This window comes from Drosophila innubila, assembly GCF_004354385.1.
Source record: "Drosophila innubila isolate TH190305 chromosome 2L unlocalized genomic scaffold, UK_Dinn_1.0 4_B_2L, whole genome shotgun sequence".
Taxonomy (NCBI): Eukaryota; Metazoa; Arthropoda; class Insecta; order Diptera; family Drosophilidae; genus Drosophila; species Drosophila innubila.
Window position 1 is genome coordinate 28,091,978 of NW_022995372.1, and position 256,827 is coordinate 28,348,804.

General features: G+C 34.1%; 19 protein-coding genes and 1 long non-coding RNA gene across 26 annotated transcripts; 8 read left to right on the forward strand and 12 right to left on the reverse strand.

Moving 5' to 3' along the window:
- Positions 1–327: 327 nt before the first annotated feature.
- Positions 328–1,108, forward strand: LOC117780864 (transcription initiation factor TFIID subunit 11). Its single transcript, XM_034617540.1, has 3 exons — positions 328–584; positions 644–828; positions 892–1,108. The coding sequence occupies exons 1-3, from the start codon at positions 328–330 to the stop codon at positions 1,026–1,028; spliced, it is 579 nt and encodes a 192-aa protein (XP_034473431.1). The 3' UTR covers positions 1,029–1,108.
- Positions 1,091–4,103, reverse strand: LOC117780863 (gastrula zinc finger protein xFG20-1). Its single transcript, XM_034617538.1, has 5 exons — positions 3,965–4,103; positions 3,403–3,767; positions 3,157–3,343; positions 1,658–3,099; positions 1,091–1,583 (listed from the first exon to the last, which is right to left on the reverse strand). Exons 1-5 carry the CDS (start codon positions 3,966–3,968, stop codon positions 1,149–1,151), a joined length of 2,433 nt encoding a protein of 810 aa, XP_034473429.1. The 5' UTR covers positions 3,969–4,103; the 3' UTR covers positions 1,091–1,148.
- A 3,825-nt stretch (positions 4,104–7,928) lies between these two features.
- On the reverse strand, positions 7,929–14,998 carry LOC117781523 (lipase 3). Of its 2 annotated transcripts, none has more exons than XM_034618293.1 (5): positions 14,872–14,998; positions 12,955–13,236; positions 12,483–12,838; positions 8,644–9,372; positions 7,929–8,579 (listed from the first exon to the last, which is right to left on the reverse strand). In XM_034618293.1, exons 3-5 carry the CDS (start codon positions 12,627–12,629, stop codon positions 8,175–8,177), a joined length of 1,281 nt encoding a protein of 426 aa, XP_034474184.1. In that variant the 5' UTR covers positions 12,630–12,838; positions 12,955–13,236; positions 14,872–14,998; the 3' UTR covers positions 7,929–8,174. The 2 variants fall into 2 exon arrangements, with proteins under 2 accessions (XP_034474184.1, XP_034474182.1); XM_034618291.1 differs by having other exon boundaries at positions 12,955–13,408.
- Positions 14,999–46,527: 31,529 nt separating this feature from the next.
- Positions 46,528–93,463, forward strand: LOC117782309 (sodium/potassium/calcium exchanger Nckx30C). The gene is made up of 8 exons (XM_034619401.1): positions 46,528–46,617; positions 49,465–51,419; positions 65,734–66,350; positions 76,753–76,975; positions 80,943–81,124; positions 88,206–88,460; positions 91,880–92,016; positions 92,104–93,463. The coding sequence occupies exons 2-8, from the start codon at positions 50,417–50,419 to the stop codon at positions 92,342–92,344; spliced, it is 2,658 nt and encodes an 885-aa protein (XP_034475292.1). The 5' UTR covers positions 46,528–46,617; positions 49,465–50,416; the 3' UTR covers positions 92,345–93,463.
- LOC117782311 lies at positions 61,056–61,698 on the reverse strand. The gene has a single exon (XM_034619403.1). It carries the CDS (start codon positions 61,658–61,660, stop codon positions 61,274–61,276), a length of 387 nt encoding a protein of 128 aa, XP_034475294.1. The 5' UTR covers positions 61,661–61,698; the 3' UTR covers positions 61,056–61,273.
- On the reverse strand, positions 73,103–73,952 carry LOC117782310. The gene has a single exon (XM_034619402.1). It carries the CDS (start codon positions 73,839–73,841, stop codon positions 73,167–73,169), a length of 675 nt encoding a protein of 224 aa, XP_034475293.1. The 5' UTR covers positions 73,842–73,952; the 3' UTR covers positions 73,103–73,166.
- Positions 93,464–100,891: 7,428 nt separating the features above from the next.
- LOC117780065 (pescadillo homolog) lies at positions 100,892–103,462 on the forward strand. The gene is made up of 5 exons (XM_034616448.1): positions 100,892–101,059; positions 101,193–101,426; positions 101,604–102,702; positions 102,763–103,013; positions 103,071–103,462. Exons 1-5 carry the CDS (start codon positions 101,042–101,044, stop codon positions 103,365–103,367), a joined length of 1,899 nt encoding a protein of 632 aa, XP_034472339.1. The 5' UTR covers positions 100,892–101,041; the 3' UTR covers positions 103,368–103,462.
- A 777-nt stretch (positions 103,463–104,239) lies between these two features.
- Positions 104,240–116,906, reverse strand: LOC117781294 (protein pelota). Its single transcript, XM_034618045.1, has 4 exons — positions 116,573–116,906; positions 116,168–116,505; positions 106,863–106,973; positions 104,240–105,039 (listed from the first exon to the last, which is right to left on the reverse strand). The coding sequence occupies exons 1-4, from the start codon at positions 116,611–116,613 to the stop codon at positions 104,918–104,920; spliced, it is 612 nt and encodes a 203-aa protein (XP_034473936.1). The 5' UTR covers positions 116,614–116,906; the 3' UTR covers positions 104,240–104,917.
- Positions 111,296–115,342, forward strand: LOC117780063. 2 transcript variants are annotated; one of them, XM_034616444.1, is made up of 3 exons: positions 111,296–111,479; positions 114,489–114,894; positions 115,011–115,342. In XM_034616444.1, the coding sequence occupies exons 2-3, from the start codon at positions 114,518–114,520 to the stop codon at positions 115,129–115,131; spliced, it is 498 nt and encodes a 165-aa protein (XP_034472335.1). In that variant the 5' UTR covers positions 111,296–111,479; positions 114,489–114,517; the 3' UTR covers positions 115,132–115,342. The 2 variants fall into 2 exon arrangements, with proteins under 2 accessions (XP_034472335.1, XP_034472336.1); XM_034616445.1 differs by having other exon boundaries at positions 115,014–115,342.
- Positions 116,907–117,000: 94 nt separating the features above from the next.
- Positions 117,001–117,696, reverse strand: LOC117780064 (NHP2-like protein 1 homolog). The gene is made up of 2 exons (XM_034616447.1): positions 117,552–117,696; positions 117,001–117,470 (listed from the first exon to the last, which is right to left on the reverse strand). The coding sequence occupies exons 1-2, from the start codon at positions 117,552–117,554 to the stop codon at positions 117,090–117,092; spliced, it is 384 nt and encodes a 127-aa protein (XP_034472338.1). The 5' UTR covers positions 117,555–117,696; the 3' UTR covers positions 117,001–117,089.
- Positions 117,697–121,255: 3,559 nt separating this feature from the next.
- On the reverse strand, positions 121,256–121,983 carry LOC117780785 (40S ribosomal protein S21). The gene is made up of 4 exons (XM_034617440.1): positions 121,881–121,983; positions 121,754–121,807; positions 121,451–121,642; positions 121,256–121,384 (listed from the first exon to the last, which is right to left on the reverse strand). Exons 2-4 carry the CDS (start codon positions 121,801–121,803, stop codon positions 121,375–121,377), a joined length of 252 nt encoding a protein of 83 aa, XP_034473331.1. The 5' UTR covers positions 121,804–121,807; positions 121,881–121,983; the 3' UTR covers positions 121,256–121,374.
- Positions 121,984–123,942: 1,959 nt separating this feature from the next.
- LOC117781763 (ankyrin repeat domain-containing protein 29) lies at positions 123,943–136,877 on the forward strand. Of its 2 annotated transcripts, none has more exons than XM_034618585.1 (5): positions 123,943–124,154; positions 126,691–127,098; positions 133,521–133,631; positions 135,939–136,235; positions 136,297–136,877. In XM_034618585.1, the coding sequence occupies exons 2-5, from the start codon at positions 126,961–126,963 to the stop codon at positions 136,819–136,821; spliced, it is 1,071 nt and encodes a 356-aa protein (XP_034474476.1). In that variant the 5' UTR covers positions 123,943–124,154; positions 126,691–126,960; the 3' UTR covers positions 136,822–136,877. The 2 variants fall into 2 exon arrangements, with proteins under 2 accessions (XP_034474476.1, XP_034474477.1); XM_034618586.1 differs by lacking the exon at positions 123,943–124,154 and adding an exon at positions 124,934–125,071.
- A 4,282-nt stretch (positions 136,878–141,159) lies between these two features.
- On the forward strand, positions 141,160–234,333 carry LOC117782077. Of its 3 annotated transcripts, XM_034619018.1 has the most exons (6): positions 141,160–141,725; positions 165,408–165,504; positions 212,082–212,556; positions 215,841–216,196; positions 216,266–216,665; positions 230,336–234,333. In XM_034619018.1, exons 3-6 carry the CDS (start codon positions 212,334–212,336, stop codon positions 232,690–232,692), a joined length of 3,336 nt encoding a protein of 1,111 aa, XP_034474909.1. In that variant the 5' UTR covers positions 141,160–141,725; positions 165,408–165,504; positions 212,082–212,333; the 3' UTR covers positions 232,693–234,333. The 3 variants fall into 3 exon arrangements, with proteins under 3 accessions (XP_034474909.1, XP_034474910.1, XP_034474911.1); XM_034619019.1 differs by lacking the exons at positions 141,160–141,725; positions 165,408–165,504 and adding an exon at positions 211,743–211,764; XM_034619020.1 differs by lacking the exons at positions 141,160–141,725; positions 165,408–165,504 and adding an exon at positions 211,954–211,969.
- LOC117782079 lies at positions 149,064–150,062 on the reverse strand. The gene has a single exon (XM_034619023.1). It carries the CDS (start codon positions 150,045–150,047, stop codon positions 149,121–149,123), a length of 927 nt encoding a protein of 308 aa, XP_034474914.1. The 5' UTR covers positions 150,048–150,062; the 3' UTR covers positions 149,064–149,120.
- Positions 149,932–151,082, forward strand: LOC117782081. 2 transcript variants are annotated; one of them, XM_034619026.1, is made up of 2 exons: positions 149,932–150,541; positions 150,711–150,802. In XM_034619026.1, the coding sequence occupies exons 1-2, from the start codon at positions 150,196–150,198 to the stop codon at positions 150,752–150,754; spliced, it is 390 nt and encodes a 129-aa protein (XP_034474917.1). In that variant the 5' UTR covers positions 149,932–150,195; the 3' UTR covers positions 150,755–150,802. The 2 variants fall into 2 exon arrangements, with proteins under 2 accessions (XP_034474917.1, XP_034474916.1); XM_034619025.1 differs by having other exon boundaries at positions 150,080–150,541; positions 150,707–151,082.
- LOC117782080 lies at positions 151,042–152,897 on the reverse strand. Its single transcript, XM_034619024.1, has 2 exons — positions 152,415–152,897; positions 151,042–151,618 (listed from the first exon to the last, which is right to left on the reverse strand). Exons 1-2 carry the CDS (start codon positions 152,743–152,745, stop codon positions 151,110–151,112), a joined length of 840 nt encoding a protein of 279 aa, XP_034474915.1. The 5' UTR covers positions 152,746–152,897; the 3' UTR covers positions 151,042–151,109.
- On the forward strand, positions 162,923–163,398 carry LOC117782082. Its single transcript, XM_034619027.1, has one exon. The coding sequence runs from the start codon at positions 162,995–162,997 to the stop codon at positions 163,280–163,282; it is 288 nt and encodes a 95-aa protein (XP_034474918.1). The 5' UTR covers positions 162,923–162,994; the 3' UTR covers positions 163,283–163,398.
- On the reverse strand, positions 166,614–167,432 carry LOC117781295. Its single transcript, XM_034618046.1, has 3 exons — positions 167,412–167,432; positions 166,893–167,213; positions 166,614–166,833 (listed from the first exon to the last, which is right to left on the reverse strand). The coding sequence occupies exons 1-3, from the start codon at positions 167,430–167,432 to the stop codon at positions 166,681–166,683; spliced, it is 495 nt and encodes a 164-aa protein (XP_034473937.1). The 3' UTR covers positions 166,614–166,680.
- Positions 167,517–176,325, reverse strand: LOC117781297. The gene is made up of 4 exons (XM_034618047.1): positions 175,930–176,325; positions 175,704–175,855; positions 168,867–168,933; positions 167,517–167,652 (listed from the first exon to the last, which is right to left on the reverse strand). The coding sequence occupies exons 1-4, from the start codon at positions 176,323–176,325 to the stop codon at positions 167,554–167,556; spliced, it is 714 nt and encodes a 237-aa protein (XP_034473938.1). The 3' UTR covers positions 167,517–167,553.
- LOC117782083 lies at positions 209,798–210,302 on the reverse strand. Its single transcript, XR_004617226.1, has 3 exons — positions 210,123–210,302; positions 209,975–210,044; positions 209,798–209,896 (listed from the first exon to the last, which is right to left on the reverse strand). It is a non-coding gene; the product is annotated as an uncharacterized LOC117782083 (long non-coding RNA).
- Positions 234,334–256,827: the final 22,494 nt, after the last annotated feature.

Consider the following 256,827-nt stretch of genomic DNA (forward strand, 5'->3'; position numbering starts at 1 on the left):
AGAAATTTTTTATATGCATGTGTTAAGAAAAATTCCGTTTTGCAAATAATTAGGTTGTTTTATAAGAATTGGGTAGTTTTCATGAAATTGGTTTTTTTTTAGTGAAATTTGCTCTTATTAAACATTTTTTTGGCGCTTTTCAATTTTATTAAGTGGCAGCCGTGTATGGACATGAAAAAAAGAACCGTCCTTTTTCAAAGCATAAATGAACAAACATAATGGAACATGTTCATTCGCTCATTTCAAAGAGCAACTGTTTTTTGTTCACTCATGAGCAACCCTAGTTATCGGACTTCATATCAATTGAGCTGTTTACTTTTATACAAAATGGATGAAATTTTGTTTCCAACACAAAATTCATTGAGCGACAATGATGATGTGGATCTGAAGTTCTTTAACACAGCCTCCGAGACCCACAAAGACAGTGAAACCTCAGACACAGGCGAGGGCAATGGAAATGATGGAGACACCGATGGCAAGGATAGCAAACATGACGCCGATGTGGACGGTGACTCCGGCGAGCCGTCGCAGAAGAAGCTAAAGACTAAAAAGGAGCTCGAGGAGGAGGAACGCGAGCGGATGCAGTAAGTTCGGCATTGTATATTGTTGGTTTAGTGATAAGTAATCTAACTCACATTTACAGAGTGCTGGTGTCCAATTTTACAGAGGAGCAACTGGATCGGTATGAGATGTATCGTCGATCCGCGTTCCCAAAAGCAGCTGTTAAGCGACTGATGCAAACTATAACTGGCTGCTCGGTGTCACAAAATGTGGTTATTGCCATGTCCGGCATTGCCAAAGTGTTTGTCGGCGAGGTAGTGGAGGAGGGTAAGCTAAAGGGTTTCTTCATCCGGGATTGTAAATGTAAATACCAATTTTGTTAACTTATAGCACTTGATGTAATGGAGGCACAGGGCGAATCGGGTGCACTGCAACCAAAGTTTATACGAGAGGCTGTGCGACGGCTGCGCAGCAAAGGACGCATGCCCATCGGACGCTTTCAGCAGCCTTACTTTAGATTAAACTAAACCCTGTATGAGTACGGTAGATTAACGTTAGCTTGTAAGTTCGAGTTAAGTAAAATGGTTAATAAATATACAAAAGCGTCTTTATTGTTTAAGTGGACTACAAGCTAATGGGAACCTTAACTAATCCTGGTGTCGTGCCTCTGCCTGCATGGTCTGCAGCACAATGTGCGGCACCAGATGCGACGAGTCATAGTTGAGGGGCACCGTGGCCAGTGGTGCGATACCATCGGATGGAAAGTTGAGCTCCTGTGCCATCGGCATATCCCGATCAATGACATCCTGAGCAATCAGCGTTTTCGTCTCCTCGTATTCCATGCCCGCCTCGGGCTTGGCGCCCATCAGCAGTTTACCCCGTTGCACGCCCATGTACTGCGTGGCCTTGGCATTCAGTGGCAACTGGCCACAAGTATCTGCGTGCACCTTACGATGCGCCTGCAAGTTCGAGATGCAAGTGAAGCGTTTGCCGCAGTTGTTGCAGAGGAAACGCTTGATGCCCGTGTGTACAGTCATGTGGGTCAACAGACTCTCACGATACGGATACTCCTTGGGACAGAGCTAGCAAGATAGAACATAAGACATATGGGTTAGAGCCAAGAGTACAATAATTATAAGGATCAATCAGTACTCACATGGCACTTGTAGGGCTTATAGTCGGTGTGTCGTGTCTTTAGATGCGACTTGTACTGTGCCTTCACCTTGAACGTCTTGCCGCACTTGTCGCACTGATAGGGCGTCTCCGACTGATGCAGCAGCATGTGTGTCTTCAAAATACCCGCCGTGGACAGCCGCTTGCGACAGACGGTGCATTCATAGAGCGGCATCCGTCCGCATTCGGAGCGCACGTGATCCGAGAGAGAAGTGCGACCGCTGAACTTCTTGCCACACTTATCGCAGATCAGATTGCGTGTCAAATTGCGAGGCTCCTTCTTGGCATGATGGTTCTTTTCGTGATTCTTGAGGCTGTCGTGGCCAGTCATATACTTGTCGCACTTTTCACAGTACAGCAGTTCCTTGTGCTGTTGATGGGCATGTTGGGTAGCCAGTTCTTTGCTGGCAAAGAACAGATTGCAATGGCAAGGACACTTGAATATTAAGCTGCCATCCTTGCCGTGCACTTTCATGTGCGTTTCCAGTCGCTTTTCAACTAAATAGATTTTGCTGCAAATTTTACACTTGAAGACTTCTTCGTCCAACTTTGCATGCCCATCTACATCCTTGAAAAGTTCACTAATCTCTTGCACGTTGAGCTTGTGATCGTCACGCAAATGTTTCTCATATGGTTTGCGTATGTGATAGATTTTCACGCAGTGCGGACACTTCCAGGACTTTTCCATTTTATTCAGCATTTTCAGACGCTCCTTTAGCTCCTTCTTGGATATCTTAGACACCCGTTGCGGTGCCGACGCCGGCGGAGGCGAAGCAGATGCTCTGCGTTTTTGATATTTGCGCTTGACATTGGATTTTGTGCGTGATTTACGAGAATCGATGTCATCATCGTCGTCACTGTCTGGTTCCGTTTCCCTTAGTGCCAGCACATCCTCCTCCATTTGTTCGGCTCCACTCGGCTTGATCATCGGCACCGCAGCAATCTCATCCAGTATGCCCGTTCCATGTTCCACCTTAAGGTTCTCAAATGGCTTCACCCTCTCGTCCGTGCTGAGCAGCACATCCAAGAGCTTGTCCTTTTCATTGCTGTAGATGTCGATGCCAGTTCCCTCCTCCTTGACATACAGACTGGCATCCTGATACTCAAAGTCCGGGTCTATGGCCTCCACTTTGACCATGGCCGGCGTGGGTAGCTTGAATTGCATGGCATCTTCCTCGTCACTGTTGTTAGGCTCAAAGTCAGGATACTCCTCGGCCGAGTCGCTTAGTTCCTGGCTGCTGATGACCTCCTGTTTCATCGGCGGAGCAGCTGGCACTTTTATTCTGCTTGCCAATGGCATATCATCCTCGCTATCCTCCGAAGAAGCAGCCACGGGTTTGCTGCATTTCCTTGGCCTGCCTCGCTTTTTCTTGACGGTCTTCTCCGCAGCCGGACCTGCAACTGAGGGCTGCTCCTGAGCAGTCGCTGTAAGAGATACTTGTTAGGCATGGCAATTGTGGATACATAGGTTTAAACACTTACTGCGTTTGCGATTTGAGCGTTGTTCCGACATGCCGCAAGTGTCCGGACGCTTGCGCTGATGCTTGGTCAAACTGGAGTGACAGGTGAAGCGCATGGCACAGCATTTACACTCCACGGGCAGCGCACTCAGGTGCTCGGAATGATGTGTCAAGCAACTCTCACGATCTGCAAAGTCCTTGCCGCAGATCTTAAAGACACAAGAAGATTTCAGACAAGAGAACACTCAGCGTATAACCAAAAATCTACCTCACACTTGAAGGGCTTCTCACTGATGTTCAAATTGACATTGAACTTGCGATCCTGATGCGCCTCCTCGACGTGTGCGTCGTATTCCGCCTTGCTTTGAAATACAACTTCATCTCCCTCGCACAGGCGGCAGGTGAGTGCACCGTGTTTAGTTTGCACATGTTGTTTCAGTTCCTCCTCATGGCAGAAGTGGGCATCGCAATGGCGACACTGGAAGCCGCCCGGCGGATCATGTTTTTTCACATGCTTAACATATCCGGCCAGGGAGATGAGCGCCTTGTTGCAAACGGGACAGTGGAGCTTGGGCACGCCATCCGTAGTTATTTCTACTAGCATTTTCTGACCACTGTTCGTGGATTGTAAAGCTGCAAGTATTGGAAAAATGCATAAACGTCCGTCGAAGTTCAAAATAATATTTTAATTTTGTTTGGTTTTCTGCAGCCCTAGCTATACATAGTGCTGTAGCCCTGGTTCTGTTGATTGCCATTGCAAAGGGGGTGAGAGGGTATAGCACAGTACTGCGGCTTAGACATAAATATAAAATTTTTTCCCATTAACCTACCCATTTCAAACTTAATTTCGTATTTTCCTGCTACATAGGAACAAATCACTTGATTATTTAGCAAATATGCAATTAATATGCGCTAGTTTTTAGGGATTTTACGGACACCGAATTTGTTGTTGTGTAGCAGCACTGTGAAAAAAATTAACTACTTGTCTTATACACTCAGAGAATACACATTAGAGATGAGTGATATTTGAGTACCTGTTACTTGTCACAAATACGTTGACGATGGTAACAATAACCAAATTTAAATTCAATTTAATTAATTAAAAGTATTCTAGTAAACAATAGTAATAATATGGTAATTTAATATGTAATGGCAAAATTGAATTGACTTTGCGATTAGTTCTGTTAACTAATGTAAGTTGTCACCACTGTTGCCAACTTAGCTATCTTATAGCTAGCTCTGGCTTTTTTTCATAGGTCGTTTGCCAAAAAAATTTAAAAATTTCTATTAACTTTTGTTTTTATTCGATTACTTTTGCATATCTGCAAGTTTCTGCTTTTTATTTGAAAGACACAAAATTCGAAGGAACAAAATATAAACTAACTACTGAAGTAGCACACTCCTTAAAAGATTGCACTAATGGATATTTAATTTATAACAATCAGAGTAAATTAAATGTAAGCAGAAAAAAGCGGCTGTCTTTTTTTTACCACTGTTGCCACCTTAGCTATTTTATGCCCAAATGTTGCCACCCAGCCCAAGCGATGCCACCATGTTAAATTTTCCAAACTGGCAATGTGTACGATTTTGGGTCAAATGTCAAAATTGGTAACTCTAAAATTGTCCCTCTATTTTGACAATTTCTTAGTTTTGGAGATAGAATTTTTTAAATTTTTGCAGATTTTTTTTTGGAATTTTCGGCATTTTTAAATTATTTTTTCAGAATTTACTTGTAATGCTTTAAATGTTTTTTTAGTTTTATCTATTATCGAATTTTTAATTTTCATTAAACTATTAACTTATTGCAAAGTTATTGCACTTTGAAATTCACATATATATCATTGATTTAGTATTTTTAATAAGAAAATGTTCTGGTACATTTTCGGTATAAAATTAAAGCACGGTACTCCTCATTAGCAATTTGCTCCTCACTTTACATATCTGCAAACGCGAGCAGTTGACATTGTTTTTAGTTTTTGGTTGGCTATTAATTTTGCTATTTTTCATCGCAATTCCAGCTATTATTCGGATGCTTTCCAGCCAAAAGCTTTTTATTCCTTTAAAAAGTTGTCAACAGCGTTTGTCATTTTAACCCGAATATTCCCAGCGTTACCAAATGTCAGGGGCGCAGCTAGCCATTTCGGGGCCCTGGTCAAAATAAATATTGGGGGCCCTTTTTTCAATCTCTTAAACTACTTGCAATATCTTCAAATAATGTACTTCTGAATTCTATAAAGATCTTCTCGTAGCTAATTGTGCTGGTTTTCTCGTGCTCTATGAAGATGATTATTAAATGATGTAGCCTCTCTTCGCTCATCGTATTTCTTAATTTATTTTTTATTTAAGCTAATTTGCTAAACGCCCTTTCTCCAGAAGCCACAGATGGAGGCAGAACGAGCTAAAGTCTTAAGGAGAAATAATTTATTAGAAGGGAATGGCCCAAACCTTGAGCAAAATTATGAAAAAAAAATATATTTTTAAGTGATTTTTTCAAGTTTTCTTATTTTTTCCAAGTTCTAAGAATTATAATTATAATAAAAATTATAATAATAATAAGAATTCATTACGCTCAAGGACTTAACGCCCAAATAACGTTTTTGGCGGTTTTTTTTTTTCGAATATAACGCTCAAATTAAGATTTTGGTCCGAAATGAAAATGTATGACTAAAGTTTTGGGCCTTATAATAATCGGGGCCCCGCTAAATAATATTTGTAGGCATGGGGTCCAACTCTAATTCAATCGAAATTCAATATTAGAATTTGATCGAATTATTATCTAGTTATTTTTAAGTTAAAGAAAATAAAAAACATACAAAAACATTTTATCTCTACTTTTCATTATAAGAAAGTCCATCGGAGGTCCTCGAACGTGGGGCCCGTCAACCCCGGGGCCCGGGGCAAATTGCCCCTTTTGCCCCTCCCTAGCTGCGCGCCTGCCATATGGCAAGAAGCAATAGGCATTTACTAAAACTTCATTTTTAGGCAACATATTAACATTAGATTAACTTTAAAGGCCTTTGTACACTACAGAGTTTTTTCAGTAGAGAGTAGAGCTAGGTTTAACACTGTAGTCAAGGCCAATGTGCAAATTTACCAAAAGTGTAGTTATTATTAATTTAACATTAAATAGAAAAACTATTGGAAATTTTGCACATTGGCCATGGCTATACTGTCACACCTATAAGTAGCACACACCTATAGTGTACAAGGGCCTTAATATGATATTCTAAGAGTAACTTGTTGTCTCTAACCGATAAAAAGTTGATTGAAACAATCGTTTGAAGTTTGCTGATCGAAAAATGCGCTTTAAGTTGCTCGCTATATTCTGAAAAAACGGCATTAGGCAATTCGTTGCACACATAATTTAAAAGGTAAAAGAGTGCTCTTTTTAATTATAAAAAAATTCGGGAAAAAAACTTTTGTTCGGTAAATTTACGCTTTTTATTTTCGTATTAGTATATGGTACCGCTGGGAAGTACAGGGTATAGGTTTTTTCTATACATTTTAATAGCGTTTCGGTACTGTTTTGTTCATAAAATATGATTGTTCTTATGGCAGCCAAGAGCGAAGGCAGCTTTGAGCGAAGGGGGGGCCAAAAAAATTTCTTGGTTGTCAAATCGATCGAGATATAAAAACTTAAAACTTACTTAACTGGCAATATTTAAATTTGTTTTCCAAGTGAAGCCATGTTTTTAAATCAATTAAAATAAAATTCACAAAACATCACTCAAACTGCAGTAGTATTATTATGGCTTATAGCAAGATGCATTTTTCCGTCCTAAAAATATTTTTGAATTTTAAATGAAGCCTTAGTATAATAATTCCAAACAAACCCCTCAATTCACGTTGGGCAGGTTTGCCAATATGCCCAGCCTATTCTCCACTATAGATTTTAATGTCTAATATCTTATCGGAAGCTTAATTAATCAAATTATGTAAACACAGGAAGGAGAAAAAACATTGTTCATTTTCTTATTTTAAAAATTGATATAAGTTTGTTAAAGTATAATGCTCTTTAAGATCGGCTGAGTGATTTTTAAGTAATGTTAAACAAAGCATTGGAGAGCAGGATGTATAAAACCAACTTTGATGCATATTCTGTGAGTTTGGTCGAGATATCTTAGAAAACAAAAAATTTTTCCATTCTAAAGTTGAATTTAACCTGTCATGTTATAGTGCACCGATTTTAATTAAATTTGGTCATTCAAGGAGAAGCCCCACTTTTGGATAAAGCCATGTTCGTTTGACTTTTTGGCAAATATTCGTAATTTGTGGTATTAAAAAAACCTGTACCTTGTTATTACCAGCGTTACCATATGTTAACAGCAGAAAAAATGGTCCGGTCGATTATCCTGACAAGGACTAACAAAAAGAATGTCTTCTTCGGATTCTGAGACCTAAAATGTATTAGTCCTGAAAGTTTTAAGAAAAACTCGAAACAAAGTTGATCAGGACGATTCGGGTTAAAGTGTATTCTGTTATCTTGAGGCACTGTTAACAGCAAACTCTAAAATTTTGTCTGTAGTATCTGTTAATAACCAACATAATATCACTAACATAAAAGAACCGTCCTTTTTTTAAGGTTCATACTAAATTTCACCCGTGGACGCAATGTCTGTGGACACTTTTATTGTATGAAATGAAAACTCTGCTTAGTGGTAATAATGTAATGTAAAGCGCAGTTAAGATAAACAGTTTGATGTTATCTGAGATAGTATCGGTTTGAGTTATCGATACTTATTGCTTGCCCTTTGGCGGTTATTCAAGAAGTGTGTTAAAAAAAAACGAAATATATATGTTTATTTTACAGAGTATATAAAGCTATTTTTGTTTTAAACAAGCATTTCACAAACCTTTAGCAGCTTAAAAGCTAATTATTAACAAATATATCACGCACACGCTCATGGCTAACTATATTATTATATACACTTATTTACATTAAGACTTTTACACTTCTTTGATTTCTTAAAGATTTATTGTTTTAATTAATTAATTTGATTTATTTATGTTGGATTTGTCAGTGCTACTTAAGACTTCTATTTAGAAACTCATTCCCGTTGCGTGTTCTATATCATAACTGAGCATTTTATCTATTATTCTATTATTTATCACTTCTTTGACATTGACAGACCACAAAAAGTCATAATGGTTCCAGTCCGTATACGGTATGCGATATAGCTCTGCACAGGGCAATAACGTTGCCAGATACTCAACATCTTCCACTGCCGACATATAATCATTGTCACTATAATACATATTAACACAACTATTAATGTTCTTGACATTATAGGAGGGCGGCGTCGACTGCTGATAGATGATCTGATTCTGCTCCTTCCCATGATCGTACTGTCGGAATTCTCCCGAGGTGTATATTTGCAAATAGTGAATGATTTGAGTTGTGGAAGCGCCCGCAGGATGTGTCTCACAGACGTCAGTAAGCAGAGTCTTAAGCGATTATAGTTTAAGATTTTATACAATTCCAGAAACTCTTATAAATATGTTAACTTACATGATTGAGATGTTTGGTACCCCAACCTCCAATGAAATCCAGCAGTCCGGAGCACAGGAATTTCAGTATTGAGCCCTCGGAACAAATATGCTCACAAAACAGCTTCTGTATGCTGGTAATGGGCAACAGCTCCATGTTACCCAATACCCAGCTGATGAACGAGGGTGATCCCAGAAAAATGCCACCCAGTTTGGATAGAATGAATGAATGTTTTCTCATATAAGCAATCGGCGCTAGCAGATGCACCGATCGCACCTTCTCATTATACCAAGGCAGCGAGGACATCAGCACAAAGTATGTTGTTGTGCCCTGGGAATGTGCTACAAAATGCAGGGAACTGGAGTTGCTAACGTTCAGCGCGTAGTCCAACATGGCAGCCAGATCATAGACCCCAATCTCATGCCAGCTGAACTTCCAGAAATCCGTTGTGTCCGGATGTATGTGCTTGTGTTGGCGGGAGTACGTATTACCCCGGGCATTACCCAGCCAAACATCGTATCCCGCATCGGCGAACATATATGCCAGCGATGTCTCCGGACCATTGATGATCCAATCATCCGATGCACAAAGTATGCCATGCTGCAGGAATACAACAGGCTTTTGAATGGTATCGTTATGTTTCAGAAGTTTCGGAGAGGTGGGTATACGATATATGGTGAGTATATAATGATCCGGTGTGTGTACAGTGTGCTCCTCCACTGGGTAGTTGTGATTCGTGATGAGGCTGGCCTGTAAGTGAAATTGAATGTTTTCATGAGTAACCATGTAACATTTCCAAATTATGAACACTTGTTTCCCAATAATATCTAAGATAAATCACAATTAATAACAATCTGACTCTGGAAAGTTCTTTCAACTATTGACTCCCCAAAATCTTTAAAATTCCCATCGTCAAACGTATAATTTTAAAAATTAAAAGGTACTCTTCATGCAGATAATAAAAAGCTTTTCGTAGAACTCTTATTAAAAGTAATAACAAGCTTTTTTGTTAATTATTCTACCTGATTTGCGTGCCGATACTCATAAAATAATAAAAGCCAAAGTCCAAGTGGCTTATAGATTCTATAAAAAGATACTTGTATTTTCAGTTGCACATTGCGATTAGAAGGCTTTAAGCCGTTTTCGCCAAAAACTATATATGTATGTACAAATACATAAATAATCTCAAGAATGAAAGATAATATGCGGCACGCCGAAGATTTGATACTCTTGCAGAGCCGTGTTGATTTTAAAAATAGTTTAATGTTTTAATAGTTTAATGTTGCTTTTTATAAAAAATTTAAACAATAAAAAATACAAATTTCTAGACTTAAGGCTTTTTGCAAGTAGGCCGAAACGCGAAACAAAATGTTTCTCTAAAGTCTAAGCATTCGAACAGAAATCAAAAAGTTGAATTTAGATAAAAAAATTCCTAAGAGCTATTTGATATACTAGTCCAACAAAATCAATTTTTCCGAGTTAAACAACAAAAAAAGTAGAATTTGTTCTAATTGGCTTAGAAACAAACGGACAGACGAATCAAAGGACGCTCTAAAGTGGATGATCGAATTTATTGTATCATGCTATAGCGTCTATCTTGTCTTCATCATCAACAATATATATACTTGGGATCTGCAACTTAACGCATAAGTGGATGTCAAATTTTTTCAACAAATTATAATACCGTCTGCAAGGGTAACAAGAATTGCTGATTGCGCACGGGCTCTTTCTGTCCCTGTCACCCCTATTTGCTCCAAGACTTAGCGATGAAACTAAACGAAGAAATCCGAACGCCTCACCCACTCGCTGCGATAACAACAACGACAACGGCAACAACAACGACATCGGTGATGGCAAAGTCCAAGCACACACAACGCGTCATCGGTTAAACTTTGAAATCAGCCCACGACGTGTGTCAATGCGTGTTAGGGGCGTGGCAAGCAAAGCTTTCGCTCAGTTGACAATTTAATATCAGCGGGGGTTATGCTCGTACTTGTAGTTATTGTGATAAGGGTTATTTCATACTCTAACTTCTTATCAGTCAATACTACGAGTATTTGGCACGACCAGCTGTAGTTCATTTTGTTGTTGCTGTCGCCTGCTGATCGGGTGATCGGGTGATCGGGCAGCTGTTTTATACACATACGTGGGCCCCACAAGAACTATATTATTACAAGCATACATACATATGTGTGTGCCATATATATTTATTTATGTTTCTCTTTCGGCACTTTTATTATGCTATTTCAGTAAATGTGTCGATTTTATAATCATGTTCCGTTCATATTTTTGCTAGCCAGGCGTGACTACGGAAGCATTTTATAATGGAGCATAGTTCTTTTTCTACTAAATGGTGTATTATCTTTTTTATCATTATGTTTGTTATTGTTTTTATATCGCGAACGCGTGTTTTTTGATCTTTCACCATTTAAAATTTGCACAGCCTTCAAGCATTATCAGCAATACATAAGCTCCAAGGGGTATACTTGATATTGGAATCATAAATTATGATAGTTGATTGCCCATGACTTCTAAGTATATTACTTAATTAATTTTGTTATTATAGTAATAAAAGAGATTGACTTCAAAGGAAATCTGAGTACAGAACTTGCAACTTTAATGCGGGTTTTCAAAATCCTATAGGGATGTATTTTGTTCGAAAGTTTTGAAACTGATATTTATATTTTTATTTATTTTCTGCTTTAGGGTGGAAATTTTCAATAGCTTATTTTCCACATGGGGGTGTATTTTGTACGAGATCTGTAAACATGAAACAACTCAAAAAATTGTGTGTTTTATTTTATATTTTACCCATTTTTTGCTGTTAGAGATTTAGTTTTTGGGCCCACGGACCAATGTGAATTCCAACAGTGAACTCACTCTTAAAGTCGGGATTACTCAGATTTCGGTATAGGGCATTTCTCAGTCGAGTAGAATGGTTAAATAATAATGCTTTACTGTTATTAAATGATGAGCTTAACTACTTATCTTCCTCTGATTGCATGCACATTTATTTTAGGTCTATGATTAATATTAATAGATTAGAATCTTTAGTCTCAATCAGTCCATTCAATGCAATTCCTTTATTATCTTTAGTAGAGTGTATTTGCTGCTGCTTTGTTTTAATCTTTACATTGAGCTCTTTCTTTGTTTTAATAAGTGCATCTAGAAAAAAAAAGTTAAATACTTTATGATTGCCATTAAGTTGTTAAATCGAATCGAAAGTTTTGGTCATAGGGTACTTTCATGTTTTATTTGTTCACCCACTTATGCCAAAGTCCACAATTATAATGAGTAAGTCAACGATATCTTATCGGAAAAAGTACACTTTATTGCTTCCAGACCTTCTGACACATAGATAATGATTAGATCATTTGCCGAATCGGATATTAGTGAACACACCTGGCTACATTGTTGATCATGAGATTCAATTTTATTTTGCGAAATTTATTAACATTTTTAACCATTTACAGGGTATGGAAGGAAGTAGAACTCTGAGAAATATTAAATATCATTAGTTCCGATTGATTTATTTTGTATTACTATTCCTTAAACTTCGGACTGATAAAAGTAGCAGTTGAGAAGATCTAAATGCATAATACTTTTTTTTACCTACTATATGTCATGTTTAAAAATATCTGGCAATCATCATAAAATCAAAAGATTTCACTTAAAACTCGCAGCTGTAAGTCTGAAACTTTTCACAAATACTTCATTTACAACTTTAAAAATTAATTTTAAAATCAATCTCTAAGTAGTCCTTGAATTTCATTTAGTCTAAACAGTTACAGCGGGAATTACCCAATAGGCCGTCTATTAAATTGGCAATATTGGTCTCTTGGAGTTGGCCAACAACTTACCGTCACTTTGTGGCCATCCACCAGTTCGATTTGACCATTCAACAGCGACAACAGCGACAACAGCAACAGCAGCAACATGTTGTTGCTGCCGCTGACTGTGCTGCCGGTTCGTGTTGTTGACCGTTGCATTAACAATATTGTGCACATATTTTGTAATCGTAACTTTTGATATTTCGCATGCAGCGTATTGTGGCTGCTGCTGGTGGTGTTGGTGGTGGTGTTGGTGGTGGTGCGGTGGTGAGGCAGTAATCCAAAGACTGTCTTACTTTGAACGGCTTGCGGAATGTTGTAAATGTTGTAAGCTCGGTAGCAAGTGGCACGCGGCCTGCTCCGTTAGTTTTTGTTACTAAAATCAACTGAAAAAAAAACAGACAAAAAATATATAAAATTCGTTTTGATAATAAAAACTGTAGCTCATTTTTATGTAGTTTTTTAAAATTATTTTTTGTATGATTGCTACGATTTCACTTACGTTTTTTACAACTGCTTAAATGTTGCGCACGCTGATAACTTTTCCTTTTTTTTTCGACTTATTACAATTGTTATATATTTTGTTTATACTCGTATGTGGAACTTAATCAGCGCTTGCGTTGTACTGCGCTTCCAAAGATCTGTATTATACACGTATGCATCTATTTATATATATGCAGTTACTTTGATTTGCTTGTCATTGTTGTGGTTTCATATAAATTATGCGTAATAAGTTGTGTACAGATTCCTTGACTTGGATTAATTTTTTAGTGACTTCATATGGCTATAAAAATTATTCAATTTCTAATTATTTAATATCTTATGGGCACTTGCTCAGCGTGTTTATATCGTCGTGTCGGCGACTAACTTAAGGAAATTTTCACTCGTACGACAATTATAAGTTTCCCAAAACTGATAAAACTGTAGTGGCGTCTATTTTAGATTTTTTTAAATTGCTGCAAAACAAATAAGGGGTAAAAAGAGTGTATGCACTTATTAATAAAATGTTTACCAATTATTTTTGTAAGTAGTATTTAATATTTATTTATATTAACTCCAGTCTAAATACATTTAAAATGTAAATATTAATTTATTATATTAGATCTTTTTTTATCTTCGTTGCAGAGTATCGAGTTTTTTATATAAGAATACTTTGTATTAGAATTGTTGTTTTATCCTGAATCTAGTTTTAAGAAAAATAAGTATCGTGATTAGAAATAAGAGGAATTCATGTATATCTCAATTGAAAAGAGATAAAAATGTAACTAACACTAAAAACCTTAGTAAACTTTTAAAATCATTACACAAATGGTAGTAAAAATTTTGTTACATGATAAATCATTTACATATGCTAGTTGTCATTTCTCTTTTGCGATTATGAAAGGGGTATTCAAATGACAGAAGCTAATACAATTTGAACCCTTGTTATTTGTGTATTGATTGTGGGTGCTACTTATAATTAGGGATTACAGCAATCGTTAATGAGTTGGTCAATCAAAACAATCCAAGTATAATATTAAATGCTTATCAATTGAAATTTATTCTTAATATTTGCTGTGTTGCTGAACTTGAAATTTCACGGAAAATAATAATTTCTATAAGAAGATGACAGATCTCATAAGGTAGCACAACGAAGGTTTATTGATCTCAGTAAAATAGTTATATAAGTATACGACATTTTACCTTTAAACTTGTCTATAAAATATAAATTACTATACTATAAAAATATTGAAAAAGTTCTAGTAGTTTTCAGACTAACATTTATTACTGAGACTTGTAGTTTTCGAAACAATGTAGTAAACATTTTGTCAATGTATTTTAAAAGCATTAATAAAAATTAAAAAAATAAAACAAGTTTCTTTAAATGCAAGTTCAAATTTTCCGGGTTTTCCGGGCAACAAATCTTTAGTTTATATTAAATTGAATGAGACACTTTTACGGACATTATCTAATTGATACAAAAGCATTTCGCATAAAACATAACTCAATTAACTGTGCGAAAATTTCACTTTGCGGCGATCGTGATGAAGTAATTTAAACTTGAACTGCCGCTTATGGAAAGTTTGAATACACAAAAAGAGCGGTAAATTTGTTTGTTGAGTGAGGTTGAACTTTGAATAACTATTACATTGAAGATAATCAATTTTTAAATTAGCACTTGATGATCTGACTTGGATCTTTCCCACGATTTTCGAAGATGCTCGCATGTCATAGGGCTCATAAAGAAAATGCGGTAAGCTTTGGTCAATGGATCAACCAATCGATTGATTGGCAAATTGTTGTACAAGTTATACTGGTTCGTCAGCAAACATATGCATATGTATAATGAATAGCATATGGTATATTTCAATTTCCATTAGTGACGTTTGCCTTATACGAAAAGTTGAATGAAATATTCAATTGTTGTTGTTACACTCACTAGAAAACTAGATATCAAAACGAATGCTCAATTGTTACGCCGACAGTTGATTTAATACGAGTATATTTACGTATATATTTATGGAGCTAAGCGATCCGCGCGATGTCGGCGCGTTAATTTCCAAACTAAAACTAGCTTAGACCCGAGGCACTTGGTCTGTGGTCTGCCAACATAGCGAAAGCTTTCCCGTTCGCCCGGAAAGCTCTTCGCCGGCGATCGTGTGCAAAAGCTTTATCGTATGACGGAAGCAGCAGCTGTTGTTGTTATTGTTATTATTCTTTCACTGTTGCTGAATCTGATTCTGCCTCTTCTTCTTTTTTGGTATTCTAGAATATTGTTTGTAAACAATTACTTAATGCCGCATTATTGCACGCGACAACGAACCAACGACAGAGAGAGAGAGAGAGAGGGAAATCAGTACCCAAAAGGGGGGCAACGCTAACGGGTCAAGTTCAATCGAACCGGTTTCCTGACATAGACTTACAAACACTCTCTCTGTTTCTCTGTCTCTCTATCTATTTATGTGTATATCTTTCTCTTTACCTATACATGTTTTGTTTTCGACAAACTTTAACTTTAAGTTTTTGCAATATTGGCGCATTTCAAGGTCATTTGCGTAATTGCCTCAAATGTCGTTAAAATAATAAGCTGCAAGTGTTGCTATTTAAATGTGAACATTATTGTAAGGTTATGAGCGAAGTTTCGAGACTCCTTTGGTTTGTACTGTGACACTTTTTCAGGGACCATATTTATTATGCGATTTAAAATACTATTTACAATGTTGTAAATATATTTTCAAATTTAATAATATTGCAAAAAAAAACTAAGCTTTAATATATATATTTTTAAGATCAAATATAAAATGATAACAATTTTGAAATAAAAACAAATAAATTAAAATGAAAAATGATTTATATTATACCATATAGAGTTCAAAAGCCTTTATTCTTGATACTCCATAAATTATGAATAGTAAAAATGGGTATGGGCAATTCTCTAATGTCGAATGCGACATTTGTACGCTTTCTAAGTGAATACCACATATGTTAAATCATTTTTGAATGTTGACAAAAGGCGAAACATACATATATTGATTATAATCAAGTAATATTTAACATCAACTAGTTAAAGTTGATTTTGGTCAATGGTTCGTTTTTAAGAAAATAAAAAAAAAACAAAGGCATTCGCATGCGAAGTCGTTCTCGCGGCGCACAGTTCAAACACTGATTTCAACGAAACCTGAAGGAATATTTTTATACGACTTGTTTTAAAATGTTGTGCATTGATGCATCTTAATATTGTCTTTTATTTGATTCAAAAATATTGAGTGGTTTATTTTATTTATTAAAATAAAATAGTTTTTTATACTAAAGGTTGCTTATCGACCGTTCGTATCGATCGTACCTATGGTAGCTATATGATGTAGTGGTCCGATTTGTACCAAATTTGGTTAGGATGTAATTAGCAATTAAAGATACCCAATATATGCGTTTGATTGAGATATCTCCAAAAACAAAAAAGTTTTTCATGCTAAAACTTGATTTCCTACCGATCGGCCCTATGTCAGCTATATGATATATGTTAGTAGACCAATTTGAACCAACTTCGGTAAGAATGCATAAGTCCAACTTATATGCATGTTCTATCACTTTAGTCCAACTTATATGCATGTTCTATCACTTTAGTTAAGACCACAAAAAACCTCTACACGAGGTAAAAGTCTAGTGACGAAAGCAATTTTAGTCCCAAAATTTCTGATATCCAATTTTGTGACGAACAAAATTCAGTTTAATCTAAAAATTTTATATAAAAATATAAATTAATAAAAAAAAAGTGAAAATTGGCATTCTGCACTGTAAGTAAAAAGGGTGAGCTTCTTTGTACATAAAAATTACTTTTTGCGCAGTGCCGAATTAATTTAATAGAAATCGTTAGAGCCGTTTTGTCAAAAATCGATAAAATGTAAGCTAAAAAGCTTTATTTCACCTGTAATATGTAACCTGAGTACTTTAGAAAAAAGTTTACACCTAAAAGCCCTCAAACACACCTTTCCATAGATATATAGATTTAGCGTTTTCCCGCTAAACAAGCGGTTTTTTCAAAAAGTCGTAGAACAAAATTTCTAGATTTTCGAAAAGGAATAAATCCCCATCATTACATTTAAGCTTCTTTAGCGCTTTGAAACAAACCGACAAACAGACAAACAAAGAAACTGACTTTTCATTTCATTTTGAGAAGTCCACTAAAATTTTCAAAGTTATTTATCTTTTGATCCAGTTATCGGATTTGGGTGATTGAGGTATCAATATCGCGTATTTTTAAGTAGAATTTTTCAAAAATAAAAAAATAAAAAGGTCCCAACAGCCCCTCCCACTTACACCCCCGTATCTCATGACCCAGGTTGGTTAGAAAAAGTTTTAGTATGCCATTTTGTAAGTTAGACCAAACCTTTCGATCGGTATATAACTCGATCTGATCGGTCAGTCGTAGCAAATTTTCCAACTTAGCTGTATATTTTTTTAGGCGCCTTTCGCACCCTTCGTGATGCTTTCGTCACTATCACTACTACAACTATTAATATGCGATCTTCATTGCCCATACTTGAACCAACTAGTCCTCAAATTAAGTCTTCTTCTCGCCGAGTTTTGCTCCAAGATTCAAGGAGTTATCATAAATTCGGTATTGTGGAAAGATACAAAGTGCGGTAGGCTGGCATCTATATATGTTCGGATAGCACCACTCCTCTGAGCGAATCCCAATGAGGAAAGAGCTAAAGCAATGCATTATGGTAAGATGCAAAAGCTTTATATAGAAATCAGTTGCCTCCAAATAAATGAGGAATACAATAATCACATTGGAAAGAGTCCCTTTGATGGACGGCCTTATGGGCAGTTACAATCCAAGAACGAAGAGCAGAAACATTAAGAAAGCTATTCTACTATATGATGAGTGACTTTTTTTTAATTTCGTGACATCAGATAAAGATATGCTAATGCAAATCATTTTCCAATTTGGTTGGATAAAAAGGAAAAAAGCATATAGTATTTTGGTAGAAATAAATGCTCAATTTATACAAATCAGTCTCTGCAAATTTTTTTTGGGAGTACCATTACAAAAATAAATAAGACACATATTACATAGTAACGGTCAAAAGCAATTGTTAATTTAAAATTGTAACTTAAACTTAAGTAAATTGCATATTATTATAGTTTTATAAATGATTACCAACTCAAAAAAACTTAAGAAGCAAAAAGTAGCAAAAGTTATCGCCAAAAGTTTCGTGAGACATTCCCTTGTGATGCAAGTGAACGGCCATATTTTTTCCGCTCAAACCGACAAGACCGTCTACAGATCATTTTTACGTTTTTGGCTGCGGCTGACATCTGGAGAATTGCCCATATATAATTATTAAATTTTTTGAAATATAAATATAATATAGTTAACTATTAATTGATAGTACAAAATCTTAGCTTTTCTTGATTTTATATTTATAATTGGTCAAGCAGTTACCCTACCTCATTAAAATATATATTTATTTGTATTCGCTCCAAATCACTTAAATTAGTTCTGCTGGGGAACCCTTTAGACATGCTCTTTTGCCCAACAAATCCAATCTACTCATAACCCCATGCACTCCCAAATCGCTTTTCTGTATTCTGCCGTATAATTTAAGTAAACAACAATAATAATATCAACAACAAGTGAGAAGGCTATGAAGAAGCAAATGCTCGACTGTAGAATACCCTGTCGGTAGTTAAAGATGCGATAGTAAATATATTTTATTTTTAAAAGATTGTGTTACTTGGTTTGGATTTTATAATAAATTTACAAAATATATCAAAAATACCTAACTTATTCTGAATAAAAATTTATATTAATTTAGCGAATAAAGACCTTCATAAATAAATTACTTTTTCATAAATAAATTACTTTTTTTACAAATAAAAGTGAGTACCCATTAACGGTACTTGTAAGTGTACATCAAAAAAGTTGTACCAATATTTAGTTGTACAACTTTTGGTGAGAATGAGTACACATCTACTAGAAACGTTACAAATACAATATTCACACACATTCATAAAAAATGAATATAGAAAAATATGTACAGCATTTTAGAGTGATTTTCTTATATGTCGTTTTAAATGTATATATGCAGGCCTTTATTAGCGAGTTTATTAAGTGGTCTTCACTAGGTAAATATACCAGCTCTGGTTGCATTTACAGGGTATTTAAAATTGAGCCTGCTATGCGCAGCACTTTGTGTTAGTCACGCAAAAATTTGTTGCTGTGGCGCGTTGCACTTTATTGTGTTTATTTATTATGCAAATTTGCATTAATTTTAGTTGCAACACGTGGAACAATAATGGCAACAACAACAGCAGCAACTATAATGATGGTAGCACAACTCGAGGCAGCAACAGTTGCTGCATTTGGGTCCTTAAATTGGATTCATGAAAATTACATGTGGCACAGGGAATGTTGAAAATTGTGATCCTGCGGCAGTTGAGCTTAGTACAAGGACATTTCTACAGCTTTTGTGCTTAAAATAGACGCGTTGATAGACAATTAAAAAAATGTTGCTTACAAAGCTATCAATAGTTTGGCTCGGGGGCCATAGCAACTGCTCGTATTCGGACCATACGAATAATATAAAATTGCTAGAAAAACAAATCGTCTTAAAAGTATTCCCCTGATTCTTCAGCCCGCAACTCATAACCCTTAAAGCTTCCTGCTGCCTAAGTCCAAGTCTGAGCACTTTGTGTAAATTGTCAACGTTGTGCGTCCTTCTACTACAAAGCAATAACAACAGCCACAACATCAGCAGCAGCAGCAACAACCTCGGCAGCAACAATGTAGCAACAAAGGCTTCAGGTTATTGCATGCATTTTAATTAGTAGACAAGCCAAGTGGGTTGCCACAGTGGCATATACACATGCATGCAACTCATCTAAGAAACAAGACAAAAGCCAGCTGCATGGGTGGTTCCAAAAGTTGTCCAAGCATACAAAACTAAGAGTTATTGCGATTGATGATAATATAGCAAAATTAGCAATAAAGTAAGTAAATTTTTTTTTTTAATCTAAAAGTTAAAGTTTAAAAATTATAATACATAATTGTGTGTAAACATTTTCATATAAGTCAGTTACAAGTCTACACAAAACACTTGAGGTTTGCCAACATTCAGGATTAATTTTTCATTTTGCTCAGTGTACAAATATTTATGTGTTAACTCAGCAATTATTTATTATTCCAGATGTAGATTTTGCTGCAGAAATCACTGGCAGAATTTTATTGCCCCTGATATAAATAAATCATACTAATTATCATAAGCAATATTAATATTTTATAATGAAAACTAATGTGTTTATTTATATATTTAATTACATTGGTAGTTTAGTCTTTTTTTTCTAAAAAATAAGGTGACTTTGCTGGCGGTATTTCTTGATTTCCGAATTTTTTTTTTCAATTTTGAGAAAGTGTTGTAGTGAAAAAGGATGTATGAGATTTAGAAATATTTACCCACGCATTACAAAAAATATGTTGATATTCAAAATTATGAATCGAATTCCCTGTTACAAAAAAAATGATGATATATTTCAGAAAAGATTTCGACAATGTCTGTTGAGTTCATCAATAAAAGTAATAGTAAAAGTAATATAGAACTAATATATACATCCAACTATTTGGTAGTTTGAGCTCGCCTGTCACTTAACAACTATTGAAAAGGTAAAATAAAAAAATAAAAAACGCTTGAGTGAAGAATAGCTGGAAAAACGCAAATCATTAGTAAGATGAAAAACGATCCAATGGAAAGCAGACAATGACATATGAACCGATGAGACCCGACAACGTGTCCAATTTCTCATAGCAAACAAACAAAACTGTCAAAAAAGTATTCATATACTAAGAAGTGGTAAGAGTGAAAGAGAGATATAAGAGAAAGAGATGGAGTGCAGAATAGTCGTCATATTAGAGTTTCTCTCGAGTCCTTTTCAATCTATCATTCTGCCCTCGAGGTTAGCACCGACCTCCTCTTCTTGTCCCCTCATGGTCGACCGCCATGTTACGCGCTAGTTTCTTGTATTTATTTTTAAATTGTTTCGCACATACATAAACATGCAAACACACATACATACACTGACACGCACACACAATTACAGCAGCTAACATCCTCCATACATAGACGGACAACGCGGCGTATGCGCCATCTGACTTAAACTCATGTATGTGTACATGCGTGTGTAAGTGTGAGTGTGTATGTTTGTACTGTATGTATGTGCATTCGTATTGGTGTGGTATACAAAAAATCTGTGTAACGCGCATCTGTCAAGAAACCAAACGCCCCACGCATGTGTCCCTGCGTCTCTCTATTTATGCGTTTGTGTGTGTGGCTGTGTGTGTGTGTTTGTTTGTATGTAAATGTCCTTGAGTGCTTGACGGATGACATTCATAAACGTCACTTCAATTACCTCCACGCGCCAACGCCGCCGTCGACATCTCCGCAAAAAATTCTGAAATTTTTCTACATCTTAATTTTACTTTTTATATTTCTCTCTTTTGTTTTAAATTATTTAGGAGCGCAAATTATTGCAACATTTTGACAAATTATGAAATCTATAGATAACGCCAAGCTAAATGAAGCGCTTTGAAATCGGATGGATAATGAGAGATCAGACTATACAGGAGTGGTCAAAAGAATTAACACAAAACTAATGTTAAAAAAAAGTTAAAGTTAAAAAAACTAGGAAAAAAATCATAAAAGTAGATTCTTACATAAATTCAAAATTTTCAATGGATACTTAATGGGTTAAGGAAAGTTTTGTATCATTTAAACGGCATTTTAAAGAGCTTTCCGTTTATGCCAAAATGTAAATGAAGTAACTTTAAACAGCGAGTAGATTTAACTTTAGTTTTGTGTAAATACTTTTGACCACCCCTGTACATGCTACAAATTTTTACTCGCTTTATCATTAATTTCTCATAAAGCATTCTTTTTGGCGAAGTAAAATCGGATGTGCTTCAGAAATCTGTAGAAGTATAGATGACAAAGCTTTTTGATAAAGAAGAAATATTGGTGTTATGTTCCATGTTTCATTTTCGGACATATTTTTGGAATCGCATAAATGGCTACCACATTTTTCTTTCAACTTTCATTTAACACAATTAAAAAACATTATTTAAATTCAATACAATAAATTTTAAATTTTATCAATCTTCTTTAAAACTATTTTGAAATATGAATGCGTTGGTTGTTTGCTTTCAGGAATTTTTAAAATAGCTTTTACTTTTCTCTTGAGTTGTGTGAGATTTTTGAAACATGCCGTTATTTATCAGTGAGGTGCATTGACTGTTTCCATTGTTAAAGATTTTTTGCCTTTGAGCGAATAAAGAATTTAATTCAATTACTGTATTCAACTTTTTATTATTCAAATTTATTCAAAATTTTAATTCGAAATCGACCTTATTGTTAATATTAAGCAACGGACTGCAATAAATGTAAGCAAACCCAATAAAAAGTGCTTAATTTCAAATTGCTCTATTGGTAGTAACATTTTAGCTGCAACAAAAAATGAGTTTGAAAAAAAGGGGTTTAATTCACTTTAGATAGATTTCAAAATGTTGGGAAATATATTTCATTGAATACAAAAGAAACTGAAAACTTTGTTTGAGCACTTGACATTAATGAAAATGGGGAATGAAACGAAAACAGAAATACCGTAGTAAATCTATAGAAGCAACAAAATATAATGAATGTAAACAATCGATCTACTTACAGGATACTTTATAAGTCGATCATGCTTGATTATATAAATTTACAAGAAAGTCTTAAAAGTAATAAAAGTAAAACGGAAATTTATATGCTGAACATTCGTAACGCATTTAAATTAAATTTTCTTGCATAGTTTTCACGACATTTTTTTTTGTTTTCCTTTTATTTTCCACAAATTAAGCGCATTGATTTTCACTCGACATTATCAAAAAGGCAGCAGTTCTGTGAACATTTTTATCCACACACACACAAATAGTACATTAATACATGTATGTGTGCGTCTGTGTGTTTCACGGGCGGATAGAGGGGAGAAGAGGAAAGGAGGTGATGCTTCCTTCACTTACACTTGTCCTTACAAATTTGTCCTTTTTCTCAAATGTGAAAAGACGCATAATGTCCTTATACTTGTTTTTTTTTTCTTCTATATTTTTTCTTGTCTGCTTCTTCTCTATATTCTTGCTTTCCTTTTATTTTTGTTTTTCTTTTATTTTCGTTGTTGACGACATTTCGCCTCGACGACTGTCGCTGCTGCTGCTGTCACGTTACACGCCCACCGCCCACATTTGCTACTTGTAAATTATTTGCATTAGTAGCCACTTGTGCCCTCTGTGTACTTGTATGTGGTGTGTGTGTGTGTGTGTGTGCGTTTAGTTGCGCTTGGTCTGCCCGCAAGCAAACTGGCAAAACCTGCCAAGTTTTAGTCTTTAACCAGAGTCCCCTCCATCCCCTTATATCACCAACCCTTCTTCGCCTCTGTTTGGCAGCCCATAGATTTCACTAGCCCTGCTGCGTGTTTGTTTATATACACATACAAATACATACACGCAATGAAATTTCCATTTTTTGCTCGTGGCTGCTCCTGCTACTCTTTGTTTACCAAATAGGGTAGCTCAAACTATATTATCTTAAACATTTATTGGTTTCTGATACAAAAGCTGTTGGCATCAAAATAAATTAAAATTTACTACATAAATTAAATGGAGACCACAAAAATAATTATATTTGGATAAGTTGATATATTACTTAACTTATGCTTAGTTATGTGACGTAGAAACTTTTCTCCAATACGTAGAAAAAATTTCGGCTTAAAAATATGCGAGTCTGGCTGTTTTTAAGATTCCTGAACACTATTGAACTTTAATCTTTTATCACAAGCCTTGAATTACGTATACGTATTAAAATCAAAGTTCTTATATATAATTATCTTAAATATTTAATAGTTTGTAGAATGTAAAAAATCTTCCATATTTTTTATGTACAACTTCCTTTAAAACACTTCACTTTGGAAAAATTGAAAAATTTTAAACAATTCTTAAATTAAGTAAAGAAAAAGTTTTTATGATTGACGGCATGTAAAGCTTTTATGTTATTCCTTCATGTTTGTTTTCCTAAAAATTCATAGATCTCGCAGTAATATCATATATTTATTGGGTTTAGGGCTAATCGTGTAATTAATTGTTATTTATATTCACTTTTGCAATATTTTTAATACTCTGAATACAGCATTAAAGTTTGGAAAACATTTGAGTTTTATTAAAGCTTTCTCTTTATATATTTTTTTTGTTTACAGGGTATAAGTCCAAACGTATATTATTGTTGTTTTTGTTGCTGCTGACTACTCGCTGTTTGGGCTTGCACTTAAATTAACTGATTGCAACATTTTATACAGCTTTTTATGCCCCGTTGTGTTTTTGTGTTTGTGTTTTTATCCTTTTCCTCGGGTATTTCGTCTACGAGTGTGAGTTCGGTATATCTCAAGGGAGTTGTGCTTTAAGTGGCTAGTAAACGCGGTTGCTGCTCTATATATTTTATTAACCTCTCTCCCTCTACCTATCTCACTTTCTCGGTCTTCCTCTGTCTGTCTTTCTATAGGACAAGTTTTGGCTTCTTATGCAGGCGCTCATTGCGTGTGCACTACATGGCGCAATATATTCAACGAAAATGCAGTAAACTTGCCCAGACAGCGACTAATTGTTAGAGTGGTGGAGATGGAAGAAAGCGCTCTAAACGTTGATTGTGCATAATTTTCTGGAATTGTTTGCTTAAAGGCAAGGACTTAAGTATGTATGTTAGAGTGGGTCAATTTGTATGGAGTAAAAAAAAGGCGCAAAGCGTTTATGAAATTCGTAATCTGCGATGAATTCTAATTGCCCAAGAAACCATGGGTCTAAAATCAATATCGAGCTTCCACTTTTTACAGAGAAGTTTTAACTATTTCATATATTGGTCATTGTCTGTTAGGTGTAACTTACCTCTAAATTTAAAATTTTAAAATTAATAAAAAATTTACTTTTTTATAAAAACTTGACAAAAGTGCTTAGGCTTAAAATTCAATTTAAAAAAAAAAAACAAGTTAAGACCGTCAACTAGTTCAAATCTTTAAATTCATTAGTATTCAGCCTCTATCTGTGCTTTTTTTTTAGACCCCGTACTTAAAAAAAGTACAGGGGTCTATTGGGTTTGTTTTAATGAATATGTGCGTAACAGGCAGAAGGAGGCGTGGCAGACCTTATAAAGTATATATATTCTTGATCAGCATAAACAGCCGAGTCGATATAGCAATGTCCGTCTGTATGAGCGCCTAGATCTCAGAGACTATAAGAGATAGAGACACCAAACTTGGTATGTAGGTTCCTCTATATTGCAAGCAGACCAAGTTTGTTTCAAATTTCGGCCACGCCCCCTTTATCGCCCACAAATTGAAAAATAAAATTTCATATCCAAATTTTAAGCACAGTTTAAAAGCTAGTGACACCAATTTTGGTAAGTAGATTCCTCTATCTTGCAGGCAGGTCAAGTTTGTTTCTTTTTTAAATCGGATAGAATATGCATTTAAGTTAGTCTTATACATCCCTACCGAAGTTGGTTCAAATCGGTCCACTATATCATATAGCTGTCATAGGACCGATCGGGTAAAAGTTAAGTCTTAGTATGAAAAACTTTTTATCGTAACCAAACTGATAGAATATAAAAAAAACTTGGCTTTATATATCGTGACCAAAGTTGGTTCAAATCGGAGCACTATATCATATTGCTGTCATAGGACCGATCGGGCGAAATCCAAGTCTTAGTATGAACAACTTTTTTTTCATATTAAGATCGAGGTCTCCGACAGGCTGTAGCAACTCGAGCAGGGTGGAGGTGGAGCCCCCTAGTTTTTCTTTATAATTAAAGAAAAAAAAATTTTTCAAATATGAAATACGTTCAACAACTAAATTTATATATTTTCCTATTTGCCTGCAATAATGATAAAGTTACAATGTCAAAAGCAAAAGCGATTGCAAAAATTTCTGATATCCCACAAAAAAAACCTCTACACGACGTAAAAGTCTAGTGACAAAGGCAATTTCTAGCCCCAAAATTTTCAATTTTGTGACGAACAAAATTCAGTTTAATCTAAAAATTTTAAATAAAAATATAAATTAATAAAAACAAGGGGGCTCCGTCCCCTGCTCGCTTCGCTCGCCTACCCCCGGCTCGCTTCGCTCGCGGTGAGGTGCGGCTACAGTCGAGCACACTCGACAGTAGGATACCCTGAGCCCACGTACTCTTTTATAAAAGTTGATTGTTGCCCATTTTCAACTTTCGGTTTTCTTAAATCACTGTGTTTATCACTGCAGACTACGTTGTTAACGCCTCACTGAACTAATACATCACTTGGTACTATATTAAACTTATTTAAAATTAATTAGAAATTGATAAATTGGTAAATCGCAAGTCGTAATCGTAATCGCTTGCAATCGATGTAGCTTTGTCAAGAGTAGCCACAAACTACAACTTTGCTCAGCCTGCAATCTGGCAGCACCCATTTTCCTCTCTCACTCTCTCCCTCTTACGCAACAAATTCGAACCTGCCAAAGGCTGCTGCGGTGCGCGCGAAATTTGAAATAAATGTCTAATTTTATGAGATTGCTAAAGCGGAAAATGCTAAGTTTTTTTTTACAACGATAATAAGCAGATACTTATTATATATATGTGTAAGGAATCGAAAATATTAATTATTTAAATTATTATTTTGCAGCTTTCAGTGCTCGGCAAAGATGCAAGAGTAGTGCTGCAAAATGATCGCTATTTCTCTCATGCAATTTCATACATAGCTATCAGCTTCTGCTGATTTTTGCCATGCAAAAATACATAATTATATATAAACACAATTATATTTTTATCAAATTGTATATTTGTATATACATAAATTATACATTAAAATTTTCATTACATGATATCGATAATATTTTTGCTTATCGCTTGATTCTTATTTGGTACCCAAAAAAAATGGGTACTAACTCGTTCTGTCTTTGTGCGCGCCTTGCATACAAACGGATACAGCTGTCTCGCTCGCACGTTTGATTTGCCATGCAAATGTAATTATTGAATTAAATGTAAATTCCGAAATAACTTCTCTATTTATGGGTCAATCGCTTTGAAATTTTTAGTGTCGTTTAATACGCATACTTCTCAACTGATTGTTCAGTTAGGGAGTGCTATGTCAAAAATTGCGCCTGTAAATCGTTTTGTGCAATTTGTGGGCGAAGGGGGCGTGGCATCAAAAATTGGAAACAAACTTGACCTGCGTATGGTATTCACAAACCTGCATTCCAAATTTGAAGTCTCTCGCACTTATAGTATCTGAGATCGACGCATTCAAACAGACGGACAGACAGACGGACGGCTAGATAGACTCGGCTGTTGATCCTGATCAAGAATATATATACTTTATGGGGTCTGCCACCCCTCCTTCTGCCTGTTACATACATTCTGCCAAAAACATTATACCCTTTTGTTGCCCATTTTCAATGGGCTCAGGGTATAAAAAGGCGAAAATTGGCATTCGGCACTGCGCAAAAAGTTATTTTAATTTATAAAAAAGCTCATCCTTTTTGCTCACAGTGCACAATGCCAATTTTCGCTTTTTTTTATTAACTTATATTTTTATTTAAAATTTTTAGATTAAACTGAATTTTGTTCGTCACAAAATTGGATATCAAAAATTTTGGGGCTAGAATGTATAATTGTGTGAGGGAAGTGTGTGTGTATTTGTTTAGGGCCATGTTAGAAAGTTGATAAGACAACGCTGCGGTTAACTCTGCCGATAAACTGTTCTTTGGCATTGAATTGTTTACAAGCGAAAAAGATATGCAAATTGAACGGAAAGGACGACGTTTAATTTATCTCAAGGAGTAAATCGAAACCACAATTACAATAAGAATAAGCATGGATACTATAATGCCCATTCTAGGTCATTAGAGTGGTGTCTAATGATAGCCCCGTTTTAAATTTAAATATGCACGTACATAGAGCATGTTTCCAATTCAAATGCGTTTCGTCCAATTTCAATAAATTTCTAAATGTATATACATATTCAACAAAAACTAGTCGGCCGGTGCTACAGTCGAGCATACTCGACTGTCGGAGACCCCGTACTTACTATGGCAAAAACTAATAATGGAAAAAATTATAAAATATTTAGTTAACTTTAATGCATATTCTATCATATTAGTAACAATGTCTCATAAAACATAAAAGATTTTTATACTAAGACTTGATTTTCGCCCGATGGGTCCTATGACAGCTATATGATATAGTGGTCCGATTTGAACCAACTTTGGACAGGATACATAAAACCAATTGTTAAATATTTAATCAGTTTGGTTACGATATCTCATTAAACAAAAAAGTTTTTCATACTAAGACTTGATTTTCACTCGATCGGTCCTATGACAGCTATATGATATAGTGGTCCGATTTGGACCAACTTTGGACAGGATATATAAAACCAAGTCGCCTATTGTAACAGTTTGCTTTAGATAAAACAAAAAAAGTTGTTCATACTAAAACTTGATTTTTGACCGATTGTTCCTATGGGCGCTATATGATATGATGAAATGATTAAACATGTATTCAATATTTAATGTCAATATAACATTCATAAATAATAATTTCAATAAATTGTAAAAATTCAAAAAATAGCTTAATATCAGCTAAAAAAAAAAGTTGTTCCCGCCGGGAATCGAACCCGCAACAAAGTTGCAAAGAATTTTAACTGACAGAGGCTAAACGTGTTGAGCCACCCTCGCACTGCGTTCAACCTCCCAAATGGCCATATTGCTTGTTTTAGTGCTCAATTACAAAGTAAAAGGAATAAATTATATTTTAACATTTAATGTAAATATTACATTATAAATAAGCACTGAGTTTGTTTTAATATAAAATGAAATTGAATACGAACATAAATAAATTAAAAATCTTTCGCCCACTGCAGGACTCCAACCCACGAGCACCGTCCGACTCCGCGACTCAGAACACTGCGCCACGTAAGCTCACGACCGATTGGACGCCAATTTGTGATATAATATTTTAATACAATTTTTTATTTTATCAAGTTATTTACTTAAGTTTTAATTACTGCCAACGCGCCATCAACGAATTAAACATCAAAATTTATTATTTGAATATCTTCGCTATTTACTGTGCGATCGGAATAAAATTTTCAGCAAAAATCTAGGACAATTATATCTTAGTCTGTGCAAAATCGGAAATTTCTGGCTTTCAAATTGCACTTATAATTTCGATATGAAATTTTCTATGTCGATTTGCGGCGGTTAAGGGGGCGTGGCCAAATTTTGAAATACACTTGATCTGCTTGCAATATAGAGGAACCCAGATACCAAGTTTGGGGTCTCTAGCTCTTATAGTCTCCGAGATCTAGGTGTTCACACAGACAGACAGACAGACATTGCTATATCGACTCGGCTATTGATGCTGATCAAGAATATATATACTTTATGGGGTCTGCCACGCCTTTTTCTGCCTGTTACACACATATTCGGTAAAACAAACCCAATAGACCCCTGTACTTTTTTTTAAGTACGGGGTCTAAAAACATCTACACGAGGTAAAAGTCTAGTGACTAAAGGATTTTCTAGACCCAACATTTTCAATTTTGTGACGAACAAAATTCAGTTTAATATGAAAATTTTAAACAAAAATATAAATAAATATAAAAAAAAACATAAATGTACATTGTGCACCATGCGCAAAAAGGGTGAGCTTCTTTGTACATAAAAATTACTTTTTGCGCAGTGCCGAATGCCAATTTTTGCTTTTTTTTATTATTTTATATTCTTAGATTAAACTGAATATTGTTCGTCAAAAAATTGGACATCAGAAATTTTTGCAATTGCTTTTGCTTTTGACATTGTAACTTTATCATTAATGCAGGCAGATAGTAAAATATATAAATTTAGTTGTTAAATTTCTTTTATATTGCTCACGTTGCTACAGTCGAGCATACTCTACTGTCGAAGACCCCAATATATTATACCAATTTGGTTAAAATATTTTATTAAACAAAAAAGTTTTTCATACTATAACCTAATTTTGACCTGATCGGTCCTATGACAGCTATATGATTTAGTAATCCGATTTGAACCAACTTTGGTTAGGATATATAAAACTAACTTAAATACATATTTTATCAATTTGGTTAAAATATTTCATTAAACAAAAAAGTTTTTCATACTAAAACCTAATTTTGACCCGATCGGTCATATGACAGCTATATGATTTAGTGGTCCGATTTGAACCAACTTTGGTCAGGATATATGAAACCAAAGTCAATGCATATTGTATCAGTTTGGTTGAGATATCTTATAAAACCAAAAAGTTTTTCGTACGAAAACGTGATTTTCGACCGATAGAAAAATGTATATATTCAGTTAACAGGTAATATTTTCCAAACCCCTCAGCCAAAGATTATGTTTCATATACTAAAAAACGCAAAATTGTACGCATTACAACATACTAAAATTTAATACAATCGTTAGAGCCGTTTTATTATAAATCGCCAAAATGTAAGCTTAACAACTTTATTTCACCTGCAAATGCTAGCTGAGTACTTTAAAAAAAAAATTTAATGATATATAGAACATATCTGTAGCTTCTATGGTTTGGAAACTGTTGCGGTTTCAATTTTAGCGGGATTTAGCGTTTTCCCGTTAAACTAGCGGTTTTTTCAAAAAGTCGTAGAACAAACATATCTAGATTTTCGGAATGGAATAAATCCGCATCATTACATCTAAGCTTTTTTAGCGCTTTGATACAAACAGACAAACAAACTGACTTTTCACTTCATTTTGAGATGACCACTAAAAATTTAAAATTTAGTTATCTTTTGAACCAGTTATCGGATTCAGGTGATCGAGGTATTAATAGACTCTTTTCTTTAATTAGAATTTTTAAAAAATAAAAAATTTAACCAAAAGGTTCCAACAGCCCCATTAGCTGCAATCATTGAAATTTTTCCCCTCCCACTTACACCCCCTTATCTCATGAACCAGGTGAGTTAGAAAAAGTTTTAGTATGCCATTTTGTAAGTAAGGACTAAACCTTTCGATCGGTATATAACTTGATCTGATCGGACAATTAAATTTTCCAAACTAGCTGTATATATTGCTAGTTCGCAACCTTCGTCCTGCTTTCGTCACAAGCGTGAGCTGCCGTCCGCAGTGATACGTCTAAAGGCCTTTGTACGCTATAGAATTTTTTCGGTAGAGTGTAGAGCTAGGTAAAGCTAAGTAGAGCTAGGTAGAGAAGTGTAAACACCCTGTAAAGATCTCTACTACATTTGTATGTGGCAATATGAAAATAAGATAAAAAAAAAACAAATATGAATAAGAAACTCTATGGATAAATGCAGCCACAACGGAAAGACAAACTTATGATTTTAGTGATTTTTTTTCTCTAATAAACTTTTTAACATTAAAAAAAAAACTGAAATAGCAACACTTCTGTTGTAATTGGTCAATTCAAATACTTCTTTTAATCGATAGTAATCTACTATAGTCAGCACTACTGCATGACAACTTTGAAGGAATGCATTTTTGACAAATCCATTGATTTCTAAATTAATTGGTCAAGAAGAAATTATAAGAGTCATTTACATCAGAAAATGGCATCGTCAGCAAAAAAAAAAAGCGGGGCAAGTCCAACGAAAGTCTTTGGACACGGGAAAAACAATTCAGCTGATTGAGTTACTCGAATCTTGAAAAGATTTGTGGAATGTGTCTTATAAGCTTTATAGATGGAGTACCAGGGTGCGTGCTAAGCTACTGTGCTGAAGGTCTGTTGAAACCCTTGTATAACATATTTAAGCTTTCCGTGGAGTTGGGTTCTTTTTCAAATATTTAAAATATTTGATTAATAATTTATTATTCCTCTCATTAAAAAAGAAAACAGGTCTGAAATACTAACTTAAAATTTTATCATTTTTGTTTTTTTGTCATTTTCATATATATTTGAATACCTGATCTTTGTTTGGTCCTTTTCTTTATCTTTATGACTATCTCTGTCTTTCTGCTGTATGATTGTCTGTTTAACTGTAAGTCTCTGCACCGTGTTGTCTCTTCTTTTCCACCTATGTCCAAATGTCTGTCACCGTCTGTCCTTGTCTTTGTCTGTATTTGTCTGTCTGTCCTGTATGCTCGCCGTGTCTGTCATGGTTTGTCCTTGTCTTTGTGCCATCTGGTTTTTTGTCTATCTCTGTCTATATATTCAAGTGGTGTCCAAGCTCATACATTCAAACATTGCGCTAGTATGCGAAACAGAGAAACACAAAGGCAACGGGACGAATCGCGGACGATTTGATTGCTCAGTTCGAACGATCCGCTCCGATAGCTCAACCAAAGTAAAAAAATCACAACGAGTACGAGTCAGCGTTCGAGCCTGATCGAACATCTCTTACCCGTTGCAGTTCTCTGCTGCATACCCATACCCATACTTACCAGAGAGCTGCAATGGGTATGTTCGAGTATGATCGGTCATGTGTGCAAAAAGTTCAACCAAATCAACTCAGCGGCTCGGGCGCAACGTGTTCGATCGGGTTCCGCGCCTCTCTGTTTACGATCGAGTATCGAGCGTGATTGTTTTCTTACGAGCTACTCAACACGATTGAGGTTCGTTTATGACGATACCCAAAGCCACGTTTTGGTTTGGGTATACTTCGAACTTGGGTATGCATGGGTATGGGTATGCGAACGGGTGTCGGCTTTTGGGTATGCAATCAGGTATGGGAATGGGTATGAGTAGGGTATCGGTTTTGGGTATCTGAATGGGTATGGGTATGAGCTTGAGCGTCTGTGATTAACAAGTGTGCGACAGAGCGCGCAACACACTAAAATATGTATATAAAAGAAATAGCATGTATGGTACAGGTGTAAGAAAATATAAAATTTTATTTTTTGCTTGAATAAGTATAACTTTTAAATAAATAAAATTTACAACTATAGTTTCGTCAATAATTTTAAATATACCTTAAAATTAACTTCTAGAAATAAGTTAATAATAATTTGTTTCATTCGTTTAATTTACTTAAAAATGCAGTCAGTAAAATGTTTAAAGCATAAGGCTGATGTCAGAGTGCGCGCGAGAAGCGATGCGATGCGAGAAGCGATAATATTGCGTGCGATGAGCAAAGCGATTAGATGTCAGAGTGAAAGCTTTGCATGAAGCGAGTTGCATTGCTCTATTTTAGTTATTAATGTGGGCTTGATGGATTCTGACGAGGAATTTTTCTGTTCGAGCGCAACTCTTAATTTTGTGCTAAACAAAAGAGAAGTGTCCACCACTCAACAGCAATAGAAATGAAAAGAGAGTTTTGTAATTTATACAATGATTTACGAAAGCATCCAGAAAAGTTTTTTAACTATACGCGAATGTCAATTTCAACTTTTGACTATATATTAAATAAAATTGGCAGTAGACTGGAGAAGCGTTGGTCAAATTTTGTAAAACATCCGATACTCCTTGCCAGAAATTAATGATAACCTTGAGGTAAGATTTTTAACAGTTAATAATATTTTTATTTATTTATATTTATATTAATACATATTGAAATAAAAGAATATTTATATTGAAAATGAAATAAAGTGTTGTTTATAATGTGAAGTATACTTAAATAATAGCATTAATTGTCGAATAATTAAATACAATTTTTGAATTCCATTCTACATAACAATTTTTTTTGCATCCATTTGCGAACATGTGGTAATAAACTAAAAAAAAAAGCTTCGTCTTCATCTCTATCGTTTTGGTTATTAATTTTTTCTTGCATTAAGCTTAATTTCTTTTGCTCAATAGCCAACAACTCTTTAGCCAGGTTGAACTTTGTCTGTTTTTTTTTGGCTGATAATTAATTTCTTCTTCGGAAAGAAGCTCACTTATTTCCTCAGATATAATTATATCTTCTTCACCTTCATTCATCGAGGACTCTGAAGGAAATCCTGAGCATGAAACCTCAATGATAGTTCCTTTAAATTTCCGACTGACTTCGTGGCTTCATTTGGTACTTTAGAAATATCAATGAATTAAAGTGTGGCCAAGTTGTATATTTGGAATACTGCTCCTCTGAAATTCCACAGTCTCCAGATTTTGCAACTGGAATTGAATCAGAATGCAAGAAAAGAGACTAGCAGTCTGAGCGAGACCAAGCGATAAAGCAGGTTATAAACTGCTTTCTCGCCTCGCTCTTGATTTGTCGCTCACTCGCTCACTCTGACACCTTTTAAGCGATTGCATTCAAAAAAGCTTGCAGAGCTTTATCGCGCGATGTCGCCCAATATTATCGCATCGCTTCTCGCGCGCACTCTGACATCAGCCTAAGTTCATTTTTAAAACGCAAAAATAATATTTATTATTATTAACACGTTTTTTTTTTTTTTAAATATTTTCAAAGTAAAATAATTCAAATATTTTAAATTATTATTTCTTTGTCATGAAATTTATTTTGCCATTCAATAATAATTTTAATACAAACTAACTAACAAGAGTACAAAAAAAACATAGGCGTATGTATACGCTTGTGAGCCTGCATAACCAAACGCTGGCAACCATACTTATACCCATACCCATTTAGATACCCAAAACCGATACCCATGCTCATACACATACCCATACCTGATTGCATACCTAAAATCCGACACTCGTTCGCATACCCATACCCATACCCGTTCGAATACCCAAAACAGGCTCGAGCCTCGTGTTCCATTACCGATCTGATCGTTTGAACAAAATGAGTAAGCATCAAATCAAGTCAGCCTGCCGGTTCGATCAATACTCGTGATTGAACAAAAACAAACGAACACAAACGGGCAATGTGTCCGAATTGAGCGTTCGAGCCGAGCGAAGCATACTCAAACCAAAACGAGCCTTTCGGTATCGTCATAAACGAGCCTCAATCGAGTTGAGTAGTTCGTAAACAAACAATCACCCTCGATACTCGATCGTTAACAGAGAGGCTCGAAACCCGATCGAACACGTTGCGCTCGAGTCGCTGAGTTGATTTGATTGCATTTTTCGCACACATTATCGATCATACTCGAGCATACCCATTGCAGCTCTCTGCCGAGCACTCGCATCTTAAGAAAACAAGCTGCCGAGCATGATATTTATAGAATACATATGTATATTCCCTCTCTCTATACGTGCGTCGGCTATGACGATGGCATAATTTGGCCTTGCAAATACGTTTCTTTGCCTTTACAAATTTTGGACACCACTGATCTATTCTATACGCTTGATTGTCTATTTTGTCAGTCTGTGGTTTTGTCTGTCACTGTTTATCCATATCTGCATGTCTGTGCCTGTTTGTGCTAAGTTTTGAATGTTTCGCTTATACTTAATATTAATGTTCGGTGCTGAAGCTGATGCAAGCGTCGGAAACTAAATTTCGCTCATTTTGTACCCTTTATTTGTACCCTCGGCATTTATCGCTTCCTGTTGCACCCATTCTTATAAAGTCCACTCAATTTGCACTCATGCTACTTTTCTGCTTCTCTTTTGCTGTTTAATTTTGTACTTCACTTGATTTAATTAACGGCGTGCAACTGCAGCTTCGCGAAACATTGAATTGTTAAAGTAATTAAAACACACGGGCACGTCATTTTGAACATTAATGTACTTTTCTGCGCTATTGATTTGCTGTTTAAATAAATAAAACATATTTGAAGTCGACGATGTTTTTTATTTCGCATTAAAAACGAAAGCGTGGAAAGTTGCCGAAAAAGCTCCCAACAATTAATCTGCCCCGAAAATCGCTTGCTTAGTATCGCTGGGCCACTTGAATGTACTGTTCGTGTAGTACACCAACGTCCAAATTTAAAACGAAGAGACTCTCCTTCAATACGTACAACGTGAACTAACATAGCCAACGAAGTCGCTTTGTATTCATTCGATTGACTATGTCAACATCGTCGTACAACTCGTCGTTCCAACTGAAGCGAGCCTTTTATTTAAAAAAGTGGTCCGCTACAGGTTCGGGATCGCGGCGTAGATAATATCAAAGGTTCGGTTCAAGATCCAGTATGGGTTACTTAAAAGCCCGAACCCAACTGGTTCAGCGAGGTTCGGCTTGGAGCCGGCTTGAAGCCTTGGTTAAATTTATATTCAAAATTGCAACCGTACACTGGTTAAAAAAATGTTCTAAAATCGAGATTTTGGTCTCAAAACTAAGAATTATGGTCTAAAAAATGCGTCGAGAGCATAAAATTCTTAAATTTAGAAAACACATCTTCGTTTTAAGAACTTTTAAAATAAGAAAAAGTTCTTATGTTAAGAATAAATGTTCTTGAAATTAAAATTCAAAAATATAAAAATTAAAAATAATTTTGTATTTCTTATAATTTTAATTTTAATAGAGATGTTATTCTGTCTTGGTAATTTTATAAATGTTATTTTAATTTGTTAAGAATGGGATTCAAACCGGCGCCAACTTCTTCACTACTGAAGCGGTTTCTCTAACCAGAGCGCCACGGGGCCTCATTTTATTTCATATGAAATAGTACATAATTATACTTTCCAAAAATTTTCAGATTTTTATTCTTGTATTAAGAACTTTGATTTTTTAGATTAATATTCTTAAAATTAGTAATATGGTCTTAAAAAGTTCTTATTTTAAGAACAAAATAAGTTGGTATTTTTTTGCAGTGTAACTTCTGTAGCATTATAATTTAAAAGTGCAACTTGTAGTGCTATTTACTGTAAATCTATAAATATTAAGCTGTATGAATGACTGATAGATGACTGACTGACTGATATTCGTGGAACGCAAACGGAAGGCCGACGAGGATGAAATTTGGGCACAACATAGCTGAGAAAATCGTATCGTGCAATAAGACGGCTTTTTGAGAAATTCGCACTTAAAGGGGGTCAAATTTGTGGTTAAATTTCACATACACACAGACACAAGCATACTTACACATACATACGTACACTCATAAACACATACACACACATTCACACATAAAAAAAATCTTTACCTGCGGACGGTTCCCAAGAACGTACATAACAAGTTTGAAGTCTCTAGCTATCATAGTCTCTAAGATCGAAGCCTTCATGCAGACGGACAGACAGACGGACACATTTGCACACTCACCCACACAACCACGCACAAACAAATACAGGGGTAACTTGTTCGCAGTGAGGATCGGCTACAGTCGATCACGGTGTATTAGGTATTTTAAAGAAAAAGTTGAGTTTCGACTGATTGTTCCCATGGGACCTATAGTACCGATTTGAACTAATTGTGAACTGGAGATATTAGAACAACCATAAAATACATAAAAAAATAGAAAAAAAATATTGCATACAAAAACTTGAATTATGAGCGATTGGTACTATGTCAACTAATGATAAAAAATCTTGATCTGCTTACGGTATCCAGGAAAGTACAAGTACCAAGAAAAAAAACGAAAAATTATAAATTGCGTGTCAAAGCAGAGAACGAGCATGGGGAGCACAGCGAACCAGGCGAACGAAGTGAACCGGGGGTTGGCGAGCGAAGCGAGCAGGGGACGGAGCCTAGTGGGATTTTACATTTAACGTAGTCATGATCATTGCGATCGAAATTCTTCAAAATATTAATTGTTTCATTGCGGTATGTCAATAAATGCTACTTTTATCAATTATATTGCATATATAGTACATAGCTAATTTTGCGCTTTTGTTATTGCTCCGTGCTGATTCGAATCAACTGAGAGCAGAGCATGAAAGATACATATTGATGTTGTGCTTAATGAACAGTAGCGTTTCCTCTCTTCAATGATTCAATATTTATAATACTGATTGCACTATACAACAAAATTTATTGGTTTTTGTATATAAATATTAAAAAAGCTATGTACTTGTATGTTTACAAATTAGAGTGGGCAATTTGTATGGAGTAAAAATAATGCACAAAGCGTACGTAATCTGCGATGAATTCTAAGAAGAATTGCCCAAGAAACCATGGGTCTAAAATCAATATCGAGCTTCCACTTTTTACGGAGAAGTTATACATATTTCATATGTTGGTAAATATCTGTTAGGTGGAACTTACCTCTAAAACAAAAAAAAAAAAGTAAAAAGCCCAAAAAGAGATCAATTTATGATGAATTTAAATTTAATTTTAGAATTAATGCAAAATGAACTTATTTATTGAAACTTGACAAAAGTGCAAAGGTCTAAAATTCAGTTAAAAAAAAAGTAAGACCGCCAACTAATTCTTATCTCTAAATTCATTGTAATTTGGATTTCTATCTGTGGTTTCTTTTGATTTTTTTTTTTGAGGTAAGTTTTACCTAATAGACAGTTTCGCAATACAAAACACATAAAAACCTTCCTTGAAAAAATTAGACATTAGGTTTCCTGGGCAATTCTTCTTAGAATTCATCGCAGATTACGAATTTCAAAACCGCTTTGTCGCGAATAAAAATTGACCCACTATAATACATATATTGGGGGCATCAGGCGACTAAAAGTCAATATACAAACTTATCTATGTCGAAATTTTTTTTTTTTTGTAGTTCGAAAAATCTGAAAGTTATTTTAAGTATTTTTTAGTGATCTGCTGTTACTTTTAAAACATTATTTAAGTTAAATGCCACCGAATTTGAAAATCTTCACTTCACGAGACTTATTTTCTTAATAATTCAAAAAATCTGGAAGATATTTTAAGTATTTCTTGGAGATGCGATTTTATTTTTGATTATTATTTGATAACATCTCTACCTAATCTAAAAAGCTTAGCGGCTCTTGTAAACTAATAAGAAATTTTGATCAGTTATACCACTTAAAAATTAAACCGACGCCTTATATTTTCTAAAATAATGAATACACATTTAATTCATGCATACAGAGTTTAATATTTAATTCGATATTTTAAAAGATTTCAATTTTTTAAATAAGAAAATTAAAACTTGTAATTTTACGATTTTTTGACTTTTACATTCTGGACCTAATATTCAGGAGTTATGATGGAAAAAAAAACAAATTTAAAAAAAATGTTTATAAAATGTTACACAGTAGAACAATATTTAAAGTTTTTGGGTGTAGAGGTTTTTAAAATTTAAAACACACTCAATCTCAGTGGAGCATATAGAATTCTGTGTGCAAAATTTCCAGCTCGTAGTCTCTAAAATCTAGGCGCTCACACGGACGGACAGACAGACTTGGCGAAAACGACACGGATGTTGGTGCTGATCAAGAATTTATATTCTTTATAGGGTCGGAGATGCCTCGTTTTGCCTGTTACATATTTTCAATAAACACAATCAGGAATGGGGTGCCACAGAAATCGAAACCAACAGAAAATCTCCCAAAACTCGATACATTTATGAGAGATTTTGAGTTAGTTTCAATTTCTGTGGCACCCCTGAATATACCATTTTATTTTTTTATGTAACGGGTATAGAAAGTGGATATGGTTCATGTTACAAGAAAAGAAGTAAATTTTTTGTTGTTTAGTGTTATTTGTAGCTTCGAATTTATCAGAAATTATAGTATGTCTGTTAACATGTAAATTTTTTCTGTTACCTAGTGTAAATGCATACTATGATAGTTTGGTGCTGTAATGACAAGAGGGAAAATTCGCTTACGCTCTCGGAAAGTGAGAAAACTATCGCTTGCATTCATCTATAATCTCTTTCACACTCGCACTCGCAGCTTTTCGCTCAGTTAAATAAGTGTTATCTGGAATCATTGGAGTACTTTTGCCAAGTTGACTTTTTTATTAGAAATGTTCGTTCAATTTGCTTTGATCAGTGGAAATAAACATTTGCAACTATTGCGATATTTATAGTAAGTACTTGAAATAAACTGTTAACTAGGATTAATAAAGTGATATTGTGTTTTTAAAGGTAATATTTTGGCTGAGTAGGGAGTGTTAAAAGTGAGTTATTAAACTAAAATTTTAAGGCAACAGAGCGATTGTTTCTTGGATTAATCGATCGGCAAAGATCGAAAGACCTAAGTGAACAATTTTTCAGTGCGTTTTATAACAAAAAATCATTTAACGAATCTCGCTTTTTGAATCCGTTCATCTGATTCCATATACAACTGTCATATGCCCTATACAAGTCTTAATACGAGCACAATGAAAAGATAATAACTATAAGCACTTAAATGTCAAACAGTTGCGACTTTGTTAAAATCAGGTTTAGCGGCCGTTTAAGCTAAGTATCAAACGCGATCGTTCTCTCTAAATTAAATTTAATTAATTCCGATATATACATAAACTAAAATTTGTGTTTTCCCTACAAAATTGAATAAATCAATTATACGATAATCAGCAGAAGCGATCTCCCGTTTAAATTGTTTTAGTATACATATGTATACTAAGTTAGTATTACTTACAGCAAAACAATGGGGGCGTTCAGCTGGTCATTTTTTTTCGCAAATCGTGTCACTTAATTACTACCTAATTTTTTAATTCAGAAATTTGTAACAAACAAATTGTCTTTTTACGAGAAAGCAAATATTAATAATTTCGGTTTATATTTAGACCTTAAACATTTACGATTTTAAACATTTCCCGAAATAACTGATAAATATTGGCATTGCTTACAATTAGTTGTAGGGAATGTGAAGACAAGTAACCTTTTTTTCCAATATAAGTGTCCTGACTGGTAGTAGTTTTATTTCGCATAAAGTTGTCCACGCCCTTGCGGATAATCCATTTAATCTTTCCATGTTGTCGGAGTGCTCTATAGAAAATGTGCTGTATACACTAGTAAAAAAAATTCGTTATATTCTATTTAAACGCTTATGTCAATTGGTAAAGTTATGAAAGATATAAGTATTAGATTATAAGCAATTCTTCTTAGATATATAATTATGCTGTAAAGTTACAGGGTAATATGAAGTGGAAAAGTCCTGAATATAAAATTAATGCCTACCAGAGAGCTCCTTTTAGGTTGCAATTAAGATATGTATATTGAGATTGATTAAATCGATTTCGGTTACAAATTATAGATTTATATCTAAAAATAATAGAGGCATGCCTAGGTAAATTAGTGAAATATAATAAGAATTTTGCATAATCACGGCACAAATTGTGGCTGAAACGGAATCCGAGTCTATGCCAAAGTCAAGTTACAATCGTTGATCTAAAAATAAAATTTAGCATTTCTATTAGACGGGGGATTGAAGGATTGTTTGTTGTTGGTTAAACCAAAATAGGAAGTTCAACCAACCATGTTGAGCTCTCTGTGTGTGTATAAAAGTGGTCCTCGTATCCGTCACAGGCTTTGTGTGTATGTGTATGTGTATATGTGGCCCGCATCTAAAGCGATTTATCAAAGTTCATTGAAATTGTGCGCCACCCGCCAGCTCGAACGTTGGAACAGTTTGCGACCTTGGGAAGGGGTTTGGGTTTCGGTGGCTCAGTGGTTGAGAAGGCAGAAGGCGAATGTCCTTGACGATGACGACGTCATTCATTAAAAAATATTCTCAGCTAGTTTGTTGCCCAACGCTATTAAACAGCATTGAGCTGTCAAGCGTATTACAATCCAAACAAAGTGCCATAAAAGACAATCACACTCACAACCCCAACCCCAATTACAGTAACATTCACAGATTCAGTCTCAGTCACAGTCAGAGTGCAAAATTGTCTTTTTGTTCCCGAAAATCTGATTTATGATTTTACTAGCAATCTCCATAACCAAACTGCGACCTCCAACAGATGAAAAGTCAATACGCCACATTTGATTAATAATCATATTATATGCTTTATTAAGCATCGAGACAAAACAGAAACCCGCATATTCTATACAGTTCTACATCTCTTCACCTTGACAAGGGAGAGGGAGAGTCAAGGGGAGCAGTTTGTATACCCTCTACGAATGATTGCAGAGCTCTGATCGCATGTGCTAAATTAATATAGATTAATTTGTTTGTAATGATGGATATTTATATATATCGTTCGAGTCAAGTTATCTTTCACGGTAATGTATTAATCAGCTCAATTGTTCATCAATTAATCTATTTCAGTGTAATTTCTTAACATGCTTTAAAAAATTCAGGATTCTTAAGAATATTGTTTTTTATACTCTAAGCCCATTAAAAATGGGCAAAAAAGGTTATAATGTGTTTGGCAAAATATATATATTCTTGATCAACAGCCGAGTCGATTGAGCCATGTCCATCTGTCCGTCCGTCCGTCTGTTTGAAAGCATCGATCTCAGAAACCATCATATAGCTGCCATAGAAACGATGCATCGAAAATGAAGTTTTAGCATGAAAAAGTTTTTGTTGGGATATCTTAACCAAACTGAAATCTTATCCCGAATATTCCCAGTGTTACCATATGGTAACAAGCAATAGGCATTTACTTAAACTTAATTTTTAGAAAACATATGAACATTAGACTAACTTTAATATAATATTCTAGAAGTAAATTGATGTCTCTAACTGATAAAAAGTTGTTTAAAACAATCTCTCGAAGTTGGCTGATCGAAAAATTCGCATTAGGTTGCTCACTATATTCTGCAGTGCAAAAAAACCGCATTTGGCAATTCGTCGCAAGTAAATTTAAATCGTTTATCTAATTTTAGTACTGAACTATAGGCAATGCACACATCATTAGGAAGGTAAACGATTGCTCTTTATAATTATAATGGAGCAAAAAAAAACACTATTTTTTGGTAAATTTACGCTTTTTATTTTCGTGTTACCATATGGTAACGCTGGGAAGTACAAGGTACAGGTTTTCCCATACATTTTAATCGCGTTTCGGTATTGTTTTGTTCATAAAATATGATTGTTCCTATGGCAGCTATATGATATAGTAAGCCGATTTGAACCAAATTTGGTCAGGATGTATAAAACCAGCTTAAATGTTTATTCTGTGAGTTTGATTAAGATATCTCAAAAAAAAGTTTTCGATACTAGAGGTGAATTTGACCCCGATTGTTCCTATGATTAAAGCTGTCATAGTGCATGTATTGCACGGATTTGAAACAAATTTGGTCATATATATCAAGGAGGGGCCCCCATTTTTGGATATAGCTGTGTTTATTAGACTTTTTGCAAATATTCGTATTTTGTAGTATTCAAAAACATTCAAAAAACAGTTATTCCCAGCGTTACCATATGGTAGCAGCCGAAAAAATGGTCCTGTCGATTATCCTGACAAGGACGAACAGAATAAGTTCCATTTTCGGATTCAGCGACCTCAAATTTATCAGTCCTAAAATTTTCATGAAGAAACTCGAAAAACAGTTGCTCAGGACGATTCGGGTTAATAAAGCATTTTAATTACATATCAGCAACTATTTAACATTTATTCTGAAAATATCCTTACTATTAATGATGTAAATTCAAACTGTGCATTTTCGAATTTTCGGGAAATATTACCGATTCTTCGATTTTTCCCAACAAATTGTTAAAAGGAAAAATAAAAAATATGTATGTTACCATAGTCCGATTAGATCGAGTTATATGCCGAACTTAAGGTATGACTTTAACTAATAATGAAAAAAAAACCTCGATAAAGCGACAACTCGATTTTCGCGGATGACAATATCGGATAATTCAACTCGATCATTTTTTTTTTACTATATGTTGAATTGATTAAATTGATTTCCATGACAAATCGACAATTCACTGGCATGAATCAGGCATTAAAACGATACAAAAAAAAAAAGATTTTTAATAATAGTAAGAGTGTATTTTGTAATTACAATTGCGTTTTCATATGAAATAATTTTTTCTGAGAAAGCTCGATATTTGCAACTCGATCTATAAGTTATCGATACTTTAGAGCTCGATCCAACGATTGGATTTAGATTTAGACGGTTGAACTGAACCGGTTCTGACTTTGGTTCGGATTTTACAGGCTCCCGAACCAAATCATAAATTGGATCTTTTAAATTATTTACTCTGCGAGACCGAATCCAAGCAGAACCATCTTTTAAACATTTTAAGTTGGGTTCGAAAAGAAAATTTTGAATTTTTGGTATGAAACAAAAAATTAATTAATATTAACAAAAAGGAAAGTCGAACACCCGTTACATCTTTAACTAGCGATTATTGCCGTTCTACTTATCCGATCTTGCTGCGATTAAGTGGGATAATAGATAATAATAATCTATAACGATAGGTAATACAAAAACGTATTTTCTTTAAAACTGTGCCAAATTTGGTTGCTCTATCTCTTACAGTATCTGAGATCGTTTTGTTCATACGGACGGACGGACAGACACACTATCGACTCGGCTGTTGATGCTGATCAAGAATATACATATATACTTTATAGGGTTACATTACATTTGCGTGTTACATACATTTCAACGAACACAATATACCCAAAGACTTAAGGTTTATCATTTACATTTATCATACAAATTTAAGAACTATATTTACTTTATTTACAAAATATGAATTTTGTTCTTCAATCATGTTCCACAAATCTTTAGAGATTTTAAAGAGAATTGATTTTTAAAGCAGTCGTAGAAAATGTTGGGGTTCTTTAAATTTTATTAATTAATTTATTTGAAATTTCAACGTAATTAATTTTAAGTATGTTTTTTAAAAATAATACGTTCGTTAGAAATTAGTTTTTAATTTTTATTCATTTTAAAAAATAATTTAATTTAATGATTATTACATTTTCACAAATCAATGTGCTGTTAGAGATCTGTAGATCATACCAAAACAGTTCTGCAGTATAAAAGCTTTAATTTTTATTAAATCAAGTTTTAGATCCTTGTATAATATAAATGCTTTATTAAACCTACATAGGTAAATTAAACACTCGTATATTGATCTTATTATATATATTTATTTATAATGGTATACTCTATGAAATTGACTTCATGTGTCTAAAGTGCAGAGATTGAGCTCTTAAATTAACTATATTACATCCCAAGGTTTAAGTTGCTTATTAAAAAGAATAGCTGAAACAATTAACTTTTGTGCGCCACTTTTAGGTTAAAAACACAACCTCGTGCTGCAGGGCATCTCGTAGTAAAGCAGACTTATCCCATAGTTTAGTTATTACGTCTTATGTCTATGTCCAGCTATTGTTATATAACTCTTTTGTTTCGATGCAGTTGACTTGTGCCATTTGTTAAGCTGGTCGGGGCTTTTATCTTAATATATGTATATGTAATATATCTTTATCATTTAGTTTTTCCCCTGACAAGTTGTTCCTTTTCCGTTTCCACCTGCCCTTTGAGCTCTATCTTTAGCTTAATCTCTGTTACCAACTTCCAATTTCTTTTGACCTGCCCACAAATTATAATTACAAATGATATATTTTGGCGTTTTTATTTTGAGACTGTGCATAAAATATATGATCTAAACGCCTATTAGAGTGCACTTCTACGACAAACGTGCAAAACTTTGCCCCGCTTTTCTGCTCTTTCATTTTTTCATTCTTCGGCTTTACTCTACAAAAAAATGTATAAATTGTGACTTTACGTGCAACTTGATACTTGTATGTTATTCATCAGAATACGGGGGAAAATATTAATAGTAGAATCTATTTCATAACGTTAAGTTCCAGAATCAGGTTGAATTTTCATTTCAAAGTATTCATTTAATTTCATTGTGCGAATCCTTATCATTAGTAAAGTTCATAATATTTGGTTTTCTAAATTAAAATAGAATTTTACTTAACTTTGTATTTACAAGTTTTCTAGTTTTGTGTTCCTAATTCTTCTTGATTTTTCTTATTATTTGTTGAAATTATTTTAGGGAAACTGTAAATTAGACACGGATGGAATAATATATACAGAGATTAAATCAAAGTGCATATATTTAGAGACAATGCGTACCCTACTAAAATTACAAGAAAAAATTGCTTAGCGAAAAGTGGACCCAAAACTTTCCTATGGAAAGGTTTGGGCAATACCTAGGTGTGTGAACGGCAGTGTACAGGCAATTCGTGTATTATTCGATTTCTTTCTTAATTCCATAAATATTTGATATGGCGAACTGGGGCTGTCAATGGGGCTGCTGGGATCGGGAATGGGTAGGGGGAGCAGGAGCAGGAGAGAGTGGGTGGATTGGGTACGGGCCCAGGACGTCGCATTGTTGTGCGTAGAAATACCTAAGCTATGCGGCGTACCGAACCGGGCATAATCAAAATACAATTGTGCGAGGATGTGCCTGTGTATTGGTGTAAGTGTGTGTGTGTGACTGTTTATAAGTGTTGTAACGCGTGCACGTTTATTTGTTCTCTTTATTTTATTTTTTATACTTTAGCCTGCCATTTGTTTGGCAGCAAACTTTACCTGTGCCATGCTGACGCTTTCTGCGCTCTGCGCTCTCAGCTCTCAGTTGCGCTGCGAATGTTTGCCATAAACTGGAAAGTGCGAGAGCGTTTACAAGAGAGTAGTATAAGAGAATGTTTTGGAGTAGCTTCTATTTCGATAGAGGAAAATAATAAAGCCTGCATAATGAAAGAATAATAAATTAAATAAATATAAATTAAAACAACATGGCGCAACGAAACAGTGCAAGAGTGAGTGCGTTGAAATAACTCAGCTCTTCTGCGAGAGCAAAGACTGGAAAGAGTCGCTTGCTGTTCGTGTGCTCGTCGGTCTATTCGGTTTCCATTGGCTTCGTGGCTGTGGCCCCAGACTCGGGACTGGTCGCTGGCACAGGACCCAAAACGTTTTCGTGCGCTGCGCTGACAACATCCTCGCAGGACCAAAAAGCGGACGGTGCGTTGTCTTAATCTATATGTTTGAGCATGTGTGTGTGTGTGTGTGTGCAGAAACTTTTAATCGTGGGCTTGTCTGTGACTGTGTGAGGTGTTGAAAATTGATTGCACTTTAAAAAGCCACAGGATATAGAACAAATCGCGAAAGAAATGATAAAACCAAAATTAGAAATCAAAGCGCTAAGCACAAATTGCAAAATCAAATTGAAAAGTGTTCTAGAAAATTTAATACAACCCAAATTTTTATATAATCAAGCAATAAAAATGGCAGAACGCTGTGTGTGTGTGTGTGTGTGTGTGTGTGTGTTGTGTGTTGTGTGCGAGTGTGTAAGTGTGAGTGCAGAAATGTTAATGCTATTGTATCAAATATGTACGAATGTGTGACCTGTGTGAGAGTGTGTGTGCACGTGTGTGTTATGTGAGGTGCGTGCATTCTCGTGCCTTCAGGCCTTTATAAAGAGGTCAAAACGTTGTTTCGTTTTTTTTTACGTTCTGCAGTGTGCAAGTTGTTCGTTGTTGGTGTTGATTGGCCAAGACAGAAAATTTAATAGGGCACAAAAGTAGTCATTTTTTTTGGCACCGCCCCTTTAAAGTCAGTCCTATGTGTAGCGGGTTAATGATATAATTATTCGAAAAGTTAAGGTACTATTTCTAAATGGGTATTAAATCAATTGCATTTATTGTAGTATACTTTTAGGTTAGGTTAATGTTAATCAAAAATAAAGTGTTAATAAAGGGGTATCTTAAAATCCAAGCGCTTAAAGCCAGTACACAAAATGTTATTAAAAGTCTTAAATAAATAAAGATAAATATAGATTTGAAAAATGAACAAAAAACTTTAAAATCACTGCTATATTTGGCAATTTTATTTGTTTATTTATTTTCTACAAATATGTTTTATTTGGTTTAATAACACAAAAAAATCAAGTTTACTTTAAGCTAGTCAGCTTTATTATCTAGAGGATATTTTTATATGGTCTTAATTGACATTAAGAATATTAATCAATTTAATGTGTAATTATGTAAATGCTCTTAGAGAAGAGTCCCAAAATGTTACGCATTCACAAGAGAATTTCATGCAGCTCAGGACAATCAAATACCATAATTAATAATAATGCCCAACGAGTCCAAATTTTGGCTAAAGTTTAGCCTATGTCTAAAAATACTAGCAAAAAAGGTAGCAGAAAAAAGTGCGAGTATCATACGCACACACAAACAAAACACACGAACGCATACGGTGTTTAATACAACCCACAATTTTGCACACAGCAAAAAAATTGAAAAGTGAGGTGGGGAGGTGTGTGGAGGTGTGTTGTGTAGCGGCAGCTAATGTATTGTATCAAATATGTACGTGAATGTGTGACTCTGTGTGAGCTAGTGTGTGTACGTGTGTGTGTGTTTATGTGAGTGTGCGTGCATTCTCGTGCCTTCAGGCCTTTTATAAAGAGGTCAAAACGTTGCTTTCGTTTTTTTACGTTCTGCAGTGTGCAAAGTTGTTCGTTGTTGGTGTTGGCTGGCCAAGACAGAAAATTTAATAGGCAGCCAAAAATTCGTAGTCATTTTTTTTTGGCACCGCCCCTTTTAAAGTCAGTCCTATGTGTAGCGGGTTAATGATATAATTATTCGAAAAGTTAAGGTACTATTTCTAAATGGGTATTAAATCAATTGCATTTATTGTAGTATACTTTTAGGTGCTAGGGTTAATGTTAATCAAAAATAAAGTGTTAATAAAGGGGTATCTTAAAATCCAAGCGCTTAAAGCCAGTACACAAATGTTATTAAAAGTCTTAAATAAATAAAGATAAATATAGATTTGAAAAATGAACAAAAAAACTTTTAAAATCACTGCTATATTTGGCAATTTTATTTGTTTATTTATTTTCTACAAATATGTTTTATTTGGTTTAATAACACAAAAAAAATCAAGTTTACTTTAAGCTAGTCAGCTTTAGCTTATCTAGAGGATATTTTTATATGGTCTTAATTGACATTAAGAATATTAATCAATTTAATGTGTAATTATGTAAATGCTCTTAGAGAAGAGTCCCAAAAATGTTACGCAATTCACAAGAGAATTTCATGCAGCTCAGGACAATCAAATACCATAATTAATAATAATGCCCAACGAGTCCAAATTCTTGGCTAAAGCTTAGCCTATGTCTAAAAATACTAGCAAAAAAGGTAGCAGAAAAAAGTGCGAGTATCATACGCACACACAAACAAACACACGCATACGAACGAGCGAACGCACACACACACACACCAGTAAATTGAAAAGTGGGTGGGGATAGGACATTAGCGGCAGCTACTCAAAGCATAACAATGAACGTAACCGCACATAGAGCCCAGAGACAGCAATATACGTGTATAGCCACAAGCAGCTACATAAAAAATGAGGAGTGAGGAGAGTGAGTGAGAGCGGGAAGGAAAGAAAGAGCACGAACAAATGGGGAGTGGGTGTGGAGGAATGACTGTTACCTACTAAACTAAATGAAAGTAAAAATTGTAAGCGTAAGCTGAAACAACAAACACAACAGAAGCAGCAGCAGCAGCAGCAGAAAACGAAAGCAATAACAGAAAACGTGAGCAGCGATAAGAACGCTAAGATAAGCAGCAGAGCGTAAGCATGGAAATAATAAAGCGAAGCAAAGGGAGAGTACGAGAGCGTAAGCGAGCGAGAGAGAGAGAGAGAGAGAGCCTGTTAAAATTAGATGTAGTGCGTGAATGCTTCAAGAGAGTAAAAAGTGATCTATTAGATAAATTTTACTACTCTTTTTACGTCTCTGTCTAATGTTTGACCAAATCTAATTGTTTACTTTGTTGTTTTTTTCTATATTTCTCTTCACAGATTTAACAGCTCGTGCAAGTAATATTCCAAATACGAAAATGTAAACAAATGTAGCGCACGCGCAGCAGCAGCTACTACTAAAACAATAATAACAATAACACCAATAGTAACTACTTAATAATAAAAAAAGAGTATTCTCTCTGCCATAAACTGGATGTGACTGCCTTCCAGCTGGGGACCGACCACAAAGCTGCTCGTCGTGTTCCTTCCCTTCCAGTGGGCCTGCAGCACTCGGCAGTCACAAGTCACAGGAGTGACAACGTCAGCAGTTGTGTCCTGCTAGTCGTGCTGTCCAGGCGCTGCTGCTGGTCCTTGTACTCTCTTCGCTCTACACTGGCAAACCTCAGGGAAATTTTCCAAAACACACACACACACACACTCGCACACACACGCGCGCGCACAAATACATACGCACACAGAATCACATACGAAACGCGTTGCGTTGCCAAAAAAAATAGTCAAAAGTATATACCTTCAAATGGCCTGGCCAGGAGCCGTTACCAATTTCGAGCACAACGTGTACGAAGTGGAAATGCTGCGACAAGCGTCAACGTCAACGTTAGCGTCAACGTCAGCAGCAGCAGAAGCAGCAACGGCAACAACAGCAACAACACAACGTTGCTTTTTTAGTGTGGTGTTGTGTTAATTGTTATTTATGTATAGTAGTATATATAAATTAAGTGTGATATTGCAACAACAATGAGCAAAAGTTGTGCAAATGCAGAAGCTTAGCAGCAAAAAATAATAAGAGAGAAAGGGAGAGGAAGAGAAAGAGAGAACGAGAGCGAGCGTGTGGAGTAAGAGAACTTTAAACGGCGCAACGGAGTCAAAACACAAACAACGACAACAAACGGTTTAGCAACAACAGCAGTTGCAACAACAACAACAACAACAACAGCAAACAGCGACTGTGACAACAAAAATATAACAACAACCACATTTAACGGGTCCAATGTTGCAGCAAACAACATGCAGCAAACAACAATGGCGGCAACAACAACAACAACTAGAGCAAGAACAGCAGCAACTGCAACAGCAGCAACAACAACAACAACAGCAAGAGCTACAACAAACAGCTAAAGCTCATAGCTACAGCTATAGCAATATTAGTAATAGCAACAACAGCAGCAGCAGCATAAGCGTTAGCAACATTCGCTTTAGCAACATGTTGGCAGCCGGACATGCAGTCAGTAACAATACAACAACAACGATAGATTTCAATAGTCGCAGGAGACGCGGACGTCTACGAAGCGCCCTCAAATGTTGCCACTTAGTGCCAGCAGCAGATACAAATGTTGCTTATACACCACAACAAAAACAACAACAACAACAACAACAACAACTAAATCTACAACTACAACAACAACAAGAAACCAAACACCATGCAAAGCTTTTGTTATCAATAATGTGCGCGTACATTGTCGATTGTGTAAATATTTTAAAACGCTTAGTATTATTAACAATAAATGGTTCACCAACAACAACAACATCTACCAGAAAAAACCAAAACGACTGCAGCAAACAGCAAATAAAAAGCAACAAAGCCCACAAAATAATAAGTGGGCGTGGCCAGGCATTTAATTGCATACTAATGTTGCTGCTGCTCTGCCTGCTCCCTTTGCTGGGTAGTGTCCAGGGCCATAAGCCCAAAACTGCCCAACAGCACAAACAACAACAACAACATCAGCCGGCGCAAAATAACGATGTGACAGTTAATAACATGGGAGGCGTGGCCGATGTGCCGCCAACTTATCAAGTAAAATCATCGCAAACATCGAACGAGGACGAAGCCGAACTTCTGTATCCCTACCAATCCGGGGAGCAAATGTTTGGCCAGGAGGAGGAAGAGGGAGGCCAACTAAATACGATGCATGGCGCCGGTGAAAGCGGATGGGGAAGCGGAGCCGGCGTGCCCAATGATGGGGATAATGTGGCCAATCAACATCGTACCAATGGTAAGTGCATATTTTTATCAGCTTTACTTTTTGAGTTGATTGTGACGCACACCAACACCAACACACACACACACGCACACACATGCAGGCAGAACACACTGTGCGTATGCGTGATCTCGTCCTTTGCCTGAGCTATGACTAATTTGTATTTAAATGAGGCAGTAAAGTAAGTAAGGATAAGGGACACGGGGTAAAGGATAAAGGAGTGAGTTGGTGTTGTAGACAAGTGATTTGTTTGACAGTCAATGTACAATTGAAGTGCAGATGAGAAAGATGACATTAAACTCTCTTGCCCAGCATTCTCAGATTCAATTTGAATTGAAGAGCGTCGCGTAGTTGGCAAGAAAATTCGATACAATGTTTTATAATTTAAATTATTCCATCAAGTTGCAAAAACGAGGTTCAAACTCTCATTATTTTACTTATTTCAACTGTTCTACAATTAATTAAGTTTATAAAAGAAATAAAAAGGTCAGAGATTTAAGAAATTTCAGGCATAATTGCGGAGACATCAAATTAATTTAAAATGTATTTTATAGCATTTTTGTAAATTTAACTATACATATAATAAAATTAGAAAGCAAAAGTATTGGGTTATGGAACTTTGAAATTAACTTTTCTGTGCATTTGGGTTGCTAGAGATGTGTGTAGGACAAAAAGTAAAAATTGCTTTTGAACTGATTCAATTAGATTCTGGTTTATTTAATACTGCGGGCACCAAATGCATGAACGGTATTCCAGCATGGGATGAGCTAAAGGGACGTAAGAATCATTAAATTCTTTCGACCAACGCGTTTCCTTTCAGAGCGAATTGTGTTTGTTTGGTTGACACAGTAAAAAAGTGTCAATATAAAAAATGTTAGAAGACATATTTAGCATTTGTGTTTAGTTGTGCAATTCTGCAATGTGTTGCTCGCGTGTATTTTTAGCTTAAAGGCCTGACTCCAGCAGGCTCGGAAATAAAAATTCCAGCAGTTTATTTTTATGACGTTTGACAGGAATTTCCAGGCCTGCTGGAGACAGGCCTTAATACTAACAAATTTGTTCAAGTTCTTTGGGTTGTTACTTTCGCATAGTGAAAGTTATAGATATAGTTTAGTTGAAAGGTGATTAACCAAACCGTCTAAAGTCAGATGTAATTTAAGATGTTTGTCCGTTTTTGCCCCTTTTCTTAACAAATGAAATTTTAAGTGTTTAGTTTTATATTTAGAGTTAATAAAAAAGATGAAGATAAGATCAAAATAAAAAACAAAAAAAATCTTAATATCCACTTTAGTCTAACTAATTTTCATGCTAAATTTCAAGCCTGTAGCTTTATATTTAAATTTTTTGTAATTAAAAAAAGGGAGCGCCATGAAGGCGTGGTCCAATTTAAAAAAATACATATTGAAATTCTACATTAGTCTAACTAAGCTCCATGCCAAATTTCAAGTCTCTAGATTTACATTTACAAAATATCGGACTTTTTCCCATAGTTCAACGTTTAATGAAACCAAGTACTCCCTTGGCGTCATTAACTATAGTGGAGATGCGCAAATTAAAGCATAATTTGCAATCAAATAAAACTCCAAGATCCTTTACAGGTATTAAACGTTACAAAGGGGTATTGTCAATCGTATAAGAATACAGGGCAAAGATTTTGTTATCCGCATATTGTCTGAATTTAACAATAACATCCTGAATACATACTTTAAAAATACATGCTAAAATTAAGAGCTTTAAACTTTAATTTAACAATGGTTTGTTATTTCTAAAATTGTAAAATTGTAAAATTCATTTAAGTTCCTCCAAATTGAGGTATTAATTGTTAACTTTTATGAAAGAAAAATCATAAATTGACTTGACCAATTGATCATCATAAGTGGTTCAAATTAATTTGAAGTTTGCTAAATAAACGGTGTGCTAATGCTGATGTGACAAGAATCGTTAAAAAATCGATGTCATTGTATGCTTTTCAAGTTCACTGTCCAATTTGGATTTAGTGTTTAAGCCTTTTTATTAATTCGAATCCTCAGAAACAATAAAAAGTGCCTCAAATCTCAATTTTAGTTGCAAAATAATGGGGTCGATTGATTCTAAAAAAAATTCGAAATGTAGCAGTTTCCGGTATGTTTTTGCTATCATCTGCAGCCACGTATTAAAATTGTTTTCGCAATTTTCGTTGTGTGATTAATTTAATTTCAGGCTCAACCCCTCAATTTTTTTCCAAGTTCAAACTCTTTTTGAAATATTTCAAAATTTTATATTTTCGGCGCCCCTAATATGTTAGCGCCCGGGGCGAAATTCCCTCCATTTAACAATAAAAGAATTGGTAAATCATAGGGTATTAACATAAAATATATTACTTAATTGAACAAAAGAGTATATTCCAAAATAATATTCATTAAATAAGTTCATTTAAAATTATTTTTAGCTTACCAGATATTCAATTATTTGCAAAAATAGATCAAAAGACAACTTCAAAAGTTGTCAGAGTACACGGTATTTTATGTAATTTTGCCAAAAATTTCCCTGGAATAAACAGTCACCTTTAATCAGAACTCATTTGAACAGGGTGTACACGTGATGCCATAAATATGCTTATAAATAACGTACACGTATTAATTGCAAGCACAATTATTTGATGACAATAAAAAAACTGCCAACATTCACATATGTTGATATATAATCGAAAACAAGTATGTATGTTTATCAACTGCATTTGTGCATTTTCATATTACAGTAAAGTCAAGTTGGAAAACCTTTTTTCACCTTTGGGCTCATTGTATGTTATGTAGGTGCCACAAGCACACACATATTTTGGCCAACAACAATTAAACCTCAAACGTAGCATTGTGTTTGCCTAGGCGTGCGGACCCTGGAGCCATTCCTCATTTTAATGACTCAACTGAGCTGTCTCCCTGGCATGTCGCCGTTCCTTCCTCTACCCTTTCTCGTCACACACTCCCACTACTACTGTCTGTCCCCTCTTTCTATCTGTCTGATGCACACACACGCGCCAAAGTGGCTGAAAAAAAAAATGGGAAAACAGGCAGCAGTTAAATAGAATGGCTGAGTGTTTACTCGACTTTTTAATCACCCTGTAGTTATTAATTAGACACATGAGAAATGTAGCAAGGCTTTAAAAAGAAGAAGGTGCTATTTAATAGTTCGACCTATAGAATAAGATTTGGATTCGGTTCATTATTTGGTTTTATTCAGAATTATTATTTTTTTAAGTTTTGATTCCATTTTTTCTGATTTTATTAAGTGTATGTGTAAAATGTAACATACTGAAAATTCGACAAATAGTAAAAGTATGTGGATTTTATTAAGTTTTAAGCTCTTTTTAAATCGATTCATGTATGTCACTTTCATAAGATTTCCTATTAATAGTCAGCTTTGAGCGCGTTCCGAATTTATTGTCCAAGTATTATTGCTATTAAAAAATGTATGTGGATATTTTGTGCATATATTCTCATACTCTTTTAATTGCGATTCTATAATAATTTTTTTTTGTCACATTTTGATTCAAAATATTTTAATTCCAAGTTTTTTCGAGCTCTAAACTAATAAGTAATTTACAAGTCAAGCCTAAAGTCCATCTTCATCAGTCCTATTGATTTAACTGGAGCTTTACTATTGAATAAAATCTATACGTAAATAAATATATTGTTGCTCCTGTTGAGTAATTCCAATTGGTTCTCGCTTTTATTGAATCATGTTCCCAATGAAATCCCTACAAATTTTGTGTTAAATTAAATTTAACTAAAAAAGATGTTGTTATAATTTCCATACTTATCATAGCATAATTGCATATTCATACTTTAATTAAACTATAAAGTAAAATGAATGTCATGCAAATGTTTGTCAGCCCTGCCTTGCTGACCAAGTAAATATGCCCAAAGTCACTCCATTCTGACCTCATGCAGGGACAGGGTGCAGAAAAAACAATAATAACAACAACTACAACAACAGCTACAACAACAACAACGAAGGCAACAACAAGGGCAGTAGTTAAAAAGAAAAATTCTGTTGTGTGCTTTAGGGCGCAAATTGCAGTTGAGCTGCAACCGCAAAGCAACAACAACAGCAATGACTAGTTGTAGTCTGTAAATCAAGCTTTAAAATTAACGCAGATTGCCGGAACAAGCGACGCTATGAGCAATTAACATGAAACCAGAGCAGAACCTGAACCAGTACCAGAACAACTGCAGCGGCAGCGACGGCGACGGCGACTGAGACAGCGAATGAGACAGCGGCAGCAGAAATGTTCAAAAAGGACTAACAAAACGTGAACATAACTCAAATTACACCGAGAAGAAGAGAACGAGGGGTAGACAGAGGGAGAGCTCATATAGGTGCATATGTACATAAGTATGTATGTGTGTGTGTGTGGATATATATAGAAATAAATGTGCATTGCACACTGGTCCCGATGAATATGTATTATTAGTGGATTTTTTTTATTTGAAGGGAGAAACCAAATTTGATTTTTACATTGATCGTGTATATTATTATGTTATTTTATTCATGACTGTTCTCCTTTAGATTGATAGGGTGAAAATCAAACCTAGTTTTTAGACCCGTTACTTCAAAAATAGGTAAAAGGGTATATTGTGTTCGTTGGAGTGTGTATAACAGGGAGAAGAAGGCATTTTTGGTAATTAACGTTGTTATCCTACTTATTCGCATTAAGATCGGCTAAAAACTAAGTCGTATAATAGCTATAATTAAAAAAAGAAAAATACAAGTTCCTAAAAGTATGTAAGGGGTATTCCTACTTGTTCGAACTGATACAGTTCTATTTGTGGCAAGCCGGCGTCTCTAGCCATAGAGCAATCAAAAACCGTCAGTTTACATATGAATACAAAAATTAATAAAATAAATAATACTTTTTTTCTGATTAAAAAATAAAAATAATCACAGCCGAAACTGCACAAATTTAAACAGGTGCATGTAAAATGGTTAGGGTATTTATTGTCAGGAAAAAATCATTTTCTTCATGATGTACCCAAAAAATTAAATTGAATTTCTGCCAAAAGAATTAGGATTTGGGACCAGTGTGCATTGGTCTGTTCGTAACGACCTTTGTTGCAAATGTGGCTTGTCTCACTATCCATTTGGGTGTGTGTGTGTCTGTATGCTTTTGCCTTGCTTTTGGCTTTTCTATTTTGCCATCGACCCAAATTGCGCTCGAGCTACTATAAAAACAACAACACACACTGAAATGTTTTTATAGTATAGCAAGCATGCTTATGTGCGTACGTTCGTGTGTATGCATGTGTGTGTGTGTGTGTGTGTGTGTGTGTGTGTGGAAGGCGTACGCTAACGTGACTGTTAACGACGCTTGTCGTGGGTGGCGAAAAACGAAGAAGAAGCAGGGGCGTAGCCCAAACCCAAAAGACCTCGACCCAAACGACAGGCGGTCAAAAACAAAAAAAAATTCAACAAAAACAACTAAGTACAAGTATTTAAAAGGCGTGTAAAAAGAAGCAGAAGATGAGGGTAAAAAGGAAAGAAAAAAACACATAAAAAATAATAATGATTGAGCTGCTAATGTGGAAAAGCGAGAGGAAAAGCCAACAGTCGGAGCACAAAATTTAAATCGATAAATCAAAATGCCAACAACAATGGCAAAAGGCTCGCAAGGACGTGTGACTTGCATGCTAAAAGCCACGCCACGGCACCGTAATACAACTGTGTGTGTGTGTGTATGGCTTTCTATGTTTGTTAATGTGTCTGTGTGTGTATTGGTGTGTGTGCTTTTGGCATCAACTTTTGTGGGTGGCAGGAAGTCGCTCTGCGGCTCGGAGGACAAATGACAACATTTGGCCGACTTTTAATTATTGACATTCCCCAGTTTTGTGTTTGGTTGGGCCACTAATTGCCAGTGTGACCGTGCTGTATTAGTTGACCCAGTGTTAAATATTATGGGAATACGTGCTTTAATTTGCTATTAACTGAAATTCTGTTAATAAATTAAACTTGTGATTTGAGTTAATGGGTTATTCCAAATCTTAAAGAGAATTGTGAATTATTTTAGTCAATGCTTAAGCCATACAAATGCTGATTCATAATTTTTTTCTTCCTTCTATCTCTTGATGGGGTTCATCGCACCTGTGATTCATTCTAAAACTGGTTAACGTATCTGTTTTCAATTACGTGTATCAGAAACGTAATGCAAATAATTAATTTTGTGCAATAAATAATAGCTACTATTTAATCATAAAATCAAGTTGACAGCTTAATTTGTTGAGCAAATTGAATTTATTTTAGTAAACTTAATTTCATGCATTAATAATGAATTGCATACCTGAGTTACAACTGGATCAATTTGTTTGCCATGCATTTAAAATAAATTATTTGCCCTTTGGTAGATAAATTGGGTTAAATCTGAATTAAAGTGTGCAATGTAAATTCTACGAATTACGAACACACATCAAATGGAATGAAAAATTAAAATATTTACTAGACTGCGACAAAATCAAAGTAAAAGACTTTTTGCAGCTACATAAAATAATATTGCAATTTAATCACTGATACATTTAACTCAAAATTTTAATTTTGTAATTAATCAATTTAAATTTAAACACTTATAAAAAAGGAATATTTAAATATTTACTGCATTTTTTAACTATTAATATTTAATGTAATGCTACTGGAATTTCTACTTGAGCATTTCTGTTTTTTTTTTGTTTTTGAAAATGTGCTTAAAATGTTCTTATTAGAGAAACTTGGAAAATGAATTGTATGCTCCATATCTAAAACTATTTCGAAAACTTTAACAGCTAACAAGGTTTTGGGGGTATGCTTTACGAAACCCTACTTAAGGTAGTAGTAAAGTTAAATATGACTGCCCAAAATAATTTGTTAAACTTTAGAGCGTCTTGGCAATTCCATCAGCAAAGTACGAGTACCATAACATTTTTGGGAGCAAAGTACTTACAATTTATGGTCGGATGGTTACAATAAGCTTCCCAGAGGAGTATTCCTTGAGGTTGATTAGCTACAATATGTGTAAATGTGTGTGTGTGAGTATTAAAACTTTGACAATAAGTTTAGGGTTTTGTTGAAATGAACCTACATCAAGCCCATAGCATCGACAGCTGGTCGTAACTGAAGCCCGTAAACTTTATGTGGCAATCTTTAAGTGGTTTGCTCACACACAGTGACACAGTTGATTCACATTTTGCTGCATTGATTCAACAGCCACTTGACAACCCTAGCGGGCCAGGGACGATGCCGTTATCCAATTCCCACTCCCCTTGGCCCACCAAGCTGTCAATTTGCATGTGCATTGCACGTTTCGTACAATTCGTTCATGCTATCGTTTCTCATTCCAATTCGTTTCATTTCGTTCATCGTTCCCATTCCACATCGTACTCGTTCTGAATTCAACTTTTGGTGGCCGCTAATCGATTCGCGAACTACCTTGAAACTTGTGCCGTGCCAAAGCGCGCTGTCTCTCTGATAAATTAGCAGCTGCTTCAAAGCGTGAAACCATGCGACCACTATCGACACACACACACACATTGAGAGCACCTTTCAAAAAAAAAACACACACACTTACCCTCATACTCATACTTAGAGCTCGCTTAGCTTCCGCTTTGTAGGGCGAGGTAGACCCCATAATGAACTTCCGGCCATGGCGAACGACGTGCTCGGTCCGTGTAATTTTGTGCGTTTGTTCAGCCGTGATTTATGCACATTGATGACGTCGCACAGAAAGCGAATGAGCAAACAAGCAAAAAGGGCGAGATAACAGATTTTTCTTTAATTTTTCGCTTACTTTTGATATTCTTATCGAGCTGCGTTTAATTACGCAAAATCTTAGCCCATTGTGCTCCCCTTACTGTCGAACTTTCGAATACGAATAAGAAAAGAAAGTAACAAAATCAAATTTTCCGTAGTACACCATACACCTCGCATCTCTACAGACTTTTGGAGTTCTTTAAATGTAACATTTTACAATTTCAAATTTTAAAAAATTTTATTAATTCAAAATATTTTTTTTTTTTTTTCTTTTAAAAGATTTGGTTCCAGAAACACCATGTTTTGGGTAGCTCTTAGAGATGCAAAGAACATTTTTAATTGTTCATATTAACAATATAACCTCGTAGTCTTCGGGTCTTTTTCGCAAACTTATGAAAATTCTGAATTTATGGGAGACTATCCTTTGCGCGCACTCAACATAATCTTTAAGACATAGTCTTTAAAACAAATTAATTATACAGGCAGGTTTTACAAATTTTTACAACTCAAATTCAATTTATTTTTATATTGAATTAAAAGGGAATTCTTAAATTGATTTTTTTAGTACCAAATATATCAATACCTAACTGTATTGTAAATAAATAATTAAAACGAATTTATGACTTCCGACTTTTTGTATCTGAAATATCAATAACGAAAAACGAAAGTTCTAACATTTCTGTATGTTTTATATTCTTTCACGAACAGTCCCATAGCTGGAATTTATACTCAATACCTTTCCCCTGACCTAAATTGGTATCCCTATATAATATATCTGCCATAGAAACGGTTTTAGTACGAACTAGTCGGAAAAGCTATAGTCGAGATCCCGACTATAGGATACCCGTTACCTATTTCAATATAAACATATATAGTACTTTTATGAAATTACTTGTATTAATTTCAAATTATTAAATCGCCATAACTGCCGTTCTAATTGTCCGATTTTGATGCGATTCAGTGAGATAATAGATAAAAATTATAGGTAACTTTAATTACCATAAAAAACGTATTATTTTAAAAACTGTGAGTGTGGTGGTCTTTCGCGATTTGCGGAATCGGAGGGGGACATGGCTTAAGTTTGAATCAAACTTGATCTGCATTGGATATATCAATATATCTGTGTGTCAAATTTGCGATTTGCGGAGGCGGAAGGGGGCGTGACCAAAATTTAAAACAAACTTGACCTGCTCCAACGCCATTGGGATCTGCGTGTGAAAGTTTGGTAACTTTCTATTTGATAGTCTCTCAGATTTAGGCGCTCAATCGGACGGACGGACGGACAGACGGACAGATACACATGGCTATATCGACTCAGCTGTTAATGCTGATCAATAATATATGCACTTTATCGGGTCGGAGATGCCTCCTTCTCCCTGTTAAATACATTCCAACGAACACAATATACCCTTTTACTTATTTTTTAAGTAACGGGTATAAAAACTTTGTTGTTTTTGAGAAATCTCAACTTATCAGACAGAATATGCCGTATCATATAGACGCCATAGGAAGGATTAGAGAGTTAAGAATTAATATGACAATTGTTGTGTTTCTGGAGATATCTTAATCAAACTCGCAGGTTATGAATTTTCTTTTGTCTTATAAATCCTGACCAAATTTGGCTCAAATCGGTTTCCCATATCATATAGCTGCCGTTAGAACAATCGGTCAAACATCTATTTTAAGTACAGGGTAAAATAGATGTCGAGAGTGCCTGTAGAGTAACTGTAGCCGCATCTCAAAGCGAGCGAACGAGCAGGGTCGGCTCCCCTTGTTTTATCTCAAAATTGTCGAGGAAGATATGTTGATAGTCTTCCAGTTTATTGTATGGAAATTACTTGAAATATAGTAAAGATAGACTGAAATTATGAAACTTAAATAAATAAACAAAAAACTTTTAGATATATTTACCAATTATAATTTTATTTTGTATTTATTACTATTGTATTTAAGTTAACTATAATTACAAAATAGAAATTTGCTGACACTTGCAAGTCAATAAACAAATTGGTTGGCCCATAATGGGTTTGTTTTTAGGGTATTTGCGAATGAACATGTGTACATATTTATATAAGGGGTATATGTATATGGTATGCATTAGTTCCGCAGCCATTTTCATCTCACTTTGTCACGCGATTCCAGGCGCTGGAAAAACGCTCCGCCTCAAAGAAATTGCCGAGCGTTTGAGGCAGATTCTTTCGTTTTGCCTCATCGCCTTTAATGCGTGGGGGCGTGTAAATGGGCGTAGCTCCTGTAGCTTTTGCTGTTGTCGATGCGGTTGTTGGTGCTGTTGTTGTTGTGCTACTATTTTGCTTAATGCATTCGATGGCCGTTTCCTTTAACTCCTTGCGATCGGCTTGCAGATCGGCCTGTGGCATTGTGGTGACTTGTGTGCGCCATTCGTAGACGCGCGGAGGTGCCACCGTTTGCGGCAGCCTCAACTGTATGGTGGCCCGACTGATGTACAGCTCCGGGCTGCGATTACTTGCGACTGTTGCCGCTGCCATCTGAACGAATCGAGTTTCAATTTGCAACTGATTGCGAATGCGAACGCGACTCTTTTGCGGTTTTGTTCTCCTCACTGTGACTTGAGAATGACGCATATCACGTCGCAGATTGTCAGTTTATGGGTAGAGTGTGTAGGTGTGCCTTTTGAGCATGTGTGTGTGTGCTTACTCTAGAAGCTTTCTGAGCTGATGCTCTGCTCGAAGTGCATGTGTAGCTAGTCAAATTGTTGCGGCATTTGGCACTTGGCAATTGAAACTGGTTTCATTCGTTAAGTCTTGACTACCTCAGCCAGACAGACGACACGACACGCGCCCACATCTGGGCCTGCCACAAAATGTTACCAAAATAAACAGAAGAAATAAACAATAATAGCAATAAAGAATAACTTGTCTTTGCTCTCCACTATCCTCAATAAGCTATATAACATTTCTAGTTTATCTTGTCACATTCCGAATATTCCCCTTGGCATCCATGTATAAGTTTATCCATACAATTGCTATATTTATAATTCTTGTTATCTCAATAAATGTTAAGTAAATACGTCTCATTATTCACTATCTATTTTCAAATCACACACAAAGTCAACAACACTTTTTTAACATTTATACAAATTTCTGGTTTTTTATTATTACGTGACTCGTCAGTGCAGTATCTGAAATGTCTCAGATTCTCCAAGTTACAATCAAGCTTAAAAGTAAACAAATGCAAATGTCACTCTTGAAACAACAGAAGATTTGTAGCTCAAAAATACATTTACTTTAAGTAGCTTATAGAGATTTAAAAGAGTTCTGATTATTCCTATTTTTAAAAATATAGAATATAAAAATCATTTTTTTGTAATTATATACATTTTATAGGATATACATTTTTTTTAAAAACCTTAAAGTTATAATTTTTCTATTATTGTATTTTCATTAACAAATTTTCTCTTTCCACATATGTTAATAGGCAGAATTTGCATACTTAATATGTTGTTAGATTTAAAGTTCCTTTATCTGCCGATTACTTCCCTATTGAGTGTTAAGTCTTCCGTCAGTTTCACTAGCTATGTAGTTAGTCATAAATTTATTCATATTTCTAATGATTGCAATTTCTCGATGATCTGGTTTGATATTCAAAGCGTTGCCTCCAATCTAACTGTAGCTTATTCAATAAACGCCCACATGTAAACAAAACAGAATACAAATTATCTTACCTCTGAATAAATTAACTAGTCGGAAAGGCTATAGTCGAGATTCCGACCATAGGATACCCGTTACTTACTTCATTATACGTAAAAGTACTTTAAAGAAAATACTTGCTTTGCTCTGATAACTTTAATTTGCCATAACTGCCGTTCTACTTGTCCGATCTTGATGCGATTCAGTGGGATAATAGAAAATACTTATAGATAATGTTAATTACCACAAAATACCATATATCGGTAAGTGATGGAAAGTTTTTTTAAAAAAATCATTATTTAGACAAAAAAGTTTTTAATCATTCTTTATATTAATGCTAATAGATAATAATTTTGACAATAGAAAAGAATACTATTAAATAAATATATTATTTATTTCTGCATTATAATGTATACTGCTACTGCTAGAGTAATTACTGATGGAAAGGGTATCAGCAACATGTTTCTTGTCATACAGGTTTTAATACTCCACAGTACTTTCAACTTAAAGCTTATCATTATAATATACATATATAATAAAAAGTGTGACTTACGTATTCAAATATATATTTCAGGGTATTAGCAGCATGTGCTGGCATAGCCATATGATAAAGGGTGTTTCCAAAAGCTTATATTAATAAAAATCTATTGACCATGACGCATCTCATTTGCATTTGATATTTAAATTATTAAATGCTTAACTATTACAGGGTATCAACAGCTTGTGCAGCAATCGTCATTCAATAAGCATTTGGCAAGTGATTCATTTGTAACATTGATTTATAGCTCACGTTCCCGTGCTGAGTTTATAAAACCCTTGTTTTGTTTTTGGTTTTTTTTTTATTTGTGGAGGTATGCGGTAAGCAAGCCAATGGGGAGGGGGGAAGGCGAGGGCGGAGGTGGGGGTGCAGCTTGTGAAAGGTGGGTTAAACAGTTGTGTGGGTGTGGGTCGCCTGTTAACTGCATGCAAATTGAGCGAATGAGACGCTCGTTTCGCCCCGTTTCTCTTTTTGTAGCTCAAAACCGGTTCTCAAATAGTCGAGAGTAATGTTCTGGGTTGACCGATACCCAACCATAAAATGTGAGTCAACAGCTACAAACGAATCCACTTAATTATAGACTAAGTACAAAAGTATAATTACGCACAAATGATGCCGCAACATAATCGCCTTTGTGATAAGAATTTCTTAAGCAAACAATAAAGAGTTATAAAAATAAAAAATAAAAACAACAACAAAAACATTTGCATTGTTTAATGACAAATCAAACACAATACGAATAACTACAACTTAGACAGAATAATGACATGAATCAGTCAAGAGAATCAAGTGGAGAGTCAGTTGTTTGTGCCGCTGGCGATTAAAAGCGCGTCAATTATTTACTTGGCACACGCGCCAAAATGATTGCTCATACAACAACAAAATAAACACATTGAAAAATGAATGTTAAACATTTACATTTGCCAATTGGAGTTGCAGTTGCAGTTGCAATCTGTTAATTGTTGCAAAATGTGCTGCATAATTTAAGGTTAATTGCCATGTGGAAATCGCTCAAAAGGTGCCGCCTGCCAGGCGTTTTTCCAGCGATTTGCGCGCGTTTTTACCCTCTGTATCATCAACCAGCAAAAGGTCGAGCTATTTAATTGAGGATGTGTAATTGGGGAGTTGATATCGAGTATGAGTGTAAGTGTGAGTATTAGTATGAATGTTTAACATTAACTACAGTACTTATGCCACTCAAAAGAGCCGCTTGTAAGTGTCTTGGGAGCGTTTATCCAACTAAAGGTCAGGCTTCCTCATTTAATACTATCTATTTGACTCGTGTTGGCATCGAGTGTTTATCTAGCATTTATTCAGAATCATAAAATCTTCTGAATACATAATATATTTATTTTTCTATATATGTTTTCTAAAAGGAACTGTTAAAAATAATAAATAAGCCAGTACTTATATAGAGTATTTTTGATTTCCCAAGCTGACTAAACCAACGAAGAATAGAATAAGCTATAAGAGTTAAGCTATATTTTATATAGCTTATGATCTAGCAGAATGTCTCCAAAGTAGACATTAATAGAGAAACGAATCAGATATTAATAAAACGAATAAAAAACGAACCTGTTCAAGTCCGAAAAGTATTTTAATCTAAATATAATCATTATTTAATGTTAAAATAAAGTCATCGACCACAATTAGACTAAGTTTTCAGTCGATTCTGAGTATAGTGAATTCATTTGAGCAAATCATTTTCACTTTATCAAGGTTGCTGACTATATTAAAGTTGACATTCAGAGGTGTTCCTGAAAATGTCTTAAGAAATTCTTGAGAGATTTGACAATATTAAATATTTATTAAATTAAAATAACACATCTTTAAATAGAATTAAAATGCAAAAAAAAAAAAATATAAAATATTAAATCTCTAACATTTTAGGAAACATTACTTTCAAATGTCTTAAAAAATTCTTGAGAGATTTGACAAAATTAAATATTTATTAAATTGAATTAAAATAATAAATAATAAATAATAAATTAAATAAAAATCCAAAAAAATATATTTTCGAAAATATTAAATCTTTAACATTTCGAACGGTTATTTTCAAAAACATTTCTCTTTAAAATCTCTAGAGATTTCTTGAACACAAAAATGTTTTTGAAACCTGAAGTAAGAGGCAGACGATTTTTTGGACTTCGAAAATATGTTCAAAAGAATTAAGTCTCTGACATCGAGTTATTCACTCTATCCCTACTCGACTCAAGTTGTGAATTAAGTTCAAATGATACATGCCAATTAAATTGCTCTTTAAAAAACCATATTCAAAGGTTACTAATAAATAAAATTTAATTTAGTTATTTGATTATACCTTTATCAAAACTATTAAATAATTAATATTTTTGATGTTCTTTTCTCATTCCAGTAACGACAACCGGCAATTCAAACACCACGAAAACGCCATTATTTCCAAAAGATCTATTCACGAAAGAACAGCTTGAGAACGGCGCTGTCGTCCTGCACATCATCGGTGTTATATATATGTTTGTGGCGCTGGCAATTGTCTGCGATGAATTCTTCGTGCCTTCCCTTGACGTAATCATTGAAAAGCTCGGCATCACTGACGATGTTGCCGGCGCTACTTTTATGGCTGCAGGAGGCAGTGCCCCGGAGCTCTTCACGAGTGTCATTGGCGTTTTCGTGTCGTTCGATGATGTTGGTATTGGTACGATTGTCGGATCGGCTGTGTTTAACATACTCTTCGTGATTGGGATGTGTGCACTATTCTCAAGAACTGTATTATCGTTGACATGGTGGCCACTATTCCGCGATTGCTCATTCTATAGCATCAGTTTGCTGGTGTTGATCTTCTTTTTTCGCGACAATCTCATATACTGGTGGGAGGCTCTCATCCTGTTTACCATCTATATTGCCTATGTGACCTTCATGAAGTGGAACGTACAGGTGGAGCATTGCGTCAAGAAGATGATTACCAAAAACAAGGTGACTCGCGTCAGAAGTACAGATCAACTTATGCCAGCAGTAAGTAGTTGGGAAGTTTTTTTGCAAACAAAATCCAATTCTTTCAAAAAGTATAATTAAAAACATTAATTAAAAGAAAACAAATGTCGTTTAAGAGAAAACAAAATTGCGAATTGTCTGCAAAAAAAAGAATTACAAAGAAAATAGAAACGATAATTCAAATCCTTTGCCAGGATATCATTTCGTTTGATTCTCAATTTAATTTACGTATGCTTCGTCTTACTTTGGCCTAATAAAACTTTTCAATGCATTTTAAAACCTGACACTAACCAGTTAACAGCTCCGCTAGTTACTATGACTAAGGGCCGCACGTGCTATTGTTGTTGTTGTCACTGTATTGCAATCGGACATGAAACTTGCATGACTAACACGAAATGCGTCTTTGGCATTGAATATAAACTGATGATGATGATGATGTTGAAGATGATGATGTTGATGAGATGACAATAATTGTCAGTCTTGAATTTCACCTGACTTTGAGTTTAACTCAATTTTTTCTTCTTCTTAAAACCAGTCCAGAGTGATTTTACATTCAAATATTTCCGAATTCCCTCAAGGTTAACCTGAGAATTACAGGTGAAATATTGAGGGAGATAATTTAATAGTTGACATCGTCGTATTATAAGAAATTTAGTTAGATCATGCTCTACTTATGAATGACTCATCGATCGATGTAATGGAGTTTGGGATTTCCAATGATCTAAAACGTTTCCGTCCCAACTGTCAACATTTAACTGTGCACTGTCAACTGGTTAGTTGTTCCATCTATCTATTGTTTTCGACTAATTCTTAACTTTATTATTTGCATTTTAAGAACTTGTCCTTATAAACTTACCTCATGTGCTAAACAATCTTAACTCTAGCTAAACATTCAGTTCTTAGTGCTCTTTCTCATTTGTTATGCGTTTACCGACTTGTTTAACCATATACTACATATGTACAAATTCAAATACATACCCAAAAAACACACCCACACACAAACACACATACAAGGAAGCCAAGACAATACAATACAACTTTGCATGCAACCAATCAAAACATTGCACACAGTTTAAACTTGAATTTGATCTAAACTTGATTATGAATCGCAGATTTTCTCTCTCACTCACGCTCACGCATGTGTCGTAGTGCTTCGAGTATTGAATAAATGTATAACTGCACAATTCTACATTGCTTATAAAATAAAATATTTAACTTACCATTTAAGTACAGTTCACACCACAAACTAAACAAAATGGCGGCAGATCGATGATATCGCATCGCGGCGAGAAATTTCAGTTGCTAATACTGATGTCATTCGAATTATTATAGAAAAAGATTATATTACGTATTGTATACTTCAGATTATTCCTTATATGTTATTTGTTCACGCTGCGATGGACATTGTGTGACTTGGTGAATAAGAAATGCAAAATTGTTTTAAATCTAAATTTTTGACCTAATTGCAAAAGGTCTCAATTGAGAAACAAATATTTAGAATAACCATTTATTAATTTTTTATTTTAAATATCAACGGTATATTCAAGAGTGTTCTTTAAATCTCTAGATATTCTGATGGTAATCGCTCCTGAAGCAAACAGAAATTTCTTTTCTTGAATATATGTAAGAAATTACATAAATCGGCGGCATTAAATGTATTGCGAATTTTAACAATTTAAAAAAACTAATTTAATTAGAATGCAGTTTTGTTTTTTTATTCAATTTAAAAATTTATTTAATAAAACGCAATAAATTTTAAATGTTATAAAATCTCTCAGTTAATATTGTGACAAAAAATTTACTTGGTATTTGAGAAACTCGAAAAACTGTTGTTATATTTCATTTGGAGTGTTAAAAGTTATGGAACATCTCGGATTATAAATATTGATTAAGAGTTGAACAGATAGTTTGAAGAATTTCGAATTTAAGCCAATAATATAATACTTAAATGGACAAATCTCATATTCTGATTATTCGGTTGGACATTCATATATATCCGCCTCAGAATCCACCTTTATGGTTGGTGGCTGTGGTGCACTTTTATTGTATGGAATAGTGGCATACACTGTGCTAATCGGTGGTCCATCCACATCTTCATCTAGTTCTAGTTCCATATTGGCCTGTTGTGCTCGAAAAAGTCGAGGGGATCGGGGTAGCCGTGGTGAATTTGGTGCACCCTTTTTCAATTCACGAGTGTTAAAGTGTAGGGTAGCCGGTGGTCCATCCACATAATCCAGAGACTCGAAATAAGATTTTGTTTCCTCTAGCTCAAACTTTAGCTTGGCTTCGGCTTCCGGCAATTTGTACCATAGTTGTAAATCGAATTTTTTTAGTCTTATGAATATGTATAAGAATATGCGATAGGTAACCAAATAACCCAAGATTACATAGACCGCATACTCTGAGTTAGCGAAGAAAAAATCAAATGGTTTTGTTTTTAATTCCTCATCCTTCATGTAAGTTAAGTAAAGTGTAGGAACTAAAAGCACCCAATAAGCGGCTATCGTACACACTTCAAGAATTTGTTTCCCAAACATATTTATTGGGATAGAAAATCACACGAAGGGCTTGACAGCAAGCAATCAACTGACTTAATAAAACAGGAAATTGCTTATATATTCCATGCATATAGTTATATGTTGCGGTTTTCTGATTATTGACTAACCGAATATATATTCTGAATATTACTCACTACCTTGCTTTTATTTATAATAAAAATTTATAATATTTATAGTAATAATAATTAAGGCTGTGATATTATATAGTAATATCGAAAGCCTACAAAGTTTTTGTTTCATAATTTATGCCATTGGACAAGATTAAAGTTCAGTTTGCAAACTATTTTCAAGCACTCCAAGGATCTGGTTCAACTTAAACCAAAAAACTATTTACTTTTCTCAATTTTTCTATTTCCATGCATTGTAAGCCTATTAAATGTATTGATGAAAGTTAGTAATATTAAAATCATAATTAAATTACTTAATTATGATGGATTATTTGTATTATTCTTTAATCGATGTCTCAAATAATGTTGCTATACATAAAAAGTCAGGCTTAAGGGGTCCATTATTTTAATGTTATGCTCATGATCCGGTTTGGATAATCAATAATTTTAAAACGAACCGTGCCAGCGAAGTTGTACAATTCTATGATTACTAAAACAAAAAAATATATATGTTAATTTATTTATTGCCAAGTACGAAATAAGTCAACTTTTAAGTATAATTAATAACAATTCTTTAAATGATTTAATACTCTTTTTTTTTGGGTTATCGCAGTCTAATTCTCTGGTTCTTCGTATGGTGGTGGCGGTGGAACGCGTCGATGACTCTGTTTCATTTGCTTTCGGTTTTTACCATGAACTGCCTCAATTGGTCTCCTATAATAATGAGGTGGAATATTTGGGGTACGTTGCATTGTTCGATGACCATCAATTTCATCACCTTCAATGTTAAGTATGTCTGACTGGGACTCTTCTTGTGTGCAATAGAACGCCCTTTCCCTTTTTATCATTTCCATATTTATATCATGATTGATCCACCTTTTCGCTATCATGTTTTGTATATATAGATACACTAGCACAGTAAGCAGATAGACCACCACGTAGCCAGCCGCCAGACAGAGTGTCAATACGCAAAAGCCTTTGACAGATTTCACAACTTCGTTTCGATCCCATTTGATCCATTCCTGGGTCACACAATAAACTATAATCGATGGTGATAATATAATCCAGTAAAATATTAATGTAAATGTCTCAACAATAGTTTTTTGTATCATTTTTTTTCCACTTCATCCGTTTGCGTGAGTTTCCTTGGCACTCACAAATTCAACTAAATGCTTCTTTTAGTCGAATCCACAATATGCGGAAGTTCTCTTTCAATTAAAAGTTAGTCACGTATGTAGCTATACAAAAACCACAATTTTTATAATTAAACGAAACAAATCATGGAAATACATACTATAAATAATGGTATATGGTAATTATTAAGATAGGAGTAATATTTCTTAAAAATTATAACTAAGAGACTTTAATAAAAGAAATTTTATAATTAGGACTCTATATATGTATTTGCTATTTTAGATATAAAGAAGATTGGACTCTAGATTTTTTATAAGTAAATATGTGAAAAGTTATTATTTACACACAAATTTAACTAGTGTTAGAAATTTGTGCCTTGGGATACGACTATTTAAAAAACGCAAAATTGTTGAAACTGGATTTAATTTTAAATTCATTTTCAGATTTAAAGAATTTGTATTTATATCGATTCATGAATATTAACTTATATACTTACTTATATTAACTGCAAATAGTAAAACGTTCGTTTTCGTTTTGTTTTTGCTTTTTGAAAACGTTCGGAATTCGGAACAGGCATGATTATTTAGGATTGAAATAATCAAAGCTTTAGCAATAATGTGAATTGCCTATATATAAATAAAATATTTATCAAATAGCGTTAAGTGAGCTTTTAATATAAGCTTTTACCATAAGAGTATTACGAGTATACTTTATTTCAGTTTGTAGTATTTCCTCAGTTACAAAACAAGTATCGTCTGACTTTTTTTCAAGATGTTTGAGAAGAAATTCTTGGAATTATTAGTTGTAATACTATATTGGCTTATAATTACACCTTATGTCTATAAGGAGTTTACAAAAAGGAAATGGCTGGATTTGGATTTTGGTGCTTTGAGAGACACAATCTGGGCAGTACTTATATTCATACTTGTAGATATAATGGTGTTTGTAACATTCTATCGAATTGTCATGTACATGTACAAGAAATTAAAAAAATATGATAAGAATGCAGTACGTAAAGTTCAAAAGGAATTTAAAGATAAAGTAGCGAAGAAAGATTTGGAGGCACGGTCTATAAGTATGCAATACTTGGATGTTCCGGATAGACCAATGAAGCGAAAAATGATTTCTAAAATCCGATCACGTTTCTAAGAAAATTATAAAAATTTTATAAAAAACTTTATGATATTCCAAAAGCATCATATTTAATTATTCCTCCAATAAATAATCCGTTATAAATAAATGTATTTTAACAAATGATTTTTTTTTTTATTTAATATAAAATGTAAAGATTAATACGCTTTTTTATAAAATAGTTGCAATATGACTAAGTTTCGTATGACCGCACCTGATTAAAACAAAGTATGGTGAAACGGAGCTTTAAAATAAATATGTAATTGCTTGCATTCAAGTGTAGAACGCCTACTAATTTAAATTAATAAAAATTAAAAACTTTAATTTAAGCAATTTTATTGGTTTAACAAATCTAGAAATTAAACTTAGATTTCGATTCGTGAGCTAAATGTAAATGTATTTTTGTAGACGCACTAAAATGATTACAATGTAGATAAGTTTTCCGTTATTGAGCAGAGTTGCTAATTCTCTTGCTTGCGAACCGAACCTAAGTCTTGCTCTATGGCTCAAACCATCGAACCGAACCCTTACCAAATTTTTGGTGGTTTGCAGCCTTGATTTTAACGAAGTATGCTTGAGTAACATTCATTAAATTTATTGACGAATGTTTATTCATTTCTTTTAATTTATTTATTTAATTATACACGACTTAATGCAGTCGGCAAAAACTAAATTAAGACCTTAATAAATTTAATTTAAGTTATAGAAAAAATTAAATAAATAATTTACAGATTAATTGATATTAAATAAAAATTAAAAAAAACTGCAAAAAAAAAACTTTAAGTCTGGAATAAAAATTTTATATTGACCTAACATTTTTTGCAAAAATTAGGCCCCGATTGTAGGAGTTCCCGTAACATACTTTTAGGAGATGTTATTTCTTAAAACATTAAAACATCTATAATGGCCGTTTTGCTTAGCCGATCTTGATGCAATTAAGTAGAACGATACATAATAATAATAGTTAACGGGAATTAACAAAATATGGTGTTATATTCTAAAACTGGTGCGTGTACTGAATTTTCGAGATTTGCGGAGGCGGAAGGGGGCAAAAATTTAAAACAAACTTTACCTAACTCAAACGCCATTAGAGTCTGTGTGCCTCTTTCTTCCTGTTACAAATATTTCAAAAAACTCAATATACCCCTTAACTTATTTTTTAAGTAACGGGTATAAATTTAAAGTAAAAAAAAATTTTTTTTGTTCGTTATCTATAATTACAATAATAGCATTATTTAAAATTTATAGGTGAAGTTAATTTAGGCCCTACAAATAAATAATCCGGTTGTTTTTGAAGCAATCATATGCCAAAGCAGATCTTTTAATCCAGTAAATTAAAATAAAACTATATGACCAACTCTTTAAAATATAATGAGTTTAACTCTTGCGATTGATAGTTATATCTAAGCGAGTGCGAAATCATAAAAAAGATTAACACATATATCATTCTCCAATTACTAAGACTGGTTTTTACTTTGAGAATAATATTTTATTATATATTTATATAAGAAAATAATACATGTTTAATATAATAGATAAACAGATAACAAAATCTGACCTACAAATTAATAATAAATATGCAACTAATTAAATATACTCGTAAGTAATTACTAATTAAATACTTTACTAAATTGTTTCTTCCTGTTACAAGAAGAAACATTTGTAACTTTCGATATATTAAAAAACACTTAAAAACGTTCGAAATATTCGAAACATTTGTTACTTTCGAAATATATATGAAACAATTGAAACTTTCGAAATATTCGAAACATTTAAAATATTCAATTGATGTGAAAATCGAAAAACATAACAATTTGTCTAAAACTTGTGGAATGTTTGGTTCTTTGGTGTGCAGCTAATGCTAATACTTGGAAGCTGATTCATTTTGATCGCTTTGTCCATTCGGTTCACGTCTTAAACGCTGACCCTGTCTGTGAGTGGTGCGCGATGTTGTGATGTGTGCCCATTAAGACGTCTGGAGACATGATGACACCATGGCTAAGCTTGCGGGCCAGGCCCGGAGTGCGAGGAGGCGTTGCGGGCACGGGCGGAGCGGAGCGTAGACTGGGCGTTGGACTAGAGATTTGATTTTTGCCAAAATGTTGTTGTTGCTCCCGCGGCAATGTCGCACTGCGCAATGGACGCGTCTCATGCTTAATGTGGATGCGGGCCAGATCGCTTTCGACCAACAGCGGATGGCTAATGGTGCGTATCACTTTTGGCGTCATCTTGTCAGTTGTGGTTCCATCGACAGTATCCAAGTTTTCTGTAGATACGGCTTGATAGTGTGATTTGTCATTCAACTGCGATTCGGGATCCTCCTGTGTCTTCTTCAGTTGATGCCACATTTTCACATCGCAAACTTTCAGCTTCATGTAGATGAAGATGACAATGCGATAAAAGGTCACATAGCCAGCGAGCAGGCAGAGGGCGAATGTAGCATGATCCGAAAATGATTGGAATGGTATATTCAGATCCCATCGTATCCAATTTTGTGTTTTACAATATTGATAGATCGCTGGCGTTATGACCATCCAATAAAATAACAATGTAAACAGTTCAATAATCCTTTTCTGAAACATTTCTGTTGTTGGTTGTTGTATTTGATTGGTTGATTCAAACGACGCGTGCGCGCGCGATTATTCGTTGTGTTTGGGTTCAAGATTCGTTACTAAATGATGTGCACAGAGCGCATAACCCCGCTATATAATAAAAGCACAGCACAGCCATCGTCAAAATTAACGATCAATGCAGCCAGCTCACACGACAGCTCAAAGCACAGCTGAGGCTCAAGCAGATATAGAGACAGAGGCAGAGAGACAGCGACAGAGACAGAGTGAGAGAGAGACAGAGACAGAGACAGAGAGAATGACTGAGTCAAATCGACTTCGAGCTTTCTGTCCATTTGTCTATCAGGGCAGCTCGACATTATCAGTATCAGTTTTGAAAATAGTTATATCGTGTATATGTTTTAAACGTAAACAAAATCGACGTCAATTGAAATCCCTGGAATATCTGCATTAATTCTTGGAACTGGTTTGGGGTCTACCCCTTTGCTTGAGACACAGGTGACGCCGATTGCATTCATTGACCAAACAGGTTGAGTGACAAATTGAGTCGTGTTTTGAGTTACAATAATACAATATCGAACTGTCGAGACTATAGAGTCGTCACCCAGTCACTCAGGTTTAATCTAGCTATGTGAATACAAATGTTTGTGTATTTTGCAATTTACATTTCTTAGATCATTTGGTCAAGTGTTTTTTATATTTTCACCTTTGTCTTCACCTTCACCTTCGATTTCGAATTCGAATTCAACGTTGTCTTCGAGTATGAGTTCGGCTTATTTTGTTTGCCTGGGCGAAATTTTCGAACTTGAGTTGAGTTTTTGAAATTGTGCAAAAATGATTCATGCGTGTTTAAATAATTTATTATGTGATTAAGGCAGCTGAAGTAACTGGCGTTTATTATAAAATGCTTTTAGCATGATTTCACAGCTGTTTGGACAAAAAAAATACACATAAAAAGAGAAACAAGCAAAGAAAAAGAAAGATTCATGCAGATAGTTTTCAATCAATTTGAGTGATTCTATTAATGCAGCTACATTTCACTCTCTCTTTCTCTCTCTCTTTATTTCTCTTTAACTCATTCCCTGTTTGCCTCAACTATTTTAGTACCCCTATTTCATAGATCCTCTAGGCTTTTACGTCATTTGTTGAGCTATTGAGTTATATCGAAACGTGAATGAGTGTGGCCCATCAAACTGGCAAAACAACATGACTTGCCAATTAATTAGCATTATAATAAGCCATGAGGTAGTTCACCTGGGCACGAGCCACACGCTAATTGGCCTCAGGTTAGTTATTTGTTAGTTAGTTTCTAGCTTCATTCTTGAATGATCTTGAAATGCCCTACACCTGCCCCAGTTACAATTCCAGTTTCACATATTTATGAATGGGATCTGGATATACGAGTTCTGTAATTGTATGCTTACTATCTACGAGAATATTTATCACATTACACATTCGCATATCACATATGGTAAATGTAACGTAACAATCTTTCAATTATATATTGCAGTATGTTCTCTTAACTGTAGACATAACCGTATTTGTACTTGACATGCATCTACTATATCTTAACTAATTATCACTTAGTCATTGTCATATATCATCACATTTCGTATTATCGTAATTAGATGGTTTGATTTTTCATTTCTTTTCGCACTTCTAGAGCTTTCCTTTTGGCCAGTCATAAGTCTTAGCTTTAAGTTTATTACAATTGTTTTAATTCCAGTAAAAATGTATGCTCTCCATACGTATAAGTATATTTTTCAAACATATCTTTTTATGTTTTAAGTGTTTACATTTTACATTTTTGATTATAGTGAAGGCAAATTGAAATACAACAAAACTTCCCACTGCGCTTTGACAAATACAAAAAAAAAGTATATATATGTATATTTTTTTCTTTAATAAACCAAAAGTCATTGAAAAACTAAAGCCTGTATGTATACTTAACAAAAAACAGTTGCAAACCAAAAAAAAAATGTAAATCTACAAAAAAAAAAAAAGAAAATTGTTTCAAAAAGCTTAAAGTTTATTGTACTATATCTTATTTGTTGGTATAAGTTAACGTCTTACTTACTTTATGAATTCGTTTTGCTTTACGTTTACACAAAACCACAAACAAAACCCAAAGAAAAACCTGAGTTTCTCAGAATTAAATTGAATGTATGCATTTCCAGAGCGAAGCCACACAATCAAATGTGGTCTACACCTGCTCTATACACCCGATGAATCAAATTGTGTGCACCAATCCCAGCTGTATATATGTATAAGAGTCTCACTGTTCAAATGTCGTTTGATTTGTTGCACTTTATATCGAGAAAAATACTTCAGTATAAAACAATATCTCTTCACTTGGTCATAGTATTATTTTCAAGACATACGATCTTTTTAAATCTCGAGAGTTCTCTTGGCCAAGTTAATAGATCAACAGTCCTGCAAGTTATGTGGTCCGTTTAGTATATGTATTATATATTGTGGTAAACTTTAAGTTAAACAAACTTTATTTAAATCATTTTCATTTGAGTTTATTTGTTTTTTTTGAAATATTGGCTATCAATTAAATGCACTTTATAATTCGATTAGACTTTAAGCGATACAACAGCTGAAACAACAACAACAACTACTACTAAAACAATACATACAACATTACAACAAGAACAACAAGAACAACGCTCAACACTCAACTGTAAATTTATACAAATTGCAATAATAAACTTTTCTTCTTCTTCTTTTCACCTTTTTCTCAACAAAATGCTTACCATCAAAACAAATAAAAATCAAATAAAAAAAAAACAAAAAAAATTCAATGAATAACTGAACAATTCGAAAACATAAACCTCTTTACTCTTCACATAACCGTTAACGTAAACGTAACCGTTACCGTAACCGTACCACCCGTCCATCCCTTCTTCCTTCACTTCAGGGTAACGCTGCCAATTCTTCGGAAACATCAATGGCCACCCAGCCTGGCGGCTCGGTAACATCACGAGCGGCCAGCGAGACCCGTTCGGGTCCGGCCGGTACAAGCAATGCGGGCGCTACAGGTAATAGCAGTGGTGGGACCGCTGGTAGTACTCAAACCGGTGCAAAATTCCGTCATGGCCTATTACAGCTAATGATACATACGATAGATCCACTACACGATGGTAAGTTCGTTGAGTTTGTCACAGTGTGTTTTGCACAAGTCAAGTCAAGTCAAGTCCAAAAAATAAATGGACAATTAAAAAAGATCCCGAAACCCAAACCCAATCCCGCCACACTCCAAATCCTTAAACAATAACTACAGAATCCAATACCAATTCCCAACGCTTACATCCGAAAACTAAAGCAATAAACATACTTACTATACTCTATACCTCTAAACTCTAAAAGAAAGAGAAAAAAAAAGAAATATAAAATATGTTAATAATTTGTGTTCAGTTTTTAAAAGTCTGTTCTGTGTATATTCTGTGTTTCTTCCTGATTGGATGTTTGACTTGCTATTATATAGTAAGAAGTTACTTACTCTTACCCTTAACTCTACTCTTTATGGTATATTTTCATCCGTTGGTTGCTTTCTTTCATTTCATTTTTTTTTGTGTTGGTTTATTTACTTGTCCCGTTTTTAATGGCCTGACCTTGAGGCCACTTATCTAATTACCACGACCATCACAAGCAAACCAACTAGACTGAGCGTCGTCTATGTCTAGCGTTTTCTGCCAGTTAACAGCTAACAGTTAACATTTCACATTTGCCGGTTCCATTTGTAGTCCTTGCACCCTAAAGTATCCACTGACATTTCGGGGCACGTATACTCGTTCGCCGGCCCGGTTGGTTCGACTTTCTATTAGAGCACCGGACGTGCTCGCATTGATTTATTATGTATTAGGCACAACGCTTGCTGACTGGGTATGATTAGGTATGGATATGGCTAGGGGTATGGGTTGGGGTATGGCTCGTAAATATGTATGGGGCTGACAAGTTGCGTTGCCACGGCAATGGCCCACAGACCAAGACAAACTGAAACTGTAACAAAAACTAAAGTCAAACCAAATGAATCTAGCCAGGGCCAAGTCGACATTGGGGCGTTTACCAAGGTTTTTGAGTGCAAAGTGTTAGAATTCTTTTAATTTCTTTTACAAAGTGCAGTGCATAAAACTAGACAGACAATTCCAACGAAGCTAATACATTCGTTCAATATGAATTGACTTAAAAACTTTGGCTTTAGTTCAAGTTATTTATAAAATAGATGTATATTAAAAGTAGTAGGAATAGATTATGCATGGTTACTTCAGGTTTTTCTTTCAACGCATTTATTAAGTGCATCTCCTTAACAAAAACATATTTGAGAATATGTGCACTATTTTTATTGTTTTCTTTAGAAAACATTTAATAATGGCCTAGATTACAAAGAAGACAGTAATATTAGGTCACGTTAAGTAAGCTCGCACTGAAGAGTATTATGTTGGGTAAGATTTAAAAAAGATTGAACTAGAAAGTTCCTTGTATATAAATCGATTTATCTTTCTAGTCGTCTACATAACACGGTTCTAAATATGGTGCATAGAATCCTTAAGCGAAAGCTCTTCTGCTAAGATATACTATATTTATCTCTCAATGTCTTTAGTAAACTTCATTTAAATATCGTTTTTCTTTTATCTCCTTATCTATTTTTCTTTTTAACTTTTGAGCTTTATTGTCAAATTATTTTAGCTATGCTGATACTGCTGCCTCATTAAAAAACAATTGAATTTTCAATATATTTTGTTTGGCTTTGTCATTTTGTATTTTCATTTTGCGTTAAACAAAAAAAATATACAAAGAAAACAAATAAATTGCAAAACAAAGTAACGAAAATATTTTATGTTGTTCAATGTCAGTTTGGAGTTACATTTATATACAATATACATATGCGTTATATATCAATAATACAAAATAAATATATAGTTATCTCTTATTCCAAAAACATTCCTAGAATGTTGTGCGCGGCTTAGTGGCATTAATGAATATGAATTAATAAATACGCTCGCTTAGTTGTGAGTGAATATACTTAAATACTTATATAATTACTACATATGTATATGTATCTGTATCTTTAAGATTGTTTTCGTTGCTATCATTCCATTTGCTTCGTTCGAAGAGTTTATGTGTGTTTTTTGTTACGGCGTCATCTTTGACGCGTGACAATAACAAAATAATTTATATTGTACATATATTAAATACATGTATATACATATTTTTAATGTTGTATGTGTTAATTGTAATTACTTAGCAACTAGTACAATTGGCTTTAAAAAATGCTGTTCGAAATTGGCTTGGGCCTCGTAGAGCAGTACCAGATACTGAGATACTCAGATACCCAGATACCCAGATACTCAATTGTACTTAATAGCTACAAGTTATTAGCGAGGTGCCTGCATGTATCAAGTTAACGTTGACTAGTCGAGCGGGTTGTTTTTATTTATTTTTTCTTTTTTTTTTTTTTTGAATAGGTCTAAACGTTTATAAATACTTGTACTTTTACATATCATTGGAATGTTCATTGTACTTACGACGTTTACATATATTTTTAAAATTTGATTTACTATATTTACACTATGAATATATATCTATTCCAATAAAATATGCATTGAAACATTGAAATTCTACTGAGTAATTTATACCTGTAAGTGTCTCTAATTAATATTTAAAAATTGTACTGTGAAATTCTCCCAGCTTAAATTTAAATATTGAATTAATTGGATTAAACCGAATATGGTCTCCAGAATAAAGACTGATAAAATACTTAAATTTTAGTGTTTCAACAATGCATAATTTAACATGCTTTGTGCTTAGTTCGTCCAAAGAGCATGACTTTAAAAAGTTCGTTTGACCAAATGGACTTAAAATGATCATGCTAACTACTATATTGTATCTAAACTATGACTTACTATAAGATAGACTTAGAATTAAGTCCCTTTATATACAATTTCAATATAAACACATATGTATATGTATATACAAAATGTTAGTGCCATATTTGGGGTCAAAAAATAGCAGTCAGTTAAGACCCAAGAACGTATCACTTCATGCCACATTGTTAACAACAACCACTAAATACAACAAACAATTATATAAACAACCTGTCCGTTTCCCCCCAAAAAAATTGAAAAAAAAACTTGCATTCGCATTAAAAAAAAATTGAAATTCATTAATTCGATTGAAATCAGCTCCCAGTTCCCAGCTAGTGCAAAACACAAGACTGCTGTCACACTCAAAAAAGAAAAGAAAAAAAAGATATTAAAACAAGTTAGACCAGTTAACCATGAGACTCTTGACACGGTAAATATTAGTAGTATATTAGACTAGTTATTATATTAGCATATATAATCCTAGCTGTAGTATAGTAAAGTTCCCCCTCTGCCGCCCATCCAATACCAATACCCCCGTTAACAATCATGTGCGCCCCCAACTATGCTTCAGTTTTTGTCTGTGCCGTAATCTGTCTATTCGAACTACTCATTGCTCTCCGCTCTAGTCTATGCCTCAACTTTAGTTTAGTTTCTAACCTTCTAGCTATTACTATTACAACTACAAACTATTACCTCCAAATCTCCAAAATGCTATTTCGCAACTGACATCAACATTTTGTATAAAATATTTTCAATATACTCGTCTAACTAACCCAAACGGCACTTAGGTGCAATAATTTGCTTGTAAAAAACTAAAATAAAATTAATTAATTATCAAAAAAAAAAAAAAAAATTTAATCAAACAAAATATATATTTAACTGGGTTAATTCTTCTTCTTCTTATTTTTAATCGATGCAATTTTATTCTTTCTTTCTTCTTCTTTTTTTCAATTTATTTATTTGAAAAATAAAATAATAAACACTTGGATTTTGCGTTGAAAACTCAATTCGTTGTGTGCAAACAATCAAAATATATTAAAAACAACAACAACAACTACAATACTACACCGCCTACTACTCTACTACTACTACTCTCACACACCTCTGAAAACACCACACTTATGTACAAACACGATTACCCGAACACACTGTGTGTGTGTGTATGAAATGAAAACACTGCATTTTTATCGAACACCTCCCTCAAAAACCACACACAATTACAATGACAAAGATGATGTTCCAGGCAAAGTGGACGAGAAGGCAACACAACTGCATGCCATTGCCTCACTTAAGGTGCTGCTGGATGCGACAAAGCCGCAACGGGGTGGCGCCACCACCTCAGCGGCCAATCACGTTAAGATTAATCTCAAGGAAACAACGTTGGCCGATCGTCCCAATGGCAACATAGATACAACCCTCGATTCGGTAAGTTATGGCCTTGTTCCGATTTATACCTTAAAATAACTACAATCTACTTGAAATATGCTAATAATATAATGCTCATGATTTTTTAAGGCATGATTTATCTAATTTTTCATTTCATTAAATGGATTCCTTATTGTATTTTTTTATTTCTTTTATACCAATAATTGAAATAAACTACGTCACACACAATGCGCTGCATTCTTCATACAATAAATCGCAGATGAATATTGTATTATCGAATATCGAAATATTGAATATCGTATTTTCGGATATCGTCATGTTCTAAAAATGTTTCTCTGCATGCCAGTTGAAAACATTTGACACTTGAAACCAAATAACATAATACGATAATGTCGTTTTTCGAATAAAAATAAAGCTTGAAATGTTCAAAATTATAACAATTACCGTATTGGAATTTTCATTTGGTCCTCTCTTTATCAATTTCACTTCAATTATATTGTGTAGGTCAAAGTTTAGAAAACAAGGTTCAAGCGCGTTCAACAAAATTTTTAGATTATTTTGAAATTGGCATTAGCTGTTGGCATGTTTCCTTTACATTGCTAATAGATTGATGGATTGATAAACTGATTAATGCGTTTGGACTAGATCTAGACAACTCGTACAAATCGTATTTTAATCGTATGTTTTTTGTGTAACCCCAAAAATTACTGTGTGTTAATTTTATGTGTATTTTCCCCCATCATTTTATTGGCGGTTTTGAAATCCAACTTTACGTACTTATGTAGACAGTTGTAAAAAACAAAAAAATCAAAATTAACAATCAATAAATGCGGTCCGTGTATTTGTGCAACGTTTATGTGTGACTTTTATAAAATTCTTGTGTTTACTTTCAACAATTTTTGAAAAAAAAAACTTTCCACAAAACTTTCCACCCCATAAACACGTGCAACACTCACCCTTCAACTTTTCACGATCCTTTGTTGTGTGTGTTTATTTATGTTAGAACCTTTACTATAATTCTCTCTATTCACTAACCATGCCCACCATCTATTCATCTCTCTATCTATCTCTCAATGTGTTTCCCCCTTTCTCTCTATCTCTATCTCTCTATGTGTGTGTGAGTGTGTGTTACAATGTCATGTCCGACTCCCCCTGAAAATTCTTAAAAAGAGCTAATTCGGAACTGTCGAAATTTTACGATTATCGTTTTGAAAAAAAAAAAATAACATTTGGAAGAAATCATTTGCTTTGTATCTTGTGCTTTAACTCGTACCTCGTATTAAAGGAACGATGAATACACGCCTTTAATATTAAAAATACTAGATAATTATCACAATTTGTTTCAATATTTTGTTAAATCGAACAACATTTGTTTTGATTTTCTTATTAAAAATTCATTTATATTTGCGCTGCAGCTCGATGAAGTCATTCAGTTATTCACATATTCAAAGGCACTCATGGAAAATGTAACTGCCACGCGACAAGCCACATACTTAATACGCTGTGCCATCGCCAAACACACCCATTACACCTAATGCAAATGTATCTTTTTGTGTGTGTCGTTTCAGACATCATGTTGAAACTTGCTATTGTTGACGTTTTTGCTTAAAGATACATTTTTTTATGCATAGATGCAAGCACTGGGCAAGCAGCTGCCTTGTTTTGTTATTTAGTTTCTCATACCCTTGCAGAGGTCATTATAATCTGGTTCCATATGTTATTAAAGTATGCCTTACCTATCCAATAAATGTTATTGATTATGTGGTTACAAATGTCCGATTCCATTGACACATTGAATCAAAATTTTAAATCTTTCTGTATTTTAAATGAAAACGCGGTCTGTGTTTTTATAATAGGTGTTGTTTAAAAGTCTCAAAAATATTATGTATCACATATTCTGAAAAATTTTATTAATAACGGCAGAAATTATGAAATTAATATTAAAAAAGTCAGGTAAACCAAACAGCTTTCTCAAATAAATGGTTTGGCTCGAAAAAAAAAAATTTCATAAATTTTTTGGTTTTCTAATATTACGCAATTATTTGAGACTTATAAGTCATATTTAAATGTTCAAATAAATTTAAATAATCATCAAAATTTGATTTTTTTTTTTTTTTTATTTAATTAGTTCAAAATGTAGAGAAAAATGTATATACAAATATTTTATATTATGAAATTGAACCAAACCATTGGAGGTTTGCAGCCTTGATTTGAACATATTGCAAGGGTATTACAACTTCGACCACCGAAGATTTCTGTTTTATTTTGTTTGTTTTATAATTTTCATTTAATTCGATTTGTGCAGATAGATGACAAAGCAAACAAACAAAATTCAAAGACTGTTCAATGGCTATTCAACATTTGATATAAATTCGGCTCACAACTGACACTGAACGGAGCGCGTTTCCGAGTTTGGCCTGAGTCATACAAATATTCCAAAACACAATAAAAATAAATAAAAAATAAATCATCATCTCTATCTCTCTCTCTCTCTCTCTCGATTGTCCTTTCACTAAAAATTGTAATTGTGTTTGATTCCCGTTCTATGTGTTTGTTATGTAATAACCCGAATAAAAAACTCCCCACACAATTTCTACACATCACAAAAGCTCTCTATATCCCAGCTCTATCTTTCTATCTCTCTTTCTCCAACTCTCTGTTACTATGTCTAAAAGTTTAATTTATTAATGAACTTTTATTTCAATATCAGAAGATAATGACTTAATTAAAAGGCAAAAAATACAACAAATATTTAAATATGTTACAAAATAAAATCTTAACTTAAATTCAATTCTATATCAAAAGCCATCGTTAAGTGGTCGACGTCCTAGCTGGATTGAGCAGAGGGTCAAAATTCAGACACGCAAATTTAGCATCAAAGTTAGTTTCATAAACAATTTTATTGATCTCTCTCTCTCTCTCTGTCTCTCTGTCTCTTACTCTCTCTTCTATTTAAAATGCATACCAATTTTTTTATTATAATTTTAATTCAAAATATCGTTAAAAAAAATATATATATATATTGTATATCTTTGCTATGTGTAAAGACGCTCCTGTGCAGTGGAATGCAAGGCTGACAATGGGAATGGCATAGGTTCTGGCATGCAAAACGACTGATGGATGAGGCAATCGACATTATAAATTTGCATAAAAATCATTTGAATTTTTTAATTATTTATATCCGTGACTATAATTTGTTGGGTAGGCAAAGCGACATGTTTAAAAATCGTAAAATGTGCATATTGATTAAGCATACCTAAGCTAAATTGGACATTATCAGTAATATATTTACTATACATTTTTTAACTGCTAAATAAAAGTACCCCAAACATTAAATAACTACGCAGTAACTTTGGTACACATCTTTGGAATATCGTAAAATGGTAATGGTTACAATCAGGGAATCAAACCGAAACAAATATCGGTTCCGGTTTCGGTTTCGGTACGTCCCCTGCGGTGCTACAGTCGAGCATACTCGACTGTCGGAGACCCCATACTTACTATCAAAAGCAAACATTTCTATAAATGAACTAATATTTATATAAATGCCAAAATAAAATAATTGAAATTAAATGATTAAAAAAATATCATAATATGTTTTCAATATAATATCTCAATATAACATTAATAAATAATAATTTTAAAAAATTTTAAAATTTAAAAAAAGTAGCTACAATTTAGCTAAAAATAAGTTGTCACAACCGGGAATCGAACCCGCAACAAAGTTCTAAAAAATTTTAGATAACAGAGGCTCCACATGTTGAGCCCCTTATCCGTATGGTCTCTCAAAATGCCATATTGCTTGTTTTAGTACTCAATTACAACATTTAAAAAATTTTATTTTAACATTTAATGTTAGATTTATAAAAAAAACATTGAATTTTAATATAAAATGAAAATGAATTAGAAACTTTAATAAATTAAAAGTCTTTCGCCCCGGCATCACTTGAGCCTTCGAACATTGTCTGACGCCATATTGTTATATAATATGTTAACACAATTTTTATGTTATCAAGTTATTCAAGTTTTAACTACTGCGAGCACTCCCTCGTCGAATCAAGCAGTAAAATTTATTATTCGATAATCTTGGCTATTTACTGTCCGATCGGAACGAAATTTTCGGGAAAAATCTAGGACACTTTTCTGTTCTATGCAAGATCTTTAACCTCTAGCTTTTAAATTGTTCTTATAATTTGGATATGAAATTTGTAAGTAATTTTTTAATCGTTTCAAGGGACGTGGCCAAGTTCTTTATCAGCTTGCAATATAGAGGAACCTACATACCAAGCTTGGTGTCTCTAGCTTTTAAATTGCTTCTTTAATATGGATATGAAATTTCAAAGCCGATTTTTGGAAGGTAAAGGGGGCGTGGCCAGAGTCTGAAACTATCTTGATCTGCTTGCAAAATAGAGGAACCTAAATACCAAGTTTGGTGTCTCTAGAACTTATAGTTTGTGAGATCTAGGTGATCATACAGACGTCAGGACAGACGGACATTGCCATATCGACTCGGCTATCGATGCTGATCAAGAATATATTTACTTTATAGGGTCTGCCACGCCTCCTTCTGCCTGTTAAGCACATATTCTTTAAAACAAACTTAATAGACCCCTGATTAAAAAAATATTCTAAAATAAAGATTTTTGTCTCAGAACCACGGTTGCCACACTTGGCGTTTTTGCGCCAAAACTGGCTTTTTTTCCCAGTTGACGCAATGTCACTTTTTTATTGAAATTGGCTCTTTTTTGGTTTATTAAATCAAGAGATTCTTGAAAACTAATAAGACTGTAATTTAGATCTATATTTTTTCGCTCCCAACAATATAAATGTATTGTACCATTGTACTAAAATTCTCAATGTTAATGTTAATTAATTAAATATAAATCTATTGTACCATTGTACTGAAATTCTCAATGTTAATGTTAATTTAAAAAAAATATGCTTTTTGATATTAGTTTCATTTGAAGATTTTATTTGTTAAAGAAATTTTTTATATACATGTGTTAAAAAAATTCCGTTTTGCAATTAGGTTGTTGTTAGGTTGTTTTATAAGAATTGGGCAGTTTTCATGAAATTGGATCTTTTTAAAAATTTTTTTGGCGCTTTAATATTTTATTAAGTGGCAACCGTGCTCAGAACTAAGATTTTTAATCTAAAATATGCGTCGTGAACATAAAATTCTTAAATTAAGAGAACACATCTTGATTTTAAGAACATTTTAAATTAGACCAAGTTCTTATTTTAAGAAGAAATGTTCTTAAAATTAAAATCAAAAAATAAATAAAAATTATTATTTATATATAGTATTTTTTTTTATTTTTAAATTTTTATTATTTTACATTTTATTTTGTTTTAATTTTAATAATTTTATAAATGTTATTTTAATTTGTTACGAGTGTGTACCGCCGCCTACTGCTTCACAAACGAAGCGTCCTTTTTAACCAGAGCTCCACGGTGCCACCATTTGTTTGATACGAAATACTACCTATTTATGCTTTTCTAACAATTAAAGATTTTTTAGAATAATTATCTTAGTTTTAGTAATTTGGTCTTAAAATAATCTTATTTTAAGAACAAAATATTTAAGATGAATGTTCTTGATTTTAAAAGTTGATCTTTTTTCAGTGTATACTTTTTTTAAGTATGGAGTCTAAAAAAGAACACATTATACACTTTTTTGCTCATTTTTAATGAGCACAGGGTATACAAATTGTCTACAGATACATAATAACACACCCAAAATTGCAGTCGTAATGCTGCGCCTAGTCATAGAACAGACCATGATTTACCCTAGTTCCACAAGTATGACTCAATGGGTAATCTGAAAAATACGTAATTTAATATTCGATAACATTCGATTGACGTCACGCGTAAGCTGAATCCAAGCGTGTCATCAACCAGCTGCTGCACAGGAGCGTTTAATAATACCGCAGACGCCACAGGCAAAGAACATTAGCAATATATAGAATAATAAATAATTTAGAATTTAGAATATTAAATCATTTTGAATGCTTATTGCAAATTGTAAGAGTACACTTACTCACATTGCTTTTATGCCTCTTATAAGAAATGTAGAATAACACTCTAGTGATATATTTATTATTAGTTTTTAATCATCTAAGCATCCAAATATAACTATTTTAATAATTTTTTGTACTTTCTATATTCGTAACACTTAGTGATCGACTTTAATTCGGGCTGTGCTCAGACGCATTCACTGTGTATGTGTGTGTGTGTTTGTGTTTTTGTGTTTTTTTTTTTTTTTTTTTTTTAATTCATTTTTTTACATATGTGTTTGTGTGTGTGTGTGTGTGTGTGTGTGTGTGTGTGTGTGTGTGTGTGTGTGTGTGTGTGTGTATAGCCGTGTCTGTGTGCACATGCACATTCAAAAATATTGATATTACTTAAAACTAGTGAGCATGCCAAAAACTAAGATGCTGAAATCTGATATCAAAAATCTGTCTGCACGTTAGCACCCTCAGTATTTGTTCTATTAACTAGAAAGTAAGTGCATATCAGTATGTTTCCATGTTTTGTACAACACTGCTATTAACTATATTCGTACAGCACTCATTAACTTTACTCTGGCCACATTTAACTTCTCGCATCATCTACTTGAACTTAGCTATGCTTAAAGGCGTACTTACATCCATAACTAGAGTCAAAATGGCTGCTAAACAAACCTCTAAACGCCTGTCTGTGAGTGCGTCTCTATCTCTCTCTGTCTGTCTCTCTCTCTCTATCGCTCTTCCTTTCTGTCTTCCAGTTTCTTTCTGTCAGTCTATAATTGGAAATTTATTTCGAAGTCAAGCAAAACTCTTGATGTGATTTGATATTGTATCTTTAGATCGATAAACTCATTGATCACATGTATACATAGCCTATAGACATATCATACAACATTTATACCATTCATTCATATCACATACTTGAATATATAAATATATATTTTCTATATACATATGTTACCTAACAAGACGATATACTCTTAACATAAGTCAACATTTATTGTATAAACAATTAAACGATGCAATTAAATCACTGCACAATTTTTGCCAATAACATTATATAACATTTATATTCGTATCTATATATACTATGCTCAATCACAAAATGTAAGGCGCCTGAAATCGAGGACGAACCGGAGCCTCTCAGCATGGCCTGGCCGGATACGGCCCGAAAACGACTCACCTACATCCTGGTCGCACCGCTTCTGGTCCCGATGTGGCTAACATTGCCCGATACGCGAACACCGCGTGGCAAACGCTTCTTTGCGGTCACCTTTATAGGATCCATTGCCTGGATAGCTGCCTTCTCCTATCTGATGGTCTGGTGGGCCAATGTCGCTGGTGATACAGCCCGTATACCACCCGAGGTAAGTCGATAAATTCATATTATTCCATGGTGAAGTTAAAAGTTAGTCTCTACCACATTTAAGCTTAAAATAAAATGAATAAGTATTCACTTCTGAAGTGTTCAGTTCTTAAATAATTTCAGTTTGATATGTTTCTCGTTGAAAGTGCAAGTCTCAACTAAACTCTCTGACGATCTGTGTTTGGGTCATAGAGCTTGAATGTACGCCGCTATATATGAATTTATGTACTATAAATGAATTATTCGGTTCGCTGGTTCTATATTTATTACAAGGGGGCTCTGCACTCTGCTCGCTTCGCTCGTATTTATTCCTAATTTTAAAGTGTATATACGAATTTCATCTACCTTATTTTCACATTAATTAAATGTCTTTTATCATATTTTTGTTTTCTTTGTTCAAAATTAAAATACTAACTTACTCATGATTTATAGATATTTGAACTAAGAAAAAATTAAGATAATAAATACCAAATGCCAAATAATGATGCCGACTGCCAACCATTTTTTTTTTTTTTTATTCATGTACTGAATTTAATATCGTTCGTCACAAAATTGGATATGAGAAATTTTGGGGCATGGAAAGACTTTCGTCACTAGACTTTTTCCTGGCTAAGAACTTTATTTTAAGACAATAAATAAATACAGACATTCTGTTGATTATAAAAATTGTTCTCCGTATACAAAACGAAACAACTATTTCGCTAAAAGGTTCTATTTCGGTGTTTTCCTTTTGGTTTTGGTATCAGTACCAGTACGTACCGGTACAACAATTAAATTAAAATAAGTGGGAAAGGCTATAGTCGAGATCCCGACCATAGGATACCCGTTACTTATTTCAATATATGTAAAAGTACTTTAAAGAAACTACTGCCTAATACAAACTAATGCATACTTTTAGGTGATTGTATTGATGTCCGATCTTGCTGCGGTTAAGTGAGATTATATATAATATTTATAGATAGCGCCGCACAGTGGGGCAGATCCTCATTTTGCGTTGCAAAAATCATATCTTTTGAGCCAGTGAAGAAATTTTCAAAATTTAAAAAGCATTTGATAGAAAACTTCATAAGCTGAGTGTTTTTACTGCGTAATAGACCTACTGGTTGATTCAGGGCTTTCGGTCAAAGTTGAAAAATATTTTCAGTGCATATTTTACATGTAAAATTTAAAAAAAAATTATTTATTTTTTGTTCGAAATATAAATTTCAATCTTTTTTATTCTTTAAAAAGCATTGTTTAATATATAAAAAAGTTTTATTACGCTTATTTAAAAAAAAAAATTTTTTGTTTTTTTGATAAATCTTGTATGATGCCTGGCATAGCGAAAACGTATGAAATTGCACTGCGCTCTTCCTCTTCTATCACCATTTTTTTGCGAGGTTGCATCAGTTTTTGTCCTATAACTTCCCCAGACGCAGCTGGACGCATGAAAGACCGGGGCTATTTCGTTAGAGAATTGATTAACAAAGACTCCTGTGGTAGTAAGATCGAGTCCAAATGAGTCCAATTTTTGTTCTATTCCATCAAAGTCAAAAAATAGCCTAATTTTAGTGCTTTTTATAAACATCGCTGGGATAAAAGGTCAACAAGTGAAGAAACAAAATTCTACGGCATTTAATTAAAAATGAATGTACATAAAGATCGGTCATATAACTTGTCATCAAATCAGTTTTAAAGCTTGCATTTTTTATAAAATTTTCACATTTTTGCGCGCACTGGAAAATGGGTCAACTTTGAGAGGCTGTCACGCCCACAATTTTTACCTGATTTAAAAAATCTTTTGGATTCGTAATCTTTCAAGTTTTCTCTATCGAATGATTTTATTACTTTTTACGAACGCTTTCGTCAAAAAAATTATTTTTGCCACGCTTTTCGGCCGCCTGCCCCAGTATGCGCCGTTTCGAAGGGAGGCAAGGGGGGCAACCGCCCCGGGCGCTAAGATATTAGGGGCTGCGATATTTCAAAAAGAGTTTGAACATAGAACAAATTTGACGGGTTGATCCTGAAACTAAATAAATCAGACAACGAAAAGTGCGAAAACAATATTAATATGTGGCTGCAGAGGATAGCAAAAACATACCAGAAACTGCTACATTTCGAATTCCATTTTTAGAATCAATCGACCCCATTATTTAGCAGCTAAAATTGCGATTTGAGGCACTTTTTATTGATTCTGATGATTTGAATTAATAAACAAGACTTTAACACTAAATCCAAATTGAACAGTGAACTTGAAAAGCATACAATGAATTTGACAACGATTTTTTAACGATTTACATCATATCCTTCACATCACATCAGTATTAGCACATCGTTTATTTAGCAAACTTCAAATAAATTTGAACCACTTACGATCATCAATTGGACAAGATAACTTAGCAGTCTCCGTTTGTTATCAATCGAATATCTCCAAATATGGGTAAAGTAATCTATGACTTTGCTTTCATAAAAGCTAACAATTAATACCTCAATTCGGGGGACCTTAAATCAATTTTACAATTTTAGAAATAACAAACCATTATAAAATTAAAGTTTAAAATTCTTAATTTTATCATGTATTTTTAAAAGAAGTATTCAGGATGTTATTGTTAAATTCAGACAATATGCGGATAAAATGGCAACGACTCAACGTTTTAAAAGTCAAAGAAGTCTAAAATATTTGATTTAGCTAAAAAAAAACATGGGTTCCGATAGGTCAACTTCCTAAGAGTATTGTCACCCAATCTGGTTCCTTTAGCTCGAATAGTCTCGGAGATAAAAGTGTTCAAGCTGGTATACCATAATCTGTCACGAATCTAATAGAACACATTTTTATGTAACGAGCTAATTATCATGTAATAAGTTTTTATTGTAGTAACATTTAAATAATTATAGTAAACATTTATGACGCTATAGTTGTGAATTTAATATGTTTTTAAAGAATTTTGTTTATTATTGTTTATTGTTATTTGTTTAAAAACTGTGGGTGTGGTGGTTTTTCGCGATTTTTGGGGGCGGAAAGGGGCGTGGCTTAAATTTAAAACAAACTTGATCTGCGTGGGGTCTATAGAAATCTGTGTGCCAAATTTGGTTGCTCTATCTCTTATGGTCTCTGAGATCTAGGCGCTCACACAGACGGACAGTCGGACAGACACACAGAAAAATGATACAGAAAACAACAAATAATTAATCAAATATTTTCGGTTCTTAAAAATCTATTTATTTCGGTTACGGTTCCGGTTCCGATACTCAAAATTAAGCCGTTTATTTTGGTTAACGGTTCCTGAACTGGTTCTGGTATTATTCCCTAATTTCATCTACAATTTATTTTTGAGCTTTTAGCTAAGACATTTAAGACATTCTGACGTATTTTTTAAGTGACATTTGTATTGGTATTTTGTTAAGCCCATCTAAATCATAACCATTCGATTGTTTTCTCAGGTAATGGGTCTAACCTTCCTGGCGGCAGGCACATCCATTCCGGACTTGATAACCTCGGTCATTGTGGCACGCAAGGGATTCGGCGACATGGCTGTATCTAGTTCGGTGGGCAGCAACATATTCGATGTGACTGTGGGGTGAGTTGAGATTCGAGAACTTGGATCTAATATTAGATGAATGATAAACAGATACTTTAAGACTAACTGTTGTGTTTGATAATGCAGTTTGCCGATACCCTGGCTGCTATTTGGGATTATCTACGATGTGCCCGTTCAAGTGAACTCGGTGGGCATGGTCTGTTCCATTACCATATTGTTTATGATGCTCGTTTTTGTGGTGCTGTCAATTGCCTGCTTCCGTTGGCGCATGAACAAGGGTCTGGGCTTTACCATGTTTCTGTTGTACTTTGTCTTTGTTGCTGTATCGCTGATGTTCGAATATGATTTCCTCGAATGCCCTTTTTAAGCGTACAGCATAAAGACAAAGATCATATACACATATTGCCGAGGGAACCGCGCAATAACCAATTAGCTAAATTTATATACAATACAATTCAATGAATTAATTACAAATACAAATGAATTAAGAAATGGCCTAAGCTAACTAATCGAATTGTTAAACAAAATGCATATTTCACAATATAACACAAACACTAAACGAAAACAAAACCAAAACAAAACCAAGCAAAAAGTTAATAACAACCAACAAAAAAAGTTAGTTAGTGCTTTACATGCAGCGATTTTTCCTTTTTCAAAAAATTACACAAAAAAGACATTTACTTTAAATGTTAAGCCGCAGCTTTTCAAGCAAAACAAAATTAAAATACAAATACAAACAAACACAAGCTCTATATCTCTCTCTTTGAACTATGAACCTTATTATCTTATACATTGATTACTTACTTACTTATTAAAAAAAACAAAGCAAATGAAATGGAAAAGTGGAAAAACTTAAAATGGCTTCCCAATCAATTACTTTACTTAAACGTTTGGGTTTCGTTTTTAAAATTACGATTACTTAAATAAAAATAAGTCTATCATTGCACAAGCACCCTATAAACGTTACGAATCGAGTTAAAAAAAAAGCCAAGAAATTACGTTGTGCATATTTAAGCAGTGCAAGTGTTAGATGGCTTTTCTGAATTTTCCAAAAATCTTAATCGATACTTAAATATTTCATGTTTGCCCCCCGCCCCCCTTAATCCGATTAATAGATTTCTTAGCCACTCATCTGAATCAGTGTTTGAAAAATTATTTAATTATTTGTTATTATCAAATATAACCATTTTTTTAAGATATTGAAAGCCTTTTAGCCTAAATCTAGCACTTGTCGCTCCGCAACTTTTTTGATTTAACCCGCTCTACTAAATTGTTATAGCGAAACTCCCAGAAAGCTTTACGTCAGAGTCTAAATCAGTCTAGTTTTACTGAAAAGAAACCTATACTATATATACTTATATACCACACGCACACTTACATGGCATATATATATACTTACTTATATTGACCTATATTGATTAAGTAATAATTTGCGTACTTATAAAACGACAAAACTTTCAAATATGCAAAAACTATACTCAAAATGTAAAAAATAAACAAAAAACCAAAATTAAAACCAAAAAATTAAAAGAATTAATAAATAAAAAACTAAAAATATTTTAAAATTTTGCTAAGCATTTGCCATAAATAATTTTAAACATGATGCTCGATCAAACCTTTACAACTTACTTATTATTATGATTAATATTATTATTACTTATGATTCTTGTTGGCGTGTAAAAGGTGCAGAGATTATTAAAATAAACTTTAAATTTTAACAATATTTATGATAGATTTCATAGGTATTTGAACACGAAAACCAAATATAAATAATTTCATATACTTTTTGCTTAATGAAATCCCCATATATACTCATATAAAATTATTTAAATGAGCATATAAACATATTTATATATATACGACATATAAAGAAAAAAAAAACGAAACCATATTTAAACAAGAACAAAAAAAACTTGCTCTCTTATTTAGAAGTACGTAACATTTTTCTAATCTAAACTAAACTAAACTAAACCTTTAACAGTAAATCGAATATCGTAAATCGACAACTCGTAAAATGGCCGCAAGCAAAGAACAAAATTTAACATTAAACGCATTACATATATGCATACTTATATACAATACATATAAACATATATTATATTTTATATATAAACAAAAGCATAATAATGAAAACATAAAAATATATATATAAAAGTATATGTATGCAACTATATCTTAAGTAGGCAATATATTTAAAGATAACCAAAAACCGTTTGCAAATGGCTCGCAAATTGAAGTAAAGGAAACAACTAACAGATATACATATATAGTTATACTCTATACAAAAACACACAGAACAGAAAGCAATAATTTTTACAGCATGTCGAGGGCGATAAAACATAAATGAAAACTATTGGCAGTGACATAACCTTATACATATATACAACATAATTATATACATATATCTACATATACATATATATAAACATTTATATATGTATATAGCGAAATTGAAAACTGTATATTAAAGAACGGCCAAAAAACAAAAAGAATGAAAATAAGGAAACGTTGCAAAAGTCGACAAGAAGAAGAGAGAGTTATCCCCCAGCAGTGTTGTATAGCCTATAGTCGAAGCCATCAGTTATATATATGTATATATATATATATATATATACATACTTTCATATGCAAAGAGAATGGTAATTAAGTGTCTGCTCTTACACCCCATGGGTGGTGCAGTGCATATTGTTGCACAAATTAATTATAATCATATGGTCGAGCATACGAGTGTTTAACAAATACAATGCAGAAATTAACAGAGAACACCAAAAACTAAAAAATAAAACAAAAGAAAGAAATAAGAACATTGTATAATAATACCACAAGGCATACATAAAGTACGTCACGCTAACTACCGTGCTTATCAAATGCTCTATAAAATCAACATTATGACTCCAAACCACACTCTGTATTTCAATATATATATAGCCAAAATTAGAACAAGTCCCATACTGAAAAGGGACACACTGAGAGCGAAGTTTCACTGAGTTTCAAACCTAATCATCAAAAAATTAGTCCATTTCACAGTTCTACAAAAAATATTTCTTAATTCTCTACAATATATTTCTGGTTTCAAGTTTAATTCAAATGAGCTTCAACTTGGATTCTTCCTGTTCTCTTCTGTCCCCCTATAAATAGTACTTGATGATTTTCTTTACAACTTGTTCTGTATTATCCCAACTTTATACTATACTATATACTATCTTATACCTTGTTTTTGATCGTTCTCTTAAACTACTCGTAAGTGCTCTATATACCCGAGTCTTTCAGCTCTCTTGTGTAGTTACTCACTATCTACAACTAACTGATCTATATGGTTTGGAATACAAAATTACAGCAGGCGACATTGGATTGCATGTTAGTTCGACTTGAAGAGAGATAACTTCCAGTACTAACAAAGTAAATACAAACTGTATATGGTTAAAACTAAACAATATTCTTCCAAATTAACGAGTACATACTCATAAATATATATATATATATATATTCTTACAGACATATATACATTAAATTATACGTACATACTAAACTTAAACCCATACGCATTTAGTAAATGACACCAAACACATATTCATACAAACACTAACACTTTCAGACACTCACTTTTCTATGAATGAATAACAATACCTAATGTAGAACTACCAGTATATTCCAGAAGAATAGGGATAAACGATATCAACTATGAGATATGTTAATAGATGTTCGTTTCGAGGCACTTCTCTCTATATACGAAAGCCCAATCCATAGAGCGCAGTACAAAGCAAATGTAAGCGTTTGTTAACATTTAACATTTAAAGTACTACTTAACTAAAGACAACAACAAATCAAAAGAATATACTAACATACTAACTCGGACATAGCAAAAAATAAGCAGCAATCAATTCAGAGTAGTTAACATCGCTCGATCTATCATCTTACATCTAATTCCCAGATCCTAACTCAAAAAGTAAAACGCACATTCACACACACACACACACCCGTCAAGTGGTCGTAGAAGTCTCGCTTTAAAGCAAATTATATAAGGTTATATAAATATATACAAGAAAATAATATATATATTTATATATAAATACATATATACATATATATGTAAATATATATAGAGAAATTGTTATGGTTATAGATTTTTAACAAGTTGAATAATTGCGTAAATAACAAAAAATATATCAAATGGAAATAAAAAAAAAAATTGTTGAAAAATTAGTAAAAATGTTCATAACAAACGAAGGAAAAGTGAAAATTAAGCGTAACAAAGCAAGAATTAAAAATAAAAGTAACAATAAAATTAATAAATACAGTATATACATTATGAAATATATAACTAAAAAAATAAAAATCATTGTTTGAAATTAAAGAAAACTGAAAAACAAACAACAACAAAAACAACAACACGCGTACAATTCTTGTGTCTGCTAATTTTATTCTAGACCAAAATTTTTGAGTTACAGCCAAAAGAGCCGTAAGTATGAACCAAATAAATTATTATTATTATAATTAAATTAGGTAAAAATATTGGCAATAACTACTGACTTCTAGAAGTGATATAATATGAAATTAGCAAACACGTACATAACAAATTCAAGCACCTATTCAAATATGTATATCTACCCCTAGTAGACAGATGAGTAAGGGTATCGATACCAATTGTCTGTATCACACTAACACACATAATCATTAATTTCAGCTTTAAATTAACTATAATTATCATAAATTCACTATATACGAAATATATAATAAATACCAAAAAAAATATATTGATTTTTATATAAATGAATATATACTTATATATTATGTATATAACCACAGATATTGCCTATAGTTGTATTGAAAATTTCCTAATTATTTTTTTTATAATTTAATTTTTTTTAATATTTATGACCCAGTATATCACATAATAAGTACATCATAAGTACATAATAAAAAATGTTTCAAGTTGCGTCCGTTGTACAATTAATAAATAAAAACAAAAAAAATTTAAAAAAAAAAAAAACGAAACAATTAAAACGCAGCAAAACTAAAGATTGCAAGTTATATAACTGTCAGCTTTCGTCTGCAGACGATCGCAAAGCTGTCAGTTTCCATCTGCATTCACTCTGTAATTTGAGTTATTTTTGTATGCAGCAAACAACGTAGCGGTAGCGATAAACGAAACGATTAATTCAAAGAGCATCCAGTAAAACAAAGTAATAGTTAACATATTGGTAGACTAATTTAAAGTTTTTTATAGAGTTTTCAAATTTGTAAGTATATAACAACAGCAAGAACAATGCGTTTATTATTTTTAATAGGCAGGAAAAACCAATTTGGTACCGTTAACAAATAACAAGAGGCAAAATGGAAAAGTAAACCAAACCAAAATAATTAAACATAGCCGTCGTGTGTAAAACAACAATTCCTTACCCACCAGTGATTTTGTGTTGTTGAGTTTAATTGTTGTGCAAGTTTTACTTTACATTTACATTTACATGTACACATAAACAAACATACGAGTATATACACACACATATATGTATGTATACTATATGTATGGTTATTTTTAAATGAGAAAACGTTAAGCATGTAATTAGTACATGCATAATTACAATAGTGAACAAGAGAGTATTATAATAAAAGAATTAATTTTAATAACTGATACGCTTTTAGAACATAAGATTGTACAAATCATTTATATAAATAATATGAAGAAAAGAGTTAAGTTTCTGTAAATGAATCATAGAGACGCATTTGACGAAAGAAATATGACAGATAATAATAGTTTATGGTTTTCAATAGATTTTTTTGTTCGTTTAATTTCGTATGTTTGTACCCAGCGCCGTGTCTACAAAATTTTTACATAAAGCCAATTTATTTTGAGTTTAAATATAAGTTCAGATGTTGCGTAATTTTAAAAACCCATTTGTTTTAAAATGCACATTGAAATTTTACAATCAAACAAACATTAGTTTGCTTGAAAACAATTCAGGCAACAAAATACATCGAAGAATTTCAATAGCAACACATCAAATTCTAATCGAAAATTTAACGAAGCAGAATCGTTAGTGAGATTTGTAACTCTTGTTTAAAAATATCTGTTAGTTCTTTTAATGCCTTTATTCATCAAATCAATCTATAAAAATTGTTTAAGGATTTCCAAATTTTCGTTACCTCCGTATTTTTTTCCATTGTAAACGTTAATGAACAGGACCAATGACGACCCTGTAAGCCAGTCAAACTAAGGGATGCATTGATGGATTAATAAATCGCGAGTCCCCGAACTTGCTGAATAATGATTTCGGGTTTACTTTAGAACAATTCCATATGAGTCTAATACAGCAACGCTATAATAAAGAGAGAGAGAATGTTATTTACTTTATAGAAGTATATATTATATGTAATGGAAACATTTAGATTTTATACAAAATACACCACGCTCACTTTAATCCTCTTAACCCGAACCCCATCCCGCTCATTCACCACCATCACATGAATTCAGAGATAGCCACATGGACTAAAAGCAAATCAAATAAATAGTCAATTTCAATTTTAGTACATTGGTATGTTTGAGTATTACAGACATATGTACATATGTATGTACGACTGTCACACAATATACGAATATACGAGTAAAAAGACAAATATACGCATTTTGCAGAGAGGGGCGCAAACGGAACGACACTTATGTAAATCAAAACGAAGCATAACATAGATAAAATGTTAACTAGTTATTTAGGTGAAATATACAAAATAATAATCACACTCAGATGCATTCAAATCGTAACCATTTATAACAATTACAATAACAATATCAATTAACAAACAAACACACAAACAAAAACTCTTTCACTCACATGATGAACGCGTCAAATAACGAGCAAAATGAAAACCGTTACAAAGGCGAGTTTTAGAAGAGCCACAGCAAACGAATAATGAACGAATAAATTGACAGTTTAATAAAACTTTTGTTATAACTCAACAACAAAAAATTGTAAAACAAATTGCAGTCAGCATATTGCAACCAAAAAAAAAAATATAATGTTAATGTTCAAACTAAATAATATATAACGAATATTATATAACACAACAAACTTAGACTGTATGTTATTTTCTCAATACAATACCTACCTATGAAAAAAACCAATAAAACAGATTCAATAAAATGAGTTATCCAATGGCACAAAGCAATGTTTGAATTACCAAACGCGCCAAAATCATGCAGTCTTGCCAACCTTTAAGAGGAAAAATAGCTTAAATTGCGATGCAAAATAGTCTTAAAAAATAGCCAACTTCTGAACATCAATTTTTTTTTTTCATTTATATATAAAAAGGACAACTATTTTTATTATATTCCACAAAATTCTCATCTACCTCAATTTTGCGTTACGGAAAAAAATTACTACTTGGCGTTACGTTACATATACTGCGTGTGCCAGACCTAGGAAACGTATCTAGATCTATCCAGTTCTATTTGAAAAGTTTCTTTAAATTTTTAGCTTAGAATTTTTAAAATTAGTGGAGAATCTTTTTTAGAAAATGTTTCTTCGTCATTGAGGGGTGACGAGCTTCCAACCTTATTTAAATCGCGCGCCATTTCGATCCCGAGCCATGCACAACAGTGGTGGCACCACTTGTTGTCAGTGCTACCCATTTGTTGTACAGTGAATGGTAGCCTATCGAACTTTTGCAAGCGATAACACTAGTGGTATTCCTGAAACAGATTCGGATTTGGTTTCGATTAGGTTTAAGCAAATCTGAATCAGTTTCAGGAACGACCCTTTTGCACACTGATTTGATTTTGATTTCGAGAATTTAAATAATGGCGGGAAAACACATATTGACAAATGAAAGTGTTAAAACTGGTTTTCTTAGACTATTTATTAATAGATTGGCTGCAGTGTAGATATTGAATTATCCGTTCTTTAAACTTTAAAAATTCTCCCAATTAAAATCACCACAAAATGAAAACAAATTCCAGGTGTGGCCAAATAATGTTATCGAAATGAACGGTCTTACATATTATCGAAATTAAATTAAAACGAAATCAGCCTCAAAGCTGATTTCGTGATATCTCTTAGGGCTACCACTCTTTCCGTGTATTTTTTTTATTTTGACTGGCAGCCCTACACATATTTGTATGGAGCAGATGTGAACAGCTGATCGGCGAAATCAAATCTGTAACGAAACCAAATCCGAATCTTTTTCAGGAATTCCACTACTGTCTCTCTACAAGCACTGTTGCCGAATTAACTGTTTTATAGCTAGTTCTGGTTATTTTCAAAATTCGATTCTAGAAGAAATGGAAAATTGCTATTAGCCAGAAATATTTAATTTAAGTATACTTGCAGCTATGTTATGCCATAAATATTGTTACTAAAATAAGTGCAAGAAAAACAAATTTAGATGCCTTAATGTTAAATGTTAAGTAACATTTTGCTATTCTCGGCTGCAATGACGAGATATTAATTTTAATTTTTTAGCAATAACTTGACAAAAACAAATCAATTTAATGACAAATTTTAATTCGAAATGAAATAAGATAAAGGCGAACTTTTTATCAATGATGGGAGTTCGTTGTACCTCAGAGGGAGAATGTATGTAACAAAGTTTAATTTTGTTTAACCCAAAAACTTTACCAAATTCTTACAAAGTTTATGCGAAAACTTCTAAATTTATATATATAAAAATTATAGAAGTTTTTGGGAAATTGATCACAATATCAAAATGTGAATAAATTCGTGCACCAAGCCTGCCAGCCCGTGTTCTGTTGCGACATGACTATTAAAACAAGTTGGCAGCACTGCTACTACATTTGTTGGCTAGTTTTTTTAAAGCTATTTTGCATCGCACTTTCAGCTATATTTCGGACAATTTCTAGCCAGAAACAGCTATTTATTCCTCCAAAAGATTGGCGCAGTGTTCGCTTTAAGGTTTGGTCACACTAATCCCTTCCCACGCGACCAACAACACGAAAACGTGTGTTTTGGGTACGGCGCGTGTTTTTATATAAAATAACACAACTTGCAATAATTGCAGCCGTCAAAAGCAATTGTTTTAGTCGAATTAATAACAACAGTTCCCTACAGACAAGATGAGACGTCCCAAGAAGGTAAGAAAGTCAAAATTCGCAACACGCACTTCCCACAGACTGTGAGGTTATTTTCACGCTTCTCAAGGAAAAGTCTATTGACTTTACTTCCAAATTTGCACATATTAAATTACATCTGTCCGATTCATTGCAGTACGAGTCTGGCGAGGCCGTACAATATATCAGTCGGCGTGCAGCGCTGCGAAAACTGCAGCTTTCCCTGAATGACTTTCGCCGCCTTTGCATCCTGAAGGGGGTTTACCCCCGCGAGCCTAAACACAGACGCCGCGCGCAGAAGGGCTCATCGGATATTAAGATACTGTACCATGCCAAGGACATACGCTTCCTTCTGCACGAGTCTATCGTGTGGACGCTGCGTGACTACAAGGTAAATACAAATAAACAGTCTCTTAAGTAATTGTTTTGACATATATTATGATTTGTAAAACAAGACAAAACTATTTATCAATGACATCGAATGGGTTGTTGTCAAAGCAATTACTTGACTAACTGTTTAATATCCTTAATGAGGATTATTCATAAGATTTAATCGTTTCCTTTGTAGATTTTTGCCAAGAAAACTGGCCGTGATCGTGCTATCAAGGATTTCCGCAACCTGAAACGTCGCCTGGCCATGTTCCCGGAGATCAAGCTTGATCACATTGTCAAGGAACGCTATCCGACTTTTATTGATGCTCTCAAGGATCTGGACGATTGTCTGACTCTGCTGTTCCTATTCAGCACATTTCCCTCACTTCATTTGATACCACGCGAGCAATCGAATCTGTGCCGACGTCTGACCATCGAGTTTCTGCACTATATCATCGCATCGAAGTCGCTGCGCAAGGTGTTCATATCAATTAAGGGCTACTATTTTCAAGCAGAGATCAAGGGGCAGAAGGTCACCTGGATAGTGCCACACTACTATCCATTCAAGCCACAGTCTCGTCAGGAGGTTGACTTTAAAGTCATGTCCATATTTGTGGAATTCTATACCATCATGATGGGCTTCACCAACTTCCGATTGTTTCATGGCCTCAACCTGGCCTATCCACCACAATTCCCCAGCAGTGTACTCCAGGACACCGAGGAGACATTGAAGGATGAATCCAGCTTTGTTTCCGATCGCATTGCTGCACTAAACTTCGAGTTGCTACGCACAGACAAAGTGCAGGAGGATGAGGAGGAGCCAGATATTGATATGGAGCTGTTAGAGCAGGATGGCGATTCCAAGCGCATCATCAAAATGAAACAGGATGCACAGGAAGTTTCTCGCCTGCGCACACTTTTCAAAGGTTTGAAATTCTTCATAAATCGCGAAGTGCCACGAGAGCCGCTAGTTATCATCATACGCTCCTTTGGCGGCAAAGTATCCTGGGATTCATCCGTCTTTTCGGGCGCCACTTACGACGAAAGCGATGAGACGATCACGCATCAGATTGTGGACAGACCCAGCCTGAGCACACAGTACATCTCCAGGGATTACATTCAGCCTCAGTGGCTCTTCGATTGCGTCAATCAGAGACAGCTGCTGCCCACCAACAAGTACTTCCTGGGAGAAAAATTGCCGCCACATTTGTCGCCATTTGTCGACTCAAAACGCGAATCCTATATACCACCAGAGGAGAAGGCGTTGCTTGATCCTTCCCTGATCGAAACGCATGGTAAGTTAACATCAGGTAATCCTCCTTAGTCATCACACTAATCTTGAAAAAATCCCTTAGCTCAAAGCGATGATGAATCTGAGGACGATGCTGCCGAGCCAGAAGAGGATGCTGTTGAGCAGGAGCTGCTAGATGCGCAGCTGCAGCGCGCCTATCAACAGGAGACAGCCGAATACAAGAAGTACGGCGGACCTGACGGCGTTAATGAAGATGAAGAAGATGAGCTTACGGACGACGAGGAGTTTGATCAGGAAAGCGAGGATGAGGAGGAAGAGGAGCTTGATGAAAAGACTCGACTACTAATGCAAGAGGTATGTCATATGAAACCAAATTTAAATACCCCTTATTTAATCATTGTTCCCTTGTAGAAAGAGAAAATGTCCGTACAGTCAGGTAAAGTGCACAAGGTCAACAAACGGCAAGTGCACAAGGCCGAAGTGGACGAGCACCGTCTGCAGGCGCGCATGGTTAAGCCACGTCATCGCAATCTATTTCGCAAACTAATACGCGATAAGCAGACCAAGGAGAAGGAGGAATGGCTGCTGCGTAAAAAGCGTCGCAATATTGATGCCAACGATAAGGAGGCCAAGAAGACGGCCAAACGGGAGGCTCGCAAAGCGGCTGCAACTGCTGCTGCAGCTGCGTCCAAACTGGGCGGCAAGTAAACGGTTCTACCTCACGGTATTCCATAAACTGTGTCTTGATCCTTAGGCTTAGATTGTACCTAAAACCAATAAAAACTAAAAATGTAAACAAAAAATACATGTAATTTCGTTACGTTATCTGGAAATTGTTAAATACGAAGCGGAAGCCTTTTAAAATTCATTCATTTTAATTGAATCGTTTTATGTGAAAAAAGGTATTGAAGTGTGTTGGCTCCGTATATACGATTTAACAACACAAGCTATTACTTAACATATTATGTACTATTGAACATAAAAAAAATTCGAAATTTCCAAAAAAAAAACTAGTCGAAAAGGCTTTTGTCGAGACTCGTCACATACTTCGGAGCTTGTATTTCTTTATGATTTAAATTTAACTATTGCTGCCGTTCTATTTAACCGATCTTTTTGCGAATAAGTGGGTCGATAGATAATAATAATAATTTACGTTAGTCAATTAAAAATAGCGATTTGTGGATCGATAGGAGGCATTTGTGCCAAACTTAGTTAATCTATCTTTCGGTCTCTGAGATCAAGGCACTGACACAGACAGACAGAGCGAAATGGCTATATCGACTCGGCTGCTGATGCGAATCAAGAATATATAATTTATAGGGTCGGAAATGCCTCCATCGCCCTGTAACATACATTCCAACGAACACAATGTACAATTTTATTACTTATTTTTTAATTAACGGACATAAAAAACAGGATTATGTCAAGGATAGTTATCAAACTTAATAATTGTCATTTCAACTAGGGCACCGCATTTAGCAGGCATTTGAGTAATATTTTTTGTATTAATATATTTCCATTCACCCTTCGCTCTGGTCAATTTGTACCTCAGCCCCAGTAATACCCTTTTCAAAAACTCGTTGCACAGTTATTTCCGTTTATTTGTGAAGCTTATAATCAAATTTCGAACAATTAAAATTTCGTATTAATAAAGTTGAGTTTTAGTTTGTGAATGAACACATGAAATTTATAAAAGAAAAAGCAAAATATTTTAAGTATTAACAACAAAAAGAGTACAGTTAAAAAGTAACAATTGATATACACATTTGGTAAAAAAAAATGACAATAATATCAAAAGAGTTTTAGGTAAATAGCAAGCACTGAACACTGACTGTTCTTATAATAGATTTGTTTTAGTTTTTTTTTAAAGAAGAGTTAACTGTTTTTTAGCTAAAAAATAGATTTGTTTATACACTTGAATTAACGACCTAGTTGATTTCTATTTCATTTCGTTTTGTTTTTTTTTTTCATAATTTTAACTAACTCATGTCGCCTTTCGTGAATCATTGAATAAACCTAGATATTGTATAAAGTAGTCATATATTGTATATGCCCTGATACAGTCCAAGTCTGTCATAGTACCTATTATTCTATGTATATATATATTTATATAGGTTTGTATGATTTTATGTATATATATTGTGTATTATTATGTTTTAAACTAAGTCTCCAGTTCGACGCTTTTGTTCTTAATTCAAATAAGTAGTTTTGTTTTCAAAATGCTAAGGGGTTCTTTAGGGTTGCTTCGGATTGGATTCTTAATCGCTATCGCTGTTGTCGCCGCCCGCCGCTCCATCCTCATCATCATCATCGTCGCTATCCTCGAGTTCGGGCATCGGAAAACGCAGAAGAGCCGCAATGCCGGTCAGTTGAGCGAGTTCTGTTTAATGAGATAAAAAAGGAACAGTGTGTTAAAAAGGCATTAAAGGAAATCATCATTTAATCTATTGTTCTTATGCAGTGCAAAATCTCTTCTGTTCCATAAAGTATCAGAAGGCGCTTCTAAAAAAGTTTAAAATGCATGCCTTATTTTTTGTACTTTGTAGATATAGTATTCTTCTCTACTTCTCATTGGCACATACAGTCCTTAAACAAATGTTACTTTGCATCACTTTTTTTCAATACTTGGGCATATCTGGATGCAGATTTAAGTGCTGAATTTATTTATTTTAGGACTGTAAGCTTCTTAGATGTAAAACTTGACTCTAGGAACTAGTTTCGCATAGTCATTAAACTCTTAATAAACTTGCTGGGAACTAAACTAACTTTGACTAGTTCAATGTAACCCAATTAATTGGACAATTTAAACATCCGGTCAATTAGAATAAAGTTGCTTAAGAAGTCGACTTAAGAGTGGTATTCCCACAGTAACTAACAAAGCTAAAATGCAGTACAAAAGAACCAGTTTTAGTTTTCTTTTTTGCACTAGACGTAGGAGTTATAACTGAGAAATTCAAGGCTCACCGGTTTTACATTAACATACTGAGTCAGTTTTGAACTTAACATTAAACTTGGGGGTACAAAATGCTTGCATTTCAATATGCTAATGCTACAAGCAATTATAACTATGTAGAACTCAATAATTTATTTCAAATATACAGCAACAAGTAACATGCATTCTGTGTGAACTTTGAGAATTACTCAATGTGCTTAAGTTTAGTATAGGTTGTCTTATTTTCATGTAGAAGTTGTTCTGTTTACTCATTGAAATTGTCCAGCTATCTGCACACAATTTAAATCAAGTGCTCGTTATATTCTTTTTTTTTTCGTTTTGTTTACTCTTGTTCTACAATGTTTATATAAGTAATTTAGAGCTGATTATAGCGTGGAAAATAAAAAAAAAGTACTTGAGAAGGAAGCGATAAGGCGTAAAATGATATAGAAATGTTCAAGTGGTGTTAAAAGACAACCAAGATATGCAAAATTTATTATATCCAGTAAAGTCATTAATAAATGTGAATGTGCTCGACTAATAGATACTCTGTACACAATTGTGAGACGCAACTACATTAGCTATTACTATTAGCTGATCACAAATATACATACATACATTTATTTTTGTAATTTTTACTTTATACTCTTCTAATTGCAGTTGCTCAACATGTAATCACAAAGTATTAAGTTCTATTCTTATACCACAGCGACCCATTTACGTGTAAAAATTGGCAAAAAGCGTTGCCAAGTCGCAGACAATTGATAAGAACAAAATAAAACCAAATAATTTGCGACACGTGAGTCATTTGCCAAGCAGCCGCGAAAGAAGCGCATTTGGTATATATTTAACGCGAACTGAAACAAATATCTGCGCCAAAAATATATTTACAAAAAAAACATGTAAAATCCAATTTTAATTAACGTCAAGTGAAATTAATTTTAAAAATTGAAAGTGGTCCCAGCACACGATTTGCAATGGGCCAACTACAATTTGTTCACATGTATCTCATATAAAATGCACTGCGGGAGATTCCTTCGAGAAATGCAAGTGTGTATGGTATGTGTGAGCACATATGCAATGCGAGCCATTTAAAAATAGAATTCTTAACGAGGTCATTAGACAGGGGAGGTCTACGCACACACAATATCAGCAATAAGCATAGAAAATTACATATATTCTTAATGGAACTATTGAGGTTTTTTTTACAGACATTCCATTCTTTTTAAGCCCTTGTCTCTTTGGTGTAAGCTGTAGTATATAGTACTCACGTTCTCCCGATATATGCATGCTGGAGAATATTTTAACCTCACCGCCAGCATCGCGAACCGATTCAACCAAGTTAACATATTCTTTCCTGAGATTTACGTCTTGGCATCTAGAAAAAAGGAACAATTGGGATGTAAAATAAGTCAATGTTTAAAAATATAAGAGTTAACTTTAGAACGGTTCAAAAATTATAATATAATTTGATATGGCGCGGAAGAAAGCAAAATATTTTTGGAAAAAAAAAAATATAATGAAAAAATAATTAAGATTCCTTCGGAAAGTTTTAGAAAACAATCTCTTGAGATATTCAGAATACATCATTAGATATTTACAGGAGTTAGAACTACTATACAGAATTTATGCATTACGCATTCGAAATGTCGGTTTCTTATGATAATTTGTTTTTTAGTTAAGCATCAACAACCAAATCCATCTGGTTTGTCTGTTTATCCAGCTGTACGATCGCATTGATCTTAACGACTTAAACAGTTAAAGACAAAAAAGTTTACTTTTAAGACCTCCCAGTAAAAAAAAAAATGCATTTTATGAACTTGACCCTTTTTTGATAAGCTCTTATATATCAGAGAGTTTAGCATTTGACCTGAATATTTTATTTCAATCGAATAATATATACTGCGGATTTTATATAAAATATTTACACTAGTGGGCATAAGTATTTAACAAAAGTATGAGGAAAATTTACTCAAAATTTAAACTTACTTCATGTAAATTTTGGCATAAATGGAAAGGTCATTTAAATTCCGTTTAAATAATACTTTAATTTCCTTAGCCCATTAAAAATTTTAAATTTATTTATAGATCTACTTTTTTGATTTTATTCCAAGGGCTTAAACAAAAAATGTTTGCAAAAAGTGTCTTCAAACAATTCTATAAGTGACTGCAAAATTTATTATTCAAAAATATCTTTGCTTATATTTTTATGATTTTTTGTATGGGATGATCTTAGAAAAATGTTGTGTGAAAAGGGAAAAAAGTGCAAAAAAGCAAGTTTCAAAAAAAAAAAAATATATAAGCAAGGAGAAAACATTTTTTGCAGTCACTATTAGAATTGTTTGGAGAAACTTTTTGCAACAGAACAATTTTAGTTTAAGCCCAAGAAAAAAGTCAAAAAAGTAGATTTTTACATAAATTCTAAAATTTTAAAGGGTACTTCATGTGTTTTGTATTATTCAAACGGAATTCAAATGACCTTTCCATTAATGCCAAAATGAACATGAAGTAAGTTCAAATTATGAGTAAATTTTCCTCATACTTTTCTCAAAATTCTTATGCCCACCAGTGTATATGCACAATGACTTAATGAATGAAAGCGTTGCACCGAGGCAATAATTTAACCAAATACTTTGGCAACTGAAAGTATAGGAAACTTGGTCAGTTTCAGGCAATAAAAGTTTCGACTGCTTGGTAATCCCTATTAAATGTTAAGATCAGCTTAAAGTATTTTTACCTTCACAGGTATTCAATGAAAAACTTGCAGCAATAGCAACTGTTCAGTATGAAACCCTGAAAGCGTATTATGCATATACTATGTACAAATAAATTAATATCTATTACGATTCAAAGTACGTGATATTGCACATCTAAAACGTTACTTGATACTAGATGTTCAATACTCGATAGAAATACCAAAGTGCTTAATCATGGCACGTGATGAGTGAACCTATATGTACTTACATATCTATAAGTGAGGTGTCAGGCTTAGCGGGAATTTATGGGAACAGAAAACGCGACAAAGGTTACGTTTAATAGTCTATAGAGTCTATATAGTCTATATAGTCTAAGGTAATTGCGATGAAAATGCAAGTATGAAGCCCTCAGAAAGTACGAGTACATTTCGCCACAAGTAACTAAAAAATTATAGCCGTCGGAAGGTTTAATTACAGGTTCAAAAACCTTAAAATGTTAATGCATCAAAGATAAAACTTGCAAAAAAAACTAGTCGGCCGGTGCTGCAGTCGAACTCGACTGTCGAGACCAATAACACTATCCAAAATCAGTCACTTCTAAAAACTAAACAAACCCAATAGCCCTGCTTTTTTAAGTCGGGTCTAATAATATTAAGATTACCATAAACTCTTATATATTAAATTTGTCGCCGCTCGATTTGCTTCCGATATAATTAAAATTCTAGTCACACTAATTATCTTAAAATGGAACACTTGGTAGCACAACAAAATCAAATTTCAAAATCACTTGTACACAGCGCGCACAAAAGTTGAAAAAGAGTCAGTTTAAAGTCAAATAGACATACATGCATTAATCATTAGGAAGAGCAGGACATCCATATGTGCAATTCAAAGATCTGTGTGCACACATACATACATATGTTGGCACGCCAAAACAAAGTTTCTAGCTAAGCATTCATATATATAACATGCGTTTATGCATATTTGGCTATGTTAAGCATAAGTGAAACCTAACAGAGAATAAATTAAAACTGCATATTAAACATGCTAAATGTTAAATCAAATAGTAAAATAATTGAAAACCAAAAAAAGACAATTTACTAAAACATAAATTTACACAGTAAATTTATAATAAACATGAAATTAACATAGAATTTTAACTTAACGTTTATATAAATACCAATGTAAAATTATTTAAATGAATTAAACATGTATTCAATATTAAATGTCATATAACATTCATAAATAACAATTTCAATAAATTGTAAAAAATTAAAAAAAGCTTAAATTCAGCTGGAAAAAGTTGTTCCCGCCGGAATCAGACCCGCGACAAAATTGCAAAATTTTCAAAGACAAAGGCTCAAAGTGTTGAGCCACTCTCAATATGTCTTTATCCTCAAATGGCCATATTGCTTGTTTTAGTGCTCAATTAAAAGTAAAAGAAATAATTTATATTTAACATTTAATGTTAATATTACATTTTAAATAAGCACTGAGTTTGTTTTAATATAAAATGAAATTGAATTCGAACATAAATAAATTAAAATCTTTCCCCACGGCAGAACTCGAACCGAGCACTGTCCGACTCCGCGACTCAGTACACTGCGCCACCGAAGCTCGTCTGAATGGACGCCAATTTTATATAATATGTTAATATAATTTTTGTTTATCAAGATATTCAAGTTTTAATTACTGCCAACGCGCATCAACGAATTTAACAGCAAAATTTATTATTTGAATATCTTCGCTATTTACTGTGCGATCAGAATGAAATTTTCAGCAAAAAATTAGGACAATTATATCTTCATCTGTGCAAAATCTGGAATTTCTGGCTTTCAAAATGCTCTTATAATTTGGATATGAAATTTTCAATGTCGATTTGCAGGCGGTTAAGGGGCGTGGCTGATTTTGAAACAAACTTGATCTGCCTGCAGTATAGAGGAACCTACATACCAAGTTTGGTGTCTCTAGCTCTTATAGTCTCGAGATCTAGGTGTTCATACAGACAGACAGACAGACAGACAGACAGACAGACAGACAGACGGACATTGCTATATCGACTCGACTATTGATGCTGATCAAGAATATATTTACTTTATGGGTCTGCCACGCCTCTTCACCTGTTACGCACATATTCGTAAAACAAACCCAATAGACCCTGTACTTTTAAGTAGGGGTCTAAAACTCAAAAAGAAAATGTATGCAAACAAAATTTACAAAAAGCCGCTAAAAACAAGCGCAGGTAAAATTAAATGATCATTTTTATTGACGGCACAAAGCAGACTAAGTGCCTCTCTTCCTCTCTCTCTCTCTCTCTCTCTCTCTTATGTCGCTCTCTCAACGCATAAGAGAGCTAAATATCACAATGTGAACAGTTTAGCTGTAGATCGCTTTATCAATTCGTACACCATGTGGATCCCATTCGTAAGAGTACACGTCAATGCGTCCCACAGCACGTGCAGTAGCTACAACCGCAGAAGACAAATAATAAACATGAAGTATGCGGACGAAAGACTATTGTATACCCTGTGCTTAGTTACTATAAAATAGCAATGATTAGAATTTCAAATAGACCCGCAATTAAACCAGGTGTGGTAAAAAGAAGACTTTGCTATATTTAATGATTGATAGCTAACAATGGCTCTCTCAATCAGTGGTTCACCGAGATGTATGTCGACTTCTTCGTCGTCGATGCGCCGTAAAAGAGCTAACGATCGAGAGAGAACAGATATCGTTGTAAAAAAATTATATTAATTATAATTAAAGAAATCAATTAAAATCGCAAATCAAGTTTCAATATTAAAAACTTTGAAATGTTATGCAAGTCAACTTAATGAAATATTTTAATTAGAACAATTTAACAGTAACATAACTAATCAAAATATAATACGGTCCAAAATCACTTCTACAACCACAGTAACCTCACTGAACAGCAGCCTACAGGGTATTTAAAGAGAGCGTGCGAGAGCAGCAGATTCCGCTGCACAGTCTATACATGTAGAATTAGTTGCAAAGCGGCTTTCTTGCGGCGCGGAACACATCGGAACCGAGCGTAGAGCGTAGAATACGTTAAGAAACGAAGCGTAGACATTGTGCCGATTGCCACGCCAAAGAAATTGGTGCTAAGAAACCCAAAGCCCCCTTTTAAGACCTCCCCGAAAAATAAGTGCACAAAAATAAAGAAATCAAAAGGTGCGTGCAAACAAAAAATACGAGTGAAAGTTGTTGTTCATGTCAAGTGCAAATAGGGGGAAAACATAAGAAAAGAAATCAAGTTTTGGAACCGCCGCAACAGCATTAATAGCGAATGCCGTTGACGTCTTTGGAATTTTGTGGCTTTGAGTCAGCGCTGGGCAATGCAACAGGCAACATTTAAAATCAGCAATTGTATCTGTATCTGTGAGATACCTGTGTATCTTTGTACTCATCCGTTAGCCGCAAAAGTTGTCATGAATTGAATCCATTGTTGTTACTGTTGTTGCATGACAATGATTGCACAATGAAATCAATTGTTATAATGGAATTAACGGAACGTAGGTGAAAGAGCCGTGACCAGCGGGTGTCACATCGAGTGGGGAGGAGGTCACATTTGCTGCTGACCTCAAGATTTTCTCGTGTCGTTCCTCGTTCAACTTGTAAATTAAGCAAACGGTGTTTAATGAAAGTCTTCTGCAATTTTGCATCTTTTTCGGGAATTGTGTGAACATGGCGGAATTAAAAAAACTGGTTTAGATTTGACAGCATTTAATGAAAGCAACTTCGAGTAACATAAAATTCATTTGGGACCTCATTTAAAGCTCCCAACACGAGTTTTTAATCAAGCACTCTCCACACTTGAATCAATTTCTTGTGCTTTTTATGGTACTTTCAAGTAGCGAACTGTCATCTAATGCAAAAATTGATCAATCACTGATTTCTTTGTCTGGTCGCAACATCAACGCAACCCAAATTTAAAAGACTTTGGAAAAATTTGTATATTAGATGCCGAACACTGAACACCCTTGCAAAAAAGTAAAAACAAAACCTTTGACCAAAGAAAAAAAATAGCTATTTCAAAAAAAAATCTTTAATTTTGGGTTTATGGATATATGTGGTTTATACGGTTCGAACCATCTTGATTATATAATCTAAACATTCTTCTTTATTCATAATTTTTAGTTTAAAATGTATCAGACGACTACTCCAACCTCAGTTTCTATGAAAGCATTAAAATAGAACACAGTTCGATACAAATACACAGTAGTGTATCGGCAATGATATGCATTTCATGTCCAACTAGCAGATTGTAATACTCTAAAATTAAACATAATCGAGATCCATTACATCTTGCATAATTCCAAAATAAAACATTTAAAACTTCAAGGCACGTGCCCAAATAATATTGAAAAATAAATAAAAAGTTGTTTTCAAGTCAATATTTACACAAAAGTGAAACAACAACAACACCAGTAACAACAACTAGCAGCCACAGCTGCAAATCTGTAAATAGGGGCACGTTGCAAGACATAAAACGTGGTTCGAAACGCCCTAAAACAAAAGACTAGAAAAACTGGTTGAACAGATAAATCGAAGAAAAATAAATCCATTCAAAGAGCACAGCGCAATAAAGAAAAGCAGCTGCGAAGGGGATAGAGGGAGGAATGGGTGAACGGAGGCATACAAATATTCAAGAAGCAGTCAAAGAGTTTTTGCCACAGTTCGACAAATGTGGATCATGTTACAAAATAAGGGGGGTTGCATGTGGAACACAAGTCGTGTCTATCAAAGAAAAAATAAGAACAAAAAAATATTCCAACAATATGGGTGCAAGAGTTGACCGTTTCAGACTTGATTCCAGGGTGCGAGCCATAAACGGTGCGATTTAATAGATTGAAATTCCTAATTATTGTTGTTGTTCATGTTGTTTTCTCGCCCACAGCTGAGTGAAATAATGATAATTAGCACAAGATTTGCGTTTCAGAAGCTCGAGACAAAGAAATGGTGCAAGCAAAATTTAAAAGAGATACAAATTGTAGATACAGATACAAAATGGAAATACGAATACAGATAAAATTTACATTTACATGCACATTGAAAATGTACATGACTTTTAGGCGGCATAACTCCAAACTCATGTTTAAACTGATACAGCTGAAAAACAAAAATCTCAGACTCTGCTAATGAAGCTGCATACAGTTAAATGTATACACGTTGAAATGGAAAAACTGAGGGAATTACGAATTGAACGAAGCCTGAAAATATTCGTACTTAATACGCGTGTGAAAAGAGTAACACAATACACAATACTTAAGACTAGAAACTAGAAACTAGAACACCCAGCAACTGTCTTCTGGGATTGTTTTCTATGGTTAATAGACTAGCAAGTCGGAAAAACAGTAAAATCAGTTATAAGTTCTCAAAGGTTTACTACAGAACGTTTTAGAACATTTACTACAGAAGAACTTCTACATATACATTTGACTTTATTGGCATGACTTCACTTTTATAAGTAACATCTACATTATAATATGCCAAATTAAACGACTGCCTGTTAATTATGTATATAGAAGTTGAAAAAAAAACGAGGGAATGCAAACATTGCAACTGAATATGTACTTAGATCCCACTTCAATTTAGATAGTTTTGCATTCTTTAATAAAAAATCTTAAAACAGCCATAACTACTGACGTATTTACCCGATATAAATGGGTTTAAGTGCGATAATTGGCAAGAATAAATGGAAATTTTTACCATTAAGACGTCGAATTTGTTATAAAAACAAAGTAATGCGAGTGGATCCAAACATTGTATTATTATAGCGATCTATTACAAACATTCGACTCTTTACTGCATACGGACTCCGACTACTTTGAAATAAACCAATTTGGTTAAATTATTGTCATTCTAATATACAATTTGAGCTAGAATTGGGTATAAAGAAAAAATCAATACTAAAATATTCATAATTGTGAAATCAATTTTTTATGTTTATGCTATATTTTAGTGTTTATGCTATATTTTAGTGATTCAAAGTGGTAACGTCACTTTGCGCTATATTAATGCTAAAATAATGTATATTTCTAGTCAATTAAATCTGAACGACAGGAAAAAGAGATAAGCTTGTCAAGTATGTTGATAGCAGACACTGAAAAATGTATTAAATGCTCAATTTAGACTTGAGAATTCTCTAACTTTCTTTTACTTTATTCGCTTCCACTTCAGTTCCTACGTAAGTGTGATCGCTGATCAAGATGCTCACCAAGCAACCAGACTACACAATCTCTGAGCTGGGCTATCCGCAGTGGCAGCAGCAGCTTTGTGAAGATAGACTCTACAAAAAGTGCCGCCCACCACCGCCTAGAACCAGTTATGGACACAGTTCCAGCCATTGTTCCAGTTCAAATTCCAGCCCCAGTTCGACTTCCAGTTCCAATCTTAACCGTCTGCTGCCATTGCGAGAAACGCTGGATGATTACTACAAGCGTCTTTTGCTGAGTGAACACAGGGCCAGAGTGGAGAATTGTAATGCAAGTCGGTGCAGAGACTCGGATGATTTTGTGGCGCAGCAGAAGAGACACAAGAATCAATGGAATGTTCAACAACAGCGTGCCAACAACAATCACAGACGGTAAATCAAATCAATTTCATCATCAAATCAAGGGCCTATTTTTAACCAAATATACACACATAATTTGTGTGCTCTCTTTTCTTCTGCCTTTTCTTTATCAATTGCGAAACAATCAACAGCAATCAAAACAGTCGAGATAAAGCACAAGCAATAACAGAAGCAACAACAACCACACCGACAACAACAACAGCAACGATGAAGGCAACCTTGGTGACTTGCGATTTGAATAGTTTTTGATTGTGAAAGATCGCTGGAGAATCCTTTCCTCAGAAACTGAACTACAATTTACGGGACTGTTTAAACGTGCTAAATTTAACAATTTAAACATTGTGCATAGACATTTAAGCATAAATTCTAAGTAAATCAAAAGTAATAACACTTAATTTAATTGCATGCCACGCAGTTTGCATGCAAAAACAATAATAAAACAGCAAAAACAACAATAAAATGGAATTTCAGCGGCTCATTAAAAATGTAAACGGGCTATGCGACGGGGCACTTTGTCAGTTTCAGCTTCGGATTGCGAACCCGATTTTGATTCAGATTCAAATTCAGAATAAAAATAAAACATAAACAAAACAGACAACCGACAAAGCAGACCAAAAATGGCAGCATTTGTTGCCCATTCGAGACTCTACGGAGACAACCTTGATCATGAGCACATCATGGGGGGCACATTAAATTAGCGTTTTGGACGTGCTTTCTTTAAATGGCTAAATTTGTGCAAAAACTACGACAGACACAAGATCAGAAAGCGTTTCAGAACACCCAAAAGTAATAAACAGTTGAACTCTTAATGCGCTACCCAATATGTGATCACTACTGATCATAAAATGGAACAGAAAAATGTTAGTATAAGATTACTTTCAAAAATTTTCTAGCTTATATGTGATCTATACTAAGAACCAATGGTTAAAAAAAAAGCTTAAAATAAAATCTGTAATTTTTTGCTATGCACTGATTGCTCACTTTTTAAAGAATTGACTTTTCTTCCTATGTTTTCAGCTGATTTGACCAATATAAAGTTACAATTTTACATTTCATCGTGGAAAAAAAGTGTAATGAATTTAACAAAAACTTCAGACTCGTAGAATGTTAAAGATATTTAATTTATAATCATAGTAACTGAATATAATCATAGTCCCATTTAAATACTACTATATCACCGAGCGACCCTCTCAAGACTTATACAGTATAACAGATGTCAAGCAATACAAATAAAAAAGCAGGCAATTTGTTAAAGTTGAAGGTTTGGCGCTGTGGGCTTGTCAACGATCGTGCTCTTGATCTTTCTGCTTGATTAAACTGTAATTGCGCAACTCGAACTTGCGATTCAGCTCCAGATCGAGCGTATGATACGCACCCATTTTGACATACTGATTCTCCTCAATGTTGCGTCCCTTCAAACGCAACACACACGCTTGGGTATCAAAGTCAATACTCTCCACGGCAATCGTGAGTGTGGTGCGGACGCGGCTGCTCGTGGATGAACCAGTGGCTGTCTCGTTTTGTACCTTGCGTATGGTTGTGCTGCGTACGCTGTCTCCTTCAGCGATTAGATTGTACGCATGCCACATGTCCTCCGACTCCTCGGGCATGAGGGTCACATTGCTGGTATTACGAATTGTGAATTTATTTAATGGGATTATTGAAATGATTACGCTAAATTAGAACTTACCCCTGCATGCCCTTGTCCACGTACTTGCCCAGCAGTTTCATGTTGCTATTATTGTTGTTGCACTTGTAGTTGAGGCGCCGCCGTCTGTTGCCAGACGTTTATTATTTTATTGTTGTCGTTGCGTGCTTTGTGTTTTTTGCTTTTGTATGATTTTTGTCACTTGCATTGAATTAAATGTTTTCTTAAGTCATGCGAATTGTTAGGCATTTTTGTTAGTTGTTGTGGCTTTTCCGCAGGTTTTTCCCAAATCCCTATGAAAATTTACAAATTTCACACGGCGAACGTTTTGACATTTTAAATCAGCTGTTCAACAGTGTTGCAAAGCGTGCACGTTTGAAAGCATGCGCCATAACTATCGACGGGGGATATCGATATCAATATATTGATATTTTTATAAATAATAATAAACTTAATGAAAAACCAGCGAATAGGAAATATGTATTACAAAATACACGCTTTAATTAATTTTACAGTTTACATATTTGTACGAATTTCGATTGAAGAGTCACATCTTCACTTAAACTAACAGCCTTTCAATTTCCTGCTGTATGGAGGTAATCTGCGATTTTAGCTGACTACCCTCGTTTGTGGTCACGGAGCAAGCAACAATGGGCCTGGACACGCCACATGCACGTCCCAATGCCTGCTTGGAACGCACAAAAACATACGGCACGTTCTTGTCCTCGCACAACAGCGGCAAGTGCAACAGAATCTCGATTGGCTCCGTGTCGCCAGCTAGCACAACAATATCAGCCAAACCACGGTTCAGGGTCTTGGTGGCTTCATTGGCACCCTTGCGCAGCTGGTTATAGTTAAGAGCCTGCTGCAACAAGTTCATTATCTTGGCGGTCAACTGAGCATCAGCCAAGGGGAATGCTTTCGGGTTTACTTCCTCGGTCTATATAAATAAACAATGTGTTAATTGCCAAATCATATCGAAATATATTAATTTATGCATTTTAATACTTGGGCAACTTACCATTTTGATAATTTTAACGTTTTTTTTTTGTAGTTTTAATAAAATTTAAATGCAACCTCTCGGCTTGTGTGCTTCACTGAGGGGCAGAGTTAAAATTAAAACGTTTGTCAAAACACGTGCGTGGTCAAATACTATTTTGTGAAACTTTCCAACATTGCAATTTTAGCCACAAGTGCTGCCAACTTTTTAAGAAAAAAAATAGCTGGTTCTCGCTGGAAAGCGTCCAAAAAAAATGGATGAAATGCGATGCAATATGACAAAAAACTAGAAAATTTGTATATGTAATTAAATTATTTATTATTATAAACATAAAATATCTAAGTTGGCAACAGTACTGGCCACACTTGTATAACATATCGACGTAAAAAAAATAAATATATTTTTCTATGCTGTTCACGCAAAATGCAATAACAGAGCATAAACCCTGTTGCCAACTTAGCTATTTTATAGCTACTTCTGAATATTTTTAAAGTCCGATTGCTAGAATAATTTGAAAATTGTTATTAGCCGGAAATATGATTATTTAAAAATATCGAGTCCTACTGGCGAAAAAGACGTAAGCAAAATTTTTCCGAAATTTGTTTTTATATGCAAATGTGTTCATAAATACCAACATCATCGTTATCCAAAATATTAAATTTGTATTGTACATATTTACGAAAATATTGTTCTGTCAATTATAACGTAAACGACACAGATAATTAAAAAAACTCTCTATTGTAAATTTTCTTTTTCGCTTACGGCATTTTTTCAAATAGCGCTCGATATATTCAGCTAAATTTGCATAAATGTTTTTTGTAAAACCACTAGTGGTAAAACTAAGCCAAAGTGCACTCAAAGACAAGTTTATATGCTCTTCAGCCAGAAACAGCTATTTTTATACACGTTTCTTACTTAGTTGATCAGCATCAACAGCCGAGTCGATATAGCTATGTGTCTGTCCGTCCATCCGTCCGTCTGTATGAACAAAAGGATCTCATAAACTAAAAGAGATCGATTAACCAAATTTGGCACACAGATTTCTATAAACCCTACGCAGATCAAGTTTGTTTCAGATTTGAGCCACACCCCTTCCGCCCCCACAAATCGCGAAAGACCATCACATCCACAGTTTTTATGGTAAACGTTATCTAGTAATATTATCTATTATCCCACTAAATCGCATCAAGATCGGAATTAATTTTTTTAAAGTAATACAAGAAATTTCTTGTTATATATATTGAAAAAAGTAACGGGTATCCTATGGTCGGGATTTCGACTATAGACTTTCCCACTTGTTTTTTCTAAAGGTTGGCCACACTGAGCATAAATATAAACTCTTCCCTTTATGCACATTTGTCCAGGGACCTTAATTTTTTTGAGGAATAAGAAAAAAATCACTTTTAATGGTTTTTTTTTTTTTTTTTTGATCAAAGTTAAATGTTACTTAAGATAAAAAAAAATTAAATGTAGTAGGGGATAAATTATACATGGGTAATGTAAATAAAAGAGAGCCTAGTTCATTGGTGCTGTAATTTTAAAAATGTTTATCTTGAATATTAGCGATACTCACAGATTTTTATTTAAAAGTTTTCAAATAATAAAAGTCTTTAAAGACTTTTATTTTAATCCTCAAAAATAATTTTTTTGAAGATCAAGGTATCAATCGACGAGTATTATTGATAAGAACTTATAAAAAAATAAAATTTTTTACCAAAATCCCCCAACGGCCTCATTAGCGGCAACCATTTAAATTTTGTCCCTCCCACTTACACTCCTTTATCTAATGATCCAGGTGAGTTAGCAAAAGTTTTAGTATGCCATTTTGTTAGTTAGGAATTAACCTTTTGATCGGCATATAACTCGATCTGATAGGACAGTCCATGATGAAATAAATAATAAAAATAATTATTTCATCATGTCGTAGCGAATTTTCATTATTAGCTGTATATATTGCTAGTCGCCTTTTGCAACCTTCGCGCTGCTTTCGTCACTAGCGCGAACTGCTGTCAAATTTAAATATTTTTGTTGTAAGGTTAATTTAAACAGTTAACTTAGCAACGATTTTTTAATGGAGTTTTATCAAAACTACGCCTGCTAATATGGGAAAAGCCAGTGAAATGCCCACAGAAAGGTACACCGAAGTCCACGAAATTTGTGAAATATATATATATAACCTAGAAAATAAATTTACTTTATTTATTTAAAAAATGGTTGTATACACAAAGGCTTGCCCATTTTGCAGTTATGTCAATATTAGAATTTATTTTTGTAACATAACTGCATCGCATACATTTGTGTTTAACTTTTTATCATAACGGTCGATTTCTTGTTCATTATCCCTTCTGGACTATACGACTGTGGGCAAAAAGTACCGGGAAATTTAAGTTAATAAAATTTTGGGATTGCGATTGGAACACACGTTTGTACTTCTAGGTTGGCACTTCTGTCATTAACATCCGATTACTTTTGTACGACGCGACGCTAAATGTGAATTTAGCGATTTTGGTGCCAAAAACGCTCAATTTCATGGAAAAACAGCACCACGTGTAAGTGTGTTTAACAATGCTTTCTGAATATCAGGATAAGATAAAACGCATTAATAAGGGCAATAAGACTTGGATCTAAGCTTACGACATGGAAACTACCGCTCAAAAATCAAGGTCATATTGACAGTTTTTTTACGATTAGCGTGGTGTGGTTCATTATAAATTCCTTCCGACCGGCCAAACTGTCGACAAGGAATACTATTTGAGCGTTATGCGCTAAGCTATTCGTAAAAAAAAAGGGCCAGAACTATGGGCTGACAACTCATGGTTCTTGGACCACGAGAATGTGCCCTCTCATACAGCCCATGTTCTTTGTGACCATTTGCCAAAAACTCGTCCCATATCGTCCCGTAGTCAGCTAATTTGCCTGACTTAGCTCCGTGTGACTTCTGGCTATGTTCGAAGCTCAAAAGACCACTCCGAGGACACAGTTTCGAGTCGATCGAGGAGATTCAACGTGAATCGGCACGTGTTCTGAAGGCCATTCCTGGAAGTGACTTTTTGGCATGCATCGAGGATTGGAAAAAACGTTGGCATAAGTGCATAATATAGGGAGGGGATTATTTTGAAGGGGATGAAATTATTTTGGAAAAATTAAAGAAACTTTTTGATTTATAAACAAATTCCCGGTAATTTTTGACCACAGTAGTATGTCTAAGATATAAAAAGAAATTATTAAAAAATGTTCTCTTTGGTTTTTAGTTGGGCTCTTGTTTTTAGACGAGTTCGTAACTTTATTTTTATTTGCCCTCCAACTTTACTGTCAAGCGCTCAAGATCAGATTCTTTTGCATCTAGATGTATTACATTTACACGATTTTTAACTTGTTGAGTCTGAATTCATCCCTGTAAAACTTATGTTAGCATGTTTTATTGAAAATATCGTTTTCGTTGAATTTCAAGTTAACCATGATCCAAAAAAATGTAGATGCGAGTTTAATGTTTGGATAGTTCTTAATCTTAAATGTTTACAGAAATACTGCAGATTCAAAAACAACAAACAGTTTGGATACGTCGAATTGCATAAAACTTTTGAATCTACAATTACTCTATAACTTTCCTAAATGGGAGGGAAGCTCAATGACAGTAATCTTTGTGGAAAGAAGCGAAATGTTTGTATATTGTATCCAAAAAATCGAATGTGATTATTATTTTCAAGTGAATATCAACATTGTTGTTTACATTCCCGGATGATTCGGTGGCGCCACTTTATTTATTCCAATAATATTAAAGAAAACGTATTTAACGTTACATATAAAAGGAATTCACTTTATTGACAACTCATGTGTACATTGTTTAGAAGTTCCTGCAAAACAAAACGGAAGCCATTAATACTTTGCCATATTTGCGATTGTTCGATAGAGAAACTTACTTGGTAATGAGGCCATCCTTCTTGGCCAGACGCACAATACAATCGTCGGACTCGCCCATGCGACGAATCTCGCCGCAAATGGCGTAGGTCTTTGTGCCGTCAGTTTGGCGGCCGGTCTCGGGATCCACAACAACAATGCTCAATTGCACGGAGGCGTGGTCCTTAGCGTGGATAATTCTGTTTGATGCCGAGCTGGAGAAAATACATAAATCGAATTAGAGATGCTTTTCCCCAAATTTCCAGATAAAATGCAGCAGCGAACAAAGTATTGCTCTGTCCGTGAAACACGTGTTCTTCACCTACCATTTACGGGGCACGTACAAATCGACATTCTCACCGGCGTCGTTCTCCATTATGCTGCAATGAGTAGGGTAACATTTTATTAGTGCTTTTTGCGCATTTTAAAGAATATTATGGTATTTTTACTCACATTTTGTAATAATTTACAAATTTGCGACCAACACTCGTCAATTGAGGCTGAAAAGAGAAAGAGTGAAGTTGGCTGCGCTGTAGGGTTGCAAAAAAGTATCGATAAGTCACAAATTACCGTACTGCAATTTACTATTTATTTGGGGTAGTCCATACAAATTTGCTTGGCTTATTATTTGTTTTATAACAAGAACTGTGGCTGTTCCAAAAACAATCTAAGCAATACAACTTATTTAATTTTTTGGTGTTGTAAAACAAATTTTACAAAGGAGAAAAGTAAAGCAAGACAAACGTAAGCTGCCGAATATATCGATAGTGCTCGAATATATCGTTTGCTTCACTGTAGGGTTGTTTATATTATTAAAAATATCAAAAATATTTCAATATAAAAAATATATCATTTATATTTGATACTTTTGACTAAAAATATCGAAAGTATCGATTGTATAAATATCTGGCTGCGACTTTAATTTTGCCGCGTTTCCACTACAAATTAGTTGTTTCGGTAAAAGTCTATTATACCAGATTCAGACCGCCCCATCATTGTCGAGGGTGCGAAAAATTGATTCGTAGCGCTTACACTGAAGTCGTATCTTCGGAATCAGCTGTTCGGTCTGTCAATGTAAGCAAATTCGAGAGTTAAGAAGAAAAACAAAATTTTTGTACTGCAATTAACAAATTAATGAGTGAAAATATCTTAAAGTGGTAAACGGTGCATTCAGTAATTATATTGCGTGTACTAAAACGATTATTGAGCTCGTGTTTGCGTTTATTAATTTTTTAATTTTTCTTTACGCGGTATAATTTGAATTACTTACGATTATCGATGACAAAATCAGCAACATTTGCGTTAAAAAATGCAAAATTTCGATAAAATACTAGTCAAAATACTGTCACACTTTCAGAAGATGCGGCGCATGTTGAAAGATGCGGCCGCATCATTGTCTTCTTCTAGCCACAGGTCTCTTATGGAAAACAATTCCTCACCTTCTATTTAACTGCTAAAAGTCAATCATGCGCCCAGTGTAAAGACAGTATTAGCCAAGATGTATTAAACACGGGTGACTTCTTAGTTGACAGCTGGTAACACAAAAAATGTTGTCGTGCCTTTTCGACTCTCAGAGGCGCTAGAACGAGATAGCAAACATAAAGTTGGTTCCCAACTTTCAAAATAGCTTACTCAAAAGAGGACAACAGTGTTGAACAAGACACCTAGTTGTTAATACATTTTGGCCTGGACCAACTCAATAACGGGCTAAATCTCGTTTTTATAAAACTTGAATCAAATTTACCCAGTGTGTCTATATACACTATGTCACTCTCACTATATCTGGCAAAACAAAATTTTTATATTTATCTATGTTTTGCTAGTAATTTTCTTTTTAAATGTGTGCAAAAATCTGACAGACAAAAAATTGTAGCAGCTCCATAATAATATTAAACAAAAATAGATAATAAGCTATGCATTTGGTATGTATCGACATTCTGTAATATTACCATTTTAAATTTGCGACAAACTGTAAATAATTTGCATTGATCTTTTGCTAATTAAAATTGAGCTAAACAAAAATGTCTTATTCTATAATTATTTATTATTATATGATCATTTTTGTGACTAATACAATAATTTCTTTGCCTTTTTGTACTTGTAGCACTAGGAATATTCAAATCAAATGAATTAGTAAATCCCAATTAACCGAAGAAGTACCTACTTAAGATTGGCTGAATGGAAGCGTATAAGATATCGACATAGTATTGAAAAAATCACTTGGATATTTTTAAAGCTATTTTTCATCGATAATTAAACTAGTTTGTGGATGCTTCCTCACCAGAAATAGCTATATTCCCCTTAAAAAGTTCTATAGGGAGCAGCTGTGAAAAGCTGATTTACGAAATTTAATCAACACCTAATCTTAATCTGTTTCAGGAAAGCCCTTAATAATAGGGACTTAAACGAACGAAACGAACAAATTAAAGAACTGAACGACTGAATTATGTGAACTACAATCAATGACGTCGTTCGTTGGTTCACTTTAGTGAACAGTTCAATCGAACTTATTCTGTTTTGGCAATGTGAAGGAGTAGTGGCTGTATCGCATTAAAATTGGCGCCGGAGCTTTTTTGGCCTTAGCGCCCTTTGTAAAGTCGGTAGCTGTGCACTCGTAGGACCTATATCGATAGGACATACTCGTATTAAACCCAAATAGTAAAAGCAGTAGCAATTATTGGTGCAAAACATAAATTACTTGCGAACGAGCCCAGAGTCTTACTGCATGTGAGTATTGATTTTAGACAGAGGCTGCGTCGTCGGTGTCCTTGATCCGGTGTCAACGACGATATTCCGTCAATGGAAGCCGCAGGACTTTTTTTTATGCTTCGTCAACCAAGTGTGTATTTTTAAGTTTGTGTTTGTGGGCGGTGAGCGGGGGCGTGTGACATTGTTTTTATTGTGGATTAACGTGTATGGTTTTGATTTTCAAATTAACAGTGTGCGGCACTACATTTTTCATATTTGTACCGTTATTATATCAGTTATAAATTGCGAAGCATCTAATATGACTGTAACGTTTCTGCATTCGCATTCATATGAATGTTTATAAAGCAATATATATTTTGATTGAATAAACCTATATAAATGTTAAATAAATATACAAACAAAAAATACGAGATCAGTACGAAACAATAAATTTTCCGCCTTAACAGCATGCATTAACAGAAGTATAACAGTGTGGGGTATTTTATACTCGATCAGTGCAGTGTCTTTGATAACAGTGAGAATTTTTACAGGGACATTACTATTCAACACTAACATTATGTTAGATCTTCAATTTGGCAAGATATTTCCGTTAATTTTGATTTAAATATGCATACTGTCAAGATTTTAAGCCAACTTTAAACGACTTAGTTAGGAATATTATGCATATATGTATATTCTTCATGCTTTTTATTGATGGAGCTCGCAGAAAGATCTTAATATGTGTAAAAATATATTCGAGCAGGTTCTGCTGTGAATCTTTTTGCTTTGGCTTTTCAGTCGCGTTTCAACTTTCATTGTGTACGGTGCTTCCACGTCCCATGCTCAGTCGAACGATTTGCGGCGTGTTTTGTATTTTCTCGTTGTAGTTTGTATCATTCTTAAACAGACCTCATAACGGGCCTGTCTCTCAACTTCTTGACCTTTAACGCGAATGTGTGAGTGTGTGATTTTTGCATAATGTAAAACTAAAAATGTAAATTTATTCGCCACAAATGAGATCATATTTGTTAAGTAAGCGGCTATTTATAAACATAATAAAACAATATTACAACGCTGCAATAAACAAAAGAAAGAAAAAATCAAACAAAATGCACTTTGTTTTGAAAATTTTAGATGAAAGTGCATCGAATTGAATAGTTTTAAAACATTATAATTGATGTTATCGTCTCGGTAATGAAATGTGAAAATGATTACCGTAGTCAATGACTGTAACTGTCCGATAGAATGTTGTAATGCATAAGCATTTATCATATGAAATAACTATGTTTTTGATTCGCACTTATCTCTCAAGTTCTCGTAGTATGGCTAACGACCTAGAACCTTAGGTAACTTACGGCCTCCGTTTAATGATTACATTTTCGAAAGCAATAAATAAATTCCGATTGGAATTCAATGATTGAAAATAACCAGTTAAATGTGAGGTTGTAATGGAAACAATTTTTAATTAAACTCAAAAAAGCATAAAGTAATTAAGATGAGCACACAATCTAAGTGAGAGCTTTAAAACTAACAAAAAGAAAAAGCAAGAAAATAAAATTGAAGACATGCCGGAAAACTGTGATGTCAGCACCAAAATGCGTTCCCTCATCATATGCTGTTGATGACGTTGGTAGCACATGAAGAAAACTTTAAGTAAAGCACTTTCTAGGTCAAAAGTTGAAAGGCGGTTGATGATGATGATACAAAAAAACAAGCAAAATGCAGCAGCATGAAATGCAATTAATATCCAAAGCAAAAAAACAATGTAAAAGCAATCCAATGTGTACTCCTACTGCTTGTGTTAACCTATAACCTGTCTATGGCTGTTGCGCCTCGACGTCAATGAAGCAAATTATAAAATTAAAAATTTATTAAAAGTATTGATTGGCTTGCAAATCGAAAAGACTGCCGTGTAATAATGTCAGTTGCATTAAAGAAAGCAAGCTAGAGGACAGGTACAGATATTCTGAGCAAATCGTTAGTATTCGAAGATAATAAAATGTTGTACATTAGATGTACAAATATACATTAAATACCTAAAAGATATAGTTAAAAGTAACTTAAAAATGTATTACCTTTTCGTAAAAGAAGAAACTTGTCGAAGAAAATAAAATAAACTGGACAATAGAAATGTATAATATAATGCTTAACTACATATAACCTATGGAAATGTTTGAAGTAACAATAACGAAATCATCTTTTATAGCTCTTAGAGGAATTACTTTCCCAGAATCTCTTATGATTTATGGTTTTCAAAAGTAGTTCATATACCTTGTTATTTTTCTTCTCCTTCCTATAATTACTTGGGATATAAATACTATAATTTAATCCTTTTTGCAAGTGTATAAAATTGCGCTCTTATTTCTGGCCCAGAGCAATTGGCAACTGGATTGCAACTTTTTCTTTTCTGTTTTTGTTTTTGCATTCTAATCGGGGAGTTGCTTGGGAAACTTGTCGACCCGGGAAATGCCCAAACTCCCAGCTTGCAACTTGCAACTAACAATTCGCAACAGTCTGTGCAACTTGCAACTTAATTTTGATGTGCCCCGTGACTCAACTTGCTTTTTATTTGCAGCGCCTGGATTCGGATACTTTGAAACTGGTCGTTTATTTTGCTGGATCGTTGGTTCTTCAATGATGATCTCTGTCTTTGTTGTTGCTTTGATTTGATTGGTGCCAGTTGTCAGCTGTTGCAGTTGCTGTTGTAGTTACTGTTACTGTTACAATAAATATCTTGTTGTTGTCGTCATACTATTACTGTTACTAGAAGTTGTTGGAGTCGGTCGCCGCCGGAGCTGTTGCTGCCGCTGCTTCAGACGCTGCGTTACAGTTTGAATATCGGTCAATGGTAACGGGCTTGTTAACAGGTGCAACTGCAACTGCCACCAGACAAGGAAACCAGGCAGACAGACAGCTAGAGCGAGAGAGAGAGAGAGAGAGAGAGAGAGAGAGAGAAGGAAGGAATCAAAACATGTCACTAAAGGTGAGTTTGACCAATTTAAAAATTAAAGTCGCTTAAACTTGCTTAGAAATACTCATTTTGGCAGCTTGTCTAGACGCGATTTGCATGGGAAATTTTGTAATATTTAGCTTGGCAAAATTACTAGATAGGAAACATATTAAACACTTCGGTAACACTAGGGAACAAAATGGAATTTTTTGGAGCTGCTGAGTCTAAGCCCAATTTTTTATTATACATATAAGGCCCAAGATGACAAAAAACAACTTCAAAATGGTATTACTTTATTTTCAATTTATAAAAATCTATCTCTTTTTTAGACTGTTTTTTTTTGGGGCCCCAAACCTGTCGAAAGAAAATACAAGTATTACTTTAAAAACATTAATTCGGGAAAAAACAAAAACTTATTATCTAAATTTCCGCGTTGCTCCGTTTGGCAAATATTTGAAAGTGGTTCGATTGAGAATTGATTCTAGGAATTTAAACAGAAAGTTTTATAATTTTAGTACAATTTTTGTGGAGAATAAAGAAAGTTGGGGTAATTTTCGAAAAATTTCTGAACGAGAGAATGCGTTTATGCGTCTTGAGTGCAACTTTTGATCAGTATATCTTTAAATCGATGTGAGGTTTGGTATCAAACTTATTTTTTTCTTTAAGCTGAATTTTATTTAAAAGTCAGTTGCAAAAAAAAATTTTTTTTTTGAATTTATTTTTTTTTCTTATGGGGAATTTTCTATTGGCGAATTTTTTAACTTTAGGTTGATTTTCAAAACCTAGTCCAGTCCACCAAATTTGACTTTTGCTTTCTATTCTTTGAATATTCAAGAAGAGATTAAAAAAAAACAATTCCTACAATTTTGCCCGATTGGAAATGTTTGACTTTTAGAAACACAATCAACGGTATTTTTCCATGCTGAGCCTATGCTCAGCAGCAAATAATTTACAACGTTCAAAGGCTTTACTGTGGCAGGTTTGGCTGAAGTTTATGGGAAAAAGCTCTAGCTATTGAACTGGTAAAGATATCGGTGTGAAATTTGAAATATATATTTAGAACACTTCAGAGAAAATTCCAATCACAATATAAAAGTAGGAGTGTCATGAGAAAGTGCGCAAATAACGGTAAAAGGGACTTATTGACCTAAGAAATCGCCAAAAATAAATTTTTTTACTTAAATTTTTTTAACAACTTTATAATTTTCTTAAAATAAAACAAATAATAAAAAATAAAAGTTTTTATTTTTAGTATTTTGTTCCTGTATTTTAATAGTTTATAAAGGAAAAAATATTTAAATAATATTAGGGAAGCACAGTTTTGATTTTTCTAAATCCCATTGAATATTTCCTGCAGTGAAACCGAACAGTTTTTATTACTAGTACAAAACTAGTTGGGGAAGAGTTAGCAACTGGTTAACTATCTAGCACAATCTCATGTATCGGAGTTCCCTACTAAACAGATTCGAACTCGTTGCGTTTTTTATGACCATGAAGTAATTGCTTCTTACCTAGATTAAAAACTAGCTGCCAAAAGCGATACGTGACGTCTAACCCTTTTAAAACCAATTTCCTACTAGTTGAATATATTATCTTAAAAAAAAAATATCTTTTCAAGGTGACGAAAGTCTTTAGATGCCCCAAAGTTTTTGATATCCAAATTTGTGACGAACCGTAATCAATTTAATATATAAATTATTTTAAAAAAAATAGTTCGACTAACGGCGCTGCACAAAAAAGTGGTTTTTGGGTATAAGGAATGTCGACCTTTTTCGGCAATGTGCCGAATGCCGAACTTTTATTATTTTTAAGGAATAATCACTGCGGACGGCAGTTCGCGCTAGTGATGAAAGCAACACGAAGGGTGCGAAAGGCGACTAGCAATATATACAGCTAATATGGAAAATTTGCTATGACTGCCCGATCAGATCGAGTTACATACCAAACGTTTAGTCCTAACTTACAAACCTGGGTCATATGATACGGGGGTGTAAGTGGGAGGGTAAAAATTTAATTATATGCGCGTCGATTGATACCTTGATCACCCAAATCCGGCAACTGGATAAAAAGATAAATAAATTTGAAATTTTTAGTGGACTTCTCAAAATGAAATGAAAAGTCAGTTTGTTTGTTTGTCTGTTTGTATAAAAGCAATAAAAAAGCTTAGATGTAATGATGGGGATTTATTCCATTTCGAAAATCTAGAAATGTTTGTTCTATGACTTTTTGAAAAAACCGCTAGTTTAGCGGGAAAACGCTAAATCCCGGTAAAATTGAACCTCAACAGTTTCCAAACCGTAGAACAGATATGTTCTATATATCATTGGAAAGGTGTGTTTAAGGGCTTTAGGGCGTACCTTTTTTTCTTAAGTACTCAGGTAACATTTTACAGGTGAAACAAAGCTCTTTAGCTTACATTTTGGCGACATATGACAAAACGTCTCAAACGATTTTTATTAAGTTTGAGTATGTTGTAGTACGTATTTTTGCGTTTTTTGGTATATGAAACATACATTTTGGCTGAGGGGTTTGGACTGAATATATACATTTTTCTATCGGTCGAAAATCACGTTTTAGTACGAAACCCTTTTTGGTTATATGAAATATTTTAACCAAACTGATACAATATCCACTAACTTTTATATATTTCGACCAAAGTCGGACCAAATCATATAGGACCAATCGGGTCAAATTTAGGTTTTAGTATGAAAAACTTTTTTGGTTAATGAAATATTTTTACCAAATTGATAGAATATGCATTTTAGTTAGTTTTATACATCCTGACCGAAGTTGGTTTATGTCGGACCACTATATCATGTAGCTGTCATAGGGCCAATCAGGCGAAAATCAAGTTTTACTGTGAAAAACTTTTTTGTTTTATAAGAAATCTTAACCAAACTAATACAATGTGCATTTAACTTTGCTTTATATATCCCGCCCAAGTTGGTTCAAATCGGACCACTATATCATATAGCTGTCATAGGACCGATCGGTCCAATATTAAGTCTTAGCAAGAAAAACTTTTTGGTTTTACGAGATATCGTAACCAAACTAATAGAATATGCATTAAAGTTAGACTTATAGATCCTGACCAAAGTTGGTTCTTATCGCACTACTATATCATATTGCTGTCATAGGACCGATCGGTCGAAATCCAAGTCTTAGTATGAAAATCTTATTTTTTACGGAGTCTCCGACAATAGAGAATGCTCAACTATAGCAACGCGAGCGAAGCGAGCAGGGGGCGAAGCCCCCTAGTTTCCTTTATAACTAAAATCATTTTTTTTTTAATTTGAAAGAAATTCAACTTAAGTTATATATTTTACTATCTGCCTGCAATAATGATAAAGTTTCAATGTCAAATGATAAATTTACAATATCCCAAAAAAAAACTCCTACACGAGGTAAAAGTCTAGTGGCGAAAGCAATTTCTAGCCCCAAAATTTCTGATATCCAATTTTGTGACGAACTAAATTTAGTTTAATATAAAAATTTTAAAGCTCGATCTAAAGTTTGGATTTACATCACTACCACAGGCCTTATTTTCGGAGCCAATTTTATTCACCATGAGATAGTTGTCAACAAACTTCTCTCTGTGTAAAAAAGCTCTCAAATAATTTCATATAATTTCATCATGCTCTCAAAGTGTTGAAAAAAAATTGGCTCCTGTGGTGAGTGAGTATGCCACCTTGTCTAATTTCATCATGATCCACACTGTAAGGGCTTAACATTCGCCTACTACGATTATTTCGGTGTTGCTAAGGGTAACGCTTTGAGAGTAGAATGCGATAACGGCCCTAAGTACGTAAATGTCCATGTAAGATAGATATATCGGATATAACCTCATCCACATCAATAGATTAAACTTTCATTTCCTCCAGTTGAATCAATTTATTCAACTGCTTTCCTGTAAATAAATAAAATTATTACATCATTCTCTATAATTCAAGTTATCAAACTCTCATTCTTATTTAAAGAACATTAACAAAAGTGTAGAGAACGTAGATTTGTTAGACATTGCAATGATTTAATTAGATTATTATCATTATCCCATTCCATGTAGCCATGAATTTTCTAATACTTTAGCGTTCTTAGCTTTTTTAATTTTTATTTGTATGTTGTTTTTTTTTAAATATTTTAGACTCGATTAATCGAAAACAACGCACATATATCTCAGTCTATCTTGGTAAAGTCAACTCATTATTTATCTAAAGTGACACACCTAGATAAATTACCCATACAATATATGACTTCATAGTCAAAAGACAACAAAGATTCGCATGCATCAGCTTCTTGCTCGTCTAAGTAATTTATTTGGCTAACCAAACAAATATTGAAGAACCCATTACTTAGTATGCTTTTAACTTGCTTACCGCTTCACGACTCTTTGGCTTTGGTCTGGGATGATAAAATGGCATGATAAATGGCAGCTTGAAGAGACTCTCGAAAGGGTCACTTAATTATTGATGCAATTCCAAAGCACAAACTTGAGAGGTAGCTAGACTATTGTTTGTCACACTTACCACTCAAAGGTGGAACTAGCATGTGGCAAGCTGGCAAGTCGTGTCAAATGCTTGTCTGAAGCTTTAAAAGTGCTACTCACCTGCTGCATCTGACATTTCAGTTTGTCTATAAATATTGTAGTCATCATTATCATCATCATTATGACAACAGCATCATCATGATGAGCATTATTACAGCATTCGCATTGTTGCCACATTGTGAAGGGGACTTTGCTTTACCTATTGTTTATGTTGTTTTTGTTGCGGCCCTTCAACAAGTGCCGCAAGTTGAGTTAATGCGCTTCATTAACTCACAGTTGACACTTTTCCTGTTCCAATGACATTTTTAAGTACTCGTAGCTCAAATATTTATTGTACTTCCATTTTATCTGAATTGTTAAACTTTGACGCTGGCCGCATCGTTATCGTCATCATCATCTTCATTTCATTTAACTTTTCTTTAACACGTTTTGTATACGGTTTTACCTCGGTACCCAACAAAATGGGAACTAGAGCCTATTAGATTCGCGACAAATTATGGTACACTATTTAAACACCTTTATCTCCGAGACTACAAAAGTTAGAGCAACCAATACTCCTAGGATGTTGACCTATATTCAGATTAATTTGGTCACGCCCACGTTCGCCTACGTAAATTATATAAAATCTTAGTCTTGAAGTATGCTGAAAATTTGATCGAGATCGGTTAATAAACAGAGAAGATATTTGCGGAAATATGATATATGGAAGTCATATAAGCAATTGGATCCCAGAGACTATAAGAGCTAGAGCTACCAAATTTGGTCACAATACTACTAAGAATTTAGCCTCGAACAAAAAGTTTTGCTTAGGTAATTAAATAAAAAGGTTAAATTATAAAAAACCTTACCTAGGTTCATCCTGAAGTACAAATATGTTTAACAGTATTTTTTTATAATTAAAATTTCGTTTCATCTGATATTTTATGTAATAATAAAAAGTAATAAAGCTTTAGTCGAAAGTTCTCGAGTAGATATAATCCGGTCCAACGCAGTCCTCTTTATGCCAGTTACATACGTGTACATTTGCACAAAACTCATTTTAAATTATCGCAGTTCATTTAAAAATATTATTTGTACATATAAAAGTGGTAAGCATAGGTATAGGGATATAAAGATAGACAGCTAGATATATAGTTTAGCTAATGGATGCTACCAAGTTCATCCACAGATTGTAGGAATCATGATTAAAAAGACAATCTGATAGTAAGTTTGTTCAGTATTCACAAGCTTTTCCAAAAAAAAAAACGTTATGACGCCTTCAAGTAATATTAGTTTTACAACTTTTGGCTATATCATTGAATAAATTACATAGTTCAAAAACCTAAAACATATACTTTCTCCACCAAATATAGCAGATATATAAATATAAGCAAATTACCATAGGAATCAATAGTAAATCTTCGACATTACGTTTATAATTATTTATTTCGAAGTGAAAGGTTATCTTTGGGTTTGCTTGCTATTGATTGGTCACAAACAATCTCTTGAAACAAAGCACGATATCATTTATTTCGTATATTATATAAGTGTCCACCTAAGGGTTAACAGTTTAACGGGCAAGGCATTGTAAAAATGCATCCACATCCGCTGCTCGGACTGTTAAAGTAATGTTTCCTGCGTTTTTTCAGCTTTGTTTTCTTCTCCATCTACGAGTATGACACTAATTACTATAATTTTAAATTTGTCGTGGGAAGCGAGTAAGACTAATTTCCTAAATAAGTGTTACTTAAGAGTGGCGCCCAAGAGCAAGACAGATGTCGTGTGGGTTGTGGGTTGTCGGCTTGCATGGGCATCTGCCACTTCAACTCAGGGGCTATTAGTCAAGTGCCGACTCGCCTTCTGACAGCTGCCAAGGCTGAACTTGTTAATTGATTTGTTTATTTAAAATACAAACAAAACCTAAATCTTACAGAAAGAAACTCCCTCGGATGTGATGTTGCATCTGGCAGCGCTACGTGGAGATGTTGTCGAGCTGCGACGGGTGCTGGACACCGGCAAAGTGCATGTAGATTGTAAGGATGAGGTGAGTGATATTAAATTTGGCATTAGATAGATTTTGTAAAGCAGCTGGTAAAAGCTGGTTAAAGTTGAAACTTTATGTAGGCTATGATGTTATAAGTTTGTATGTTGTAGAGGTAGCAAACAATACTCAGCACATTTTTTGTATCTGCGAAAACTGCAGATAATATTTATTATAAAAACTCAAAAATTATTATTTAGGTTTATTTAACAGTTGTTCAGCTAAACAACTAATAACAAATTTAATATTTTTAGCTTGAAAAACAATTTTTTTTTATTTTAAAAATTTAAGACTAAAGATGAAGAGCTAAAATGTTATGTTGAATTTTGTGAAGGTCAAAAATATTTCCAGGTTGAGTTGCTTTTGAAGAACGTGCAAAAATCAGCTAGGAAATACATAGAAATGTGTTATTAAAATTTTGAAATGCTTTGTTCTAAGGAATTTCAACTCAAATTGAGATATTTTGATTAGCATTGTTTCTAAAGCTGTAAATATTTCAAGTTTAAATTAGATATTTATGCATAGCTATAACATCACTGAACCCTGTAACTATAAAACAAAAGGTTGGCAGTGTAATTAAATATATTCTAGATTTAAAAGAATTAAAATACATTTTATTTTTATGTATAGAGTTAATAGATAGAGCTCGATAAGGTTTCTAAAAGACTTCTTTGTGAAGCCTCCCCTTCAAATGCAATCACAATAATTCAAGCATATAGTATCAATTAAGTTAACTACTTTAATAATGAGTTAATGCAAGCTGCTTTAATTGTTTAACTGAGCGTCCAATGATTTCAGATTCAATTTCAATTGTAATTGCGATTAGTTTCCCTAGTCAAAGAAAAACTGTTTCATTTGCTTTCGTGTTGATTTGCATGCGTGCCGCTAAGCGAAAATCAAGAGCGAAAATCACAAATCTCATGTACTCGTAGTAACTGATGCCCCTTGTGGGGCGCCAAGTCACGTAGTTGCAGTTGTCCGAGCTGGTCGATTGTCCGCTTAGTGCCCTTGTGGGTAGTTATAGCCAACAGCTGGCACACTGGCCCGAAACAGTTGGAGCACTTTAAGCACTTGGCTTGAATGCATCGGTATTTGTGTCCAGCTTATCCATTGGAGCAACTCGTGCTTCACTGCGCTTTAAGTGAAATTTAATTTTTATTTAATTTTACTTTATTTCTGCCTTCGCTTTTGCTGCATTTCTTGACTTCTTTGCCAATTGGTGCGTACTTTTGTAAACAACGAGTTAACTTGTCTTTAAGCTGAATTATTTTATTCGCTTATTTTTTTGAATACTTGTATATTACACAACTCAGCGAATTTTTTTAAAGAAATTTATGTAATAAAACTTGCGTGATAATTTGATTTAATGTATATCATTAAAAAACTGATTAAAAACATCATCATCGTCGCCGTTTTCGCATACCTCCTGCTCAATCTATCAATATAAAATGAAATTCAGATAATAGAAAAAGACAAAAAATGTCCATATCGACTCATCTCCTCATTTTAATTAAGAATATACAGCTCCGGTAAATATAATAGCACCGATATGAATGGTAATCTTCGTCTTAAAAGCTGTATGTACACAGAAATCTAAACCAAGCAAAAATCTCCCAAAAATGTATGGAAATTTGGGAGAGTTTCGTTTGGTTTCGCTTTTGTGGCACCTCTGATACAGTCAGCTCGTATTTTTAAGCGTTATAAAAAATATAAGCAAAGAAATTTTTGAAAAAACTTTTTGCACCAAAACATTTTTTGTTCAAGCCTTTGGAAAAAAGTCAAAAAAGTAGATTTTTTCATAAATTTAAAATTTTCAATGGTTTAAGGAAGGTTTTTTTTCATTCTAACGGAGTTTTGAAGACCATTACTTTGATGCCCAAATGTACATAAAGTAAGTTTAAATTGTAAGTAGATTTTACTTTAGTTTTGTGTAAATACTTTGAGCCACCTTTGAAGTTTCCTATAGTCATATTTAATTAATAAATCGTTTTTGAACTTCCCCTTTCGTTTTTTTACAAAAAAAAAATTTCCATTTCTTGGAAATTGTATAAGTAACAAATGTGAATTTTTTAATAATTCGAAAAAATGGGGTTATAAGGAAGTTATGGAGTTATAAGTTATGAATAACAGCCCTTACCAGAAATATTATTTAAATTAATAATATTATTTAATATATCAACATAAGAGCACTGTGGTGCAGGGTTTCTCTTGGTTGGGAATTCTCCAGCAGAGCATTTTGAAATATTCATAAAGAGCAATCAATTAAATAAATCAACCAATTAAACACAATTTGTAATTATCCATTCGCAGGACGGCACCACACCCCTTATTTTGGCGGCGGCGGGTGGTCACATCCATTGCGTTTTGGAGCTGCTTGAACAAGGCGCGGAGCTGAATTCACGCCGATCCACAGGCACCACCGCACTCTTCTTTGCCGCACAGGGTGGACATTTGGATGTGGTTCGCATATTGTTGAAGGCACGCGCCAAGGTGGACACACCGTCATTGGATGGTGGCACGCCCCTTTTTGTGGCCGCCCAGGGCGGGCATGTGAAGATTATCAGAGAGCTGTTGGATTGTGGTGCCGATGTGAATGCCTGCATGAAGGTAGCTATTAATAAAATCACTTAAAAACAGAACTTCAAAATAAATTTGCCTTTATTTGAAGGATCGCGCTTCGGCGGCTTTTATAGCTGCGCAGAATGGACATCGGACAGTGTTGTCCCTGCTTATCCTGGCGCATGCGTCGATGGATATTAAGCGTATCGATGGCGCCAGTCCACTCTGGATTGCTGCCCAAATGGGACACGATCACATCTGCAAAGTGCTTCTGCAGAATGGCGCCAATGTGGACACCGTTCGCTGCGATGGCGCCACTCCCCTCTTTAAGGCGGCCCACAAGGGTCACGCCTCGGTCGTTACCGTACTGCTGAAATATCGCCCTAATTTGGGCATCCTGCCCAATGGCGAGACGGCGCTCCATGCGGCCGCCATGTTTGGACACATGACCGTATGCAAGCAACTAGTAGCCGCCGGCAGCGATGTGCTGCTCAAGAATCAGGACGGATTAACGGCCATGGAGTTGGCTCATCATGAGAACTACACCTCGATATGTGAATATCTTCGGGACCGTATGCGGGCGGTCATGGATCGCAGTACTTCTGCTTTGGCCAAGATGAGATTGTCGACGTAAGGTCGCCCAGAAATGACCAAATAAACAAAACCCCTTCGAAGTACCTTTATGCACAATATGTTGGATTATTTATTCACTTACTTATTACACTATAACTATGAAACAAGATTTTTGCAACAGAGTTTCTACATGAAAAGTGCTTTAAATAAATCATAAAGTTTACTTTCAAATTTATCGCGTAAATAAGCTATTTTGTAAATTTTATAATAATAAGATTGTAGTTTTCAGTTTAACCTGACAACATATTAGAGCTGCAATGTCTTTTTTTTAAAATAGTTTTTACATTTTTTAAGAGTAATTAAGGTTCTGCTTAGTTGTCAGCTCTTAGGAAATCCAAATTATTGAAGTAATTTATATATTTTTTTAACAATTCATATTGTACATACAAATTATTCTCATGACATTTTTTTTGAAAATTTTGAATATTTTTATAATAATTTAAGCTCTGTTGTATATAAATTGTTTCATTTCGTTGTAAAAGTGCAATCAAAAAATAGTATAATCAAAGGGCCATCCGAGTAAAGGCAATGTTCCCAAATAAGTAAATGTATATGAATATTATAAATGTACTTGAATCCCTACAACTTGAAGCTTGTATTTGAATTTACTATTATAATTAACTCTAGCAATAGCTCGTACTTATCTGCAACAAAAACTGTTAACATGGACCCATTGTTGTCCTTTGTATATAAATTACGTATATATTATTAAATATACTATAAATGAATAAATTTATGCGGAACCTAACCCTAAGCAATTATTACCAAGTGCTTTATGTTTGTTCGCCTTTTTGTCTTATCTTAATTAGCTATATAAATATTTTGTCTTAATTAGCTATTAATTAAATTAAATGTTTTATGTTTTTATGGTTATGTCCATGTAAATTAAATAGTAAATTATCACATACCAACTTCTTGTTTCTAAATAATTGACCTAAGCAGTGTCGCCAACTTTTTAGAGGAAATAAAATATGGAAAGCAGCCAACAAATAGCTAAAATTCAATGCAAAATACCTAAAAAAAAAACTATTCATAAAAAAAATCAATAAATTTGTGTAATTCGGAGTTATTAAATTATAACACTTCTCCGCCTGTCGCACAACAAATTTCAAGCATTTTTAAGTAAATGCACCTGTCATTTAATTTCGAATTTAAAAATTGCATTATTCCTAAAAAAAAAAATTAAAAATATGTAAATCACGCAAGACGTTTTAAAATTTTAATAATTTCATTTTAAACGTGTGAAAACACTTGAATCCAGTCCCGGAATAAGGTCAATTCCTCACATTCGGTTTAAACTGCAGTTACGGATAGTTTAAACAAGTTAATACCGAAAGTGCAAAGAAAGTGCGATAGCCAAATTTGACTATATATCCAAAAAATTATTGATAAGTTTTCTTAATTTTGAATCTAGAATTTTTTTTTAGAATTTTGTCGATCTCTGACATTTTTTAGAATTACATTTTTAAACTTCTTTCCCCAATGAAACAGAAACTTTAAAAAGGATCACCTTTATTATATTTCGAATTAATTTCGTATATCATTATATTAATTTAATTATATTATTGCCAAATTATTGGTAAATGAACTAAAAATAAGGTCACATTTGAATTGTGCGGGTAAGTTTTTCTGACCGGAACTTGTGTACAGAATTTACTCAACACTTAATACTACTCCTCACATAACAGAAACGACAACTATGCTGACAACTTTTTAGAAAAGAAATATAGCTATTTGTGGCTATTTCAGCACATAGCTGAATAAATATTTAAAATAATCAGATATCAGGCTAATACCAATTTTAAAATTTCATGACAATCGAACTCTCAAAATAGTAAGCTGGCAGCATATTTTGTTAAGCTTAAAATTACAATTTGAAGAAGAATATTACTTAGTTAAGTAAACAATTCGTTAAGTTAAGCAGTTATGACATACACCCTAGATTAGTATAGACGCAAACCCCGACAAAACAAGTTGCCATGTTCTCGTTTTCTATTTCATCAAATATTTGGACCTTTACATTCAAACATAGAAACTTAACGGTTTTATGAATTTTGAACTTTCGATATATTTTAATAATAATGTATTTATTGCATTTTGTATTGCAAGGGTTGCACTGAAAGTTGCTTTAGTTTTCAGAGTAACATTTTTTAAAGAGTGTCTGAACCTTACATCAAGAGCTAGATGTGTAACTGGCTGATTGTTTAGAATTTCTGTAGACTTGGTGCAAATTGCCCCAACATGTTGCCAATGCCAAACAGCTTCAAGCAGCTACAACGATTTCAGTGTTCAGTTCAGTTCGTTTTTTCTCATCGTAGCGCGCGGACGTGGAGTCCGCCGGCCTCTGTCATTTCCATTCCGTTCTATGTGAGTGTTTGAGCGCGCGCGCTAATGTGTGTGTAATGTATGTGAGCATGTGTGTAGGTGTAGTCGCGTGTCGTTCAGTTATACAGTAACACCAACATCGTCAACAACAACAACAACATCAACGACAACAATAGGTATATCAGCGACCAGCAGCCCAAACGGTAGCAGCAACCTTAAAGAGAAGAAGAAATCAAATACAAAACAAGAAAAAAAAAACATAAAAAAATAAACAAAAAAAGTTTTGAATCGTAACGTTTTGGTGGCAAGTGTTCTGTGTGGCAGGCGGGCAGCGAAAATTCTTAAACAATAAAACAGGTTTGCACTGTGTGGTATGTCGAAGAGCACGAACAAGAGAGAGCGCCAGCAGTCGAGAGAGCGAGAATTTGTGAAAAAGTAACTGCAAAGGTGGGGTAAGGGTGTGGAGAGCGCAAAAATTTGATATTTACTGGGTGCATCCATTGCAAGGTCTTTTGCAGTCCTTAAACAGGCACAGTAGTACGCGCGGTGATGTTATAAATTACTTTTGCCACACTGTACACTGCTGTTGAAGTTACTGCGGGTAGCCAGTCTGATGCGTTTTAAATAACATGCATTCATTTTAATGAGGATTTTCTTCAATCAATAAGGAAAACTGTTGACCGCCTCAACCGTTACGTATGGGTTGCTATGCCAAATACAAATTCCAGGCAGGCAGGTAGTCATTATTCATTCCCACACCGCCCCGCTTTGCTGTCATTCCCAAAACAGCTGAGCTTTTGCAGTCGCGCCCCTAGCAACAGCCGTGTAGCAGCAGCAGCAGCAGCCAGTGTTGTCTGTATTTAAAGGGCTAAAATAACCATTTTGAAAATTTGAAAGCAAAAAAATCTAATTAAAATGAAAAATGGGCTTATATTCGCCATCTGAGGACTATAAAATATTATTTTCTGCCTTTATTTATACTTTCAAGTTTACTCTCTTTGTTTAAGGACTATTTAGACTCGTGGGAAATGAAAACATTACAAAAGTTATTTAACAGCAGCTTAAATCAGCTGTTTTTTAACAGTATGTTATGTTTCGCTCCGAGTCTAAATAGGCTTTTAACCATAATGCTTTGTAAATTCTAAAAGTATATTGAAATTATTTAACAATCTAGAAAAGTAATAAAATTATTTTTTTTTAAATAGACAGCTTTCTAGCAAGCAGCATTTTTAGAATTTTCTAGCTTTTGCAATTACAGAATTGCTTAATTTAGATATAAAATAGCTATAATAGCAACACTGCGAGCAGTGGCAATCATTTCAATATTCTCAGCTGTGCGAGCAAAGCGCAGACGCCAACATACACACACAGTCACAGACAAAAGTACATATATGTAACAGATAGCCGTCATAGGCTGTTACTTTAAATTTGGCCTGTAAATTGCATTGCTGCCATCTCGCTTGCCTACATGTCCGAGCATTTGCAGTTAACACATGCCGGAAAGCACTTATTTTTGTTGTTATTTCATTTCTGCAGTCGCAGCCGCTGTCCTGCTACTGTTACGGCTGCTGTTGCTGCCGCAGCCGCGTCTGCGGTTGGATTGAAGCTTTACATAAGTTGACATATCGTTGAGGCTTTCAGAGCCCGGCTGCAGGTCCTTTGCTCAAGTTCTAGAAGCGCGCTTCGCAAATCAGCTGCTGCTGCTGCTGCTGTCGACGTCGCTACGTCCGCCTGTCGACGTCACTTGCAACTAGACGTTGCCATTTTGTTTTTTTTTTCTTTATTTTTTTTGTATTTTTTTGCAACTTGTTTCGTTTTGATTCGTTTCGGTTTTTCTACGTTTGTTTGAAACCGGCTCTCAAAAGGTTCGCAGCGTCTGTTGCTGTTTTTCAGCTGTTCCGTCGCATTTGTGGCACATTGTCAAAAAAAAGCAACGAGTAGAAGAAGCAGAGACAAAAAAAACAAAACCAACAATAGCAATAAAGTGGTTAAACTGCTTTTTTTATTACACTTTAATTTGTGTTTTTCTATTTGTTTCATTTCTCAACTATTTGCCATTTGCCTTATGCGTGGGCCTTTCAAAAGGCATTAAGAAAACTTGATTAATAACCCTCGACAGATACACAGATACTCCGTACCCCTCTCTTCATTCGCAAAAAAATAAAATACAAAAATAAAAAAACCAATAACCGTCAGTAAATCAAAACAACAATAAAAATAAAGTAACAGACCAATTAACCATGCAGCCAAAGTGTTCGACCAAAGCACGTTAGTTAATATTGACTAAAAACTAAAACCAAACAGCAATAACAGCAAAAACAACAACAACAAACATGTGAGTTAGGCAGTTGCAGAACTTTTGTGCCACCAGCTAGTGTATCTGTACAAAATGGCCGCCAGGATGAACAGCAACATCATCATCACCATCATCAATATCAACATCAAGGTCAACATAAGCATCATCTTCTAGCTGCAGGAGCAGCATCAACTCCCCACACACACACACACATGCACATATACAATTGCATAAAGTCAGCGGCAGAGGTAGCGACAGAGGCAGAGGCTATCCAACTTTTAAAGGTGAGTCTTAACTTTAAGTTCAAAATGCTTGTCAAAAGCTTTAAATGGTCAGCTTTGGATCAACAGCTTATCAACATTTTTCTTATTTGCATACCCTGTCACTTAAGGGTGCATTAGAAAGGGTAGTAAATAATTGCATTTCTTTTGTGTAAAATTTATTATTCTTTTTGTAATTTAATACTTAATTTGTGAAAACATAATAAAATCTTTTTAAAAAGCACAGAAAAAATTAAATCACTCTTTGTATAAATAATCTAGAAAAAGGATATTGGTAATAACCTTAAAAAAAATGTCAAGAAATATAGCACCTGTTTTTGAGTTACCCGAAACGGATTATGAAACCTACGTTTAAGTGATCTACCCCTCGATCCCTAGCCCGAACCAGACCCCTATCTTAAAATAAAAGGTAAATTATAAAAAAAAAAAATTAATTGCATGGCCTTAAAAAATCAAGGAAAATTTAAAAATCAATAGCGTAGTCAGGGGAATTGGTGGCAGGGAAGCCATTGCCACTCGTAGCTAACAAACTTCTAACATCCTTAATACACTTGGAGTTGTATCACATGAAATTAAAAGCAAAAAGAAATTTAAAACTCTGAATCTTTCCTGAATTCCAACTGTGGATACACAAATATTGGTTGCCATAAATTTATTATTAATATAATTTATTAATTGTTGATATATTTGGAACAAACAACATTAATTTAATAAATATTTTTTAAGATTATGTACAAAAGGCTAGTGTCCGATCAAATCTTAACTATAATAAGTTTGCGACAACTCCACGAAATCTAATATGACAACGATGTTAGGTATATTGTTAATACAATTGTTCACGTGTTTCCTATTCATCTCTAAAAGCAACCCAAAAGCTGGTGTTTCTTTCTTTCAAATGTAAAAATCTTAGAAATGGGATATAATTTAAAATTGATTGAATTAAATTAAATTATTTTTTAAAAGTAAAGCAAGTCATGAAATAAATATTGAAAACATTTTTTAAATATATAAAACATACCTAAAATATATTATTTTGTTGAAATTAGATATTAATTTATAGCAGTTGACTTTAGTACAGTTAAGTTATATTCAGATGTTTTACTAAACGCCATAATAATAAAATCACATAAAGACATATAAATACTGATCCGTTATATTCGCGAATTTTGTCAGTTTAAATATAGTGATAATAGTATATACCTGATAATTTGTAAAAGAAGTGCGAACATTCTTCAAGCTGGAATAATTGGAATTGTTTTTATGTTTGATTGTGATGCTGGGCTTTTGAGTGATGAATGACTTTTGGGTCTTCAATCAATATTTCAGTTTCTTCAACAACTCGCAAAGCAAATTCGAAACGTTAAAAACATTTTTTAATTTGAGCTGTTTGCTTATTTTACGGAGAGCATCACAAATGTTGTGCAGTTTTATTTTTTTATCCCGAATTTTTACGACTATTTGGATGGGGCTCTTTGCCGGCCACAGAGAGTTCAAACTATAGTGAGGGCAAATTGTGGCTTGAGACCTCGGGTCCATTCAAAAAGCCCGTCAAACCAGTCACCAGTCGCCAGTCGCAGTCATTTGGCTTTTGCCTAGCCTGGCTGGCTAACTCGGGCTATCTGACTGGGCTGACTGGGCCGTTGATGACTTTTTACATAGCTAAAGAAGCGACTCAAACTCAAACCCAAACTAAAAAGATACGACCAGCTCACGTATCTAAACTTGTTTCAAACGTGTTACATTTAAGAACGTTCGCTGCAAGCGGCAAGTGGCAATAATCCTTTCAAACTGACAGCGTTGCCATGTCGGCGCAGAGGATGAAGAAAACGCAGCGGCAGCAAATGTAGTTGTTTTAGTTGTAGAAGGGCTGTCACGTGGGAGAGGCACATTGACTGAGTTTCGCTTTAGTTTTCAACAGCATATGTGCGAAAATACACGAGGGTCATTTTAAAAATATTAAAGAACCATCCAAATTACTATGGGATACGTTGGATAAGTTTTTTCAGTTAAGACCGCAAAATTCAAAAATTTTAAAGAATGTCTGGCTTTATGATTCAAACGATAGAGCAAAATTACGACACGACTTTTATTTCAAGTACAACTATTTTCAAGTATTTTTGAACCCAAGACTTTGATTCTTATTTAATACAAATTATTTTACTTTTACAATTGCTTTTAATTTTTCACTGATTTCTTAAGTTTAATTATTAGCTTGTAAAGAGGTCTTACATACTATACTGATTTTGTTATAATTTTACACAAAATCCAAATGAAATAAAAATATTGACATGTAGATTATGTTATTTTTATTCGAACCAAAAGTGTTTTTATAAAATAGTACGTAATCTAGAATATATTTTATCGTTCTGTCCCATTCCATTCGGTTCCATTCCATACAATCAAGAAATCCTAATGATTTCTTCTTTTTGGAAAGCTAAAACGTTTTAAGCCGCCCTCTTTCATAAACGTATGTCTATCCCTCCATATGCTGACTGTCATTCTCTGGTTCGAGCTCGCAGACATTTTGATTGCCAGTTGTTGCTGTTTTTTTTTTCTGTTATCTTTATTATTATTTTTTGTATACCCGCCGCCATTTTGCCTTTCGAGGTATATGGGGATCATACGATATGTAGATGATATGAGTACCCGCACGATATGGCAAAAGAGGTTTTTGTATTTTTTTTATTTGTATGTTTTTCGTTTATTATTATTTTTTCAATTCGCAAACAAAAACTGAAAAAAGTGAAATTGATATTTTCGCACAAAATTGCCGTTAACAAGGTAGCAACCTAGCAACAACATTTCGCTTGTCAAATTTTATTTGTGCACCTTCCTGCCCAACCGGGTCCCCATTGCAATCCGTAAAAAACGACACTCCCAGGTAAACGGGAAATTGCTTACCGTGGTTCCAAAATGTTGTAATTTCGCGTGCTCGTGCAATTCAATTTCCTGGCAGCGGAAACGCGCGTCGCTCTGCTCACCCATTGTAGTCAAACATCGAAGTCACCCCCAAACAAATCCAAACATCAGCCAAAAAAGTATCCCTCCTCGATCCTTTACCTCGACAATCGGCCATACATTTAACTTGAAAGCATTGTCCAAATTGTTTGGCATTTGCTTTTCAATTTTTCCTTTAGCTTTAATTGTAACTGCACAGTACAGCTCTTACAAAAAATAATCAAAAGAAAAAAATGAGAAAAAACAATAATAAATAAATAAGAAACCAATTTTGCAAAATTTGCTATCTAAACAACTTATTCGTTTTGCCCATCTACCAATCAAAAAACGGAGGACTCAATAAAATATATCACATATTTATTGTGCAGAGAATGCAAAGTATATTTTATAGTATATTATCCTTGTCACGAAGTTTGTTGAGGTTTTAAAGCCTGAGCAACAACAAATAATGTTACATTGGAAACGAGCTTTAACACAAATATAAATGTTTTACTTTATTTTAGATATTTCTCTGTGGAGAACTTGCGGCTTTAAAATTTATTATGAAGTAATTACTAATAATCTTATGAGACTGTAAGTCGTTTTTTCGATTGTTTTCTCCTTGGCCTATTCTTTTAAATCATATGACGCCATGGCTCAAATTTGCTTTAGGAATTTGTCAGGTAATTGATAACGATGGCAACAAGACTTGTGTCGACGCAATCCGAATCTTCAGCAGATAAAATATACATAAACAAATAATTGAAAAATTTGAGAATATACAAACTTACATTTTGGTTAAAATAGCATTTAGCGTCTCTATTTTAAGACGATTTCTTAATTTTGTTTTTATTAAATTAACTTGGCTGACCACCCTCTTTGCTTCTGCAATACTAATACGGTCAGTGCAAAACTGACTAGTTCCAAAAAAGTGTTATGTGCCTGCCGAATCTTGATATTTGTTGCTGCGGTCCAAAACTTTTGCGTATTTTCAACATTTTTCCCATTTTATTAGGTGAATATTAGCGTATAAAGAAACTATTTCGTTTTGATGTCGTTTTCGATCTAAAAAATTTCCAAAGTTGGCAGAATAGAATCGTTTTTCGATCGAAGAACACGATCAACCGAAAAAGTCCACTTTTCTTAAAATACCATAGTGTCCGGCAATCCAAATTAAATCTAAAAAAGGCCAGATTTTCGGATGCAAGTAAAAATAGGACAAATCTATCCGAAAAAAGGCTAAATTGTGGGGAACGAAGTGAACGGGGGTTGGCGAGCGAAGTGAGCAGGGGGGCGGAGCCCCTTAGTATTCTATTAATAATAATAATCAGAGGTGTTCTACAAATCTCTAACAGTGCCAAAGCAACCCAAAAGCAATTGTTGGTGTTCCAGAAAAAATCAACCTTTGCTTTCAAATGTCTACAAAATTGTTGAGAGTTGACAAAATGTAATATTTATTGAATTGAATTATATTATTTTTTAAATAGAATAAAAATGCAAAAAAAAAATATATAATTTGTTAATTATATAAAATACAACTAATCCAAAAATTTTTGATGAAAATGGAAGTAAGCCGATTTTTTTACTTCAAAAATGTGTTCGATAAAGCCCGACATCTCGAGCGGTTGATTTCAAAAGCAATTCTCTTTCAAAACTCTAGAGATTTTTGGAACACACCTGTATGAGACTGTTTGCTTTAAAATGTATTGTGAAATAATTGATTTTAATATGCTCCATCTCCACTCTCCGATATAAAATTAGCTTGCGAATCGAATTTTAAAAAACATCTAAGTTAGTCTTAGTGTATAGTATACACTGTATACAAAAATCGAAATGTTAGTTTTCTTCTTGTATATGCGAAGTGTTAAATTTTCAAACTGTTTGGCATATTTCGTTAATAAATTACATTCAAAGCCGATGGGTAAGGCTGCCAGCTCAGCTCGGTTCAGTTGTGTTCAACTCTGACTCTAGCTCTGCCCGGGTAGCCTATATTAAATATAATTCCTTTGTGCTGGCATCTTGCCAAAGGTTTTTGGGCCTCTCCGTATGCCCGCACAGCAGGCGACGAACATTTTGTGGCCAATTTCGGTTGCGCAGTGAAATGGTACCCGTTTTGTGACCCATTGTCAATTTAAGTTAAATGCGTCTCCCGACACAAAAAAAAAAAAATTAACAAAAACGCACAACTTACGATGGGCAATAGACAATGGAGCTTCATAAAGCCCTGAGTCCTTCAGAAACGGAAAAAACGTGACGCTTGTCCACAGTTAAATGCGAAACGTATTTAAATTGTCCTTTTGCCTTCAAAAACAACAGCTCGACTATCAGTGCTCCTTTATAAACAGAGATTTTATTTTTTCTAAAGTTACATAAGCCGTTTGCCATCAATTTACAAATTTAACGAAATGATCAATTATTATGTTTTATATAATTAACAATTACATTAAAAATTTATTTTATGCTTTTTTCTATAAAATAAAAGAAATAAGTTTTATTTAATTAAAAAATATTTTCAGAACATAACTGCATATATTTTTTCAGCATTATAAAATGTTTAATGAACAACAATACATTTATAAAAAGTGCAATACAAATACAAACATATCAGCGGCGCAATAAGACATTAATTACCCTATACCCCCCTATCTTCACCACTATCTTTTCGGAAACAGAATTACAAACAACTTACTTTAATAAATTCAGTATATATGTGTGATATATTAAAGCATCATTTAGAATAACAATTGAATATTGTATGTATATTCTTTACACTCGTCGGAATTTACCAGCTGTTTTGATTTCAATTATTAGACGCTGGTTGCTGGAGATAGTACAGTCTGTTTCATGTCAGGTAGATAGCTTGGAATTGCAGTTGTTATAATTTTAAAGCCATTTAAATAATATAGTTTATTCTGAAAAGATTGGAAAATGTATAGATCGTTTCGTATGCACCAAAATTTGAATTAAAACCTTTTTAAGCGGACAGCTCAGCGGAAATTTAGAATAGGTACGTAAGTTAGCCGTCAACCAACATATTAGAGTAATTAAAATACCTCCCGCCATATTTAACTCTTAAGTTGAAGCACCCATTGATCGCATTGACTTCATCGGTAAGTTTGAAGTTGGCGTACAGAAATAAGATATTTTCAGAAGTGCGATTGAGCTGAAAGCTTATTTTCAGTAGCTCCGGTTGAAAATTTTTAATTTCAAATTTTGTGAAGTCTTCTATGACTTGGCGACTAAGACTGCTAAAAACTCAAAAATATTCTGCTCACTTGACGCCCTTGCAGAGCGCTGTGTTCCATTTTCAACTACTTGTTTCAATGGCAGCTATATGATATAACAAACTTGATCTGCCTGTAAGATAGAGGAATCTACATACCAAGTTTGGTGTCACTAACTTTTAAATTGTTCTTATAATTTGAATATGAAGTTTTCTATGTCGATATTTAGGTGATAAAAGGGGCGTGGCCAAATTCTAAAACAAACTTGATCTGCTTGCAATATAGAGGAACCTACATACCAAGTTTGGTGTCTCTAGCTTTTATAGTCTCTAGGTGTTCATACAGACAGACGGATAGACGGACATTGCTATATCGAATTGGCTATTGATGCTGATCAAGAATATATATACTTTATAGTTACGCACATATTCTTTGAAACAAACTTAATAGACCCCTGTCTTTTTAAGAGCGGGATTTAAAAATCATTCACTTTTAGTGAAATATACCAAAATTGTTCTTTAAGGGTAATCTATGCGATTTCACCATGATCTTAAAATTTATGATTTTTTTTATTTTAGTATACTTATGAAATAATCATTATTTTTAAGCAAAAAAATAAAACTTAAGAATTAATCATTATTTTTGATAAAAAAAAAATAAAACTCATAAAGTAATGAATATTTCTTGAATTTTATTTTTTTGATTATGACTTTTCTATTTTGACGTTGCTATTTAGACTAGGAATATATAAAAAAATTTTGTCCATATTCCTATTAACGTTATTAATGCAAAAAAAAGTTTGGCGTTCATGTTGAAAGTCTGTAAAAAATGTTTTTTGATTTAGAAAACATTAATAGGCCGTTCAGTAATAAAGAGATTTAATTTGGAAATAAATGTTTAATTTAATCCATTTTTAATTGAAACAAAATTAAACACTGATAAACTATAAATTATGAATAAATAGCAATTGTGTTACCACAGTTATTATTTGCGCTATTTGAAGCTTATTGTCTGTTGTAGGCGAAAATAAATGATGCTTCCCAACTGGAGGAGAAAAATGTATCATCAGATGGCTGTTTACCTTTTTATGTGATTAAAAAAATTAGTTAATAACTCAGTCTTGCACTAGGTATTTTCAATACCCAAAATAAAAGTTATAAATATTGACCATCTTTGAATCTACAATTAATTAATTACCATTTATGAAACGATAGAAAAATTTATGACAATCGAAATATTATACAAAATGCTGTCGATGAGTATTGTAGATATAGTAATAACCTCCATTTAAACGCAGTGCGGCTGTTTCACTGGCTGATGGCACCGGAGTGACACGTACTGAATCAATCGGCACACGGATGGGTGTGGTGCTTAGGCTGATGGTGCGATAAAAGAAGGCAGTAAGAAAACTGGCACTAATCACAAACGCTAGGAAGAAGCCGAGACAAAAAATGCAATCCTTGTTTACATGAAGGCACAAGCACAAAGCACCTGCAAAGTCACCCAAAGTTTGGCCAATGCGACCCATGAATGTGCGACGCGGAGAGGGAGTTGCAAATGGTGAGGAGCTGTTGGCACTGATCGTGATTATATGATGTCTACATTCACAGGGTGGAATTATTTCCATCTCCTGTTGTTGTTGCTGCTGCTGTTGTTCTTGGTTGATTCTTCGACTGCTAATCATGCCCAGGCTTTGGCTTTTCAACGGAAGCGTCTGTGTCGCCAGCTCGCAGTGTTGTGTCAACTTCATCTGTTGACCCAATCGCTCTTCACCCTGACTTGAGTGTGCCTCCCGACTGGAGCTCTGCATTTGTTCCTCAATGGCCTCCAGCTTGCGTGTATACCGATCGAGCAGCCGCAGAATGCGATGCATTCGCTCATCGTCGTACCTAGTCAACGACGTCAATGTGGAAGTGCTGGCTACCTTATCAGGCTCCAAATTTGGCAAAATACTCTCGATCATGTCCTGAACTAGCACCTCGGCCTCATCCAGATTCAGACACTCCAAGGTGCTGCTGGGCATCTCGAAGCTCACATGCCTTAGTATGAGTTCATCTGTTTCGGTCTCACCCACATGACCATCTGCCAACTGGAGAACATTTTGAGTATTGGGCTGATGCTCTGCCTTCTCATCGTCTGGCGGTTTTTTATTGTCATTATCCATTGTTAATTTTGAATTCGAATACTTTCAAGATTTAAAACTAAATTCATAATTGTTCGACAAAGTGTCAAGCTGACACTTCATTTTGATAAAAATATGTTCGTTTTACATTATAAAAGATTTTTAGGAAAAATTCAAAATTGATCCCCTCATGGCATTCAAAGAGACACAGTCTGCCATCGTTATAGACACCCTGATAGCTGATTTAGTGCACGAGGCTATCGATCGAAGGCAATCGATTAAGGAACACATTGAACCAGGACCATGCCAAAGGCTCTATGATATATTAGGCTTTATGCCTTGCAGTCCAAATGATAAAGAGTTTAATATTGATAATGAATTGCATGACAAGGGATGGATCAATGGGAAGAGTGCATCTAAACCGATTCGCTCGGGTCCAGCATTAAAGTATTCTCAACGCGATCTTCAAAGTGATAATCCTATGATGGAGCGAAGAGAACAATGGCACAGTTGGTTGGTTCCGGCATTGACTGAGGGTAAATTTTCTATTTACTTGTTTCAGGAAAGTAATGCATAGAAATTCTAGTATTTCACCTAAATAATGAAATATTTTTATGTAGAGAGGAAGTTAAGAGGGAGTTAATTCCATAACATTTGTTGTTCGACCCATAAGCTATTTTTAATTGCCGTTTATCCCGCAGATAGCTCTGGAGATGAATTGGAAATTTATCGACGAAATGGTCAATTAATTAAAAAATTCAGTGATATCGGCTGTCAAACGGAACAACCACGATTCCGAAAGCGATATCGACAAGTAGCAACGCCTGGAGATCGTGCCCTACTGGAAAGAGCACCTTGTGAACTAAACCGTCAGACGATCTTCATTGATGCGGTCTCCGTAGCGACACCCAGTCTACAAAATCGACCCCCATTAGCCGATCGTTTTTGCTATATGTTGACAGATTTTGCTTCGGCATTGTACTGTAGTCTCGCCATTATGTGTTGCTGTACCCCCAGTATGTTTCGATAAATAACATTTAGGCACACTAATTGCTTTTAATATAATACTACACATCAGTTGTTGGTCCAAAAAACGAATGCGATTCATGTTTGTGTAGGTTGCCCTCGGACACGAATCATAGTGTGTTTGATGTCATATTTCCGAGTGAGATTGGAGTCCAAGAAGCTAGAGTAATGGGCAATAATCAGATAGAGGCACCACATGCACAGCAATACAAATAGCACATAGGTAAAATTCTCGCCCATCATATTGAAACAGGCTATCAGCGATTGCCAAGCCTCGACCACAACCTGCCACAAACGCTGACGCAGTGGAGCACGTTGCAACGCTGTTGTCGAACTAACCGATTCGACCTCAATGTGCAGGGTATGTTGATTGGGGTTTAGACTCTGTTGTTGCTTTTCTTCAGATCCTTTCGGTTTATCCAGTGTCGTCAGAAGATTCTTCTTATCTTCCTTGTCGGGAAGCACAATCCAGGAGGTTTGACAACTCGCCTCAAAGGTAAGTTTACGGGGCATTCCCAGCAGCGTGCAATCTGATAGCTGCATGCGATTGAGACTAACAGTCGTCTTCAGAAGCTCACTGCTATCAGCTGTGTAACAGACAAACTTTCGTTAGTAAAACACACATGTACGAGGGTGATCAGCACACATTAATCACATGACCATACATATCGCTCAATTACTTCAAGACTGTGTTTTGACGATTTTTGGTTCAATGGTGCAGAAAAATTCGTTATGTTCAGCTCTATATATAATAAATATATTACCACCGCAAAGTTTTGGACTGCTGAATTTTAAACTAGACATATTAGCTACTAAATTGATGAAATTGTTTTAAATGACCATCGAATCAAAGTGGGAGAGATAGCAGAGATAGTTAGCTTTATAGTCCATAAGCGAAATCCCAATCGAAGCGAACCGGCTCCAAAAAAAGCTAAAAATATGAATTCTGCTAGAAAAGAATCCACATTCTAATTGAATTTTAACGATATTTATAGATCGCTACAGCTGCAATTTTGGTGGTATTATACGTGAATGATATGCATATTTGGTTAAAAAATGAAGCAGAGATTAAAACGGAATTCAGAACCGTAACTTTTCACCGGAATTCACAAGGAATTTTTGTTAAAATATGAACTTTTTTTTTAATTTTTACAACTATTTTTTTATATTTTGGGAACCGAAATCATGTCAGTTTTTCGAAACCGTAACCTACACACAACAAGGTAACTATTAAGACACATATGTACAAAGATTTTCGTAACCGATAACAGAAAACCAGTATACAAACCCTAACTGAAACCCATATTTGTTTATACAATGTCTGCTTCATGCCGAAGACCGAAATGTTTCAGACAACCCTCGTACTTCGTTCTTTTAACTTACGCTCAGGCTGCGTGTGCGCCGCTGTGAACTGTTCGGATTGAGTGCGTTTCAGTTTTGACTGTGGACTAAAATGGGCCTGTTCATTTTCCATGATCTTTGAGTAATCCTCGAAGAGATTGAGAAGATCAACAAATCGATCGGTTATCTGTTTGTGACTCTCTTGAACTTCGGCAAAAAAGTTTGGTGGATTCAGTTTGGTTGGATCCTTTTGTTCCTTCTTAATATTCCAGCCAATGCTCTTGGGATTTGAATTTATTTCACAATCCTTGCCTTCAATATCCAGAACCATTGCGGAGCCTTCGTTATGATTCTCATTCCTCTGAATAGGCATTTCGTTTAAATTAGATGGTCAATTTAGCTAAAGAGACTGTTCTTTGTAGTTGCCTGTATGTGTTTGTGTGCACTTTTGTGTGTGTGCTCTTTTGTATGTGTGGAAAAGTGGTAAAAATCAAAGTCTAACTTCAGTGTTGTCAAGTTTTGTGTATTTGTGTTGACTTTCGTATCTGTCGTATTTTCATTGCTGTCATTTTTAAAACCAAATTTCAAATTTTTTTCTGCCTTTGTCGTTAGTTGTCTGGACTTAACCCTTAGTCAACTCCGTTCGCCCAGTAGATAATTTTTTGCGCTAAATTAAGCAATTTCCCAAAACCGTCTGCATTTTCCGCAACTTCACAAATGCATTGGCCAATGGGCACTCGAAACGCTCAGCCAGTCGTCTACATCTACTCGTTTCACTCTAATATGACAATTATAACGGTCTACTGCACTAATATTATTTTACATAAATGTGTTTTGGACATCAGCTTTAAGGCACTTGGAACAATTGTGAATATGTTTGTACTTCTAAAGAAGATCAGATATATTTATGATAGATTTACACAGTCATTTTTTGAAAAGAAAGCTGCGCTGATTACACTAAAACACCCACATATGGGGATTTGATATTTTGGTTTTACCTGATTTTAAGGTGGACTATCACTTGCTATCATTACTTGAAATTTACAAAACCGTACGTGAAGCTATACATGAAGGCAAATGAATTATATGTAACTGTGTAATATTTTAGTTATTTATCTACCGTCGACTAAAAGCAGTCGACAAAGAGGAAATAAATGAAAATTCAAATATAAAAAAACAAATTTTTAGTTTTAGTTTAGCTAGGGGTTATCTTAAATTTATACGTTGAGCCAAAATTTGTTGCACGTATTGGGGAAAACCCAGAAAATCCCAATGAAATCAATGAAAAGTTTGTTGCTACGGGCTAAAAAGATCAAAAAAAGATTTTTATTGTAACCGTCACAGAGTACTCGGAAAGGTTCACGCAAAGGATAGTTAATAGTACATGCTTTTAAAGTAAGTGGGATAAAGTTACATAGAAATTAAATTTACTTATTAACACGGTGGAAATAATAATTTCGGGCCGGGCCGGGCGTCGGCCCACTATAACATATAGATCGTTTGATATTCAACTTTTATTTAAATTCGGGCTTGCTAGGTACTTTCTTTTGAAATTAACCCAGACATGGATTTTAATGATTAACATATCAATCGATTAAAAAAATTGTTTTCGAGTTTTTTTTTTGAATTTTTCGTAAAAATACCACAAAATTAAATTGTGTTTTGCCATATGGGGCCCAATATATATATAGCAGGGTGGTCCATTTAAAAATCCATTTAATTGAAATTTAATTTGGCTATCAAAAAAACGGCTCGATATTTTTCAAAGGTTGAACATATATTGGAACATATGACATAATTACATTATATTTTCAAATATAATGCACCTTAAAATTATTATAGTTATCATCATTATCATTAATTATGATATATTTTGTAACTTGGAAGCTTTTGCTGGCTGATTTGATGTTCAGAAGATCATTCGAATGACTTAGAGGACGCTTGGACACAAATTAATATTTCTATAATTCAATCTTGATTCTCCAATTTTCACTCACAAGTCGTTAATTTCTTAAATCTTATAGATGACAATCGATGTGTGAGCTCCAAATGAAACAAATCGGAGTTGAATCAAAAAATATTTCGTACGTAGAATATAACTTTTTTCATCTTTTGCAAGTATTTTTGAGTTTATAATCAATACAACTCAATTAAACTCAAAAATAAAAATTAAAACAATTTTCTCTGACCAAGTACGAGTATAATAATAACTAAGGCATTAAATTTCAAAGTAGTATGCTCTAGGGAATTTCCATTTCGGTTTTAGCATAATCTGACACCTGCCACAAACAGTGGCAACCACTGGTCTCTGGCTGCTGCTGTAGTTGTGTGTGTTTGCTTGTATCTTTTGCTTTGCCCATTGATAATAATATTTAAAGGGCTTAAGTGAGCCGAAGATTTATATTTGTTGGACATTGGCTAAAATCTCCCTTCAGGGCAGCTACCCAACAACTGCAAAAACAGCAACAACAACGATAAAAACAACAAAAACAATTTATTGATTTTGTCGCACATAGTACATCATGTGTGCTTGTGTGCGAGTGTGTGCAATGAGGATGCTGTTGCCAGGCATATCCATTGCCATCGCCTGCCCAGGGCCCAGAGCTCAGAGCCCAATTGGAAGCCAACGCCTGCGCCGGATTCCGTCTGCCAGTTGATTGCTGTTTGTGTGTCTGAAGGTGCTGAAGCAAAACAACTCAGCCCGAAGCCTCATCAGTCTGTCTCAGTCCATCCACCCCACAATCCCCTTTTAAATTATAAATTTAAATTGCACATTTGTTGCATACCAGCAAAATATGGATGCTCTAGGTTTTCCCAATTCTTGCGTCAAATGAAAGATCAATTAAACTTTTCGAAATGCCGACATACTTTTCAACTCTTTTATTTTATTTATTTATATTAATTACATTAGTTAATTAATTTTAATAACAAATAAATAAATTATATTCATTTAACCTGTAACTGTACTGTTTTACATATGAAGGATGTATCCCTTAACTAACAATTCCATTTATATTTTGATTATTTTTGGATACCACTACGGCGAATTTTTCCATTTTTTGTAAATTAATAATAATCTAGAAAAAATCAAGCTTTTTTAGCTCGGTACGCACGCCCATAGTTTACTTCAGAATTTTTCCAAGCCCCCAATTCCCCTTTAATAGAAAAAAACAGGGACTGATATCATTATAAGTTTTATTTTAAAAATCGGGTTTTAATGATTATATAATGATTTTTATGATTTTCTTTACCGATAATCATTATTTTTGATCAAAAAATTTAAACTCCAAAATAATGATAAAAATGATTTTCTTTTTTATCGCTCAAAATAAAACTCAACAATAGTTTATGGCTTCTGTGTTCGATATAAAACTCGATCTAAAGTTTGGATTTACATCACTACTTTTTACGCAGTGTCGAAAGTAATTTATTTCTTTAATTAATATATTTTGGTTTATATTTATATATTAATAGGCGGTTTTTCAATGTCTATTTAAGGGGCTTGATAACTATACAACAGATATTTCGACGTAAAATGTATTTGAATTTGAATTTATCTATTTTATAAAATTTAAGGAGACATTGAAATACTGGCCCTAAATTGAGTATTGTTCGTCACAAAATTGGATATCAGAGCTTTTAGGGCATGGAAAGACTTTCGTCACTAGACTTTTACATCGTAAAGAGGATTTTTTTTTAAGATATCAGAAATTTTAGAATTTCATATGCTTCTGACATTGATACTTTGAAAGAAGGATATTAATATGCTTACTCCAAATTTTAAACTCAATTTACAATTACATTAAAGAAGGATACCCTGTTCTCAGGCATTTGGAAGCCTTTTAACACACCGACCCACTTTAATGCATATTCTGTCAGATTGAGATATTTCAAAAGCTGAAAAAGTTTTTCGTACTATAACTTGATTTTGGACCGATCGTTCCTAAGCCAGGTTTAAGATATTGTGAAAAGATTTGAACAAAATTAGTTCAGAATGTATAGAATTAACTTAAATGCATTATCTGTCAGATTGGTTAAGATATCTCAAAAAACCCAAAAAATCTTCATACTAAAGGTCATGCCGCTCCACAAGAAAGTCATTAAAATCGACAAAAACATCCCTAGATATAAATTAATATTATATCGCGGTCTCTCCATAGATTTTAATGAATCATAATGCAGCTATGTAAATAAAATAGAAAACAAAATGTTACAAGTTTTTTCTCGTCTGTTCATCAAATTTAGAGTAAATAAATCTAAAAAGTAACTAAACAAAAAATCATGATTTTCTTAATTAGTATATTTTTGTCTCTTAAACTACTGGTTCAAATCTTAGACAGTGTATGAACAAATTAGAGATATATTCATTAGAAAATAAGAAATTGAAAAAATTAAAGTTTTAAAAAATGGGTTTGCCAAAAGTTCGAATTTGTTGCCTAGCGTGCACATAATAAGGAAAATGGCCTAGATAAAAAGCCAAATATTTTGATTTTCAAGTTAAAAAAAATATCAACTTTTGAAATTTGATAAATATCGTTTTTTTCAAAAAAACTTATGATAAGTAGTAAGTTTCGGACACTTTGGTCAACGTTGAACTACCGATATCTTGGTGGTAAAACGAATTTTTGTTGTGCAGTGAACAATCATGTTTTTATCTATTTAATTCTTATATTTATAAGAAACCCACAGAAACCCTACTTTTATCTCATAAAATTCGCTCAATGTTCTTTCAATCATTTTTGCGCTTTTTTTAAATGAACTCTGCACTTTCATATCAGATACTGTGCTATAAAGTTAATTTTTCTAAAAAGTGGGAAAAAGTGCCTGTAGGATTACATTCATTTAACATAAACTACTTTATCTACAATACGTTATACATATTATGGTGGAACTCGGTAAAACTCACTTTGTTTTTCTATTTAAAGTTTACATATCATTTCAAATATCTACAAGTGAGATTGCTCTCTTTTGTACACACTTAAGACGACAAGACGATCATATTCTACAATCCAAGCTTTTAAACACATAGTGCAAGCCTCTCTGAAAAGACTGCGATGCAAAGCTTATTGATTTATTGAGGAAATCGTGTTGTTTAATCCAGGGTTGCTCAGGAAGAAAGAGCCAAAAGGTACGAGCGTTTGTCTTATAACGCTTTAATAACGTCTAATGGAGGTTTTACAACATTATTATGATATCTTGTCATCCATTCTTTATTCTTTAATATTAAAAGCTCGTTTTTCTTCCATACCAATAAAAGCTACAGCATACTTTAAGGATTTATTAAGAGGTTGGTAACAAAAAGCAGTTTGTTTAAAAAATGACATTATTACCGCACAATTCTATTAAAAACACAATTGTCCTGTAAATGAATGAGGTGTTGCTGATTATTCTCGGCTGAGAACATAAATATAACTGGCTTGGTCGACTCCTAACCGGCCTGCAGAGGCAGCTTAGCGTTGCCAAAAGTTCTTCGTGGTTGCCTCCTCTGGCCGGAGATTCCAAAAAGCTAGCCTATAAATTTTATTTGTCTACATACACTTACTTAAGTGTACACTAGACTTCTGCAAACGTATATTCATATGCATATTCATTTTGATAACCGCTTTGTCGCGAAGAAAAAACGACCCACTCTTATATATATTATTTGGCTTAATATACTTATTTGTTACCTAATACTCGACTCGCTTGTTTATCATCGCCTGCTGCAATTTTGGTATGTGACTAATGCGGATGCTGCAAGTTTAGCAACTTGAGCGCCCAGCATGTATTCAATTAAGTCATGTCATGATTTAAAATTTTTATCTTGATCATGATTATTGCCTCAATTTGGCAACGCAATGGCGAATTAGATTACGAGAATCGGATGAGTCTCGTATTGGGCACATATACATTGACGATTAAGCTAGAATTTCCTCTCTCTCTCTCTCATTAGGTTTACATATTTTGAGACTTGTTCAAATTGTCTTGATATATTTTAGTTGAATTATTTAAAATAGTGGTCTATAACGATCATTATTAGTATTGGTATTATGCTTTTTGTGATAATCTACGTTGTCCATTATTATCATTCATAGAATGGACAAATTAATTGTAAGTAAATTTATGACGGTTAAGGTATTTAAAGATAATGATTAAGAATTTAAAATGTAATATCAATTACAAGCGTTAATAAGTCATGAACTTATTGTTCTAAGTCGAAATATATACTATTCATAACATGTATGTATATTTATTTGTATGCTCTGTATTCAGGGTTTTCCGAGTTTAGTCATCTTAAGTAGTTTCTTGTGTGTCATCGACTCTTAATATTTGAACAGCTAGAACGAGTATATTAAGATAAGATATGCATTTTCTTGTGTTGACTTTGCCACACCCATCACATATTCCATTTAATTTCTTACACATTATTTCGTATGTAAAGTGCAAGTGTGTGAGTGCTCATGTCAGAATCGCTTACACCTGCCAGAGTCGTCAAAACATTGTCAGAGCGTTTGCCACTTGTCGTGGTAAAAGTAAAAGGTAAGCGAAATATCCGCAATTTACTTTTTTTCATCACCATCCTATTTAATTTTCACCTCCTCCAGGTCTATTGAGAGCTACCTGGCAATCAGTAGCTACCTGTCCCTGGGCTTCTACTGCCTATATGGCCACTTTTGTATTTTGCTCCTTTCCTGCTGTTAGTTGACATTTAATGACGTTTGACACTTGTGTCCGCCAGACAAAGGAAATAAGATCAGGTGCAAATCGGAAAAAATATAGAAAAAAACAAAAATAATATGAATTGAAATGGAATGCTCTAATTGAAATGTGATCGGCGAGCATATATCCTGTGATATAATTATAAGATATGAAACAGTATATAAAAAAATATATAAGATAAGAAACAGTATATTAAAAAAATATAATTGTTCCCTCTAAATTTAAAATGTTAATAATGGAACCAATGTGCATAATACCAGAAAACGTACTTGAACATTATTGCGATGTAGAAAATTCAATTCTTTAAAAATGTGTAGGCTTTTTAAAGATTCTACTAAAGTGTTCAGAAGCTAGTGATGTAAATCCAAACTTTGAATCGAATTTTATATCAAAATGTTAAATAGGAAAACAATCGAATTGTCGATATAACGGAATATAATACATCAAATTTTCTTAAAAGAAAAATTTTTTTTTGAATTGTTTTTGGTATTGTTTTAAAGCTTGCTTCAAACTTTATCGACTCGATAGATCGTCAAAGAAATTTCGAGTTGATGTGGTCGAAATTCGCTTCCGCGAAAAATTTTGATATTCTTAAAAAATCCGATGTTTTTCCTCCGATCTTAACAGTTGATTTGGTTTTAGAAAGCATACAGGCTAACATTAAGGCTAACTAAAAAAAATAATAATTGTTTTTTAAATCATTATCGTTTGTGGTTAAATTACAGTTATGTAAGATTTTTTAACTTTTTGACTGATTTATCAAAATTGATCGTCGATGCGTCACCTTAGGATGGCCTCCAAAAAAAGTGATTTTTTGTTCAGATATTGCTTTTATATCGAATCAGCGTTTTAGAAAATAAATTAAAAGTCATTTCCACTCCACGCTAATGATCAGCCCGCGAATATAAATCTTTATCTATAGCTTTCACCAACGAACCGAATCTTTATTTAATGTTTGGAGGATTGCAGACTTGGTAGCCTATATCCCTGTTAACAGTTTCTTTTTAAGTATAGGGTATAAAATAATAGGAGATATACGTCTAACAGAAATATAAGCAGAAAAAATCAATAACGTGGTCTAACAGACTGCCTGGTCTATCCTTATGAAGTTGTAGCTGTAGCATCGTTGCGATGGAAGCCGGACCAAAATCAACATCCATGCTCTTAATGTTCTTGTTTGCTTAACTTTATTTGATGTCTTTGCGTTGATGTTGATGATGTTACTGTACATGTTCGCATTGCTATTTGTTTTCTACGACAACGTTGTTTACAAATGAACGCCCGTAACCAGAGCACTCCAAGGAACTATGGGCACTATAGGAAATGCGCCTGAAACAGTAACCAGAATCCGCAAATTTTCACCACTTGCACGCACAGTTTCTGTAAGATAAGGAGAGTAAGTAGGGAAAAGAAAGAGGGAGATGTTGGTTAATGCATTTAGCGGTGCTTGAGTGTACTCGTAATATACAGGGTCCAATATGCTTGTTTCGAAGTCCTTGCCAGCCCACGAGTCCTTTGTGAGTCCTTTGCTCTTGTTCTGCAGTCAAATTGTAGCCGCATATTCGTATATTTTTCTTGGTGTGAGCTTCGAAATGCCAACGACACGCAGCAGGCTAAGGGAAACGTAAGAGGGTTTAGTTGCAAGTGGGCCTGCCAAGGCAGCAGGATCAAAATGCCTGAGGCACTTCACATTGCATGTATTTTTAATTAATTGCATGCCCGAGTCAAGTCGACGCGCTTTAAATTTACCAGCCAACAAAACTGACCCATTCAGACCTCGTCGCTCCTTCTCACTATAATCTGTCATTTGCTATTTTGCACATATGTATGCAAATATTTTAAATATGTGAATGTTGCTTATACCTATTTGTATTTGGTTAAAAATATACTCCCCTTTTTTTTGATTCTCACTTTTTTAAGAGTCCAAACCAATATAGAAATGGTTTACTTAGTCTATTGTAATACTATATAAAATTTAAATCAAATGCTCCGACAGAATAGTCATAACTACGGGAGCAACAACGAGAGCAACTCCGGGAGCAACTATGAGAGTAGTTTAAGTAAAGCTACGACTATAGCAGTAGCAGTAGTCGAAAATTTTATTTTGCTCTGCTACTTTTTGTGCTCCAAATTTTTGCTATTGCTATAACTAGAAATAGCATATCATGATTTTTTCTTGCTGTTGCTATTGCTCTGCTCCAATACGAAACATAGTAGAGAGCATAGCATAGCTTATGCTATTCGAATATTATGCTATGTGCTCTGCTACTGCTCTATACAAAGACAGAGCAAGTAGCAATAGCATAGGAATTTTTGTACTGCTCCTGCTGCTATGGAGTAGTAAAGGCAAACCCTGTACATTCTTACCAGTTCAAATCGGTTTACTATATCATTTCGCTGCCATTGAAACAAGTAGTCGAAAATGTAATATAGCGCTCTGCATGGGCGTCAAGTGAGCAGAATATTTTTAAATTTTTAGCAATCTTAGGTTTTTCCATAGTAAGTACGGGGTCTCCGACAGGCGAGAATGCTCGTCTGTCGCTCCTTCCAACTAGTTTTTTATATAATTTTTCTTGATTTTTATATCGAAGTACATACAAAAAAAAATATAATAGTCTAAATTAGTTTTAAAATGACCTAATATTTTTTGATTTTTATGTTATAATATAGTGAACTTGTTTTGCTTCCGCGAGTTTGAATTCACTTCACTTCTCGATAAGCACTAAATTCCAAGATAAGTTTCGATTGAAGATCATTTAGTTCTCCAAATGAACATACGATTATCAAACTCCAGTGAGTTGTCGATGTTGTCATGAAAATCGCTTCAATTAACTCGATATATCGTCGCTATCGCGAAAATCGTTGTCGATATTTCGATGTATTTTTGCATCACTAATAAAAAGAATGAAGTTATTTTTTTTTTGAACTGATTCGGTTCAGGTTCGGGTTCACGGAGTATACAACATCAAATGTTCGGTTTATTATCCGGTTCGGATTGCTTAAAAGCCCGAACTGAACCGGTTCAGAACCGGTTTGCAGCCTTGATTATAATCTATCATCCTACCTAATCCCATAAAGATAAGATAAATATTCAGATACTTTGAGCTGTTTAGGTGCTTAAGAGTATGCAATTGTTGTAATGGAAGACTTAAAAACTCATAGGTAAAACTAGTCGGAAAGATTATAGTCGACACCCCGACTAAAGAAAACCCGTTGCATACAGGGGTGCCAATGAAAATCTCACAAAAATGTATGGAAACCAACCGAAAATTTTCGAAATCTCCAAACATTTTTGGAAGATTTTCGGTTGGTTTCGATTTTTGTGTTTGGCAAAATTCTGATCTGTTATTAACCTATCTTGATGAAATTTTCAGCACACGTCATATTTGACTTATAAATCGAATACTTTTGGTGGTGTGGATAAAACAATCGGAGAATCAATGCCATAAAGTTGGCAAGCGATAATGTGATAAACAAAACATTCAAAAATATAAGACAAGAATGTCTTTCATTTATTATCACGAAGGGTTTTTCAGGTAAATACGTGTGTATAATCACAGCGTATGCAATAGTCATGTATAGCCATATAGTTTCCATTCACGAGACTTGACCGCAAGCCAATGCCGTTTGCGTCACCACAGTCGGTACATCATTTACGCTTATGTGTAATTAAAGCTCGGTTGCTTGGCTCTGTGCACACATGCACCCACACTCAGAATACCCTTCGCTCTCCTCTCATACCCATTTCTCCCAATTCCCACACTTTCCATTCGGTTCACTTTATCGGAGCAGTCGCTTTTCAATGTGTCATTCATAACTAAAGCTAATAATTCTGAATCGATTTGAACTATTACATACTTTATTAATTAAAGCAGGCACCTGCTAACCAAAATTCCAGTAAAATTAAGACTAGGGAAATCATAATGCCAGAAACGTATGACAAGAATCCTTGTCCCACTTCACATTCTAACTCGAGGAATAACAACAATAATTCACAATTAACAATCACTAATCGAGTGCTTTTGTGTGGCCAGCGACAGGCTACGGATTTTACTACAACCCAGGAATTAAAACTTAGAGCTGGGGATGTGCGAATGGCCCGTATGCAGATCAGTCTCACCAAGCTGCGCAACGCTATGGATCAGTCCAATAAGCTTATCGAGCAGCTCTGCCAAGAAATTCAGATGGAAATGAATTCTTCCAAGAAATAATTAGTTGCATAACATTCCTTAGTGATTGTATCTGTAATAGTAATTCTTTGTATTTGATCGATACAATTATTTAGATTATACAGTAAAAATAAATATAGCAATAGATTAATGGAAAATTACAATTTATTAAATTGCAAATCAACAGTACAGCTCTCTCTCAACAGACGAAGAAAACACTTTACAAGATGCTCATCATTCCAGTGCTTCTATACAGTGTGGAAGCCTGGACAGTAACACAATCAGATGCAGCTGCAGTTGAGGTGTTCGAGGGGAAAATTTTTTTAAAATATCTTTAGAGCTGTTTGCGTTGGCGATACCTATCGTATTAGGTGGAATGACGAGCTGTATGAGCTGTACGATATTGTTGACATAGTCCAACTGGCGAGACGCGCGCAGAACAGGAACGGTTGGAGTCAAATTGCGCATCAGGCCATGCCACAATAGGCGACAATAATAGGCCATATAATAATAGTTTGCACGATGCAATTTTTTAACCAAAACAGATGATATTAAAGTCTTAGGAATGACTGTTTAAAATAGAATAGATAGCTTACTATTTACGACTTCGAACATTTTGGAAAGCTACTAAGATATAGGAAATTTGGAAATGCAGTAGGTAGAGAATTGCCATCACCTAAGATCGGGAACCGATCTCTCCTTCGATTTGTATTCCCTTTTTATTTCGTAACAAAGATATTTTCGGCTAACGACGTTGTTGACAAATCTTACCAAAAACCTTATCTGAGCACGATATCTTAAATAACAAGATTTCGCTGGGGTAATTAAATTTGTTTTTATCCACCGAGATATCAGGATCCTTTATTATGCTTTGGAAAGCCTAGAGACAAAAAAAGAGGAAAAACTTGGAGGGCCTTTGACGACTAGCGTGATTATGTGGATTATGTGGAAGGTGGATTACCCACTTCTACTACTATCTACTTGGGCCATATGTATTAGCAATAATAACTTCCGCTGCAACAAATGAAATAACTAAAAAAAATGCACATCAAAAGCTTTATCCATATTTATTTCATTGAATATTTACAATTAGATTGCAGTGATAAACTCCAAAAGGAAAATTTTGACGATTATATGAAGGTGAAAAATCTAACTCTATACACTCAAAAAAATATGCCATCCTAAAATTAGGTACGACCGTACTTGAATTTATACCGCTTTGTTCTAAAAATTTTTAGATTGCTGTGTACCAAAAATCTTGAATTAAGTGTAAATCGATCTAAAATTTAAAATTCTGACTTCACATTCCTATGCAGCTATCCGAAATAGTAGTCCGATTTTATACAAACTAAGTCAGAATATATAAGACCATGGAAAATATATTATCCGTGAGTCTCGTAGAGATACCTCCAGAAACAACTGAGTTATTTGTACTAAACTAGTTTATAATTGTTTTGTACTTAAAATAGTTTTTTTTCAAGATTGAAAGGAAATTAAAAATAATATCGTTTCGTACTAAAAACAAGTACGTTTTGGTATATATTTTTTTTTCATTGTCGCACCTTAGAATTCTCAACTGGTAATAGTGACGCAAATATGACGTTAAGCTTGGATCGCTGGTATAATCAGCACCTATTCCGAAAGGGCGCTAACTAAGAAAATACACCATTATTTAATGGTATTTAATTTTGGTATTTTGAAAAATTTTAGTACACATACTAGTGTATGTTTTAAATTTAAAGTTAATTAGTTATGACACTGTTTTGTACTAGAAACAAGTACATTTTGGGTTTAGTTCAAGATATTTGTGTACTTAAAGTAGTATGTTTTCAATTTTTTCAGACTTGAATTAAACCCAAAACGTACTTAAAGCATCCCCGAAAAAACTCATTTTAAGATTTCCGTACTTGCGACAACCGAACTAGAAATAAGATGTTTGTTCTCAACTTCAGAAATTCCAAACTTGGGCAGCTTTTGAGATCGTTTGTAATTGAAAATGGCCTGTTTAAGTACGGAAATCTTGATTTCAAAGACTGGATATACTTATATTTATATTACACCTACATACTATATGTCCGTTTTATTTACATGTTTGACTTTCTTACTATAATCGTACTATTGTGAATTTATGTAAATGTTTTTTTTCTAAATTTTATGTCACCTGCAGTTCTGCTGACACTTGATTCCTGTGAACGACATCGCCATGCTCGGAGTCAACCAGTTGGAGTAGACGCACGAAGAGTCACCTAAATCATCAGAGACAGGTGAGTGAGGGTGATGCACTCATAAGTTAATAAGATATGGGGGGTGGTACTGACTTGATTTAAATTAAAAATTTATTGCATACATTTTTGCGCTATGCTATTGCATATGAAATAAAAACACACACAAACACATACACAGAATCAAATACACACACATATGTACTCCAATATGTATAAATTAAATTGTTGTGCGCCCAGAGGCAAACAACCGCCGACATGCCATGCCATGAACTCCAATTTAAACCATCAGCGTAAGGGTTGAGGGTAACAACTTGCAACACGGTGAAACTACGTCAAGTGGTTGAGGAAGAGAAAGGACGGTTGCCACATCACCAACCGTTTTTGATTACGCGCGTGTTTTTCGCGTGCAACTAAATTAGCGCACCTGTAATCAACTTTTTCTCTACAACAGAAACAAACAGGTAAAAATAAAACAAGAAAAAGGGAGCATCTCCTTTCGTAATGCCGAAGATCCAATACCCTTGCTAATCATAATGCGATCAGGGTATATATAAATGAAATTGACTGGTTAAGTTTAATCTTAATATTAAGTCTTTTATTATTTATTAATTTACTTATAATTAGTCGATACATCCGACTAGAGGATGAATCGCGGAGAAACATTTTTGTTTCAGCTTGAAATCACCGAAGCTTAACATTAATCTCCATATAATAATACCTTAAGTAAGGATATTTATTAAAAGTGTTAACAACGATGCAAGCATGCTTGTTTTTGAAGTCGGAGTAAACAGTTTGAAATGTCAACAGAAGTGGCGTAAAATACTGCATACATGCAATATCTCTATTAATCATATACAACTGGGAATCCTTCTAGGTTTGGAAAAGAAATATAAATGTGATATTCTCATGCTTAACTATATTCTATGGTTGTAAGATGTAACAACTTTGTGAGCTTAAAAGCCATAAAACTAAGTTATTTGGTCAATTCGACATTTAATTCTCAAGTTTAATTAAAATGAAATATAGTGAATTCAAAAGTGGAAACAACAAAACATAATTTTTAATTAATAAAATACAATTTTATTTTTATATACACGTTTTACAAAAGGGAAAAGTTTATTTACTGATTTATTGTTCAATGTTGTTAATACTCGTATATATTAAGTGCGATTTTCTTGTGTATTATTTAAATGTTTTGAATTATCAATTAATTTCTTACTTTCGCATCACCCTACCAAAACATGTGATGTAAAATATTTCTCGTTTATTTGACAAACATGTTGCATTTGTTCTAAATGATATTTTGGGCATATAAATCGGTATTATTTTTGGATCAAGTGTGAAGCCATTAACAAAATATGTTTTATTCTGCAAAGACAAGAGCATAAATTGTACAAATTGTATATATATAAGTTATAAAAATTAACCTTCTTTAATGGACAGCTCAATGGAAAGTTGGATACCCGTCGCAATCCAGAAGAAATTATCTGGATCAAACTTTGACTGTGTACCAAATGCAGAGCTGTACAGTAGTCTAGCTCTAGTGTAGTATAATCAACAAACTTTTGATCACGTTCAACTGCTACATTGTAAATACCATTTAAATTTTGTATATCCTCCGAGAAAATAATATCAGCATATAAAGCAGAAATGTTTTTGTCTGTCCGATTAATGTGGCAGTTGAGTTGCACGAGCTCCGGCCATTGATTCACACATTTTATTTTGATAAAATCCGCAACGATTTTCGGCTGTTAAAATTCAAGAAAGAAGGATGAAGAGAGCTCTTTCAGTGTGTTTGCTCGTGTGTGTGCAAAAAGGTATTGGATAGCTAAGGGCATGAACACAGAGAATCTCTTTATCTTGTCCACTCGTATAGACTTGTCTTACATTTTATTTAGTTAAGTACTTTATTTTGTTTTATTTTTCAGTAAATCCTAAGCAGATACATTGTTTTCAATATTTGCCATTTCAAATAAACATTTTAATATATTAAATTAACAAAATTTTTATTTTCATTATTAATTTTTTAAAAATAAGTACAGTGTCTCACAATCGCGTTTGATTTACATTTTTATTATAAGCTTGCCACTAACCTTTGCACCCTGTGTGATCAGTATACAACTTAATAGCAGAGTCATCATCAAAACAGACAAAATCCGAGCATTCATTGTGAATGTCTGAAAAGAACTGTTTATGATTTTCACAAAGTTAATTTATTTTGGTCTATCAGAATGGTAAATGAGAACAATAATCGATTTTTAATTTGTTTAAAATTACATAATTTTTTACAATATCAATAAACTATTAATTATTGTCTGACGTTTATTATTATATAACTATAATCTTTGTAAACTTTAATTGATGTTTTAAGACGGTTTACTCAGTTCTACTATCTTACTAATCCTCATACTTAATAAATTGCAATCCGAATTTATAAATTAACTTGATCTGCCTACAATGTACAGAGTATAGCTTCCAAATGTAAGATCAACTCTTTTAGACTCGTGGCTAAATCGACACGACTGATGACACTGAAAAAGTATACCATTTATCTTTTCTTAAGGGATGGGGATGCCTCGTCATTTCAATGGTGAATGTTTTACGGGTTATTAACACTAAATCCAATGAAGAATTGCATAAGGCAGCAATTTGGATGAACCATGATTTCAGGATTTTATATCTGATTTAATAGCTTATAGCGAGACTAATAACTGACTTTGTTTGTTGATGCAGAAACATTTTTTTTAATGGCTGTATTATTTGGCATATTGGTTAATAGACCACTTGGCATCTCATGCTCTTTGTTTCTTCGATATACAATAAATACGTGGAGGTGTGACAAATGCTGGATTTTGTATAACTGAGAAAGTATTTAAATGCCAGTTATTCATCGTGTCGTTAAAGTTCATTCGTTCAACATTAATTTTACAATTATATACTCTTTTTTTTCATTGCTGTACAGCTTTCAGTAATCCGTTGTCGTATTTAAAATGAATTTGTCAATAGTACGTTAAAATATGAGGTGACCATTGATAAAGCTGCGATTATTAACCAAGCTAAGAGTAAAGTTAAGATCTTTAAAAAGATCGGCAACCCAAACCAAAAATAACAACCGAGCTGACACAGTCATGACCGATGATAAGAATTTTGAATGATTATGATTATTTTTTAATTTTAATTTTCTAAACACCATCGTGTTTCGTATCAGAGTAACTATCTAGATTGAGCAGATCTAAAGCATATTAAAATAAAAAAGCAATGCGAAAAACAAATAGCATAAACAATATTTTTGTTTTTTTTTTTTATAAATGTTAAAAGTTAATAGACCACCCTGCCACGGGTCACTATTCTCAGAATTCTTTTTTTGCGTATAAGATACTCAGTTACGGTCTGAAAAGTACCTTCGGGTACATAGCGTGGAAAGTCCTGTTCATCCAGATACCAATTTTGTAGCGTATAGTTATGGTGCTGAAAAAAAAATGTAAAAAGTTAATCTGGCGTCAGACGACCGTATTTCATCAAATCTTTTTGTAAAAAAACAGTTGGCGCCATGTGAAAATTCAAAGTTAAAAATAACAAGAATAGTTCAAAATTCAATTCAATAATTTGTTTGCTTTATGGAGAATATGGTGGAGGTGGGGGTAGCACCAGCTTACAAAGCAAAACTTATTTGCTTAATATCTTTTTACCCAATCTCAAAGATATTTGAAATACCTATTAACACTAGATATTTTGGTCTTTTTTCGATTTAAGTGGAATTGAGGGCTTGAAGCAAACTAGATCTGCGAAGAAGTAGCTCTTATAGTCGCTGAGATCCAGGTGTTCATATTCCGTTTATTAACCGATCTTCATACAATTTTCAGCACACGTCACTTCCCTCTATAATGCGTGCCAAGTGTTAAGGCATATTTTACGTGGGCGGACTGAAATCTTAATCAAAATTTATATAGGTCAACATCCTATAGTATTGACACCAAGTTTTGTCGCTCTAACTTTTATAGTCTCAAAGATTAAGGTGCTAAAAGTGACGATTGTTGATTTGTCTTAAATCTAATAGCTCTTGTACCCATTTTGGGTACCGAGCTAACTTTTGAAAAATATGTCTTCTGATTAAGTCTGTTTTGTGATACTTTTGCAAAAAATGAATCGATGTGATACAGTAGTCAGATTTACCGAAATTGGTTTGGAAGCTGAGAAAATCATAATATCCTTTGCCGACATACCTCTAAAAACGGTCATCTTACGTTAGCTTAAAGATTAATTCTTATTGAGTCGAAGTACTTACTGCTTTTAAGGGACATTTCAAAGATCCATTTGTATGCTTCTGAAAACTATCTGAGAATATACTTAGAAGACTATTCTTATGTATCATTGTCAAGAATCGACACGCATCCATTTTTAAGGAATAAAGACGTCTTTTCTCATTGTAAACTTTCCAGAAGTCCATCGTTGAATTAACTTCAAACTTATCAACATCTCGTAGCAATATCAGATATCCAGTAATAAAGCTGCGATTATTCAGCTGAACCAGCGTAGAGTTAATCTCATCTATAAGATCCGGTGCCCAGTGCTTAATGTTGACTACATCGAATATTATTTGGAAGTTACGTTTCTCAGATGAAACAACTACAAGGATGATGAGCATCCGATACCACACAACCATTATAACGTTTAAGCTTGAACTGAAATCTCAGAAATGGAAAATCATTCTTAAAATAACAAAATAATAATTATTTTTAAAATTGCAGCATTTATGTAGATATTATAAATAATTAATATTTTTGAATGTAGATATAAACTATTGTATTTTTAGATAATGTTCCAATTATGTTTATTTTCAGCTTAGTCAATCGCGTGTTACCTGACCGTAATATTTTCCGCCAGCTGCTTTTTGGTTTTGCTTATTAGCTTCAAATAATTCCTGAAACTTACACTCTAGTACATAATTAGGAACAGTTTTGACTTCAATATTCCACTTCTCAAGCGTGTATTTGAAGTTCTGAAATTTCTAATACATATATAAATATGTACGTCTCTCTAAAATCAACTCCATTTTGCAAACGTGTCATATGTTCTAATATCTTTAAAATTTACAATCTTGTTTTGAGTAAAAATTGTATTTGCTGTTTTTTTCATATTTTCAGTGTAACTTGCCCTTTAACAAAAAATTTTTATAAAAAAAGGCTTACTATGGAAAAACTATTCAAGTAGTTTTTTCTTATCTAACCATATATGTATGTCAAAAAAGGTGGGATTGGTAAAATATATAATATGATTATTACTCAGGGTAAAGTTTTTTGGAAACCTGAATATTTCAAAATGGTAAATTTGTTCATTATAGTTTTTTGTCTAAAGGTACTAGGCATAACACGATCTACATTTTGTTTATGTATCGGATAATAAAATTTGATAACTGGGTAAGAAAATTTGTCTTTTTTTATTTGTTTATTTTTAGAGATGTGCCCACATTTGTCATCATTACTCGAGAATGCCAACACCGAAGAATTTGAGAATTTGTAAGTTTGGTACAGATAACTTAAAGAATAAAAAACTTGTTCATACTAAAGTTTGCTTATCGACCGTTCGTATCGATCGTTCCTATGGCAGCTATATGATATAGTGGTCCGATTTCTACAAAATTTGGTTAGGATGTAATGGGCAAGTAAAGATACCCAATTTATGAGTTTGATTGGAGATGTTTTCAAAACAAAGTTTTTCATAATAAAACTTGATTTTCTACCGATCGGCCCTGTGAGATTGGATGATATATGTATCTTAAGAAACAGCAGAAGTTTTCATACTACAGGCTGATTCTGAACCGATCTCTCCTATGGCAGCAATATAATATAGTAGACCGATTTGAACCAAAAGTGGTCAAAATGTGTAAAATACCAACAAATTGTTAGGGACTGAAAATAATGATTATTGTTCAAAATAGCTACATAAAAAATCAACCATAAGGAGAAGCTCAATTTTTGTTTCGAATGTACCAAAATTTTTGTTATTTGTATATCTCTGCAAACAGCTAATAAGCTTTTATTTGAGTTATAAAAGAAAAAAATCAAAATTAATGGTTATTTAAAGACTTGATTTTTAAATCACATTTAAGAATTATTTGTGATCAAAAAAATTAAGAATAATAATTATTATTGATTTTTATTTTAATAATCTTTCATAAGAGTCTTTGATTTTTTTTTTTTTTGAATAAAAGTCTTTAAAGACTTTGAAGACTTTTATTTTGATAAATAAAATAAAAGTTTTTAAAGACTTTTACGATTTGAAAACTTTTGAATAAAAGTCTTTGTCAATATCTTCTCTACTAACCAACTACGCTCTTTTTCGCACAGCGGGATCAATTCACAATTTTTTGTTGCAATAATCATATCTCTTAATCCAATAAAGATATTTAAATTTAAAATTGTGGGAAATTGGCGGTAGAAGGCGGAAGCTAGTTATCTTTCATCAATCTAGTGAATTTATAAACGTGAGTTCAAATACTTTTATTATTATTTTATTTTATTTATTATTTTTGGACTCAAAAAATATTTTTCTGATTTTCCAACTACTTCAGTACTTTTTTTTACAATGTAATAGGGGAAAATTTTTCCATAGTTGGTGTAAATAAAATAGAACCAAGTGTGTAATTTTGAAATTTTTATCTTGATTATAAGCGGATATATTCAAAAGTCTTTAAAGACTTTTATTTTATTCCTCAAAAATAAAAGTCTTTTGAGACTTTTAAAATTTTAAAATCAGAAATAAAAGTCTTTACAGACTTTTAAATTATTCATCAAAAAAGACTTGAAAGACTTACTAAAGACTAATAATAATAAATATCAAAAATAATGATTAATTTTAATTTTTATTTTTTTTAAATAAAAATAACTATTAATTTGTATTTATAAAATAAAAGTCTTAAAATAACCATTAAAAGTGACTTTTTTGGATATTCCTCATAACAGTTATGGTCCCTGCAAATTGATATGGTGTGAGATTGGTTAAGATATCTCAAAAATCACAAAAAAATTTCTTACTAAAGATCATGCCGCTCCACAAGGAAGTCATCAAAGTCGACAAAACACATGCTTAGAAACAAATTAATATTATATCGCCGCGTAATGCAGCTTTGTAAATAAAATAGAAAATAAAATGTAATACATTTTTTTTTACTTTTCCTAGAATTTTAAACTAAAAAAAGTGGGAAAGGTTGTAGTCGAGATCCCGACCATAGGATACCCGTTACTTATTTCAATATGTATAAAATTACTTTAAATAAATTACTACCTAACAAAAACTCCTGCATACTTTTTGATGATTGTATGTAAATAATATTTTTATTAATAACTTTGGTTAGCTAATACTCCCGTTCTACTTGTCCGATCTTGATGCGGTTAAGTCAGATTATCGATAATATTACTAGATAACGTTATTAACGATAAAAACTGTATTATCTTAAAAGCCGTGGATGTGGTTGTTTTTCGCAGTTTTCGGGGGCGGAACTTTAAATTGAAACAATCTTGATCTGCGTGGGGTATATAGAAATCTGTGTGTCAAATTTGGTTACTCTATCTCTTATAGTCTCTGAGATCTCTTTGAACAGATTTCGCGATTTACGGGGGTGGAGGGGGGCTTATAGTCTCTGAGATCCTTTTGTTCAAACAGACAGACAGACGGACAAGGCTATATCGACTCGGCTACTGATGCTGATCAAGAATATATATACTTTATATGGTCGGAGATGCCTCCTTCTCCCTGTTACATACATTCCAACTAACACAATAACCCTTTTACTTATTTTTTAAGTAACGGGTATAAAAAAAAAAAAAAAGTTAAACAAAAAATCATCATTTTTTGCTGTTGCCTAGTGTTATTCAATTTAATCAGGTTCGTAGTCCATCTTATTTCCATTCCGCTGTCATAGCTAACAGTTAACCTTTAATAATCGTGTGCTTCAGTGATCGTGTGCATTGCAATGCCTATTAAAATTTACCATATTCTGCAAATAATTATACCATACGAAAGTATTTGATAAGCAATATACTGAAATGTTTATTAGATACAAAGTGCTATTATTCCCTGAACATTTTTCATTTAATATCACTGTTCGCGCTAGTGACGAAAGCAGCACGAAGGGTGCGAAAGGCGACTAGCAATATATACAGCTAATTTGGAAAATATGCTATGATTGTCCGATCAGATCGAGTTATATACCGATCGAAAGGTTTAGTCATAACTTACAAAACTTTTTGTAACTCACCTGGGTCATGAGATACGGGGGTGTAAGTGGGAGGGGAAAAATTTCAATGATTGCAACTAATGGGGCCTTTTGGTAATATTTTTTATTTTTTCTATTCTAAATAAAAAAAAGCGTCGATTGATACCTCGATCACCCAAATCCGATAACTGGCTCAAAAGATAAATAAATTTGAAATTTTTCGTGGACTTCTCAAAATGTAATGAAAAGTCAGTTTGTTTGTTTGTCTATTTGTATCGAAGCGCCAAACAAGCTTAGATGTAGTGATGATCTATTTCATTTCAAAAATCTAGAAATGTTTGCTCTATGACTTTTTGAAAAAAAAACGCTAGTTTAGCGGGAAAACGCTAAATCCCGCTTAAATTGAAGTTTCCAAACCATAGAAGCTACAGATTGCCTTTAAACCTTTTTTTAAAGTACTCAGGGAACATTTTACAGGTTAAATAAAGTTTATTAGCTTCCATTTTGGCGATTTCTGACAAAACGGCTCTAACGATTTGAGTGTACGTACATGTAAACTTGTGTTGCCAGACCAGATAGTTAAAGTAGGATACATTTAAAACAAAAATGGCTATATATAAAAATAAATCGGCCAAGAAATTTTTCGGAAATTTTATTTGTAATTTATTTTTTAAATTGGAAATCAAAATTGTTAATAGAAACATCTTTAAAAACAACTTTAAAAACATCTTTAATAACATTAAAAGATTGGTTTCGATACTTTTTGTGCATCGAAACACTGATAAAAAAAATGTTTTAAAATCAAGATTTTGGTCTCAGAACCAACATTTTTGGTCTAAAAAATGCATCGAGAACATAAAATTCTTAAATTGAGAGAACACATCATGATTTTAAGAACATTTTAAATAAGACCAAGTTCTTATTTTAAATGTTTTAAATGTTCTTAAAATTAAAATCAAAAATAAAATAAATATAAATTATTTTTTATACATATATTTTTTTTATTTTTAAATTTTAATTTATTTACATTTTATTCTGTTTTAGTAATTTTCTGTTTTTTTTGAGCCACTCATGATGAGGGGACGACTCCTGACGTGTGCTTCAAATTTCATCGAGATCGGTAAATAAACAGAGAAGTTATATGAGAAAATATGAGATATTGAGGAGATGTAATCACCTGGATATCACAGACTATTAGAGCAAGAGCTTCCAAATTTGGTGACAATACTTCTATGTTGTGAACGCATATCAAGTTTGCTTCAGAATTTTTCCACGCCCACAAATTCTCCTCTAATCGAAAAAAAAATATAATATTTCATTGCGATCGGATAGTAAACAACGAAGATATTAAGCAATTTAGTTATAAGGTGGGGGTTACAGCGAGTTCCCATGCTATGTTAATGCTAAAATTTTTAAGAATGAAATTTTTAATTTATATACATATTATTGTTTTAAAATTATATATTAAATTGAATATTGTTCGTCACAAAATTGGATATCAGAAGTTTTTAAGCATGGAAAGACTTTCGTCACTAGACTTTAACCTCGTAAAGAGTTTTATTTTAAGATAATAACATAATGTAATTTAAGTTATACATGTTATATCAATGTTTTCTTAACAGACAATTATGTATGTTAGACATGTTATATGATTGTAATGTTTATATAATTTAATGTTAATATACATTTTTATGTAATTTTAATATAATTTAATGTTTATATACATTTAATCTGTTAATTCAATTGATTATTTAGTTACATTAATCTCCAAATGTTAAATTTGCATATATGTATGTATTTATGTATATCTGATGGTTAGTGTATGTTAAATTTTCTTTTATTTTAATACTTTTAAGTTACAATTGTCAATTAAATTAAGCCTCTGTGCGAACTTGAGTTTTTGTAGTATTTATTTTTAATAATTAGCGAGCTTTAAATTGTCGTGTGGTTTCCACTATAGCCCTTTCACACGCGAGCGAAGCGAGCCGGAGGGCCCGCTTGTTTTAATAAAGTTTAAAATTACTTGTTATGGATAACACTACCCAAAAATGCCATTATTAATGATAGCTTATTTTTGGTGTAGAATTTTGTAAGGCCTTTTAACTGGCACTCGGGTATATAGCTGGGAAAGTCTGCTTCCACCAGATGACAGTCGCTAATGGAGTAGTTAAAATGCTGAAATTATAGAAATGGTGATCAACATAAGTATTATGAATTAGTGAGTTATGAAAGTACTATATTTGACTTACGTTTATTAAAGGACATGTAAGGTTAACATTTGAAACGTTCATGAATCTTGATGCTAATATATTAATCAAAGGATTCTTGTGTACAGTTGTCAGAAATTGACAAGCATCCATACGTATTTTATAGAGCCGCAATATCTGACTGTTAGGCCTAAGCATGTCAAGTTGCATGTCAATATCTAACTGATCAACATTACGTTGAATCATAAAATTACAATTTAAATAGCTACGATTGCGAAACTTTGTCACTTTATAGTTAAAATCTTCAAATAATAGCTTAGATGCTGACTTAAACTGAAACTTTTCAATAACAAATCGAAAGTTTCGTTCTTTAAGCTTTCCATTTGCTAATCCAGACGAGATACACAACCAGAACCAAAACCATAGCCAACCAGCCATAGCGACAAGTGAGCTTAAACTTTTTTCCGATCACATAATTAGTCTATAATTATTTTTTACTACCAAATAATAAGCTTCTAATGAGAAACTGATAAAAAATGCAATGTTCAGTGATCGTTTCAATTCAATAAGTACAATAAAAGGCATATTTTATGCTAATAGGATCCCAATATATATAATTAAGGTGTAGATTGAAAACGACTATAAATATTTCAAAATGGATTACCAGAGTTAAAAATCTTTTTTATGTAAATTAATGAGTTTTTCATTTTACGGAACCTGATTGCGCCTATGGCAGCTATATGATATAGTAATCCGATTTCGACCAAATTTGGTCAGGATGTAAAATATTGTAAAAAATCAACAATCTGTAAGGTTAGTTGAAATATCTGCATGCGAATCTGTACTTGAACTTTGTCGCGATGTTACTCGCAACTTCAGAACTAGTATGTAAGCGCGCTTGCCAACCCCAAGTAAAAACACTCACGCGTATGTCTGAGAACTGTCTTCGTTTATTGATTTGTATGGGGTTATTTGTCTATTGTCCTAAAGTATTATTTACTCTTTTCTTCTCATTGAGTTAATGAGTCTCTTGTGACGGAGTTATTTCTTATTTATTATGTATTCAGTTTATTTTTTGTTGCCCTTGACCATTTATTTCTGAGCGCCAGGATCGCTTCCCATGTGGTAATCCAACGCCTTGGTGACCTTTTCAAGTAGTTTGCCGCACATCTGGCAGCGCATTCCGAGGGTTGCTTAAATACCATGTTGATTTATGAACAATAGCTTTTAAACAATCTTTTTAAAATGGCCGTTGGGGCCTTATGGTGGTATTTTTTATTTTTGTATTTTTTAATTCTTATTAAAAATACGCGTCGATTGATACCTCGATCACCCAAGTCCGACAACTAGATCAAAAGATAATTAAACTTGACATTTTTAGTGGACTTATAATGAAATGAAAAGTCAGTTTGTTTGCTTGCTTGTCGGTTTTCATCAAAGCGCTAAAAAAAACTTTAGATGATGGGGATTTACGTATTTTTTGTATTTGATTCATAAAGTTGGGATGAGGGGTTTGGAATACATTACTTGTCAATTGTAAATATGGGACGTTCTTTGTCAAACGGAACAAGCCTCTGCCCGAAACTGACGTGGATGGATATTAATAATCTTGGTCTTAAAATTTTCGTTATTGATCGCTCTTTCGAAAGCCGATGGGCAAATTCAAAGTGGCTGACCAAAATGGCGTCTCAAAAACACGAAAAACTGAACGAAAAATCTGACTATAATGGTTACTTTGTGAGCTCTTATTACGAATACAATTTCAGATTAAATATTAGTTTTATATAAAATCAGTGTAGGAAGTTAATTCTTTAAGTGGCACCACTTAAGTATGAAATTTTAAGAAACGAACGAAAATTTAAGGACCAAGATCATTAAAATGTATTGTTTGACTAAGAACGTCCCAAATAAATTGTTCGATCGTTCGAAAATCACGTTTTAGTTCGAAAAACTTTTTTGGTTTTTTTGATATATCAACCAATCTGACAGATAATGCATGCATGCAACGTCCTGACCAAATTTTGTTCAAATCGGTTTACTATATTATATAGCTTTCATAAGAACGATCGGCAAAAAATCACGTTTGGGGATATAAAATCTTTTTTGGTTTTTTTGAGATATCTCAAGCACTCTTAACAATAAAGCATTTAAGTCAGTTGTATACATCTTAAACAAATGTTGTTCAAATCGGTTCTATCAGTCAAAAATTTAAAGCCTCAAGTCTTCGGCGTGCCGAACGGCTTCTAACAGCCTGAGCACATGGTATCCTGCTTTGATGTAGTGGAATTGATTTTTAAGCTTGAAGTTACCAAATTAATTAAACAAAAACCTTTTCACGAGTTAAAGTCTATTACGGAAGTCCAAATGGTCCAAAATTTCTGATATCCAGTTTGGTGACGAACAATATACAATTTAATATATAAATTATATAAATATTACAATAATAGTAATAAATAAAAATAGTTCGGCAATCGGCACTGCGCAAAAAATGTATTTTTGGGTAAAAGGAAAGTCAACTTTTTTGCGCAATGTGCCGAACTATTTTTATTTATAATAAAAATTATAATATTTAGATAATTTATATATTAAATAGTATATTGCTCGTCACAAAATTGGAAATCAGAAATTTTGGAGCATCTAGACTTTTGTCACTAGACTTTTACCTCGTAAAGAAGTTTTTTTTGGAAGATATCAGAAATTTTTTTGTTTCATATGTTCCAGATTGTTATTTCACTAATAATAAAAAAAGGTGTAGAAAGACCCCAACTATTTAATTCTTTAAACTTAACTGCCAACAATGCTACAAAAAAACTTTCTGGCAACACTGGCTATTACTGCAACGCAAAAGCTATGCTACAAAAAAATTTCTGGCAACACTGACTATTTTTTCCGCGCAAAAGCTGTCTGCTACAAAGGTTTGCTGCTATGCCACGTTTTTGCTGCTGTCATATTTCAACACTACGAAATATGTATATATACACTTCTTTGTTAATATCTTAAGAAAGCGAATTTGAACAGATATGTGTGATATATAACAAAACGCGGAATTTCATTGACTATAACATATGACATCATCTAAAGTTTTTTAGCGCTTTGATGAAAACCGACAAGCATACAAACAAACTGACTTTTTATTTCAATATAAGAAGTCCACTAAAAATTTCAGTTTAATTATCTTTTGAACTAGTTGCCGGATTTGAGTGAACGAGGTATCAATCGCGTATTTTTGATTAGAATTTTTAAAAAATAAAAAATTTCACCAAAAGGCCCCAACGGCCCCATTAGCTGCAATCATTCAAATTTTGAACCTCCCACATACACCTTCTTTTCTCATGGGTCAAGTGAGATAGCAAAAGTTTTAGTGTGCCATTTTGTTAGTTAGGACTAAACCTTTCGATCGATATATAACTCGATCTGATGGGACAGTCGTATCAAATTCTCATTGTTATCTAGCGTGTCACTAGCGCGGACTACCGTCCGAAGTTATAATACAGAGAAAGACCACCAAAATTTTGAGCCACAACATATCTAGTTGTAGGTCCACTTTTACCCGATCATCATTGCGCTGAAGCATTAAATTATAATCCATGAAGCTTCGATTGCGAAGATGCGTCACGAACATTTTTAATCATAATTTTACTAAACGAAAGAAATTAGGCAAAACAACAATTAGTAACGAAACAATGGACCACTGGTAATAACATTCAAGGTCGGATTCAAAATGGCCACCTCCAGCGGCGATGTTCAGGTCCAAACGTGATACAAAATTTTCGGCGATCGGCTGTAGGTCCTCGGACGCCAATTGGCCCTCGGATTTCGCTTCACCCGCTTTCTAATGATCCTTCGATTTGCAGAAGTGTTGACGGTACTTTTTTTTATGTCCTCGGACGATCGCCATTATGGCTAAGCTTATTGAAACGGCGCGTCGCAGCGGATGGCCTGAAACACAGTCTGCTTAAGCACAACGAGCAAACAAACAATTTCATGTTCACGTTTTTCTACACGAAAAAGTTCTAAAATTTCACCACGTTTACTAGAAATTATAAAACCACAGCAAAATTAAAGAACAATAACTCAAAAATTTTGCCACTAGTATAAAAAAGCATAAAGAATAAGATAAAATTACATTTACAGAAATCTAGTACCCTGTATAGTTTAGATCTTCAAAAAGTCCTTAGCTACACGCTAGCCAAAAAACTTATCGATAGCAATACAAAAGCTGGTTGTAATCTACCATAAAGTAAAGAAGTTCCAATGAAATACACAACCAGAACAGAGCAGACATGGCAACAGATGAGATTAAAATGAGCTGTATAGGAATTGAATACACTCGGGTAATATGCTTCTAATCAGCATCTGATGAAAAATATAATGCTCATGTGTAATTTCAATTGGACAAACCATATTTTATAATAATTTGAATGATTGAAATGAAGATTAAAAACGATTTCCAAGTACTTAAAACAGGTGTGCGCAGCCTATGCTACTCATCTCTCAGAGGAGGCTTGTTTTACACTGTATGACTATTGAAAAATGACATCGTAAAACAAATGGAACTATTCATTTTATATTGTGTGATACTCAAACAAGCATACAAACAAACATTAAGATTCAGACACAAAATTTATTAGGGCGTAGGCAGTATTTGACAAAAAATTTTTTCAATTTTCGTCATATTAAAGACATGTTTAGTTCCGGCCATCAGATAACATCAGATAACTTTCAAAGTGCTTGAAAGGTTTTAAGTATATATTTCATAAAAGATACAGAAATACACTTTTAATTATTGAAATGTTTTGGTGTTCCTAAAATGTATGCATTCTTATTCAATTTAAATAATTTAATTTATCTCAAATTTTTTTAGACAATTAAAAGCAATGGTTTTTTTTTCAGGAGCACCAACAATTGCTATTCGGTTCTTTTATCGCTCTTATAAATTTGTAGAGCACACCTGATAGGCATTTTTATTTTATTTGAAAATCAATTTTATTTTATCCAATAATTTTGGTGCATAGAATATTGCTTTTTCTATGCTTTTTTATAGAAAATTTTGTAGAATATGCCTGAATGCTCTTTTAAGATTAAGTCTTAACTTATATAGTTTTCCAAAAAGTGCACGACTTCTAAGAACTAAGGATGGTTGAAATTTGAAATAGTGTTATGGCAGTCGACTTGAGTGACTTCGGAAGTACATATTGTATATCAAAAATATTAAATCACTAACATTTTGTAAACTACGAAATTTTCAAAGTATTAAAATCATTTCTTTAAAAAATCTCTAGAGATATTTGGTGTGTGGATATACAATGAAAAATTTTTTTTGCGCCCCCCGGTTTTGTGCGAATGCTGTTGAGTGAAAATACTTGTTGGGGTATCTAAAATAAAAAAAGATACTTTTTGCCCTTGATGCTTAACTTTCAGAATTGCTAAGCACTTTTATTAACTCTTGTTTAGATCAAAATGGCTTACAATTTTATATTAAATTTAGAAATTATCGCCTTGGAGGCTAGGGGAGTTATGTGCCCCGAGAAAATCATGTGGGCCACTCGATTCGACTTGTACAAAAACTCGAACTTTATAAAGAAGCTGCAGTCGGGTAGAAAATCGGGAAGATAACGATCATCCACGTAGCCACGATGAAGGCTATAATTAAAGTGCTAGTAAAAAATAAAACAAAACAAAACAGATCAGTTGAGAAAGACTGCAGCTATCAAAAGTATACTCACTGCTTTAAGGGGACAAGAAGGGGCCACATTGAGATATGATATGTAATTGTTGTAAATCTGTCGAACAAATTTGCTTCGATAGTCGTTGGTAAAAAACGAACATACATCCAGTTTTTTGTCGAAAAGGCGTACTCGTGGAAAGTTTGGCCGTGCTATATCCATCGAGGTAAATAATTTAATATCATTTAGTGATCTACTGAATACCAAATGCCCAGACAGATAGCTTCGATTCGCGTCCTGCTCAACAAAGGAGCTCTGGGAAATGATTAGCTTACGATCCTCGGGCACAAAATTAAACTGATCCACAAGTATCATATATTCGGCCAGCGCGCAGCTGATGGTTAACAGAAGGGAAAAGAAGCAATGCCGTAACAGTTCCATTCCGCAGATCCGTACCGTCTGTCAGCTGAGCACTAAAAAATCACTACTCGAGCCAAAAATTATTTAATGGGGTCAATTTATTGCCCTTGGATCGAACCAGCTAATCGCTTTATAAATGGTTACTTCTAATTTAATCACAATTCAATAATTATTGTGTTACAAATATAATTGTTCAAAAATGTGACCAAATTTTACAGTAGTATAGCCTACAAGGAGGTCAAGTTTGTTTTAAATGTTTTTCACGCATCAGCAATTCTATGAAAACACCTAGCATACAAGGGCGTTCGCAGGATGAAAATTAGGGGGGGGAAAGAAAAATTTTGTAGTACAGGAAGGAGGTGTGGCAGACCCTCCAAAGTATATATTCTTCATCAGCAACAACAGCCGAGTCGATATACTTATGTTCGCCTGTTCGTAGTTTGCGAAAATCCGAGCCTGTTAAAAAAACTTGGTGGTGATATTTAAATACTGGCAAGTGTCTGCCTATGTCTTATACATCCTAAACAAATGTTGTTCAAATTGACCCAATATATTATATAGCTGCCATACGTAAAGAAAAACTTCTTTGTTCATCTGGGCTCAACTACATCACCGCGATCTAATCGAGCGGTGGCGGAGTTCCCTTGGGGATAAAAAAACTTTCCATATTTGCATTCTATAATAGCATTATTTAACTGGCAAAATTTTATTTTATTTTCCAAGTGAAGGCATGTTTCTAAATCACTTCAAATAAAATTTACAAAACATTACTCAAACTGCAGTCGTTTATTTATGGCTTATAGCAAGATGCATTTTGCCGTCCTCGAAATATTTTTGAATTTTAAATGAAGCCTCATTGTAATAATTCCAAGCAAACCCCTCAATTCACACCGGGCAGGTGTGCTAATATGCCCAGCGGAAACTCCACCATAGATTTTAATGTTTAATAATTTATCGGAATCTTAAATAATCCAATTATGTAAATACAGGAAGGAGAAAAAACATTATTTATTTTTTTATTTAAAAAATGTATATAAGCTTGTGGAAGTATGCTCTTTAAGATCGGCTGAGTGATTTTCTAGTAATGTTGAATAACGCACGCTCACCTCTGAAGATAAGCTTTTAAAAAATGATAGATATTAAAAATATAAAAAGGTTGATTACAGAGAAATTTGTTAAGTGGTGGAACATTTTGATTATATTATTGCAATGATTTTGATAAGTTTGAGCAGTAATAGCATCTTTTTAAGTACATTATTTTAAATTTTCGCTTTTGGAATACAATGCACAACAATTTTCTATATAATTTCTTTATTTTTAAGGCCACCATTGACATTGAAAATAAATAATGGTAGTTGTGGCTGTTTTACATTCTTAAGCAATTCGAACGCCTAAATGTATGCACTTAGGGCTTGAGTTCGTATATACAATTAACGTACATCACTGCGGACGGCAGTCCGCGCTAGTGACGAAAGCAGCACGAAGGGTGCGAAATATGGAATATTTGGTACGACTGTCTGATCAGATCGAGCTATTTACCGATCGAAAGGTTTACTCCTAACTTACAAAATGGCAATCTAAGTGGGCGGGGCAAAATTTAAATGAGCTTTCAGGTAAACCTTTAAAATTAATACTAAAAATATAAATGAAAACAAAATAAACACGAAAATTGGCATTCGACACTGCGCACAGTGCACAATGCCAATTTTCGTGTTAATTTTGTATACATTTATATTTTTATTTAAAATTTTTATATTAAACTTTATTTTGTTCGTCAAAAAAATAAGATATCAGAAATTTTGGGGCTAAAATATGCTTTCGTCACTAGACTTTTACCTCGTTTTGAGGTTTTTTTTTTGTGTGATATATTTAAAGCTGAGTTTCTGTTTTTTTAGTTTTGCAAATATTGCCCTTGACTTTTATACAGCAGCTTAAACTAGCATTAAATCAAATATAATACAAATCAAAAACTATAAAAGTTATAGTGAAAAATGCAATACATTAAATTTGGGTTGCGCAGCCCATGCCATAGAGACAAAAGTTATTCGTAATCAAAATAAAACTATTTTGTATACCCGTTACTTAAAAAGTAAGTAAAAGGGTACATTGTGCTCGTTGGAATGTAACAGGGAGAAGGAGGCATCTCCGACCCTACCATACATATTTACCATCAACATCCAAATTGATATAACCATGTCCGTTGTCCGTCCGCCCGTGTTATTGCCACATCCCCTTTCGCATTCTCAATTCACGAAAAACCACCACACCTACAGTTTTTAAGGTATACAGTCTTTTTTTTAGACCCCGTACTTAAAAAAAGTACAGGGGTTTATTGGGTTTGTTTTAACGAATATGTGCGTAACAGGCAGAAGGAGGCGTGGCAGACCCTATAAAGTATATATATTCTTGATCAGCATCAACAGCCGAGTCGATATAACAATGTCCGTCTGTATGAGCGCCTAGATCTCAGAGACTATAAGAGATAGAGACACCAAATTTGGTATGTAGGTTCCTCTATATTGCAAGCAGATCAGGTTTGTTTCAAAATTCGGCCACGCCCCCTTTATCGCCCACAAATCGGAAAAAAATTTCATATCCAAATTATAAGAACAATTTAAAAGCTAGTAACACCAAATTTGGTTATAGATTCCCCTATCTTGCAGGCAGGTCAAGTTTGTTTCTTTTTTTAATCGGACCACTATATCATATAGCGCCCATAGGAACAATCGGTCGAAAATCAAGTTTTAGTATGAAAAACTTTTTTGTTTTATGAGATATCTAAAGCAAACTGATACAATAAGCATATGACTTGGTTTTATATATCCTGTTCAAAGTTGGTTCAAATCGAACCTTTATATCATATAGCTGTCATAGGACCGATCGGGTGAAAATCAAATCTTAATATGAGCAACTTTTTTGTTTTTTGAGATATCGTAACCAAACTGATAGAATATACATTTAAGTTAGTCTTATACATCCTTACCGAAGTTGGTTCAAGTCGGTCCACTATATCATATAGTTGTCATAGGACCGATCGGGTGAAAATTAAGTGTTAGTTTCAAAAACTTTTTTGTTTTATGAGATATCGTAAGTAAATATAAGTAAAACTTGGTTTTATATATCCTGTCCAAAGTTTTTTTTAAATCGGACTACTATATCATATAGCTGTCATATGACTGATTGGGCGAAAATCAAGTCTTAGTATTAAAATCTTTTATGTTTTATGAGACGTTTTAACCAGTATAATAGAATATGCATTTAAGTTAACTAAATATATTTAATTTTTTCCATTATTAGTTTTTGCCATAGTAAGCTCGGGGTCTCCGACAGTCGAGTATGCTTGTATAATATTATTATCATATTACTATACCCGTTACTTAAAAAATAAGTAAAAGGGTATATTGTGTTCGTTGGAATGTAACAGGGAGAAGAAGGCATCTCTGACCCCATAAAGTATATATATTCTTGATCAACAGCCGAGCCGATACAGCCATGTGTGTCTGTCCGTCTGTCCGTCCGTGTGAGCGCCTAGATCTCAGAGACTATAAGAGATAGAGATACCAAATTTGGCACACAGATTTTTATATACCCCACGCAGTTTGTTAAATTTATGTCACGCCCCCTTCCTCCATCGCAAATCGCGAAAAACTGTCCTTTCGTGTGTTTAAACAAAAGGATCTCAGAGACTATAAGAGATAGTAACCAAATTTGGCACACAGATTTCTATAAGCCCCTTGCAGATCAAGTTTGTTTCAATTTTGAGCCATGCCCCCGCAAATCGCGAAAAGCCATCACACCCAAAATTCTTAAGATAATACGTTTTTTTTTGTAATAACCGTTATCTATTACTATTATTTATTATCCCACTGAATTGCAACAAGATCGGAGAAGCAGAACAGCAGTAATAACGTGCCAAAGTTCGTAAGGCAATACAAGCTCCCTAGAGTATGCAATAGATTTTATATTGGACCATATTAGAATGCTTCAAATTCTCAACTGGTTCTGACGACGCAAATATGACATTCGACTTAAATCGCTAGTCAAGACATCTCAAATGGTACTGATGATAGGGACTGGCCTCTCTTGTATCAGCTGTACCATGCCATGCTCCACTCTTTTATGCAAGTGTTGTGTGTTGTTGGTTGTATCATGTGGCCTGTTACTCAGTAGAGGGTCGCTAACCAAAGAGATTTAAAAGTTGGCCTAATATCTTATGTATTAGGTTTCACCTAAGTAACAACAGCAACACAATATGGCACTCAAACCTTTTTTCATTCTTGCGCCTTAGAATTCTCAACTGATTCTAGCGACGCAAAGATGACATTAAGTTTAAATGGCTGGTCCATGATGAAATAACATAAGGTGGTCCCAATAAGTCCGAGTGAAACGAACATAGTAAACTGAGTGTCGTATTAAGTGTGAGTGAGGCGGCAATGTGATTGTTGATTAACCCTTAGCATGTCCGTAGGGTTTGAATATGCCATTTATAATAAAAAGACGAGACATTTTTTTAAAGTTTGATTTGTAATGATTTTGAATTACCAATTAAGCGCTGATTTTGGTTCTTAATACAAATTCTTTTGTTTAAGTACTTAACTCTAAAATATATTCTTATATTAAAATAAAAAGAAATTACAAATTTATCAAGCTCTACATTTTGTGCTGCGATTACTAACTTTTCTTTTAAATTGTTTGTTATTTTAAAATTTTGTTTCGTATAGTGCGAGAAAATTTTTTTTTAGCTCTTTGAGCTTATTTTTAAATTGTTATGACGGTTTAATAAGGCCGCCGTGAGACACCTCATCTACATAGGTGAATGTCGAACTTTGTTTGCAGCAGTCACTCAAACTTAGCCTTTTAATGACATAGCCGGCGACATACTCTATGGCATCCTCCGTCAACTCGTCCATTTCGATGCCTGCAGGTATGTTGTTAGCTATGCTTTGCTCGTCATCTTCAGGCTCATCATCTTCAGGCTTATTTTCCTTATTTTCTAAATTTTTAGAGCTTAAGTCTAAATTAAGCCAGCTATCAGAGTTGTCTTCTTCCACATTTATATTTTTCCTCAACAATTCTGTATTCTTGGCTGGATAAAATATAAGAATTATTAGTAAATAATAAAATTAAAAGAAACACATAAAAGACAAAACACAAAAGACACCACATAACTACCTACATTCTCGATTTACACTTTGCTGAAACATATAGCTAAACATTTAACAATTCTAATTAATAAAATGAATTTATTTTGTAATTCATTCTTCTAAATTTGACATACCTATTAAATATTTTCTTAACCTATACTTAAACTGTAGTGGAGTTGGATGGTCAAACTGTCCACCCCTCGATCGCATAGCGCCAAAAAAATTGTCTGCTATGTCTTGGTTAAGACGGCTGGTTAGTAAATATTCCATGTTGTATTTATCTTTTAAATGTATGTACAATCCATCCAGGGATGCATTGTTGACGAGAATCCCTTTTTGAAATGGCAGCTTTTGGAATTTGCCAAGAATTTCTGAACTCATTATTTTCGTCATTTTTTTCAAAACATCTCTTTGGAATTGGAGTTGCTTCCCATCCCAATGATTAAGTGTCTGTTGGACTGTCGTTTTGGTCAACTTTTTTCCATTTAATGTTAATTAAATGTGGTGTATCCGAAAAAACGAAAATTTTTAAATGTTCGTCCGTTGAACGGATAAACCAGGTTCTTGCTAAAAAAAAAATTACAAAATATTAAAGATTATTTTTAATTTTAATGCTTGTGACAAACTTACATTCTGATACACCAAGCTCTGACCATAGTCTTTGGTTTCCAGAACCCAAATCGGATACAATAGCTACTAATGGATACCCTTTTGTGTGTAGCTTCCTTATTATGTTGTTTAGGGTATCTGCGTCCATTCGGGTGCTGAAGTCAAAAAAAATTGGCTGCTTCCACGATTTTTTGAGACCACGAACAGTAGCCAGTTGCACATAGTTGCTGGGCTCGTATATGACATATTACACTTCGGTACATGAAAAAGACTCACTCCCGTCACAACTTTGCAGCAAAATTTGCAATACTTCATATTAATATGTGCACGCTTGAGGGTTAATGAACAAAAAAAAAAAATTCGTCCGCACACAACCTTTCTCTTCAACAAGCAAACGTGCACTGAAATAAGTGGATACTTCGTAAAACTTCGGCTCGCGACGGAACCACCTTATGTTATTTTATCATGGGCTGGTCCACTAGTAGAAACGGTAGTGAGGATGGAAAATTAACATCTGTTAAACCTTGCTCCTTGCATTTATGCAAGTGTTGTTGTTGTTTGCCTAATTTATCTCATACAATATTTTGTAAACCAAAAAGGTTTGAAATGATTTAAACTATGCAGAATTTTGTTATTTTTAGACCCCGTATCTAAAAAAAAGTACAGGGGTCTATTGGGTTTGTTTTAACGAATATGTGCGTAACAGTCAGAAGGAGGCGCGGCAGACCCTATAAAGTATATATATTCTTGTTCAGCATCAATAGCCAAGTCGATATAGCAACGTCCGTCTGTCTGTTTGTCTGTCTGTCTGTCCGTCCGTCTGTATGAACACCTAGATCTCAGAGACTATAAGAGCTAGAGACACCAAACTTGGTATGTAGGTTCCTCTATATTGCAAGCAGATCAAGTTAATTTTAAAATTCGGCCACACCCTTTATCGCCCACAAATCGAAAAAAAAATTTCATATTCAAATTATAAGAACAATTTAAAAGCTAGTGACACCAAATTTGGTGTAGATTCCCTATATTGCAGGCAGGTCATGTTTGTTTCTTTTTTTTAATCGGACCACTATATCACATAGCTGTCATAGGACCGATCGGATGAAAATCAAGTCTTAGTATGAAAAACTTTTTTGTTTTATGAGATATCGTAACCAAACTAATAGAATATGCATTAAACTTGGTTTTAAATATCCTGTCTATGGATTAAACTTGGTTTTAAATATCCTGTCCAAAGTAGGTTCGAATCGGGCCACTATATCATATAGCTGTCATAGGACCGATCGGGTGAAAATCAAGTCTTAGTATGAAAAGCTTTGTTGTTTTATAGGATATCGTAATAAAACTAATAGAATATGCATTAAACTTGGTTTTAAATATCCTGTCTAAAGTTGGTTCGAATCGGACCACTATATCATATAGCGCCCATAGGAACAATCGGTCGAAAATAAAGTTTTAGTATAAAAAACTTTTTTGTTTTATGATATATCGTAATCAAACTAATACAATAAGCATATAACTTGGTTTTATATATCCTGTTCAAAGTTGGTTCAAATCAGATCACTATATCATAAAGCTGTCATAGGACCGATCGGGCGAAAATCAAGTTTTAGTATGAAAATCTTTTATGTATTATGAGACATCGTAACCAATCTGATAGAATAAACATTTAAGTTAACTAAATATTTTTTAATTTTTTCCATTATTAGTTTTGCCATTGTAAGTACGGGTCCCCGACAGTCGAGTATGCTCGACTGTAGCACCCCACTAGTTTGACCTGAAGCAGTTGCTACTTGATTTAAACCTGAAGCAGTTGCTAATATAAAGCAGGTGTAACCAAAAACCGTTGTTAACCTGAGGAAGTTGAAACAACATTTAATTGCGTAATTTTTTCGTCATTGGTTTTAAGACAATATTTTGAAGACCAGAAAGGTTGGTTTAAATATTGAGCTATGTTAATTTTTTTACAACCTGTAGCAGTTGCTACACGAATGCTTGGTATAAAATAATTGCAATGACTTATTTGCATCCAACTTGGTTAATGCCAGCATGATCCTTGTACCTAGTACCCATTGGGTAGCAAACTAAAGCGCGGCGAGGAGCCAAATTGAACAACAAGACATGCACCAATAGAGTTCTGGCCATATAATAATAAATTTTAATAATAATAGCTATTTCTAAAAAAATCCTTTTATGTTAAAAAATAATTTCTTTAAAAAAACTTTTATATATATTTAAGTTAAGTAACGGGTATCCTATAGTCGGGATCTCGACTATAACCTTTCCCACTTGTTATATTATATAGTCCTAATTAATAGCATCAAGATCCGTCAAACTTTTAATTTTATACTTTGCCTACTCCCGAATTTCAAAGTGTAGAGCACACTTGCACATTTGGTTATTTATTTAAGACAGGTATCAAGAGACAGATCCTATTGGTGGTATCTCTGTAATCTTTATTTGCCTGTAAATCGTGTAAGGCGTCGAGCGAGTGCATTGGGGTGTGAAGTCAACCTGAAGTTGAATCAGATCGCCAACCTTGGGAACTCCTAAATTCATTTCTATACGCCCATACGCACATACCACCCATTTATATATACATATATAAAATATAAAATTCAGTATATAACTTCTTTAAGTACTTTTGAACAGAAAGTTTATTAACAAAAAACAAAACATGAAACAAAATATTTAAATGAATTTTATATAAGAAAATAGTTAATTATTTTCAAATAGTTCGAAAACCGACTCTTTTAATAAAGATTTACATTAAAAAATGTGCCATTTCGAATGAACTAAAACTAACATTAATAGTAATAAAGAAAAATAGAAAACAAACCAATTTGATATTTACTACACATATAACAATAACAAACACATAACAGAGCACTTAACGCGAATAGTGCCAGCGTTACCATATAGTAACACGCAAAGGCATTTACTAAAATTTTTTTTCAGGCAACATAGATTAACTTTAATATGATATTCTAAGAATAATTTGTTGTCTCTAACCGATCAAAAGTTGATTGAAACAATCTCCTAAAGTTAGCTGATTGAAAATGCGCATTAACTTGCTTACTATATTCTGCAGTGCAAAAAAACTGCATTTGGCAATTCGTCGCCAGTAAATTTAAATCGTTTAACTAATTTTAGTACTGAATTATATGCAATGCTCACATTATCAAAAAGGTACTTTTAATATTGCAAGTTAGATGCAAAATACATGCAGATAAAATTAAAATGTTTCGAATTTTAGAGATTAAGCCATGGAGGCAGCTAAGGACATATGAAAAGTGCAAGAAACAAGAAAAATAAATGTAAACTTAATAAAATCAAGCGGGCCCGTCCACCGCGGTGAGGTGTAAAAGGGATATGCTCGCTACCCACATTTTCGAAGCCGTTCGATTTAATGACCATAAAGAAATAAAAATTGAATTGACAATGCTAACTTTCAAAATGTTATAATAATCTTTCAAAAAATACCTATTTAGGAGGTAAAAGCCGAGTGACAAAAGTCTTTCCATGCCCAAAAACTTCTGATATTGAAATTTATGACGAACAATATTTAGTTATATAAATAAATATAAAACAAAACAAGTGGGAAAGGCTATAGTTGAGATCCCGACCATAGGATACCCGTTACTTATTTCAATATATATAAAAGTACTTAAAAGATTTAGGTGATTGTATTGATATAATAGCTTTATAAATAACTTTGGTTAGCTATTACTCCCGTTCCACTTGTCCGATTTTGCTGCGGTTAAGTGATATTATATATATTATTAATAGATAACGTTAATTACCATAAAAACTGGATTATCTTAAAAACTGTGGGTGTGGTGGCTTTTCGCGATTTTAGGGGGCGGACGGGGGCTTGGCTTAAATTTGAAACAAGCTTGATCTGCGTGGGGTCTATAGAAATCTACAGTGGGGAGCAAAAATGAGTACATGTTCACAAACCCTGTACTTCATCGCCCATAAAATCTAAAATAGTGAAGCAAAACAATCAAATCTTTTTTTCACTCAATAAGTATTTAATTCTTAACAAAATTGTGAAGATATAAACAAAATGTAATAATATTCATTGATCATAAAAAAAAAAAACGTAACCAACTTGCATGTACTCATTTATGCACTTTTCGCATTTCCTTTACTTTCGATCTTTCAATTTGATTTATCAGATAACGGATCAAGATCAACAGTTAGTTTTCTATTCAGTATGCATTCTTCTTACATATTTTTAAATTTGACACATGCTTGTTGGATGCAGAAGCTTATTTAATACCTTAAATTAAAAGACATTGCTCAGTGCTTTAAAAATGAAAAAACTTTCGAACAGCGTTGAAAATAATGTTTTGTGCCTGACTGAACAAGGCTTATCAACTCGTTTGATATCGGAAAAGCTGAAAATAAGTCAGTCTGTGGTGATCCGAGTGCAAAAGCGGCGAGGTGTTGTCCCTCAACAACAAATTAGAGGTCGCCCTAGGCTGCTAACAGACGCAGACGCCCGAATTTTGATGTCGGAAATGCGAAAAGACAAGATGCCAACACCAAAAGACACCTCCGTGGCCATCAGTAAGGGTGTGAGTCGATGGCAATGTAATGGTTTGGGGATGCTTCACTTGGTGGAATGTTGGGCCATTACAGAAAATTGATGGTATTATGAAAAAGGAGGCCTATTTAAGTATTTTGCAAGCCCAACTCCCCGATTTTGTTGAAAAGTGTGCCTATCCTGAGGCCGATATAACATTCCAACAAGATGGAGATCCAAAGCACACGGCGAAAATCGTACAGCAGTAGTTGGGTGAGCAAAATTTTAAATTGATGGAGTGGCCAGCGCAAAGTCCCGACCTCAATCCGATTGAGAATTTGTGGGCAATCGTGAAGAGACGGCTCGGGAAGTACCGAACAGTGCCATCAAACCAAGGAGAGCTTTGGAAACGTGTGCAGGACGAATGGAGGCAAATTCCCAAAGAAATAATCGAAAACTTGATAGAGAGTATGCCAGGCCGAATGAAAAAAGTCATTAAAAATAATGGCCTTTGGATAAAATATTAAAAAAAAATTATTTTCTATATTTTAGCTAAAAGTGCATAAATGAGTACATGCGAGTTGGTTACGTTTTTGTTTTTTTATGATCAATGAATATTATTACATTTTGTTTATATCTTCACAATTTTGTTAAGAATTAAATACTTATTGAGTGGAAAAAAGATTTGTTCGTTTTGCTTCACTTTTTTAAATTTTATGGGCGATGAAGTGCAAGGTTTGTGAACATGTACTCATTTTGCTCCCACTCTATCTCTTTAGTCTTTGAGATCTTTTGTTTATACAGACGAACAGACGGTTTTTTGGCGATTTACGGGCGCGGAGGTGGGCGTGGCTTAAATTTTAAACAAAGTTGACCTGCTCCAACGCTTTTGGAGTCTGTGGGTGAAAGTTTGGTATCTGTATCTTTTACGGACGGACGAACAGACAGACAGACGGACAGACACACATGACTATATCGACTCGGCTGTTTATGCTGATAATGAATATATATACTATTTGGGGTCGGAGATGCCTCCTACTCCCTGTTACATACATTCCAATGAACACAATATACCCATTTACTTATTTTTTAAGTAACGGGTATAATAACCTTCTGCGCATAAAGATTGTGCTTCTTATTACACAAAATTTGTTTTTACGCAGTGCCGAATGTAATTTTTTTTTTGAATTTTTATATTTTTGTTTTAAATTCAGAACTCATAAATTTTGGAAATCTCGTCACTAGACTTTCACCTCGTAAAGAGGTTTTTTTTGGAATATATCAGAAATTTTTTAATTTTATATGCTTCTGACATTGATACTTTGAACGAAGGTTTTTAATATGCTTACTCCAAATTTAAAAATCAATTCACAATTACATCAAAGCATGTTCTCGGGCATATTCCTCACGCCGAAGCTTGAGGCATTAAATTTTCGACTGATTGCTCCAATGACAGCTATATGATATAGTCAGGCGATTTGCATAAGACTAACTTTAATGCATATTCTGTCAGATTGAGATATCTCAAAATATAAATCGTTCCTATGGCCTATTTGATATAGTGGTCCGATCCAAAAATAAATACAAACTTGATCTGCGTATAGTATTCAGGAACCTACATACCAAGTTTGAAATCTCTAGCTCTTATGGTTCCTGAAATCGACGCATTCAAAGAGACGGACCGACAGACGGACATGGCTCCACCGATTCGGCTGTTTATCCTGATCAAGAATATATATACTTTGGGGTCTGTCACGCCCCTTCTACCTATTACCTACAACCTTCCAAACACATTATACCCGTTTTTGCTAATTTTTAATGGGCTCAGGGATAAAATGCAAGCCCACATTTGTAATCTACGGTCAATTCTTAAATGTTTTCATCAAAAAAACCATAGTTCGTTGTTTTTTCTCGCTCCGTAATGAAATTTAAAGTCTGTACATAATTAAATTAGATATATATATATTTTTCGATATGTGGGGAGTTGGAGGACGTGGAAAAACTCTAAAGCAAAATTGATTATCACCAAATTTGGAAGCTCTAACTCTTATGGTTTCTGAGATCCTGGTGTTTAATAGAACAACAATACATTTTCTCTCTTTACTAACCGATCTTGGTGTAAGTGAACAGTGAACAAACTTGATCTAGGTCCTAGGAGTAAAGTCTAACCAACTATAGTGTCTAACTTTAATAGTCTCAGAGATAAAGGTGCTAAAAGTGACAATCTTGAACTGTCTTCTACCCATTTTTGGGTAGCGAGGTTAAAATGATGGAAACCCGGGGCCATAAGGATGTCAACAGAAATGTTAATAGCACCAATGTTGGGGCATTGGCGTAAGCGCTTTGTGCTGTCGTCTACTTTACACCAAATGCTGCACTGTGTCGTCTTGTCCGTAACCCAGACAACATCAACGCCAGAAATGAGCCACGGCCGTGCTGTGCTTTATGGCTGGAACCAAGTGAAGTAAAAACAGTTACCGTAAAACAGACAAAGCAAAGCGTCAGCATCGCCAAAGTAAAGAAAATTATTTATAAAGTAGAACCAACGAGTGTAGTGTAAAAAAAAAAGCGAAAATTGGCATTGTGCACTGTGAGCAAAAAGGGTGAGCTTCTTTGTACATAAAAATTACTTTTTGCACAGTGCCGAATGCCAATTTTCGTTTTTTTTTAATTAATTTATATTTTTATTTAAAATTTTTAGATTAAACTGAATTTTTTTCGTCACAAAATTGGATATCAGAAATTTTGGGGCTAGAAATTGCTTTCGTCACTTGAATTTTACCTCGTGTAGAGGTTTCTTTTGTGGGATATCAGAAATTTTTGCAATTGATTTTGCTTTTGACATTGTAACTTTATCATTAAGGCAGGCAAATAGTAAAATATATAAATTTAGTTGTTCAACGTATTTCATATTTTTCTTTAATTATAAAGAAAAACTAGGGGGCTCCGCCCCCTGCTCGCTTTGCTCGCGTTGCTACAGCCGAGCGTACTCTACTGTCGGAGACACCGTACTTACCATGAAAAAAAAAAGTTTTTCATACTAAGACTTGGATTTCGCCCGATCGGTGCTATGACAGCTATATGATATGGTGGTTCGATTAGAAACAACTTTGGTCAGAATATATAAGTCTAATTTAAATGCATATTCTATTAGTTTGGTTACGATATCTCGAAAAACAAAAAAGTTTTTCATACCAAGACTTAATATTGGACCGATTGGCTATATGATATAGTGGTCCGATAACAACTAACTTCGGTCAGGATTTTTAAAACTGACTTAAATGCAAATGCTATCAATTTGGTTAAAATATCTCACTAAACAAACAAGTTTTTCATACTAAAACCTTATTTTGACCCGATCTGTCCTATGACAGCTATATGATATAGTAGTCCGATTTGAACCAACTTTAGTCAGGATATATGAAACCAAGTTAAATGCATATTGTATAAGTTTGGTTGAGATATCTCATAAAACCAAAAAGTTTTTCGTACTAAAACATGATTTTCGACCGATAGAAAAATGTATTTATTCACTTAACAGGTAATATCTTCCAAACCCCTCAACCAAAATTTATGTTTCATATACCAAAAAACGCGAAATTGTACGTTTTACAACGCATAAAAGCCCTCGAACATACCTTTCCAATGATATATAGAACATATCTGTAGCTTCTATGGTTTGGAAACTGTTGGAGTTTCAATTTTAGCGGGATTTAGCGTTTTCCCGCTAAACTAGCGGGAAATTGAAAAAGTCGTAAAACAAACATTTCAAGATTTTCAAAGAGGAATAAATCCCCATCATTACATCTTAGCTTTTTTAGCGCTTTGATACAAACAGACACACAGACAAACAAAGATACTAACTTTTCATTTCATTTTGAAAAGTCCACTAAAAATTTCAAATTTATTTATCTTTTGAACCAGTTAACGGATTTGGGTCATCGAGGTATCAATCGACGCGTATTTTTGATAAAAATTTTAAAAAAATAAATAATTTTACCAAAAAGCCCCAACGGCTCCACAAGCTGCGATCATAAAAATATTTCGCCTTCCACTTACACCCCCGTATCTCATGACCCAGGTGAATTAGAAAAAGTTTTAGTATGCCATTTTGTAAGTTAGGACTAAACCTTTCGATCGGTATATAACTCGATCTGATCTGATCGGACAGTCGTAGCAAATTTTCCAACTTAGCTGTATATATAGTTAGTCGCCTTTCGCACCCTTCGTGCTGCTTTTGTCACTAACGCGAACTGCCGTCCGCAGTGATATGAACATTTACAATGATTCTATGAATTGAGAATAGACTGAGATTGAGGTTATGCAGTAGAGTGGGTCAATTTTTATAGAGTAAAAAAAGTGCTCAAAGCGGTCTTAAACCTACGGTCTTAAACCTGCGGTCTTAAATCTACGATGGGTCTTAAACCAATTTCGACTCATTTACGTATTTTATATTATGGGAATTTTTAATTATATATGGTAATTTTAATTAGAACTTTTATATAATTTATATATTCAATTGAATATTGTTCGTCACAAAATTGAATATCAGAAAATTTGGGGCATCTAGATTTTCGAAGAAATAGACACAAATATAAATTTAAATTAAATTATTAAGAAATTGGAGGTTGGAATTTTAACGCACTACCCATGTATTATGCCTATTATAAATTGTAACACACAAAAAACCCAATCCATTGCTTTGACCACCATACCATTAATACATACATATTTAATGCAAATTTGAGCAATTTTCATCGATGACTCGACGCCGATTCTAGCCTGAGAATACTAGGCAAGAGATGGGACCTTGCGGTATACGGTCCTAATTAGGCTTACGAGCTTATGCGAGTATGAGTCACATTACATATGCAAATTGCATCTGATTGGTTTCACATTACTTATAAATTAATAATTCAATAAGAATGCATGCCAATCAAATACATGCAAATAGCTTCTTTGTACGTGGGTAGTTTATACTGAGAAGTAAGACCGCGTACTGGTTTATATGCCCTGAAAAATTTTAAATACTTCTGATCGATATTTATTTATTTATATATTGACTCAGCATCCTACCACTACAAGTCATGCAACTTATAAATTATTGTACTAGTCACAATTTAAATTTCATAACAACATTTTAATCCGATAAGTAAATTAAAAACAAAAACAATAAAATTAAAAAAAAATTAATCATTACTTATTCATTTTTTTGAGTAATAATAGCCCTACCAGCCCTTTTCCTTATTTACAAACATGCACAACTAATTACGCCTTACACAGTTCGTTTCGTGTTTTATGAACGTTTTCTTCTCAGATCTCTCTCTCCCTTTCTTGGAATCCTTACTTTCCATTCGAGATTTAACGAATTATAAAAAAGTTTATATAATAAAAATAAAAAATTATTATTATATGTATTTAAATTTTTACAGATATAATCAAGAAATGTAAAGCTTTATAAAATCGGCTATGGCATTCTCGAAAATAATGACAAATGTTTGCTCATCCATAAAAAGAACTAACTAAAGAAAGGTTAATTTTAAAAAATGTTGTAAAAAGAACTACAATAGAAAACAAAAATTATTTATTTATTTATTGTCAGGCTATATGCAGCCGACATGTAAATTTTAATTTAATTTTAATTTTAAATTTTAAATTTTTTGTCATATGGGGCCCCAAATGTATCAAAAAAGGGGGTTTGGTTTGGTTCAGGAGAAAAATTTTCAAATTTGTTGCCTTGGGTAATTTAATACCAATCTATGTGTTCAGATGCTGACAGGGTATCGCAGAGTTGAGTATGTTAATTTTGAGTTACTCTGTGTGGCACATTGACTCGGGAGTTCTCTAATTATAGCTAGTTAGTTGTTGTACCTTATTGGAGTCGACGCTCTCGTAGTCTTTACACACACCGGATCAGAACCTATTGACTCGAATCAATAAATTTTACAGTTGGACGAACAGGTGGAGCATGGCGGTAACTTTGGGGCTACGAGCACAGGCGGGGAACGGAGTGCGGGAAAGCTTTTGCAGCACCAGGCTAAATGGGCCTTTATTTATTTTATTTTTTACAAGTGTGTATTTGTGTTGGCTATAAATATAAATTTATACATAAGTGTTCGCTCCTCGTTTGAAAGGCGCTTCCTAACACTCCAACATCCCTCTCCGACGAGAGCTTATCCTAGAAAACAGTAGCAGCATGCGTCACCTGACTACAACCCTTTGTCCACAGCTTGTATTTTGTTTATTTAAGCAAAGCAATTTGGCTTTTATTGGACATCAGCAACAACCACAAACGCAGATGGTGTTGCCTTGCAGATTCTCCCAACTTTAATTTAAGTTATCTATGTATCTTTACATCACTCCATTCTATTTGTATGTATATTTATATCAATATGTACATTTATATATATTAATATATATGTTCAACTAACTTTTATCCCACCCTCGCTCGTTAAAAATCACTTAAAATTCCATCATCATAAATTTGTCAAAAATGTTTGTTTGCATTGTGATGCTTAAACGTGTTAAACGCCCCTTCTCTTCCCTAGAATGCTCTTCCCTATTTTACCAACAATTCTTGGTCGATTTTGGATTAGTTATGGCATCTGCTTTTATTTGTCTCATAGCTTCTCGCTGTCAAATTAGATTTGTGGTAGTCGTATATCACTATATACAGTGGTCGGCATATTTATTTTGACAAAACGTAAAGTTAAATCTACTCATAATTTTAACTAACTTTATGAATATTTTACTATCAATGAAAAGTTAATTTAAATCCTGTTTTAATGATACAAAATGTTGCTTAGCTTATTAAGTAACCATTAAAAATTTTGAATTTATGTAAAAATCTACTTTTTTGACTTTTTTTCCAAAAAATGTTTTGATGCAAAAAGTTTCTTCAAACAATTCTAATTGTGACTGCAAAAAGAATTTTTCCAAAACCTCTTTGCTTATATTTTTATGATTTTTTGAACGGGATAATCACAGAAAAATGTTGTATGAAAAGAAGGAAACAGTGCCTGAAATAGTCATTTTTAGAAATTTTCAAAAAAAATCATAAAGAAATATAAGCAAAGAGATTTTGGAAAAACTCTTTTTGCAGTCACTATTAGAATTGTTCGACGTAAATTTTTGCGTTAAAATATTTTTGCTTAAGCCCGAGAAAAAAATTTTAAAATTTGACTCAATTCTACGTCGACATAATTTCAAAATTTTCAATGGGTACTTAATGGGTTAAGGAAAATTTTGTACCATTCAAACAGGATTTAAAGGACCTTTTCATTGATGTTAAAATCTTCATAAAGTTGGTTCAAATTATGAGTAGATTTAACTTTACATTTTATCAAAATAAATATGCCGACCACTGTACAATAAACAAATAGGCGAAAAATCGCTAAATTCGAAATAAAAAGTTTCGGGTTTATAAACCTTTATGAAATGTGTTTTTGCTGTCAAATAAATAGGTACATCCAGCAATATGCAGTAACTAGCTTGAATTAATAATTAAAACAAGGGGGCTCCGCCCCCTGCTCGCTTCGCTCGCCTACCCCCGGCTCGCTTCGCTCGCGGTGAGGTGCGGCTACAGTCGAGCACGCTCGACAGTAGGATACCCTGAGCCCATGTCCTCTTTATAAAAGTTGATTGTTGCCCATTTTCAATGGGCTCAGGTATCAAAATTACACGCGAAACTATGAACAACTTTCGGTTTTCTGAAGTCACTGTGCTTATCACTGCAGACTACGTTATTAATGCCTCACTGAACTAATACATCACTCGATTACGATTACGACTTGCGATTTACCAATTTATCAATTTCTAATTAATTTTAAATAAGTTTAATATAATAAACTTTAATATAATAAACTTGTTTAAAATTAATTAGAAATTGATAAATAAATCTGAAATCTCAATCATATCATCAATTTCTAATTAATTTTAAATAAGTTTAATATAATAAACTTTAATATAATAAACTTGTTTAAAATTAATTAGAAATTGATAAATAAATCTAATCGTAATCGTTTGCAATCGATGTAGCGTGTGTCAAGAGTAGCCACAAACTACAACTTTGCTCAGCCTGCAATCTGGCAGCACCCATTTTCCTCTCACTCTCTCCCACTTACGCAACAAATTCAAGCCAGCCAAAGGCTGCTGCAGTGCGCGAAATTTGAAATAAAGGCAATGTCTAATTTTATGAGATTCTTAAAGCGGAAAATGCTAAGTTTTTTTTACAACGATAATAAGCAGATACTTATTATATATATGTGTAAGGAATCGAAAATATTAATAATTAAAATTATTATTTTGCAGCTTTCAGTGCTCGGCAAAGATGCAGGAGTAGTGCTGCAAAATGATCGCTATTTCTCTCATGCAATTTCATACATACATAGCTATCAGCTTCTGCTGATTTTTGCCATGCAAAAATACATATTTATATATTAACACAATTATATTTTATTCAAATTGTATATTTGTATATACGTAAATTATACATTAACATTTTCATTACATGATATCGATAATATTTTTGCTTATCGCTTAATTCTTATTTGGTACCAAAAAAAAATTGGGTACTTATTCGTTCTGTCTTTGTGCGCGCCTTGCATACAAACGTGAACATGCTGTCTCGCTCGCACGTTTGATTTGCCATCCAAATGTAATTATTCAACTAAATCTAAATTCCGAAATAACTTCTTTATTTATGGGTCAATCGCTTTGAAATTTTCAGGGTCGTTTAATACGCATACTTCTCAACTGATTGTTCAGTTAGGTGCTATGTCAAAAAATTGCGCCTGTAAATCGTTATTTTTCAATTTGTGGGCGAAGGGGCGTGGCATCAAAATTGGAAACAAACTTGACCTGCGTATGGTATTCACAAACCTGCATTCCAAATTTGAAGTCTCTAGCACTTACAGTCTCTGAGATCGACGCGTTCAAACAGACGGACAGACAGACGGACAGACGGACAGACAGACGGACAGGGCTAGATCGACTCGGCTGTTGATCCTGATCAAGAATATATATACTTTATGGGGTCTGCCACCCCTCCTTCTGCCTGTTACATACATTCTGCCAAACACATTATACCCTTTTTTGCCCATTTTCAATGGGCTCAGGGTATAATTATTAAAATGTATTAATGTTGAGATCTATTACTATGTATTATTATGTACATTTATGTATTTATTACGACCGTTCTTAAAAATATTAACTACTAAACGTAACTATGCAAAATACCTACCTACCTAAATCTGCAGTGAGAAGAAGAATTTTTTATGAAAATCGATTTAATCATTTCGATCGTAAAAATATCGAGCTAAGTAATAATCAAAAAAGTTTTCAAGGATTAAATATACATTATTAGTTTAAGAATAAGCTGAAAATTATAGCTTTTGATTCCACAATGCTCCATAGTTAGAAAGAATCTGAATTTAGACGTAAAATTTAAACAAAGTTTTCGAGTTCTATCAATCTTCAAAATAATAGAACCGCTGTCTTCTGGCAGAAGATTGATTATAATTTATGCGCATTGGAAAGAAAAATATGTTTGTCTATATTATTCTCCACAAATAAATGTTTTCACTTTCACCTTAAAAATTACTTCTAAATTTCTTATGGCAACCTTCCCTTTACTACTTTGGTTTATGTTTTCTTTAGTCCGCCAAATGTTTTAGGTGAACAGCAGGAGACAACTAGAAGTAGCTCAGCCGCTTCTCCACTCCCATTTATTTCATTCTTCCGTAGTGAACCCTGGCCCTGGCTCCATGGTGACTTCCAAAAAAAGGAACCGAAAAGTTTGGCAACAAAACGCAGTCAAAAGTTGCTGCAACAGCAGAAACAAAAAAAAAAAACAAAGGCAAAAAGCAATAACAAAATATTATTATCAGAATCATTCATCATGTGGCTGCAGGCCATAAATTTTCGGCTAGCTGCGAAATGCAACAATAACAACAAGAAAAAAGAGCAACACTAACAACTACAATAAGTACAACTAAAAAAACAACGGCAGCTAACTGTTAATAAATCGCAGCTGCAGATAGCAGCGAGCAGCTGCCGGCGCCACAGACAGCCACGTTTCATGTTGCGCCCTTCCTACACCCCTCACCTCTACGGCCCTAATCCCTGAATCCAGAAACTCCTTTCCTCAAATCCCAAATACCAACTCCCTTAGCCATTGCCATTCCCATTCCCATTCTCAATCCCAGTAACATTCGCTTTCCAAATCCCTGAAAAGTTTACTTAACTTTTTTTGGGGCGTGGCTGGCACTATAAAGTATTATCATAACCCCGAATAAAGCCCTTTACAGGGTATCTTCTTCACTTTATTTCGAATTGTTAAAAAAAAAAAAATACCTAATTTGCAGCGTCAACAACAGAGTCAATATTCATTTTGTCATTCTTTCTGTATGAGCTAGATAAAGATTTCTTTAAATTTTGGGAATATAAAATCGGTTAAGAGTCGTAAATTAGTATGTGTGTATCCCAGCGGCAGGCTCGTAGTGCTATTCTTCAAAATTCTATAAGTCCGACCTTTTTACACCAATTTAACCGTCTATAGAAGTTTAAAAAGATAATGCGATAAATCATAATTATGTTTCAAAATATTATCTTTTAATTTGGGGTACAATCGATTTTTGCTTCACCCCATCGCCGTGGCCATCTGTACAAGGGGGCAGCCGCAGAAACTAAAAATTTTGAGTTCCACTTTTAGAATCAATTGACCTCATCATTCAGCAAGTCAAATGTGAAATTAAAAGGAGGATTTTACTTTATTAACAGTTTTTATACGTAACATCAAATCCAAATTGAACAGTGATCTTTAAAAGCATGTATTGAATTAAGCAATAAAGAATGCAGCTGATTAAAGTTCAGAAAAACTGTTAAGTGAAGTACTTAGTGCAAAAAATTTATTTTGCCGCTATATGTGAAAATTTTGAATTTCGTAAATTCTTTTGTAATCACTGCAAAAGGCAGTCGTTCGAAAATAAAAAAAATTTATTTTCTCTCCACCCTAATTTCATATATTTACAATTATCGGAAGTACATGTGTTCCATAAAGTGTCTTGATTAATATTCTTAAGTCTAAACATTCATCATCTCCGCCAATTGAAAAATCCCAGTTGAAGTTAATTTTGCAATTCACATTTCCTTTTTGTACTCGCGGTTCATAGCTCGCCCCCATTATCATCCATCATTTATCATCATCCGTTCGCTTGTCATTTCGCTTCTCTCGCTCTCTTTGTCCTCTCCCTTGTGTTTCTCTCTGTATGTGTTTCTCTATATCTTGCTTTTTTACTCGGTCGTTTATTTAATAAATAATTGTCCATCGTTTAATGCGTTTAGTACATAAACTTGCAAAGTTACGTCCATATTGCATACTCACACAAGTACTTACCTTCCCTATATCCAGATCACATGTGCATGTCTTTATGTATGGGTGGGTATTTGCCTGCCAGGTAACCACATGCTGTTCTCGCCCTGCCCTGCTACTCTAACGGCGCATTTGCAACCACATGGCCGAGCTGCGGCTCTGGCTGGCTGCCTGGTTGACCACATCATCAAATGCGAAATGCAAAAGCAACTTAATTGCCACTGCACCACATCTTCCTAACCCACCGCACCACACTACACTACAACGGCTGGGGCCGAACCCGAAGCCGAAACCAATAAGCCTGCATACGTCGATTAGTTGCACTTGAATGCAATAACATAGCCCCACTATTGAAAGGGAATGGAAGGGAAGGTGAAAAAGAGTTGGGGAAATTGTTTAGGTATATGCCGAGATAGCCACAGACGGGCCCATTTAAGCCACGTCTTAAGAAGCTCTCGTGTAGGCCCCTCTCGTTTGGCATCTACTACAATGGCTAACCATAAGCCGCCACAATGTTCCAATGCATAGTAAAGTAAAAATTCACAATGATGTAAAAGTATTCAATTTAATAAAGTACGTATTTTTTAAACAATTATTTTTGATTCTTATTTTTTAAATCCAAAAACAACAAATTAAAATATTTTTTACTTTTATTTTATTTGTCTTCAAATAAGGGCCTGTTTTTCAACGTTAAACCCTATATAAGAGAGCTGCACAAGCACAATTATGTTTTACAGAGTGCTTGCTCAAATTCAAAACAAAATACTTCAGTGTCAAACATTTTTGATATTTGATATTACGACATGCAATAGAACTAATATTATACAAGCCAAATAGGACCAAAACATTCAAAACACAACTGAACCATACTGAACTAAAGGCATACTGAAGTGAAACACAAAATGTTTTGAACAATTTGTTGCTGTTCACTAAAACTTCAATTAAAAATGTATTGAAAAAAAGCTATTAAAACACAATCGTAATTTAATCACACAATATTTTTAAAATAGCGAAACCCGTCCTTTGACCCAAAGCTGCTTGCTATAGTTTGACAGTATATATAATCAACAAATGGCGCTTATTCGGTAGCAATAATATACTCAAGACATATTGCCAAAGCAGGCGTTCGTGTGACAAAATTTTGGTGCATTGGTTAATGCACAATATAATTCGCTCTTGCTTTCTGAAATTAAAATATATTATACATTTTTCAGACAGCCCACATTTTCAATTGTTCTTATAACTTGCATATGAAATTTTAAGTCGATTTTTAGGCGTTAAAGGGGGCGTGGCCAAATTCTAAAACAAATATGATCTGCTGGCAATATAGAGGAACATACATACCAAGTTTGGTGTCTCTAGCTCTCATAGTCTCTGAGATCTAGGTGTTCACACAGACGGACGGACAGACAGACGGACATTGCTATATCGACTTGGCTATTGATGCTGATCAAGAATATATATGCTTTATAGGAGCTGCCACGCCTCCTTCTGCCTGTTACGCACATATTCTTTGAAACAAGCTTAATAGACCCCAGAACTTTTATTTAAGTACGGCGCCTAGTTAAAAATTGTCGGAAAGGCTATAGTCGAGATCCCGACCATAGGATACCCGTTACTTACTTCAATATACGTAAAAGTTTGCGATTCAGTGGGATATTAGATAATACTAATAGATAACGGTAATTACCGTATTATCTTAAAAACAGTGGGTGTGGTAGTTTTTCGCGATTTGCGGTGGCGGTGGGGGGCGTGGCCTTAACTTGAAACAAACTTGATCTGCGTGGGTAAAAATCTGTGTTCCAAATTCGGTTACTCTATCTCTCATAGTCTCTGTGATCCCTTTGTTCATACAGCCGAACAAACTGTTTTTCGCAATTTGCGGGGGCGGAGGGGGGCGTGGCTTAAATTTGAAACAAACTTGATCTGCCTCTTATAGATCTATTCGCTCACACGGATGGACAGACAGACAAATGTTTATTTTGCACAATCAACTTTATCAACTTTATTTATATTCATATATTCAAATTTATTTAGTTTTGTTGTTATTTAACGCATAGAAGACGATCATTTTCATTTAAAGATATTGTCAAAATATAATTTTGAATGGTTATTAATGACGTTTGAACGTTTTACTTGGTTTTTATGTACGTATGTATAGCGTACAAAGTGCAACCACTCTATAATAAATATTTTTATTTAATTTGTAATGAATATAGGAATATTTTTAAAAGTTTTTTAGTTTCTCTCCGTTGCCGTAGTCTATGCTGCCCATAATACGAGTTTACAGATCTCTTGGCTGAGAACTTGACCCAAACCAAGCTTTGTTGCCTGCAAAGATATCAGTTGACAGCTGTGCCACCTGACGCCGCTTAGCTGACCACTAACTGTAGTGCCACTAACTGAGTCACAGACCGCAACGGTACGTCGCCTAGCAACAGATTTCAAATATTTGCGTAGCCCAAGCGGCGCTTGAACTATGTACATCTTGCTATAATCTTCCTCCCCCCTCACCATCAGCACGCTAGCTTATTTGCCAGCTTGCCGTAGATGCGAAGCCGCCTTCACCGCATTCCACGCAACAACGGCCATGAATTTTGCATTTTCTATGTGTATACCCAAGTATTTTAGAGCTGTTTGACCAGGCCTGTGATTCATCAAAAGCGGCGACAGCTGACAGGCCAACTGGGCGGCAAAGCGGCAAGGCAACAGGGCTGACAGCAACAGCTACGCATGGAAATAAATTTAACAAAACTACAATAAACATAGACAGTGACAATAGAACAGCGAATAGCGAACTACTAACACCGAACATCGAACCCAACGCACTGGCAACGCCACCTCAAGCCCATAAGCCGCGCTCCATGCGTCATATGCCAGAGGAAACACCTGAGGCGCACGGGAATTGCCGATGCTCATTAGCCCAACCGAAGCAGTTGACAAAGCGTAGTCAAAAAATAAATAAATAAAAAAAAATACCGATGATGGTGGAGGGAAATAAAAAGTAAAGCAAACCGAATTTTGAATGCCCTGTCACAAAAAGTTTGTTAACAGCTTGATATGGCGTTCCTCAAACCAAATACCCACTAGAGTTGGACAATATTTACTCCACTATTACTAATGGCTACTATTTTAAAGTAAATGTGACTGCTCTAACAAAATAGTATACCTAACAGGGACAAAATCACTGAATCTTCTATCAGATCATTTCATATATAAAACCAAGTTTAATGCATATTCTATCAGTTTGGTTACGCTATCTCATAAAACCAAAAAGTTTTTCGTACTAAATCGTGATTATCGACCGATCGAAAAATGTATATATTTAGCTAACAGGTAATATCTTCCAAGCCTTTCAGCCAAAATTTATGTTTGATATACCAAAACGTAAAAATTTACGTAATACAACATACTCATAGAGCGTTAGAGCCGTTTGGACAGAAATGTAGCTAAAAACTTCATTTCACCTGTAAAATGTTACCTGAGTACTTAAGAAAAGGTAGGCCTAAAAGCCCTTAAACACACCTTTCCAATAATATAAAGAACATATCTCTAGCTTCTATTGTTTTGAAACTGTTGAGATTGCAATTTTAGCGGGATTTAGCGTTTTCCCGCTAAACTAGCGGTTATTTCAAAAAGTCGTAGAACAAACATTTTTAGATTTTCGAAATGGAATAAATCCCTATCATTACATCTTAGCCTTTTTAGCGCTTTGATCCAAACAGACAAACAAACAAACTGACTTTTCATTTAATTTTGAGAAGTCCACTAAAAATTTTAAATTTGTTTATCTTTTGAACTAGTTATCGGATTTGGGTGATCGAGGTATCAACGAGGTATCGACGCGTAAATTTAATAAAAATTTATAAAAAAAAATAAAAAATTTTAACAAAAGGCCCCGACAGCCCCATTAGCTGCAATCATTGAAATTTTTCCCCTCCCATTTACACCTCCGTATCTCATGACCCAGGCGAGTTAGAAAAAGTTTTAGTATGCCATTTTGTAAGCTAGGACTAAACCATTTGATCGGTATATAACTTGATCTGATCCGACAGTCATTGCAAACTTTCCAAATTAGCTGTATATGTTGCTAGTCGGCTTTCGCACCCTTCGTGCTGCTTTCGTCACTAGCGCGAACTGCCGTCCGCAGTGATTCTATAGTGTACATTTGGACAACACTAACTGATTGAATTCGAAATTTATGTAAAGAAAACTGAGTTTAATGATTATAATTAATTAACATAAACATATTAATGATATGCTTTAACTAAAAGTGTTCCTACACTTGTATATAAAACTATGTTTTTTTTTGCTACAATAACAATGTAAACTGGTTCAAAACCCTTAACACAGAGTAACAGGCTATTTCGACCCTCACATTTGCTCACATTTGAATCTGGCCCATATTTGGCTCTCCACGACCAAATGTGAAGCTGTAAAGATATTTGATATTCACCCAAAGCCAATCAGCTGTTCGGTTTCGGTGCACAAATTATAAAAAGCTGACAATAAGAACATTTTAATATTTATTTTGATATTATCATTGGAGCAAATTTAAAGCCTATTGTTTTTATTGAAAAAACAGCTGGTTAAGGTGATACTTGATTTTTTCACGAGTTTATCGATAAACATCGCGTGTTCGATAAAAGATACTGAAATTCGCCGGGCGAATAACAAAAAATCTTCACATTCATTATGAATGAGCCAAAATGATCATTCGGATTTTATAATGAAATGAAGTCCACATTCGGGCCGAATGATGAAAATGGCGTCGAATGAGCCAAATGTATTATAGAGCCATATATGGCTTACTATTTTTCCCCCTTAGTGCATAGATTTTTTTTCCTAAACTATTTACCGCAAAAAAAATTCTCAAATATATGTTATAATAATCTAAATAAGCACATATTTCCATAAAAAAATGGTTTCCTTATTGTTTCCATGCATATGCAGTGGAGGGTTAATAATTTTTTTTTAAAGCTATGACTATGAATTGTATTTAGGAGTATGGTAAATATTAGATTATGAATTTGGGTTTCTCTTTTTCCATTTTTTTTTTTGTAATGTAATAATATACATATACATATGTATGATTCATATTTATGTACGAGTGATTTACAGCTTTAAATACTGTGGGCTTATAGCCCAAAATCTCAAATTAATGGCAAATTTGCGTGCACGTTTAATTCACACTAAAAAAAAACACAGTAAAATTAGATTGACTTGAAAAGCCGAAGATGAAATACCCTCTACCATTCGAATTGCTTTGCTCTAATAACGTAAGCATCAAAAAAATCATTTAGCATGTATGTACATATATCCTCTAACATGACGCGCATTTTAAGCAAATTTGCAAAGTACTCTTTAAGAAATAAAACGTAATGGGCAATACCCCTTAATTTCTGGCGTAAATTGATTTCCGGATCCAAAAAACAAAAACAACAATTAAATATTGTTTGTGCTGCGTTATCTATGCTTAACACATCGAACTACGCATACGCTTTCTCAAGGCTGTCTGAATCTTTCATTGAACAATGCACTCAGCACAAAAACAAAATCGTGTCGAAATACTAATGATGATATCATAAGGTAAACAAATGGTTTGTTTTGTTATTAACTTAAGAAAGAAATCTCTAATACAAACAGCTGTTTTGAAGCCTTGTGGCAACGCTGAATGCATTTATTAAGCTGCGATGGCACACACACATATGTATTGGTCTTATTTTCACTCTTATACAAATGAGCATGTTCAGCGATGCCAGTTACCCAATAAAACTTGGCTCCTATCGAAAGTAACTTCAAACCACATCTTAAGTAACGTAAGAGCAGTTGCTAAACCTGACGTTTTCCATTCGCTATTATACAGGGGTGAAACGCTGAAAGAAGGGTAGCATTGCAAGGTAGTTTGGCAGGGCTTCTGTTATGGCTCTGTTAACGCCCATTTCCCTTTCCAACGCCCATTTCCAAGAACAACGTTGCAGAAGGCCTTCTTGTAGAAGGCAGTAGAGCAGGCCTGCGGCGTTCGCTACGAACATAATGCTTCCAAAAGGCATTGCTTCGGAGTGGATAAGCAACGTACATTAAAAAACAATAAGTATTGAAAATGCATATATATTTGCTTAGACAAATGTGATATATAAATAATAACATTGAAAATATTTATATTTAAATCTATAAATAGTATATATTCCCCCCAGTGCGTTGTCTCGTCTTGGTTCGGTTTTCTCTATTCCAAAGGCGTCGGCTTGGTTTTGCGTGTGCATCCACACTTTAAGAAATGAAAAAAAATTAATTACTTTAAGAATTAAACTCTGTATTACATAAAATAGTATCTACTCGTACTTACATTTCAATATAAAGTCGAACCACGCATTTTTTCGTATTTATACATACATAAATCATATATTTGACGGCTCCTAAATAAATAAATAAAATATTATAATATAAATATAAATCAATAAATACGAAAGAAATTACTATATTTTTATACTTACACGATGTAAAAGTAATATTTTTCCAAGCTTTCATATTTCACAATCACTTTGCAAACACGTGCGCACTCGACGGCAGCTTCTTCTTTTTTGCGATAGAAAAATTACAAGTATATGAAGATCATCCACAAAAGAATGAAAGAAACAAAAAGAAAAAACTGTAAAAATTGCGCTAATTATGCTATGCCCGCTGTTTCGTAATAGTTAACAGAGTTTGTGCCTGCCTTTGCGAAGGCGAGGGCGTGGCAAAACACATAGCAGAGCAGCGAACGTTTTGAAAGACCTGGCGTTTAGCCTTCCAAAGTCAGCAAATGCAACGTACTCCTATTGCAAGGCTTTTTTGAGCTTTTTTAGCACCCTGTCAAGCCATATACTACTCATTTTGCATGAATCATAAGGTTGCCAGAAGGAATTGCTTGGCGGAACACGTTGCTCCGGGTTTTACTGGGTAATTGCGACGTGTATATACATACATACATATGTACATACATACATATGTACATACATACATATGTACATACATACATATGTACATACATACATATGTACATACATACATATGTACATGCATATTTACATATACACATTCATACATTGATCTTAAACAGCTGTTTGGTATGCACATAAGAGACTTTACGTCAAACAAAAAGCAAAAATATGACTCGTGCCAATAGCGAAATTGTGTTTAAATTTGTATTTCAGCATTTCATACTAAATTTGTTCTGCTGCTCGCTGCCAATTGACATGTTTTCGACCCGAAAATGGCGATATCAAAGTTGTCGTAAATTTTTTTAGTGTCATCACAGCTTACAATGTACAAACAGATACATACATAAGTACATATACACATACGGATAATCCCAACAGATTTAATATAGTACTTTTAGTGATACAATCCAATTTAATTGCTCTAATAAAAACAATTTGCTTGGCAACAGAAGTTAAATGCGACGTAAGTCGACAGATCGCTTAATTCAACACGTCATGCGGAACAAGTACACATAAATGAACTACAATGTATATCACATGTGTGTATCTGTATGTATTTTTGCATATTTACATACATACATAAATGTACATAACAATGTTTCCTTTTTGTCTGGTTGCCGTTGTGCCAAAATTATGACAATATTATGAGACCCTTTCTAAGAAAGAACTTATATAAAAACAAAATGCAAAGCATTAGGAAAAATACATGCATATGTATGTATCTACATATTTAAGTAGACACAGTGGCTCTTAGCTTATTTGACCCACAACTCTTACATACTTAAATTTTAATACATTTTTCTTTTCATCCGAAGGGGACACAAATCAAAATAAAAATATTAATAAATGTTGAAATTAAAGCGAAATATCTGCATTAAGCAATAAAAACAAAACATACGTACATAGTTAAAAATGTAGTGGGTCAAATATGCTGAGAGCCACTGTATGTACGTATTTACACACATGTGTAAATATTTACCATGTATTAATGTAGCTATACGTCAGACCTGACACGGTCATAGTCACACCCGCACCGACCGAGTCGCGCATACTGTCGCTGTCGCCGTCGAATATCGTTTGAAGATGACGCTCGGTCGTTGCGCTGCCAGACGTTCTGGCTCGCTCAGGCGGGTTGGTGGATGCGTTAACTATTAAGGTGCGGGGCGACATTGAACAAGCAAGCGAAGCAGCAAACATCAACGAACGAAGCACGAGACGTGACGAGAGAATTTCAATCGCAGCTGGGTGATAACGTCGTCATCGTTGCCAGAGTTACGCAGGCCAATTATAATTTATGCACAACACACACACGCACACTCAGCCATAGGCAATCAACTCGTTCACTCGCGCGCTCTCTCTATGTCTCTCATTTACCCACTCTCTCTTAACATCAACATACATATTTGCACATTTTTGTTGCTATATTTTTGCGCGCTCACTTATGTAAACTTTTCTCTCATTCGCTCATTACAGCAGCAGCAGCGACAACGACGACGCGTCTGGCTGGGAGCGCGGTGGGCGATCTGTACTTCGGTTACGTTGCGCTCAGCGTTAGTAAGCTTTTGACAATTGACAACGCGAGACGCTTAACGTGCACGGTAGTTAATAACGTCGACGGCAACGCGTTGCTGCTGTCGACGCAGTCGTCGGTGAACGCAATAATAATAAAAATAAACAAAAAAACAAAAATATCTAAACCGCAACTACAATTTTTGCATAGCCAAAATGCAACGCACAAACATTGAGTTCGAGCGTCAACGTCATCTGGCCAATTGGCTAGTGAAGAGCAGTCCGCATATGGCAGCTGCTGCAGCGGCGAGCGCAGCGCCACCCACAGCAGGAGCGAATGGGAGCACTGGAGCTTCAGTGGTAGCATCAATTGGAGGGGGAGGGGGAGTGGCAGCTGCAGCGCAAGTCGTACCCGGCAACAGCGCTTCTGCCTGTAACGGTAAGTGAAGCGATAGGGGAAAGGGTGAGGGTACGAATATATATGGAAATAAATGTGTGTATGTGATTACAAATGTGATTCATACAAACACAACCGTACATACATATATAAATGCATGTGAAAATACATACTATTTTGTGAGGCAAAGGCAAGGCACGCGCGAGAAACAGCGAGTGAAAAGGCGAGAGAGAGTAAAAGAGCGAGAGTCGTGTTGATTTGTTTGATTCTGCTCATTACTTGCATGTGGTGGTTGTTGTTGCTTTCGCATGCATTTTCCTATTCTCTTCCTCTTTAACGGCGCGCGTCGTTCGCTTCGCGTAATTCCACACAAACGTGACGACAACGCCGAGCGTACACCTCTCTCCGCCCACCCGAAAGCCGAGCACTTGGCACAGTTGTTGTAGCTGTTGCTGCAATTGATATTTCACAAAAGATAAGCAAAATTTCAAAACGTTTACTTTTTTTCTTGTTTTTTTTTATTTTGTTTTATTGTACAATAATTTCGCTGTGATTTTGCGTTGCGCTGCTTCAGCTGCTGCCTGGCTTTGCCCGCTTGCAGTTGTACTCACATGTACTTATTAAGTATACAAAAAAAATTAAGCCAAATGTCTGCAATTAGTGTGAGTAATAGCATAAGCGACCCATAAACCATCTACATCAATACAATAACAACAACAGCAGCAGCAACTACAGCAGAAACACCGACAGGCAACAGGCAATGGGCAGCAATCGAACAATAAGCAATCAAAATCAAGATATTAACCTTTAATTGCGTTGAGGAGTTGTTAGTTTATGAAATCTCATATAAAATACAATACATGTACATATGTATGCACATATATATCTATGTACAAGTTTTGTTTGTATGCATCAACATGTAGTATGTATTGTACACATAACAATTGCAGGCGTACTTGACTCGGTAATAAACTATAAATAGAACATTAAAGTCAAGTGCTTGCTCACCTGAGGAAATACATGATATTCTCTTAATAATAAAAAAAGGAAATACATTTTTACTTGACAGCAAAAATACCACAATAATAATACAGTAGACTCACGTAAATACGGATATTATAGTTTGATGTACAGTGATCTATTATAAGTTCTATAAAGTTGAGATTTTACTGTTTTTCTATACAATGCATTTAATTAATTTTCAATCACTATTTATATTTGAATTACCTGCTTTTGTTAACTGATTTTCGAACTCCTAAACAACCTATCCTATTTTTTCTCCATCCATTATCCATTGGTTAAAAACTGAAACGTGTACATGTCAATTTAATTAGATCTTAGCTGAAATGTGTTTTTTTGATTATTTTAGGTGAATGTACGAATAAATGGACAGATAAATAATATATTTGTTTTTCAATATTCCATCTTAAAATGTAAATTAAATTATTAAAAATTTTAAAAAGTCACGTACTTGTTATTTCACTCACACACTCATACTCATAGAGCGGCATATCTGGTTTCGTAGAAAGTTCGTTCACACTAATTTAAAAACAATGAGTGAATGGACTTTGTTCTGTTTACAAAAGTTAAACCCGATATTAAACAAGAATAATAAAATATAAACGGTGTGTAGCTCAATATAATTATACCCGTTACGTAACAAACAATTCTTATATTTATATTTTTTTCTAATTACATCAATATAAAAGTTGAATGAAATATAAAGTCATTGGAGTATTTTACAAATTATTGGTAATTTTACCTAGGTCGCGGCCCTCACTTTTCAGGCCCGGCACGACCCGAGCCGCTATTAAAAACAGGCACGAACCAGCACGATACTTTTGTGTAGCCCGAGCGACACGGCCCGTCACGAATTTCCTAAAACAGTTTGCTTCATTTATAATTGTTCAATGTCTCTCTAGGTAGGTAAAAAATTAACATTCTGCAAATAAAAATTCTAAAAGTACGAAAACTCCTAACAGTAAAGGGAAAGCAAACAGACTTTGTGATATTTTTGATTGTACATCGTTAATTTTAGGTGTGTTTCGTGCCTCAAATTGATCACCTATGTCCAGTTTTAAGATAACATTCTAATAAGATTAGTCAAAAAACGAAACTGAATTAGTATAAATGACTCTGTAAGCGATCAAAACAATCTTTTTTATATATTTTAATAGCAAATTTTATAAAAAGGTATCAAGTTCTCTATAAAATCATTAACAGTATGCGATACCTTTTGGTAGATTCATTAATTAAATTTATTGTCAATTAAGACCTGATCTTACTTTTATTAGAACGTAATTACAAATACATCTTTTTTTTTTTAACATTTATTTATTCAACCAAATTTAAAAAGAAGAATCGTACGATATTATATTTCTGCAATCAAAATTTAAATGATTGCAGCTAATGACGTTGTTGGGGCCTTAGGTAAATTTTTTTATTCTATAAGATAATTAAATTTGAAATTTTTAGTGGACTTCTCAAAATGAAATCAAAAGTCAGTTTGGCTGTTAGATTTGGTGATGGGGATTATTCCATCTCGAAAACCTAGAAATGTTTGTTAAATGACTTTTTGAAAAATCCGCTAGTTTAGTGGGTTAATGCTAAATCCCGCTAAAATTGAAAAAAAAAAAATACATTCGGCACTGCGTAAAAACTAAGTTTTATGTAATAAGAAGCTCAACCCTGGTGCAAAATGTAATTTTTTTCATTAAATTTTATATATTGTTTTAAATTTATATATTAAATTGAATATTGTGTATCAGAAATTTTTTCTTTAAATTTTAATCTTATTTGTTTTGGAATTTGCATTAAGTGCCTAGTTTATAGTTTTAAGGGAAAGTTACACTGGAATCGAAACGACCGCGGAATGAGAAAATGTATATTGCCAAAATGTATGCAGTTTTGAGTACTTGAGTTTTCATTCCTCGGTCGTTAAGCTTCCAGTGTAACTTTGCCTTTAAGCAAAATACTTTATCCATTTTTAAATGACATTTGATTATCGATTGTCGATATGTATTTTTTATTTTTTTATTGAATTCTGCACTGCATTTTACCACTGTGCAATCGTTTGGACTGAAAATTGGCTGCGCTTGGCAACAGCTGTAAGTCAACTATTTGCTATTCGCGTTTACTGTTCATTTCTGTGTATGTGTGTACATGTGTGTGTGTATCAGTTTGTGTGGGATTTGCCCCAATGCATACGGGGCGACAATTATAAATATATACATATCTATATAGTACTTAATACATATATACTAATTGCCTCACTAATGCACTCGCTTTGGGCCCTGCCTACCTGTGTTTTGTCATTGTTCTTGCAGGTGCCCCACCTGGCGCACATCACGGGCCATTGGCGATGACTGCCACAGCAGCTGAGGCACGTAAACCCAAGTTGCGTCGCTATAACTCCCACGACACCAGCTCCAACATGTTCTCCGTGGCGGACTTCGAGAATGCGCGTCTGGCGCGTCGCAATGAGATCGAGTTGAAGCAGCGTCTGGCGCGACGCCAGCGCAACAGCGCAAATGGCAGCTATGGCTTAGGCGGCGGTGATGCAGGTGGTTGCACTGCCAGTAATGGTTACGGTGGCTACAGTGGCTTTTGTGGCGCACTTAATGGTAGCGGCGATTACTCCACTGGCGACAGCAAGACATCCAAATGCAGCAGCAGTAGCGAGGTGAGTATTATAAATATGCATTGCATTCAATTTGAATGACGCTCTTCATCTTTTTGCTGCTGTTAATAGGAACCTCTATCTGCGGATGTATTCCTCGAGCGGTATTCGCTGCCCCGTGTTGTGCGCATCTTGTACACCAGCAAGAGCTCTAATGAGACGCTGCAGTCCAGTTCATCGCATGGATCGTCCACAGCCGCATCGAGCAGCTCCTCGGCGGGCTTAAAGCAGCAGCCCAGGAACAGCAATGATGCTGGTACTGGCACCGGCACTACATCATCGTCTAGTGGTGGCAGTGGCAACCACCATCACCACACCAATCACAGCAACAGTATCCACGTTCCATCCAGTCACGATGAACTCTTTTTGCTCTACAGGCTGGTGCGACAGCGTCATATTTACCATGGATACAATGCCAAATCTCAGGCATCTCAGCGCAAGAAAATTGTTTTGATACCCCAGGAGTTTTCAGGTGAGTAACGCAATTGATATTCAAACAAAGGCAATGAAATGAAATTAAATTTTAAGATATTTGGAAAACTTGAAAAATATACTATACATACGACATATAATAATATGATTCATAGAATGATCAGTCCACTAAGAATTTAAGAATAGGGTCAACAATGTAAGATCAAAAATACTCGTAATAATAATGAGTTTTACTGAAAAGATAGATCTACCATGCAAAGAATCCATCAGTGCAATGAAAATGACAATATTGGATGGGACAAATTCTTAATGTCTGACAACCAGTAAGCGTTCTTTTTGGTTATCCTTTGCCTTGGACCATAAAATTGTTTACTTCTCGAAACTGAATTCTATCTTTTTTTTTATAGCTCAACATTATTTACATATAGTATGACTACAAAATTAAAATTCATTATTTAATAAATTAAGATATTATTCATTAGCAAGTTTTATAGGATTAAAAAATTTAAGAATTAATAAAACATTTGAGAAAATAAAATCACTGCAGTCGCGCTAGTGATAAAAGCAGCACGGAGAGTGCGCAAGGCGACTAGCAATATATAAAGCTAATAAGGAAAATTTGCTACGACTGTCCGATCAGATCGAGTTATATACCGATCGGAAAGTTTAGTCCTAACTAACAAAATGGCGTACTAAAACTTTTGCTAACTCGCCTGGTTCATGCGATAAGGGGGTGTAAGTGGGAGGGAACAAATTGAAATGATTGCAGCTAATGGAGTCGTTGGGCCATTTAGTAACATTTTTTTTAAATTCTTATCAAAAATACACGTCGATTGATACCTCGATCACCCAAATCCGACAACTAGTTCAAAAGAAAAGCTTAGATCTAATGATGGGGATTTGTTGCCCTTCAAAAATCTAGAAATGCTTGTTCTACGACTATTTGAATTTTCCGCTAGCTTAAAGGAAAACGCGAAATCCCTAAAATTGAAACCCCAGATAAGTTTACCATAATAACTTAAAATAAAAATATAAATTAATAAAAGAAAACACGAAAATTGACATTTGGAAAAGCTCACCCTTTTGCGCACAGTGCAGAATTCCAATTTTCGTGCTTTTTTTTTAGTAATGTATATTTTTATTTAAAATTTTAGTTTAAACTAAATTTTGTTCGTCACGGTATTTGATATCAAGTTTTGGGGCTAGAAATTGCTTTCGTCACTAGATTTTTACCTTATGTAGAGGCTTTTTTTTTGTGGGTGTATATTTCTTTTAATTTGGGTTTTGCGACCATTTTAATTGTTGAGACTCGGAACCCAATATTGTTAAATTTGTGTTGCTATATCGCTAATAGTTTTAATATTGTATATTTCAAGTATCCTGGGAATGAGACGAAAGTCATTTAAATTAGAAGACGCTTCTTAAGGTTATCCCAATTTATTTAATTGGTCTATTTTATATTTTGGTGTTGCAAGATTTTAAATACGTATTGCAAAAACAAACAGTATATTTTTTAATAGTTCTAATTACTATACTTTACTGACTTGTTGTTTGTTTTTAGCTTATTAGCGTGCTGAATTGCTTTTATTGACTATTTGGTAATAGGATTTAAAACGGTTACGTAATTTAAGTGCTTAACTTGCAGTATTCTCATGACTTATTCATGACATGGCTCAAACAGTTGGCTAATTTTAGTATTTACTGAGCTGTTCAACCATTTAAGTGGGTCGCATAGGTGGAGTGTAGAAGTTATGAGTTTCGGTTCGGTTTGATTTGTTAATGTGCGTGATAGAGTGACATACTGGATGACTGGCAGACATTCAGACAGACTGTGTTACAGTAGAATAATCACAACAATTGCTCATCTCTATTATTATGCAAGTTTATTTTGTTGTGGCTTGCCCATTGTTGGCTCCATGTGACTTTTCACAGCCACTTGTAGCCACGAGTCGCAAACCGAACCAATGCAATGAGCTAATATTATGCAATTAGCTGTTGCTGTTGCTGCGGCTGCTGAGCTAACAGTTTACATGGTTACACCAGTGTTGCCAGAAAAGGCTAGGCTAAACTGCACCCAAAAACAAAAATTATTTGTGCCTTAAGTTATTTTATTTAATTTTAAAAGCAGGGAGTGTAATCATTATAAGTTTTATAATAAAACTCAAGAAATAATCATTATTTTATGATCAGGGACCGTAAATATTGATTTTTTTTTTTTTAAATACAAAATATACTCACTTGTAATGGATGTAGAACAAACTAGCTACACAAAAATCTTTAGTTTTGTACATTCTCTGCATTTCTCCCATGAATTTAAAAATTCTGATTTTTACAATTTTCTTCACCGATAATTATTATATAATTATGATTATAATCATTATTTTTGATAGATAAAAAATAAAAATCATTTATTATCATTATTTTTGATAAAAAAAAATAAAACTCAAAAATAACACTAGTCAAATTTGAACTTTTTGGCTATTACAAGAACCAAACCAACTTTTTTTTTTTGAGGATATGGGGCCACAAACGACGGAAAATATTTTTTTTTTCTATGGTGAGATTTATTTTTTAGAATTTTTTAAAATTTGGCTTCCTTTAATATTTTTTTTCAGAGGTGCGCCCATATTTGTCATTATTACTCGAGAATGCCGAATGCTTTGAAAAGCTTCACTTTTTCTGAAAGCTAATGAATATATCTATAATCACTGCGGACGGCAGTTCGCGTTAGTGACGAAAGCAGCACGAAGGGTGCGAAAGGCGACTAACTATATATACAGCTAAGTTGGAAAATTTGCTACGACTGTCCGATCAGATCGAGTTATATACCGATCGACAGGTTTAGTTCTAACTTACAAAATGGTGTACTAAAACTTTTTCTAACCAACCTGGGTCATGAGATACGGGGGTGTAAGTGGGAGGGGAAAAATTTTGATAATTGCAGCTTATGGGGCCGTTGGGGCTTTTTGGTAAATTTTTTTATTTTTTTAAAATTCTACTTAAAAATACGCGTCGATTGATACCTCAATCACCCAAATCCGATAACTGGTTCAAAAGATAATTAAATTTGAAAATTTTAGTGGACTTCTCAAAATGAAATGAAAAGTCAGTTTGTTTGTCTGTTTGTCTGTTTGTCTGTTTGTCTGTTTGTCTGTTTGCATCAAAGCGCTAAAGAAGCTTAAATGTAATGATGGGGATTGATTCCTTTTCAAAATCTAGAAATATTTGTTCTACGACTTTTCAATTTCTCGCTAGTTTAGCGGAAAACGCTAAATCCAAAATTGAAACCTCAACAGTTTCCAAACCATAGAAGCTACAGATATGTTCTATATATCATTGGAAAGGTGTGTTTGAGGGCTTTTAGGCGTACCTTTAAACTTTTTTCTAAAGTACTCAGGTAACATTTTACAGGTGAAATCAAGTTTTTTAGCTTACATTTTGGCGATTTCTGACAAAACGGCTCTAACGATTTTTGTTAAATTTTAATATGTTGTAATACGTACAATTTCGCGTTTTTTGGTGTATGAAACATAAATTTTGGTTGGGGGGTTCGGAAGATATTACCTGTTAAGTGAATAAATACATTTATCTATCGGTCGAAAATCACGTTTTAGTACGAAAAACTTTTTGGTTTTATATATACCAAAGTTGGTCCAATATCATATAGCTGTCATAGGACCGATCGGGTAGTTTTAGTATGAAAAACTTTTTTATGAGAAATCTTACTAATACAATATGCATTTAACTTGGTTTTATATATCGTTGGTTCAAATCGGACCAAACTAATATAGAATATGCATTTATTTAAGACTTATATATCCTGAACAAAGTTGGTTCTAATCGGAACCACTATATCATATAGTTGCCATAGGACCGATCGGGTGAAATCCAAGTCTTAGTATGAAAAACTTTTTTTTTCATAGTAAGTACGAGGTCTCCGACAGTATAGTATGCTCAGCTGTAGCAACGCGAGCAAAGCGAGCAGGGGGCGGGGCCCCCTAGTTTTCTTTATAATTAAAGAAAACAAATTTTTTAAATATGAAATACGTTCAACAACTAAATTTTTATATTTTACTATTTGCCTGCATTAATGATAAAAATACAATGTCAAAAGCGAAAGCAATTGCAAAAATTTCTGATATCCCACAAAAAAAACCTCTAAATGAGGTAAAAGTCTAGTGACGAAAGCAATTTCTAGACCCAAAATTTCTCATATCCAATTTTGTGACGAACAAAATTCAGTTGAATCTAAAATTATAAATAAAATATAAATTAATATAAAAAACGAAATTGGCATTCGGCACTGCGCAAAAGTTATTTTTATGTACAAAGAAGATCACCCTTTTACTCACAGTGCCGAATGCCAATTTTCGTTTTTTTATATTAATTTATATTTTTATATAATTTTAAGATTAAACTGAATTTTGTTCGTCACAAAATTGATATGAAAATTTTGGGTCTAGAAATTGCTGTCACTAGACTTTACCTCATTTAGGTTTTTTGTGATTCATTTTACAAAGTTTAAGACTTAAACCAGTAGTTAAAGAGATATCAATTCTTGAATTAAGAAAATTATGAATTTTTTTGTATCTATTTTCTAAGTTTTTTTTACTTTAAAATTCGAGGAAAGTCAAAAGACCATTTATTACATTTTTTTGTTTTATTTGCATGGCTGCGATAATTACGCGTCATTTAAGATATGATTCATTAAAATCTATGGAGGGACGGCGATATAATATTATTTTGTGTTCAGGCATGTTTTTGTCGATTTTTTTAAATTCCTTGTAAAGCGGCATGACCTTTAGTATGAAAATTTTTGTTGTATTTTTTGAGATATCGTAACCAAACTCACAGAATTTGAATTTGTTATTGTGTTACACATTATGACCAAAGTTGGTTCAAATCGGTTAACTATATCATATAGTTGCCATAGGAACGATCGGTGGAAAATCCATCTTTAGTATGAAAAGTTGTGTTATTTCTTGACATATATCGACCAATCGCATAGGTTGTATAAATGGTAATGTGTTATAAATCCCTGCCAAGTTTGGTTCAAATCAGATCACTATTCAATATAGCTGCTATAGGAACGATCGGTCAAAAATCCACCTTAAGTATGAAAATATTTTTTATTTTCTAAGATATTTTAACCAAACTCACAAATTGTGTATTCTATGTTGTCCTTTATATCTTCACAAATTTTGGTTCGAGTCTGTTGCCTATATCTTATAGCTGCCATAGGACCGAACGGTACAAAACCAAGTTTTAGTATAAAAAACTTTTTATTTTTGGACATATCTTAATCAAACTCATGAATTGGGTATCTTTAATTGCTCTCCACATCCTTACAAAATTTGGTTAAAATCGGACCACTATAACATATAGCTGCCATGGGACTGATCAGTCGAAAATCAACCTTTGCGAAAAACTTGTTTCATTGTTTATATGCTAATAACTTAGCCGTCTTTCCATAGATTTTTATCGGCAAACATACTTAACGATGGGTAATTAATATAGCTATATATATGGATATCTAAAAAAAAAAACACAAAAAACTTTCATACTAAAGGTCATGCTGCTCTACAAGGAAGTCAAAAAATTGACAAAAAACATGCCTGGACACAAAATAATATTATATCGCCGTCCCTCCATAGACGCGTAATTAATGCAGCTATGCAAATAAAATAGAAAATAAAATGTTATACATTTTTTTCGACTTTTCCTCGAATTTTGAAGTAAAAAAAGCTAAGAAAACAGCTCAAAAAAAATCATAATTTTCTTAATTCAACAATTGATATCTCTTAAATTACTGGTTTAAATCTTAATCTATGTATTAATGAATTATAGATATATTCATTAGATTTTAGAAAAAATAAAATTAAAAAAATAAAATCGGTTTTGGCACTTTCAGAGTAATGATGGCAAATGTGGGTGCACCTCTGAAAAAAAAGTAATAAAATAAAGACAGATTTTTAAGAAATTCTAAAAAAAATCTCACCATAAAAAAAAATTTTTTCGTCGTTTGGGGCCCCAAATCGATCCAAAAAAGTAGGTTTGGTTCTTGTAATTTTTGGCAGTTGTCTAGTGTAATGATTGTAAATGATTTTATTTTTTTGATCAAAATAAAACTCAAAAGGAATAGGATCCTTAATATTCGTCCATGAAGAACATGTGATGAATCATATGAAAGGTATTAAATCATAGATCGGCGAAAAGTTTAACACAAAAGTCATTAGCTCTTGATGTGTTTTATTTTGATAAAAATAAAAATCATTTATTATCATTATTTTTGAGTTTTTTTTTTAATCAAAACAAATGATTATAAATTATTTTTATTTCTAAAATAATTAATACTGGTGAAGAAAATTGTAAAAATCATCATATAATAATCATTTAAACGTGATTTTTAAAATAAAAATTGTAATAGTTACGGTCCCTGCTTATGATAACTTTTGATAAAAAAAATAAATATCAGGAATAATCATTATTTTTGAGCAAAAAAATAAAACTCATAGAATAATGATTATTTATTGAGATTTATTTTGTTTTGAATCAAAATCAAATTTAAGGTGTTATTTTAACCAACCAACTTGAGTTTTATTTTTGATTAAAAAAAATTTGCTACGTCTGTTCGATCAGATCAAGCTATATACCGACCGAAAGGTTGAGTCCTAACTTACCAAATGAAAAAAAACGACCTAAGTGGGACGGCAAAATTAAAATGATTGCAGCTAATGAAGCCGTTGGTAAAATATTTTATTTGTTAATAATTTTTATCAAATATACGCGTTGATTGATACCTCAATTACCCAAATCCTACAACTGGTTCAAAAGATAAATAAATTTGAAATTTTTAGTGGACTTCTAATAATGAAATGAAAAGTCAGTTTGTTTGTCTGTTTGTTTGTTTGTATTAAAGCGCTTAAGAAGCTTAAATTTAATGATAGGGATTTATTCCTTTTCGAAAATCTAAAAATGTTTGTAACGATTTATATATTTATTTCCAATATAGTTATAATACGCATGAAATTTCGCAAGCAGATTTTATTTCAAAATTTGGCCATGCCCTTAACCGCCTGCAAATCGACATAGAAAATTTCATATCGAAATTATAAGATTTTGCACAGACGTAGATATAATTGTCCTTGATTTTTGATAAAACTTTCAATCCGATGGCAAAGTAAATAGCGAAAATATTTAAATAATAAATTTCGCTGTTTAATTCGTTGATGGCGCGTTAGCAGTAATTAAAACTTAAGTAAATAACTTGATAAAATAAAAATTGTATTAAAATATTATATCACAAATTTGAGTCCAATCGGTCGTGCGCTTACAATGTTCTGCGTCGCGGAGACGGACGGTGCTCGTGGGTTCGAGTCCTGCCGTGGGCGAAAGATTTTTAATTTATTTATGTTCGAATTCAATTTCATTTTATATCAAAACAAACTCAGTGCTTATTTTAAATGTAATATTAACATTAAATGTTAAAATATAATTTATTTCTTTTACTTTGTAATTAAGCACTAAAACAGGCAATATGGCCATTTGGGAGGTTGAACGCATAAGTGCGAGAGTGGCTCAACACGTTGAACCTCTGCCAGTTAAAATTTTTTGCAACTTTGTTGCGGGTTCGATTCCCGGCGTGAACAACTTTTCTTTCCAGCTAATATTAATCTATTTTTTTAATTTTTACAATTTATTGAAATTATTATTTATGAATGTTATATTGACATTAAATATTGAATACATGTTTAATCATTTCATTATATCATACTGCGCCCATAGGAACAATCGGGCGAAAATCAAGTTTTAGTATGAAAAACTTTTTAGTTTTATGAGATATCGTAACCAAACTTATAGAATATTCATTTAAGTTAGTCTTATACATCCTTATCGAAGTTGGTTCAAATCGGAGCACTATATCATGTAGCTGTCATAGGGCCGATCAGGCGAAAATCAAGCCTTAGTATGAAAAACTTTTTTGTTTAATGAGATTTCGTAACCAAACTGATTAAATATGCATAAAAATTGTTTTTTATATCCTGTCCAAAGTTGGTTCAAATCGGAATATTTTAATTTTTTCCATTTATAGTTTTTGCCATAGTAAGTACGGGGTCTCCGACAGTCGAGTATGCTCGACTGTAGCACCGGCCGACTAGTTTGTATATGATATATGTAAAACTTTTGTCTAAGGGGTTTGGAAGATATTACCCGTTAACTGAATATATACATTTTTTGGTCGCTCGAAAATCACATTTTAGTAGGAAAAACCTTTTTTTTTTCTGTTATATCTCAACTAATTTGACAGATATTGCATTTAAGTCAGTCTTATACATGGTGACCAAAATTGGTTCAAATCGGTCCACTATAACATGTAGCTGCCATTTCAGTCGGTCGAAAATCACGTTGTTGTAAGTAAAACTTTTTTGTTTTTTGAGATATCTAAACCATTCTGACAGATAATGCATAAGTTGGTCCACAGCATTCTGACCAAATGTGGTTCAAGTCAGTTCACTATCATATAGCTGCCATAGAAACGATCGGTCAAAAATCACGTTTTAGTACGAAATCACGTTTAGTATTTTTGTTTTTTGAAATATCTCAACCGCTTTAACGTTAATCTGACAGAAAATGCATAAAGTCCCGACTGTCATTTTAATAATCGGTTTATAATTTAATGCCTCAAGCTTTGGGGTGCCAAAAGGCTTCTAAAAGCCTGAGAGCATGATGTCCTGCTTATTTCGCCTGTAAAATGTTACCTGAGTACTTTAGATAAAAAGTTTAAAGGTATGTCTGTAGCTTCAATGGCTTGGAAACTGTTTGGGTTAAAATTTAGCGGGATTTATCATTTTCCCGCTATACTAGCGGTTTATTTCAAAAAGTCGTAGAACAAGCATTTCTAGATTTTAGAAAAGGAAAATATATCCCCATCATTAAATCCAAGCTTCTTTAGCGATTTGATGCAAACAGACAAACAAACAAACTGACTTTTCATTTCACTTTTATAAGTCCACAAAAAATTTCATATTTATTTATCTTTTGAACCAACATCCCCATTAGCTGCAATCATTTAAATTTTGCCCCTCCCACTTTAAGTATGCCATTTTGTAAGTTAGTACTAAATCTATCGATCGGTATATAACTCGATCTGATCGGACAGTCGTAGAAAATTTTTAATATTAGCTGTGTTTTGGCACTAGCGCGGACTGCCGTCCGCAGTGATATCCATCTTTCAAAGTATCAATGTCAGAAGCACATGAAATTAAAAACTCTGATATCTTCCAAAAAAAAACATCTTCGCGGTAAAAGTCTAGTGACAAAAAGTCTTTCCATGCCCCAAAATTTCTGATATGACATAGTCGACCGATTTGCACCAACTTCGGGCACGATGTAATAATTCAACTTAAATGCGTATTCTGTCAGTTTGGTTAAGATATCTCATAAAAAAAAGAGTTTTTCATACTTAAGCTTGTTATTCGACCGATCGGTCTTATAGTGGTCCGATCACAAAAACAAATCAAACTTGATTTGGAACGTACATACCAAGTTTTAGTGTCTCTAGCTTTTAAAGTCTCTGAGATAATGCGATATGAAATTGTGGATATGAAAATAGTCTCTGAGATCTCGGTGTTCATACATGCAGGACATACAATCAGACGGACATTGCTATGTATATCGACTCGGCTTTTGATGCTGATCAAGAATATATCGAGCCCTATTTGTATAAATAACGTAAGCGCCTTGTTTCCGAAATTTGTTTTTTGATGCAAATGTGTTCATAATTACCAAACGCATCTGCACACAAAATATTAAATTTGGATTGTATGTATTTACGAAGATATTGACCTGTCTATTATAACGTAAGCGACAAGCGGCATACGAAACACGACACACGATAACTCAAAATTACTCTCTCCTGTAAAATTTGCTTTTTAGCGCTTACGTTATTTATGCAAATAGGGCTCGATATATACTTTATAGGGGCTGCCACGCCTCCTTCCGCCTCTTACTTACATATCCTTAAAAACAAACCTAATAGACCTCTGTACTTTTTCTAAGTACGGGGTCTAAAAATGTGGCGAAATTAGTAAATACATTAAACTGTTCAATCTTTGTACACCCAACAAGAAAAAATCGGCGTCATTCGTTTAAAAACAAAACAAAGACGCGTAGAGTTTTTCAACGAGGAAAAAATTGCTGGAATATAAGCTAGAATTGAAACAAACTGTTGGCCCCAAATTTTATACATTTTTATACCCTGATCCCATTGAAAATGGCAAAAAGGGTATAATGTGTTTGGCATAATGTATGTAACAGGCAGCAGGTGGCGTGGCAGACCCGACAAAGTATATATATTCTTGATCAGCATCAATAGCCGAGTCGATTGAGCCATGTCCGTCTGTTTGAACGCGTCGATTTCAGAGACCATAAGAGCTAGAGACTTCAAACTTGGTATGTATTTCCTGGATACCATACGCAGATCATGATTGTTTCCAATTTTGGATGCCACGCCCACTTCGCTCACAAATCGTTAAAAAGGATTTACATGCGCAAATTTCGATTGATAATTACAATATTTACATCTGCGTGACAACTTGAGCGTGCGAGCGAGACTGCATATATACGTTTATATGCCAGGCGCGCGCAGTGTAAGCTCACAAAGTTAGTACGAACTAGTACCCATTTTTTTGGGGTACCCATTTTTTTTTGGGTAACTAGTAAAAATCGAGCGAAAAAAAAAATGTTATCGTTATCATGTAATGAAAATGTTGATGTATAATTTATGTACATACAAATATAAAATTAGATTAAAATATTATTGTGTTGATATAACCCACCCTTACATACAGTGAGAGTTAGTTCTCCCATCATCGATGACAGTTTAATCTGTTTAATCTAAAATTTTAAATAAAATATAAATTAATAAAAAAAAGCGAAAATTGGCATTGTGCACTGTGAGCAAAAAGGGTGAGCTTCTTTGTACATAAAAATTACTTTTTGCGCAGTGCCGAATGCCAATTTTCGCTTTTTTTTTTATTAACTTATATTTTTATTTAAAATTTTTAGATTAAACTGAAGTTTGTTCGTCACAAAATTGATATCAGAAATTTTGGGGCTAGAAATACTCGTCACTAGACTTTACCTCGTGTAGAGGTTTTTTATGTGGATATCAGAAATTTTCAATTGCTTTTGCTTTTGACATTGTAACTTTATCATTAAAGCAGGCAAATAGTAAAATATATAAATTTAGTTGTTCAACGTATTTCATATTTAAAAAAAAATTGTTCTTTAATTATAAAAAAAACTAGCGGGCTCCGCCCCCTGCTCGCTTTGATCGCGTTGCTACAGCCGAGCATACTCTATTGTCGGAGACCCCGTACTTACTATGAAAAAAAAAAAAAAAAGTTTTTCTTACTAAGACTTGGATTTCGCCGGATCGGTGCTATGACAGCTATATGATATAGTGGTTCGATTAGAACCAATTTTAGTCAGAATATATAAGTCTAATTTAAATGCATATTCTATTAGTTTGGTTACGATATCTCATAAAACAAAAAAGTTTTTCATACCAGGACTTAATATTGGACCGATTGGCTATATGATATAGTGGTCCGATAACAACTTACTTCGGTCAGGATTTTTAAAACTGACTTAAATGCAAATGCTATCAATTTGGTTAAAATATCTCACTAAACAAACAAGTTTTTCATACTAAAACCTTATTTTGACCCGATCGGTCCTATGACAGCTATATGATATAGTAGTCCGATTTGAACCAACTTTGGTCAGGATATATAAAACCAAGTTAAATGTATATTGTATCAGTTTGGTTGAGATATCTCATAAAACCAAAAAGTTTTTCGTACTAAAACATGATTTTCGACCGATAGAAAAATGTATTTATTCACTTAACAGGTAATATCTTCCAAACGCCTCAACCAAAATTTATGTTTCATATACCAAAAAACGCGAAATTGTACGTTTTACAACATAATAAAATTTATCAGAAATCGTTAGAGCCGTTTTGTCAAAAATAGCCAAAATGTAAGCTTAAAATTATAATATCACCTGTAAAATGTCACCTGAATACTTTAGAAAAAAAGTTTTAAGGTACGCATCAAAGCCCTCAAACATACCTTTCCAATGATATATAGAACATATCTGTAGCTTCTATGGTTTGGAAACTGTTGAAGCTTAAATTTTAGCGGGATTTAGCGTTTTCCCGCTAAACTAGCGGGAAATTGAAAAAGTCGTAAAACAAACATTTCTAGAGTTTCAAAGAGGAATAAATCCCCATCATTACATCTTAGCTTTTTTAGCGCTTTGATACAAACAGACAAACAAAGAAACTAACTTTTCATTTTATTTTGAAAAGTCCACTAAAAATTTCAAATTTATTTATCTTTTGAGCCAGTTAACGGATTTGGGTCATCGAGGTATCAATCGACGCGTATTTTTGATAAAATTTTTTAAAAAATAAATAATTTTACCAAAAAGCACCAACGGCTCCACAAGCTGCGATCATGCAAATCTTTCCCCTCCCACTTACACCCCCGTATCTCATGACCCAGGTGAATTAGAAAAAGTTTTAGTATGCCATTTTGTAAGTTAGGACTAAACCTTTCGATTGGTATATATTTCGATCTGATCGGACAGTCGTAGCAAATTTTCCAACTTAGCTGTATATATAGTTAGTCGCCTTTCGCACCCTTCGTGCTTCGTGCTGCTATCGTCACTAACGCGAACTGCCGTCCGCAGTGATTATGTATTTTTGCATGGCAAAATTCGATAAGACGTCACATTTTTCAATAAAGTCTGAAAGAAGCTGATCGCTATGCATGAAATCGCATGAGAGGACAAGCGATCATTTTGCAGCACTACTTTTGCATCGTTGCCGAGCACTGAAAGCTGCAAAATAATAATTTTAATTATTAATATTTCCGAGTCTTACACATATATTCATTAAGTTTCCGCTGATTATCATTATAAGAAGATACTTAACATTTTCCGTTTGTAAAATCGCATTAAACTAGATTTATAAATTTCGCGCAGCCTCTAATTTGTTTCGTGATAGAGAGTGAGAGAGGAAAATTTGTGCTGCCAGAATTTAGACAGACTAAAATTTTAGTTTGTGGCTACTCTTGACTTGTAGAGTCTACATCTATTTCGAGCAAAAATATAGAAAAATTCCGATGAAAAATATAGAAAAACTGAATTTTACAAAAGATGCTGTCGATTTGTTCATCCTAGTGAATTAGTTCATCTGTAAATTGCTTAAATAAGTAACTTGAAAATGTTTCTGGGAGAAAACTTCCCAAAATGTGATTCTGATAAATTTTTTGATTTTGCATGCGGTTGACCTTATTCGACACATACAAAAATTGTATCATGTCACGTTTGGTGGCTCTAGCTCTTATAGTCTCTGTGATCTAGATGTTGGTACAGCCAGACTGACGAATTTTGTACACAATATAGTACATGACATAAAGAATATTTCTGCTTTAAATCAATTGTGTTTTTTAAGTTATGACAGTCATGAACGCCTGTTTTTGCCTATTACCCTTAGTACTTTTTAAGTAAAAGGTTAGATTTTCGGCTACAAGCATTTCGATTTTAAAGTATGCCGTGTCTAGCAATAAATTAGCTAAAATGACAGCACTGGGTAAAACAAGTGAGTCTAATTTATATATATTTCTCTATTTTCCTCAGGCTACTTCTCGCTGCTGAATGAGAAGGGTCTGCCAACGGCGACACAGTATGGATCACTGATGCAACTGGTGCGGGAGCGGGTTTATAAGTTCGCCTCGGTGGACAATATGCCCGCGTTTAGCGAATCAACGCCCAGTGCATCCAGCAATAGTCCTAGCCATGAGGGCTGTCTGCCTAGCAAGAATCGGCCGCAGTATGTGAAGACAACGGCGCGTGCTGGACAGGTGTTTCGTTTGATGGCTGTCTTTGAGGATGGGAAGCAGGAGCACGGCCAGAATGGTCACAATCAGTCAAATAATCTCAGTAATTGCAAGTCGCATGTGGCAAGTGGTGTTAGCTACATGGGACGCGACAAGGAAAAAGGACGCTACGCTCAACTGTTGAATGAACAGCGTCAGGTCATATATGTGCCCCTCTCTACTAAGGGTAAATTCTATGAGATTGAGCCGGGCATACCACAGTTGCTGCAAAAACTGGGAGATGCCCAACGCAAACTGAATCCGGAGTGTGTGCATCGTTTGGGCGCCCTGGTGTCCGCTGCCAAGCAGCTGCCGCTGATGTTGCGGTACATTTCAGGTCCCACCGGCACTGAGATACCCGAGCAGCTGTGCATCAGTCAGGTGAGCAAGGAGGATGTTGTCATTGGCTGCCCCATTGAAGAGCTGGATGCCCACATGTCACCGCCGCCTTCAACGCAGCCATTGCAACTGCAACTCAGAAGATTGTATCTCAGCCGGGAAATGCATCTGCTCAAGTGTCTGTTGGGATTTGACTCAGAGCAGCGCATGCTGGCCAATGCCTATGTCCAGAATATGCTCAAATTTTGTCAATTCAATTGCGATCAGTTTCTCAAGCTGGTGGAGATTGAGCTGCTGCAGCGAAACGAACGATCTGGCAGTAAGACTCGAGAGGGTCTAAAAATTCTAAAGCCTTTGCATTTGCCAAAGCTGTTGCGACGCGAGAAGAGCAGCATGGCGGCATCAACAAATACATCAGCCCATGAGAAGGAAGACTCGATAATATTTCTAAGCAAAACGGATCTGGAGCAGCTCGAGGCAAAAGAGGCAGCAGCAGCTGCTTCAGCGGCATCGCAAGCCAGCAACAACGACACCTCAACTCAGGGCACAAATCGCATCACTGATCGCATGAAGGTTTTTCAGTCCACCAAAAAAAAATGGTTCCGCAAACAGCAGCAGCAACAACAACAACAACAGCAGCAGCAGCAGGAGGATAAATCCTATCAAACGGAACCGCAATTGGATGTGCAGGTGAAGCGCATGAGCATGGAACGCTATACGGACATGTCCAAGCTTCTGCAGGAGCGCTTTGGCAACGCCAAAAGTGATTTATGCCATGTTTCAGCCCAGCCGGATACACAATCGCTTCACAGTGAGACGGAGACAACGACATTAACCACAAGCGTGGACCGTAGCTCGATGCCCAAATCGCTGGACACTCTGCTGCAGAAATCCATGTCTCTACAGGATATTGAGCTCTTGAATGGTCAGCGACAGCAGCAACAGCGTCCGGATCTGCTGTCTACTCACAATGCTCATGGAAACTCAGACGCCATCAGCGAGACGGGCACTGAGCTAGAGGATGTAGAGAATAGGACGCCTCCGCCGCAATCCTTCATCACCGAGAAGCTGTACAATGAGTTCCATGTGAAGACGCGTCAGTATAGCAAATCTTCAAGCAGTTTGCATCAGTTGCGACACTTCTCACTACCGCAAAAGCTGCAGCTTCATGACACGGAGCACGAGAAGCGCAGCCTGTCGCAGTTCAAAGCTCAGCAGCAACAGCTTGCCAAGGAACCAATCACTGGTCGACGCGCTGCTGGCGGAGTCTCTTTGCTAGGTGGTTTGGTTGCTCTATCACCTGCTGCCCTGTTTTCGCCCAGCTCGTTGGTTGAGGATGATTTGCCCTATTCAAGTGTGCGCGACTCTCTGGTCATGTCCTGTGTGGGTAGTGCCCAGAATTCGGCAGCACAGGAAACAACTCTACCACCTGCCGCTGTGGACTACGCCAAGGAGAATATATATGCGGAAATTTGCGCCTCACACACCTGTGATAGCTTCTCGGGCGCCACGCAGTTGACCCAGCTGCCACAACACGACGACGACGACAATGATGAGGATGAAGATGGTGACTATGCCTCGCTGAAGTATCAGCCCAATGGACCGCAGTCCATTAGCCGTGTAGAAATCAGCTGCACCCCCGCCACAAGCGCCATCAGCTACCATACGGTTTATCTGGGCGAGGAGCCGCTAGGAGAGCGACATGTGGCTGCGAATGCTCAGCATATAACCACTGTTCGGTTGCCTGGCGAGGATAACATATACAATACGCTCAAATGATGATTTATGTGATTTAGGCGTCGACATCGGTATCGACAACGATTGTCCGGCGCCAAGGGGCTACTCTGAATGTAAAGGACAATGCGAATAGAATATAAAATATACAAATGTATACATAACATTTTACTTTTAATTATACCTAACTTTATAAGGCGAAACGCGAACAAATTAAGCAATCAAAACTTTTATGCAAATCTTTGTCACGAAAAACCAAACGTTATAACTGCGAAATGAATTAGGTAGTGAAACTTCAACAGATATTGAATTCCGTTTCACATCAGGTAAAAAAATGTACAGAAAATTGTTTAACAAATGTGAACAATTAAAAAAAAGAAATTACAGGCGCGTTTCCAGTTCCACTTTCGCAGTGTTTATTTGAATGAAATTAATGCGAAAGTGGAATTGGGAATACTATATCATTATTTATGCCTTTCGGCCAAATTATTTTGGGTTGTACTTCATTTTGAAAACATATACATATACTAATTTGATAGACTGTATTTGTAGCACACGTAAGGGTGACGCAAAAGTCCCCTTACCTAATAATCCCCCTTTAAAAGCCCCCAATCGATAAAAATGACAACTCAAATTGTAATATTATATGATAACAAAGTGAATACAAGCAATTATTATTGTATATAAGCTTAAAACACACACACACTTTCACAAACATATGCATATAATTCATAAAACTGAATATTTGAAATATTTGCAATATTATTCAATTGTACCCATAACTAACATATACAAATACATTTAACATATGATATCTATAATTATGATGAAATGTAGAAATCTTAGCGCATACCTAAGGTATTACTAGCTTGTAGGCAATCAACAAGTCAAATCAAATCTTAAACGATATATATATATAAAATACATACATAAATATATATATATTATCCATTTATTCAGATATCTCTAGAAATAAGACATGTATATTAACATATATGTCATAATGTAACATAGCTTGAATTTAGGACTCAGAATTATTGTCTACTTTTACACGATCTCTTGTATTTGTCGTTCTGTTTTAATATATATATTTACTTAGAATATATATATTATTATTCTTCAAAGAAGGTGTGTCATGTCTTTAATACTACGTTCTTTGATCTGTCTGTTTGTCCGTTTTGAGCTTTAGCATTATTAGTGCGTATCTCTCAAGATTCTCAGTCACAACATCGAGCCATATAAAATAATAGTTGAGTAGTCTCAAATGCATTATGTAGTAATTGTATATATTCTAGTCCTCGGTTGAGAGATTTGTATCGATGTTTTTGATTTTTTTTCTAATTATAACTGATTTACAGCTGTGAAATTCGTGTGAATTTGAAATGAATAAGAGCAAAACTAATTTTTTTTTAATTTGACATGCCCAACTGTTGAAGCTTTCGGCCAGGCCAAAAGTATAACTGAAATAATTTTTTGATTCTCGAGTAATTTACCAAACTGTTTAGTCAAGAATTTATTATTTGCCTTAATATTACAATCTGTTTGAAATAAACTTATGTATCATTGTTTACATCTAATCTGTACCGCTGAGTTTTATAATATCAGCTAATTTCTTAATTCCCTTTATTTACGATTGTTACAATACACAATATGAGTACAAGCAAAACTTTTGATTTTCAAATGAAATTATAATTGTTTTCTTTTTAATTTAAATTTGAATTATAATAATTTCTATTTGCAGGTTTATTCAGGTAATGTTTTATATTTCCTATGTATATTTTAAAATTTAATATTTATATTTTAGTGCAACTACAATCAAGTTGAAGCATAAATTCACTTATAAATATTCGAAACATATATATTAATAAATGGAACCCTGTAAAAACAAAAGCAATACTCACAAAAAAGCTATGATACTAGTTGTAAAACCTTTTGCATATTCTGATAAATGCAATTTGGATGCGTTTACACGACATTTCGTAGTGAAAAGTGATAGTAGCTAAGAAAGGGAGAATAATTGAAGAAGAGACAGAGTTTTTAGCAGCTCTACAGGAATACAATATATATTAATAATAATATAAAACATACTTATGTATAACTATGTGTGTGTAAATGTACTAAGAGTACTTATACTTTGTAGCGTTTACCTTTGCATTTGAATGTTTTGTAGACTTGTAAGTCAGGCTTCACTGTAGCGCAAGGGTGATACACTGTGAATAATGTTTATAAACATAAGATTTGTATCAATATAAGCAACAACCCGCCAGCATATAAATTGGTGTGATAAATAAATGTCTAACAAACAAATTATAAATTATAGTACATAGCGTAGTTATAAAACAGACGCAGTTTTGAAATATGCTTTTAGAGCATAATATATATTCGATATATAAATATATATAAACTATGCGCATAGAGCATTTAAAACATGATTGAACAACTTTGCTTTAATGTGAAAAATACAATACATATTGAATGTCAACAATGATTTAAACATTTAGCTTAACAATTTTCAAAAGTCATGGGCAGTGCGAAGAAATTTTCAGGGATTTTTAAAAGGAGAGGCACAAAATAAATAAAATAAAGAAAATACAATAAATAATTAATAAATATAAACCTATATGCCGCCCGGAACCTTTTAAAGCAGATACAAGATGAATGAGTTGAGAGATCCAGCACCTTAAACAACAATACTATTTTAAACACATACATAATGAAAAACTAATAATAGATTTATAACAAACACACACTGAGACACTTACACACACATTAATTACTCATGTTTTTGGTGTCTATGTTAGTCCCTAGAAATGACAATTAATCAATTTAGAATTCAGTAATTCAAACATTAGTAGTTTTTAAATGTCATGCCCACAATCAAGCAAAAAATATAAATATACTTTAAGATATATAAACAAATTGTTCAAGATATACAATAATTATATGAACGAATATACTTGAAACCTTTCCGAGCACTTTTAGATGCTGTTCTGAACCCACAATTTAGGTATTCATTATGACGAAATTTTTGAACTGAAGGTTATAATGATAAAGGGGATTATGATGCCGTGTGCTTAGCCATGGCAAGACTGAATTGAAACAAAAATAAAGCATTATATTTGAATTGTTTGGTAATGGGTACACACAAAATACTGATACTAATATTATTGTTGTAGTAGATCTTTTTATAACATACATACTAACATACATACACACATAACAAACATATATATTAGCGTGGAGTATATTAACTAAAAAAATTATATTTATTTTTTTAATAACTATCTTTTGGGATTAAATCACAGTTATTTCGAATTTTTTATGTTTTTGACTGACTTCTCAAAATATATAGTCGATGCGCCACCTCAGGATGACATCCAAATAAATTAATTTTTTTTTTTTACAGATATTGCTATTATATCGTATCATCCATTGATGATACAGCGTTTTTGAAAATAAATAAAAAATCCCAATTCATTCCACTTTAATAAATATGTCTCAAGTCGAGAAAGCCCGTTTTTAGCAGGTTGACTGAAAACGTTTCAAAAAGTAAGCAAAACTCTAAATAAGACAACCCTATCATACAAATTTCTATTCTACGTTATACTTAAATAAACATAATGCAAATGAAACTAACCTTTGCCAAGACAAACTTTCAACAAATAAAAAAAAAAGAATAAATATGTTAATAAAACTGGATACATTTGTTTTATTATAGGCAATTATGATTTTTAAAATAAATAAAAAGATGTTTATGGGTATATCATATGTCTATGTGACACTTTTTTAAAATACTGCTTCTATTATTTTATTTTTAATTTTATTTATTTACTGTCAAGCTATAAGCAGCCGACGTTTAACTATACACTTAAATTAACAAATAAATTAAATTATTGATGTGTAACGTAAATGTAAATATAAATATTCTGGGGGTATCTAAAATTAAAAAGAAAACAATTGGTCCAGCATTTGTTGCAAGGATTGGGGAAAACCCAGAAAACCCCAATCAGACCAAGGTAAAATTAGACATTAATTAGTTAGATTAGTTAGAAATAATAATATAGAGGCTTTAATAGTAAGCGAAGAACACTCAAAACTAATCGTACGGTACAGATTGTTATAACCAGCACACAGAATACGAAAAGGTTCATGCTGCAATGCTGAAGATACAGAGGATTAAAGTTACGAGTTAATCTATAAGGTATGTTGAAAACTGAGTCTACTTGACTCCAAGCATAATTGTACGATTAGTAAGAGAGGAAAGATTGATTAAGCGAAGTCTTCTAGAGTATGAAGGCATCTGAATTTTTGAGTTCCAGCTCAAGCCGCAAAAAACAAATATGAAGAATTGATTTTGAACCGATTCTATTCTGGCACGATGTGATTCGTATTGAGGGCAACAAGAGATGTATATAAAAGCCTAGTAATATAAGGATCATCAAATTTCTTGGACCATCGCTTAATAAATCCAAGAACTCCCATTGCTTTATTGACTGCAACAACAATATGTTTATCGAATTTCAGTTTATGATCTAGAATTATTCCCAAATCATTTACTGAGCTTTCGGAATCACTTAAGCATTCCAAGTTAATGCCATTAAGTGAATACAGACAAATATGCCGAAAGGATCTGTAAACAGTTTTGGTTATTTTTATCTTTATTTAACCAATCTGTTTATTCTCACAACTTAATTACCATTTATTGTGCGTGAGTACACAGTGGCGTCGGTATCGAGATCGTAAAGTTAATGTGCTTTAGATGATATTAATTATTATCGATAGTTGAAAAGGTTATCGATGTGCTCAAGGTCGTACGCAGATTGAAAATTAGGGGGGGGAGGGGCAAAACAATATTTTTAGTATGTATTTTAAATAAAAATATAAATTAATATAAAAAAAATCGAAAATCGGCATTGTAGACTGTGAGCAAAGAGGGTGAGCTTCTTTGTACATAAAAATTACTATTTGAGCAGTGCCGAATGCCAATTTTCGCTATTTTTTTTATTAATTTATCCCACGAAAAAACCTCTACACGAGGTAAAAGTCTAGTGACGAAAGCAATTTCTAGCCCCAAAACTTCTGATATTCAATTTTGTGGCGAGCAAAATTCAGTTTAATCTAAAAATTTTTTTTTTAAATTAATAAAAGACTAGTCGGCCGGTGCTACAGTCGAGCATACTCGACTGTCGGTGACCCCGTACTTACTATAGCAAAAACTAATAATGGAAAAAATTAAAAAAATATTTAGTTAACTTAAATGCATATTCTAACTATCATATTGGTTACAATGTCTCATAAAACATAAAAGATTTTCATACTAACACTTGATTTTCGCCAGATCGGTCCTATGCCAGCTATATGATATAGTGTTCCGATTTGAACCAACTTTAAACAGGATATATAAAACCAAGTTTTATTTATATTCTATCAGTTTGGTTACGATATCTCATAAAACAAAAAAAATTTTCATACTAAGACTTAATTTTCGCCCGATCGGTCCTATGACAGCTATATGATATAGTGGACCGATTTAAGCCAACTTCTGTATAAGACTTACATAAATGAATATTCTATAAGTTTGGTTACGATATCTCATAAAACTAAAAAGTTGTTCATACTAAGACTTGACTTTCGCCCGATCGGTCCTATGACAGCCATATGATATAGTGGTCCGATTTGAACCAGCTTTAGACAGGGTATTTAAAACCAATTGTTATGCATATTTAATCAGTTTGGTTACGATATCTCATTAAAAAAGTTTTTCATACTAAGACTTGATTTTCGCCAGATCGGTCCTATGACAGCTATATGATATAGTGCTCCGATTTGAACCAACTTTGAACAGGATATATAAAACCAAGTTTTATTTATATTCTATCAGTTTGGTTATGATATCTCACAAAACAAAAAAGCTTTTCATACTCAGACTTAATTTTCGCTCGATCGGTCCTATGACAGCTATATGATATAGTCCTCCGATTGGAACCAACTTTGGACAGGGTATATAAAACCAATTCAAATCCTTATTGTATCAGTTTGCTTTAGGTATCTCATAAAACAAAAAAGTTTTTCATACTAAAACTTGATTTTCGACCGATTGTTCCCATGGGCGCTATATGATATAGTGATCCGATTTAAAAAAGAAACAAACTTGATTTGCCTGCAAGATAGAGGAATCTACATACCAAATTTGGTGTCACTAGCTTTAAAATTGTTCTTATAATATGGATATGAAATTTTTTTTTTCGATTTGTGGGCGATAAAGGGGGCGAATTTCGAAACAAACTTGATCTGCTTGCAATATAGAGGAACTTACATACCAAGTTTGGTGTCTCTATCTCTTATAGTCTCTGAGATCTAGGCGCTCATACAGACGGACAGACAGACGGACATTGCAATATCGACTCGGCTGTTAATGCTGATCAAGAATACATATATATATATATATTATAGGGTCTGGCACGCCTCCTTCTGCCTGTTACGCACATATTCGTTAAAACAAACCCAATAGACCCCTGTACTTTTTTTAAGTACGGGGTCTAAAAAGCGAAAATTGGCATTGTGCACTGTGAGCAAAAAGGGTAAACTTCTTTGTACATAAAAATTACTAATTTTTACGCAGGCCAAATGCCAATTTTCGCTTTTTTTTATGAATTTATTAATTTAATAAAAAATACAACATTTTACCAAATGGCCCCAACAGCCCCATTAGCTGCAATTATTTAAATTTTTCCCCTCCCACTTACACCCCCGTATCTTATGACCCAGGTTGGTTAGAAAAAGTTTTAGTATGCCATTTTGTAAGTTAGGACTAAACCTTTCGATCGGTATATAACTCGATCTGATCGGACAGTCGTAGCAAATTTTCCAACTCAGCTGTATATATTGTTAGTCGCCTTTCGCACCCTTCGTGATGCTTTCGTCACTAACGCGAACTGCCGTCCGCAGTGATATACTTCATCAGCACAAACAGCCGAGTCGATTTACTTATGTCCTTCTATTAGCATGAAATAAAAGATCTTAGATATGGTAAAAGTTAGGCGTACATTTGGAATGTAGGCAGATCCAGTAAATATTAAATTTTTTCCACGCCCACTGTGGGGCGCGTAGTTCGCAAAAATAAAACTTTGTGGTGATATGTGATTACTGGAAAGTGTCTGCCTATGTCTTATACACTAACTTTATTCAAATCGGCCCACTTTATCATATAGCTGTCATACGTAAAAAAAAACTTTGTTCACCTGGGCTCAACTACATCACCGCGATCGAATCGAGCAGTGGGCGGAGTTCCCTACTGGATAAAAAACTTACCATATTTGCATTCTATAATAGTATTATTTAACTGGCAAAATTTAATATTGTTTTTCAAGTGAAGGCATGTTTTTAAATAACTTAGAATAAAATTCACAAAACATCAATCAAACTACAGTGGTTTTATTATGGCTTATAGCAAGATGCATTTTGCCACCCTCGAAATATTTTTGAATTTTAAATGAAGCCTCGTTATAATATTTCCAAACAAACCCCCCAATTCACGTTGGGCAGGTTTGCAAATATGCCCAGCCGATTCTCCACCATAGATTTTAATGTCTAATATCTTATCGAAAGCTTATTTAATCCAATTATGTAAACACAGGAAGGAGTAAAAATTATTAAAGTTTTTATTTTAAAAATTTATATAAGTTTGTGAAAGTATAATGCTCTTTAAGATCGGCTGAGTGATTTTTAAGTAATGTTGAATAACGCACACTCACCTCTAGAGATAAGATTTTAAAAAATGCTAGATTTTAAAAATTTAAATATAGTTTGATTACAGAATAATTTGTTAAATGGTGGTGACAACTTGGGCTCCAGGAACATTTGGGTCTACGCAAGCATAAGCAAACTCCATTCATTTTTTGCATCCATTATGTTTAAAAATTCGTTTAATGCAATGATTTTGATAATTTTGAGCTGTGTTAGCATCTTTTAAAGTACACGATATTAATTTTTCGCATTTGAAATAAAAAAAATTTTCTATATAATTTCTTTATTTTTAAGGATCTAGAGGGGGCGGTGGCCCCCCTTCACCCCCTGCGTACGTCCTTGGATGTGCTTATAAATAATTATGTTGGAATCACATCTGTTTGAAAATAAAAGTAATGTGATGACATCGGCAAGCCGCCACACTACCCCCTTCTAATTTTGAAGTATTGATAAATATTTAGCTGGAAATCTGACTCGTCTTCCGGTTCTTGATGGTATCGCTACTTCAGTTGGGGTTGACTCGGCTGTAACTGTTGGTTCGGCTTGGTTCTGTCGGCTCATCTGGATCTGTTGATTAGTGTCTTTTCGTCAAATATGTATGCTGCTTTGAAACGGTCGATTGAACAAAATATTTGTCATGCTTTGAAACTACTTCGTAGGGTCCCTTGAGCTTGGTTCTAAAGGCTTTTTTACTCGATCAATTCTTACAAACACGTACTTGCAATCTGCTAACGATGGTTGAATGAATTCTTGCAGAACGTGATGACGTGAAGGTTTCGAAGTCGGCATTTGCTAGTTCCCTGAATAAAGCTGATTCGAACTGACGTCCCAGATCTGTATTAATCCTCAAAGGGATTCCATGGCATGAAAACCAACCACCAATGAGTGCGCTTCCTTCTGATTGAGCGGTGATGTCGGTCAAAGGAATTGTTACTAGCCATCTCGTAAAGCCTTGGATACAAGTGAGGCAATATCGAAAACCATTTGATGTTGGCAGAGGTCCGACAATGTCGATGTTAATATGCTCGAAACGTGTTTCGACGGATGCGTAATTACCCATTGGTGATTTTGTGTGGCGCTGGACTTTGGTTTTTTGGCACGGGATACACGCTCGAACGATAGTTGCAACATCTTTTTCCATTGACGGCCAAACGTAGTGACTTGCTTCTAGCTTCTTTGTCGTCTTGATGCCAGGATGTGAAAGTGAATGTATTTTTTGGACGACGAGAGTACGAAGGTTTTTAGGTACATATGGCCAAATTTTGTCGTTTAGCGTATGACAGTACAATTGCTTGGTAGTACCAGGAAGCGTAACTTTGTTAATATGATAGTTTCCAGATTCTGGCTTTAAAAGTGTTTGCAGCTCTTCATCCTCCGCTTGCTGTTCCGCCATTTCTTTGAAACATATGGTTTGAATGGTGTTAATGATCGAGAGGAGATCGACAACGTTATTCTCGACTCCTGGTAGATGACGTATGTCCGTGCTAAACTGACTAATAAACTCGAGTTGTCGAGCTCGTCGCGGTGATACTTTTTCACTGCTTTGCTTAAAGGTAAAAATCAGTGGCTTATTATCGGTGAAGATAGTGAAGTCTCTGCCTTTGAGTGCGTATTTGAAGTGTAAAATGGCTTGATAGACGGCGGTCAGTTCACGATCATAAGTACTGTATTTTTGTTGAGTGGAAGTAACCTTTCTTGAAAAAATCCGAGCGGCTAAGTTTGTTCGTTGCTGATTTCATGGAGAACAGCTCCCATAGCATCATTGGAAGTATCAGTTGTTAGCATTAACAGTGCGCTCGGTGCCTTATAATTCAGTAACGTTGCGAGCTTCAAACGCGTACTCTCCTTCGAGCGACCACTCGATGACTTTCTTATCGTTCTTTTTATTTCCTTGGATCAAAAGTTGTAGTACTTGTTGATTATGGCATGCTCGTGGTATAAAAGGGCGGTAAAAGTTGATCATACCCAGAAACTTTTCTAAGTCCATCGCCAGAAGTGGTTTACTAAATTTTCTTATAGTTTCGACCTTTACTTCGAATGCTTTTGGTCCGCATAAGCTTATGTTGTGACCAAGAAACATTTTTCAAAATTTATGGTGAGCTGAGATTGGCGCAGGCGATCGAAAATAATGCGAAGGTGCTAAGAATGTTGCGCGTTGGACTCGGAGGCAATGAGAATATCATCAATGTAAGCAAACGCAAAGTCGAGACCACTTATGACGTCGTTTGTATCTTTGAAAAGTTTGAGCTGCGTTTCTCAATCCAAATGCAATGAACATAAATTCGAGCAAGCCAAACGGTGTAATTATAGCTGCTTTGAAAATATCGCCAGGCTCAACAGGAATTTGATGATATTCCCTTTGTAAATATCGTTTGCATGCTGAATATTGGTAACATCATGTATGTATGGTATTGGATATCAGACGGGCACTGTAATGTCGTTCAACGCACGATAATCGCCGCATGGGCGCCATTCACCATGGGCGCCATTTTTTAACGAGCTAAAGAGGGTTGGACCAATTGCTCTTTGAAGGGCGACAAATGCTTTTCTCCATCAGGTACTCAAATTCCTTTCTTGCAGCTTGTAGTTTTTCGCCTGATAACACTAGGCAACAGTCGATTGAACCAAATTTTACCAGATATACAACTTGTGCGATTGGTTGATATATCTCAAGAAATAACACAATTTTTCATACTAAAACTTGATTTTCGACCGATCGCTCGTATGGCAACTATATGATATAGTCGACCGATTTGAACCAAATGTGGTCAAAATGTGTGAGACAACAGCAAATTGATTTCCTGTGAGCTTGGTTAGGATATCTCAAAGCACACAAAAAATTTTCAAGCTAATGGTCATGCCACTCTACAAGGAAGTCATAAAAATCAAGAAAAACATGCTTAGATATAACATTATATCACTGTTTCGCCATAGATTTAATACATCATAACGTTAATGACGCTCAATGAATGCAGCTTTGCAAAAAAAAAAATTAAACCGAAGCTCAGAAATTTTTTCGAGCTTTGCCTGAATTCTGAAGTAAAAAAAATAAAAATAAACCAACATTTTGTTAATTCAAAAATTAATAATTAAACTACTGGATTTAATATTAGACTCTGTATGGATGAATTACAGATATATTCATTCGCTTTCAGGAAAAGTAAAGCTTTTGAAAATCAGTTTTGGCATTCTCGAGTAATGATGACAAAAGTGGGCGCACCTCTAAAAAAAACGGCAACAAAAACAAGAGGGCTCCGCCCCATGATCGCTTCGCTCGCCTATCCCCAAATCGCTTCGCTCGCGGTGAGGTGCGGCTACAGTCGAGCACGCTCGACAGTAGGATACACTGAGCCCATGTACTCTTTTATAAAAGTTGATTTTCAACCAATTGTTCCTATGGCAATTATATGATATATGGAACAAAATAAGACCAAATTTGGTCAGAATGTAAAAAGCCAACTTAACAAACAAAACAAAAAACAAAAAACTTTTTCATACTAAAAGTTTATTTTTGACCGATCGGTTTTGTGACAGCTATATAATATAGTCGCATGATTTGAGCGAACTTCGACCAGAAAGGACAAAACCAAGTTAAATGCATGTTCGATCAGTTTGGTTAAGATACTAAGATACTCATACTAAGACTTCATTTTTAATTGAGCGTCTCTCTTGCAGCTATATGATATAGTGGACCGATTTTAACCAAACTTGATCAGGATGTATAATACCAGCCCAGATGCATATTCTATTAGTTTGGTTCTAATAACTCAACAAATAAAAAACTTTTCTATACCAAAACTTCATTTTCGATGTAACGCTCCTATGGCAGCTATATGATATAGTGGACCGATTTTAGCCAAATTTGGTCAGGATATATAATACCAGCCCAGATCAGTTTGGTTCTGATATCTCAACCAACAAAAATTTTTTCATACTAAAAACTTCATTTTCGATGTATCGCTTCTATGGCAGCTATATGATATAGTGGTCCGATCCAAATATAAACATTATACCCTTTTTAGGGCATAACCCTTCAGGTTATAAAAACAAACTTGATCTGCCTATGGTATCCAGGAACCTACATACCAAGTTTGAAGTCTCTAGCTCTTATGGTCTCTGAAATCGACGCGTTCAAACAGGCGGACAGACAGACGGACATGACTCAATCGACTCGGCTGTTGATCCTGATCAAGAATATATATACTTTATGGGGTCTGCCACGCCTCCTTCTGCCCGTTACATAAATTCTGCCAAACAAATTATGCCCTTTTTGCCCATTTTCAATAGGCTCAGGGTATAACAAGCCAAATTTTAAAAAATTCTAAAAAAAAACTGCACATAGAAAAATAAAAAATTTATCGTCGTTTGGGGCCCCATATTTATTTAAAAAAGCTGGTTTGGTTCAATTCAGAAGAAAAAAATCCATATTTGTTGCTAGTGTAATCGGCGTGCGCAGGCGGCCCATTCGTCGTGATACAGTGCGTTACATTCGAGTTTTTGGTTTGCATGTTGGAGTTGATCTTCGCTAAGTCTTTGAATTCGTGGAGCAATGACCAATGTCATGTGCGTTATATGCGGTAACTTGCGAAACGTTGTTTCGTGCAGTAGAACTTTTTGCTTCTAGCAGTGTTATACGATCGATGATTGTAGAATGTCCGAACCTATAATTGCGCAGTTGACGTTTGCTTCTACGAAAGTTTAAGTGAAGTTTCTGCGTAAGCCGAGAGAAATTGAAAGGCGTTTTTCTTTGAATGTTTTAATTGCAGATCCGTTAGCAGGGAATAAGCGTGTTGAAATTGGTTTTTGAGTACAATTTTTTTTGGCTGGCAGGACGGAGATGGCTGGATTGTTGATCGTTGACTGTGAGACGGGCAATTATGTGCTCTTGGTGCTCAGATGCGGCTTTAGTTTTTAATTGGCTTGTGGGCGAATGAGTATGGCTCGCGGCATGTGCTAGCTGCGTTACCGGTCTGGATATCCAAAAAAGAAGATTATTCGGAAAGCCGACAAGGTCAAGCTAATGAATTAGTAGTGAGTGATTTACAGAATCGAAGGCTTTACTAAAATCCGTATAAATATCGTCAGTTTGCATCTTTTTCTTGATCCCATTAATCACAAGAGAAGTAAACTCAAAAATGTTACTGGTTATCGATCTACATCTTATAAGCCCAAACTGAGTAGGAGAGATAATCGAACCACATAAATGTTGAAGATGAGAAGTTATTATTTTCTCAAGCAACTTCGGAATTGCAGGAAGATTTGCAATACCCCAATAATTCTGAACGTCGCGAAGCGTCGCACTTAATACCCTTTTTGTGGAGAGGGATAATATAAGAGTCTATCCATAGATTTGGAAAGGATGAAAAATCAATTGACAAAGTGAATAACTTATGCAGCGGTCTACACAAAGATTCCGCACAGTACTTTAATTCGGAACCAGGCACACCATCGGGACCTGCCTGTGATAATTCATCGGGACCTGGTGTATGTACTGGCATAATTAATTTAAGCTCACAAAGAAGCGAGCTTTCTGTTATTGCGGGGCTGTAGATACAGACTATACTGCTCAGCATGTAAGGGTAAGAGTGACCTGCATGGGGACTACTCGTAGAGTATGTAGTTAGGAAAAAACAAATCGGCTATGGATTGGTCAGAATAAGCTTGAACGTAATAGAAGGTAAGAGATGATGGAAATGATACAGTTTTGCCTTCAGAGTTTACAAATGTATAGAACTGTTTAGGATCTCTAAAGAAATTAACCTATCAACGTTGTAAGTAATTGTTCTAGCACTGAGAGTTAAGTACTAGAAAATTGGAGTTGATAATTACATATCGAGAGAATCCTAAGGATTTCCCGACGTTTTATATTTTTTTAAATTCCTTGGATTTTACATTTTTTAAATGTGATAATTCTCTAGAGAACCAAGGAGGTCTAGCAGAACTGAAAGGAGATACAAGCGGAACGCATATATATAATAAAGAATTTAGAGTTATATAAAAAAGGTTAATGGCATTATCCAAATCAGAGCATGAGTATAGTTGAGACCAATCCATACACGAAATCAGATTGTTTAGCTTATTGAAATCTGTTTTGCTAATACACCGAATGCGCACAGCGGTTTAATATAATAATATAATAATACATCTGAACGCAAAGGTAAATTAATGAATCTTTTAAGAGTTGGATGGTATGGGTCTTCTGGCATAACCAATGGGTCTATCCTAGATACAATGGTATTGCTAAAGTCCAATACAAATAGCGAGTGTCGAGTGTCCTGTTAATAGAATTGAAAACAGCATTAAATTGTATCAGCATTAAATTATCAAATAAGTAAATTCGAGTCATTGGAGGCGATCCATTCAACATCGGCCAGATTAAAATCACCCAAGACAAAGAGCAAGTCTGTGGCAGAAACTAAATATGATATATATTTAAAATCGTTTAGATGAGTATCGTATACTGTCTCATCAGCAGGGGGTGGAATGTAAGAACATGTTAAATAAATAGAAAATGAAAGTTCACACAAATGAACTCAATGTCCGAATTAAAAGTGGTTGGAATCGGTTCCGAGGCAAGATTGGAGTCAACAGCCAACAGTACTTCACCTCCAATTCGAGTAATACGGTCGCATCTATATATAGTATATTTAGAAAAAAAAATAGAAAAATCTGAAGTGGCAGGTTTGAGCCAGGTCTCAGTAAAACAGATGATGTCAAAGTCAAAGGAATGATTATTTAGAAATAGGCTAGATTGCTTACCATTAAGGCATCGCACTTTTTGGTAAGCTACAGAGGTAGAGGAAATTAGTTTTTTGAGACTACGTTTGAAGATATAACAGGTAAAGAAGAGCCATCACCTGATATCGAGCTCCGATCCGTTTTTCGATTTGCATTTCCTTTGTACTCAACCAAAAAGATTTGTTCGGGCCAAAAGTGTTGTTGACAAATATTAGCAAGAACACTTTCTGAGCATGATATTTTAAATGACGAGGTTTCCCTGGGGTAATTAAAATTAAACTTATCCACCGAAATATCAGCATCTTGTATTTTGCTTTGGACATAAGCCATTACGTGGACTGATCTTTGGAAAGCCTAAAGATAAAAACATGTTTCTTAGGATTCGGAGGAGAATGGCTTGGAGGGGCCTTGACAGGAGAGGCGGTACAGTAGTCAGTGGATTGGCAGCCGTAGCGACTGGCTTGACATTAAGATTCACACTATTGGATACAGATGTTGATTGTGAGGCAGAAATTTCACTAACATGTGGGTTACGGTGGGTCCTAGCATGTTGAGGTAATAAATTGGTTGATTGAGATGCGGAATTTGTATTTGATTTCTGACTACGGGATGGATAAGAAAGCCTGCGCATGGCGCGAAGCCGAACTACTCTTTTTCCGTTTAGGTTGCTCATTCAATAATGACGAATTACTCATCAATTTCTCCGTATCCGAAAAAACCACATTTGCTTTATGAAAAAGCTTCGATAAGTCCTTAAAACTTTCTCTAATTCGCTCCATATATTTGCGAACTTGCACCTCAATGTCCCGGCAAGTTTCACAACGCCATCTCAAGCCAATGTTTTTCTCAAGATATTCTTTGACTTTAGTTGTTAAACCAACACACTTTAAATGATAAGTCCGGTCACAGAAGAAGCAAGAAGTAAACTCTCGCCTGGAATCAGTAACATGACATTTGTTAAAAAAACAGACTAAATCTGATGGCATAGTAATATAGGGTATACAAATCAAAATGCCAATGCAAAACAAGATCATAACAAGACAAAAACAATGCTTGGTTACAAACCGACTCTAAATGTAAACACAAATTAACAGAAAGATAGAGTGAGAGAGCTAGCTAACGGAGAAATAGGCTTAACGCCCGAACAAAAACAATGCGTTTGCGCCTGTAATGCGACCCTGAGCACACTGAGAGCGAGAGAAGAATTTAACAGAATGTTAAATACCCAAACAAAAACAATGCACTTAGCAGCTGATCCGAGTAGAAAGAAAGAAAGAAAAAATAATCATAAACAAAAATAAATGCACAAATTGATGCACACATAAAATGGGATGCTTTTAGTTAATTAAAACACTGCTAATTTATCAAAAATATATAAATAAAACACCAATCAAAGGGGTAACACAATAACACACATAGATTTGGTTAATTGGTTGTTAATATGCAAAAAAAAAAAACTAATAAATTCACACAGCACTGTAAAAACACGACTAGACACAGAGAGGGTTAGTGGTGGGATTCCTGAAACAAATACGGATTTGGTTTCGTTACAGATTTGATTTCGGTGATCAGCCGTTCCCAGCTGCTCCATACAAAATGTGTAGGGCTGCTAGGCAAATTAAAAAAATTATACTGAAAGTGTGGTAGCCCTAAGTGATTTCACGAAATCAGGTCTGAGGCTGATTTCGTTTTGATTTCATTTCGATAATACGTAAGACCATGCATTTCGATACCAATATTTGGTCACACTTGGTGCTTGTTTACATTTTGTGATGACTTTAATTTGGGGAATGTTGTTTCTTATATTTCAAGAATGAATAATTTAATAGCTATATATTTAATGCTGAATAATTACTAAAAATGTCCCAGATGGATATGACAGCTAAGAAAGGCCTGTGAGAATTGAAGCTAATTTTCGAAAATTGCTTAAAAAGGCGCTGATAATAAAGAAGCTGTTAATGTGTAAAGCTGCAGCTTAAGCATTATAAACAAATATTAATATTTTAACTACACTATTCTGCAACCACACTATTAACAAAAAGTCTTAGAAAAACAGATTTCACGCTTTCATTTCTCAATTTGTGTTTTGCCGCCATTTTTTTAAATTCTCGAAATCAAAATTAAATCAGTATGCAACAAGGGTCGTTCCTGAAACTGGTTCAGATTTGCTTAAACCAAATCGTAATCAAATCCGAATCTGTTTCTGTTTATCTAATTATGGAAATAAACAATTGCACAATTGAACATAATATTGGTATTCATGAAACAGATTCGAATTTGGTTTCGTTATAATGGGCTTACATAGGGGCACAATGCGGCATCATATTCTGCGGGATTTTCTGACAGCCCGTGACTCTAGTCAAAATGTTCACATTGACGTTACTTGAAATGTGCTTCACATCGCTGAGCCAAGCAAAAATGACTGCCGTCAGTGTGAACACTAATTGTCATTTTCACACAGCTCCACGGCTTCAGAAAGTTCACAAAACTTAAACATTTAACAAGCTCGTGCGCAATACGCAGGTTCCACATAAAGCCTAGTTTACACTCGGAGCGAACTGAAATCGTTACGTTTGCCATTTTTCCTCGCTGAAAATCAGCTGTTATGTTATGTACAGAACAGTACAGTATTTTTGTTATCGATATACGTATTTAATCGACCTCGCGCTTTTATTAAGCCCTGTTAAACCAAACCATCGAAAAAATTCCGTTCGCTAAGCCAAACTCCATATAAAAAAAACAGTGGCGGAACGCAAAATAAATTATCTCGCTTCAGTTCCGCTGGTGCGGTACTCACAAAAGGCATGAAAAAAGAGTTGCCAGATAAGGGGAGGCGCTTGTCAACACTATAGGCAACAGCTGATATTTCTCAGTCGACTGACCATTTATATGTGTTGTTCACAGCCATTAGAGAAATGTCAGCTGTTTGTTGTGAACACGAGAGATAAGACATTGAATTAAAAATTACAAAATTTGGAGTGAATAAAAGACGCTTGGACTTCTTTAAATCAGACGATAAATTAAAGTGGATAAAAAAAAGTGGAGAAGTACACCATCCTATATGACTTGGATGAAAACAGCATTTCGATGCAATTTTTATAGATTGACCCAATATGCGCGTAGCCTTCGTTTCTCCTTCTCTTTTTCCTTTAGCTAACGGCAATATGCCAACAATTCCTTCTCCATGTCTTAAAAACTAGTCTTTTAATTTATTTTTAAAGTTTGGCGCATTTTAAAATGTAAGCAAACCACAGCTGACGCTCCAATGTGACCACTCAATATTTGGTTACTTTTTGGTGTTGCGTTGGTCACACTAGTGTGCGATACTAGGCGTCCAAGTTTATCACTTTTTTTACGCTCCTCACAAACTTTAGTGAGTACCTACCCTTAACCAAATAAAATGCAGGAAACCGTAAAATTAATTCGTCAATTAATTATTAACATATAAACTCCATTATAATGGATTTTTACATTTGTTATTTTGATTGTTATTTGTATTTATGTAATTTCATAGTTATGCATGCTTATTGCATATATTCAATATAATTTAAGTAATATTATCATTGAAGAAAGTTTTATTTAATTTTTTTTTGTTTATTCATTTCTGCGTTCTTCATTTTATCGACATTTATAAGCTGCACCTTATCCACTTTACCAAAATCATCAAAACAACTTTTTCTTGTTGTGCTCTTAATTGGCGCGCTCATTTTTTTCACGGCTGACTGACGAATATAGGTTTGAAACCTATTTCCAATACGTAATTGCGAAGAGTAGCTTTAACAGTGCCATGTTATAGTTAACACAACGTTAAGCCGATACGTATCGTTACGCAGCAAGAAGTGTGAACCAAATATCAAACTGCGAATCTTAAAATTTTTTTTACCGTTTGTTTTGAATGGAGTTTTTGATTCCGCGGTCGTTTTGCTCTAAGTGTAATCAGGCCTTAATGAATAAAAACAAACAAGTGGCGCGCTTTTCGTCCAGCAAACAAAATTAATTTTATGAATATTTATCAAATAATGATTATATGTGAGCTTTTCACACAACTTGCATTCCTTTCTTCTTGCTGGTCAAATTATCATTGGCAATTAAAAAATATTCATCCAATATCACTTTTTGCTTCTTTAAGGAATCAATTTTAAGATCATATTAATTTTACTATTTAATTTCTACTAAAACAGCTGCCACAAAAAATATGAGGAACGGAATGACACCGGTGGTTTTCACATTGAAAGTGACACATTTTTTGTGCCACTTGAATTTTATGTCACATCATTTGTGCTCCGTGCCATTGTGGCTGTCAAATATGACTCTCCGTGCCCCTATGTAAATTTTTATTAATTTATATTTTTATTTAAATTTTTTATATTAGAGTGTATTTTGTTCGTCACAAAATTGGATATTAGAGATTTTGGGGATAGAAATTGCTTTCGTCACTAGACTTTTACCTCGTTTCGATGTTTTTTTTTTGTGGGATTTCAGAAGTTTTTGCAATTGCTTTTGCTTTTGACATTGTAAAATATAAAAATTTATTTATTAAATTTCTTTTATATTTAAAAAAATTGTATTCTTTAATGTAAAAGAATACTAGGGGTCCCTGCTCGCGTTGCTACAGTCGAGCATACTCTACTGTCGGAGACCCTCGTACTTACTATGAAAAAAAAAAAGTTGTTCATACTAAGACTTGAATTTCGGCCGATCTGTCCTATGACAGTTATATGATATATTCGTTCGATTAGAACCAACTTTGGTCACGATCTATAAGTCTAACTTAAATGTTTCTATTAGTTTGGTTACGATATCATGTAAGCCAAAAATGTTTTTCATACTAAGACTTAATATTGGACTTATCGGTCCTATGACAGCTATATGATATAGACGTTCGATTTTAACCAACTTTGGTCAGGATATATAAAACCATGAAATGCTATATTAGATAAACCGATTTAAACCAACTCTTGTCAAAATATATAAAACCAAGTTAATTGCATATTGGTTGGTTGAGATATCTCATAAAACCAAAAAGTTGTCATACTAAAACGTGATTTTCGACCGATAGAAAATTGTATTTTACGTACTACAACATACTCAAATTTAATAAAAATGGTTAGAGCCGTTTTGTTAGAAATCGCCAAAATGAAAGCTAAAAAACTTTATTTCATTTGTAAAATGTTACCTGAGTTCTCAAGGAAAAAAGTTTTAAGATACGCCTAAAAGCCCTCAAAGACACTTTTCCAATGATATATAGAACACATCTGTAGCTTCTATGGTCTGAAAACTGCTAAAGTTTCATTTTAAGCGGGATTTAGGGTTTTTCCCTAAACTGGCGGTTTTTTCAAAAAGTCGAAAAACAAACATTTCTAAATTTTTGAAATGGAATAGATTCCCATCACTACATCAAAGCTTTTTTTAGCGCTTTGGGTAAGAATTTGATAAGAATTTTCCAAAAATCAAAAATTTGACCAAAAGGCCCCAACGGCACCATTAGCAACAATCATTAAAATTTTTCCCCTTCCACTGCCGTCCGCAGTGATACAAAAATATTCAATTATTTTTCCACGCCAAAAAATGTAAGGTGTGTAACAGCTCTGCGATCATGTCAGCTGCATAAGCTTCGTACTCCGTCGAAAAAATTCCGCTCGCTAAGTCAAACTCTATATAAAAACAAGGGCGCTCCGACCCCTGCTCGCTTCGCTCGCCTACCCCCGACTCGCTTCGATCGCGATGAGGTGCGGCTACAGTCGAGCACGGTCGACAGTAGGATACCCTGAGCCCATTTACTCTTTTATAAAAGTTGATTGTTGCCCATTTTCAATGGGCTCAGGGTATCAAAAATTTCACGCGAAACTATGAACAACTTTCGGTTTTCTTAAATCACTGTGCTTATCACTGCAGACTACGTTATTAATGCCTCACTGAACTAATACATCACTCGATTACGATTACGACTTGCGATTTACCAATTTATCAATTTCTAATTAATTTTAAATAAGTTACATTAATAAATTGGTAAATCACAAGTCGTAATCGTAATCGCTTGCAATCGATGCCACAAACTACAACTTTGCTCAGCCTGCAATCTGGCAGCACCCATTTCCTCTCTCACTCTCTCCCTCTTACGCAACAAATTCAAGCCTGCCAAAGGCTGCTGCAGTGCGCACGAAATTTGAAATAAAAGGCAATGTCTAATTTTATGAGATTCTTAAAGCGGAAAATACTAAGTTTTTTTTTACAACAATAATAAGCAGATACTTATTATATATATGTGTAAGGAATCGAAAAAATTAATAATTAAAATTATTATTTTGCAGCTTTCAGTGCTCGGCAAAGATGCAAGAGTAGTGCTGCAAAATGATCGCTATTTCTCTCATGCAATTTCATGCATAGCTATCAGCTTCTGCTGATTTTTGCCATGCAAAAATACATATTTATATATTAACACAATTATATTTTTATCAAATTGTATATTTGTATATACCTAAATTACACATTAAAATTTTCATTACATGATATCGATAATATTTTTGCTTTTCGTTTGATTCTTATTTGGTACCCAAAAAAAATGGGTACTAATCCGTTGTCTTTGTGCGCGCCTTGCATACAAACGGATACATTGTGTCTCGCCCGCAAGTTTGATTTGCCATGCAAATGTAATTATTGAATTAAATGTAAATTCCGAAATAACTTCTTTATTTATGGGTCAATCGCTTTGAAATTTTCAGGCTCGTTTAATACGCATACTTCTCTGTGTATGGTATCCTGTGTATGGTATCCAGGAACCTACATAACAAATTTGAAGTCTCTAGGTCATATAGTACTTGAAATCGAAACCCAAAAGAAAATGGGTACTAATTCGTTCTGTCTTTGTGCGCGCCTTGCATACAAACGTGAACTGCTGTCTCGCTCGCACGTTTGATTTGCCATGCAAATGTAATTATTGAATTAAATGTAAATTCCGAAATAACTTCTCTATTTATGGGTCAATCGCTTTGAAATTTTCAGGGTCGTTTAATACGCATACTTCTCAACTGATTGTTCAGTTAGGTGCTATGTCAAAATTGCGCCTGTAAATCATTTTGTGCAATTTGTGGGATATGGGGCATCAAAATTGAAACAAACTTGAGCTGCGTATGGTATTCACAGACCTGCATTCCAAATTTAAAGTCTTTAGCACTTATAGTATCTGAGATCGACGCGTTCAAACAGACGGACAGACAGACGGACAGGGCTAGATCGACTCGGCTGTTGATCCTGATCAAGAATATATATACTTCATGGGGTCTGCCACCCCTCCTTCGGCCTGTTACATACATTCTGCCAAGCACATTATTCCCATTTTTTGCCCATTTTCAATGGGCTCAGGGTACAAAAACACTGTCGGAGCGCTAAACAAAAACCACCATTTTCTTAAGTCAAGAAATAAACTACTGGTTTAAATCTTAAACTTTGTATTAATGAATTATAGATATATTCATTAGCTGTCAGAAAAAGTAATGATGGCAAATGTGGGCGCACCTCTAAAAAAAAGTATTAAAAAAAAGCCAAATACCTCTGGAGATAAGCTTTTAAAAAATTATAGATTTTAAAAATTTAAAAAAAGTTTGATTACAGAAAAATTTGTTAAGTGGTGGTCACAGTTTGGGCTAAACTTTTCTAATTTTTTGCATCCATTATGTTTAAAAATTCGTTCCTAAATATTATTTTTCAACTGATTGCATTTGATTGATTTTGATAATTTTGAGCTGTGATAGCATCTTTTAAAGTACACTATTTTAATTTTTTCCCTTTGGATTAAAACGCATAACAATTTTCTATATAATTTCTTTACTTTGAAGGATCTGGTGGTGGGCAGTTGCACCCATCCTCCCCCTGCCCATACCTGCGTACGTCTTTGCACTACGATGAGCGAAGAAAGGCTAAATCATTTAATGACTATCTCCATAGGGCATAAGAAAGCTAGCCCATACCTTCGTACGACCTTGGACTACGATGAGCGAAGCATGGCTAAATAATTTAATGCCTACCTCCATAGAGCACGAAAAAGCTAGCACAATTAGCTATGAGGAGATGTTTAAAGAATTCAGTGTAATGAAGGCCAGAAGTCCATTATTTTGGGATTTTGTAGTTAATTTAAGAGAAGGAATAAACAAATTATGAAAAAAGGTACCCCAATATTTTTTTACCCCGGGCCCCGAAATGCGTAGCTGCGCCCCTTATTTAAAGTGATGCGATGCTTTGATATATCGATATGTTGTAGAAATTTTCTAAAATACAACAAACCATTGCAACTTCCAATAAATCTTGAATTCCCGTCACCAGCTAGATCATAATTTTTCCCGCATTTGGCATTCAAAAAACGTAAGATGTGACGGGAAAAAAGCTGACCTGGCAACACTGATACGAAATGGGTAATCACTTGAAGTTTGCTGCGCCTACAAATAAGACTCAAGCGAAGTTGGCTGCACGCAAAAAGTCAACCACTGCGAAGTTGGCTGCGCGCAAAAAGCTGACATCAAGCAATGACGAAAGCGCGAAATTTAAAACAGTTATTAAGTCTCGTGATTAAACAGTTCTCTACACGTCATTGTTGATTTCGAGTTTATAAGCAATTTGTGTATATGTCGACAAATATTTATCTGTACAATTCGGCTATGCAAATTGTGCAGGCCAAGAGGATACACGATCATAATTCTTGCTCGTCTGTTAAGACAATTTAACTAATGGAAACAATTCTGATCATTTTCTTTATGTATTTTGTTTTTATTCTGCACATAGAATTAATGACATACATACAAACTAATTCATAATTCATTTTTATACTCGTAGTTTTCTATTAGTTTTATTTTCTGTTTGTTTTACATTTAATCAATTAAATAGTTTCTGTTATTCGTCCAAATTTTGGTTAGCTTTAATCTTTGATTTGGTTTATGTTTATTTTAATGTTTATATATTTTTGTCTAGTTGAAAGAGCCAGCAACTAATTTTCGAATCTGAAATTTGCTTTTAAAAAGTGCCTTAAGAAGTGAAAAGATCTTTTAAAAAGAGAAATAAATATTTTAAGTTAACATAATTGAATCATACATTTTATATTTAAATTTTCCATTTTATTTAGTTAAAGAGCTCTTTCAACGTTTGTTTGAGACTCCTTCGGTTGCTTCTACTTATTGTTAGACTTGGGCCATTGTATTTGCTATATTAATTTATTTGTTACATTCAACTACATTGACATTCGATTTTAGGATACATATCTAATTAATTACATTATATGCTTCATGTTTTTGTAATAGTTTTTATAATGCCCATGCAGAAATGCTTACTGAAATTTAGCTCTAAGTTGTTTCAAATCAACTGGACGACACGATGGTTTTCCTTTGCTTTTCTCATCAAAACTATTATTGTTGTTATACGTATTCTATTATTTGTTGTATATTTATTTAACGATATGTTTGTATACAAACTTTATAATACCCTGACTAATTTAGGGATAGCTTCAGACAGCGCAGGTTGGCATTTTTTTTCTCTTATTTTTATGAATTTGCTGAGCATTTGACCAACTAATTGTCAACGAATTGGGAAACATAAGTGGGTCCGGGTCCAGAAAGAAGAATACATTCAAGTCGATAGTAAAAGTAGAAGTTACTGGGTATTATAAAAAATACTTTGAAAGGAGCAAGCTCTAGGGAATTAATAGACACT

Bases quoted from the DNA above. Each gene is read 5' to 3' on its own strand.
- LOC117782080 (XM_034619024.1), bottom strand. From the start codon at position 152,745: ATGCCTATTCAGAGGAATGAGAATCATAACGAAGGCTCCGCAATGGTT. The intron at 151,619-152,414 runs GTAAGTTAAAAG...TCTGTTACACAG, and splicing joins GGCGCACACGCAGCCTGAGC to CTGATAGCAGTGAGCTTCTG.
- LOC117782309 (XM_034619401.1), top strand. From the start codon at position 50,417: ATGTTGCAGCAAACAACATGCAGCAAACAACAATGGCGGCAACAACAA. The intron at 66,351-76,752 runs GTAAGTAGTTGG...CCTTCACTTCAG, and splicing joins CAGATCAACTTATGCCAGCA to GGTAACGCTGCCAATTCTTC. The intron at 81,125-88,205 runs GTAAGTTATGGC...ACAAAATGTAAG, and splicing joins TAGATACAACCCTCGATTCG to GCGCCTGAAATCGAGGACGA.
- LOC117781763 (XM_034618585.1), top strand. From the start codon at position 126,961: ATGGTAACGGGCTTGTTAACAGGTGCAACTGCAACTGCCACCAGACAA. The intron at 127,099-133,520 runs GTGAGTTTGACC...TAAATCTTACAG, and splicing joins ATCAAAACATGTCACTAAAG to AAAGAAACTCCCTCGGATGT. The intron at 133,632-135,938 runs GTGAGTGATATT...ATCCATTCGCAG, and splicing joins ATGTAGATTGTAAGGATGAG to GACGGCACCACACCCCTTAT.
- LOC117780863 (XM_034617538.1), bottom strand. The intron at 3,344-3,402 runs GTAGATTTTTGG...TGTGTCTTTAAG, and splicing joins AGAAGCCCTTCAAGTGTGAG to ATCTGCGGCAAGGACTTTGC. The intron at 3,100-3,156 runs GTAAGTGTTTAA...TATCTCTTACAG, and splicing joins ACGCTCAAATCGCAAACGCA to CGACTGCTCAGGAGCAGCCC.
- LOC117781523 (XM_034618293.1), bottom strand. From the start codon at position 12,629: ATGTGCACAATATTGTTAATGCAACGGTCAACAACACGAACCGGCAGC. The intron at 9,373-12,482 runs GTAAGTTGTTGG...TTTCACTTACAG, and splicing joins TGGATGGCCACAAAGTGACG to GCCAGCCTCATCACGAATCA. The intron at 8,580-8,643 runs GTAAGTTAACAT...TAATCGCTTAAG, and splicing joins GTACCAAACATCTCAATCAT to ACTCTGCTTACTGACGTCTG.
- LOC117782081 (XM_034619025.1), top strand. From the start codon at position 150,196: ATGGCATTCAAAGAGACACAGTCTGCCATCGTTATAGACACCCTGATA. The intron at 150,542-150,706 runs GTAAATTTTCTA...TTTATCCCGCAG, and splicing joins GGTTCCGGCATTGACTGAGG to ATAGCTCTGGAGATGAATTG.
- LOC117781297 (XM_034618047.1), bottom strand. From the start codon at position 176,325: ATGGCTGGTTGGCTATGGTTTTGGTTCTGGTTGTGTATCTCGTCTGGA. The intron at 175,856-175,929 runs GTAAGTCAAATA...CTATAATTTCAG, and splicing joins TTACATGTCCTTTAATAAAC to CATTTTAACTACTCCATTAG. The intron at 167,653-168,866 runs GTACTTTTCAGA...AATCATAAACAG, and splicing joins TCCACGCTATGTACCCGAAG to TTCTTTTCAGACATTCACAA.
- LOC117782311 (XM_034619403.1), bottom strand. From the start codon at position 61,660: ATGGCAGCGGCAACAGTCGCAAGTAATCGCAGCCCGGAGCTGTACATC.
- LOC117781295 (XM_034618046.1), bottom strand. From the start codon at position 167,432: ATGGCAAATATTGAAAACAAT. The intron at 167,214-167,411 runs GTATCTGCTTAG...GAATTTTAACAG, and splicing joins TGGCAAATATTGAAAACAAT to CCGAAAATCGTTGCGGATTT. The intron at 166,834-166,892 runs GTTAATTTTTAT...TTGTCTTTGCAG, and splicing joins TGAGCTGTCCATTAAAGAAG to AATAAAACATATTTTGTTAA.
- LOC117781294 (XM_034618045.1), bottom strand. From the start codon at position 116,613: ATGAAACTGCTGGGCAAGTACGTGGACAAGGGCATGCAGGG. The intron at 106,974-116,167 runs GTTGACAAGCCC...TGTTCCTTTTTT, and splicing joins GAAAGATCAAGAGCACGATC to CTAGATGCCAAGACGTAAAT. The intron at 105,040-106,862 runs GTGAGTACTATA...CTCATTAAACAG, and splicing joins CATGCATATATCGGGAGAAC to AACTCGCTCAACTGACCGGC.
- LOC117780065 (XM_034616448.1), top strand. The intron at 101,427-101,603 runs GTAAATACAAAT...TTTCCTTTGTAG, and splicing joins GGACGCTGCGTGACTACAAG to ATTTTTGCCAAGAAAACTGG. The intron at 102,703-102,762 runs GTAAGTTAACAT...AAAATCCCTTAG, and splicing joins TTCCCTGATCGAAACGCATG to CTCAAAGCGATGATGAATCT.
- LOC117782310 (XM_034619402.1), bottom strand. From the start codon at position 73,841: ATGTTTCAGAAAAGGATTATTGAACTGTTTACATTGTTATTTTATTGG.
- LOC117780785 (XM_034617440.1), bottom strand. From the start codon at position 121,803: ATGGAGAACGACGCCGGTGAGAATGTCGATTTGTACGTGCCCCGTAAA. The intron at 121,643-121,753 runs GTAGGTGAAGAA...TATTTTCTCCAG, and splicing joins TTGTACGTGCCCCGTAAATG to CTCGGCATCAAACAGAATTA.
- LOC117780864 (XM_034617540.1), top strand. From the start codon at position 328: ATGGATGAAATTTTGTTTCCAACACAAAATTCATTGAGCGACAATGAT. The intron at 585-643 runs GTAAGTTCGGCA...TCACATTTACAG, and splicing joins GAGGAACGCGAGCGGATGCA to AGTGCTGGTGTCCAATTTTA. The intron at 829-891 runs GTAAGCTAAAGG...GTTAACTTATAG, and splicing joins CGGCGAGGTAGTGGAGGAGG to CACTTGATGTAATGGAGGCA.
- LOC117780063 (XM_034616444.1), top strand. From the start codon at position 114,518: ATGCTCACCAAGCAACCAGACTACACAATCTCTGAGCTGGGCTATCCG. The intron at 114,895-115,010 runs GTAAATCAAATC...CGAAACAATCAA, and splicing joins GCCAACAACAATCACAGACG to CAGCAATCAAAACAGTCGAG.
- LOC117782079 (XM_034619023.1), bottom strand. From the start codon at position 150,047: ATGGATAATGACAATAAAAAACCGCCAGACGATGAGAAGGCAGAGCAT.
- LOC117782082 (XM_034619027.1), top strand. From the start codon at position 162,995: ATGCCAGAAACGTATGACAAGAATCCTTGTCCCACTTCACATTCTAAC.
- LOC117782077 (XM_034619018.1), top strand. From the start codon at position 212,334: ATGCAACGCACAAACATTGAGTTCGAGCGTCAACGTCATCTGGCCAAT. The intron at 212,557-215,840 runs GTAAGTGAAGCG...TTGTTCTTGCAG, and splicing joins CAGCGCTTCTGCCTGTAACG to GTGCCCCACCTGGCGCACAT. The intron at 216,666-230,335 runs GTGAGTAACGCA...TATTTTCCTCAG, and splicing joins GATACCCCAGGAGTTTTCAG to GCTACTTCTCGCTGCTGAAT.